Consider the following 207,956-nt stretch of genomic DNA (forward strand, 5'->3'; position numbering starts at 1 on the left):
TATTTGTGCAGGGGAATGGTAAAATTGCTGCATCTTTTCTCAGGCAGTTCCTTAGAACCTTGGACAGCAAAGGGAGAACCTTATGTTAGAAGAAATATAAACTCCCTTTCTTGGGTCAAGATATGACCATTGCAGTTTCTTAGTTTGTTAAGGTTTATAACCTGGAGCAGCCATGTCCTCTGGGTCCATTTCCAGAGAGATCCCACCAGAGCGAGGGAGAAGTGGAACCTGGGTTAATCAAGCTAAGTAAGTGTCAGGGTATACTCTGTCATAGATCACACTAGGGGGCAGATTTACTAATCCACAAATCCGAATCCCGAAAGGGAAAAAATCGTATCGGAAACGAAAATTTTGCGACCTTTTTCGCCGCCATCGCAATTTTCCATATTTCTCGTGACTTTTTCGTCGCCGTCGCATCGAAATTTTTTCGTATTGAGCGATTGTAAACGGCGGAAAAACCAATCCGATTTTTTCGCGGCGGTGACAAAAAAGTCGCGGAAAATATACGAAAAAGTCGCGACAGTGACGAAAAAGTTGCAAATTACCGATCATTACAAAAACACGCATTCGGCCGCCTTCGGACCGTTCGTGGATTAGTAAATCTCCCCCTAGGTGTTATAGATAGTTTAGGATTTATCAGTCTGAGGCTCCAACAATGATATTTAGTGGGATTAGGGTCCCGGGTACACTATTGGCCAGAGTAGGGACCAAGTGTACAGACCTAGGGACAAAAGGATATGCCTAGGTTCCACTTGCAGAGAAGACCCTAAAAGCTGTGGATGACACTTTTTATTTAACAAATTCTTTGTGCAATGATTGACCCTGAGGGACAGAGTATTTCTGTGAATATATAACTGTGAGTATAACCCTGACACCTGGGAAATATATATATATATGTATTATGGTACATTGATGTTCAAGTATTCCTATATGGATCAAATTAATAAAGCCTTTGTTGTTTGAGTTCAAGGTCACTGGCACCTGTTCTCACTGTTCCAACCCCAGACATATAGTTATACTAAACCCTGCCTCCAACATATGCAAGGGCCCACACCTGAGAAGGGGAGTCTCATCCGTGAGAATTAAAGTGAATGGTTTTGGGAGCCCATTTTACCAAATCCTTCCATCTGTATTGTACCATGAGGCAAGCAACAAGCCTCTGAGGATCCATGCATCAAGTCTGAATGTGACAATGCTGACCGGCCAAACACCTATTCATTTGAAACTGTTGTCATGTAAGACAATCGTAAAGTAAGAACAGATAAGTACAGGTATGGTCTACGTTAGGCCTAGGGCACACGTAGTATTGGCTCACCTGCTCACAACCTGCCTTTTTTTGCTGATCCACTCCCTCCCACAGCTCTATTTATTTGCACTGAAAAGTAGGTTGGGCCAAAAATGCCTGGTTTTGCAGTTCCAGCACTCTGCAACGGAAAGGTATTTTTGTGATTTTGTGTTGGCAAAAAAACACCCCATGTGCAAATACCTCCTTCATTTTCTCCCCCTTAAGAGTGAGGGAACAAGTGACCACTAAAGAGCAATTGCCCCATGTGGCCGCAGCCAACAACAGATCTCTTATATAGGTATTATTTGGGTATTTAGAGTCCTTTGTCTTGTTTCAGAAGTGGAATTACACAAAATGCAGGCATAGTTATAATGCGTAGCTTTTTTTGGTAAACAAAATGTTCCACCCAGAAAATGCCCTTGAAATAAAACAGCACACAATGTTCCATAAACAGCTATCACTCAGTACTCACCGTGACTGAATCCATCAATAGTTAGTATCAAGTAAAGTTAATCAAAAAAAGCAAATCAAAAATGAGGAATTGTTTTTTAGATCTTATTGGATAACTGGTTTCTGCATAACAGATCCCATACCTTTAGTTAAAGGATTGGACTTACTCATCTGTCAGAATATAGAAAGAGATAGGGTTGCTAACTGCCAGGTTTTGAGCCCATCCCAGTTTTTGGGATGTCTGGTTTAAAACACTGAGAAAACTGAACAGAAATCCAGCCAGTTGTGTGAAAGTGATACACTAACACTGCCTTGGCATCATAACTCTGCCTGATATCATTATTCCCACCCAACATCATTATGCCCATCCTCAGCATCACTGCTCCACCCACTATGTCACCAGCTCCGCCCCCTTTGTTCAGGTTTAGACAACAGCAAAGGTGGCAACCCAAGGTTGCGGGTCTTGTCTATGTTACTTATCTAATATTATTCATATTATCTAAGTTTTACTCCTTTAAACATTTTAAAAACATTTTTTCTACCCCGCCCACTTCTGATGATGTCACTTCTGGTTTGCAGCAACAGCACTTTCTGTTTAATGGTGGTCAGCAGGTTATGGATTGGGTTGAGGATAAGGCAGTTGCTGGTTGGGTCCAAGCAGGTGAAAATATGGGTTGCGGGTTTGGGTCACAGGTCCGGGTCAGGTCTGAGCCTCCAAATTTGTTTCACGCAGTACTCTAACCAAGGGTGACTGGGTCAGCATCTAACACTTCTGGCTTTTGGCCCATGCTTTTCTTTATCATTTAGTGTTTATTGCACTGTATTGTGCATGTTGTGACCCCTAGTTTTAGTTTAAATCACACAGATTTCCTTCATTTGAGGCAGAATAGAGTAGGCTAGACCTACATACAAGGAACCATTGTATGTAAAAAAAAAATTCCTTCTGCCTATAAAAAAAAAACAAGATAAAAAATCTTTACATAGTAGGTGGTACACAGATCCTGTCAAAAGCAGAAGTACTTGAAGTACTAAATACATTCATTTTGGAAATTGTACCTAAAATGTAGGGATTTATTATATATGTCAGTGTTAAAGGAAAACTATATCCCCAAACAATGTAGGTCTCTATAAAAATATATTGCATGAAACAGCTTATATGTAAAGCTCTGCTTCATCTTAATAAACCATTTTTATAAAAATATACTTTTTTATTTGTATGAGCCATTGGGTAATCCTAAATAGAAAACTGCCATTTTAAGTACCAAGGCCACCCCCTGGGTACCTAATTTTACCTAAGAAAACTGGAAAAACTTATTGACTCAAGTATAAGCCTAGGGTGGGAAATGCAGCAGCTACTGCTAAGTTTCTATAATCAAAATAAATACCAATACAATTAAGGCATCAGTGGGGTATATGTTTCTAAATATTTATTTCAAAGAAAAACAGTTAACTAGCTCTGTAAGTGGAGAAGAGGGTCAACAAAAACAATGAGTACTACCCCACGCTCAATGCGCATTGGCAAACTGCCAGCAGGCCCGGTCCTGGAGGACATGTAAGGGGGAATAACTATTGCTACAGGGAGCGGGCCAGGGCACTGGAGGGTCTGGTTGCAAGTGGCCTAATTTGCACACAAAGTACAGAGAGTGCTAGTCTGGAGGGACCCATGGCACCCGACTCGAGTATAAGCCGAGGGTGACTTCTTCAGCACATTTTGGGTGCTGAAAAACTAGGCTTATACTCGAGTATATACAGTAAATAAACAAATCTATTTTTGATAGATTAGATAGGTAGTATGCTTTCGCTTCATGGACCAATGTATGTTGTTCATGTTAGATAAAAACTAATAGGAGGAAGTGGAGAGACATTAAAAAGTTGGAAAGGAACCTGAATCTTTTAAGACCTATAAATGCTATAACAAGTTTTCTAAAGCAGCAAACAAGGCCAAATTAGAATACATGGAATGTATTACTTCTCTTGAAAAGAGACAAGACACACTCTAAAAACATACGTATTGTGTGAGATTGTAGTAGGAGCATAGATTGTAAGCTCCACTGGGGCGGGAGCTGATGTTATGATGCTGCGTAAATGTGCAAACCCTTTATAAATAAGGGACATTAACAATAATATTTCTTTCACTATATACAGTTTCCCACGACACCTAACTTCAAAGAGTTGTTTTCTTGCTATTTGCTACATATGGAAAGGTGTGTCCCACAGTAGTTGCACTATTGTATTTCTTTCTCCTGTCACACTGTACACAGTAATGTGTACTCTTTGGTGACAGACGGAATGTGCATCAGGATGTCACTTCCTGCCATGGCTGCTGTTACAGGTGTACAACTGAGTGAAGCTGGAGAGGCCAGTAATGAGGTATAATATGATTTTTTGCTTTAATTAGTGATTGTTGGAGCTATACCCACAGAGTGTGTATAGATATCAATGTGAGTGTGCATAGTGTAGGCCTGAACTAGAAATCCTGAACCTCAGGCAAATTCTGTAAGCTGCCTCAGACTGGTGCTTTATATTGGTCCTGGGAGAGGCTGTTTGGGCTTTTTTATTCTTGGAATGTGTGCGTGTAGCTGTGTGTCATGTGTGTGTGCAGAATAAAAATATGTTCCATATGCTGTTACAGGTATAACATTAAACATTTTCAACACATGATAACTCTATATTTCCAGTTAAAGTGATTGTTTATGAGGTGATTGATGTGAGGTTCATGAAAGAAATACATTTCAGAGTGGAGATGTTTCATTGATGTTGTCTCTCTGCAATGAATACTGTACAGTTTGGTACCAAGTTGGGTTATCTTTTATAGACAATAGTATTTTACCTGGAAAATAAATATAAAGACCAAATAAAGGGCTCTGGCTTTAGAGGTTACTTTGTACTGAATTGTACTGGGATCTAAAATTCTACACCAACCTCTACAGTTGATTTCTGTATAGTTATTGCTGCAATAATCTGCCATTATTTAGTCCTTTGCCTTCCAAGGTTGTACCTCTTACATGCTGGCAGGCAAATCACGTAGGTGATACGTAGCCTCACAGTCCAATGAAATTCTTTGCTGTCAGTGAAGCACATTGTACTTATTTACAGCCCCTTATGGAACAAACGCACTTGTTTTTAACCATTTTGTGTCTTGTTTTTGCCCTGTAACCTGTTTATTCCATAACGAATCAAGTATTTTGATCACTAATCACACTGTCTTACAATTTATATAATATATATTTTTTTTTTAATTAATCTGCATCTTTTTATTAAATGTTTTGTGATTTTATTACACATGTAATAATAGTAGAATTTTAGATTTCTCATCATGTGTTCTTTCCAAAAATATATGGCTTCCTTGGTTCAGTTTATGTTTTGGGGGCTACACATAAAATGCAAATATATTAATTCGGAAGTGCCAGCCATGATGTGCCACATATTTCATTTATCCTATGCATATTATCCTAACTCATGAGTGAGATAAGATAAGTGTAAAATGTGGGACTTTTGTCGCTTTTCAGAAACTGCATAAAAATTGCTAAATTTACCAAACCTAGATTGGTAGTTTGGAATAAAAATATATATACCAATTAGTAATTTATCAAAATGTATACTTTCCAAAAATGAATGATGTTCTAGGGTGAACTTACTGTTGTGGGATTTTTCACCTTGCAGTATGTTCATTATTGGTGCTATGCTTTGAAAAACCTTTCCCCAGAAAATGTCTTTAATGAAAATGACTTGGTAGTTGATAACTACAGTAAATTTATGTAAACGTGGCTGGCAGTGAAAGAGTTGATTTCTTACACACTTAATAAAATAATTTTTGCTCCTAGCGTGAAATAAAAGGTAGTTATTTACAATGCACCTATATATGGGCCAAGTAGCACAGTAACTGGTCTAAAGCTGGCCATACACGCACCGATAATATCGTACGAAACCTCGTTTCGTACGATATTCGGTGCGTGTATGGCAAGTCGGCGAGTCGACCGATATCGCAGGAACCTGCTGATAGCGGTTGACTCGCCGATCGGGCCAGTTAAAAGATTTTGATCGGGCGCCATAGAAGGCTCCTGACCAAAATCTGCCTTCAGCGCTGAATCGGCAGAAGGAGGTAGAAATCCTATTGTTACCCGATAGCACCCACCCGTAGATGGGGATATAGGGTGAAGATCCGCTCGCTTGGCGACATCGCCAAGCGAGCGGATCTGCCCGTGTATGTCCAGCTTTAGTTGGGATCAAGTACAAAGTACTGTTTTATTTTTACAGAGAAAAAGGAAATCGGTTTTAAAAAATGTAATTATTTGTTCAAGATGCAGTCAGTGATGGATGGCCATCCTGTATGCATTCCATACTTGTAATATAAAATTGAAACATGACAGACCAACAATAATCAGTATGCAGTTTATTGTTTAGAAAGGGCATTTTGCAGTGTGCTGGCCAAGAAAGCTTTCGTACTCACTGGGTAGCACACTGGGTAGTTCATGAAGCTCGGAAATTATTTAGGAAGTTACCTACTGTAGGTATTATACTAAAGGTAGTGATGGGAAGCTCAGTCTGTGTTTGTTTTATTTCCTTTCATCAAATCATGGCAAGTAAACATTTTAGGAGACACCACAAGAGGTGACACTGGAAGAATAAGGAGCAAGAAATTGCTAGTAGTATGGATCACTGGGCTCTGGCAGTTCCATTGTTTGAATAAGAAGAGGTTTTCCAGCAGGAACTGGACAATGCCTTCCCTTATAATAAACCAGAATTCCTCCAACTATAGTTGCTTCAGTTTCTCCACACAGTTGAAATCCCAGGTATGGTGTAAGCTGTAAATGTACAAGCAAATGTTGTTATCATTATAAACCTTTACTAAAACAGAAAGCATGATAAAGAACTAGTTTGAACATTATGACAGTGCAGCCTGAAATATTAAAATAGTGATTTGACAAGGTTTGTGCCAAACAGGGATGCACTGATTTTCAGTTTAAGAATGCTCCAATAAAAGGGGATTTTAATGGGGAACTCCGGCTTCCAAACCAAAATTTGTTAAAAGAGCCCCACACAACACAGAAATCCCTAATATACATATCACTGCAATCTTTTACTTCAAAAATGTATTATTAAATAACATTTTAGATGCTGAAGTCCAGCTGAAAAATAGATCTTCTCTTTCTGCATCATCTGAAATCCTGGCAGAGGAGGAGGGGCTACAACATTGATGTTACCAATTGTAACTTCTCCACAGCTTACAGACAGCATGCAGGAACTACATAACCCACAATGCATTGCCCTGTGATGTTCCTTTCCTTATTGGCATCACATGTGCTGGGAATTGTGGGGTTGGAAGATACAGGCTGAAGGCAGGATGAGGGCAGTCGACTATTGTTACATTTTATTTGAGTCTCAAAGCAGTCAGCCAGAATTGATGTGTATAGCAAAGTTGCTTGAAATTATGTATACTTTTCAAAAAGCTTAAGTTGTGTTTGGGTGGCATTTCCCCTTAAGAATTTTTCTGCCTGGAAATTTGTAGCTCCATACGATGGGGATAAAAAGCTTAAAACTGACCCCTATTGAAAGCGAATGGAATTGCCATCCATCGACTGGTCCTGTAAAGTGACAGCTACAAATCACTTGAACATGCAGCACTGTGCAATGAGATTATTGGCTAAATAAATAGCATCCATTTGATTTCAAACAGATGCTGACTGGAATGTTTGCCCACACTGGCATTCATGCAGCCTCACCCTATGTTTCTGTGTCACCTTGCATTGTACAAAATGCATTTTTCTATAGCAACTAATGTTAGTATTGATTTAGTCACAAGCCATGTGTATTATATGTTACCTTATTCTTGTGATGAAGGCTTGCTTCATGCACCTGTAAAAAGAAATACAAATGTATCCTCATCTAGAATGACAATAACCACTTTGAACTTAATGCAACCAACAGACACTCTGTCAATATTTATCTAGATATAACAAGGCAAAAAAAAAAAGGTATCATGTATCCTGCATTAGTGTATACACATTTTCTGCACTTATTAAGGAACTTTTTACTCTTGACATATCAGGATGCCCTTTACAGTATTTAAACTGCCTTTTATTGAGTCCTACAATCTTCATAGTTCAAAACCTACATCTAAATAAAGAACTCTGAGCACTTATGCAGGGCAAATCTTTGGGGTGGTTGACCTGAGCAACTGCAAAGTGTCAGGCCATCGGCCTACCTATTATCCTTCTGTATTAACATCTGAAACACAAAATGTCTTCCGTCAACCCAGCAATAGCTAAAATGTTCAGCACCACATCCCAGACTGAGGTTACAGCTGTAATTTTACCTTTCTAGTTGGCAATGCAATGTTGGCAGGTTGAGGAGGGGGTCCAGCTCATCACCATCACACATTGCATCTTCTGTGTATTTCTGAATATCATTATTTCAAAACCACTATCACCAAATGAATTGAATTAATAATTAATAATTCAATTATACGCATATTTGTATTTAAGTTGTTCACTATATAATATACACCACAAATAGTAAAAGAAGACAACTTTAAAAGTCAATATACTGACACTTGGGTGGTCTCTTTTTCAGTCTCTTTACCTGATATTCCTTGTCAGGATCCCAAATAACCAAATCAGCATCATAGCCTGGCTTAATGGCCCCTTTTCTACCATCCAGACTAGACAACTTGGCTGGGTTACTGCTCAGTAAGCGGGGTATATCCAGCAGGCTGAAACCACGACTTCTTGCAGAGCTCCAGAAAAGAGATAATCCTATGAATAAAAGATTGGAAGCTTTAGATTTCTTTTGAAATGAGACAACAACTCCAGATAAAGAATTACAAACTCTATGTCCAGAATCTCCCAGGTTTGAACACTGGACAATTCATTGATACTATAGTGCATTCACATATGGAGCGCACAAGGCTTTGCGAATCAGTGTTAGTGAATTGTTTTGACTTACTAACAAGTCTTTCTATGCTAACTTGGGTATTCCAACCTACTTGTTGCTTAATTAACCCTATAAGCTTGTTCAAGGAAATGTTTACTGGTGTCATTCAGCACAAGGGCTCCAGTCTGCTTGTGCTCAGCTTGTTGTTCCTGCCAGTCAAACAAGAGGTTACAGGGCAATATTTCTTATACATTATACAGAGAAAGTTCTACAGTAAGTGCTTCAAAGTTTCATTCATTTAGTTTCCTTGGGAAACTACACATTTTCCAAAATATGCTACTGTCATTTTTTAAGAAAACCTAATCCTAGACATTGTTATGTTTAAGCAGAGTGATACTGATATCACATTGATGAAACATTGAAGGGTGTGCTGGCCACAGATGATTATTTTCTATATATATATCTATATATCTATATATATTAAAATATTTACTTACCAAGCTGTAATGAGCAAATACCCCCCCAAGCTTTAAGAAAATCTCCATCCTGCAAGAGTTTGAGATCAGGTGTACAAGGAGAATGGTCAGATACAACCATGTCAATATGGCCCTGCAAGAGGGCATTCCAGAGTGCCTCCTACATGATGGGAAAAACATGGTATATTAAACATGTCGATTTAAAGACCAAGTGCACATTATCTTAGAATATCACTGTTTGCTTCATAATATAAGTTTATTAAAAGATGAACAACCCTATTAACAGGCCTAGGTCTAGTTCTGCATATTCACGGTGTTGTTTCTAATTACAATGTGACCATATTATGCAGGCTTAGAAGAATGTTTGTTAAAATACCATAAAAGCCTGAAGTAGGTTTATAGGGTCTGAACAGAAAAATCAGCTACTATGGGGTGTTATAAACTAATATGAGAGGTTGGGGATCTTTCAGGTCAGGTTGAGACACACAGAGGAATACAGTAAATGTCATAACACCACTTAAGCTGGACAGTTTTCTAGTTTACTAGCCCTCCAAAACATCTCCTAACCAGCTATATCCATATCACATCTGCATTCTACATATATCCTTCACCACCACTGTTCCAAAATAGTTATTTGCAAAATAAAATCATATTCCATGCCTTATATTGCAGCTACATGCCTATTAACAAAAAGATATTCGATGCACGATTCCATGGAGACATACTATGATCATCAGTACAGGGGGGCAGTTGTTATCACTACCATTAGTCTTCAAATAGAGTGTTAACGTCACACATTCATTAGAACCTAGAATGAGATAATGAAAAACTCTTGCTGCCACATAACAGGAAATTCATTCTTTGGGCCATTAGTCTTGCCATGGGTCCAGATCAACGCTAGCTATTGTGCTATTCATTTTTTACATAATTCTAGTAAAATGAGAAAATATGCATGTGTTCATGTTTAACATATATTTATCACTTTTTATTAGGATGTATTTGTTTGCCTGAAAACACTCAACCATACCTTGTTGCTGTGTTCTCTAACAGGGGGACAGCACTTGAAGTATGTGGCCCCAGGTGGGATTTTCTCAGCGCTCAGTGTTAAGTAGTGATGTGTAGTCTCTACAGTTAGAGGTGCCCCAGCTTTTTTGGCCTTTCTGATGATTGGGAGAGCCATTGCTGATGAGAGGTGCACAATGTGACAGCGAACTCTGAGATTGGATCAAGAAGGCAATCATTGTTACAGTTTTCATGACGCCATAACAAGACCTGACACTGACACAATGCAAGACATTTCACAAGAATGACTTACTTATACTGTAAGCATAGATTGGCCACTGCTTCCACTGCTGCAACTTCCATGTGAGGGGGGCGAGAGGCAAGGAATGTTTCATATTGCATTGGGTCTGTAAGGTGCACAAAATGATTAGTAAGGTATAGGTGTTCATAAAACTGGGAACTTTACAGATTTAATTTAAGGGATGGTTAACAGATCTTACAAAAAAAAAAAAACATGAGAACAGTGTTCTGCAAAAATTGACCAGATGTCAATCGGACAGGCTTGATTTTTGTTGGTTCGGGGACTGCACCGGCTCATTGATACGGTCCTCGCTCCAACTTTTCCTATCCTCTCCATTGCAATGCAATAGTTTAGCGCTGAATTGGCAAGTGGAGGTAGAATCCCTATTGTTTCTACCTCCATATCTGGCGATTGCAGGAAAGATCGCAGTTGCTATGTGTATGGCCATTCCATTCAAGCACAAAAGCTGCTATTGTTTTTTTCAAAATTTAAACCTGTCAGTTTGTGTTCCCCAATTGTCACTATTACTTATTATTAAATATTGCTTTTAGGCGCAAATCAAAAACATATTTTAGAATCATAATTAAAAAGGGCAAATTTTTCCCAGATCTTGTAACCTATACCAACTTATTTGATCTTTATTTTCCAACAACTGACCAGAGATTCAAAACACTGTCCTTTAACAATCTTTACACCTTTAATTACATTACCCCAACTGTATACCTTTAACATAGAATTAATAAATGATTTTCCTCACCTCCGTTCGTTGGGGCTCTTGAGGGATCATCAAATTCAGCATGAAACTATTACATAAAAAGAGTTAACTTTATTTTTTATTACTGATTTTTTTTAATATCTCTCAGTGTAGAATATAAAAAGGATAGAGAGGCAATGCTAGGGGAAACAATTATCAGCAGAACCAGATGACACATATCAGTTTTTACACGTACCAGCGCTATCAATACCAAACATATACAGTTACTGATTTTTTTTTAAAATTGAAATGTGCATATTGGGGATCAGATTTGGTATGGTATATGGTGAGTCTTTTGTGAGTGATTCGACAATAAAAAAAATTATGGATTCAGTGAACCCTTATCATTTTTTAAGGATACATCACCACCTATTATAGTTTAGCTAGATGCCATTGTGCCTTGCAGGGCCGGAACTAGGGGTAGTCAGATCAGGCACATGCCAGGGGCATAATGGTATGGGGGGCGCTGTGTACATAGCTCTTATGCCTGCATTCCCCTATCTTGGCCTATCTATGAGCCCAGCGCACTGAATCTCCCCACTCACCGATGCACCTGGTGTGAGAGAACATACAGGCAGTCTCCCTGCCCACCCGTACTGCCAAGGGGGGAGCAGTAATTTTGTATGGTAGGCCTGGCTCTGGTGCCTTGTACAATAGGCTTTCAGTCAGTCGAGGGACCATTTGGCACCATTAAGGAGTTGTGACTATATATCTAAGGTTAATGGCACACATGAAGCTGGAAACCATACCCCATATGCCATAACCCTGAGGGGGAATACTTGGGGAAAAAATCTACTCTAGATTTAACCAGCTGCACTATCATATGTGTATTCTGTTTATTTTGATGTTAATTATTATTGGAAATATAAATGAGAACAAATATATTAAAGAAGTTTGAGTGCCATCACTATAATTATTTTTTTAGCTCCTCACCCTTTTGTGATATCTACGCTAGATACAAAAGACTGCATCAAATTAAATATGTTCAGGGAAAGTGTTAGAAAGCTGAAATCCCTAAAAAATATAAAAAGCTGCCACCATAGCAAAAACTATCATTGGTCTCCACATTTTCATGCATCTTTGGCTACTGAGGGCACTGCAAAAAAAAAAGTTTAAAAATCAGTGGTCATTGTTCATTCAAAGCATCAGAAAATCACGCGAATCAGAATTATTGTTGAGCAATCTCCACAACTGATGAAGAAAATAAATGATAATATAATAGTTGTTGATCAGCATTGAAGAAGACAAAGACGCTGTAATACAAACAGATGAAACAAGAGATTTAATGATGATGATATGATAAAGCAGGGCTATGAGGCAGAAATGAAAGCTGGAAGATGAAAGGTGGATGATATAATGATTTGACTGCTCAGAGTCAACAAAGTGAGTTCCATTCATATCACTATGGAATCCACACTGAACAGATTGTGCAAACTAACACTGATAGGGTTATTTTGTACTAATAAGGACAGGGAAGTGCACTCCTCAGTTTATAAGAATACAGAGGATAGAAGCTTTATTACTGAGCATATTTTTCCATACAGATACCCAAGAGAATTCTTCCAAAGAGATCCCTGAGAGTATTCTGCCTTACAGATCCCTGAGAGTATTCTGCCTTACAGATCCCAACGAGCTGATGCGGTCCCCGATCCGACTAGATTTTCTAACCTGCCCGATCGAGATCTGGCCGATTTCAGGCGAGATATCAGTTGGTCGGGCAGGCCCGTCGGTAGTCCCCATACACGGGTCGATTAGCTGCCGAAACGGTCTAAGGCAGTGTTTTTCAACCTTTTTTGGGCAAAGGCACACTTGTTTCATGAAAAAAATCACGAGGCACACCACCATTAGAAAATGTTAAAAAATTTAACTCTGTGCCCAGCAGCAGTGCCCCCCTAGTACATTGGTGCCAAGAGCAGTGCCCCCTAGTACATTGGTGCCCAGCAGCAGTGCCCCCCTAGTACATTGGTGCCAAGAGCAGTGCCCCCCTAGTACATTGGTGCCAAGAACAGTGCCCCCCTAGTACATTGGTGCCAAGAGCAGTGCCCCCCTAGTACACTGGTGCCCAGCAGCAGTGCCCCCCTAGTACATTGGTGCCAAGAGCAGTGCCCCCCTAGTACATTGGTGCCAAGAGCAGTGCCCCCCTAGTACACTGGTGCCCAGCAGCAGTGCCCCCCTAGTACATTGGTGCCAAGAGCAGTGCCCCCCTAGTACATTGGTGCCCAGCAGCAGTGCCCCCCTAGTACATTGGTGCCAAGAGCAGTGCCCCCCTAGTACATTGGTGCCCAGCAGCAGTGCCCCCCAGTACATTGGTGCCAAGAGCCAGCCCCCCTAGTACATTGGTGCCCAGCAGCAGTGCCCCCATAAGTCAGTGTGCCCCGTGGCCCCCCCTAATACATTGGTGCCCAGCAGCATTTTACTCTTCGGCGGCTTCAGCAGCATCTTCCCCAATGACAGGGCCCGGATTTTTTTTTGAAAGTAAACATTGCGGCCCTGCCTACGGCACACCAGGCAACAGCGGTTGAAAAATGCTGGTCTAAGGGACCGATATCGGCAGCTAGAATTGGCCCGTGTATGGGGACCTTTACAGATCCCTGAGAGTATTCTGCCTTACAGATCCCCGAGAGTATTCTGCCTTACAGATCCCTGAAACTATTCTACTAGCTGCCATCTGCTGTTCATTAGAATGTAATCACTGAAATATGGCTGGCATGAATGTGAGGCAATACATTTTGGGTGACTGAGTTTTGGAAGACTTTATATTTAGTTTGCCTTTTTGATTCCTGCAGGAATTCCTAATTTTTGGCTATTTGTATAATGTGTCAATAAAAAAAGTACAGATGTTGCCTAATCTGCTGGTACAAGTACATGGCATTCCCTGGTCAGTGGTTCATGCCAAAAATAGAAAAACAAATATTCCAGAAGGTTGCAAGTCAGTCAGGGTAAATATTTTAGAGGTGAAATGGTGATTTGTACATTCTGTTATTTGAGTTACCTGGTTTGATTAAACGCAAATTGAAACAATTGTGAAATTTTTACTGTGTAATTCTCAGGACCCAATATCCTTGGCATGGCCCTTTCTGTGTATAAAGAAGCCAATTTTGGCACTACAGTCCAAATTTTTGCCCAGCTGCTACAGAGAGGCTACCCCTGAGTGAGTTGGGCCTGTAATATGGGCTACTACAACGGCAGAGAGGATGATTTGAAACAAACACTTTATCCAGGATGTCAGCTTCTTGGTCACACTTTGCTAAAAACAGTGTTGATCCCTGTAATAAATAAGGCCTACAATTTTGTTGTGCATAGAGGAATAAAGGGTAACTGACCACCAATTTTCAGAGGCATGGCTAAATGCCACTCACCAAAAGAACACTGTTGGTCCCCTGAAGCTCTGACATAGCGGAATGCAGGTCCATAAGGCTAACATGAGGGAACTCGGGCACTCCACTGGATATTAGAAAGCACTTAAATCCAGCTACACCAGCATGCAACATTGGTACCAGTTCCAACTGTTGGTCAAGAAGATGCAAATAGGTTATACAGAAACATGTTAATCCAGTAAGATTTAATTATTAACACATAACACATAGATTACATATTACTAATAAATCCCTACTGAACCCACTGTCTTTCAAGTAAAGCTAAAGATATACTAAAAGCCTCAATGGATATAAAGAGCCCCACACAATCCTCTAAAATACTGTAAAATCACTGTAGAGATGAAATTTGATTTGGACATGCTGTTATCTGAGTTACCTGGCTTGATTAAATAGAAATTGGATATACTAGATATAGAAACAATTCTCAGGATCCAATGTCCTTGGGATGTCCCTTTTTGTGTCTAAAGAAGACAGATGAAAACAGTTTCTGCATCATTTAAAATGGTGGCAGGGGAGGAGGGCCTAAAACATCAATGTTACAAATTGTAACAACTTCTCAACAGCTTACAGACAGCATGCAGGAACTACATAACCCGCATTGCACTGTGATGTTCCTTTCCTTATTGACATCATGTGTGCAGCGTATTGTGCAGTTTAAAGTATGGAGGCTGAAGGCAGGATGAGGACAGTCGACTACATTTTTAAAAAAAATCTTAGTAGTCATCAGCAAACCATATTATAAAATTAAAAAAGGCTGCAAATGTTTCCATTGATGTATATTGCAAAGTTGCTTGAAATTTTGTTTACTATTCAAAGATATGTTTGGGTCAAGTTCCCCTTTAAGACCCCCAATAGATTATATAGTGGCACCAAGATACCCAGTCGTGTACTATTTGAAATAAACACTCAAATATGGCATTTTGGAGCTTGTGATGGGGATGTGGTAGCTAGGCAAAATAGATTGGCTAGATGGCAGCTAGGCCCGAATAGTCTATGAAAACACAATGTTTACGACACAATGACAACTTTATAGGCTTCTTCCTCTTAAAAATATGGACTGCTGACAATACAGGATGCTTGCGTAACTTTTCCATGGTTTTGTGCTGCTATGACACTACTAAGTGTCTCTTAAGTGTCAACATATAATGCAGCACTTTACAATAACAGAAGGCTGTATTTACCAAATTATACAGGTTACAATCAAACAAAAACTTGCGCAGTAGGTAAATAGGACCCTTTATATTAAAACTTACAACTTGCAAGTGAAATAGCACTAAGAGACACTAGAGGGCACCCCATAGTGCTCATTCTAGGAGCACTCACACCACCCTGCCCACTGCACTCTGCACGGATGAAAAATGAATAGGCATCCAAATGACACACAAGGTGCAGGGTGGGTAGGGGGCTATGGGGAGGCACCTATGTTCCCCTCCACCCACCATTCACAAATACAGTGACTAATGATTGTTCCTTTTTTTTGCAGTTTGCACCCTATGCTTGGGTTCACAAGTGACCCCTATAGTGTATAAGGAATAAAACTTGCTTAAAGTTTTGGGGTAAATGAGGGAAAAATCATCTGAAGAAAAATTGAGAAAAAAATCTGCTGGGAGGGATTTCTCAAGTTGTCTGGAGTTGTTGACTAGTTGGCTGCTAGTGGAACATTCTGAGTGGTTTAGTGAATATGTAAAATCACAGATTTTATGTGGCACAGACCTGTAAAAATTTGTGAGTATCAGATTAAATGAATGTTTTATGGGGCAGAAGAATGGTATTTGAAGCAGTAAACAAGTAACATCATGAATATACAGTTAGGTATATGTAAAAATGTGCTTTAACATATATCTGGAAGCTAAAGCAGATTATTTCAGATTATATATTTTTTGTGCATCTGCCTACAAATTTTCCCCTGTTTTTATCAATGCTCAGTTTGTCTGTTTTCATGAATCAATGTCTTACCTGGTTACCAGGAATAACACCTCCCCAAAATGCAACATCTACAAAGCACTGCCCCTCAGCAGCCTTTAGTTTGGTGAGAAAATTACTTACAGAGGTGGTTGGTGGCAGGCTATTTCTGAAAGGAGAATAATTAGTACAGAGAAATATGCCTTAATACCTGAACAGATTCAGTGATAAATAAAACATTGGAGGGGAGCACAAATTATTTTGGGTAGGGGAGTAGGCATATTTTCTTGGAACATGGCTAAAGTTTCCAGTCTATTGGGGCTCAAGCTGCCCCATTGTGGTCCAATATTTGCTTGGGAAAGAGATGCAGATACATGAAAAAAGGTATCACCCGACTATAAAACATGGTAAATTAAGCATGCACCGCAAAAGTCAATAACTGTTATTTATGCTGGTCTGCCACCCACTGCCTAATGCCCTACTTGGGACCAGCGATATATTTTTTTGGAACATATATATAAAGTTTAGTCTTCAGCACTTAGTGGCTCACTATGTGTCTCTGTACCCACTGGGTCCAATAAAAGGCATTTCCCTTGGAAATAACCTGCAGATAAATGTGCTACTGAAATAAGAAAGTGAAACAACTATAGACAACTTGCTGTTTGAAAATAGAAACTACCCTTCACACTTCAGTTTTAACAGCCGCTTATATAGGCACAAACTGGTCACTTTTCTTGCAAAGGGTGGATCACAATGGAATTTGTAGCAGAAATCACTTGGGCAATAGCATATTTTGTCTGGGTCTGCATCTTGGGTTGCAATGTTCACAAAGTGATAGTTTGTTAATAAGAATTTATCACTAACTCCAATTTTTAAGGTTTTCCAGGCCAAGTATTTATTGTCTATACTGCAATACTATACTGTACTTACAATGGCATGTCCACTATTGTTGTAATGCCTCCCGCAGCTGCCGCCCTTGTGGCAGTACTGTAGCCCTCCCAGTCAGTACGCCCTGGCTCATTAACATGAACATGAGGATCAATAATTCCAGGCATGACCACAAGGTCACCAGCATCCAGAAGCTGTAAGAAGTAAAAATATAAGTTTAGTTGCCTTCAATGTTGTTTATACACTAGCCTCTGGCATAGATTTGAGCAGAAGTCTAGCATTTATAACTCAGGTGCATTGCAAACTACCATGAGTTACCATTATTAGGAAAGCTGTCAATCAGAATGAACCAACATGTTAATACACTATATATGCTTTTGGGATCAAAGATGTATGTATGTATTTATTTATTATAAAGTGCCACAAGGGTACGCAGTGCTGTACAATCTTACAAAATTACACACATACCATGTGGTATGAGACACAGTAGGAAGGAGGTCCCTGCCCCGTAGAGCTTACAGACTAAGGGGCTGATTTACTAAGACACGAATTTGAATCCGAATTGGAAAAATTCCGATTGGAAACGAACATTTTGCGACTTTTTTGTATTTTTTGCGATTTTTTCGGAAAAAACGCGAGTTTTTCGTAGCCATTACGAAAGTTGCGCAAAGTCGCGATTTTTTCGTAGCGTTAAAACTTGCGCGAAAAGTCGCGCCTTTTTCGTAGCGTTAAAACTTAAAAGGCGCAACTTTTCGCGCAAGTTTTAACGCTACGATAAAATCGCGACTTTGCGCAACTTTCGGATGGCTACGAAAAACTCGCATTTTTTTGCAAAAATCGTAAAGATGCCGAAAAAATCTCAAAAAATACGAAAAAATCGCAAAATACCGATCATTACGAAGAAAACGCAATCAGACGCATTTGGCCCGTTCGTGGGTTAGTAAATGTGCCCCTAAGTGGTTGGGTAACATACAGGCACAAATTGGAAGGTAAGAGTGCACCAGGTATGGGCATTTGCCCTTAAGCGCAGGACTGGGCAAAATAATGTTTTAGTGCTCCAGAAGGTAACAGCTGAGCTTTTTCTTAAAGAGAGTTAGTGAGTGTTCCCTACGGAGGGATTCAGGGATAGAGTTCCAGAGGTAAGGAGCAGCGAGATAGAAAGGTTTAAGACGAGAGAGCGCAGTGGGTGTGGATTGTGTAAAAAGACGGAGGCTCTGAGAGGAGACGACCAGGAACATGCAGGGAGACCAGTGAAGAAATGAAGTGACAGATCATTAGAAATGATTGAAAACGCACATTGCCACATGCAGTGTCTTGTGTTACCTGTGATCCCACAGTTATCGACTGCTTCCCCCATGGCTGGATGCCCACGATCTTGCCATCTTTGATGATTATATCAGCTGGAGAAATCGTGTTGCCAGTTACTACTCTCCTGCTCCTAACAATGCTGATCTTTGATCCCAGTGGTACATCCATAATATCTTCACACAAAAAAATAACAAGGTTTTGTACGATAATATCGGTGCGTGTATGGCCGGCTTAAGTCTGAATATAACACAGTCAATATGTGTTCGGTGCTTTACGTGCTCATAAAGTAAATGTAGAGAAGTGATTGCAGCTTCCTTAACCTAATCCTTCTGTGCAGGTCTTTTAGATAAACTACAAGAAAGTGCACAACAATAAAGATATAGTGCAGAACATTTAGGAGTAGTGAGTACCCCACCCTCAAACTTAGTTTGTATGTACCGACTTTGAGCAGTAAAAATATTTAAAGTGACAGGATTGTGTCCCAAGTGAGTGAATGGTAATTCTCCTACAGCAGCCACACGGTAAGATGATCTACTCACCAAACTCAAAATGAACCAAGGTGGCTTATTGCAACTCAGTAGCAAATAGGGAGCTCCAATGCTTCTTTAAAGGTGCATCACTCATGCATACTTCTTGCAAGTATTGGAAAATGAATTTCATTTTGGAAAGGGTGATTTAAAAGCATCTCCCTTCATATTAAGCATTTAAAGAAGCATTGGAGCTTCCTATTTGTTGTTGAGTTGCATTAAGTTGCCTGGGTTCATTTTGGGTCTGGTTAGTAGGTCATCTCACTGTGTCCCTGTCGGAGAAGAATTACCATACAAATCTTGAGGGTGGGGTACTCACTACTCCCAAACATACTGCACTGTATTCTTTATTGTTGTGCACTTTCTTGTAGTTTACATATTTTATCTAATGTCTAAGTCTTATTGTGGTTCAGTTTTCTCTTTTGCTTTATTAGCAATTTTGTTATGTTAATCCCTTACCTTTCTCTTGTTTTCTTTGCTTCTCGGTCTCCCTGTAATCTTTGCTCTCTGGCCACTAAAGCTGATGTGTTTGCTGTTCTGTAGGATTGACCCTAGGAACTGCTCCTGAGTCTGGGCATAGAGAGCCAATGGATTGTCTCTGTAAAGGTTAATAATTCAACTTGCTCTAGAGGGCTCAGACCATGATAATATGTAACTTTCAGGAGTTATACAAAGCACCATATAGGCACAGTGGTAACAGAGTATATTAACTGAGCTTTCATTTGAGAGATCCATAACATGGACACAGGTTTTTGGGATAAAAAAAGCAGCAGAACATTAATTAAAGAGCAAGTCAACTTATTGCATTAAATATATCTGATGTATAGATCAACATAAACATTTTTCAAACTTGTGGCACAATCTCCTAAATTGTCTTGGTCCCAGCCTCTTCCCCTAGCCAAATTACTTTCTTTGGTGTATACCTGACCATGAGGTGCTAGGCCTGTCAGCTACCCATTAACCCCCTAAACCACCCCAGCCTATCCATTACGTCCCAGAATTCAGTATCTGAAAGACTGAAACCACCCACAGCAGGGACAATTACAGGTGCACCTTTCAGAAAGTTAGAGGTCTGCATGTTGCATTACATTGTAGCTTCTAGGATCCCTTATCCATTATACAGGCACATTCCAGGCTGTAGCAGGGTTCTTTAAGGCACTGTGCTGCCCCATTCCATTTGAGACAATAAACAGGTACCTTCCCTGTGGCACTACACAGGCAAATTCTTGGCAGTTTGCCATTATGCAGGCACAATACAGGCAGATATTTGGGGATGGCAGAAGAACAAAGTGGCAAGGGATTGATGTGCAAGCTAAGTGCTGATAAACTGGCACATGGACCTGGGCAAAAGGATGATAGGGGTTGTTGTATGAGCAAGCTTGGAGGGACCGGCTGGTTTGCATATATATATATAAATCTTCCATTCTCCTCCTTAATCACTTTTCTTTGGTACCTTAGTCCTTGTATGTCTAAGCTAGACTTCACCATGGCAATGGGGACTGGCTAGTGCTTTGTGCACCAATGCTACTTGGCCCTGTATCACCGTAAGGTTGGTGGGCACTGCCTTGTTCTGCTTTAGTGCTTTAGGTCCTCTTCTCTGTGATCACTAATGATTAGTGAATCTGGCCAACTTTTTTGATGCTGCATGACTTATTTGATGCAACCATGACCTTTGTGCTGAGCCTGTGACTTTTTGCTCATATTTTTGCATATTTTTGATTCACAAAAAAATTGGAATGTGGTATTTTGCAGCGAATCTATGCATGGCAAAAAATTTGCTTATCACAAGTGATCACCAACACAGAGAATGTGCAATTGAATCCAGGTCCAAATCAGCTTCATCTGTTTTGCTCCTGTTGGGAGGCAACCACATCTCTGTAACAGTGATGATCTTTCCCACTGATGATGCTTCAGGAGATGCTTCACTGGTCTTACCCTGGGTTGTTTAACTTAGGGACCAACTCTCAATATACAGCATAAATACAAAACAGTCACAATACAAGGCTTAGTAGCTATTAATTTAAATTCACATTACACGGTAGCTTGGAAGCCAGTACATTCTGCATCAGAATTGAATAATCAACCATGTAGTATCAGCATTTAGAACAGACAAACTTCATTTTCTTTTTGATGATTTGTGTCAACCCCTAAGCCTGGCTTTTTGACAGCAGCACAGAGCACACTGAGCATGTGCAGTGTCACTGACTCAAAAGATCTCACAAAATGCAAAATGGATTGTTTTTTGAACAACTGTGAAGGTTTGTGCCATTACCGCTATAGGGCTGCTATACCTAGCTGTTGATACAGCAAATGCAATATGTAATATACAGTATTTTTAGCCATGTTCATTTTTAGGCTTTAGCTCTCCTTTAAGCTACTCTATGGCTGTATAGAATGCATTGTTGCTTTTTAGTTCAATAATATTTTTTTCTTTGCCATCTTAAGCAGACTTGAGAAAGAGGCATATATTTGTTCAACATGCAACTCTTCTGAGCACTCCTCCATTTTTGCATGATTTTAGATAACATTTAATTTGTGATTTTTTTTTCTTACTTGCCCAGTAGTGTGTTGCAGGCATGGTGTAAATAGAAGTTAATGGGTCCAAAAGCAAATTTTTTTAGAGCCACCCTCAACTTTTTTTTCATACACTAAAACACAAATTATCAGTTTATCAGTCAGTGTCCCTCTGCACCCCTATATCTCCTGTGGGAGCCACTGAGTCATCTTCCAATATCCTTACACCCCTGCAGGGTTGGAGCAATTTCAATCCAGAATAAGCTGGCCATACACATTGTAGTTATAGATGTCCCTCCTAATTGAGTTAATTGCTTATTGGATGTTGTGGCCAAACCAACAATCTGCCCAACTGATATTTGCCCAGTATGGCTCAATAGCTGATGTATAGAAAGGTAGATAAATATAAAGATGTTGAAGGATGGAAGAATAGACAATATAGATAATAGACCTTAGATAGATTAATATACATATAATGTATAGATTATAAAACGATAGCTAGAAAGAAAGATAGATAATAGCTAGATCGATTGATAGAGAGCTGATTGTCAGATTCATAGATATAGTAACTAACATATAGACGAAACTCCAATATTAAAAGATTTGGCTAAATACAGAGCTGAACACTGTTTATCTGTGTCTCTATATCTGATTTTATGTATTTGTGGTTCCCAGCTTGCGTTCTGCCCGTACAATTACATACTGTGCATACCGATACAAGCACTATTCCCTGCTATGTATCTGTCAGTCTATGGATGTGCCTCTCACTCCTGCCTGTGCATAGGGATCAGTCTGTGTGTGAGGTGCCTGCCTAGTGTTCATTCTGCTCATTCTTAGCAGTCTCTCCCATTCCTGCCTGTCTCCCGGTGCTGGTGCAGTGATGAAGCAGCAGTCTCTCCGCACTAACGTCACTGCTCCCTCCTCAGCACCAGCAGCCGAACCCTCCTCTCTCCCCACCTGCTCTCCCCCCGCCCCTCCCTGCCCCTCTCTCCATCATTGTATGTATGAGCCTCCCCAGCCCCACAGTCCCTCCTCCCCCAGTCAGGCAGCTCCAGCCAACCAGCAGCGACAGGCAGGGCAGGGAGCCGGAGGGACAAACAGGAGACAGAGGACAGAAGCCCATAGCACCGGGGAGCTGTGACACAGCAGCAGCAGCAGCCCCAGCAGTAGCAGCCCCGGCAGTAGCAGTAGCAGTAGCAGCCTGGGATTGGCACTGAGAGGCCAGCATTAATGCCCCAGCGCACAGGGAGCCAGTGAGAGCATCGCCAAACCAGGTACCGCCCTATGGCTTCTACCGTGTCCTTTATCCTGCGCTGCGGACTTCCCATCCTTTTGCTACTGGCTGCGACTTCTAGGCGTCTGCCTTTCTGGCTATTGATTTTACCGTTGTTTTTCCATCCTTATGCCATTCCTTTTAACCTTCACTTCTCCATCTGTCTGTGTGTTTTGAGTGCCCCCTTTCTCTCTGTCTCCATCTGTATTGCTTCCTTCCTCTCTCATCATTCCTTTTTCTCCCATCTCCTCCTGTTATGCTATCCTTCCACACTCCATTTATGAATTTCTGGATCCATATGCTGTATTATAAGTACTACAGTGCAGCTGGTGTATGTTGGGCTCATCTATTGGACAGGACCTGTCCCATAATAATGTCTTCTTATTTTCTTTCCATCCATCTCACCTTACTTCAATCCTTTCCTCCACCACCCCTCCCTATTCCTTATTTTTCTCTTCCTCTTCTGCCCTCCCTTGCTCTTGCTCCATCTTCCCTCTCCCTCCCCTTTCTTTCTCCCATGGGACATTCCTGTACCAGTCTTTAACCCATTATTTGCTGCACTGCTCAGCTGGCTAACATTAAGGGATATGGGGGGGATGCAAACATGATGGATGTCTCTGGGACGCATATAATTCACTATATGCAGTATGATATTGTGCCTACCTTTATGTATTGCATGTTTCTATTATGCAGTATATGTGTTTCTTGGGATATTTCCATGTCCTTGGCTCTTTGTATATATTTTAGTTTCATTTCAACATCTTATTTACCTCCTTTGTGTCAGGGATGTATAAGCTGGGGCCTTCCAGCTGTTGTTGAACAGCAATATCCAGCGTTCCCAGACAGCCATTGATGCTGGTAGTTGTTGTTCAGCTAGAGCCTCAAGGTTAGACGTTCCTTTTCTATATCTTCATTAGACTGGGCAGTTTGAGGTATGGTTAGTATTGACTTGGCCCTGGATGGTATAGATTGATTCATACAGTGTTTGATTCCATGAAGATGTGACGAACATACACAAATTATATTACTATGTGTCATCTGGCTTGCTCATTGTGTTATTCATGGGTCATGTAATAACAGTACATATACACGTCACAGCTGGGCAGACAGTGTAATGGAGACCGACATAACATGTGTTTGGATGGGGGGGTTATGGGGCCTCTTTCGCTATGACACTGCAAACGCTAATGCTTTTGGCTACACCCATTGCGCTGACTCCTCTTATTCTGGCAAGTAATTGGTTTACATAGCAGAACAGGGAGGGGTCATCCTCCCCAGGTACTTAGTAATTATGGATGGCCATTTTATACAGACTGGCAGCTTAGTGATGGCTCCCATTCTGGTAAGGAGGAGCTTGGGTAAGCAGTTCTCTGCCAGCCATTCCAGAATGCTCTCCTGAAGAGATAGATAACAGCTATATAGAATTGTATATTGCAGTCTAGTGGTTTTCAGTAATGATTTAATTGTGTAAATGAGGGCAGATAGCTTAACTGAAATATCCATTATAGCTACATCATTCAGTACCGAGTGGCTTTACCTGCACCCACTGAACCTGAGGTAACTAGGTTACTAACTAGGTAACTAGGTTACTGAACCTGAGGGTAACTAGCTGCTAGACACCTAATTTGGCACAACAGAGCTGTGGAATGATAAGACTAAGCATACCCTACACCAGCCATTCCAATTGGGGAACACTATCATCAATGCAGTCATCCTTGAGTAGACAACAACAAGCTGGAAATCATGGGAGATGTAGTTCAGTAGCAGAGGACTGAGGCTGACAGTAATACGCCACATCTTCATGACACCTGTGTACTCTAACATTTCATATAAGCATTTGAGGTTTTGGAAAAATTGATTTTGCAGTTTCTTTTCGGAGGTCCAGTTAGCCAGTTCTACTCTTACTCTATAGCTTTGTCTGTCTTAAAGGAGATGTAAACCCAAAAATTAAATGTAACCTTATGACAAAATTGTAATTACAAGCACCTTTCCAAAATACATTTATTCCACATTTTCTTCTGTTGAGAGCAGTATTTGTTTGTCCCTTTATTTTTCATGCCCTTGTGGTTGAAACAGTGTAGCAGAGCCAAAAATATGCAAGTCTGTCTTCTGCTACATCCTTTCAAAAGACAAAACCAGCAGCGCATAAAGGGACAGAACAATGCTGTTTTCAGCTGCAGTTGAATTTTAAAAGCATTGAAAATGTTTAATTGGAAAGTGATTCTGTACCCCTTTTAAAGGACCAGAAAATCCCTATTTATTGTGGGGTGCCAATATCTTAGGCACCCCCCAGAGATTGCAATAGCTAAAATTTGTATTGGGCTGGTGCTCCTTTTTTCTATTTAAAGAAAAAATGCTATGTTAAACACAGGCCTAGTGTCTGGGCCTTTCCTCTTCATTTAAGTACCTGTAAATTCCTAAAACAATTATGGGCTCAATTATGGGGAATGCTTGGTACCTAGAATTTTCTGCATACTGCTGTCTGCCCCTACTATAAGAAGCAATGCTTCCCTATATTGCCTCTTTCAAACTGCCTTCTCTGAGTAACCCCTAGTGCAACAGTTCATGTCTTCAGGTATCCATAGTGAACACCAAGTCTAAATGGCATGTACAGTGGCTTGCAAAAGTATTCGGCCCCCTTGAACTTTTCCACATTTTGTCACATTACAGCCACAAACATGAATCAATTTTATTGGAATTCCACGTGAAAGACCAATACAAAGTGGTGTACACGTGAGAAGTGGAAGGAAAATCATACATGATTCCAAACATTTTTTACAAATAAATAACTGCAAAGTGGGGTGTGCGTAATTATTCAGCCCCCTGAGTCAATACTTTGTAGAACCACCTTTTGCTGCAATTCCAGCTGCCAGGCTTTAGGGTATGTCTCTACCAGCTTTGCACATCTAGAGACTGAAATCCTTGCCCATTTTTCTTTGCAAAACAGCTCCAGCTCAGTCAGATTAGATGGACAGCGTTTGTGAACAGCAGTTTTCAGATCTTGCCACAGATTCTCCATTGGATTTAGATCTGGACTTTGACTGGGCCATTCTAACACATGGATATGTTTTGTTTTAAACCATTCCATTGTTGCCCTGGCTTTATGTTTAGGGTCGTTGTCCTGCTGGAAGGTGAACCTCCGCCCCAGTCTCAAGTCTTTTGCAGACTCCAAGAGGTTTTCTTCCAAGATTGCCCTGTATTTGGCTCCATCCATCTTCCCATCAACTCTGACCAGCTTCCCTGTCCCTGCTGAAGAGAAGCACCCCCAGAGCATGATGCTGCCCCCCCATATGTGACAGTGGGGATGGTGTGTTCAGAGTGATGTGCAGTGTTAGTTTTCCGCCACACATAGCGTTTTGCATTTTGGCCAAAAAGTTCCATTTTGGTCTCATCTGACCAGAGCACCTTCTTCCACATGTTTGCTGTGTCCCCCGCATGGCTTGTGGCAAACTGCAAACGGGACTTCTTATGGTTTTCTGTTAACAATGGCTTTCTTCTTGCCACTCTTCCATAAAGGCCAACTTTGTGCAGTGCACGACTAATAGTTGTCCTATGGACAGATTCCCCCACCTGAGCTGTAGATCTCTGCAGCTCCCCCAGAGTCACCATGGGCCTCTTGGCTGCATTTCTGATCAGCGCTCTCCTTGTTCGGCCTGTGAGTTTAGGGGGACGGCCTTGTCTTGGTAGGGTTACAGTTGTGCCATACTCCTTCCATTTCTGAATGATCGGTGGAACAGGGCTCCGTGGGATGTTCAAGGCTTTGGAAATCTTTTTGTAGCCTAAGCCTGCTTTTTAGGCTATTTCTCAATAACTTTATCCCTGACCTGTCTAGTGTGTTCTTTGGACTTCATGGTGTTGTTGCTCCCAATATTCTCTTAGACAACCTCTGAGGCCGTCACAGAGCAGCTGTATTTGTACTGACATTAGATTACACACAGGTGCACTCTATTTAGTCATTAGCACTCATCAGGCAATGTCTATGGGCAACTGACTGCACTCAGACCAAAGGGGGCTGAATAATTACGCACACCCCACTTTGCAGTTATTTATTTGTAAAAAATTTTTGGAATCATGTATGATTTTCGTTCCACTTCTCACGTGTACACCACTTTGTATTGGTCTTTCACGTGGAATTCCAATAAAATTGATTCATGTTTGTGGCTGTAATGTGACAAAATGTGGAAAAGTTCAAGGGGGCCGAATACTTTTGCAAGCCACTGTATAAACAGTTCACAACAGTGTATTACTTTCTGATTTTCATTACCCACCCTTCATATAAATGATTTTGTGAGAATTGTTATGCTTGTGTTAGGGTATGTGTGCACTTTAGGTGCTGGAATACACATTATTAGCATAGTGCACTGTAGAAAATCTTTACTGCCTTAATAATAATAAGTATATTGTAGAGGATTAGGAAACGTCTTTTTGTCTGTCATATACATCTGTGTTCAAAAATAGATGTAGTTAGAGAGAAAACGCCTTTTTTACATGCCTTGGCAGAAGCAATCTCTATAGACTTCATTAGGACAGCCCCATCTAAAGGTAACAAAAATCCAGCGTGAGGTGAAGATGGCAGTATTTGGGGGCCCATGGGGTTGCCATAGAGCAGGTAGTAAGGACAGGGCCCTGTTGTGGCCTGTGTCATCTGTCACTCTGTAACTTGTAGGTATAAATGATATACAGGTTAGGAGGCGGGAGGGTGGGCACCAAGGTGCCTTCCCCAACCAGCATCGTATGAATACAATACTGATGACTGCAGGCAGCACTGTATTCATGGGGACAGGTAAAGGCAACAGGCTGTGTGCACAATGCAAATACCGGGTGCATTGCAGCCTTTTTTATGCACTTTGCACTCTACCTTAAAGGTCATAAATTTCCCCTAAATGGTTAATGATGAGAAACTAGTAAGTTGTAAGCCATCAGTATTAATGTTACGTTATGCCCAAAGGTAGATCTCCATAAGGTAAATCCTTACCTTCAGTAAAGGATAAAAAAGCCTTCATACCAAATGGAACAGAATTTTGTGTGTGAAGAAGACATAATAAACTTTCATGTGGGTATAGGTACAGAATCCATTATCTTTAAACTGGTTATTCAGAAATGGCCAAATTACAAGGCCATCACCTATAGACTCCATTTTAATCAAATAATTCAGAATGTTTAAAATAATTTCCTTTTTCTCTGTAATAATAAAACAGTGCCTTGTACTTTATCCCAATTAAGATATAATCAATTCTTATTGGAGGCAAAACAGTCCTATTGGGTTTAATTAATGTTTGTATGTCACCAAGGAGTTCCATGGCCTGTATATGGTAACTTCTAATATCCTTATATTTTACAATAGGGGGTACTTTATTTATTATAATATACAAGTATTAGTGAGTCATGGGACAGAAAATACTTTCTAAGCTCTGATTATAACTGATGACATCACTAAGCACCATTTATAAGGATATAATTTACAGTTTGCTCCCATAGGGAAATTACCAAAATGTATATTATATTATACACACACTCTCAAACAATTATGTGTGACTGTGTTAGTTTTAGCTTAGTTATTTCCAAAAAAACAATGGGGGCATGTATGAGCATATCACTTGAGCTGTGATGCACTTGCACTGGATCACCCTATTGTCTCCCCACAACATGCAATTTTAATTATGTGCATCTGTTCCAGTAAAATGCCTGTCTGTATATAACATAATAGTGTTGTGTCTTGTATATATATATCCTTTACTCAGTACAGGATATTATGTTGCAATTTCAATAATAACAATAAAAATAACAACAAATTAACTCTTATTAAATTGGATCAATGTGTCATGCCTGTGGGGCGTTAGAGCTCAACACCAGTTTCCACTAACTCCTGGTGTATCAGCATAATGTATTAAGTGGAAAATTTGACCTATAGTAAGCAATCAGATGTTTGCTTAGAAACATCAGACCAGTTATATATATAACTCAATAAATACTTTTTTGTTTTTTGCACTAGTCCCTATGTGTGTGGTACTCTGCTTTATTATCAGTTATTTTTGACCAGCACCTAGGGCAAGTAATCGTTTACAGGGTGTGCTCCTGCTGTTCTTGTATATATATATATATATATATATATATATATATATATATATATATATATATATGTATGTATGTATGTGTGTGTGTGTGCTCTTGCACACTTCTTCAAAAATGATCATTTCTATAATATTTTTAAAAAATTGCAAATGTCTGAATAACTGTCTAATTGTGTGTCTAAACGTGTGTGCAAATGAAATTGTATGTGTGCTAGTGCACTAGTTTGTGTGAATGTAGAGCATGGAGAGAACACTGACATGGCTAGTGTACAGTTCCTGCAACCCTCGACAATATGGATGGCATACTATAATAGTAATATTCCACAGAGGAGGTGGTTGGTATTTTATACAACAGGTACATTTCTTTTGTTGAATATTAATTGGATGATATGAACAAGTACAAATTGTGAGGCTGTCTCTCCTCACAGGAGCCTACAGCTGTACTACAGTTCCCCATGTGACTGGTTTGTTCATTAGTGATGCAAAGCCCTGCATGACTAATGAAGTAGCAACGTGTGACTAATGACTATGCTTGTAATTTAATGGCTTATATGGAGGATGATTGGTGAGTTTTTCTAGCTACAATATAAATACAGATGGAAATCCATCATTATTCTCTGTTTATATAGTTTTGACATTATGTAGCACTTTACAGAGATTGTATGTATGTATGTATATGTATTTATGTATAACTTTATTTATAAAGCGCTACTTATGTACGCAGCACTGTACAGTAGAATACATTAATATAAACAGGGGTATTAAAATAGATAAATACAAAGTATTACAATAAGCACAAATAAATACAAGATACAATAAGTTAAGAGTCAAAGACACAAGAGGATGGACGTCCCTGTCCCATAGAGCTTACAATCTATATGGGAGGGTAACTTACAGACACAAATAGGTGTTCACATCAGTTCAGTAGAGGATGAAACACAAGCAGACATAGGGACTAGCACCTTTGACCCCACACAGTTTTTTTAAAGGGCCCCAAAACCTCCAATGTCAATGAGCTGTTTTCCAGACAAATACTGAAGAAACGGTATCATTTTTAGGGCCCCACTTTGCCCCTTACATGGAGGGGTCTTCTTCGCGTCTTGCTAAGCACCTGTGGCATCCCAAGCAGCATCATTTTTTTAAATACTGTATAATTCAGTAACTGATCACTAAAACTTTATGTGCAGACTGTGTGATGTTTCATTGATTGTAAACGGCATGTAAATTATCCACTTGTGCATTTCGTGAAAAGGGTTTTTTTTTTAAAGAAGAACTAAATGAATATGCCTAAAAATACCATCATTGATATATGAACTTACTGCACCAGCCTAAAGGTTTAGCATCTCTGTAACAGCAATGATCCAAGCCTTCAACTTGTAAAGCTTGCACATCTTGGATTTTGTTAGAAGTGTCAGTGACACTGCACATGCTCAGTGTGCTCTGGGCAAGCTAAGCTTTGGTGTTGTTGCAAATTATCAAGCAGAAAATGAGGTTGGCCTGTCATATAAGCTGATGCTACAGGGTTGAATATTCAATTCTGATGCTAGTTTCACTAGATTCAGAGCTGCCATGTACTAATTATCTGTATTATTTACTAATCAGCCTTATATTGTGACATTTATATTCTATATATACAGTATATTGTGAGTGGGTCCCTAAGCTCAGGTAAGTGACAGCAGCACAGAGCATGTGCAGGGAATCAGCAGAAGAGAAGATGGGGGGCTACTGGGGCATCTTTGGGGGCACAGATCTTCCCTGCTAAAGGGCTGTGGCTGCCTTGGGCTGATAACAGTGTCGGACTGGGTGTCTGAGGCCCACCATGCTGCTGCCTGAGGGGTCCCCACACCCAATCAGCGGCCACTGGCCCCCTACTTGCTGCATAATGAGGGTGCAATAATAGGTCTCTTAGCACTTGAACACTTTCTGCATTCTAAATAAAGGGTATTTACCTTACAGCTTTAGGCCTATCTATGATCTCTCTAGGGCCTTTATAAGGAAATAAATAACCTTCCTATATATAGGTTTACTTTTTAGATGAAAAGTCAATACATTTTCTGCTTCAGAGAGTAACAATCATTTATATGTTTCACCATTATATTAACATTATATCAAGCTGACTAAAAAATACTGTAAGTGTACAATATAAATTAAATGCGATCAGTTCTCCCCTAGTAACCACTTTTTTTTTAAGTGTTATGGACGTTGAAATGATTTTGTCTGCAGAGGTTATATATATAATGGGCATTCAGTATTTTCAATTTGCATTTCCAATATAAAACAAAAACTGTAGTACCGTGTTAGCCAGTGTCAAAAATAATAAAAAAACACAAGAGTATTGTAGAAATTATACCTATATTGGCTATCAATAAAAATACATTGCAAGCATTTCCAATATATCCTTTAGAATGAGCAGGCTAATGCACAGTACCTGCGACCCATGCACAGGAAACTTAGCCCATTATTTAAGTTTAGAGAAACTGCTCCCCCATATCTCAGTTGCTTCATTTCCTATAGACTGCGAATTGCCATTTATATTGACTTGTATGCTCCATTTATCACTCCCTGTCTGCGCCTTGCTCCATGAAATGTGGATTCTTTGTAAATGAAAAATATTATTAATGGGTGTAATTCATTTTAATGTGTATCATGGCACTAATTGGTGGGCTCAGGGGCATACGCATCAGTTTTTTTTAAATAAAATGATATAGATCTTGGGCACCCAGGAAGAATTACAACAGAAATTAGTTCATATTTTGGGCCTTTACTCTATTCTTTTTTGGTATAGTAATACTGAGCACAGTGGGACTCCAACATTGCAGCTATTGCAGTCTTATCGTATTTCAGTCATATCTTGTGTAAAATGAGCCTAGGTATACTTGCCAAAGGGGCTGCAGGTGAACTCCAGGTATGCAAGGGGTGCAGGGTACTCTTGGCACAATGCCTGGAACTTTTTCAGCCTATCAATGTCTTTGTTGATGCAGAGTGTATGGGCACAGTTAGGATTGGTTGTTTGTTTGTTTTTTAAAAAGTTGCATCATGATCGGGGCTCAGGTCTGGACTGGGATTCAAAATATGCCCTGGTATTTCAAGTGCACGAAGGCCAGCACCTAAATAGCAACTGTTTACCAGAATTCACAGATTGCCAGTGCGGGCTTGTTGGGCCTTATTTCTTTCCAATCCCAATTCTCAACCCTCTGCAAAAAAAGTTTGTCCATAGTATTTATTAAATCAGTGTCAGGCATCTTTTTCTACATTTTTTCATGACACTATACCTTTTCAAAGTACTATACACAGAACAAAAATACAGCTTGTAATGGATAGATGCATGACATGAGTAACGTTGGATCTTGACCCGCCCTTCTCCCAACCAACACCCTCCTTTTTACCTGTTTACTTACCATCCCCAATAAACACACGGACACCAATTCTTGGGATAAAATGGCCGCAGATAATTTATTAACAACAATCAAAGTTTTAATTTAAAACATAACATATATAACAAATGTGAAACAAAACATCTCAAACATAACACAAATGTTTGTATAACAAACAAACCAACTTTTAAATAACCAAACACTGTAACAATCCAATAACTGCGCAGCGCAACTGGCGCTGCCAGCTGCCCTTCTAGCCCGGAACCAACTACCCAACAAAACTCACCTCCTAATCCACTTTCTTACCCCTGAGGTTCCAAGCATGCCAGCCCCAATTAACTATAAAACTCCCCTCCTAACCCAACCATTGTTTTCCCCCAACTTAATCACCCCGCCGAGGACACTCCGCTATCTCCACCTCTATAGGGAGGGAGGGTGGGCTTTTTACTCTGCTGACTAAAATGGATTGAGAAGCGGGAACAGTTACCAGCATTTTATACCCCTTACAAATCAACCAATCACCTGCAACTGGGAGTGGCTAAGTCTGACCAACGTATCTGTCATGCCCCTGCTTCCCTACGTTTTACTACGGGTCATTGGGCTACTATAGATGTTGTATGTTCCACATGCGGAAAGGAGGCCATGGAGAGTGATCCATTTTGGCTATGATCAGGGGCAGTAATACATACCTCACTTGAAATTGAAGATTTGTTTAAATCATACCTTACACTCTTATAGGTACTTAAAAAGCTTAAATAATGAGATTATTTTTTTTTAAACCTACATAATATTATAATTGTATTCTATGTCATGAGCGCATACTTGACACCAGTACCCACATTTTCTAATTATCTCCATTATCATTGATTTTCATGCATCCAGAGTACTGTGTACTTGCAACCATAGTGTCTGTCTAGCTTTATCCTCACCCCTCTGACCTCAAAGCACCAGAGACTTACTTTAGCATTTTGACTTTCTCATTAAATGTAGATCATTGGCTAGACATGGGGAATGTTACAGAAACAGCTGATCTCTTACAATTAGATTGGGCCTTCTAGTGCTTCTGCTTGGGGAGGGTCCCCTTCATTATGGGATGATATACTTAAAGGAACATTACTGGTGCAAGGGATTATTTATTAACTAGGGAATTGACAATTGCATTGTTAAACTGTAGGCACCAGATACTGATTGGCTAATGCTGATGAGGAACACAGCATCATCTGGCTGACCCCCCCCCCCCGACTTGGATTAAGTTTATCTGCCCTGTAGAAGTCTATTTAAAAATGTCTCAGGTCCATAATATTAACACTAATGCTTGTGAATGATTGAGGTATCCTTGCATATATATATACAGTATGTCTTGCTGGCTTATCTATACATGTAATAAAGGGGTCTCCAGATTCTGAAACACGATTTGTTAAAGAGCCCCACACAACACAGACATCGCTAATATACCTATCACTGAAATCCTTCAAAAAGTATGGATAAATACCATTTTTATATGCTGAAATCCAGCTGCAAAACATGAATCATCATTTGAAATCCTGTCAGGGGTGGATGAACTAAAACATTGATGTTACACATTGTAATAAGTTCTCCACAGCTTACAGACATCATGCAGGAACTATATAGCCACAATGCATTGCCCTGTGATGTTCCTTTCCTTATTGATATAACAGGCGATTGTGGGATTTGGAGGATACAGGCTGGGGACAGTCGACTACGGTCAGGGCCGGATTTGTCTTCCCCGCCCCTAAACTTCTGCCGCCCTAGGCCCGGGCCTTTGTGGCCTCTCCACAAATCCGGGCCTGACTACGGTTACAGTCAACCAGATCAGCAGGGGAACAGGGGCTGGGCTCAGGTAACTGTTCCAAACCATATTATTACATTAAATATCATGAAAAGGCTGCATATTCTTTAATTGATTTATATATATATATTGATTTAAATTTTGTTGTGTTTGGGTGGAGTTTCCCCTGGTAGGATATATACATATATAAGTATTGACTGCTGTGGATGGGAGATTCTCTTTAAATTTAGTAAAACAGATACAACACATGATATTCTATTCATATCAATCCCAAACGAATGGGTGAGCAAATAAATGGCTGAACATTGCCTTCATGGCGCCTTCATGGCAGCTTTCTCCCATTTTTTGTATTGTGTTCTGGCCACATGAATAAGATAGTTTCATTATAGGTAACAGTGTTTATTTCATACACTGGCACTGATACTTTCCATAGCTTTCTATGGTTTATTCTGTCTCTATTAATATATGTCAAGGAACGACTAAACAACTCCACACTATACAGTCCTGTCCACTATTGTCTAACTTATAAGATCCAGCCTTACAGGCCCAGGGTGCATGCAGCAAATCTATGCTACAACCTCTCCCTTATTATAGTAAAATGTTCTACTCAAAAAGGGTTACACAAATGCAAGGAGATATAAAAATATAGCATTTACTGTACATATGGCATAGCCTTTATTTGTGTGGTGTAGTGTTCTGTGTGCCTGTCATGCTGCCTTTACTTTTCCCTTTTGATGCCAATTTTTATTCTGCGCCCACACAGATACTCTGACAGCTGCCGAGTGCACAATACGTGGGTTTGCCTGCACACATCCCATTGCCTCCGGGAGTTAGGTAAAGCCACGTGTGTGTGTGCTATTTCCTGGTTGTGTTTACATTGTGCACAGTCATTGGAATCACTGACAAGTAGGGGTGCACCAAATCCAGGATTCGGTTCGGTATTCGGCCAGGATTTGTCCTTAGCATGTGCTAATTAGGATTTGGTTTGGTTTTCTGCCGAATCCCTTACAATGGATTCGGGGGTTTGGCCGAACCCGATAAACTAGGTTCGGTGCACTCTACTGACAAGCTTGTCCCCCTTGCCCCCCTCACCCCACAGGCAAGGCAAGGGATTAATTAACAAAAACAATCTCCTTAATGTTTTTTCATTTACTCCTCCTGTCTGTCCTACACCATTCTCAGCAATGAAACACATTTTTACTGTGTCCAACATGGTAACAATAGGGTTAAAAGCCATGTGGAAACCTGGCTTGCAAATCGAAATGCTGAAGCATTTAAACATTAATTGTGCTCTCAGGAATAAATCCTTTAACTAGGATGTAGAACACACTTTTGAATATAAAAATGCAAACTTTAAAATAGTTTTTACCTGAGTTTTCCAAATTGTTCAGGTTTCTCTGGGTTTGGTGAAACACAAAGGTGTGTCCTAATGATTGGTAGCTGTGCACAGGCATTAGCCTAGCTGGGAAACTATTATATTGTAATCTGCGCATGATGTTACTGAATTGCAAAGCATGCTGGGAGGCTTGGGTATAATAGACCACTCCCAGTCAGTAAGTCAGTCTGGTTTTGGCTCTCTGCAAGGAAAGACCTGTGTAAAGACAGCTCTGCTGGTTTGATGCTGTGTCATGTTGAGCTGTGTAACACTTCTGCCTTCGGCTTCAAAGAAATAAAGCCACATTTTTCTTTGCCAAGCAAACCTCATCAGACTCTGTAAATGGGCCCACACCACACCCCACAGTGTAACAAATAGCCCCTCTATTGTCTTGCACTTGTCATTCACAGCCTGACCTCATCCCTGAGTCACCCTCCTTCCCTACAATATTCTATTTATCTCTGTTTGCTTTAAGGTCTTTCCATCATACCAGCTGATTGCCTTTAGATCCATCCCACTTCATTTGTGCACTTCAAGGTGTAACATTATTGCTTTTATTAACACTGGTAATGTACTACAGTGAAACAATGTAAAGGAAAGTACAGTAAATGCATAGGAGGTGAGGAGGCCATTACCTTATGTTTCAGGCTAAATTAGCTTATAAATGTAATTCCATATGTTTTCATCTTCTGTACCTGCCTTAGGTCACCACAGTGAAGTTGCTTTAGCGTAGGGACTGACAGCATATGTATAATATAAAATTCAACGATAAACTGGTAAATCATAAGTCCTGTAGTATGTAACCTCACTTTCTGCTGACGTGTATATGATTTCCGGTCTCCCCTAAGATAAGCATCTCGACAGCAACCCAGAGCACACTGAGCATGTGCAGCGCCACTGGCATTCAAAAAATCCAAGATGGGGAGCAGCTGTAGACAATTTGAAGGTGTGGATCATTACTTTTATAGGACAGTTGAGCCTAACAATATAATTTAAGGCTTTAGTTTACCTCTGAGCTGTGATAACAATGCTTAAGTACATTTGCAGTCAGAACTACTTTTACATATGCAGACCAAGTTACTAGTAGAAAATAATTGAAACATACATACAACTGGCAGAAGCACAGTAAAGGAGCATGTCTAATATTTTTAATTATAATTTGAAGTAATGGTGGTAGATTAGTCAGTGCCACCCCTCTTGCCTCTCCTTTTCATCGGAGCAGATAGGGGGAGGTGCTAGCAGAGCTAGCAGAGCCCAAATTCCGGTTTTAAAATTGGAATTTTGGCTCTTGAAGTTACCAGGAGCTCCTTTAGCATCCTTTAGGGGGCTACCACCTGATGTACATTTCTCAACTTGCCCCATGGCAGCAGCGCCCCAAGATGTAACTGCCACATAAATCGCTACACTACTCCTTAGTAATTGTAGAATTTGGGGACCCAGCACACACCAACATTGCAATGGATGGGTTTGGATAGGTTTATTGGGACGTACTAGAAAGACAGAACATTTTGGTGGGTTCAGCCAGACTGTACCTCTTGCATTTGCTTCCATTTTCTGTAGATCCACATACATTGTGTGGAACCTTTGTGGGTGAATGATCTTTTGTCAGTATTCTAAATCAGCAAATCAGCAGGAACTAGGTACAATCTTCTCTCATATCGTCACAGATACAGAAAAGGGTATAATATTTTCCAACATTACATATATATATATAATGAGTCATTGGTGAAGAGAGGCTATTTAAGCCTACCTGAACACATAACTGACCCTTTTTATCTGCACACACTGCTATTCTATTTTTGTTAATTAGCTTGCTTTAGCTCAGACCCCAACTGACGTCAAATCATTATGAGGATCTTCGATGAGAATCCATCGTTAATAAATCATCTTAGCTGGAGAATATTCAGTAACGGCTTAAAAGCTGTTTTGATTCCTAAATGATACATTAAACAGCCTCCATAGAGCCTTCATCAAAAATACTCTAAAATACCTCACGCTGAGATATTTAACCTCTGCCTGCAGTGCTTTTATCTAATGAAAGTCTCACTCAAAGGACAGGGTACAGTGAATACATTTATAAAATTAAATCTGCAGCAGCAAAATTTTCCCAAAATATTAAGGATGATATTGTTTTACAGAAACACTCATTGTTATATGATAAAAATTGATTGGTGCGTTTACAGAAATTAATAATAGTAATTTAAATTTAGTCTAATTTACATTTATAAATGTCTGAATATATAGAATATTTTTTAAAGAAAAATGTTAAAACAGGAGTGATAGTGACATTATTGGGGGTTATAGAGTGTCAAGAAATAGTGTTTGCCATTGCATAATACAAGCCTATATATAGATGGAATGCATCTTTAATTGTTCATTTAATGCTGCTTTAATGAAAATTCCCACAAATAATCTAGCAGCCACTGTTCCACTGCTCTCTAGCTGGGGGAGCTCTAATAAAAGTGTAATTTTACAGGGGTTTGAAACCCAAATATGAGTTATACACAGAGTACTCATCTGAGAACTTTTTTTAATTTTTAGTGGTTTCTTAGCCAGTTAAATATACTTTTCAACTATTTTCTATCTGTTTTAGATCATTAATGCTAGGCTTTCAGCTCAGCAGCTCTCTTTAAAAAAGGAAAAGTTTTAGTGACTCTAACTGACTATACACACTATACACTACCTAGGTAGTTAACTATGACACTCTGAACTTCAAAGCCAAAAGCCTAGTATTAGCTGTTTAATCTCCATATCTAATAAAAGGCATAGAGTTTGCCTAGGTGCAACAACTCATATAAACCAATAAGGTGTAAACAGCTGAATAGTAATTGTTATCTGCTGATTGCTTGCTGTAGGTGACTTGACCTGTATCAAAGTCTGTACCTTTTATTATATAACCCGATAAAAATTGCAAAAGTGCTCAGATGAACACACTGAGTAAGTTTACAGCAATTAATGTTTTAGGTGTAGAGCTACTTTAGGCTCATGGCACTCCAGGAGATCAGTTGCCCTCTATGATTAATAAACCTCTGCGATTAATCTCCTGCAAATGCTTTCTCACTGGCTAACATTGAAATTAACGGTGGGGACACATACGCGGCACTTCGCCTTTTGAAATAGCCTGAGGGCCTCCTTTGTGCCACGTGTGCTTTACCACCAGCAATTTTAATGTTAGCTGGCAGAAAGTAAACAAGGGACGTTTTATTGCCCGTGGTTGTAAAGAATTGTCGTGGGCGACAAAAGTAATGGCTGCAGGCCAAATATAAATATATTATTTATCACTGGTTACAATATGAGGGTGCTTCTAAAAACACTATTTTCTGCCTGAAGAGCAGGGCACAAAGAGCAAATGCAATGAGCAATGGGCATTATCCAATTTAAGCTTTGCCCTGCGGGTAGAAGAATTGCTGTAGGTCTCCAAAACAGAGCACCTGTGTTTATCTTATGAATACAGTGCTGCCTCCACATAGGTGTCTCCCCTTGTATCTGCTACCTGTCCCTTGACTAGCCCATCATTCAGACATGCAAGTTAGGGGGTATTTACATTACAGGCTACAGCAGAGCCTTGTACTCTACACCTATGGCAACCAGACCCCAGACATCAATGCTGTTTAAATAAGCACTAAGGGGTATGCTTTTGCAGCTGAGGTCTTAATAAAAGCCTCCCTAATCTTAAATTGTGTGGGTAAAGGAAAAGAATAGCAGACTGCATTGTATGTGACTCAGAACTGCTGCATTCTGCCTTCTGTTGTGTAATTTCTCTGCCTGCAGTGCCTGCCTGCGCAATACAGGTTCATTATAAGGGCCCAGACACTCATTCTCTCTCTCTGTCCTTCTGCCACTAGGTGCAATACCCACCCTTTATCTTCTGTGGAATAATCCAATGAACCAACACAGACAACTATCCCTCATATATTTCCTTGCTAAATAAAAAAAGAATATGAAGACAGGCTGAAGGGTGTGTTGATATGATAATTATATGTAAATGCTTAGTGGCCCCTAAAAACTCACTGTACTGTCAGAGGGAACAAGGGCTTGTCTGTAGATTATGCAAGAGATAATTTCACCTGCAGATCTTTTTTTTCCACTAAAAAAGCAAACAATTATCTAATTATAACTGACAGATAAATGAACACATTTTTTCCAGCTCCATAGTATTATCGATGAATGATATAGTGCCCAGAGCAACTCCCACATTCTCATATTCCTTACATATATTCAGGCTGCTGTACATGCACATTTAGCTGACAGTTTAAGAAAGGACTGTACATTTTATGAGTAACCATAGTTACATTTCTGTAAAACAGCCTTTTTCCATGCTGGAACAATCGTCTGATTCTTTTTCCCTGCATGCGGCTTGCATTGGAGAGTAAAGATGTGGATATATGTATGTATAATTATAATTGTGTATCTATATATATATATATATATATATATATACACTATTTGGGCATGTATCACTGTGCTCTAAAACAATACATTAACAGACTGGTCAAAACAATACAATAATAAAATGAAAATAAATACAAAATGTATTTGCATTCAATATTAAGGCAGTACAAGAGTACGTAGAGCTTACAGTCTAAATGGGAGGGTAACTGTCAGACACAAATAGAGGGATATTAAGTGCTGTAGGTTACATTGGGTCACACTACAATGCTTTATGCCACCCGCCCACTGCTGTATCCCACCTGCCCCCCACCTGCCCGTTTCCTGCCCGCCCACTGCCTGTGTCCCGCCTGTGTAGTAGGGCAGGGGGTATTTTTGAAACTACTTTTTAAATTTAGTTCCAAACTATAGAGGACTGCTTACTCTTTAGTTACACCAGTGCAACCAAGTTATGGCTCTAAGGGGAATGGGGGAGTCAGACAGGAATGGATGGGGACATAAGAGAAGAAATGTAGTGAGGTGCGTAGAAATGAAGTCATGAAAAGAAGCTTCTACCTGTTTCTTTGATATATGGGAAGCCATGATAAGGACTTTAGTAGTCATGATGCAGTATATTTCCCAGCATTGTTGGGGGGCACATAGAGGCATCAGCTGCAACTTATGTGGCACAGGTTGTGGCTGTTTTATTAGGGGGCATTGCTTTATTTCCGGCTTGTTGCGTTATTAATGTCATTAGCGTCTAGTTCACTAGGTGCAAGTCATTGATGCAGCCTCTAGGGAAACTCTGTCTGTCGCAGTGCTATACATAAGGGTACAGAGTATGGATGAGCGAATCTGTCGTGTTTCGCTTCGCAGAAAAATTCATGAAACTATGGGAAGATGAGCAAAACAGCTAAAAATTGGCGTCTATCTTTTGTGACACACATATTTTTTGATGTAACCGCAGCTATTTGACGCAACCGTGCCCTTTTATGTTGTAACTGCGCCTATTTTGATGCAGCCACACCCTTTTTTGTGTAACCGTGCCTATTTTGACGTGAGTGCACCCTTTTCTGATGCAACAGCAAAGTTTTGCAAAATAATTTGCCGTTGACAAAATGAAATTTGCTGCGAATCCATGTCTGCCGAATATATTTGCTCATCACTGACAAACCAACTGATACATTAGGTAATGAAGGACCAGCCTGAAAGGGCTTACATTATGGGGTGGGGAAAAAAACATACACAAGGTATATATCAATTCAAGCTATTTTATATGCAGTTCATCACCACACGTTCAATGGACACAGTGACACTGGCTGCAATTTGCCACCCCATTGTTCAGTGTGAGTGCAATGAGTAGGGCTTGTGCTGTACTTTTTTTTTCTATTGTTTTAATCATGGAGGGTCTATGGTTTTTGTTATTTCTTGAGCTAAACAGGGCAAACTGAAACCACTCCATGTTTGGTTCTTATGAGGTATATAAGTAGATTCCGAGTCCACAGATAATCCTCCTGCATAATGGACTTTTTTTTTTTTAAATGCTTTTATTTTCCTTTTTCCAAACAAGCAAAACAAGTGTAAGAAGCATAATGGACTTTTAACGAAACAGTCACAACAAAGGGTGAAGGAAGGGGTTTGTATATTGGTAATCCTATTATCTACCTTGTAAGGACCAAGCATGAATGTTTCCTGCATTCAACCAGTTCACAGACAGTTTTCTCAAATGCACTTACCTCTTGCCAAGCAATTTTGTGCTTTTTCACATAAGGGGATTGGCATGGGGACCTTAGGGCTTGGGGGACATTAGTGTTGCCACCTGGCTGGAATTTTATCTGCCTGGTCAGTAAAAATAATGCTTTGTGCCAATATTATTAATAGTGAAGAAATCTTTCTTCAAAATGAGGGTCGAAAGAAAATGATGCAATAATAACAGAAGCATGGAGTAGAAGATGGGTTCAGAAATACAGGGAATAACAGAGAGGGAGTGGGAAGAAATATTTTGGGCAGGGAGCCTGGGGATTTTGGGTTACATCAGCACAAAACTTTGTTTGACACGAGCCGTTTAGCAGTTTGAATTAAGGTGGCCATACACGTAACAATTGCAATCTTTTGTTTCCCCCACTGGTGTTTAGGGCTGAATAGTCAGATATGGAGGTAGCACCAATAGGGATTCTACCTCCACCTGCCGATTTAGCCTTAAACTCAAATTTTGCTTGTGTGCCTTCCACACACCCAATCAAAATCCAAAATCCGATAGACAAGATAACGATTTCTGCAGCCTTTGCAATATCGATCCGACATACCCGCACCGAATATCGTACGAAACAAGGTTACATACGATACTGTCAGTGCATGTATGGCCGGCTTTAGCTGATCAAAATGTAATGACATCACCACTGATAAGTAGTATCCTTTATTTATATAGCACTGACATATTCTGGAGGATATATAGAGATTATTACCATCAGTCACTAGCATTCTGCATGACCTCACCAGCAGCTGGTTATTATATTGACACAGGCCTCTGTTTCCTTGCCAGAAACCTGGGCTTCATGGGGTTCAGGCTTTAAAAAATGAATGTTTCTTTTTCCTCGCTCTCATTTTGAGGCATATCTATCAAAGAGTGAAATCCCACTGATATCTATTTATTTCTATGGGGTTTTTACAGGCCTGTTTATAAAATAGTGAACTTTCACTTTCCCCCATTGATAAATATGTTTGTAAAAATAAAATGAATTGCAAGTGCACAATTTCACTCTGCTCTAGTTTCCCTTTTTGATAAATTTCTAAAATCTTAATAATTGATATATATTAGTTGATACATTTATCAGTAGCACCAGAAGAGCCCCAGAAACAAATGCATCACTTGTAGCAGTTGCTCTGTGACAGACATTTGCTCCAGTAGGGGGCCTGACAAATGTTTCAACTGCTACAAACAATGATTTCAACTAATATTTCAAATTGTATGAATCTAGAAATCCAGGGATATGGCTTACTGAGCTACTACAGGTACAGGATCTATTATCCAGAATGCTTGGGACCTTCGGTTTTCCAGCTAAGGGATCTTTCGGTAATTTGGATTCCCATACCTTAAGTCGACTAAAGATGATTTTGCGTTAAATTGTTTTTGATTTTAATGTTTTGCCACCAATATGGATCCATGCAGTGTAGTTGCCATCAAGTACAAGGTACTGTTTTATTATTACATAGAAAAAGGAATTCCCTTTCAAAAATCTGAATTATTGGCTGAAAAGTGAGTCTATGGCAGATGGCTTTCCCATAATTTGGAGCTTTCTGGATAATGGATTTCCAGATGATGGATTCCATATCTGTACTGGGATATTTACAAGAGGGGAAACAAAACAAATTCATTTTTAAATATTTACAGCTGGTTAGAAAATAGAAAGCATCTTATTTGCAGTGTACTATTTTAAAATATGTTTTGTACAGGTGAAAACCCTGTCGATATCATACAGAAGGATCATGAATCTTACGCTGCTGGTATTACAAATATACATCACATCACAATAATAATTCAATAATAAGGACTATTTTATGGCCAATAGAGTGAGCACAGGCAGCAAGATGTATAACTAACATCAGGCCCAGACTGACTGCTGTAAGATGCCATAGACATTGTGCCATAGACAGTCATTATTTATTGTGCCTGTACGGGGGCTGTTTGGGCCTGACTAACATCTAGGGCACATACTGTAAGAGCCAAGTAAAGAGCATTATTACTGGGGAAGTTTATTACTGTGAATCCCTGCTGAATTTATATCTTTACTCATTTGATTATGAGGCCTCACGCAAAGTAAATCTTTGTTCAGTGCTCCTGACTTCATGTGTGTGTGTGTGTGTATACTGAACAAGGCAAACATTTGCAGGTGCTTATCAATGCTCAGCTCTCCACACTAGGACACTCAGTGGCACAGTTGTGACTTTATCTGCTCCCTCCTTGATTTGTGAGTTTGGCTTCTGCCATGCCAAGCATTTGTGCTTTATGGTTATAGGCTTTGTGATGGGATTATTTTGCATCTATCATGGGTGTGCTACACTGCTGGAATAGCCCTTCAAAACTTGCACTGGTATATAAACCCATAAGCTGACATTAGAAGGCCCCTTTTGCAAAGTACAGGTATAAGACCTATTATCCAGATTGCTCTGGGCTTTTTTCTGGATAAGGAATCTTTCTGTTATTTGGATCTCCATAGTTTCTACTAAAAAAATCATCAAACATTAAATAAACCCAATAGGATTGTTTTTCCTCCGATAAGGATTAATTAAATCTTAGTTGTGATCAAGTACAAGGTTCTGTTTTATTATTACAGAGAAAAAAATGTAATTGGAGTCTGCGGGTGATGGCCTTTCCATAATTTGGCGCTTTCTGGATAACGTGTTTCTGGATAATGGATCCTTTACCTGTAGCATTTTTATACAAAATATGCATAGAGACAAACAGTTCTTCATGGTTTATTTGGGTGACAATAGATTTCAAATTGGCTAAATGAGCACAGCAGCTGTTTACTAATTAAAAAGAGAAATCTGCACCTATGCCCTATGCTTGTCAATGGGGAATTGTGCTTTGGTAGTTCTACACTTCCACCCACCTTCCTGACTCATTAGAGTGGCTGTGGGAGGATGGGGTAACGTCATAAAAATTCTCAAAGTTTGCATCTGCTCTGGTTGTTTATAGCAGCCAACCAGATGTCTACAGGTCACTAGTAATTGCTGCCTTGGATTGGTTGCTGTGACTTACTGTACTTACTAGTACAAATTTTGTGACTTTTATGACATACCTCTGAAATGTTCCCATTTTCACGGGACAGTCCCGATTTTAACAGCTTATCCCTCAGTCCCGGATTCTTATGGAAAAGTCCCTCATTTCCCCCTGCACTAAAAGCCAACAAAGATACAAAGTTTCTCAAACTTAATTATATAAGTGGGCTTTTGGCCCAGAATGCTCAACAGCCAACACCTGCACTTAGGCCCAGCACTGCTTTATCCCCAATTTACTCATATCACATTGTGGTTGTACAGATATAGGACCTGCTATCCAGATCCTTCCTGCTGGCTGAATTCTCTGGATGTGCAGGGGAGCCGGCAGCTCTCAGTACACTGCACTTTAGGATAGGAACCAATCAGCAGATAGGCTGACCTGGTAGGGAACTGAAGCCTGTCTTTGCTTGTGTGAGTGCAGGGCTGTGATTGGCTGTGCCCCTCCTACTGTGCTTCTGGCAGGGACTGTTAGGATACGTCCACGCCTCATTTGAAACAGGGACAGAGAACTGATAGGATCTATGAGAAGCTTCTATAAAGGGGCCCTTTTACAGATAGGATTACTTTTTAGCCCAAAGTGAAACCAGCACCATATATTATTCATAATTGCCTACATAATTAGGGGTTTATTCCATTTATCCAATATGTATCCCTAAAAGGGATGCAAACCAAAAATGAATCTTTTTTTCTTTGCATAATAAACTCCCCCTTGCAAACCACAAATACCCTTGAATGATGGGTGGAAGCACTGAACTGTGGGAAAAAAATATGGCAACTTGCACTCAAAATTACACTTAACATGCTGCACTTGCATCATTAATGACTCCTAAAGTGTATCAACTTTTCTTCAGCCAAGGCTCTAGTTCCCACAATGCCTTGCACACCTCTTTTTCAAAGAACATTAAAGGCATTGTAGGCATAGTGGCTGGAAGAGAGCTCACTACTGATAGAGACTGTTTTAAATTATATTTACAAATATCAATGGGACATTTTATGAAATGTATATTGGAATTAAGCGTTAATCATTCATTATGCAAAAAAATTTTTTATTTGTGTTGATGTCCCCTTAAATCATTTATTCAACCATTCAAGTAGGGAGAACTCCACGTATGCTGGCCAGTAAATTGGACATTAGACATTTGGTTTAGGTGCCTAGTTCCAGAACTGCAGGGAACTACCTTAAGGCACTGTGGGGCCGATTCACTAAAGTGCGATAAAACGTGCGCTATTTATAGCGTGCAGTAAAAATTTTATCGCGTCTTAATTTTCGCAACTTTTCGCATGATTCACTATAAGCATACTTGCGCTATTTTACACGCGATATTGCATGCGTTATTTAACTCGCGAAGACTATTTCCATGCGGTATTTGATGGTACATGCGCTAAATAACGCACGCGAATAGTCGCCGCATATAAATAGTAGCTTAGAAATAGTGTATAAAAATTGTCGCCGCATATAAATAGTAGCCACATATAAATGGTAGCATATAAATGGTAGCATATAAATAGTAGATGCTTATAAATAGTAGCCACTAGTGATGAGCAAATGTGTTCTGGTTATCTTTAGTGAAAAATTAGCAAATCTTTTGAAAGATCCACGGCAAAAATGTTGTGCGGGCAAAAAAATTGTTGTCCGCGACTAATATTTTTTGACGCCTGTGTCAATTTTTGGATGTGTGGTGAATTTTTGCGTGGCGAATTTTTTCATGCGTTTTGCCATTGGCAGATTGTTTTGTGAAACGCATGAAAAAAATTTGAAAATTTGTCGCACGTCCAAAAATTCGCTGCGAATCCATGCCTGGCGAAACATTTCATCACTTGTAGCCAAATAGTCGTGCGAATAAATGCACGCCATGTTAGCCATACATGCCAATACTTGCGGAAAATTACTGTATTAAAAATGACCATTTCGCTGCAAACTGGCGGCTGCGTCACTCTAGGGGAAACACAGACTTGAATAAATAACACTGTAAAGTCCATATTTTATTGCCAAAAGCTCATTAACTGTACTTTTCTATAATTATCGCCTGCCTGAAGTAGGTGTTCATTTTCACATAGCCTAATGCGATATTTAGCGCGCCTTACTGTTTGTGAATCATGCGATCGTATTCTTTTCTGTGCGCTATTTAACGCATGCGGTCGCGCAAAGAATAACGCATGTGATATGGCGACTTAACGCACGCGTTAATACTATGGTGAATCGCGCGCTAATTATCGCGTCTAATTTAACGCAAAAAAGCGTGCGATAAATTTTATCGCACTTTAGTGAATCAGGCCCTGTGTCTCAGAGACATGTAAATTAAATAATAATTTATTTGTACTTTTCTTATGGTAGAATTTGGTAGGGATTGGATTTATTTAAGCACACCATTTGCTTGATTTAAGCAATACATTTTATATAGAATCTGAGAGTTCACTGTGTGATGTTGCAAATGGATGTGGGAAGCCTGGCATCTGGCCTAGCAGAGGGGAGCTCACATACAGTACCTAGAGAGCATGTTAGAAAGTCACACAGCAGCACTATCAGTGCTATCAGTCTTATCATATAAATAACAAAATGTAATTTGCATGAAAAATCCATAATAAATGGTTGCTAGGAGCTTTAATCCATTGTAATGCTTTCAGAAAAAAATACTAGTTTTCATGCTTTCTATGATTGCTAATTGCCTGCTAATTGACCGTTAGTGTAATTTGCTAAATAGCCGTTAAGTTGAACAAGTGTCATAACAGTTTAAACAGAGAAAGATTCTAGTCGTCTAGGCAAATTCCCTGTGTTTTACAAAATAATACAAGAAGTTGCTGGCAAAGGAAAGAAGGAGCCAGTTTGGAAAGGGGCACAAATGCTCCACCATTCTCAAAAGGACAAGGGAAAGCTCTATCTAATATCAGAGAGAAGACAAGGTGTCCAAACTGGAATGCCTTAAAGATAGAATGTAGCCTTTATTAGGCATGGCTCGGACAGGAAGTTAACAACACAAAAGGGCCATATTTATTATAGCCAACATCACCAGAGATATTGCCCATAGCAACCAATCTGATTTTTGCCTTTGTTTTCTAACCGGTGATGTTGGCTTAGGCTGATGCCACATGTGGCGTTTTTCCGCTGCGTATTTTCTAATTCTCTTGGCGGCTGAAAAACGCCTGATATCATCATCCATAGAAATAGCTTGAAAAGACTCGAAGCAAACCACACAATGCAGAAATACGCTAGAAAACGCCTTAGCACGGATTTTTCAAGCGTAGGCCGAAATACGCCAGTATTTGCAAAGCAAGCTATTCCTATGTATACACAAAGGCAGCTGCCAGACCTAGCGGAAATATGCAGTGTTTTTTGCTATTTTGCACTATTAGCACCATGGAAACGGGATTTGCTTACGTCACCAGTACTAGGCTGAAAAACGCCATAGTCTCAGGCTGTGTGGCTTGTACGGCGTTTTTAGGCTGAGAAAAAACGCAGCGGAAAAACGCCACGTGTGGCATCAGCCTTACACATATGCCATTAAGAACATGCACTAAGTTTGATCTAAATATGCACTAACATGCGCTAATTGTCATCTGTGGTTTTATGTATTTATATGTAGGTGTTACAGTCAGGGCTGTCTCAATAAATGGGCAAATGAGGCATTTGCTCAGGGCCCACCAGGATAGGGGGCCCACCAGCACATATTTGATCTGGTATACTTTTTGGCAGAGCATCCTGCAGAGATGACAGACCCTTCATTTTAATCAACTGGAAGCTCTATAGCATGGTTATTCTTATTTCTTTGCCTTTTTTCTTGTGGCATCGCTATTTTGTCATTTATCTGCTCCCAGGGCTGTTTGTTCAGAGTGGCATGTTTAAAGGACAAGGAAAGGCTAAGTCACTTGGGGGTGCCAAAATGTTAGGCCCCCCCAAGTGACTTAAATCGCTTACCTTGTACCCGGGGCTGGTGCCCCTGTTAGGAGAAAACTGCACCAGCCCGGGGTACCTGGAGCGCTGCGCTTCCTCCTTCCTCCTTCGCTTTTGGAAGGACTAACGACAGGCGCATGCGCAGTAGAGTGAAAAGCCGACTTCTCTGTTAAAGTTCCACTACTCACTCTACTGCGCATGCGCGCGACCGAAGCAGGAAGATGAAAGCGCTGCAGCTACCCCGGGCTGGTGCTGTTCTCTCCTAACAGGGGCACCAGCCCCGTGTACAAGGTAAGCGATTTAAGTCACTTGGGGGTGCCTAACATTTTGGCACCCCCAAGTGACTTTGCCTTTCCTTCTCCTTTAAGAATTATGTCTGTCATGCTGACATGCTGTGTAAGGACATGTTTTTCAAGTTCTGCTTATAAGTTGGGGAGCAACACAAGCATGGAAAAATGTTCCTGGGGGTGGCCAAAAAAGGCTGTAAATGGGTATTTTGTAGCCCCTATGTGGATTGGCAGACTACAGGGGGCTCTGTTTGGTAATACCCATGGTCTATGTGTCTCCAAAACTTGCCTTCAGGTTAGAAATTCAAGAATGAAAACCTGCTTTGAGGCCACTGGGAGCAACATCAAGGGGGTTGGTGAGCAACACTGCCCTAAAGTATAAAAATATGCCTTGTGGTATATATAGGTAGGTCCCACAAGTAGACAGTACAAATCTACACCATTTCTTAAGCAGGAGGAAATCATGCCTAACAGCACAGATCTTCCCTAAGATCTTCCGCTGGATTAGTACAGAGATAAGTGTGCTGGCACTCACCACTGCCGTAAACACAACTCATACATACATTTGAAATAGATTTGGCCCAAAAGCCTTCATGCCAACTTGACAGTGAAAGGAAGCAATCTCCTTCAGGCAAGTAATTACCAAGGGAGAATGTATTTGCTAGTGAAAGAAGTAATCTGCATCAGTAATTGTCAAGAGAATGCAGTTCTTTTATTCTTGTGCGAGCATAATTGGCCACTCAAAGGAAAGAAAGCATGCAAAAAAAAGGAAAAACAATTGCAGAGCCACTTCTTACTGACCCACTTAGCTTCATCATTTTTATGCACAGTGCAGTGAACTCACCCTAACCAAGCAATCTGAACCCTCTGCAAGGGCATGTGAATAATGTGCCAATGAGTGAGCTGCAGCGCCAGGCCTCTTTGGAAACATGGGCCTTTCTCATAGGTGGGGCCTGAAAGTCCCTAGCCCATCCATCTTAAGGCATGGGACCTGTTATTCAGAATGTTAGGGAAATTATACGAGTAAAGAGACATAAAGGCAACTGCCCAACCAATTTATAGAGAACAGAACATGATTGGTGGAGTTACAAAGATACAGTGCTATGTTGTTATGGTATAAAAACATGAAAACATCAAAGGGAATAATTAAAATAAGAAAATGACGAGACAGTACCTAGCAGCATTAAGTATAAAGCAACTAAACTTGCTAAGTAATCATGAAAGTGTCTTATTCAGTTAAACTAAGTGGTGGGCCTGGGGTGACTGTATATAATTAAAGGCTTGTCCATGATTTACTTGCTCCTAAAGGTGGTGGGGTTACATGACCTTTCCTCCAACCTTCTCTTGTTCCCTGTGCATACCTGAGAGATTAATGCTTCCCAGCGTTTATATATTGACCTGACATGTATCTGTTTGCTTATATATCTCTCGCCTCTAAGTGACTGTGATTCTAGTTACTCAATAGGATTGAACGCATCAGCCAGCCTCTGCCATGGAAAGGCTCATGTTTCTCTTTTACTTCATTAAACATTCATGACTTTATACACTTGGTGCACTTCTCCTACCCCTAAATATCCTTATTACGATCTTCTTTTGACCTCTCCATCTTTGCACATTGTCTATTTTGATTGCACATTTCTCTTTCTGACCACACTTTACCATTTTCAGCTCACTCTGATACAGCATCATAATATAATGTGTTTTGTACTTGTATCCTCCAGGACATGGCGGGAGCGTCGGTGAAGGTTGCGGTCAGAGTGCGGCCGTTCAACTCAAGAGAAATTGGGAAGGATTCAAAATGTATCATCCAGATGTCTGGAAATACAACCAGTGAGTATTAGAGTATGAATTAAAATTAAATGCTTTTTGTCATCTTTAATATTATTATCGAAATATAATTGGGAAGCCAGAATAAACACATATGTGTATGCCGATGGCTGTGTGTACTGCAAATGTTTCCTTGTTTTTTAGGGCTCACTTTTTGATTACAATGACCCATGCCGATGTATAATCTCTTTTTGCTCATGAGGGATAATGTAGATGAACCAGTAGTTCTAGTGTTCCTTGTTACAGTGTAGGTGTTCATTCCCTTTTTTTTACGAGTGTATAAGGGCCCATGGAGGTGTTCCACTGTAGCTGCCGATACTCTTTATCTTATGAAGGTATGTAGCGGTGTCTTTGTACATAAATGTTTAGTTGTCGTTTGAGAACCAGCAGGAGCGACGTGTGGCACTCGCTTATTATGTGCATTCGAGTGCCATAACATGGCTGCCCGAATTGGGAACTCCCTCCCAGTGCAAAGAAGTTACAGCCTAACACTGTAAGGGACTATTGTTTTTTTAAAAAAAAAAAATACTATTCTTTCCCCCAACCAACTACTAGCCTGCACCTGCATTTTATGGTGATAGGTACCCAGTTCACGGAGCCATTGTGTTGGGCTGGGTGCAAGCACACAAAGTGGATTTCCAACTCTTTCAAAAGGGGGTCACTGACCCCAGCATTCAAAAACCACAAATAATAAAAATGAAGAACAGTTGCAAATTGTTTCAGAATAGCATATACTAAAATTTAATTTAAACCCCTTTCAGATAGTGTGTATTGGATTTTTTGCCCTTTTCTTTCATGACTTTTTAGACCCTTGTAAGATGCATTAGAAAATAGAATATTTGCACAAAGACATTACATGGGTAATAGATCCTTTTAGCTGATTTCCCCTGTGCTACTAAAAAGTTAATCAATATCACTAATTGTAATTCCATACATTGAAGAATCATGACTAGCACAGGGTGCATCCGAACATGTTTCAGCCATAACTGCCTAGCAACCTTACTGTGCACTCCTCTGACATAAAACCAATATTCTTTAATTCATCACGACGAGCAACATTTTGCCTGAGGTACCATTGCAATTTAGGATTCAGAGGCTCATTTAGTTTTTTATTCTTTGGTGGTGTCACAGAAAATCTCCCTGTCTGTGTCCCACCACCTTTCCTGCGACACTTATCTAACTGACCCCTTTGTTTTGTTCTTTCTGTGACTGGTAATACAGGGATTTGGCTTGTGTTAGGATTTGCTGACTGAGAACTTTCTGTGAATGAACAAAGGGATATTGTTTGCCCACGTTATCCCCAATGCATTGAAGGGTGCTGACCAGTCTATGCAGAAGAACAGTGCATGGAAAGCCCACTACAAAGCCTGATTTGCTGTGTGCCCTACCACTACTAAACACAGTCCTGCCAGATCCTGTTAATAGGCCATGGCATTTTAAGTACACAGGGGCCCAATCAGCCCCCCACAGGCCCAATAAATAGTCACTGTCTATGGCATCTTACAGCAGCCCCTCTGGCATTGCTGGCCTGGGTCTGTATCAACACCATGCAGAACTTTAATTTAATTTAATCCCCTGCTCCTCTCAGCACAGCCTCTCAGTTGCACCCCCCACAACTACTGCTGTTTCCCACCTAACACTTTGGCCATGCTGCTCCTTACATTTCAAATGCCGCCCCTGAATTCCTTTAGAGAAAATCCTCCCTTTGTCTCTTCAGAAATAAACCCAAAGCCTTGGAGCACTGGCATAGCACCCGACCCAGTTCTGGTACTTATAGTGCAGTGTCAACCCCTGTTACCTACAGCACTTAAAACTTTACTGAAATAAACTTTATTTTACATATCAAAAACCCAACGCGCTTCAACCCCCATTCAAAAAGGGGGGGTCTTCGTTAGGGGCACATATAAAAAAGCAGGCCTATAAGATAATATAAATAAAAATATGCATACATATATATATATACTGTATTAGCACAGTTGTAATGGAGCAAAATAAAATATACATTGCTACCAGATATCTCCCTGTGTCTGTGTGAGTCAGTATTGCATCATGAAACAGTACATATACCCAGCAAGATTTAGTTCTCACATCAGTTATTGCTGTTTATCATAGTAACCATACCTCCTGGGAAATTCTAATGATATCTCACGGGTGATAACGTGACTATATCTAAGGTCACAGAATTCTGGGTTTGGGTCTGTGGGGGTTAAGTGTGAGTCAGCAGGTCAAGGTCAGGTGGCAGCTCATGCGGATCATGCCCGGTGTGGGTGTGCATGAGTTGATTCTTGCATGTCTCTATCTTAGATGATGCAGTTTTCTCATTGTACCCACATTTGCATATGAAAGATTTCTGTACGGTTTGATATTTCGCCAGATCCAAAAATTGGACATTAGTGTTGACCAGAAAGTCTTTTATAGTTCAGATAAATAGATGAACAACTATTATAATTTAATACTCTCTGGTTGGTATTGGTAATTTTTTTTTACCTGATACCTAAGCTATGGGAAGTGAGAGCAGCCCAGAGTATGAGCTGTGAATCAGCAGCAAAGAAGATGGGGAGTTACACAGGAAGCACCTCCAGAAGCATAGGTCTCACTGCTAAAGGGCTGTGGTGGCATTGGGTCTTTTCTTTTAAATTATGTTATATTTAACCATCAGAAGGGTGGGTATAGGGTGGACTAGGTTGTCAGTGATGGCAATCTCTAGATCCTGGCAACTGCCAGAGGGGCTGCTGGAAGATGCCATAGACAGTCACTATTTATTGGTCTTGTGGGGGCTGTTTGGGCCTTTGTGTAGTAGAAATGCAAGGGCCTGTTATGAATCTTAGTCTGGACCTGGTTGAGTGCCTCCAGTGAGAAAACAAAGAACGGGGAGTTGAACACAGCTGTACACAGAAGGAGGCAGGATTTCATCTCAAGATTATTAATACTGCAATGGTTAGCTGTCTGGCAGCATTGGGGTCTTAGGTACCATTCAAGCCAGGGCACTATCTGCAAGGAGTCGGCATGCTTTCTATGTGCTTGCTAGAATTAAGTTTCCTCATACACTCCTAAATCATACAGGCAGGTTAACTGGCTCCTGATAAAACTGAATGTGTGAATGTGATATGGACTTGGATTGGGAATGATATTTAATCTCTGTAAAAGTGCTACTTAATACACAAGATCCATGAATATCCTGTAAAATATATCCATAAATACAGAGCTTAGTGATGTCATCAGTTATAACTGGTGCTTAGTGATGTCATTTCTGTCACATGACTTACTGGAACTTGTGTATTATATACATGTTTTTCTTTTAGTTGACCCACTGGCCCTTGAGACCTGGGAAGATGTTTTTTATGTTGTTTTATTCATTCATGCTTTGTATTGCTGCGCCAAAAGTTCTTTCATGTTTTATCTCATGCTTATATGTTTGCTGGAAGGTTGTAGTTCACCAACATTTGGGTAGCTCATAGCAGAGCAACAGCATATACATCATCTTTAAAAAATGAAAATGTGTATGGTTGTAGGGCAATATCAAGCAAAAAGGTTTTTAATATAATTTCTTCTCTCTTATTTCTAGCAATCGTCAACCCCAAACAGCCGAAGGAGACTCCCAAAAGCTTCAGCTTTGACTATTCCTACTGGTCACACACTTCAGTGAGTATCAAACAGCAGAGGGTTGTTCAGAGCAAAATAGATGTAATTAGTAAATTGGATCTTCAAGGTTTTTGCAAGAGTATGTTCAGTTTGTTATTTAAATAAAAATAAAGCTAATAGAGAGATATATGACTTACTGCATCCCTCTAACTACCTTGCTTCAAGGCTATTTTTTTTTAGCAAAGAAAATCAATACAGGCATTTTACTTACTGATCAGTACAATTCTTTTTTTCTATTTCACAACTATGTTGCTGTTGTTTCTGTTTAATCCCCACCTCCAATAAATTTCTGCATTTCCTAATAATTCCCTATAGTTGTCTGAAGCATTAGACAGTATTCAACCTTCTTTTTCCCTCCAAACTTGCATTTGATAGATTATTTTTTACACAGTTACATAGACCAAAGCCCATCAAGTTCAACCCTTCCAAGCAAACCCAGTACACACATAAACCTATACTAACCTATCTATACACTCATGTACATTAACTATATATACCAACATCAATACTAATTGTAGAATCTGCCATCACAACATCACTAGGAAGGGCATTCCCCAACCTCACTGCCCTCACTGTGAAGAACCCACCTACGCTGCTTCAAATGGAAGCTCCATTCCTCTAATCTAAAGGGGCGGCCTCTGGTGCACTGATCCTTTTTATGGGAAAAAAAGATCCCCTGTCTGTCTATAATTCCCTCTAATCTCCTCTAATGTACATATAATGTACTTTTTCATATACTTTCTTCCTTTCCCCTTTCCTCTCCCACTCCAACATGGATATGTCCTCATTTTATTACTCTACAGCAGTGGTTTTTGGTTTTTCCCATACATTGCTTCAGACCCACTAGGACAGCAGCCCCACACCTTAATTTCTAGTTGGTCAATGTATATAAATTTAGAATTAGAGGCTAGGTGGACCTAATAGGGAACTGAAGCCCATGTTTGCTTGTGTAAGTGCAGGCCTGTGATTGGCTATCCCCCTCTTACTGTGCTTCTGACAGAGACTGTTAATACACACTCACCTCTTATTTGAAACATGGACCATGGCAGATCTGTAGGGAACTTCAATAAAGGGGCCATTTTTAAAGATAATAGTCTTTTTCAGTTGATCCCAGAGTGATCTATATCACTATTTATTATTTATTGTAGCCTACAAGATTGGGGGAGTGGGTCTCCGTTAAGTAACAAAGTATATTATAAATAGAAGACTTATTTTAATTACCTGTAGTGATTTTAGTGCATTTTTATATAAAACCAGGTGCGCTATTATCTAAAATTGAACACCTATGTAGGTTTGCGAATGTGATTATCCAATGCACACAACACACTGTATGAAACGTACATATTGCAATGTGTATTACAGGAAGAGGACAGTCAGTATGCGGGCCAGCGTCAGGTGTATCGTGACATTGGAGAAGAGATGCTGCTTCACGCATTTGAAGGATACAATGTCTGTATCTTTGCCTATGGACAGACTGGGGCTGGGAAATCCTACACTATGATGGGCAGACAGGAGCCAACCCAACAAGGCATCATACCCCAGGTGGCTACCAGGATTTATTATATATAACTCATTATACTGCCCTATTGTAGCTGATTTGTGTGTATATTTAGAACAATTTGACAAACAATGCTGTGGTGCTTTTTATAAACACCAATTTTCTTTAGCTGGAAGAATAATTTGATTTTCAGTAAAGGTGAGAAAAAGTTGTGTTTAACATGGATTTTTTTAAGGTCTCAGACTGCAACTTTGTGTGCCCAGTATTACTGCTATTAGAACATCCAGTTGCACCAGCTTTGCCTTTCATGTGTGTGGTTCATCGGACCTTGTCCTTCTGTATTACTGTATTTAGTGCATTATGGTTTATACCTTGTCTATAGGGGTAATTTAAGAAGACCTTGGGCACAAATGTTAGTGCAACCTGGCCATTGCAGAACTTCTAGTCCAACATTTGTTGAAAGTTACTTTTTTACACAAAGCTGCTCTGAGCACTCAGCACGGTTGTAAATAATTGTTTCTTTAATGCAAATAATTAACGTTTTGCTGTGTGCAGCCAGGGTGCAGTATATTTTCTTCAAGGAGTACGATTAATATGCAGACATCTTTTTATACTGTGAAGCTCAGATAGTAAGCAAAGGGCAATACGTGTCCCAGGATCTTCAGTTAATCAGGAGCAGGAGAAGGAGCTGGGATATAAAACGTGAAATCCCCACATCCAGTCCTTCCAAACCTGTTAACTCTTCCTCCACTTCATTCCCTTTAAAGTATTAGTTCCTCTTCATCTCTTTCCCCCTCATGCCCTGAATTATTGATTGGTTTCTCAGTACCTATAAATGTTTAAGATTGTTCTCTGTCTGTAAATTATTCATTAACCCTACACTGTCTGCGTCGTTAACCCCTGAATGCTTGTGACTTTATGATGAACCCGTAACATAAAACTCTCTTTGTTCACCCACATTTGCCAGTCTTAGGATATGAAACCCTTGCTCCCCAGGAACAAATAATGATATATCCCTACTTATCTCTCCTTGTCTGTCCTGTAGCTGTGTGAAGATCTTTTCTCTCGAATCAGTGACACAACCAATGACAACATGTCTTACTCTGTAGAGGTAAGTGTGGCTTAGTCTTCCCTGCAGTGGACCCTTTGTATACAATTACTGTACATGAGTTAACAAACATGCCATTGGTTACACCTATTACTAATTGTAACAGTTGTTCATCAACAGTTGTTCATCTCACAGTTGAGATTTCCATGAAATTACATTTTTAAGTACTACTTCTTCCAGCAACTATTAAAGGGATTCTGTCATGATTTTTATGGTTTAGTTTTTATTACTATATTACACTGTTCACATTGGAAATAATTGATTCTACCATTTAATATTGTATTCTTGAACCAATAAATGTATTTTTAGCTGTAATATTGGTGTGTAGGCACCATCTCAGTGCATTGGGCTTGAGTCTGAGCTTTCAGAAGAAGTGAGCACCACACAATAAAACTGTTTCAGATAAGCTATTGTTTCTCCTACTCTGTGTAACCGAAGGAGTCATGACTTGGCTGAGCTGGACTTAGATTTTTAATTTAGTGCTATTCTCATATCTACCACTAGGTGGGGCATAGGGGCATTTTTAGCAATACAGGTGTCAAGCAGCTTGGCAGGGAGGTGTTATCTGACTGCCTTACTATTGTTCTGCTGATTGGCTGCTGGGGGGGTCAGGGTAAGTACGAGAGGGGGGGTGAAAGGTTATAGTTTTTCAGTCTATGTCTCTGCTTCCTTTTCTGGAAAAAGCCAGCAGAGTTGTGTTGACTTTGGATTAAATTCTTCATATAGGATTAGAAAAATAATCAGTCTCATGAAATGGCAAAGATTCATATCAAGATTAGTCCCAGTGCTAAATACCTAAGGAATTACACTGTTTAGATTAACAGCAATGGACTATAGTGAATCCATGGTAATCATGTCAGATGAGGACTGCATTGATACGCTGATGTATTCCTTTCTCGACAGGTTCCCATTGCAGTTTTATCTGACCATTAGCCTGCATATGGGTGGCCAAATTGGACAAAGATCTGCTTGTTCAGAGACCTAGGGCTCATGTACATGGTCCCCACTCTTTCCCCTTGCCCTTCCCTATAGTTGTGTTTGGCACCGCTCAGTTCTTTCTGCCTTCCATTCTGAATTGAGTGGCAAAAGGGAACCTTGGAGCTAACCGCCACCTCTGGCAATACCTTAAGGATTCCCATAGTGCCCTGCATCAAATGCTGTGAAAGAATAGGGTGCACACATCACTCACATGGCAAACATTATAAAAATATTCAGATCAACTGCACTCAATTTGCAGCAAAGCAAGCGCTCAGTTGTGTTAATTTTGGTGAATCACTGCAGGTGTGGTGGGTGCAGCTCAGTTTGCGATGAGCATTGTCCCTTTTTGACCTCAACAATGCTGGAATTTTAGGAAAAAAATCTGCGCTGTGGGAAAAAAAACATGCCGATTGCACTCTAAATTGCATTACGATCACTCCACTTGCGGATGTTTCTGTGCCCTCTTGCCAAATGAGCAGATCTTCAAATGTATGTCCAGCTTAAGCCCACTGCACACAATTCCACCCAGGACTGACTCCCACCACTCCCATTAACTTGAGTTGAATGAGTGTGTAGACAACCATGAATAAACAGCCCTTATGGAAACTAATTTGAAGCCCCCTTGACTTCACAGCAGCTACTTTATATAAATGATAGTATAGTTTCCTATACAAACAGACAATTTATTTTAGTGCAGGGTAAAGCTATGTTGTATTTACATAGATACAACTCTATATTTTGGTGTTACTAGTGATTTCTCCTATAGATATTTATTTCTATGTGCTAAATTAAGCAGGATTAAGGAAATTGGGTAAATATGTAATGAGTGACACCATCAGGTTATTACTTCTCTCTGGTCCTTAGGTCAGTTATATGGAAATATACTGTGAACGAGTTAGAGACCTGCTGAACCCCAAAAACAAGGGGAACCTGCGAGTGCGTGAACACCCCCTTCTGGGACCCTATGTAGAAGATCTGTCGAAGCTAGCCGTCACTTCTTACCAGGATATTCAGGATCTCATGGACTCTGGTAACAAGGCCAGGTATTACAAACTTCTATTCTTATATTATTTTATATATTTAAATATCTCTCTATATATAGTATTTACAAAATATTTAGCTGTATGATTATTGGTTCAGCACCCTGGTATGAAACTTTTGGCAGAAGCACAGATTTATTTTGTAGACTATGTACATATGGTGTATATATACAGTAAATACTCCTGCTCACAGAATGTGCTGACTAATGACCAATGACTTTTAATGACTAATCCTGTCCCCCAGTTCACAGCTATTGCATAGCATTCTGGAATTTGCTGCTGTTTTATCATAGCATGTGCAATAAAGCCAGCTGTAGTTAGCTAAAAAGCTTGTGCAAAAGCTAAAACTTCCTTATTACCTGAAATTTTAAATAATTCAAGATTTTGCAGGATATTTCTGCTCTGTGGGAATATTTAAAACGCTGCCAGTCCTTGCTGTTACATAGTTACATAGTTACATAGTTACATAGGGTTGAAAAAAGACCTGTGTCCATCAAGTTCAACCCATCCAAGTAAACCCAGCACACCTAACCCACACCTACCAATCTATACTCACATACATAAACTATAAATACAACCACTAGTACTAACTGTAGATATTAGTATCACAATAGCCTTGGATATTCTGATTGATCAAGAACTCATCCAGGCCCCTCTTAAAGGCATTAACAGAATCTGCCATTACCACATCACTAGGAAGGGCATTCCATAACCTCACTGCCCTCACCGTGAAAAACCACCTACGCTGCTTCAAATGGAAGCTCCGTTCCTCTAATCTAAAGGGGTGACCTCTGGTGCGTTGATTGTTTTTATGGGAAAAAAGAACATCCCCCAACTGCCTATAATCCCCTCTAATGTACTTGTACAGAGTAATCATGTCCCCTCGCAAGCGCCTCTTTTCCAGAGAAAACAACCCCAACCTCGACAGTCTAACCTCATAGCTTAAAACTTCCATCCCCTGTTTAACAATACTTGCCCAACTCGGTGGCTCGGATTTCTTTCCCTGAACAATGGGTGGCAGTGAGTGCATTGCCTCTTTTACTCAAGCTGAAGCAACTGTCACCTAGACACTGACATTCCTTAGCTAAATATCTCTCTATAAAGTGAATAAATGATCACTGGCTCATAGGATTTTGAGAAAGGATCACCCCATAATGTGCCTTGAAAGTAGCAGTAAGATTATTTTTTTAATGGATAAAATGTATGTTAAAAGTCCCAAAGCAACCAATGCATGTTAGCAGTAATCTGTGTCTCCAGATATGCCCCCAGTAGCCCCCCATTTTCTTTTCTACGGATTCATTGCACATGCTCTGTGCTGCTGTAAGTTACTGAAGCTTAGGTACTGAAGCTGCACTGTATCTTTAAAATATAAATATTACAATATATGGTTGATTAGTAAATAATTCATATTATTAGTACATGACTGCTCTGAGGCCATTGCAATTAATAATCATCCCAGTAGTATCAGTTTATATGACAGTTAAACCTCATTTCCAGCTTGGTAATTTGCAATGACCCATAAGCTTAGCTTCTTAAAGGGAAACTATACCCCAAACAATGTAGGTCTCTATAAAAATATATTGCATAAACAAGTAAAACCCTGCTTCATATAAATAAACGATTTTCATAAAAATATACTTTTTTAGTAGTACAGGTATAGGACCCGTTATCCAGAATGCTTGGGACCTGGGGTTTTCCGGATAAGAGATATTTCCGTAATTTGGATCTCCATAACTTAAGTCTAATAAAAATCTTTTAAATATTGAATAAACCCAATAGGATTGTTTTGCCTCCAATAAGGATTAATTATATCTTACATACATGCTAGGCCACATCAGCCAATTAATGGACAGAGTTTTGCCTTTTACTCCCACACTACTTCCTGTTACAGTCAGAGCTGCATTATTTCTGGTCATGTGATCTCTGAGGGAACACACAGCCCATCACTAAATGGTGGATCAAGGGAAAGGATGTAAAAGGGCAATATTTACTGATATATATATATATTCCAGTTTGCTGAGATTCTTTAACAGGTCACTTAACATAATATAAACTATCTGTTGGTTAAGAATTCATCTGGGGGTATAGTTTTCCTTTAACAGCTGCTCAGAGTACAGGGCTACTCCTGCCATGAGGCAAAGTGAGAACCTTGCCTCAGGCGGTAGTGAGCGGCCAGTTACCAGAGGTGGCGAAAAGCCTTTAATAGACAAATTTTTTGTTTTTTAAAAACAGTAGCGCTCTCTGCATTAGCAGACTCCTCTGGACCCGCTCTAATGCTAAAGGTATAAGTGCGGAGCAGGAGAGAGGGGGCAGCATCAGGGCACAGGCAGACGGCAGCTCAGGATCCCCATTGTCAGCGCACATTGAGCATTTACAGTATAGTGTCAGCGACACTTCTAACAAGGGGAGACAGAAGGATGGATCATTACTACTATAGAGATGCAGAACCTTTAAACTGGTGCAATAAGTTTAGTATAAAAAATGTGGCATTTCTAATTATATTCATTTTTAATTCTCTTTTAAGTGGTGACCGGTTGCTATAGGTTACAGAATTGATACAGACTAGTACATTTCTGCTCCTATACCTCTAACATGTTTCCTTGGAATAAAACCTGTATTTTTTTGGGCAGTCATAAATATACAGTATTTAGACCCTCTTTCTTTGCACTTGTCTTCATCTCTACATGGACTGTGTTACACATTTCTGTATGGGCTTCAGGCAGATTTCCTGCCTTACTTTGTGTGCAAGAAGGATAATACCTGTTATACTGTTTTATAATGAGGATGTACCTGGCGAGAAACACAATCGAGAAATCACAATGAAACTGATTCTTAAAGTAACAGTTCAGTGTAAAAATGAAACTGGGTAAAATGGACAGGCTGTGCAAAATAAAAAATATTTGTAATATAGCTAGTAAAATGTAATCAATAAAGGCTGGAGTGGACAGATGTCTAACATAATTTCCAGAACACTACTTCTTGCTTTCAGCTCTCTAACCTCTTAGTTAGTCAGTGACTTGGGGGGGGGGGAGGGGTCACATGGGACATAACTGTTTAGTTAGTTTGTGAGCACACAAGTCAGATACAAACTGACTGAACAGTTATGTCCCATATGGCCCCTCTTTAAATTAAACTGATTGGTTACTGAATGCTCATAGCTTAGAGAGCTGTAAAACAGGAAGTGGTGTTCTGGCTATTATGTTAGACATCTGCCCGCTCCAGACTTTATAACTATACCGAAAACATTTTTTATTTTGCACAGTCTGTCTTTTTTACCCAGTTTCATTTTTACACTGAACTGTTCCTAAAGCCAGACAGGATTTAAAGGGAATAGGGTATATGACCACCAATTCATTTGAGAACATCTGAGCATATTAGAGCTCCCACAAGCCCACGCATATGTATAAACAGCAATGGATTTTCCATTATTAAGCCTAAAACCTTTGTCTGATTGAAAAACATAAGAAGAATAATCTCTGTTTTTCTGTACACTAACTCAATAGAAAAAAATTCCTTTAAAACGATTATGAGTAAAACTGGTGCATGGCCTGTATTGTGAGACCGTGATTAGTATAGGCCCAGAAGAACCCAGCACTTTTCTAAGAAAAGAGAGCAAGAATAGTCATTCAAGTATACTTTAAATTGTTCTCTTGTTAAAGAGTTTTCTCTAAGAACATTTGGATTTCTGCTTGTTCTCTCTCAGGACTGTTGCTGCTACCAACATGAATGAAACTAGCAGTCGTTCCCATGCTGTGTTCAACATCATCTTTACCCAGCGCAGACATGATGCTGATGCTCAGACCACAACAGAGAAGGTAACCTACAGTGATATCTGGGGATTAAGGAAGGGAAAGATATACACAGTGAAATGAAAAATCAGAATAAAAATTTGCACCATAAAGGTTTGGTGTTGAATTCGGTTGTCACCAGTACAATACAGTTAATCCTGAAGTACCTCATAGTTTTACACACAGCCTCTGTTATATCTTACTGGGAGACAACATGGCTGTCGCCAGTGTTGGCTAATAAACGTCTAAATGTTCTGCCTCTGCAGGTCAGTAAAATAAGTCTGGTAGATCTTGCTGGAAGTGAAAGAGCTGACTCTACAGGTGCAAAGGGAACAAGATTAAAGGTAAGAAACCCTAACATTATCTAATTTTTGGACTAATATTCCAGAAATGATGGAACACAGCAAATATCAATAGAGAATTGTCATTAAACATCAAAAAATAAAGAAAAAAGGTATCAGAATATAATTGTATACGTCATACTAAGGGGCTGATTTACTAACCCACGAATCCGACCCGAATTGGAAAAGTTCCGACTTGAAAACGAACATTTTGCGATTACTTTGCGATTTTTTCGTATGTTTTGCGATTTTTTCGGATTCTGTACGAATTTTTCGTTACCAATACGATTTTTGCGTAAAAACGCGAGTTTTTCGTATCCATTACGAAAGTTGCGTAAAAAGTTGCGCATTTTTCGTAGCGTTAAAACTTACGCGAAAAATGCGCAACTTTTCGCGTAAGTTTTAACGCTACGCAAAATGCGCAACTTTTTACGCAACTTTCGTAATGGATAGGAAAACTCGCGTTTTTACGCAAAAATCGTATTGGATCCGAAAAATTCGTAAAGAATCCGAAAAAATCGCAAAACATACGAAAAAATCGCAAAGTACCGATCATTACGAAAAAAACGCAATCGGACTCCATTCGACCCGTTCGTGGGTAAGTAAATCAGCCCCTAAGAGTAAAATTAAAGGCAAACAACTTATTTAAACTCTTTGATTATTACTTATTGATTATTTATTTGATTACTTGTTTGATTAAACACGCTTTGATTATAGCTGTATAAATGCCTTTTCCTTTGCCAAAACAGGAAGGTGCAAATATCAATAAGTCTCTCACTACCCTTGGAAAAGTGATATCTGCTCTTGCTGAAATGGTAGGTTTTTGCTGCTGGTTTTTGTCTGCGGCCTTCATTATCAAAACTTGGGCAACACACAATTTGTGCATGATTTCCTCCCATCAGCCTCTTTTGCTTCTTCATTTTGAAAGTAGATTTTTGATATGTTATTCCTTACATTATAGTGCCTGCATTTCTCATAGTAGAGATCCCCTTCAGACACTGCTTTTTGAAAAATGCAAATCCATTTTCATCTGTACGTTTTTTGATTACAAATCATAACTGAGGCAGACTCTGAGTCTGTTTAAATATCACCATGATTTATGGTGAATACGTGGGATTACTAAATCCTAGCACCATTTGGTAAATCTAAATCCTTGGCATATTATCACCCCCAGAATTCAGGTAGCATATACTGTATCTGGCAGTATGCTTTGTGTCTTTGTCTTTTCAGTCTTTTTCACATACTTCTTTCTATCTCTCTACAGGACTCTGGGACTAATAAGGTGAGATTAATCCATTAATGTGGTAACATAACCTTTTATATAAAAACAGAAAGTTGTGAATAAGGTGGGTAAGCAGGAAGTGATGGTTAGGTGTGAACAAGCTGGGTAACCAGGAAGTGACGGTCAGACATAAACAATGCTGATGTAAGCAGGAAGTGTTGGTTTGGAATACAGTGCTAGTGTAGGCAGAAAGTTATGTTTTGGTGAGTACAAAGCTGGAAGAGATGTTCAGGTGGTAACAATATTGAGAAAACAGGGAGTGATAGTAAGGTGTGTCCAATGCTGGGTGAAGTGATTATCAGGTATGTAGTTTAGGTAAACAGGAAGTGATAAGCACAAGGCCGGAACCTGTGGTACACGCTAATGTGAGACACAGAAAGACTTTGGCAATGTATTGTACACTTCTAATATTTTATTCCATCCACTACAGAACAAAAAGAAGAAGAAAAATGATTTCATTCCCTACCGAGATTCAGTGCTTACTTGGCTCCTGAGAGAGAATTTAGGTAATAATTAACGTACTATCAAAATTCAAAATGTAAAGAACAGTAGCCTTAATAGAAATACTGTAGCACAGTGCTGGATCGGCTGTAGCATACACGTAAGTGAATGTAATAAAAGTTGTAAATGGAACAAAATGCTCACAATGTAATATTCTTCATTAGACTGTTTATTTTAATTGCACATTGCAGACTTTTTAAGCCATGCTTGAAGATGGCAAGCCTAACAACTTTTGCACTAAAATATTAAAATTCACAAACTATTGGACAAACAATAAAATTCACAAACTTTCTTCCACTGTCGGAAGTGGTCGCTAAACAGTATCCACATTTGCAAAGCCCAAATTCCCAAAAAGGAAAATTTATTCGCACAAAGGAATACATTTTCAAATTGAGAATAATTTTTCCATTACCAACTTTTATTACATTCTCCCATAGTGGATTAAGGTATTTAACTGGTGGGCTGTTGCTAAGTTCTCTTCTTCTCGAACAGGTGGGAACTCTCGCACAGCCATGGTTGCTGCACTGAGCCCAGCAGATATTAATTATGATGAAACCCTCAGCACCTTGAGGTAAGACCTCTGAGCTCATGTCTTTCAGATTAGGTTTCTTTAGAAAACATATAAAATACGCTGTTTCCTTATGCAATGTACCTACAGCAGAAGTCAGAAGTCAAAATCAGAGCTTTTTTTCTCTTGAACAGTGAAATATATTAAATAAACATAACATTCAGCATGTGCACATTATTTTACTAAATACCTAAATGTAATCTGGTGCTCTTTTCCTACAGATATGCTGACCGTGCCAAACAGATTAGATGCAATGCTGTTATAAATGAGGATCCAAATAACCGTCTGATCCGTGAGCTGAAAGATGAGGTGGCACGACTAAGGGACCTCTTGGGAGCACAAGGATTGTCTGACATTATTGACAGTGAGTAAACTGTTTACATCCATTTCCACAGTTAATATGCAAACTTATTGGCACTTATGCTGATATAATATCCAGAATTATCCTATATCTAAATCCACACTGAATTGACATTTTGAATTCTTTAGAGTGCTAATGTGATGTGAAAGTCCGTTTATACTGATATACTTTATAGCAGGGGTCCCCAACCTTTCTTACTCGTGAACCACAGTCAAATGTAAAAAGAGAGCAACACATGCATCATAAAAGTTCATGGAGGTGCAAAATAAGGCTAAGATTGGCTATTAGGCAGCCTCTATGCACAATATCTGCTTACAGGGGGCTTTATTTGGTAGTAAATCTTGTTTTTATTCATCCAAAACTTGCCACCAAGTCAGGAATTCAAAAATAACTACCTGCTTTGGGGGCACTGAGAGCAACATCCAAGTGGTTGGTGAGCAACATGTTACTCACAAGCCACTGGTTGGGGATCCCTGCTTTATAGATATATAAACGAATGAATTGTGAGATGTGTGACCAAAACATTGCTTTTTAACAATACTACCCATCTCCCTTTCAGCTCCACAGCCTGTGATGCATTCAGTAGGCTGATTGTTTTATTTAACTGCCCTATAGGGATGACTTCTTGGACATCTCAGTGGGTAGTTTTGTTATCAGCTAATTATAATGTTGGCATTTAATTCTGTACATTTCATTCAATTACTAAGTTAAAAGAACAAGGAATTATAAATAACCACATTTCTTGAAATGTGAACAGACTGATGTATGCTCTAAAAGAGAGAGAGAATGAGAGGACCCTTTGTTGAGAGAAAAACGTCTCAGAGGCTGTCAGCACTCGAGAGCCCAGTTCTGTTTAGTATGCTGTGAGGATGGTTGAAATCTCTACAAAGGCATCTCTTGAGCATAATTAAATGCCTGCATTTTTCTACAGAGTTGTGTGTTGGGTGTATGAGGCATAATTCATGCTGCTAGGATGGTTCTGCTTTATCATCTACTTTTATCGACAAAAGCACTGTTGATTTGGATACGTCTTTTTCATACATTTTGGAAATAAAAAACATTGACAAAAGGCTTTCCTGAAATGGGGCATTTGATTGTGTGCCACGTTTCTCATTCCCTGACAGAGGGGTTTACAAATAATCTTCCATGCAACCAAACCAATATGTTACTATCTCAGAGAGACTGAGAAAGAGACTGTTACATATAAGAGATCATCCACCACCTGACCCAGCTTAATATCATTAGTTAAAATTAAAAATTTAAATTTAAAATTTCTGTGGCCTAAGTGCAGCATTCCTATTATTTTTTTGCATATCATGACTCTAAGGTGAGGCATGAAGGCAGCATGAAATCTCCCACAGTGTGACTGTTGTTTGAATGAGATGGGAATCCCAGCATTACATCCAGTCACATGAGTTTGGCATATGATACAGACACAGATTTCCTATGAATTTTAAGCTGTAATGATCACTCTGCATGACTGGTGCATACACCCTTTTGCCAAACGGGATATGTTTGCACTTTATAAAGACATATTAATAACATTTGTGTCTGACACTAAAGAAATGCCCAGTGGTGCAGTGCTGTCATCATGAAGGTATGCTTTGCTTTTAAGTGCTGAGGTATTTTTGCTTCTTTAAATGTATTTAATTTTAATTACCTGTATTTTACATTTATTTTTGTTTTGCAAACAGCTCTATTAGAGATTGTAGCTGAATACTTGAAGCTGTCATTCTTAAAAACCTGGAGATTTACTTTTGTCTTGCTAAATGAAACCAATCTACCTAGAATATGTTTATTTTAAGTCCCATAATTAGGGTGACCAGATCTCTTGAAAATCAGGGACACATCTGATAAATACATGTTGCAGGGCAGCATTGATTGCATTTTAATTAAACAGGAATCAGCTTAGCCCTGCCTGGATTTTCTAGACACATCCCTGAATTTTCATGATCTGGTCACTCTACCCATGATTAGATGCTGCTTAGACCCTCTGGCCCTTAAACTCTTAGTGATAAACATGGTTGTAAGGTTTGCAGTACGATTTGCAGTTAACGATCTGGGAACCATTTAATTGTATTTCTCAGAAATCCTTTGCTAGCCTGTGCAGAGCTGAAACCTATGATATAGAAAGCTCTAATTGTAGGTGCAGTTCAGTGACTGAATTATAACCTGTTTGTCCCAGTAGCCTCAGGGGTTGGAACCAACCATACTGTACCTGGTGTATGTGGCATCTTGTGTCCTTTCCCCGTGATCTCTGTGCATCGTCCAAACATCAAATTTCTCTTCTTGCTTTCCTGCTTGTCCTAAATCCTCCATTCCCTATAATTCTTTTCTCCATCTCCATTTTATTTATCCTTTGCCTTGTTCTGCCGTTACTGACATACCAAATGTTCATGGATTCTTTTTTTCTCTTCTATCTGCATTTTACACATTTTTAAAAAAATATATCATTATTATGTGTTTGTGAATATTTTTTCATGGCTTCTTAACTCAATATAAATAAATATTTACATTGTTTTGATAACATTTTCTTTTAATCCATCCTTACATTTTCTTATTTATTTGTTGCATTTTTTTTGCATGTTTTTGCATGTTGCATCCTCCCTCATGTTGTTTATGCATCTCCTTTGGCCCTCTCTTTTTGGCTTTGCTCTCTATAGATGTTTGTCCTGTGGATAACGGGAATGTGCTACACAAACGTCATGCTGCTGACAATCTCTTCACAGCCGTTAATGCCCTGACTGGTATGAGTCCTTCGTCTTCCATGTCTGGTTTGTCCAGCCGAGCTGCATCTGTCACCAGCTTACACGAGCGCCTGGCATTCACACCTGGCAGTGAAGAAGCCATTGAGAGACTCAAGGTACACAAAAAATGTCACATGACATTGTTCAAGGAAAGCTATCCTCTTCATAAGTATTGTCTTTTATATGGGGTTAATGAAGTCTGTTAAGCACATCTTCTTAGATTAATGTCTCACTTAAAGGGGAACTATCATGAACAGGAATTTTTAATTTTAATATATTTAGAAAGTTTCTTATTTCAGTCAGATAAAGCTTATATTAAATTCTCATTTTCATGATAGGTCCCATTTAAGAGTTCTCTAGCCATGATGAAGTACCAAGAGTAGTCATATAGACCAGTGCTGTCCAACTGGTGGACCACCCTCCCCCCCAATGTGGCCCCCCTCGCCCCCCATGTGGACCCCCTCCCCCCTGCGTGCCCTATGCTGCCTGTGTGTGCCATACTCTGCGTGCCCTATGCTGCCTGTGTGTGCCATACTCTGCCTGCCCTATGCTGCCTGTGTGTGCCATACTCTGCCTGCCCTACGCTGCCTGTGTGTGCCATACTCTGCCTGCCCTATGCTGCCTGTATCTGCCATACTCTGCCTGCCCTATGCTGCCTGTGTGTGCCATACTCTGCCAGCCCTATGCTGCCTGTGTGTGCCATACTCTGCCTGCCCTATGCTGCCTTTGTGTGCCATACTCTGCCTTCCCTATGCTGCCTGTGTGTCCCATACTCTGCCTACCCTATGCTGCGTGTGTGCGCCATACTCTGCGTGCCCTATGCTGCCTTTGTGTGCCATACTCTGCCTTCCCTATGCTGCCTGTGTTTCCCATACTCTGCCTACCCTATGCTGCGTGTGTGCGCCATACTCTGCCTGCCCTATGCTGCCTGTGTGTGCCATACTCTGACAGCCCTATGCTGCCTGTGTGTGCCATACTCTGACAGCCCTATGCTGCCTGTGTGTGCCATACTCTGCCAGCCCTATGCTGCCTGTGTGTGCCATACTCTGCCTGCCCTATGCTACCTGTGTGTGCCATACTCTGCTTGTCTTATGCTGCCTGTGTGTGCCATACTCTGCCAGCCCTATGCTGCCTGTGTGTTTCATACTCTGCCAGCCCAATGCTGCCTGTGTGTGCCATACTCTGCCTTCCCTGCTCTACCCTGCCTGTGTGTGCCATACTCTGCCTATGCTGCCTGTGTGTGCCATACTCTGCCTGCCCTATGCTGCCTGTGTGTGCTATACTCTGCCTGCCCTATGCTGCCTGTGTGTTTCATACTCTGCCAGCCTGATGCTGCCTGTGTGTGCCATACTCTGCCTTCCCTGCTCTACCCTGCCTGTGTGTGCCATACTCTGCCTATGCTGCCTGTGTGTGCCATACTCTGCCTGCCCTATGCTGCCTGTGTGTGCTATACTCTGCCTATGCTGCCTGTTTGTGCCATACTCTGCCTGCCCTATGCTGCCTGTGTGTGCTATACTCTGCCTTCCCTGCTCTACCCTGCCTGTGTGTGCCATACTCTGCCTATGCTGCCTGTGTGTGCCATACTCTGCCTGCCCTACCCTGCCTGTGAGTGGTGAATCTGTCAGGGGGTTGTTCTGGAAGTTTGGTATGATTTTGAAATAGGTGTTAGGGGATTCCTAAGGTGTATAATTATGTGCTACCCAAAAGGGAGGAGAAGGCATGTGGATTTAAGGCTATGGCTTGATATGACTTAATTAACCCTTTTCACATGAGTGATGGATGATATCCCTGCAGTGATTAGCAACTATTTGGTGTGTTACCACCATTAAAGTGAAAGATTCTGGCCCTCAGTACCACAGAAGTTGGACAGCACTGATCTAGATCAATGAATCCCTATAAATCTAGGCCTTTAAGTAACTGTCAGATGCAGTGTTTGCATACTTGGATTGTCTATAGTGATGCCCTGAAGACATGCGTGACAGCTGATAATAACATGACACACCAAAGCTTCTATAATGGGGAATGTTACATAGGTGCTTCTATTAACAGTTTTGCTATATGGTGTAACATGTCATTTACACTGCATTTGCTGTTTCATGCAATGTTGTTAGGGAAGCAAGTTTCCCTTGTGTTCTCTAGTTTCTGTTTTGCAACATTTAAACTGGTCTTTTAATTTCGCTGTACTGTACAAAGCAGAAACCTCTTCTGAGAGCTCACAACAATAGGTTGTCAGTTAGCTTATGTAAACTTGTGGGATCCACAACGGACACTTTCGTTTATTTAACACAGGGGTAACCAGTTCAGCATAGAAACATAAATCATGAAAATAAATCCTGCCCACTGGGCGCTACCGTCACACATTAGATGAGTTACCTAACTAAACTGGGCCCCTGTGGACTACCAGTAAGAAAACACAAATGCTTGGGGACACCCCTGTACTCACAATACTTCTTTGGGGGAATTGCTCAGCCTCCTTTCCTCTCAGTTCCTCAGACACTTAGGGGGGAATTCACAAAAGTGGTGATATTGAGACAAAATAAAAGTGGAGATAGATTTGTCAGATTTTCCTCCTAATTCACAAACCTCTATCTCCACTTTTGTGAATTTGTCTTTTAAACAGACAGTTTTCAGATTTTGTCATTTTCCCGACATTTTTTTTATGAATTTGCCTTTACCTCTTAGTAAATCTGTCGGTGCCATCAAACCCAGTCCCACAGCTACAGGAGCCTTGGGATAAGGATTTTACCAGCAGGGTTTTGCATTTCATTTGCCATTTGTCATTTCACTTTGGGGCATTTCCTGAGGGGTAATTTTAGTTTGCCCAGGGAAACTGTACATCATTTTTTTAAGGACAATCTGGGCTTTCTAATGTTTTCTATATTTATGTGTAATTCCACTCCTGTAACAAGATTTAAGGGTCTATATACCGTCTTCTCTAGCCCCTACTCATTACTGGCCAGCAGTAATCCGGCCCACACACCAACTTGCCCTGTTGAGGCCAGTCCAACCCTGTACCCCAATATCCAAGTTTGGGTGCCAGTGTGTATGTGCTGTTTGCTGATCACCAAGATGGTGGATGGGAACAGGTGGGGGGCAATGCTGTCAGGCAGCTCTGTAGTTCTGGACATGCTATGGGGGTACAGATAAATTGGGGCAAATGTCAGTGAAGTGATTAAAGAGGAGGCACTGCTGCTAAAACTAAAAATTTGCCTGGGAGGCTTTACTTTTCCTTTTAATAAAAATGTTTACAATATATTCACGCAAAATGTTATTATTGTCTCATTGATTAAGCTAAAACTAGCATAGCAATGTAAATTTGAGGTAAAAACTTTTTAAATATAATATATAAATTGAACTTTTTTTAATCAGTGGTTTACTTTGGCCTATTTCTTGGGTCACTCTATCACACAATATAATTTATAAATGAAAAGAATAATATGTTCAGCAAAGGCTAAAACACCTTTAAATTATTATATTTTATTTCACAATGGCAAGCATGTGTTTGGCCTTAGTTTTCCTTTAACATAATACATTGAAGAAATACAGTGTCACAGTTGGTATAAATATTTTATTGTGGTGCATTCTTTAGTCAGTGGATATGATTAGCTGGCAGCTTCAGGCTATGAGGTATGTTAAAATCTGCCAACTGTATTAATGACACGTACAGATGTGTGCCTCCAAATCCTGATTGAAGTTATGCCAGTTAGGGTCATACACAGAACATGGCTAAGATGCTTTGACAATCTGCACCTCCCCTACAAGGGCAGGTATCGGTGAATGTTGGGACACCAGAGGAGCTGGTTTAAAGGCTATGAATGCAGTAGTACTGATTTAATTAAGATCATGGCATTTCATTGGATTGCTGTATGCCCCAATAAACATTTACTGGAATTGACCCGAAAGTGCCCTTCGATACAGGGTCAGCAAGGTGTATTTGTGAAGGTGCAAAAAGATGCAACTATTCTAAATTCATTGAGCTTGTGTTCAGTAGGGTCAATGCGCATCTATGTAAGTTAAAGAAAAACTAGGTTTTTGAGTAGTGTTAAATGACTTTCAGTGTGCAGATGTTACACTGCCCCTAATAATAAATGGAATAGGATAGGGGGCTACACCACTGAACTTGATTTCTTTGTCCCTGTGTTCTGGAATACTATTTTCCTGCAAGCCCTAATTATTGGCATGAAATGTTCACAGGAGTGTCTACTTCAATAACGGTGTTGCAGAGCCCAACCCAGCACCGATTTTATAACTTTGGCACTGGCCATCTTATGTTACACATACCAAGCCCACTTGCAGCTTTGGACCCCTTTTTGTTCTATGATGTTATTTAAAACTGATTATGTTACTCATATCACAATCAAGCAGCAATGAGGGTAGAGCCTGGTGGCACCCTGTACATAAAGTCTGTACATTAAAGGTGCATACGTTGAGTATATTAGTATACCTAGATGAGGTACTGCAATCTAGGGTATAGTATTTTACAATTACATTTTCTATTTCCCTTACTGTAGGAGACCGAAAAAATTATAGCAGAATTGAATGAGACATGGGAGGAAAAACTGCGCAGGACTGAAGCTATTCGCATGGACAGGTAGGAGGAAGCCATTGAGATAGTAATGTAAGGCAAACTATATTATTGTCAAGATTAATCACAGGTTTAGGACTGACTTAAAGGGGGTCAATACTGACAAGCATAAATATTATGAAAATAGGAACACCTATATGGGGTGCAGAGAAAGTACTGAGGAAATGTACATAAATGGTTAAGAGAAGGTATTAGGTAAATTCAAGCCTATAGTTTCTATTCACTTTGGCACCTGTTTGATCTTCTTTATAGAGAAGCTTTGCTGGCAGAGATGGGAGTAGCTATGAGAGAAGATGGAGGAACACTTGGAGTCTTTTCACCTAAAAAGGTAAGTCTTGATGGTTTTTCAAAAGAAAAGAAGATATACTTACTCTTGGCCACTAAAAATTAGGGGAAGATCATCAGGGAGTGCTAGTGTAAAGAAAGCATAATGTTATATATAGCAATTCCAACTATATATACAGTATATATATAAATATAATTGATTAGTTTGTTCCATGTCTTATCTCATAGCACATGAGTAAATAGTATGAGTTGATTAGCTGCAGTGAGTTATTAAAACCCAAGTACTGTACATTTTACACATTATATTACATTCTCCCCTCCATTGTTACAATGTAGCTTATAATTGAAAGAAATATTAGAGTGGAGAATGCAAAGTGCAACAAATGTTAATACTGCATTTTGCTAACTGGGAAGTATTAATTGAAAACATTTTTTTTAAAAATGGGGGAAATCGCTTTTTGTTGTTTATGTGTTTGTCTTGCTGAGTTTATGTTACAACCTTCCCTTCCCTTGGCTTGTCAGATAACACCCCCAACTAGAGAACTGTGCTCAGAACTCGTCGGGGTTTTTTCTCCCAAAGAGGTTGGTGTAGGTTTGGTGTGCACCGTCACTCTGTCTGCCTGTTCTGTCTTCAAACTTTTTCATGTTACCTTTGGGGCCTTATATCTTAAAAAGGATTCAGGAGTAAAGAAGTGCTGTCCCTTTGTTTACTGTATCAATACTTTTTCTTCTCTGCCATTTCCCAAGATGTATTCTATTAATGCTTGTTTTTTTTGGAATGTTTGCAAACTTGAATTGAGATTTTGTTTACTTTTGCTTGTATAAATGAGAGTAAAAATAGGCTGAGTTTGAAGAACAAAATACAAAAAAAACAAAAGAAACTTTGTATTAAGAATGAGGTTAGGTGGGAAAGAGAACCGGCTGGGGAAATAAACAGCTAAGGTGAACATTTTACAAAGGAGAGTAGTGGGCAGGTAGTTGGAAAAAGAAAGTGAGTACTAGTATGTTTAAAGAAAGGCTCACAGAAAGTTCCGAAACAGCTGGGACAGAAGTTGCAGGACATGACAGATAAAAAGTATACAAATGAGAAAAGGAGAAGTATAAAAATACTTGTCTACTACTCCTTTTAAATCCTTTTTTGTAGTAAAACAAAAGTATAATTCAGTCTTTTTAAGCACTTTAATAGTCCTATTTACTTATACTTCAAGTATTTTGAAAACTGGATCATTTTGTACCCAGTCTTTTTTTTACATAGGCACATAAGCACATATTCACATAGATATTTAGTATAGTTAGTAAAAAGTCAGGTGGCTTAAAACAATCAATAGAGTAGAAGTACAGCTACTTATAAAATGGTAGTATTTTCAGCTGATCACAGTATTGCATTATAATGATGTCTGTTGTATTTTGTATTGTTTTAACTACATTTTGTTTTGCATATGGGTCTATATATTATAAACATGGAGGTTTGAGTCTGTCTTGACAATCTGAAATTTCATCTCATTATGTGTTTGTATTTAGTCAATAAAAACCAAATCTGGATCTGAATATTATTGAAATAGTATAGGATTTTCATCTAGCGCATTTTTTCACCAGGCATTCTGCATTTTTTTAATTGAACCATGAAAAATATTCTCAAGAAAAACAAAAATAAAAAAATGCCATTGATGCAATTAGGGTAGGAAAAAATGCCCATAATGCATTTGGAGTAAGAAAAAAAAGCCCTTTGACCTTTAGAAGTTTTGCAAATTCTTCAGCGAAGTGAAATGGGACAGATTCGCTCATTGCTAATAGCTAATAGCACTATGTGTGTGAGAATTAAATAAGCCTATGCAACCATTTTTTTGGATTCTTTATTGTGGATGGATTTAATTATTTTTATTAGGAATAGTTAATCATTTATTTTAAAACTCTTGTGAGTTTTAGCTTATTGTAGGCTTATGCCACACTGATAAATTAGTAGCTGCTACTTGTTGTAATTTTCCAGTGGTACCTGCCTCCTGGCTGCTGTTTACTAGGTTCAAAAGCAAGCACCTATAGGTGCAAGTCTTTGGGTCCTCCTGAGAACATTAGCTCTTCTATAGTGCCTGAATTACCATTTCTCTAATCTTCATGCTGTTTTCTTTGTAAACAGACTCCTCACCTTGTAAATCTTAATGAAGATCCTCTAATGTCTGAGTGTCTATTATATTACATCAAAGATGGCATTACCAGGTAAGGATGTAAGCATGGCTACCTTACAGTTCATATCTAGACGGTAAAAAAAGGGCTAATTGTAAATGTTAGTCTATTCTCTTCTTCTGGAAGGTTTCTGCATGGAAATATATGTAATACATTTATCCAGGATTAATTTTTTATACAGTTTTACATTTTCTAATTTTGTAATAATTTTGTATTCACAGGGTTGGGCGTGAGGATGCAACAATGAGACAAGACATTGTGCTGAGTGGCCACTTTATTCGTGATGAGCATTGTATTTTCCGGAGTGATGTATTGGCTTGCGGATCAGGTATTATTGCACTGACTTGGGATCTGTTTGTTAATGTTGTACAATACAGGGAAACCCAAGAGACGCTCACACATGGTCCTATACATTTAGCGTGGTTTAAAAGATGCCTAGATCTAAGTGACAGTATGTCCAGCTTATCTGAGCTGCATGCAGTTACTATGATCTTACAAAAACATTCATGTATCAAATACTGTACTATAACATTTAAAGGTAGTACGCATGTGCACATGTACTTTTATTCAGTTTTCCCAGAAACTGTAGCGGGTTTATATTATGAAACACTCAGTACAAACCTATGTTATTTTTTCTTACAGTGGTGGTAACTCTTGAGCCCTGTGATGGAGCTGACACATATGTAAATGGCAAGAAGCTGACAGATCCTTGTATTCTGAGATCCGGTAAGATATTTCCATATGCAATCAGTAAACAATATTACCATCATTCAATTTTTATAGAATGACAAGTCAGTAAGAATGGGTGGGGTTTCTCTAAGAGATTAAAATAAACACTTCAAAAAGATATGTTTGAAATAACTTTAAAAATATGCAGGTGAAGTGGCAAGAAATGCAGTATGTGCCCTACTGACTTGATACACCATATACAATATTTCAAAATGATTAACAGTGAGGGTTGTATAGTTGTTGCTCAGATGGATGCTGTGACAGGTAGGCTTGGATGAGATGCACCATGGTTATTAGAGTAAGAACTGGAGCCAAGGATAAGAATGTTAGGCTGAGATATACAACCATTGGTGGGTTGTGAAAATAAAAAATGGGGATGGACAGTGAGATTACAGGTTGGTTTAAACTCTTAATGGAAGTTCATTTGGTGTGATGGCATTAGAAAAGGTCAGATTTTCATATTCCGAAAATTCCAAAGGGGAGAACTAGCACTGTGCATTAACTGGTTAGTGAAAGTGCCATAAACATTGAAAGCCCATGGACTCCATTCATGGAATGCATAGCATATAACAGCATGTAGTGTAAATGCATAAGTGTGTTATAGGCAAATGCTTACAGGTTTGTAGGATAACATCCCAGCTTGATAGCTCATGTAAAATGCTTTAATTTCTGCCAGTTCGTGTGCTCCTTGCTTAACTTTTGTTCCTACTGCATGGCAGATCTGCTATTAAGGGATCCCTGGATCATAGCCCTTGCCCATGTTTGAGCTAATCCCAAGAGATAGTTTGCAATGTCATTTTATAAGTGTTTAAATGGAAGCTACAGGAACAGACGTTTTACCTGTTTATTAACAGAGAACATTGCATTAATGTTATTTTGCTGTTTCCTTGCAAAGTTACTCAGAAATCACCTTGTTTCACTTTTGTGGTTCTCTATAGCTCCCAACATGGAAAGCGCAAACATTTTTAAATACCATTTTAGTGTTTAGAGAAACTACAGATTGAATCATCCTGTTATACACATGGATGCATTTACCTCTATATTGGACCTTGTACTCTCATTGAATTGTGGTGGTTTTGAAAATTTCTGGGCCAGTTTCAATATTGATAGAGGTCATTGTCTGAAATGGTTTACTGTAAGAAATGACTAGCGTACACTTTACACCATGCACAAATCTTTTGGCTTCCAGGAAACAGAATTATTATGGGCAAGAGTCACGTATTCCGCTTCAACCACCCTGAGCAAGCGCGCCAGGAAAGGGAACGCACGCCCTGTGCCGAAACCCCATCTGAACCTGTGGACTGGGCATTTGCTCAGAGAGAGCTCCTGGAGAAGCAAGGAATTGATATGAAACAAGAGATGGATCAGAGGTGAATATCATAAAAGTGAAGGCAACATAGCACATGTCTAACACTAGAGCTTCATGCCCGGGTTTGGTCAGTTTCAACCTTACTCTCAAATGTCTGTCAGTTTTTTGTGTCTCAGAAGGAGGAATGTGTTTACAGTTATCTTAATTGGCAGCAGATACATTCTATAAACTGTTTTTTTGTTGGGTTTTTTTAAACAAACTGGGAGCCCATAATCACTGCAAACTTGCCACATAAGCAAGTCTTACCAATTAATGACTTACTACTGTAGTTTGAGCATAATGGGGAAGACGAAGCTCATAATTTCTGTTTCTAATATCAGGTTTTATCTTCATTATCCCAGGCTCCAAGAACTGGAAGATCAATACAGAAAAGAACGTGAAGAAGCAAATTACCTTCTGGAACAGCAGCGACTGGTGAGTGAGTGATATCACAGTAACTAGACAAACGTATTACTAGAAGGTTACACAATGTGGGAGAAGATGGATTTCACATTGTAATTCACATGTAGATGGTTCCCTAAATAGCTTTTGCCCAATGTTTCTGTGATCCCAAGTGCAACTCATTACCTGAGCCCCCCTTTACTGTGCTTCATGTTTACCCATCATTGCTAAATCTGTGATATTTAACCCACGACTAATAGTGAAGAAAGTTTGTTGAATTAATAAAATCTGGCAAGCTGATACTAATTTTGGTACCCCCAAACATTACTGAGTAATTCACACATAACCTACTGCAGCCTGGCCCACTTACCTTAACTCACTGGGCCCTGTCTTAACTCACTGGGCCCTGTGTTTATTTCTATGGGCACATCTTTAGGGCTGGCCTATATAGAAAGGAAAATGCTGAGGAAAAATGATGGAAAGCAGATGGTAGCCAAATACAATCCCCAAAAGTACTGCACCGAGACACTTTAAGTCTTATTTTACAGGACTATGAAAGCAGACTGGAAGCATTACAGAGGCAGATGGATTCTAGATATTTTACCGAAGTGAACGAGGAAGAAGAAGAACCTGAAGATGAAGGTATAGTGGTATTTTTAAAGACTTTAGAACGGAGATTTGAAAGGAAAACTGCACCTTCAGAATGAATACTTAACCAATAGATCATTTATATCACAATAAGTAATACTAATAGGAAAGTGTATTTTTATTAAAATTATTTATGAATGAAGCAGTGTTTTACATATGGGATGTGTATGCAATATATTTTTATAGTTAACTTCAATGGGCAGGGGTATAGTTTTCCTTTAAGACTTTTTAGTTGTACGCCCCCATTGCTGTTCAGCATTTGAAAAGACCCTCCAAACAAAGTCACAAATATACAGATTTATCTAGATAACTCTATGGCTTTCTTTGCTTTGGACCCACAATTCAGCCTTGCTTAATTAGCATGCTTGGGGTAATGCATTACATGTCGACATCAGTATTCTGGCCTACTAGACGTCTCTATGCTTTTTCAGGTAACTGTTGCCTGTTAGTCTCAAAGCACCCCAGACATCCACATGTGCCATTGTGCCATTGCCCTTAATGGGTGAAATATACATTAAATGGAGGGAAGAGTTTCCTTGTAATCATTTAAAGTTATGATTTTATTCCTTTCCAGTTCAGTGGACTGAACAGGAATATGATCTGGCACTCTGGGCTTTTCGGAAGTGGAAGTGGTACCAGTTTACATCACTCCGAGATCAACTTTGGGGAAATGCCATCTTCCTTAAAGAAGCCAATGCTATCAGTGTGGAATTGAAGAAAAAGGTAACGTGCATAGCAGAACATGTACAGCAAGTTAGGGTGTTGTCATTCTATTAGTCATATCAATACAAGAGAAAAAAAAAAGGTATAAAAGATACATCCCACATGGCATAAAATTTAGATCGGCTGGAATCTAAAGGTTAAAATGTAAAACCCATTAAATTATATATTTGTCTTCTTAATCTATTTATAATCATTTTCTTCACAGGTACAGTTCCAGTTTGTTCTGCTGACAGACACTTTGTATTCTCCTCTCCCTCCGGACCTGCTGCCGCCTGATGCCCATACTGAACGAGAGAAACGTCCTTTCCCAAGAACCATTGTAGCTGTGGAGGTTCAGGATCAGAAAAATGGTGCAACTCACTACTGGACCTTAGAAAAACTCAGGTGACAAAATAAAAAATACAAAGAAAAAAAAGGACCTTATAAAAATCAGCATTTTGTTTTGACTTACAGAACAAATCATTCAATACTAAACTGGCACTTACAACACTGCTTTCTAATTTTTTTAATAGTTTTTTTTATGTCTACCTCCTCCCAACCCCTATTCTTAGTTGATGTGCATCAAGGCTTCATCTGAGGGCCCCTGCTCTTTTCATTCCACACCATCTACCTGTAAAAAAAAAATTTCATGAAAACATCTTCTCTCAACAATGTCTCTCCATCTTTGCTATGCCCTGAAATTTTGAAAAGAGCAAACATATTTTTTTATTTTTGAAATTTGATGTGGGGCTAGACATAATCTTAGTTTCCCAGGTGCCCTCAGTCATGTAAACTTCAGTCACTCTTTACTGCTGCAATGCAGTTTGGAGTGATATAACCCCTCCCCCCAGCAGCTGATCAGCAGAACAATGGGAAGGTAGCAAGATAACAGCTCCTCCACACCTGCATTACTAAAAATGCTCCCTTCCCCCACCTAGTGGTAGATATCAGAATATCACTCAATAATAAAAGTCTCCTAGGCCAGCTCAGTCAAGCCATGGCTCTTTCAGTCAGATTAAAGGAACAGTAACACCAAAAAATGAAAGAGCTTTAAAGTAATAAAAATATAATGCACTGTGGCCCTGCACTGGTAAAAGTGGTGTATTTGCTACAGTAACACTACTATAATTTATATAATAAGCTGCTGTGTAGCCACGGGGGCGGCCATTCAAGCTGGAAAAAAGGAGAAAAGGCACAGGTTACATAGCAGATAACAGATAAGTTCTGTAGAATACAATGGTGTTTTATCTGTTATCTGCTATGTGCCTGTGCCTTTTCTCCTTTGAATGGCTGCCTCCATGGCTACATAGCAGCTTATTTATATAAATTATAGTAGACTTTCTGAAGTAAACACACAACTTTTACCAGTGCAGGGCAGCAGCACATTATATTTTAGTTACTTTTATACACTTTCATTTTTTGGTGTTACTGTTCCTTTAAGTAGAAGAAGCAATAGCTTATCTGAAAGCAGTTCTATTGTGCTGGCTCTTTTAGAAAGTTTAGAATCAGGCACAATGCTCTGAGATGGCTGCCTACAAATGCATATGCTTTCTTGCCTTCTAATATTCTTAGAATAGTATTCAGACCATTAATTTTGATATTCAGTGTCTTGAACAATGGGACTCCTAATTACAGCTTAGCTCTGGACTCAAAATGCACTCCATATTACTCCAGAAATCTGCTTCTGTCACTCGTTCCCTCTGATAAACTTTCACAGCTCCCTGATTTTTCACAAGCTTCTGCCAGGCTCTTCAATACCTTGCTATAACCTATAGGATTTTCCCCATTCTCTCCACACTGCCAAATGCACCCTAAAATCCAACTATGTCATACACTCCAGATTATCTGATCAATATACCATCACGAATAAACACCAGTTCTTTTCAAAAACCTTGTGTATCAATTATGTATCAATCTATTCCTTTTATTTAATAAAACAGTAATTGTTCAGTTTACTAATAAATATGGGCACTTATTTTAAAGTCATTGTAACTTTCCTTTTCTACCCAAATGACAGGCAACGTCTGGACATGATGAGGGAGATGTATGACCGGGCTGCAGAGCTTCCTTCTGGTCTGACTGAGGACTGTGATAATGTGGTGACTGGAGGAGATCCATTTTATGACCGATTCCCTTGGTTCCGACTGGTGGGCAGGTAGGTTCCTGTCTCACTGCACCAGGTTTTAACTATGTTTATTCTCTAATATGGATGGTGTTTGGGTACTTTAAGAAGAATTGATACACATATATATGATGTACATATGAGGGCAAGAAATATATATGTCCTCTTTTAAGCAAACTCTTTTACTCACACACACCAAATCTACAGTTAAATATAGTTGGAGACATTACCACTGCATTCAGAGGAGTGAGCAAGTCATATACAGCTAAACTTATTACTGCCCTCAGATATAATAATAATCATACTTATCTCTTATCTCGCTTGGTTGACAGTCCACCCTCAAGATGATAACTTAAACTAACATCATCCTATACAGTCAGAGTTCCTGAGTTCAACAGCATAGAAAGGGCTGCAATATCCCCATTCCTGCCCTACATATATCACAATAAACATTAGTGAAGGCTTATTTTGTATTTAGACATCTAAACCTAAAATTTTATTTATTGTCATTTCCTAGGGGGTAACATGCTTGAGTCCACATTTGTTCCTATGGCAAATTTACCAGGTGTTCTTAATCCCAAGAATTTATACATATTTTATGGTTGATACTCAGTCAAATCCCTCATTCCCATTGCAACATATTAATCTATAAACACAACATCTGACTGTTAATACACTGGCACAAGCCCCCAGCAATCCCTGGAGGAGGATGAGGAGCCTATGCTGGTGATAATGTTTGTATTTGTAATTAGCCTTTGTTATTTTTCTGTATCTACATCATCTCCCTAACTCCTTCACCTCTGTTTTTGTTTTTCCCTTTCTCTCGTAGTTTTACATTCATATTTTTTTTCTGGGAACTATGTACTGGGCTGGCAGACTTTTCCTTCACTAATTCTGTAGTTGGGTCCACATGCAATAAGGAGTTGTTGTACTTTGGCAATAAATAAACCCAAATTGGGCATCAGTGTAGTGTTTATTGTATGGGGTATGTACATTTTAGCTGTATGTAAATAATGTTACAAAGTGATGGTGCAGCACTAAACAACCATATTGTGGGTTACAAATGTAGGACTTGATCTGAGCAGTTTAACCTGGTAGAAATGTATGTGTTTGTATTTGCAAAATTAATCTATAGTAACAAGGTGTTTAACAAATATTGGGTCAGATTCAGTTCAGTGAAAAAAAGGTTTATCGTATGAAAACGCATTGATGAGATTCAGTTTGAGATGCAATTCAATTCAGAAAAACTTATCTCAAAGTTTATCACGTGAAAACTCTATTTCTATGGGAAAAAAACTGGAACTGAATTTGAACAAAAATTTGCATGGTTTTCACATGATAAACCACGAGATACATTTTTTCTCATTAAATTGAACCTGGCCCATTATTCATAGAGAATGGTGTTTTTAACCTGTGACTTAACATCTTGTGCCCAAGTGAAACTCACAGCATTCAAGTGACATTCATTGTATGTTTTTGGGATGCTGGTGTTTGTAGTTCAAAAACAGCTAAAGGGTCATATATTTAAGATCATCGATACTGGGTGTTACATATCTAAAGCAAAAGTCTCAAAACCAAAAAATGAGAGGGTAAGCCTCACTTAAGGGATTGTGGATAAAGCCCAGACCTGCATGGCACAACTGAAGCACTACTAATGGTTCCTGTTTCTTGGGCAGTAGTTTTTCTAGACTGTCTGAAAGCTTAAAAATGGCTTGTTAAATGGAGAATGTTTTGGTAAAAATCCTACACTTGCCCTTCTACAGACAGTTGTTTTTGAACTTGTATTGATCGGCAAGATAGTGGAACATGGCCTCTGATGTGTAGTAACCAAAATGAGGAACCAGTGATTCTGGATGCAGAGCTGTCCAAAAGGGCCTCAGTTCCTTTAGTGATGGCTGTCTACTCATTTTTGTTTTTGTGGTAATCCTATGTATAAAGCAGAAGGTACAGGAATACCTTCTATTTAAAGATGGCTTTTATTCTATTTAATTTTGACAGGAGGGCTTTTTTGACTCCCCTTACCACCTCACACTTAACTTACCAGGTTATCCATCTGATATAGATATACAGTTATTTGCTGCATCTATTAAGTACAACCAGGTAAACTGAATGCAGCAAATCTAATAAATACCATTTTAATTTTTCTTCAGTTATTGATTCGTTTCTTCCTCACTCCAAAACTGGGCATTAATATTTAATCTGTTGAATTTTGGAGACCAAAATACCCCTTACATTGCTTTAGTGGCCATTGTTAGTGTCCCTTGCACAATCTTGTGTCTCTATAGCCTTAGTCCTTTTACCCATTTAAGGCCAAATCTGCATATTTTTGGTTTCACATTTCGTAAACCTTTTACGTATAACACATTTAAACCTCTAATAACATATTTATACTACTAATAACATATTTATACTACTATTTATACAATCGCTGATGTCCCTCACTGATTCTTGCTTTACATTAGAACATAAAACCCTCTCTATGCTCACATTTTATTCTTGCCCTTGGATTATCTCCGGCCCATTTTTGAATTCCACTGGGTCAAGTCCTAGTGTGGGATTAACCATTTCTGTTTTATACTAATCTCCTGCCTCCCCCCTTTCTGATCTCAGCTCTCCCCTATTCACCACATGCATGAGCGAGAGCATGGCCGAAATTACTCCCTCCCCCACTCTATCGAGCCCCGGCTCCGAAGGCCCGGAGCCGGCCTCCCAGCTTGAAGAGGAGGATATTTTTCAGGATGATGAGGAAGAGGATGATGGACCTCAGGAGCATCCCTGCTGTGCTGTCAGATCAGACCCGTTTCACGACCGATCCCCCCTGTTCAGTGTAGTGGGAAGGTTCGTCAGGTCTGCCCAGAGCATGCTGGGAAGCAACCAGCTCTTTCAGGGCACTGTCCCTCCCAGTTATTAGCATTTCTGCAAATACAATATGATCACACATCATCGTTACAAGTTGACCTTCAATGCACAGTATCTTGTAGGTGTCCTAAAATAAAAATGACAAATTTTAAGTACTGCTAGGCCAGAAGGCACGTTCTGGTCCTTTTTCATGGTTAACAACAGTCATCTAAATAGTGTTATGTATTGCAGTTTATTTGATATTTATTTGCTGCATTTTTTTGTTGCCTGGACTTCATTCCCTGGGTATAAACTAGTCTAAACTTGGTATATAGTTTGTTAGAGCTCTTTAGGACCATGATCCTTGGATAATTACTTCTAAAGCCAAAGCATGATCCTTGGATAGTTACTTCTAAAGCCAAAACAAACTTGATGCCAGGCCTAGGATGATTGTTGGAATAAAAAGACAGAGGCACACAGATTCATGGTTGCTTCTGACAGAACCCTTTATATTTATTTACCAAACGCAAAGAAAATTGCACAAGCTTTTGAGGAGGACCACTTTCTCCAGTGTATCATTTCTAAAAGCATGTGTAATCTTCCTGGCACTAAGCTAATAAAACACATGGGGCTCTGTTTGGGCCACCAAGATAGTGTGCCTCTGTCTTTTTTGTGCTGCAGTGAACTTCAGCTTGGAGAGGCTTTTGGACCAATGATTTGGGGTGAATGTTACACTGTGCACAAGAAAGCTTTAGATTATTGAAGGGGGCTGTGAAAGAGAGGTGTTCACTGGTAATATGCTAAGGCCTGCTATCTTTATACCTAATAATAGATATTATTTATATATATGTACAGTATATCCAAAACATGATCTCCACTCTTTCTTATACATACTGTAATCGTGATCCCAGCTGTTAAAGACAATTAAAAGGGAGGCTATTCTTAAAAAGTGCATTCCCTACTACTTTTTTTTTTCCTGTCCACTATGTGACCCAAATTCTTTATTATATTTGTCCCACAAACTCTGAATATGAACTCTGCTTAATATATGGATACATAAGTATTAGTAGGTTGGTGTATACTTTTAATTGCATTACAATCAGGGTTTTTTTTTTTTTTTTATAAATGAGCAATACATTGATTTAGCTACTTGTTATTAAAAGATTAATATAGCATTTACAGTGTATCAGAAAATATACAGTAACTGGATAGGAATATTACATTTATAAAATTCCTGTTATGTTTCACTAGTACTGGTAAGATATTGCTTGCCAGTATGTTTTGTCATGGCATAAAGCTGTGCTCACCAACCCCTTGGATGTTGCTCCCAGTGGCCTCAAAGCAGGTGCCCATTTTTGAAATCCTGGCTTGGAGGCAAGTTTTGGAGGCATAAAGACTATGTATACTGCCAAACAGAGCCTCTAGTAGGCTGCCAGTCCACATTGGGCTACCAAATAGCCAATCACAACCTTTATTAGTCACCCCCTAAGAACTTTTTTCATGTTTGTGTTGCTCCCCAAATGCTTTTTTATTTAAATGTTCACAAGTCAAAAAGGTTGGGGACCCCTGGCATAAAGTATTTGTAGCTTTGCCGTCAACCTGATTCAGTGACATGTTTGTGCTAATGCTTAAAAACTGTGATTGTAATCACAGACTATTTATTACATCTCTACAAACCTAGGGAAAGCCCACAAGCTAAATCCAGTTTAGTAGACAATAGCATGTCCAACTTTCAATTATCAGTGTTTTGTGCCCTTATGCAGTTATGCAGTTGGCACTTGCTTTGGAGCATGAGGTGGAAATACCAGTATGGAATCCTATACTTAATATTTGCCCCAACCAGGTATGAAGCAGCTCCCTTTGTGTGCTGACCTTATCGACACTCACTGTTGTGCTAGCTAAATCATGTGTAATTGGGGGGCATGTAAGTATTCACCAATGGCTACATTGCCAAATATATTTTGCATCTGACTGTAGTGTGTACAGTTATGATGCATCTCTGGGAAAGAATGTCCATTCTGAGAAAAAAATATGATGTATAGCACTTTGCACTATTTAATAATTCATACGCAAGTCTGATAGAGTCTGATGGCTACATTATGTGTTTAAGAAGTTCCACTGCAGTCAATAACAAGATCTGTCTTTCTTGAATATCAGTTTTGTAAATGTTCTGTAGAACAAAGCTATTCAGAAGAAGCTTTCAATCATCTTATACAATCAGAAGGAAATCAGTCATAAGAAGAATGAAGGCACAGGTGCTTTTACACTTTTTTCCTAGAACACAGAGTATATTGTTGAGGAAGAAACTGTTGGCACATACACATAACAAATACTGCTGAAAGTAATAAGTAATCCCAGAGCATAAGCCTTTAAAGACTAGACATGGTAGGTTTTGGCTTATGATGCATTCTTTATATGTAATATAATAATATAATAAATATATATAATACACAAAAAAATGAATAACCTGCAAAATATAGCCTTTTAATATACAAGAGCCATAAACAGTCTGTAAATGATATCCTAATAAATAGTGCTTGGTGTCATCATTTATAATAGGTGCTTAGTGATGTCATATCCTCGTTAATATCAGAGCTTTACAATGCATTTTCACCCCACTAACTCATTGAAACTTGTCCATCATAAGAATAATGGAACCCCCATTATCTACATGCAACTATTATTAATGTCAACTAAAGCTATATAGGAGCTGTATTTTTGAGCATTATTCATGGGGAATCCCAGCATTGCATGTTATCCTAGGGACATCATGTTTGGAGAAATGTGACATTGTGTAGTTTAAGCACTGTAACATTATCTTGCATGGTTTTAGGCCTAATATATTTTAAAGTATAGTGAAATTAATATTTCACACAGTTTTAGGTTAAAGTAGTGATCTTATGGCGATAAAGAGGCTTTGGAAAAGCTTATAAGAGCTCTAAATAGAAAACTGATGGACCATTGGGCAAGTAGAAAACTCTTTTTAGAACTTGCTGCAGCCTAAAAAACACAGTGTGAGAGGGCAATATTACAACCGACCATTTCATAAACAGTCATTTTATTTTTATAGATTGATCATTTTATGACACAGGTTGATGAATTAGTGCAAATCTGAAGTATGGGTATAAGGGTCCATATAAATTAACAGATCATTCTGTGGTGTTAAAATATTCTCTTGTTGCCCTTGCTCATTAGAATTTCTGTATGTGCAGATGACCAATACAGTGTTATTTTGGTCTGTATGAAAGGCATTTCATAATCCCCAAATTTTACCTTTAATTACCGTATTTTTCGCCGTATAAGACACACTTTTTCTTCCCCAAAACTGGGGGGGAAAAGTTGGTGCGTCTTATACGGCGAACTGAGTCTTCCTCTATGTGCCGCGGCTCTCTGCTACATCCTCGCTTTTATAAGGTTGCGCCCGTGCGTACTGACGTCACACGCACAGTGCGCAAGCTTATAAAAGCACAGAAGCAGCTGGGAGCCGCGGCACAGAGAGGAAGACATCACGGGAGCCGGAGGCCGCTGGGGGGGAGGTTAGGGGGGAAATGGAAGGTGCTTGGGGGCCCTGGGGGAAGCTGAAGAATGCTGGGGGTGCCGTGGGGGAGCTGGAGGATGCTTGGAGGACCTGGGGGACGCTGAAGGATACTTGGGGGGGGGGGCCCTGGGGGAAGCTGAAGGATACTTGGGGGGGGCCTGGGGGAAGCTGAAGGATACTTGGGGGGGCCCTGGGGGAAGCTGAAAGATACTTGGGGGGGGGCCTGGGGGAAGCTGAAGGATACTTGGGGGGGCCCTGGGGGAAGTTGAAGGATGCTTGGGGGGGGCCCTGGGGAAGCCTTATTATGTGCGAGCCCAGAGACAATATACAGTTGATATAAAATATTTTACTACAGTATTTGGTTCAGAATCTTTTTTTTCTAGATTTTCCTCCTTTAAAATTGGGTGTGTCTTATATTCCGGAGTGTCTTATAGGGCGAAAAATACGGTAACTGGCACACCAAGGCACAAGGCTTTCCTGCATGTAACAAGGCTTTTCGGGTCTTTTTTCCTGTTTGAACTGGTTTGAGTCTATGTCCTTTTTGTCCTTTTGTTATAATGTCTTTTTCAGAGTAAAATGTTTTACTATATTACTAAGCCATTAAAATATAATATTGGGTAAAGGTGACATATTGTGTTAGGCAATGGAAAAGCAATCAGCTTGAAAAGGAAATGGAAATGTTCTGGAAGCTTGCTGTAATTTTTACCTCAGATAAAAATAATCAGTGTCACTTTTGTTATGATATATATGCAAAGTGTAACCCTGCAATTACCATTCCTTTTTATCCCGTCCACTTGATTACATTTCTGTAATTTCTCTAAATATGTAGGCACAGAAACATTATTGTACTGATAAAAATGTGATGTTATATTATCTAATTCCAGTGATTATTTATGGGCCAAAATAGGGCATATAATCATTGGAAGTTATTTATGAATATCCCATTGCTAATTCCACAGTTGTTGGGATTCTGTAGGCATCTCTGCCACTGTTTTTGCAGCAAATGTGGGATCCTAGTCAAGCCTCAAGGTGTGTTCTGGTTCAGTAGTGCTTAGAATGTTTTTTTTGGTTTACTAAGAACATCGCAAAGAATTAGCAGAGGTCAACACAAACTATATAGTAGCTGCATTTTTGGTCTTATTCATGGGGATTCCCCATTACTCAGTAGAACGAAAGAGCTGGCTACTTCTCGTATCTCTCTGTTTCTCTATGCCGTGTTCTATTTTAATTTGGTTTGTTTCAGGTTTTGGCCGGCACACCCATAAACCTTTTTGCTCTGCTGCTGGCCCTTGATCCCAACAGAACACTGGGGTCTAGTTGGCCCCTCCTCACTGCCTCCAACCCTGCCTCACCTTCACAACCTCTCCATTTGTCTCTCACTTGTCCCAATTTGTCTAACCATCCCATTTTCCCTAATTCCTTGCTGCGACTACCCGGATCACTTCTCAGTTGCCATTGGCTGTCCACCCCGTCGATGTTTAATTTGGCTTATCAGTTCTTGTTGTGGTGTGAGCTGTGCTCCTCTACTCTGATAACTGTCATATTTGTGAAGCTTGACCTGTTCTTTTTTTTGTTCTTTTCCTCCCTCTGTTTGTCTTTGTTTCCTTCTTTTCACCAATCATTGTCCATTTGTCACCCCACATTTCACTTAATCAATACAACATAATCATTTTTATCTTTATTATTCTATTATTTTATTATTATTATTCTTACATCCAATACATTTCAATTTCTCTCATTATTCCTTAATAAAACATATTACCCTGTAACCCTGTAACTGATCTTTTTGTTCATAATCTCATCTACATGTTACATTACATTATACCTTTCTTTGTTCATAACACTCTCTTTTCTGTTCTACAACACTTAATTTTACAACTAATTTTACTTAAACATGTCCATTTTTAAAATGTATTCTGCACTCTTATCCCATCTTTCTGCTTTTGTCAACTATTTATATTCTCTACCATATACTTCATTACTTTTTACCTTTCCTCTTCTCTGTTGATTTCTCGTCCCCTGTAACACCTCTCCCACTCTGCAGGGCTTTTGTGTACCTGAGTAATTTGCTGTACTCTGTCCCTTTGGTTCATCGAGTCGCCATTGTCAGTGAGAAAGGAGAAGTGAAAGGATTTCTTCGTGTTGCTGTTCAGGCCATATCAGGTAAGGATGGATTTAGCTCCAGTGCTAAATAGTTAAGTGTGTTGGGGGGGTGAAGGCAGACAGGCGTCTGGAACAGCCCTGGTTCTGCTAACCCATAGCAACCAGTTAGACTGCTATATGCTATTTAACAATTGGTTGCTCGAGGTTTCTTGCGTACTTTGCAACTTTTAATACACCTTACCTTCATCAAACTAGATGAGTTTTTAAAGTTATTTTGTATAAATCCATCTTTTATCTGATCTTTTTATCTCTGTTGAATTTATCCATCTTTTATCTGATACCTCTCCCTTTTTTATGTTGAGTAGAACCCCAAACTGACCATACTATGACTAGACCTCTGTGAATTTGCTCTATAGGGTTAGTTTGATGAGAACATGTGTCCAAACTGACTTCCACATTACAAACTGATTTTAGTTGATTTTTCAGGATTATTTTTCTAATATTACACTTATTTTATATTACCATGGGCAAAGGACAGGGTGATAGTTGACAAATTCAGCCAGTCAGCAGAAATTATACTGCATGCCTCATTTCTGTAGAATTATCTCTAAATTAATTTGTTAATGACTTGGGGTTGTATATATTTTAGCTGACGAGGAAGCTCCTGATTATGGTTCTGGAGTCCGGCAGTCTGGCACAGCTAAAATATCCTTTGATGATCAACATTTTCAAAAGGTGAGAAAAAACAGTGCAGCCATTTTTCATGACTGTCCTCCTTTAACGCTGTATATTAAAAATTGCTTCTTCAAATTTTCTACCTCCTGTGCAAAATGCATAACTCCCGTATCTCTATTTGATACCCAATTATGCTGAAGTTCCAGGCTGAAACCTGCCCAGGAATGACACGCTCAGGCACTTCACAAGAAGAGCTTCGAATTGTTGAGGGAGGACAAGGACAAAACCCGGACTCGTGTCCTTCTGCTGACGAAGTGAACAACAATACCTGTGCAGGTAAATGGCCCAGTTATTCAAAATACGTGGCAGAATAAAAGAGATGGCTAAATAGGGATCTTATTATCCAAGGAAATATACAAAAATGTAAATACACAAAATGCTGACGTTTACCATCAAATGTATTAAGTTTACATTGTAAAATCTATTTTGATCTGAGCTAGACTAATTCTGGAGAAGGAGCTTCAAAGTGCAATGTGCCATCAAGGGTGTTGTAGAGGAAAAAAGTAAAAGGCTTTAAGAAAAGTTTGATACAGTAAAACTATTAAGTAATCAAAAAAATGAAAGCAACTGACATTAGTAGTTTTTATAGTAGTTTATTGTAGTGTAAAAAAATGGTTTTCATCTTTTCCTAGTTTTCCAGTAGTGGATGAATACCTTGCGACAGCTGAACTTTATTTCTGCTGTTTATTTCAGCTACTGATAAGCAGTTAAAGAGCCTTAGTCAAAAAAGAATGCCTCATGGGTAGTTTGACAAGTAAAACGTCTGATTTCTCCTTCAGCTTCTCTGCAGTCTTCCTTGTTGGATAGTCCTACCAAGCCACCCTTTGACCTCTCAGACACTATGGGCCACCCTCTGAAACTGGGCAGCATCTTCACATTCAGAGTGACTGTCTTGCAGGCATCGAGTATACCTCCAGAATATGCTGACATATTCTGCCAATTCAAGTCAGTTCTGTGACATACTTTGTTGATTTCAGTACTGTTTGCATATTGTCATTAGCCCACCATCACAATTTCACACAACCAGATTGTTTAACATGTTCTAGGATAATTTAAATGAATGTAGTAGATTTAGAACCAGTCTAAATGGCAGAAGATGATTTGGGAATTAATTTCCCACTTGCCATTTATCTACATTTTTGTTACTATGTTAGACATGTACCCGAATGATAAAACTCTATGGATTTGGAAGCATTCGGAATCCCAGAAATCTATACATGAGATTGTTTACATTTTCTAGGATAATTTAAATGAATGTAGTAGATTTAGAACCAGTCTAAATGGCAGAAGATGATTTGGGAATTAATTGTTATTCAAATGCAATACCAAACTGCAATACCAAACAAAATGTTTTGTTGCATTCATACTATAGATTTATATTTTCTGTTTTTTTCAAAAAGATAAGAAAGAATCTTCAACATGTCTTTTTAATTATATATGTGTGTGTGTGTTTAAGGGAAGCCCCACACGCCCTAAATTATAGTGCAGAACTGTAAATTATTGTATCCAACACAGAAACGTCGAGTAATAAACCTTTCTATTTTTGCATTTGTGCTGTCCTTGTTCCAGTGCATTTTTTTGTACCAGCACCCAGGTTTTGTTGCTACAAATAGTGTGCACGCTATGGACTATTTTATATAAATGTATGTATATAAAATAAAAGTTATAAAAAAATAAGTTATTAATTTATAATAATAAAGTAAAAGTTTCGCTTTATTTACCATGATGGGAGTGTTGCTACAGTAGTTTAAATATAATTGACAGTCAGTCGATGCACCTCAGATTAATAGTGCAGATAGATAGATAATAGATAGGTAGATGAATACATAAAAGATAAATAGATTGCTGCAGTGCCAACCAAGAAAGTTCTTATTTGTGTCTACATTTTGTTACAGTTTTATTCATCGCCATGATGAGGCCTTTTCAACTGAACCATTAAAAAACACAGGCCGAGGGCCACCACTGGGCTTCTACCATGTGCAAAATGTAAGTACTTATAACTAACTGAAAGCTCATCACACTGTATTATGACATGGCTTTTCCAAACTTCCTTCCATTAAGTTGTGAAAAAGTGTAAGTACTGTCAGATTTCCCCATGATTAAGGTGGTCAGCCTTTTTCAACAGCAGGCTGTTCCCTTGATCTGGCATAGATCTGCTGGGTATCCATGTCTGGTGGGAGAACATGTGATGATCATGTATCTATGTAGCTCACAAAACAAGATACAAAAGAGTATTTAGGGTATAAGTAATACCATAAACCATTTGGGGTCAACTTTTACTTCTTTGTACTCCACAACTGCAGACCTAGAGAATCGTAAGAATTCAAGGCACACTGGGGGTAATGGTTAAAAAGGTTCATAATTTCCTACTGGTTTAGAAAGTCACTGCAACCCATTAGCAGTTAGCATTTACTGTCCTGTATATAGGAATAGATAGCTGGGAGGACCAATGCTCCTCCTGTTCAGAGCATTTTCATTTATTTGAGAGGTATAATTTGGTCACTACATTCATTTCTGTTCCAGCAAATAAACCTCTAGGTATTTCTTTATTCAATTCTTTCTAGATAATAAACATTTTTTCCCCCAGATTGCTGTGGAGGTCACTCAGTCATTTGTGGAATATGTGAAGAGTCAGCCAATTGTCTTTGAGGTGTTTGGACATTATCAGCAGCATCCTTTCCCTCCTCTGTGCAAAGATGTTCTAAGGTAACACAAAGACAGACATATTACAGGTTACTGGGTGTGCAGGGAGGCTGCTGAATTAGTATATATATATATATACACATCACCCTAAAGACATCTCTAACCTTGACACTGATTAATTTCTCTTCACAGCCCTCTGCGCTCTTCCAGACGCCTGCTTCCAAGGGTCATGCCTCTGTCTAAACCAGGTAAAGTCTGGCAGTTGTACAACATTAACACTTGTACATATATTACATTGAATAAAAAATGTCTGTACGTGAAAGTGTTGCTTATACTGCAATATTTACCATGAACACTATGTCACTAATCTTTTGTTTAAATAACAAAATATGTTGCTTTTAACATTTTTACCTGATACCTAATCACCTAATAGGAAGATGAATTCCTGGAGGAGTCAGGGCTGACATCAGAAATCTTAAGATCCCACCTAAATAAGGGTTATGACTCATGAGGAGATTTGTCACCTGTGGGAAATCAGCACCACCGTGGCTGCAAATGCTGGTACCTTCACTAAAATTTAGATAGACCTGGCTTAATTGGGGAAAAATGTCAAATAAGCCGTACTTTCTATGAATAAAATCATTTTAGAAGCAATGGGAAAGAGTTTCCCACTTGCCATTTATCTACATTTTTGTTACTATGTTAGAAATGTACCCGAATGATAAAACTCTATGGATTTGGGCAAGCATTCGGAATCCCAGAAATCTATACATGACATAAAACACTTTGAGGGCAACCAGAAATACATGCAGGCTATTTTGTGTCTTAACTAAAATATTTTTGCTTTTTTTTTTTGTTCTTGTCCACTTTTTTCATACTACCTCTCAATGTGGAACTTCTATATCTCCTTGCTCTTTTTTATGAACCTACTACTAGACTTCCATACCCCATTCTTACCCCCAGCTTTTCACCCCACTTTCCGTATGCTGAGTTCCTTGGTTCCCTTACTAGCTACAGAAGGTGGCTTCATAGGAAACAGTATGTTAAGCAGGATTGAGGGATCACACCTGGAGTCTCCCATGCTCAGGATGACTGGGATCGTGACCAAAGCTCAGAGGCATGGTGCGTGAGGGAGCAAGCTCAGTAAACGGCTGCTTTACACTCTGCTCTCGTCCTTTTTGTGACTTTTTTTGAACTCCTTATATATTTTATATATGAGAAATACAGCTCAGAGGTTTCTTTTTCTGTGTTTTAAATCTATAACCTTTGGGTGAATTTAATATGAGAACTATTTATTGAAAAGATGTGGCAGCAAAACTAGATATGTGCCGTAATAAAACCCTTGCCCTGTGGTCTCCTTACTGTATAGCAGTAGTTCAAATTTTAGTCCCAGAGAAAAATTACATTTTGTTCTTTTTCTCAGGGATCATTATGTCACATTCACAATTATACATGTTTAATTATTGCGCTACTGGCACCCTTTGTTTCCATTGCATGTACTGTTTTCTGGACTCTGTTGGAAACAAGTGCTTACCGTCTTCCTTTTTTAAGGAGAGGAACTTGTGCAGAAATATTTAAAAAAATGCTACAGAGCTTCTGATATCAATCTGTGGGCCCAAGCTAGTGGGATATTATGGTTCATTTGTGGTGTTTACTAACTGATAGATCCTTTCAAGTATAAACAGCACCATTAGTAAGTTCCATGGGTTTATTTCAGTGCCATTGTCAGATGCTTTAAAGGCACTGTGTTGCATTGTTAATGGAGAAGGCAAGGCATTTTGGCATTTTATCGCCAATAGATTAGCCACAATAGTACAAACTAGAATGCTATATTTATTCTTTAGAAAGCTTTACCATACCCGAGGTAACAGTTCTAAAAGCTTCCTCTGTTTGTTTAAGATAGCAGCTGCCTTTTTAGCTCAGTCTCAGTAACTTCAGTGCTGCAGCTCTGACTGCTGAGTGCAGTTCAGATTACAGCAGAAAGAGGAGGGGGAAAGAGGGGAGAAGGGAGGTGGAGAGAGCAGAAGGGAGGGGGAGAGAGGTGAAAGCTGCGCAGACTTGTGCTTATGGCTGCATTTACATAGACCTTTCTGATAAAACTTACTTTGTTTTAACCTTTCCATCTCCGTAAAAGTGTTCTGCAATGGTTGAACTTGATCATCTTTGTCTTTTTCTGGTGCTGGAACATTGCTTTATGGGCTGAAACATATTCCCAATGAGCTTCTGTTGACTAGGACCTGGCTATTGAATCAAACCCAGTATTTCCTAGAATCCAGTTTTATAACTTGGCATCCTACTCATCCATCTGCTTCCCACAATGCAGTAGTCTATAGCTTAGTTCTGTTGAGGTGTTGACAGTGTAATACATATTTGTGAATGTTTTCTAGATATTACAAATCTTATTTTATTCAATTCCTATACATACATTTTTAGACGCTGTATTAGCTATATGCAATTTACCATACCTCGTTTTGCTGCTTACATTTCTACAACTCTACAAAATTGTGCATGGTGATTTTTGATTTTTAATCAAAATGTTGGAATTGTGATTCTTCGACTAAATCTTGTGTAAATCTCAGTCTGAATCCTGTGCTGTACACATCATGGAATATAATGATTCGGGGCCCTCTTTAGTTATTGACGATGACTAGTGCTCTTCAGGAGTGTGTAACAGTTCAGCCTATAGATACTAAGAATTCTGCTCCTAAACCACAAAAATTTTTTTTTGCCAATTTGCAACTTGGTTAATAACTACTTTTCATCTCTGCCTGTTACTTATTAGTTAAAGCTTGTTTGTAAAACATTCTTGTCTGACAATACAACTGTCCAATTATTAACAAAATTCACTGAATCTGCTTGTAACAAATTGCTCTTGCTTAGTTGCTGGTGTGTAGCGACTCAAGGTTTATAATGCAGTGTGTATATTCATTATACAATCTTTTCATTAAAATAGACAACCTTTTCTCAAGATTAAAAGCCTGATTCATATAATACACATGTTGCAGGTGCACATATTGCTATGTAAATGAATGGCAATGAGCGCCCTTTGTATTTGTAGGTAGGAAGTGAAAGGATAAGGATAACGAGTGCTAGAGAAATAGCTATAAAAAACATAATAAATATTTCAACCCTCTTCCAGTTAGTCATTAAGTACTCAGCTGCTGATTATAGGAGGCAGTATTCATTCATAATGTAATGCAAGTAAGAGCCATTACCTGCACATTAATGCTTGGATCCAGAGATTATTTTGAAATAAACAATTAAGAAGGTCAGATGTAGGTGGCATGTCATTTATTTTGGTATGACTAAGAGGTCTATTAAAGGAACAGTAACACCAAAAAATGAAAGCTTTAAAGTAATAAAAATATAATGCACTGTTGCCCTGCACTGGTAAAACTGGTGTGTTTGCTACAGTAACCCTACTATAATTTATATAATAAGCTGCTGTGTAGCCACGGGGGCAGCCATTCAAGCTAGAAAAAAGGAGAAAAGGCACAGGTTACATAGCAGATAACAGATAAGCTCTGTAGAATACAATAGTGTTTTATCTGTTATCTGCTATGTGCCTGTGCCTTTTCTCCTTTGAATGGCTGCCCCCATGGCTACATAGCAGCTTATTTATATAAATTATAGTAGACTTTCTGAAGTAAACACACAACTTTTACCAGTGCAGGGCAGCAGCACATTATATTTTAGTTACTTTTATACACTTTCATTTTTTGGTGTTACTGTTCCTTTAAGGGGGAAGATACACATTAAAGGAGAAAATTAAACAAAACAGTTACATTTAGTATTATTGTGCTTTCTCTTGTCCAAAAGTGAATTTTAAACCGCCATGTGATTGCTGGGGTTATATGGCTTGATTCGCAGGGATTGCTGTCCTAGTCCAGTAGTGCAGACGCAGTTTGATAGTAAAGATTCCTAACAGCTTTATAAAAGCCAAGTAGTCTACAGCCTGAAGCTTAACTGATATCTAATTAGCTTGTGGTATGTGCTCTTCTGGTTACTCAGGAGTTAAATGCTTGGGTCTGGACAACAAATTAGTACTGTTATGCCAAAGGGCTGGTTAAGCATAGAACAAATAAAATATATACAGTATATAGTGTTATTCTTTGGGGTTTTATTTGCCCATAATATAATGAAAGTTTCCATCTGAGCATTTGGTTTATGAACACTGGTGCAAGTAGTTCACACTTTTTGACCCCCTTGACAGCTTTGCTGGCTTGTTACATTTAGTTTATATTGTAGTTATTTTCCCTCTCACAGAAAGTACAAGCAAACACCAAGCAGAAGAGGTGGCATTTATATTTTGGTTTTAATGCTGCTTAAAATCTTGTGACTTTTGGTACAAATCAGTTAACCAAGCACTGCCACTTCTATTCAGTACTTTACAGTTTCCTAACACTGTTGAGCAGCTTAGTCATTAAAAGTAGTTCACACTCACAAGTTTCCCGGTTCCTCAGAGATTGTGCGGTTCCACTTAAAAAGGTTTGTGTCATTTATTATATACAATTAATGCTCAGCATACAAGACAAACCCTCTATGTTCTACTGCCCCTGAACCCATTGGCAGGATTTAGTATTCTTATAGACAACAAGAGATCCTCTGCACTCTCCCATTATCAATATATATATATATATATATATATATATAGGACATAAAGATTCTGTGCATTAAATTACCAAGAAGAAATGCCCCTTTTCAGGACCCTTCTTAAGATGTAGTCTTCTCAAATATAGTCCTACATTTGTCACCCATATCCTATTCTTCCTATCCCCTCTATGACCCTAACCCACCATCACACCCACATTCACATTTTCCTACTTCCATTGCTCATTTCCTCTGTTTTCGCTACATCCTGTAATGCATTTGCTATTATGAACGCCATCCCTTTCTTGTTTTGTGGAATTTTTTTTGGGACAAAAGTTTGCTGTACCTAAAAAAAGTGAATGCACAGCACATTGTATAGTACGTAGCACTTTATCAGAATAAAGATAATAATGACAAGGATGATAATTGGTTTGGGGTCATACAGTAGATGTGCAAACAACATACTTTGCTCTGCCTATTGCTGTCCTACATTTATAGACATCTCTGATCCACACTAGAGTGTGATTTTTTCTTTAGCAAACCTCAGGAATTCCCTAAATGTTAGGTGCCACTAGACACAAGCATTACTAGATTACAGGTAATGAGTTTTGTACATGCCAACAAATTTAAATAACACATAGGGTTGGACTGACTTTCTTATTTCCACCATGAGCCTATATAACCTATATACAGTATGTGGCACTGTCTCCATCTGTTTTGGGCCCTGGATGTCAGGTTCTTTGGTAAGCCCTAGGAGGCCCAGTCTAACACTTATCACACATAAACCATTGAAACTTTTAATATCTGCATGGCTTTTGTTTTGGTATTTGCTGGTTTTGACCTGTTTTCTTTTTTCTTCAAATATGTGTACAGAATTCTTTTCCAACTCCTCACTTCCATTCAGTCAATATCAATTGTGACTTTTCTCTCCCCAGTTCCTGCCACTAAGTTGAGCAGACAGCGAGTTCCCAGTGTTGGTCCCTGTCACTGCAAGTATGACCTGATGGCTTACTTCCAGATCTGTGAACTTGAAGCCAATGGAGAGTAAGTCAACTTATGTCTCTTTAAATTTGTGAAGAAAACAAAATCATAAAAGACCATTAGACCAACAATAGAAACTTGTTTTACATTCCTGGTTCCCTGCTTGTTAATTAGGAATGCACCAAATCCAGAATTCGGTTCAGGATTCGGCCTTTTTTCAGCAGAATTTGGATTCGGCCAAATCCAAGCTCCTGGCTGAACCGAATCTGAATCCTTAAAATCACATAATACTAATGCCTTTCAGTTGAATGAAGGAGCTTTAATGCAATGTAGATATATGACTGTCCACAAATGTTTCTTACTACAGATTTTTGACTTTCTAACTTATCACTCTTACAGTTACATACCTGTGTCAGTAGATCATGGAGTGGGTTTGCCTTGTCATGGGACATTTCTTCTCCACCAGGTACTGTGCCTTCCTACAGATCTGCCATTTGCCATAAAGTAAAATTGTGTTAAAGAGACATAAATCTATTGATGTCAGAGGCGAGTTCTAAGGACATATGAAGGCATGAGATTACATGCAGGGTCATAGTCATGGAACTCCAGGGTGACGTCTAATACCTTATCTGTTTTTCTGTTCTGTCTCTTACAATGAACAAGTGGAAGTTTTATTAGAACAGCAATTAGAGTGTTTTATATGTAACAAGTTAGTGTTTGCAGGTCTGTTATATGTTGCATAATGCCATATAGAAGTAACACAACTTTTTTTATATCCTTATATATTAGTTGGAGATGCCCCATTGTACTACTGCTATCACCTCACATTATTTTTGAAATATTATGGGGGTCATTTACTGAGACCCTGTCTATCCTCTGCACCTCACACCTGATAAAAAAAATCCACATTTTTGCACTTTGTACCCTGTCCTGCTGGTAGTAAATAACATAATTAACTCTACAAATGTATAATAACTTCTTTTACAGGGTATCCAGAGACGCATTTCAGTGACACTGGTGCATGAAGCTGGCGCTGAGCTGAAGTGGCTGGAAGTGCGAGAGCTGGTTGTAGGTGAGAACCACTGTCTCAACTGACTAAACTCACCCTCGGGTTAATATTAATAAATGCTGCTATCGATTGAAAAGGAAAGCAACAATTGTAAATTTGCATTACTCATACCCTACAATGATTGTCCAATAAGTCATTCTTTGAGATGTCAAATCCCTAGATGGCATGAACAATATATATAACATTAATTTTTACTTTACAAGTAAATTTGGCTGGTTCAGTCAGAATTCCATCTTATATTAATTCAGGAATGTCCATTTTGCATCCCACTGGCATCTAAATGTTGTCGGATGGTGTATATATTTGCAGTTCTCTAGTGCTTGGATGTTTATTGGTTGGACATCATTGATTTTAATAGCCTTTCTCCCATGTTAGAGCTCTGTGCTTCATGCATAGCCCCTTATTCTCTTACAGCAGCCATGTATAACATATTCCCTACCTTCATAAAACCAATCATTTCTGTAAACTTAGGTCGCATCCGGAATACCCCAGAGGCAGATGAGTCTCTAATTGACCCAAACATCTTGTCACTGAATATTCTATCTGCGGGATATCGGCCCCCTGAAGGAGGTGATCGGTAAGTTACAATGTGGGTTTTGTAAAAAAAGCAGAGTGGGGATGAATCCGACACCATACCATACTTATACAGAGTAGCTGGAAGGCTAAACAGGCCCTAGGAGGCACATACTAGAGATTGGCACTGAACTGAATTTTGCTTCTATTGCTGTGTTCCCTATACCTTTGGCTTTTGGCTTCATCATTAAGCATGAATCAGAGAAATCTGAGCAGCAGCTTCCCGTGCTTTCCTCATCCAGCCTTCCCAAACAAATCCTTGTAACTTATTCCCCAATCACACCCATACCCTTCCATTACTTTACATGTTCCTTTGCACATATCCTGACATCCTCACAAATTATTTAAATGTCACCTTTGTATATCATTTCCAGCATCAGCCATTGCAGCCCCTGCATCTCCAGAGGCATCAACACCTCTTTGTCTACTAAACCTTTTACATAATTTTTTCTTTGTTAGTATAGCCATAGAACCTCTTGCACTATGACTTCTTCATTTTGTCTTTTTATACCTACCATGAAGACCACTTTAGACTTTAAGTACATTCCAACATCTGAACAATAATGTCCTTATTCCACCCATTTACCCTTACTACATTTCAAGACTTTACCCCCCACCCCCCAGATAACCCTACACTAAATAAGACCTATATGCCTCTTATTACTCTGGCTCAAATGCTTAACTTAATATACCATTGAGGCCTGGACAGATGGCTATTAAACTTAGACAGCAGGAAAGGACTGGTTTCTGAAATAGATACAGGTGTCCAGTAGTAGACTGACTCACCATTACAAAGGTTATGCAAAAATGATACAGAATTCCATAGTATAAGCAATTTTTACCCCTCTTATTTTGTTCCCTTCTTATAGATGACCATGTTATAAAAATAGTCACAGTATTTGTGTTTAATGGTTTCTTTAAAAAAAAAGTGCAGTGATAGCTTTTATTTGGAAATGCATCACAAGGTCTAAGTGACCGCTTAACAACATGGTTTCAATGATGTTTTTATTGGTCATGTGCCTTGCTGGAGTTTGGGCGAGCTAGAGATGCTCTCACATGTGTCTGTAATAGAAGTTATTTGAGTGCAGACCCCCAGGCCACCCCCTCCTAATGTTAAGAACTGCAAGAAAAAAAAGTATGGGCATGTTGTTAGGCTACAGCACTAATGTAGCCAAAGTAAGCCTCTGAAGTAATGTTATTCAAAGTGTTTTTTAAGAAACTGTTGACTAAAAAAACACTCTTAACTTGGATAACTATAAGGTAAGGTTAAACAGTATGGTAATGAATGTTGATTGGTAAGGGTATATAGTTCCTATAAAGCAGAACCTTGTAGGTTTTATCATACAGTTTACTTTAACAATTGGACAAGTTAAAATCTGTTTAATAGTTTTGCCCCTAACACTAACAGTTTCCTTATCCCCGAATGAATATGCTGGGAGACTTTTGGGGCCTTGAGAATATTGGTACCAACCTGTTGCCTGCACTAACGTCTCCTTATTTGTGTTTCAGGCAGTTTCTTGATTCTGATACTCCTAGGTATTTTTTTTTAATCATTCCTAAGTCAACCCTTAAATTTCCTCTCCCCCCATCTTCTTCTTTTTCACTTATCTTCCTCTTCCATGCTTTATCGTGTTTCATTTGTTATTATTTCATGCGTTTCTCCAATCACTCGCTATCCCAAAACACCTCTTTACCTGGCTAACTTTCTATTAGCAACCTCCTTAGCGTGTGGTTCTTTCCTCATAGTTTAGTATATATAGCAGGGAAAGTAAGTATTGAACACATCATGGTTTTTCTCAGTAAATATATTTCTAATGGGGCTATTGACATGAAATTTACAGCAAATGTTGGTAACAACCAACATACAAAGTAATCAAAACAAACTAGAAAAGTAAGTTTGAGAACAAACTTCATGTTGGGTTGAAAAACATGAAGTCACTGAATGGGTTCTGCCCACTTTCTCTAACCTTGGGCCACAGTTACATAGTAAAAACCACTGTGCAAAGTTTGGGGACCCCGGTTTTAATAGTGTCTGAATGGCAGCAATTTAAATATACCCACTGAAAGCCAACGAGTGACATCTGATTGGCGGTTGGTGGCTCCACCCCCTTTTTCTAACCTGGAACTGCAGTTACCCAGTGACTAACCCTGCAAAGTTTCGTGACCCTATGATTAATAGTTAAGGAATGGCAGCAGTTAAAATTTAAACCAATTAAAGTCAATAAGTGAATTGTGATTGGTGGTTGTGACCCTGCCCCCTTTTTTTAACCTTGACTCGAAGTCACCCAGTGACAAACAGTGGGCACTCTGGCATATGGATGAAATCTGATTGGCTGTTAGTGGCCCAACCCACTTTTCCTATTTTTGAATTGCAGCCCCCCAGTGACCAACTTTGCAAATTTTGGAGACTCAGGCATAAAAATTGTGAGACTGACAGCATTTTACACTTCACCATTGAAATTAAATAGGTGAAATGTTATTGCCTGTTGGTGGCTCTGCCCATTTTTTTCTAACTTGTCACAGGGCAAATACCCTGTGACAAACTCTGGAAAGTTTAACAACCCTGGAATTAATATTTAAATAATGGCATCAGTTTAAATATAAACTAATGAAATCTAATGGGTGGAAATGGATTGGCTGTTGGTGGCTCCACGCACTTGTTCTTACCCTGAATATGTAGTCACCCAGTGACTGACTGTGCAAAGTTTGGGAACCCTGGCATCAAACCAATAAAAATCAATAGGTGAAATTTGATTGGCTGTTGGTGGCCCCACCCACTTTTCAAAACAAAAACTGCAGTCCCCTAGTGACCAAGTGTAAAAAGTTTAGGGACCCTGGTGTTATTACTGTGAGGCTGGCAGCAGGTTGGATTTCCTTCAAATCAATAGATAAAATCTGATTGGCGGTTCACAGCTCTGCCCACTTTTGGGCATCCAGCAATCATCATATTTTCATTCAGGCTGAGTCCTTGACTATGTGATTCAAGTTTAGGAAGTGTCGCCTCAAAACTGTAAGTGCGGCAGCAGTTTCAATTTCCCCATTAAAGTCAATGGGTGAAACTTGATTGGCTGTTGTTGGCCCTTCCCATTTTGGGGTCATCCAACAAATATCGCTGTTTCATTCGAGGTGACCCCATGATTATGTTATTTAAGTTTGGGGGGTGTAGCTTCAAAGCTGTAAGAATGGCAGCAGTTTGAAAATCTTCCCTGTCAAAGTCAATGGGAAAATTGGGGGGTTCGGAGCGGCGCTACAAAAAGACGGGGGGCGGGATCACTTAGAAAAGCACAAGCAACCTGCTCCACTATAGGGTGAAGAAGTGTGGGGAGTTTGGGTGCTGTACCCCTAAAACTGTAGGAGGAGTAGCGTTTAGAAAATGGGGGGCGCTAAGAAGAAGAAGAAGCGGAAGAATAAGCCAAAGTGGAAGAACAGTCTGTGGGGTTTTCAACCCAACATAATAACTATTAAAGCACTAATAATGTTTAACAAATTGATATTGGAAAGTTGCTTTGAATTATGTTTTCTTTTATGAGGCAAAAAAAATATTTTTGGGGTTGACATGTCCTTTATGAAAATATATGAATGTAAATTTTTCAAAAAAAGTATTATATGAACTCCAAAAATATGGATAAATTAGCTACATTTTGTTGCATGTTGAAATTTCATATTGCAAAACAACCCATATGATAAAAAGGGCCCATTGACTTCAATGTATCTTTTTGGGGGAAAACAAATGTTTTGCAAAACATTCACTCGAGCCAGTATAGTCCTCCACGACCATGGAGATTATTCATACTGGCTCCCATTCACACAAGCCAGTATAGTCCTCCACGACCATGGAGATTATTCATACTGGCTTATCACTCACTCACACATTCACACACTAAGGGAAGGGGGATCCTATCTGTATGTTTTTGGAGTGTGGGAGGAAACCCACGCAAGCACGGGGAGAACATACACTTAAACTCCTTACAGACGGTGCCCTGGCCAGGATTGAACTCGTGACCAGTGCTTCTGTAAGGCAGCAGTGCTACTCACTGCGCCACCGTGCTGCCCAGTTAACTGACTGCCCATATAGTAATCTTGTCTTTTACAGCTCATGATGTCATCAGTGCAGCTTTCAGATAGGGCTACTTGTTCTGTGGAGCAACACTGGGGCTGACAGTATCCCAAAATGCAGCCTTTTCTCCTAGTATCATATTCCCCCTTCCTTTAACTGTATAATGTCAAATATACAATTGGTTTACAATGTGTTTTACTGTTTTAATGAGGGCTGGGCAAGTCCTTTCCCTCCCCCACAAGAAACAGCCATAACTGTAAGTGACAAACAGAACTGTGCAGTAGCAGCAGCCCAAGTGTGTGTTTAGTGACGCTGCCCCAAACTGGAAGGTTATACTGTGCCCCAATATCAGCAGTTGTCTCATTCCCAGCACTTTTATTTCCACGCAGCTTCTACTGTGTAACAGTCTCCATTAAAGCACTAGCTGTTGGATACTATGGTACGGCCCTCCTCCTGCCAGCAACAACTCCCTTCAACCTTATAGTATACATTGGGGGGGGAAAAACATGATGATTCCTGTCCCAATGCATCTTGCCCTTTACAAGATGCCCCCTAAGACCTGATAGTGCCAGACATGATGGGTCTCATCAATGGCTATTATAATGTGAAAGTTATTTGATCAAATATCCCTGGGTGGTCAGACTGATGTTAGAGGGGTTTCAGCCTTTTCCAGATCTCTATAATAACTAAAAACACTGAGACTGTTTGCCAGTGATATGAAGGTGGAGGGAACAATGAAATCTCTTTAATTGTCACCTTGTGCCGAGTTAAGATGGGCAACATATGTTCTGTTCACATGAGCAGGTGGAAAGGGGCTGCATCTGGGCAAACTGATGGGCTGTAGTTATGATTAAACTAAATAAGAGGAGTTTGTTCTGTTTGCCTCATTTTTGTTTGGATTTGTCCACAACCAGCAGATGTGTTTCCTGCGACAAGCAAACATTTCATTCTGCGCTTATCTGCACTCTTGCACTTTTTTTGACAACTTTTCTACCCCCTACAGATCTGGCAAATGACTTTTCTTCTTGAAGTCATTGGCCCATCTAGTCATTGGCTGGTCAATGTATGTTAAATACTTATCATACCCTGGACATCTGTGTACAATATAAAATAAATGGAAGGATGCCACATATGTAAAAAAAATCACTGTTTGCCCAGTAGCAGTAACCCATAGCAACCACTAAGATTTGCTTTTAAATAGGTGACCAGCAAATTCTAAATGCTGATTGGTTGCTATGGGTGATTGCTCCTGGGCAAACTTAGTCACTTTTTTTTACATAGCCCCCAGTGTTCTGTCTATTAATGCTCTAAATTAAAATCATCCTCAGCTTCTAATCCATGCTGCGTGGTGCATTTGCCCTGAAGCATTACCTTGCAAACAATACTAATCATTGTATAGTAAGTTTTTAGTTGATTTATTGTAGAGGATTAAATAAGAAAATCAGGGACTCTAGTGCAATACTGTAGTAGGTAGAACGGTAGTTTTTAAGGGAATCTGGCATGGGAAAACACACAGATATCAATGCAGGATTCTGCAGGAGAAGCTCTATTAACTGATGCTTTTTTGAAACGCATATTAAGCATCTTTAACTGGCCAGTGGGTTAGTGTGTAACCAGATAAACACTTCTGTGGACTTTGCCAGTTGTTATTCATAAAGCATGGCCATCAAACTGGGGAGAGAAAGAGACATATTAGGATCCATATTTTCTTTTCTGAAGCCAGAACTTAGAAGCAGATTCAAAAAGCAATGCAGCCTAGTTCTTCTCTTTGTAATGGCTGCTACATTGCTATTTGATAGAAGTCTCTCTAGTTGGAAAGTATTTGCTGCCCCTTACCCTGACCCTTTGTCTCCACTGTACTTTGAGGACAATGTTTCTGGCTGTTGGGTTTGACATCTAGAAACAGACATTACTTTTCATGGATTGTTACTAATGCACTTTAAAACACATTGTAGTGGGCACCTAGCAAGCTACAGTACAGGAGTATACATCTCTATTCAATAGATGCAATTAGAGACTAAGCTCCTGGGGCATCATTCATGGGCGTGCAGTTAAAATTTAAACCAATAAAAATCAATAGGTGAATTGTGATTGGTGGTTGGTGGCTCCGCCCACTTTTTCTAACCTTGAGTCGAAGTCACTCAGTGACACACAGTGAGTACCCTGGCATAAATAGTGTGAGAATGACAGCATTTTAAATTTAAACCAATAAAATTCAATGGATAAAATCTGATTGGCTGTTAGTGGCCCAACCCACGTTTCCTGTTTTTGAACTGCAGCCCCCCAGTGACCAACTTTGCAAATTTTGGGGACTAAAAAAATAACAATTGTGAGACTGACAGCATTTTACACTTCACCATTGAAAGTAAATAGGTGAAATGTTATTGGCTGTTTCGACTTTTTTCTAACTTGGAACGGCAAATACCCTGTGACTAACTCTGGAAACTTTAACAACCCTGAAATTAATATTTAAATAATGGCATCAGTTTAAATATAAACCAATTAAATCTAATGGGAGGAAATGGATTTGCTGTTGGTGGCTCCTCCCACGTGTTCTTACCCTGAATATGTAGTCATCCAGTCACTGACTGTGCAAAGTTTGGGAACCCTGACATAAACAGTGTGAAAAAAGCAGAATTTTAAATTTAAACAAAAAAAAAATCTGATTGGCTGTTGGTGGCTCCACCCACTTTTTAAAACCTAAAAATGCTGTCCCCTAGTGACCCTGGTGTTAATACTGTGAGAATGGCAGCAGATTGAATTTCCCCATTGAAAATCAATAGTTAAAATCTGATTGGCTGTTGGTGGCCCCACCCACTTTTTCTAACTCTAAAACGCAGTTACCTGGTGACCAACTCTGCAAAGTTTGGGGACCTTAGTTTTAATATTTAAAGAATGGCAGCAGTTTAAATTTAAATATATAAAGTCTATAGGTGAAACCTGATTGGTTGTTGTTGGTCCCAACCAAGTTTTCTAAACTTGGAACATAGTCACCCAGTGACAAACTGTGCAAAGTTTGGGGACCCTGACATTAAACATGTGAGAAACTAAAACTGCAGTCCCCTAGTGATCAACTGTGAAAAGTTTGGGGACCCTGGTGTTAATTCTGTGAGAATGGCATCAGGTTGAATTTCCCCATTGAAAGTCAATAGGTAAACTCTGATTGGCTGTTGGTGGCTCCGCCCACTTTTTCTTACCTTGAACCACAGTTACCTGGTGCCTAACTCTGCAAAGTTTGGGGACCCTTGTGTTATTACTGTGAGAATGGCTGCAGGTTGGATTTCCACCAAGTCAATAGGTAAAATCTGATTGGCTGTTCACAGTTCCACTCGCTTTTGGGCATCCAATAATCATCATATTTTCATTCAGGCTTGAATGCGTAGTCACCCAGGGTCTGACTATGCAAAGTTTGGGAATTCTGGGCATCAAACCAATAAAAATCAATAGTTGAAATTTGATTGGCTGTTGGTGGCTCCACCCACTTTTCAAAACTAAAACTGCACTCCCCTAGTGACCAAGTGTAAAAAGTTTGGGGACCCTGGTGTTATTACTGTGAGAATGGCAGCAGCTTGAATATCCTTCAAATCAATAGGTAAAATCTGATTGGCTGTTCACAGCTCCGCCCACTTTTAGGCATCTAGCAATCATCATATTTTCATTCAGGCTGAGCCCATGACTATGTGATTCAAGTTTGGGGAGTGTCGCCTCAAAGCTGTAAGATTGGCAGCAGTTTCAATTTCCCCATTAAAGTCAACAGGTGAAATTTGATTGGCTGTTGTTGCCCCTCTCATTTTGGGGTCATCCAACATATGTCGCTGTTTTGGGGTGACCCCATGATTATGTTATTCAAGTTTGGGGGCTGTAGCTTCAAAGCTGTAAGTGTGGCAGCAGTTTGAAAATCTTCCCTGTCAAAGTCAATGGGAAAATTGGGGGGTTCAGAAGGGCGCCACAAAAAGACGGGGGGCGGGATCACTTAGAAAAGCACAAGCAACCTGCTCCACTATAGGGTGAAGAAGAGTGGGGAGTTTGGGTGTTGTACCCCTAAAACTGTAGGAGGAGTAGCGTTTAGAAAATGGGGGGCGCTAAGAATAAGAAGAAGCGGAAGAAGAAGAAGAAGAAGCGGAAGAATAAGCTAAAGTCGAAGAACAGTATGTTGGGGGTTTCAACCCAACATAATAAGTCCATAAATTAAGTTATAAATAGTAAAGTGGAAAAATAAGATAATTAATAAGGTAATAAGTATTGAACACACTTACTGAAATGTATATAATACTTAGTAGAAAAGCCCTTGTTGGTAATGACAGCTTCAAGGTGCCTACTGTATAGAGAAACTAGTTGCATGCATTGCTCAGGTGTATGTATGTATGTATATCTTTATTTATAAAGTGCTATTTATGTACTCAGCGCTGTACAGTAGAATACATTAATACAAACGGGGTTATTAAGATAATAATAGATAAATACAAAGTACAACAATAAATACAGATAGATACAAGATAAATAGGTCCCTGCCCCGTAGAGCTTACAATCTATATGGGAGGGTAACTTACAGACACAAATAGGCAAATACAGTATAAGTGCTGTAGGTCACAGTGGGTGACACTACAATATAAGTGCTGATTCCCAGATCAGGTGCTGGGTGAGTGCTCCAAAAGGTAGTCTTTAAGATTTTGGCCCATTCTTCTACACAAACTGCCTTCAAATCTTGAAGGTTCCAAGGGGGCCTCTTCTATGAACTCTGATCTTTAGTTGTTTCCATACATTTTCAATTGGATTCAAGTTGGGTGATTGACTGGGCCATTCTAGCAGCTTTATTTTCTCACTCTGAAACCAATTAAGAGATTCCTTGTCTTTGTGTTTGGGATCATTGTCTTGCTGAAATGTCCACCCTCATTTCATCTTCAGCATTCTGGTAGATGGCAGCAGATTCTTATCAAGAATGTCCTGGTACCTTTCTCCATTCACCCTTTCTTCAATCATATGAAGTCTGCCAGTACTGTATGCTGAAAAACAGCCCACTTCATAATGTTCCCACCTCCAAACTTCACTGTTGGTAGGGTGTTTTTGGGGTGATGTGCAGTGCCATTTCTGCTCCAAACATGGTGCGTGCAATGATATCCAAAGATTCAATTTTGGTCTCATCTGACCAGGCCATAGTCTTCCAGAATTTCATTGGCTCGGCCAAATGTTATGCAGAAAACTTTAAAACAAGCTTCAACATGCTTTTTCTTCAGCAGTGGAGTTAGCGTGCATAGAGACCATGTCGGTTGAGTGCATTACATATTGTTTGCTTTGAAGCAATTGTACCTGCTAATTCAAAGGCTTTCTGAAGCGAGTGATCCTTGGCTCTTGGACAACTCTTCTGATTATTGTATTGATTCCTCTGTCAGAAGTCTTTCTTTGTATGTGTGGATTACTTGGGTTTTTACCAACATCTGGTGTAAATTTCATGTCAATAGCCCCATTAGATATATCTTTACTGAGAAAAATATTGATGTGTTCAATACTTACTTTCCTTGCTGTATATTACTTTATCTAACTCATGCATGTGGCACTGAGAAAGATTATCCCCACTGTCAGCAACTTGTTTATCAGGAACAGGAATTCATACATTCTTAGTTTACAAGTTCCTTGAAATATATTTGTAATGTTTACCTTCTTAGTATAAATACATTGTCTGTAATATATTAGTAGGTGTAGTAGGTATAGTGTACATGAGGTTAGGAAATTACAAAATAATCTATTACTTTGTGTTTAATTTCTCCATGCCCTGCATAAACTGATAAATTCTTGATTACCCTCGTCTTTCCCTTCTCCAACTATGGGTATTTGCACTCACTGCTTTTTTTGTTGGCCCTTGGCATTCACACTCTCTCTCACTATGTATTTGGGGCTCCTACCTGCAGCTGCCAATCCGGGAGGGGCACCAGGTACTCTCTACTAATATTCTGTCTTTTCCTACCCTTGTCTGAAGTCCCTTTGCACTGCTTCCTCCTCCTTTACTTGCCTCTCCTCTTCTACCTTTTATCTCCCGCACCTCACAACTCCCGAATTTCCTTATCAAACCTCTCCCTGTAAGATAAGCTGTTTTGACAGAAAACAGGAACATCACAGTTTTCTCTATTTCCTTTTTAATATTATTCTTCCTCTCCAGTTCTGGGAGAGTAATATGTTCTCAGCAGCACATTACCACTTCTAATCCACAAGCCATTCCCCTGTGTCCTTTCTCTCTCTTTATTTAAAGGCTTGCCATTGGTCTCTCTCATAAACGTGTGCTGTCACCACTTTTGTCAGCTTATCCTACATCACTTTTGCTTTTCCTGCTGGTTTGTTAAATAGCTATCCTCTCATCAGTTCTTCCTTTTACTCATATGGATCCATTTGGTTCATACTTCCCTGTAACTCATAGGTTTATCTTCCAGACTAGCTTCTTAAGATCCATTCACAACCTGACTACCTTCTCAGTCCATGTTCACCAAAATGTCTTCCTGTCTGCTATCCCTTCCTAGTCCCTGCTTCTAGTTTCCTTGTATCATCATATATCTCAATATCATTTGCTTAACCAGTTTAAATGCTTCTGTTTTTTTATTGTGGGCAGCTTTCTAAAATGTTATGTGTTTAAAGCAGTGGCCAGTGTTTTAATGAGAGCTTCTCATTAAAGTCATATGTCCTCCAACATTTTGTTCTCTAGGTCTCTAGAACTGGCCTAATTGCAGTTTTTTGTTGAAGTTACCAGACAATTATTATTTCCCAAGGAAATACCTACTGTAACATTTTAGTAACACTATGAACTCTGGAGGCTAGAGCAAATATACATTTCTCAACTAGATCAACATTGGCCACTGCATATATGTAATGTTTACAGAACTCTAAACATCTATCTAAATATCTGCATGTTCAGTCAATATGTCTCTCTGGTTTTTACTCTCATTCTCCCACCAGTGTGTCAGTCTATCTCTGCGTACACACATACTGTAACGGTGTTTTGAACTTTGTGTTTATATAGTCGTAGGTTCTACAGACTATAGTCTCACTATAGTTGACCTTTTATTTTAGGATATAACAATATCTCCTTGTCTCTATGGTAGGACATTCTATCACTTTGAGGTGGCCTGGGACAGCTCTATGCACAACTCTTTGTTGCTGAATCGTGTCACTCCATACAGAGAGAAGATCTACATGACATTGTCTGCCTATGTTGAGGTGAGGCAACCTCTTTGGGACATAAATTTAATGTTTTTTAATTTTGCTTTTATGAAAAGGCTTGTAATGCTGTAACTGCTAACTTCTGCGGGTTTGTGGTCAAATCCTATTTACTAGTTATAGCTACCTACTTGCCAAGACAAAAACACATGGGGAAAAAAACTTTATAATGCAAAGATATATAAATGCTGATGGGTGCTTCTTCCACCTCTAGTCCTTAACTCATCCTCCCTGCTGGCTTTTCCCATCTTAAAAAATTCACCCGCCCACCACAGCACGATCTTGGCAGATCTAGTAGTGTCCTATTTGTGCTAAACATTACATTATATGTAATGCAACAACAATCAGTTGGGTCTGCCAGTATGGCAGTGCCACAGCAGAAGAGATGGTTACCCCAATGTTTCACTTCTTTCTTTTACTCCTTTCTCAAAATAAGAGACAACTTTGAATTTCCTTGAACTATAAAGGTTGGGGAAAAACTGGTCCAAATAGTGGAATTTATTATTGACTGTAACGCTAAACTCCCAGTCTGATAATCAAAAGCTGCTGCTTTGCTCTTTAACAGATGGAAAATTGTACACAGCCTGCTGTGATCACCAAAGACTTCTGCATGGTTTTCTATTCTCGAGATGCCAAACTCCCAGCTTGTCGCTCCATTCGGAACCTGTTTGGAACTGGCAGCTTACGAGCCTCTGAAAGGTGAGTTCACATCGAACCATGTTAATGAAACTGAATAAAATGGGGCTATGGCAGACATTTTTAACATTCAATAACAAATCAGTTATTTAATTACACTGTCAGTATGCTGAGCATTAGTTCATATTTTTGAATAAAATATTCTATAGAACTGTTTAGATATCTTTTATCTCATGTAGAACTTACTTGCCAACTTAATGTAAATTTCAGTAAAGGTGATCTTAGGGCAAGGCTACACTAAGTGAATTGACTGCTTTCCTCCGCAGGCGTTTTTTTATAGAAGCGGATCCACTATTATGCACACACCCCTATAGCTGCATTGACAGGCCTAGCGTTGCCCTCTGCGGAGCTACAGGAAGCGGATATCAGCATGAAAAATGCATACATTCCTATTTTTGCCCCAATAAAACAATATGCACTCTGTGTAGCTCCACACAATCCAACACAGGACCTGTCAGTGCAGCTACGGCGGTGTGTGCCTAAGAGCAGATCCACTTTTCTATGCGTCAACAAAAAACACCAGCAGAGAAAAGTATTTAATCCACTTAGGGGCAGATTTATCAAAATTTTGTTAGAGACAATGCTCATTTGCCTTTATTGAACCTCTTCTGTATGCTGTGAATAGTGCAATTACATTTGCAGCAACATCTGTTAGCCCTGGTATTATGCACCTGTATGCTTTAAAAGGTTACTGTATCTGCCTGCCGCTGCATGCACCGGTCTCACAAACCAGTCTAATGGGTCTGTTATTCAATCATGCCATTAGCTGAACTTTGTGATCTCTTCAGCCTTTGTTTTGCATGTGAATTCTCTGTGTTCTTAAAGGAGAAGGAAAGGTAAAAATCACTGGGGGTGCCAAATGTGACTTCAATCGCTTAACTTTTACCCTGGGCTGGTGCCCCTGTTAGGAGAAAACCACTCCAGCCTGGGGTAGCTGCGAGCCAGCGACCCTCTTCCTTCTCTCATCTGTCTTCTGAATCCCAGGGCCGGCACATGCGCAGTAGGGGGGAATGGCAGCTTTTTTTTTTTGTTAAAGTTCTCACGGCACATACACAAGTGGCATAAAGAAGGAAGATGATCACTGGCTTGCAGCTACCACTGGCTAGTGTGGTTTTCTCCTAACAGAGTAAAAGGTAAGAGATTACAATCACTGTGAGGTGCTGGACATTTGGCTCCTCCCAATGATTTTTACCTTTCCTTCTCCTTTTAGGATGCCTTTTGTGCATAAAGCATCCCTGTATTTAATATGGGCACATACAGCTAAGTCAGGAAAGTTTATGTTCACTTGACATTGCTATAAGCATTTTTACTGTTGTCCCTAGGTTGACTGTAACATTTTCTGACTATCCCCCAGAATCCCTCAGTATATACTGAAGGGAATCAGAACACAACTGTTGCATCTGCATTTATTATATTGAAAAAAGCAGGCCCCTTGCTCTGCTATAGCTTTGCAATGAATTTACCAACACATGATTTTCTTACAAACCCAGGTCCATTTTGTAAATGTTTCTATATATTATTTAGGTTGACACTGTATAACTCTGCTACCTATAGCCTGCTGATTGGGCTATCAGGTAGAGAAGATGGATGTTGATGCTTTCTGGGAATATTAGTTGCCCAGAGGCTAGACATTTGCATGCTGGAAATCCACAATAACATTTTCCTGGTCACTAATTCAAACTATAAAATTCTGTGGTGTTTTTTTCATCTCATTACACATATACAATCAACATTTTTTGTGACATTCTTTCTGTTTCCCATGGCGGCTGCGCATCTTTACAAGCCCTACTTGTGCGCTGCCTAATCAAAATAATACAGTAAATGTCCGCTTCATTTTCTCTTATCTTTTTCATTAACCTCTAGATTCTCCTATAAGTTATTGCATTACTGTACTCGGCTTACATGCATGCTTATGAATATGAGAGGCAAGGTGGGATATGCACCAAGGTAAGAAAAGTCTCTCCAGTCCTTAAGTTATTCTGTGGAGCCTATTTTCCAAGTCAAATGAAATGTGCACTGTAGTAAATATGCTCCATGTGATAACTTGAATTGGAGAGTTTTCTTTCACTGGAGAGACTTGGGGCACTCTGTAAAGAAATGGCACAGGGCTCATTTTTGCTATTTTATTACATTTTGGTTTCCTGTGTATTTTTGGGCACAATTTAACTTTTCTCATCTGTTTGCAGTATATGCACCATGCCACAATTTAAGAAGAAAATTCATTCATCTTTTCTATTAAGGGACACACATAGTCAAAAATGGAACTATAATGAGTTTTAAAACGTTTGTCTTTGAAACTAGGCCCAAAAACAATGTCCCTCAGTCTTGTTCCACTGTGCTGTAAGCTGTTACAGTTACTAGTTTACACTATTGTTTAGGGGGCACAGTGTGCTACCTGTAGCAATAACTTTCACACCGCATTAAGTTTAGTAACTGCAAAAAATGGGTATTACTATTTCTTTACATCCTGCCCTTGATTCTCCTTAGGTACCTCACCATTTATATTATAAACTACCATTAAATCTTACATAAATCATTGGGATGGAAATGATTGGGGTGTATGTATGTTGTAAGCAAAATCAGTGATTTTGTTGGGAAAATTTTCTTGGCAGATTTTCTTTACACTCCTATTTTCTCTGAATGAGATGCACATTTTCATAAAAAAGGACAAAATCTCTTAATAGAGCTGAAATGTTATTGCTTTCTCATGTGCTAATTCTGCTGTGTGTAGGGATGTGGAATAAAAACATTCCCTGTACCTTTGATATTCCCTTTGATTTGAAAATGTCTTTATATCCAAAGCAATTTTCCTTGTATTTTTTTGTACTACACATACAGCCACTATTCCTTTTGCCAGTGCTTACATGGTTCCTTTATATTCTTAACTAAAGCTATATATGATAAACTTACTTCTATTTAGTCAAAAATCTCAGGTCATGAGGCAAATTAAAGGAAAACTAGACCCCCAGAAAGATGACTTAACCAAAAGATAGTTTATATCATATTAAGTGACCTATTAAAGAATCTTACCAAACTGTAATATATCCATACATGTTTACCTTTTACATCTTTTCCCTTGAGCCACCATTTAGTGATGGGCCGTGTGCTCCCTCAGAGATCACCTGACAGGAAATAATACAGCTCTAACTATAACAGGAAGTAGTGGAAGACAGAACTTTGTCCATTAATTGGCTGATATGTAACATGTATGTGTGCCCTTGGTTTGTTTGTGTGCACTGTGAATCGTATGATCCTAGGGGGTGGCCCTTAGTACCTAAAATGGCAATTTTCTATTTAAAATTATCCAATGGCACATACTAAAAAAATCATATTTTTATGGATAGGGTTTATTTGCATGAAGCAGGGTTTCACATATGAGCTATTTTATATAATATATTTTTCTATAGACCTACATTATTTGGGGGTGTAGTTTTAATGCAGCCCCCTGTCCTCAAAATCAGTGCTGTGCCCAAAGTGGCTCAGCTTTGACCCTCAAAGTGGGGTTTTTTTTGTGACCTCCACTATGTCCAACATCTCTATGGTCCTCTTTGCATGACACTGTTGATTTCTAATAATCCCCTAAACATGTAGAATGATAATTGGCCCACAGCATGGAACATCATGGACAGCATTGCTCTAAATCAGTAATCCCCAACTAGTGGCCCAGGGGCAACATGTTACTCTTCAACCCCTTGGATGTTGCTCCCTGTGGCCTCAAAGCAGGTGGAATTTCTAGTAAGGAGGCAAGTTTCGGTTGCATAAAAACCAAGTATAATGCCAAACAGAGCCTTCTGTATGCTGTCAGTCCACATAGGGGCTATTTAGTAGCCAATTTAAAGCTTTTATTTATACCCCCAGGAACATTGTTCATGCTTGTGTTGTTCCCCAATACTTTTTCCATTAAAATGTGGCTCACGGGTATAAACGGTTGGGGATCCCCGCTCTAAATAAACAAACCCCGTTGGTTTCTTTATTTTTTAGAATGTGGATTAAACAGTTTTCATGTTACTTGTAACATGAAAAAGTACCAAGAGGATGAGAAGCCTTGTGGATCTTAGTGTTAATGTACAATGCCGGACACAATTTGCAAATTGCAAAAAAAGGCTCAAATCAGCCATTTTTTTCTTGCATTTTGCCCACTACTATGCGCAAATAGCATAGACCCGCTCTTTCAATCTAGTGCAGACAGCGCTAGGCTGCACTAGATTTAAAAAGTGTAGGGCATTTGGGTATCCTCTCGTCCTGCCCCCTACCCACCCCCACTTTGTGCCTTAAGGCAGGCAGTAAGGACAGGGCTGGGCTGTGCCTCCTGGCTTTGTTATTCCACAGAGCATCAGAACAAGAAGTTGGGCAAACTTAAGAGGATCTATAGTTAGATGCAAATGTGCTTGATTTGCTATCATAAGTGGAAGAAAGTGACTAACAATACAATTCTTCCTTTTCCATCCTTATTATATATACATTTTTTACTGTTTATTATCTTACCCACAGTTTAAGACAAGGACCATACATGATTAATTCCAAAACCCACTAATTCAACCAGCTTTTTCAATAGCTGACTGATCAGCCCACTGGGAAAATGTGACCCATCCTGTCTTTTGCTGGCAGTTAATCTCCTACATGCCAGTCAAGATCACCATGCAGTCTTGTTCTTTTTTTACTTCATCATCATCACCACAGTGTGGTATAGGCTTATGGTGGTGATCTAATTCTGCATTTAAATTTTGCATAAACTAACACATGTGTGTGTAGGCAGCTTTAGTGTGTTGCCTGTGCATTGCCAGCTGCATGTGTTGCTGCAGCATTAATAGCCACGGGCACAGGCTTCTTCATGTCAACCATGTAATTAAGTACTCAGTTCTCCCTTCTTCTGCATCTGCCTTTGTGCCAATGTTTTTCTCCCTCCCTCCCTGCCTGCTGCTGCTGCTGCAAATTTATTTCCAGGTATACATGACTATATCATGCTGTACTGCACTAAAAAGCAATTGCATAGCTAGAGTACCTTATGGTTACATTAAACTATTGCCTCTCTCTGCAGTAATCGTGTGACTGGAGTTTATGAGATGAGTCTGTGTCGTGTTGCAGAAACCAGTAGTCCAGGTAAGTGCCTCCTGTATAGTCTAAAGCTGCCTGATGTATTAAAAGCTGCTGGGTTTGCAACTGGTTTAGTAACCCGTATCTACTAATTTGATTTTTAAATCTGTTTGGTGATATGGTTAAAGGTGACCAGTACATGCTAAGTCCTTATGCTTTGGGTTACTAGACATGGTGCAAATTTGCAACTGCTATATGATGTACGGAGTAGTATTTTAAGACAATTTGCAATTGTTTTTCATAGTTTATTATTTGTGGGTTTTGAATTATTGTGCTATTTGTTCAGCAGCTCTCCAGTTTGGAATTTCAGCACCTATCTGTGTTGCTTGGGTGTAAATAACTCTAGCAACCAGAAAGTGTTTTGAATGAGAGACTGGAAGAGGAATAGGAGAGGCTTGAATAGAAAGATAAGTCATAAGTAATAAAAGGTAACAATGAAAATAAAATTGTTGCCTCACAGAGCAATACCTTATTGGCTGCTGGGGTCAGTAACCCCCATTTGAAATCTGGAAAAAGAAGAAGAATGCAAAAAATTCAACAACCTATAAAAAAATAAAGACCAATTATAAAATTAGTAAGAATTGGCCGTTTTATAACATACTAAACGTTAAGGTGAACTTTCCCTTTAAGTTGTCAAATTTCCGCTATTACTAATAATAAACAACCAGCAACAAATATTAAGGTGATGGCTTTACAGTGTCATTTAAAATGGATGGGTAATAGAAAGCATCATACACTGTGTAGCTTTTATTTCAAAAAAATAAACAATACGTTTTACTTACCCTTGCTCTGAACTACAGGTCCCTGTGTTATAGTGTTTCAGTGAAAGTGCTTTCACAATTGTTCCCTTTTAATTTTCCATTGGTATTTTTGCAAGAATGTTCATTTCTAACCTCACACATCATTTAGGGATGCAGCGGAGACGGAGACGTGTGCTAGACACCTCAGTAGCATATGTACGTGGGGAGGAAAACCTGGCAGGGTGGAGGCCACGGAGTGACAGCCTTATCCTTGACCACCAGTGGGAACTGGAGAAACTTAGCTTGCTTCAGGAGGTATTACAAGTCTTTGTCCTTAATTGTCTTTCATAGAGAAATAGAGCAGCAATAACTCCAGTAGGAACTACCCATAAACATTGGGAATATTTGCTGTAATCCTAAATTTTATCAGCAAAAATTTTGTGTGTATTTTTTGCAGAGAGGAAATTGTTAATTCGTACTATGACCTCCTTTTTAGGGGCGACTTCATTTATTCTGCTTTGTGTTTATCTCCACCAGACACAGTTGTGGGGAAACTTCCATGATAGAGTCCCAGAATCCCAGAAAGGAAACATCTCACTTTAAATGCTTTTTTATTTAGAATATGATCAGCAAATCTGTCCCATTTTGCTTCTCTGAAAAATTGGAGTATTTTTTAAAAGATTCACAAAACAGCGAAAAATGAATGGTGAAAATGTTGTGTGTAAAAAAAATTGTTGCGTGGGTCATTTTTCCTGGTGCGCACATTTTGTTGCTCAAATTAATCCACCGATGGCAATTCAGTAAGATTAAAATAGGTTTAATGGAGTCATTTTTAGCAAGGGGGGGGGGGTCACTACTGATAGTTTAAGATGTTGAAAAAGATTTAGTAATAACAGTGCTGTAAGGCATACGTATTTATGAAAAAAACGGTCTTTTACTTGCCCAGGTGGAGAAAACTCGCCATTACCTGCTGCTGAGAGAGAAACTGGAAGCCACACTCAGGGGAGCCACAGAATCTCTCACCCCTTCCCCAATTGAGGAGATGCTGCCCCTTAGCCCAACATGTCAGCCGCTTCAGCTCACAGAGGTTGGATCACCCCGTGCAGAAGAGAACCCCCTAGAAACTGCCAGCGAAAGGCAGAAAGAGCTGGCTGCCAAGGTGTGCTTCTTTATTTGTACATTTGCTGTTTGTAGCTTGCTATATTCTATTGTACTATATTGTATTTTACATATAAAAACCTCTGCTGCTTATTATTTTCTCTTTATGCTCAGTATCATAGGCTGTAAATAACAGTGAAAGTGCAAAATACTGATGTTAATTTGTACTGTACTTAGATATTTGGATATACTGGACTCATACCAACAGCAGGAAGGAGGGCAGTTACAGTGGCACACATAAATTTTATGATGGGAATTAGTTGGGGATAAAGGGCTCTCCCGAAGGCGTACAGCTGTTAGAAGTGGCGACAAGTAAAGCAACCAATAATTCATTTGCTAAACTGGACTATAATGTAGAGCTGTTGGCAAGGCAGTATCTGATTACTGTAGGAGGTGCAGATGAATAACTATTTAAAGTCTTTTTAAAATGCAATTGCTTATGTTACAGTGTCTTCGCCTGCTCACCCACACCTTTAACAGAGAGTACAGTTACAGTCATGTATGTGTGAGTGCCAGCGAGAGTAAGGTAAGCAATCCCCAGGCACTTCCATTCCTGTGCGTATTAATCCCCTCTCATTCACAACTATGCACTACCTAGGTGTAATCACATTAGATTACAAATTATGGTTTACTGAGACATTTTAGTCCTCACTGAAACATCAATGAAGAAAACACAACAGTAAGGTGTTCTTAATACATTTAAACCTGTGCTATAATATTTGGATACAAATAAATATACACATATCAAATTGTATGAATAACAAAGAGCCCTAAAGAATTCCCAGTCAGGGATTTTCTAGCCCAATCTGTCAGTCGGCACATCAATAAATCTCTAAATAAATCTCTGTACTGTTAAATAAGCTAGCCACCATTGCCATAACTTGGATTCAATGAGCACTGATACCCAGTGATAAGGAAATATTGTTACTTTCTGTATTGAAACCACCACATTTTGCATGAAAAGGTCCCTTTAGCACAGTGGAGGACTTTTTCCTCAGCTTCATACAAATAACAATACACAAATTTCTTTTTTCCTTATATTTGCAGCTTTCTGAAATGTCAGTTACACTTTTACGGGACCCCTCACTGTCTGGCTTAGGGGTCAACTCCCTTACACCATCCAGCACCTGCCCTTCCCTAGTAGAAGGACGTTACTGCAGTCCAGAGGCTAGGTATGTTTTGTGTTTTATATTGTGTGTGGCTAGCTTTGGAAATCCATATCAACTCAAACCTCCAGGGCTCAGTATTGAGCATGCTCCTTTCTCCCTCTCCTCTTCCCTTCTTCCTCCTCCCACTCGCACCTCTGCTGTAATCTGAGCCCAGAGTGCAAAGATGCAGGCAGAAAGTGAAATTACACCAAGCTAAAATGGCAACTGCTTTATTAAACAAACACAGATAGCTTTTAGGGCTGTTTTCCTCAGGTATGGTAAAGCATTCTACAGAATAATTATTGCATTCTAGCTATCACTATTGTGGCTAATCTATTGGGAAGAAACCAAATCAGTAGCTTTCCTTCTCCTTTAAGGTGCAGTAAGCTGTACTTTTATATAGCACTACAGGCATTTAACAGCACCACAGTGGTTAATGGTGCAGCCAATGACTAGATGAGGAAAACTATTGTAAGCTATGGACATCATTGTTGCAAGTTTGAACAGAATTCGGTCACTGGACCCTGGCAAAAAACAACAGAATTTCACCTGAAATCTTTATTTTTAATTTTTTTAATTTCTTCACTTTTCTTTATCTTCCCTTCAGCCCACAACCTATCTCCCGCGTATTCAGCCCTGAGAGAGAGCTGCTGAGCCCAGCCGGAGACCTACTGAAATCTCCCAGTGGTGAACTGAAGACTCCCACTCTAAACCTGTTTGTACCAGAAATACAAGAAGTCAGAGTTAGGTAGGGAGAAATTATCTTTTTTTAATTCACACGCATTTAGGGTTGCCACCTTCTCTGGAAAAAAATACTGTGATTAAAAAAAAACCATCATTTAAAGAAAAAACTCACGGTTACACAGTTATTGTAAAGATCTATATGGCACCTATGACCTTATTTAGAATTTTGGCCTGTATATGTTGATAACTAATGCAGATTATAATATATTTTTGCACGCAGCACTACTTTAGTAAAAGAGATCTCTGTTTTTTATACAGCATAGCTCAGAAATGACATAACCCATGTTAAAGTTTCCAGTTTCTTTTCCCTGTCACCATTTTCCGGTGTGCTTTCCTTGCAGTCCAATTGTCTCTAAGAAGGGATACCTACACTTCCTGGAGCCACATACAGGAGGCTGGGTGAAGAGATATGTAGTAGTCAGGCGACCCTATGTCTACATTTACAATAGCGATCGGGACCCAGTGGAGAGAGCCATCCTTAACCTCTCCCAGGCCCATGTTGAATATAGTGAGGACCAACAAGCTATGCTGAAGGTAAGAACAATCACCCATGTCTATGTGACATAAATTCGCTAAATTAGGAACATTGGCTTCTAAAAGCAATTCTATATTTCTAAGGCCCTTATATCAGATGCTGCGACTTTTGTTCTCTGTTTGTGGTCAGAGGATATATATCTTCATTTTTTGTAAATTGCCTTATTAATATTGATATAAAAGTTAAATAAAGGAAATGATATATACTGAAAGCAAATGCAGATGTAGCAGGCTTAATTGAAGGACTCAGGACAGAAATGCTGTTTCTTCCAGTCCAATGAGGGGTGTGCCATGTGAACTGTGCTCAAATCCATGTATAAAATCTGTAATAATCCCAAAAGACTGAGTTTCCCGAAAAATGCAAATGCTTCCACAACAAAATGGACCTTGCAATAGATCAGACCTAGGCCAGACGCAGTTACACAGACAAGTGTTTGACAGATAGTCTGGGTGGCAGTAAATTAGAGGCAATGTATTTACAGGTACAGGTATCGGACCCCTTATCCGGAAACCCGTTATCCAGAAAGCTCCGAATTACTGAAAGCCTGCCTCCCATAGACTCCATTATAAGCAAATAATTCAGAATTTTAAAACTGATTTCCTTTTTCTATGTAGAAATAAAACAGTACCTTGTAATGGATCCCAATTAAGATATAAATAATCCTTATTGGATGCAAAACAATCCTATTGGGTTTAATTAATGTTTTATTGATTTTTTAGTAGACTTAAGGTTTTGAGATCCAAATTACGGAAAGACCCCTTATCCAGAATAACCTTGGTCCCGAGCATTCTGGATAATGGATCCTATACCTGTACAATTTTAGCTCCAGGTTTAGTAACCCATAGCAACCCATCAGATCTTTGCTTCAAATTAATCAGGGCATTACGCCTTTGTATAAAGAATATGGTGGATTTATGCATTTATGAGACTTGCAGTATATCCCTTGGTATATGATCTTCAATCAAGGACACCTTTTATCCTCTGTTTCCCTCTGCAGACCCCCAACACTTTTGCAGTATGCACACAGCACCGCGGCATCCTGCTGCAGGCCAGCAATGACAAAGACATGCACGACTGGCTCTACGCCTTTAACCCTCTCCTGGCGGGCTCCATCCGGTGAGACTCTGCAAGAAACAAACGGCAGGGAAATTGCGCTGCTCGGAAGCGAAGGAGTGGAGGCAGCAGCTTGTTAACTACAGGGACACATTATAACAAACTGAGTTTACAGTAATCCTATTTTATAAATGTAGGAGGGGGGTCATATCTAAAGACGTATGTGACTTAAGTACCCAGTGAGCTGTGTATCCCGTTGTACCTAAAAACAATCATTTTCAGAACACCTCTTTTTTTAGCTTCTTAGTCATTGTATTATAGAATCCCATTAAGAAATCCGTACAGACACATAAGCTTCCGGCATGAATATTATCATAATTTCATAATGGGCACAAGGTGGATCAGTGTAGCATTTAACTTCTTGTGACTACTCTGTGTGAAAAAGCACATTCAGCTCTGTATGACTGTCTTTCCTTCTTTTTCTCTTTCTTTGCTTCCTTCTCAGGTCCAAACTGTCCAGGCGCAGATCAGCCCAAATGAGAATTTAATGGGATCCTTGCTCTTCTTCCCTTCTCATTACCAGGTCACACCTTCAGTTCAAATTCCAAACCTGCAAACAAGAGCCTGGCTCCTCTTGGCTTGGCGCTGTCACGCGGCAGGGGTTTTACTTTAAAGTTGTCCCTGAAGATCCCCTTTAATCTCACTGTGCTGCACTTTCCCTCTGCTCCAACACAATTGTATTTTCTCTTCCTGACTGTATATATTCAATCCACCACAAATAGTAGAGCAGCAGGGAGCCTTTTCTGATGTGTAGGCAAGCAAGCTTGGGTTGAGCTAAATAGTGTTTTAAAATAAAAGATTGACAGAGGTACACAGAGAGGTGTGCAAGGGACAAAGGAAGGAGAGTGCTGCTTTGCTTGTATGAACAGAAAGTGGAGTTTTAGTAATGGAAGATAATATCTCTGACAGTGATGAATTTGGATGCAATGCTCTTGGTGTCTCTAGAGGTATATGAAACAGCCATGCTCAAGCAATGAAGTATTACTCATTAACGTACAACCATTTCCTTGCACAAATTGCACACTGAATGTCACACTATTCCTCAACCAAGGCACCAGAATATATATATATTTCTTCTGTAGGTTTAATCACCTTCATATTAGCCTCATTATACAATCTTAGAAAAGAAGAGTTAATTTATAAATGGGCACTGCTTGGATTTTATTGGAGCACTAAATATTTATTCAACTTCACTAAACCCTGATTAAAAACATTCTCATTGTTGGGCCCCCCTGTTACTTACCAGACTGCTCTATTTCCTTCCAGTCTGACTGGGCCACATACACCCATTTGTCCCAAAGGCAGAAAGTTCCCTTATTTACAAACACTGACAGCAAACATCAAGGGCATAGGTCATTAAAATGCTGAATGGTCACAGGTGACTGCAAGTCTATTTTTATGGTTACAAAGGGTACTGAGAAGTGAGGTGACAGTACTGAGTGCTCACTCAGCATCGAGTCTGTAAATATACCTGCACACAGATCCACAGTACAGATCTACAGAGCAGGCAAATGAGGCTTACATGAGTGTAACAGATGGCAGGCATTATATTTTTGTTAATAAATAGGTACTGCTTGCCAACCCATTTTAGATTTAGATTGTTGCCAGCAAAATGCTTGATTTATCACCTATTCATTCCATTAGCCTGAATTAACACGATAAGAGAGATTACACCTTTTTTTATCATGTGTGCATTTGGATTTTCAGTGTAGTCAAATTCAGAGTCAGGCCAGTAATAATGGGTTGCAAATGGTCTTTTCCCTACAGTTCTGGAGCAAATCTGTGCAGTGCAGGGCCTGTCAGTGCTAGTCTACAGCTGATCTTGGCATGTGTACTTAGACATGGTAGGTTCTGCATGGCACAGGGGTTTTACTGTACTAGTTTGTGCTGGAGCTTACTGTGAGTCCTACCCTTTCATTGGTAAATGACCTCCGGTGCCTTTATACATCATATTTTCAAATCTGAATGTATTTATACCTGCACATAATCATTCAGGATTACACCAATGTAACAGCTACCCTCAAGCAATTCAGTAAGAGGATATTTTTTAAACCAAAGAATGAAACCAAGCGCAATGTGTACAGACGAGGTATGGAGTCATTCTTGTGCAAATAATATTGCTCCAGCCATTAATGGGCCAGTGAGGGTTTTAAACATAAAGAGCAGTCTCTCTGCAAATGATTTACTTCACCTTAATTTCTGTACATATTGATCTATGGCTCCCAGATAACAAGAACTTGCTTCCCAATGCACTTTAATAAAGTAATATTATCTTACTCATGATCTAAAAGTCATCCATGCCTTGCAACTCGTACATAACCATAAGGTAGGGTCCCATCATTGTTCATTAAATATCTCAGTAATGTGCACTGTCATGCGTCATATGTCTCTCTAAATTACCATTCTTGGCTCATTTATTGTAGCTCCTGATGATATGGTAAATCTGGTTTCTTTCTTTGTTATAGTGCTGCAAATAAATGTGAAGCTATTAAGGCACTTAAATTAAAGAGGAATTTGTAGAAAAGAAAGATCAATTGCAATGTCAAAGCAACCCCTGTTATGTAAGGGTCTAAAATGCACCAAATCCAATAATCTCAATCTGTCTGTCTCTTTCTTTGTCTTTCAAGGATAAGGCAATGATCTGTCTCTTGAACTAGACCAGTCAGTGTGTGTGGGGGGCTGATAGCTCTTCAGAACCTGTCTCATGGTCAGCCAGCCTTGAGGCCTCTGAAGTTCCATCACTTCCTACGCAGGTCAGATGTGTATCTGAGGCCAGCCAACCTACAGAGCACAGTTTCTTGGGACAGACCATGCCTCTAAATCCTGAGGAGAGTAAGAGAAGTGCTACAAAGCAGAATAATTACAGCATTCATTATACGCAAGAGTAGGCATGTTCCATCACCAACCTAGTGCAGCTAAACATGTCCTGTTGGATAACCAGACCAAGAGATTGAAAAAAGGGAAAATACCACAACTATATGGGGTCCAGTTTGAGCAAAAGATTGCATATCTAATAATATATCAGAAAAGAAGGACTTGATGGCATGGCTTTAACAAGGAGCCCTCCATTACCTCACCAGTGCACTACCAATTTCCTAAAAATAACATATTTTTAAAGTACAGTTATGCTGTAAAGTCAGAAGAATTCAGTTCCTAAGACAAACCAGGCATTGAGGATTGTGCAGCAGAGACTTTTATTGCTTTATTTAATCACTTGCCGAGGTGCAGGCTGTAAAAATGGCATTACTTATGTAGTTTCTAAAGGTTGTCCTCAAGTATAATTATTACTGTCATGTCCTGTACATTAGTGTCACATAACTGAGTGGTAAATAACACAATGCAGATTAGTTACTAACAAGGGGCAAGCTTGCACTAATGCATCTTACCATGGCAACCAATCAAATTGTTGCTTCCAACATTCTTCCTGCAGTCGATTGAACAAAGCTAATGACTGGTTGCTATGGCTTGCTGCCCGAGTGCAAAGTTGCCCATGGTCTAGTAAATGAAACTGGGTATTTGGGATATTTTTTGTTCACTAGTATGGCAGAGTGTAAATAACATATTATATATAATTATAAAGAAATAGGAAATGCTAGATTAGCAAGGCTCAACAAATGAGGCCTTTAGGAGCAACCCATCAGTTTTCTAAACCAATACACCGCAGACATTTTTCTGTGCACCATTTAAAATAGTGCTACATAGTGAAAAAATGATGTTAAAGTCACAGAATATATTCCATGTAGCTAGCTTTTTGCCCACTACGTGTGGGTGTTGTATCTCTTGAAACCTGGCAATATGTGTATGTTAGGTGTAAATGGTTCTGTTCCTGCACAAACTGACACTGCTTGTTTGTAACGACTAAAAATGTAATATTTATAAATGGAACTTGTTAATATTTTGTGTTTCTTTCAACACCATTATATTGTTTGAATTCATTTTCTACTAAGCACTGTAAAGAACCCCCCCTCCCTCCCTCAATGCCAGACCCACGGCTGTGTTTGTGTATATTTACCTACTACATGTTTCACTAGGAAGCTTTGGGGAGAGGTGTTAGTAAATAGTCCGTTGTGAGTCACATGATACCAGGGTCTTGTTCAGAGCATCTTGGAACATCTTGAAAGGCTTCTCAATGCCTTAACGTAGAATAGTATTTTTAAGGAGGGAGGTGCTGCTTTCAAAGTCATGTGCTTTCTACATGGGTAGTGGGACATTACATTCTATAGACAGTGAACTGCACTTTTAGATGTCAAGCACTTTTAGTATCATACACGTTAGAGTCAAATTTAGAGGCATATTGTGCAGACTTAAAGTGGTCTTGTTACATTATTTCCAGAACAATCTATATTGTGGCGCTCACCATTACAGACTTTCTAGGGAGTAGATTAATGTAACTTCATGAACATAGGAGGTTCTGCAGCAGCTAAAACCTTTGCACTTTAAACAAGCACCCTAGATACACCAATTGCCTACCATGAGTTGGCTGCTCACAAACATACTCTTACAGAAGACTATGCTTTGGTGAGCTGATCCTCTTCCTTTCCTGTATCAGTGTGTGTTAATGTATTGCCATCTTTATTGCGCTTACTTGGTACAGCACCATAGAATATGTCGACACAGTAATCGTTATGAAAATGTAGCAAGACGGCACTTGGATGCCAGGCAGTAGGGTCAGAAAATATCAATGGGAGATTCCACCCATTAGTGGCATAGGATATCCTTCTAAATCAGTCCATACCCAACCTGTGAGCTTCAGGCTGCTGTGAAACCTGGAGGGATAAAGGTTGGATACTTTTATTTCAATAAATTCCATATGGAGGAATACAGAGATAGTAGAATACCTGATACTCGGCGCAATCTCTGTGTTCCTGTTCTTATATGTAAGCACTGAATATTCAAGACGTGCACATTTGATGAATAGACAACAGAGACGTAGGGCAGCTGCAGGTTTCAAGTGCCATCTCTGCTTGAGCAGAACTAGATTCCTTAACAGTTAGTCCCCCCTCAGCTCAGCCACAGAACCTTGGAGAATCCAATAGGGGTCGCTGCAGCTAAAATACCCCCTCCAGCCAACTCAGCTGACACCTTTCTTTTTCTGTAACAAAGTTTATTTAAAAAGGAGATCATGTTTATTTTCTCCTATTTGCAATGCTTTGCACAACCCTCTGTCCATCATTAATGTCACATGACCGTCACGTGTATTTATTTATGTATTTTAACAGTTAATGTTGGCAGTAGACCTGCCGCCTGTTTTATTTATGCAGTGTATGATGATTTACTTGGCAGTGTAATTTAATGAAATCGTATGTTCCAGTACAATACCTATTCTGTACTTATTGTAAATGTTTTTATTATATTCATGTAGGAAAATGTGTCTTAATTCTTGCTTAAGAAAGGAATCCTGAGATCCACATTTGTATGGACTCTGTATGCATATGGGAGAAAAGAATAGGGTTCTGCCCGGTGTGGCACCAGAACACTTAATTGGCCCTCACTGCATCCCTTAACTTCCATTTTCGTAAATCTCCCTCCGTGCTATTCCTATGGTGCTTTGCAGGGGCGAAAAAGATAAAGAAGGCTCTTGGTAAACAACCTGAGTATTAGCAGTCGGCTGTAGGGTACGGTGGCCTTGTTGGCTGGACCTGTAACATTATCACATACATAGTGCATGAACAACCCAGAGCATCATTTCTAGTAATCCATTATTTATCTTTTTTATCTGTATATTCCAACTAACAAGGTATATGTCAGTGCAAGAAATAAAGGTTTCTGTGTCATAACTGTAGAATAAAACAATGTAAGATAACCTGTCTTCTGAGTGCCTCTTTGCTTTACCCCTTTCTAGAGCCTATTAGGCTTTAAATTGTAATCTTTAATAAAATGTGATTCTTGAAATGATTAAACAAATAACTGAAGCAAAGAAACCTGAAGGGTGCAACAATCCAGCCCAACATCACCACCCTGCGGATGTCCCTCTGTCCCAGATCCCTTCTGTATGTACCTGATGCTCAGCCCTTCCCACTGTATGGCCCTGGCCACAAGCTCTGTGCTATGTGTCTCGTAACTGTAATGTGTACTTCTTCTGAGTATTTGGGCTATAAGATGTGCAGCGGGGGCTCTCAACTGATTTGTTAAGTTTTCCACTGCCCACGGGCTGCTCAGTGCATTGTACTGGAAAGCATTGCAAGTCCAACTGGCACCGATGTTCTAACCAAGGGTCTGCGATCTGGAATAATCAATCCATTAATTAATAAATGTGGCATTAATGCAAACAAATGATTTGAGTTTTCTGTATTTATTAATGTGCTTATCCAGAGTACCATTATGTTGTGTTTCTCGGTGGACCACACATGGGACAAACACCCATCGATGATGTACATGGCAGTGTGTTTTCTGGGGGCATCAAGGCTATCACGTTCATCACCAGCTGCATAAGGCAAAAAGTGTACAAATCACACTCTCATTAAAGGGATTCTGTCACAGGAAAACATGTTTTTTACAAAACCCATCAGTTAATAGAGCTTCTTCTGCAGAATCCTGCATTGAAATATGTTTTTCAAGAGTGCAAACAATTTTTTTTATATTTAATTTTGAAATTTGACATTGGGTAGCCATATTCCTAGAATCCCAAGTGCCCAATCTCTCTTTACTGCTGAGCTGCAAGTTGAAGTAACATCAACCCCTCCCTTTCCCTCCAGCAGCCAATTAGCAGAACGGGAAGGTAGCAAGATAGCAGCTCCCTGACACCTGTATTGCTAAACATGCTTCCATGATAGATATGAGAATAGCACTCAATAGTAAAAATCCAAGTCCAGCTCAGGCTCATGATTACTCCATTTACATGGGAGTAGGAGAAACAATAGGTTAGCAAAGTTACCGGTCCCACACTTAAGAAGAAAAGAAGCTGTCATTAACCACACCACTAATTTAGCACCAGGGTTTACAACATAGTGTATTGTAACCAACATTCAGTTACATTATCTAACCAAGGGGTCAAAATAAGTTAAAAACAAATGTGACACTCACTACTGTGTCAGGGTATGGATTCTATAGTGCAAGGTCTGGACCTCGTGCCTCTACCACTAAAAAAAAAAAAAACCTGGCTCTGCGTAAGTTCCCAGGTCTAGGTAGGCAAAGTGTTAAATTTAAAATATTGGTCAATAACAGCAATTGGCATATCACACTGCCACGGGACCATAGCCTAAAGCAGTGCTGTCCAACTTCTGTGGTACCGAGGGCCGGAATTTTTCTGACCTACGTGGTGGAGGGCCGATAATGGAAGCCAGTTTTGAACACTCCCCTTTTTGAAACCATACCCACTTGAAACCACACCCGTGTTATCACATGACCATACCCATATTAATGGTTGTAGTACAGCAAAAACCTGCCATACTCTGCCTTCCCTACCCTGCCTGTGTGTGCCATACTCTGCCTTCCCTACCCTGCCTGTGTGTGCCATACTTTGGCTGGTTTGTGCCATACTTGGCCTGTGTGTGCCATACTCTGCCTGCCCTACCCTGCCTGTGTGTACCATACTCTGCCTGCCCTACCCTGCCTGTGTGTGCCATACTCTGCCTTCCCTACCCTGCCTGTGTGTGCCATACTTTGGCTGGTTTGTGCCATACTTGGCCTGTGTGTACCATACTCTGCCTGCCCTACCCTGCCTGTGTGTACCATACTCTGCCTGCCCTACCCTGCCTGTGTGTGCCATACTCTGCTTGCCCTATGCTGCCTGTGTGTATGGCACACACAGGCAGCATACAGTGACACAATGCTGGCACTGCTCCTACAGTCTGCACAATAACTATATATTAAAAAACTTTTTAATTGCAGTACCACCTCAGTATATGTTCTTTTTGTAGTGTGCAGGGATTATTTGTGGGTTTCTACTGCTCCTACAGTCTGAGGTGTGAACAGGGGAACAATGTGGGTGATTACAGCCTGAGCCTGAGGTGTGAACCAGCGCTGGATTTCAAATCCGGGTGCCCCTAGGCCGCCCCCTATTCCCCCCTGCGCATGCACGAACAAACCACCTCCCCCCGCACTGACGCAAGCGTGCATGTGCGGACATTTAAACTCCCATACGGAGCACTGGGGAGAAGTCCCCAGTGCTCCGTATGGGAGCAAAATGTCAGGATTTTTGTGCGGCGCCCTAGGCCCGCGCCTTTATGGCCTTGCCACAAATCCGGGCCTGATCAGCTCCCCAAAGTTCCTTCCTCTTGCATTGGAACTACATTGAACTACAATTCCCAGTATTCCATCAAACAACCAAAATCCTTCCACATTATTCCCTTAGTCCCCAGCTACAGAAAGCATCACTAACTCTCAGATGCCTGTGTGGCCCATTTAGATGCCCATGCGGGTTGTCCAGCCAGTGATAAACATGAACAGAGAAAAGTCATCAGACTCCTACATCAATTAAGTAAAATTCTGGTGTTCTCTCTAGCCAACCGGACAGAACAGCAGCGGGTGCTTTTTATAAAAATGTATAATATTAGCAATGAAAAACTGCTAATACCACGAAAACTAAAAGAAAAAACAATGTAAATAATGTATTACCAATCAAAATATTTATGGTTGTTAGGGTTAATAAGCCTAGCTAGCAGACTGCAGTTTCAATACCAAACTGAACAAAAACCTAATAATTAGGAAAAACAAACATAAAAAAATACACAAGGAACCAAAAAGGTAACCAAATGTGTTCTTAAACTGGGATACGGTAGGAAACAATGGAGAAAAGCACAAGTTAATGCTAGTTCCACACTGGGTGGACTCTCTGCCTGTGGATAAACACAGGCCGAGAAGCTGCCAATATGCTTGAAAAATCTGGTCGTTGTGGCGTTGCCCTGGGTGCAGCCTCACTAAGTGGAATTTGGTGTGAAACTGTATACAGACTGGCTCATTTTTTTAAGCATAGGGGCAGGTTCTCTGCCTGCAGATAAACGCACCCCGTGTGGCACTAGGCTAGCAGTGGCTGAAACCAGGGGCGTTTCTGGCACCTGAGCCTCCTCCTGAGATGGCTCCTGCAATGCCGCCCCACCTCGGCCCCCTGCACTTACCTGGATACAGCACCAGAGGGGGCTGCATTGCCAGTAAAGATGGGGTGTAAATTGCAGTCTCTGCACTAGCAGAACCGAATTTCCATTGTAAAAACCGGAAATCCGGCTCTTACAGTTACGAGCAGCAGCTCATGGTAAAAGCACCCCTGGACGAAACCCACATTATCCAACAACTTGACCATACACGAGCGCATACCGCACGAGGGCCTCATTTCCATTGATCTGTTCATTGGAACTGACTGTTCAGAAGATGGGAAAAGCAGAAGCCTGACTGGTCCCAAGACTGAAGAAGAACAACATACAGCACCTTTATGTCATAAAATGCCTTTATTGGATACACATGGCTTGGTCTCAGATAAAGCAACGTTTCAGGCCTCACTTGCCCTTTTTTCAAGCTTGAAGTGAGGCCTGAGACGTTGCTTATGGTCAGACTACAACTGCCATCATAAAAAATATGCTTTTATGGTATCTCTCTCTTAGTAGAGGGCTGTCCCTGCTGAATTGTACTTAGTACAGTGGATTATCTAAGATGACTTAGAGATGTCCCTGCTGAATACATACATTGTAAAAGTTTTTTCTGGTATAGAATTGAGGTATCTCCATGTACTGGCTTGTGCTTAGTACAGGGGGATACCTATGCTGGGAAAGTTTTATAGTATTTCTCTATGTAGCAGAACACCCCATGTTGTTCAAGTCACAGTTCTCAGGGCAGCTTTAGATTTGAGCCTGATACACATTCTCAGCTGCCTCATACTGCCTGAGTAGAAAGGAAGTAAAGAAGCTGAGAAACCAACAAAGTGACATGATATAGACAGAGAAAAAGAGAGAGTGAGAGCTCCAGGGGTAAAGGTTTAGGGCAGAAAGGACATATTTATTGGGGTAGGGGGGAGTAACCAATTAAGGGTTCCCTGTGTTATGGGGGTTTGTGTAACATGTATGGCATATTGTGTTACTGGCACCTGTCTAAATGCAGGTCACTTCCTGTTACCCAAGATGCAATAGTTTCTGCTTACAGAATACCTGAGGGCCCAACAGTCAAGCAGCCTGGTCACTGCCAGAGTAATGAATGATTTGTGCTGCTGATCTGCCCCCTGACTAGAAGAAACCTGTCCCATACATACCTTGTATATACAATTTCCCATACTAAGGTCAAAGCCATTCCTATTGTTGAGGCTGCGTGTAACCCCCATCCCTACCCACTACTCAGTCTAAGGAAGGGACACCCTATAAGCTAAGGGCCCCTGGTTTCACAGACGTAACAGCAGCAGTGATTGCAACCATGGCTGATGTATGAATGACTGAATGAATCTTTGCAACAGATATGGCAGCACAGTAACTGCACTGACTCAATAGGCCACACATACAAAGCAATGCTCTGGGTACATAATAAGCTATGTATGTACTGCACATTTAAGGGCAAATAAATGCCATATAAACCTTACTCATAAATGGGGTACACTTCCCCTTTAACAATGTCACGTGTCATAATTTGAAAGGAGACTTGACCAGAGGAATGTGACAGTTGGTTTAGTCCGTTGGTTGGTATTGTGGTGAGAGGTAAGTGTACATCCCCTCTGGAGAGATTTTTTGCTAAATAACCCTTATTTTAGGTAAAAAAAATAGTTGTGTGACACCCCCCAAACTAGTGGATGTTGCTCCTCTCACTGATTTTAGTGAATCTGGAGAATTTTCCCCTAAAAGAGGCTTTAGAGATGCCATTAATCTTAGTGCTGGTTGGGAGACACAGACGCAGCATTTGGCAGTTATGCAGGGATGCCAGCAACTATGCACTTTCTTTCACTGGAACCCACATACAATTATAACATTTGGGGGCCATACAAAATAATGTAATGTTTGTTCCCTGTTATGACAGGATCCTTAGAGTTTTGCCTCTCTGCCCAGGTATATGCCCTACTCTCATGTACCAACCTTAACTTGTAACTGAATTAAAGACCTGCCCCCATACGTATAATGCCATATAAACCTTACTCATAACATGGTACAGTACCTGTCATGTGATGAGCACCCAGGAATGTGACAGTTGGTTCAGTCTGTTGGTTGCCATTGTGAGAGATTTTTTGCCAAATAACCCTTATTTTAGGGAAACAAAAATGGAAAATAGTTGGGTAACACCCCCCAGACTAGAAGATTTTGCTTCTTTCAATTTTGTGAATTTGGAAATTTTTCCCCTTAATGATTTGGCAGTTATGAAGGGCAGCCAGCAAATATACAATATTTTTTTTTCTAAGGACACCCATAAAAATATAAGACATGCAGGCAATACAAAAAATGTAACTTTTATTCCCAGTACTGACAGGCTCCTTAGAGTTTTGCCCCTCGGCCCCCGGGTATCTGCCCTGCTCTCATGTACCAACCTTAACCTTTAACTGAATTTAACTTTTCCCTTTTACAGAATGGTGGGGGCTTTTAAGTTTCAAGTTTATTGTCATATACAAATAACAATGAAGCATCATTACTGTAATGACCCATGTTCCTCCCAACTTTACATAGACAAAATTTTTTTTATTAATACTGGGCAAATCTGCACCTGGGCAGTAATCCTTGGCACCAATCAGATTTGTGCTTTTATAGTTCTACATGTAGCTGGTAGGGTAAAGCTCATCAACTTCGGTGATTTGGCGAAATCGCCTGCGCAGCGTGTGCCATCCCTCCGGCGACTTACATTTTCGCCGGTGGGATGGCAATTCGGGGAACAGGGAGATTTGTCACGGGCGACTAATCTCCCCGTGTGCCAGAGCCCTTAAGGGTAAAATAGGCAAATCTCTCCCTTACTCTCACACCTTGTTTCTTATACGCCTTCTAAGTTTAGGTCCTAAGTATTTTGGAAAGGGCCCTCTTTACCTCTTGTATTGATTATCAGTTTTCATTTGCATGTAATCTGTATATTTAATTTATACACAATGTTATAAATAATAGAAATAATCCCCTGTATAGGAAATATTGCTAAATGCATTATGTATGTATGTATAACTTTAACTTTATTATGCCTAAAGCTGACTTTTCTTTTTTATTCCCTTCTTTATACAGATTGCTATTGTGCCTTCTAGCGTTCATTTGCGATTCAGTGCGATTCAGTGCGATTCAGTGCGATTCAGTGCGATAACAGCGATATTTTGATTTTTCTGGCATCTCCCTGGTTTGATATATTCCATTCTTATCGGAGCTAGTGGGGATAGCCACAGACTACAGAGAGAGACCCCTTGGGGTTCCCCGGCCTTGTGCCGGCCCCTCTCCTCAAACCATCACAATGGCAACTGGACAACATCTTTTGAGAGGTAATCTTGCAAATCCAACAGATATATTCATTATATATTTTACAGCAAATCTGCCCTAAATACACAAGGGAGGGGGGTTCAGTTTGTTAAGTCTCTTGGGGGGGGGCGGCTCGGGGTCAAAAATGCCCCTGTCTCTACCCCAGTTATGCCTCATTATGTTGTAACCACATCCACACAAGGTTTGTAAGGTAATCAGTCCCTTAATAGCTTATTTGTATTTTTAGTCTGTATTTAAAAAGGTTCAAAATGTAGTTCTTATTATCCCCGCATAGAGCAGAGATACTGTGCCAAAGGGTTTGCCCGAGCCTGGCCCTAATAAAGCCCCACAGGACTTTGTGCATATAAACCCCATACATATACCATATCTTGTCTTCATAAGAAGCAAATCCATCACTATCAGCAGCGTTATATTGGGCATTTATCATTAGGTAGTACAGTGTTTCATACAAACGGGACAATATAGATTAGGAGATACTTGACTATAAGCCCTTTTATGTCTTGAATCTTCTCCTATTGCTTTTCCTAAAATAATTCCCATGTGTCTCTTGTGTCTGCTTTTAGGTTGCGAGAGTATCAGGAGCAAGCCAGGGCTGCAGGTAATGCGTCTGTTTCTTCTGTAATTCCCTTTCCTACAACTTCAATAGAAACTACAACCTCTTCTTAAGTAGCTCTCTGTCTGCACAGCATCCTGTCTCTCTCAGTGTTTTGCTTTTACAAATATAGGTGGGAGCTGCCATACTATTTGAATCTGTGCAGTTATTGGAAAGGCTAATTTCCTGGGGTGGGGGGGGCAATATTTTAGACCCCTTCAGTGAATCAAACAGCTTTTTAACCCTGGGCCAGTGCGCCTTTTCAGAGAGATAATGCACCAGCCCAGGGAAAAAACTAACAGAGCGCCACACTCACATCCTACTGTGTTTTCCGGCTTGAGCTTGCGCATGAGCAATACAGTAGGTAGAGTTCCACCTGTGCCATATCCCTTATTCCTGCCATTATGTGCCATAGAAACCCCCAACCCTTTTCTCCTTAGTATGTTGATGAATTTACAGTTGTGTCCCTAATGCTCTTTTCTCTAACTTACAGGAGCTGTTCCTCGCCCTGGACACTTTCAGGCCTGAAAACACCAATTTTGAGGCCATGATTTCTTTTTATGGTAAAATCTTATATTAATCACCAGTTCCTTAAGTTGTTCTGCTTTAAAGCCTTTCAATGAAAATAGAAAGTGTAACCCCCAGTATCCCCATTTAAATTCAGCACTTTTATCTTGCTGCACCTTGATTCACCCAAGCCACTTTCCTGGTACCTGACTGCCCATGTGCTTAGCCTGAATCAGTAAAAGTGATACCTGGGAGCAGTACCCCCCACCCTTGATCACCCATCCCTCCTGCCACAGTGAAGCGAGTGGGGGGAATCAGGGTTAATGGGTAGGGAGGGGTGATAAGGAGCTAAAGCAGCCATGCCATGCAGTGTTCAAGACTTTTTATCTTCCATAAGCTCCAGTACAACCCCATTAAATGGGAAGTACTCTACAGAACATAACACTAGCACAAAAGTGCAAACATGGCGTCTGCAATTGGCAAAGGCTGTAGCGTTAGTCTACTGTTGTTGAATTCCTTTCCCTCTTTCAGCTCAGTGTTTAATGGAAATGTATTTTTCCCTGCAGAACATCATAGATATTTTTTTGGGAAGATCGAAGACCTGTAAGTAAACATAAATGATCTTATTATATGTTGGGAATTGTTTACTATTGCCCCTGGGGAAAGTGCAAGAGCAATAAGGGTAAAAATTCACACCCCTTAGGGCCCATGCACTAAGCGACTGATCAGGCCGTGCTCTGTGCCAGATACAGCATATGGTGTAGGATCCAGAACAAGGGGTATTAAATAGTGAGTAAATGACTCTCCTGCATCTTGTGGCCCCTGGCGCTCTGTATCTTGTGTATATGAATGAAGTGCAAGCTGGGGGTGTTCCAGGGGAAAGTCACATACCCCCAACCCCCTATCTTCTCTGAATGCAGGGCTGCCAAATGCAGTCAGCATCATATTCAGAGAAGCAGAGCCTTGTGCAAAACACAGGAGCAAATCTCCTTGCCCCATACATGGTAAATGAGCCCTCTTTTGTTTCACTGGATGGACTTTGTGCAATGGCGCCACTCAAGGGTCCTATTTATAACTAATTACTTCATTTTATATGACTTCTCCTTCATTGGCTATTTCTAAAATGTGTTATTCTTGCAAAAATATTCTTATTTAAGTGGCTTTATTTAAGCAGCACCCAGGCATCCACTTACTGCAATGCATTATGGGACTTTCTGTGTTTGGCTTCACACTGTATCTGCTATAATGAATAAGTGCATCTACAATAGAAATACAATGCAATAGTATATATAACCTTTTATTAATGCTCGGTGGGAACTCTTTTTCAGGAAAGATTTTCTGATTTTTTACACCATCGAGATCAACACCGATGAGGAGAACATCCCCAAGTATTTAGTTATGCTTGATAATCTGGTAAGAAATACAAAACAGATGTTTAGATAAATAAGGAATAAATGAAATTCCATTGTCAGCTTTTGGCCCAGTACAATTTATGTCTGGATCTATACTCCATATTATGAAATGACACAAGGCTCAGGCAATAACATTGGATGAGCAGATCCAGAGCTGCACTAAATCCAACTAAACCTATTGCTAGTTAACTATTCCCTTTATGTAGTTTCAATGATAGTGGGGCTAAACAGAGCCACAGAGTGTGCATAAAGCTAATATGTGAGGCAGCCACTCTTCCCAAAGTCCCTTTTAAACATAAAGCCCATGCAACTACAGAGGTAACTGGAAATGGTACAATGCCTGTGTCTTAAGTACATTTGGAATAATGAGGTGACCTGTAGTGATAGGATGGTAATTGCACAGCAGCGCTGCCTCGTATTTCTGCTGCTGAGATGATATTGCTGCTGCGCTTTCATTGTAAATGAGCGGGAGTCACAGTTAGTTATAATGAAGAGGCATAAAAACTATTTGGCTCTTAAAGAACTTACTCTGGGTTTATAGGACTGATTATAAGAGTAATAGCACTGACCTGTAGATTCCTTTCTCACACTGCTACTCTCTTTTATGTTACAGAGGAAACTGGAAGTACTCGAGGGGATGTACTTTATTGCGTGCCCTCTTGCGTCACCAGTAAGTGTCATTATTATTATTAAGGTTTTTATTCACTGTGTGTCTCTAATATAATCAGAAACATTATTATTCACTGTATGGTGCCACATGGGCACAATAGTGACATTGGTACAAAGCAGTGCTTAACATTGAGCATCTTCTCCCACAGACGACACAAGAAGGACAAAACCTGCGCAGCCAGTATGAGGCACTGGTAATTCTTCATACAGTAAGTTCCCTGGATCACTGTCCCTTGTGCTTTGTTGTAGATTCCAAAGAGGACACTTGCGCAGGAGGTGCTGCTGGGCATGTTGCCAACTGGGTATTTTCCCTGGCATGACAAAAGGCAGACTGATGCTCAGGGCTACTTGCAATACCACATGCCCCTTTAATATTCTCTATTTATCTGACTTAATAATACACTGATCATAAAGTGCTGAATTAAATATTACGGTATTAGGTCTATGGACGGACATATGGCATAGATTATGGAGATATTATGCGCAAGTACTACTTTCTCTAATACAAAGCATAGTTACATAGTTAATATGATATGAAAATGACAATAGTCTACCCCTCCAAATGACACCAAGTGCATATGCGTGTGTGTATATATATATATATATATATATATATATATATATAATAAGTTCAAGAATGGACAGCACACACTTTAAAGTGCAAAAAGTATATTACAGTGTGTGCTGTCCATTCTTGAACTTATTTTGTATGCAAGGACATCAGAACCTGTTGGGGACGTGCACCATGTTTTTTGTTCTATTGCAGGGTGCTGTACTATTACATAAACCAAGTATATATATATATATATATATATATATATATAGAGAGAGAGAGAGAGAGAGAGTAGCTGTAGAGAGAGACCGCACTCACAGGTCTTATAGAAAATGTAGAGGTGTTTATTCAAATCAACATCTAACGTTTCGGCTGCATCCACAGCCTTTCTCAAAAGAAATGTGTGTATATATATATATATACACACACACATACCGATATTAACTGAATATTCTAAGATCACTGTAGCTTTGGATATGATGCATGTCAACACTCTTACAGGTATTAGTAGAATCTACTATCACAAAATCAGTCGGCAGGTTATTCCACAACCTCATTGCAACTATTCCACAACTATTGGCACCATCTATACAGGTGTGATCATAACTATCTTTTTTCTTTCCCCTTTGTTCTGTTCCCTGTGCTCGCAGGCAGTAAGATCCAAGCTGGAAGAATTAATGCGCAGGATTACAGAGAAAGAAGAGGAGTTGCAGCGACTTCCTGGGTATGTATTTTACATATTAAACTTTCCATTACAGTTACTGACACATAAGAACAATATATAGAAGAGATGGAGCAAGAGAAATAACAGCATCTTAACATCAACATTACATTCCCTGCTAAAATATGTGTTTATCAGTTTAGTCTGATGCATTCATACAATATACCAAAATCCCCCCTCTAAGAAGGCAGTAGAAATTTTTCAAATATTGCAGCTCCCTCCTCGAGATGAAGCCTGTCCCTACAGCAAACTTGGAACATGCTCAGTAACTGCCCTATCAGGGTATATTATTCCTCCAGTGATCATAACTGCAGCCTTAAAACTTTGAAAACAGATGACAGTACTGACTCATGTTTTATTTTTTCACTTTAGAACCAGCGCACAGGAGACTCCTGCTGCAGAGATGAGAACAGCAGAGGAGAGTGCACAGGAGACACCGGGTGCAGAGCAGGAAGCAGCGGAGGAGACTCCTGCTGCAGAGGGAGAATGCCTGACCCTTAGAAGAAGGGTCAGGAAAGCCCTCAAAAGGCGGTTCCAGAGAGTTTGGGTAATATATTTATTTACTTACAATCTATTGTTAATTTGCAGATGCCATGTCAGTCAGTGCAGCTCTGTTTACCTGCCGTTCCAGTCATTTAGGCTGTCTGCCAAACACTTAGAACAGGGGTGTCAAACTCAATCACATAAGGGGGCCGAAATCTAAAACATAGGCTAAGTTGCGGGCTGAATTTTTTTAGTTACTATGTGAGGAGAATGGAAATTGATTATGCTGGATGGTCAGACACACTCACCAAGGGCCACATAAAACAGCCAGGCAGGCTGGATTTGGCTCCCGGGCCTTGTGTTTGACATATATGCCTTAGAACAACAGAATGGCAGCTATAGCTAGTATGCCCCTAGTAAGCTTTCTGCCCCTTCAGCCTGTGGGCTGATCAGTCAGAGAGCATACCTGATAGGCCAGTGTATGGCTACCTTTAGGTTATCTAGTATAACCAGCAATTCTCTAGTAGGCCAATAAGGGGGAGGTATGATAACCCTCATAGGGCAGCTGTAGCTCTGGCTCAGATATCCACCTTTGGAAAAGGGTTTTCCCAATGGTAAAATTCCAGAGAGCTGATATCCTGTAGGGCCAGACTAAGATTTATATGATGAAAAAAAACATTATTGCTGTAATTTATTCATATTTCAACATTTTTTTTCTTTTTTTTTTTTCAGCGTGCCACTAGAAGTCTTTTCAGGGGGGGATGCTGTCACCAACCTCCCCCTGCTCCATAGTATAGTTGGGGTAAGTATGTGTTTAGAGGGGTGGGTGGTTGGCTGTGTGTTTAGAAGGGTGGCTGTGCTTGTTAAGGGGTGAGTGGGTGTGAGTATAAGGACGTGGGTGGATGCATGTGAGGAGGAGTGGGTGGGGGGGTGCATGTGAAGAGGGCTGGGGGGTATGTAGAGGGAGTGTGTGTTAGGGGGTCATATATAACTTATACAGCCATGATCCAGGGTGTAAAACTGACTGCTGTTTCTAGGAGTCAGGAAGGAATTTTTACTTTCAGGTCAGTGCAAGGTTTATGCCTTCCTCTGGATCATCCTATGCATGCACGTGCAGAGAAGGTGGGAGCATGTGTGTGTGGGGGTGCATGTATAGAGGGGTGGATAGGGAAGTGTGTATGTTGAGGGGTAGGTGGATGCGTGTGTAGAGATGTGGGTGGATAGGTGTGTTTGTAGAGGGGTGGGTGGATGGGTTCATGTGTAGAGGGGTGGTAAGGTGGGTGTGTAGAGGAGCAGGTGGGGATGTTTTTGTAGAGGGACAGGTGGAGTTGTGTGTAGAGGGGTTAGTGGATGCATGTAGAGGGGTAGATGACTGTGTCTGTGTAGAGCGAGGTTAGCAGATTGGGGTTGAGTGTGTAAAGGGGTCAATGGGCGGAGGGGGGTGTGGGGGTACGTTTAGGGGTGTGAATATATGTGTAATAGAAGGTATGAAGCCATGATTCAGGGTGTAAAACTGATTGCCGTTTCTAGGAGTCAGGAAGGAATTTTTTACCCTCAGATGAGGGTTTTTTGCCTTCCTCTGAATCATTAGCTTTTAGGAATGCCCAAACCTAATTGGCTATGAATTGGAATAAACCCTGTGATCATCAACAGGTTTTCCCATAAACATGTCTCTGCGTTTTTCTTGAATTCCTAATGTAAAAGAATTCTGCTAAAGGTGCCTGACCAATGGTGTGACAGGGAAATGAATACCGCTGGGAGCTGCTCAAAATGGGCAAGTTCAGGGCATGTGGGGGTAAAACAGGGTGGTGGTGCTGATTAAGAGGTTAAGTTGAAGAAGTGGATGGATTAATATATAATGGAGGGGGTTGTTAGAGTGGGTTCTGCTGTAGGGGGGTGAAAGATACAGTGAGCCAAACGCAGCGGCGTATCGAAAATACAGATACCTAGCTACTGCCCCCTCCTATGTGCGTGCTGAAGTTATGCGTGCCCTCTGCAAATATTAGGCAGCAGGCAGGCATGACTTCAGCAAAGATAGAAGCTATAAAAGAAGCAGACCCCTGGTCCAGGCCCCCCTGTGCCCCCCGTGACTGCAGGGTCCGTTTCCTCTATATTTATGCCACTGATACGGAACTCTAAAGATTGGAAGCAACTACAATATTGCATTACTTAATAGGCCACAATGCAACTGCATCTCTAAGGGCACTTCTCAGCAGCCCACTGATACTATACCTTTTAGTGTATGTATGTGTTTGCTACAGGGGAAGACCTATGCCGAATTCATTTTTGAGTACTGCCCTGTACAGGTTGAGACAACTTTTGGGGAGGAATTCCTGCTAATGTGATGGTGCAGTATACCATTTTCTTTATCACACATCCGATAGATTGCTAGGCCATATGACCCGCTGGCCTCTTGCATGGAGACTACAGGAGCAATGTGGGGGATAAAAATGAGGGCTACAGGTTTTTATTTAAAATAGAACTCCTTGTAGCTCAACAACAGCACAGGAATCTTAGGTGATATGTACAAAGTGATTTTCCTCAATTTTCATGTTTAAGAGAAATCTTAAATGGCTCTATTCTGGAAATAAAACACCACGGTGGTTAGGACCCCTGAGGTGGCGCTGACATTACCTTAAAACTTATGGTACAGTGCAATGCAGACATTGAAATTCTTTAAAATTATTTTGCTATTAGTCCAACAGGTCTCCAGTTTTATTTTTCAACAACTATGTGGTTACTAGGGTCTAATTTACATTGCCCACCTGAAATAATACCCCCAGAGCTTACGGCATAATAAATACACTGATCAACTAATACATAATATCCCAGGGCACATGGGAGAATACATACACTGACCAACACATACAGAATACTCCTGGGGCACACATGGCAGAATATAGACAGTGCAGAATGAATTCCTCCTCCAGATTCCACAACTTCCCCAGCCCCAAAGTCATTGGGAAAATGTGCTAGTGATGTGGCACTTCTGAGATTTCCTGTATTTTACCTAAGCCTCCCTGCCTGCTGGGGTATATACAGACTTACCAGCTTTGGAAAGTACATGGCATTGCGTGGGGCCTATTGGGAACTGGGTGTGATTTGCATAAGGCAAACTTCAAGAGAGACTTTAACAGCTATGGGATAATACTTCCCGTAGTTGGGCACTAAATTACCCCAAAATTAAAGTGATGAATTAACACCTGACTGTCAAATGGAAAATACCTGCCAGTTACTCCTGGAGGAATTCCTTTGTCCTTACTTGTTGGCCTGCTTTCCGGATCCCTCTGTGTTATCTTGCCGGGATCAGCCAAGAATTCAAAAGATTCTGAGCCAACCCCAAAGAACCTCTGGGCTTCTTTGTCAGCGTAATAAAGGAGGAAAGCAGGCTGCACGGCTATCCTGAAGGAGAAAATAAACCCCTATTAACCCAGGTTACCATACAACCTTCTAACAGCCCAGCTTGCCAGTAGCCTACAAGCACTAATTGGCCCCTAGCAATAAATGAAACCCCCATGGCAGCACAAATGCATTCATATAACTATACTAATACCCAACTGATCTCACTAATATATAACTAATACCCGAATGGTCCCATGAATCCCATGTTTGCATGTGGCACTGGGTGAGAGGCTTAGTTTGGTAGCCAGAAGCTGTTCTCAGTGGAGATAGACGAATATACTAGTTACCTGATCCGCTGCCATGTTTCCTTCCTCCTCAACCTTCTTCTGCAGGGAGTCACTGCCAGTCCGACACTTGGAAACCCCTGCTGCTTGTTTTGGAAGACTAACGTTCAGGGCTCTGGGAGCAGAATGGGAGAGGGTTCATGTGGCACAGCCATATGGCAAATAATCTATGTTACTTGTCACTAAAATGCTAACACACTATAAGCAGCAGTTTTTTTGGGTTTGGGGGGGCTGCACATGGTGGAACCATAGAGAGTAGCACTTGTAGGTAGGAAGAGGGTGCAACATGGAGACAGTAGGGCAAGAAGAGAGAAAATTGAGAGAAAGATGGTGGCACTTGGGCCATCGACTACTGGTACTTTTTTATTCCATATGTCTCTATTCAAGTCCCTCCAATTCATTATTCAGTCTCCCACACTAACCGCTGCCTGGTTGCTAGGGTAAATGAGACCTGAGCTGCTGTTAAAAATAATACTGCAAAAACCACAAGAAATAATGAAGACCAATTGCAAATTGACAATTTCTACATAATCCTAAAAGTAGATTTAAAGGTGAACAGGCATCCATTTCTTCCTCTTCTCGTAACAGCGGTCAAACATTACCTGCAGCTCTCTTACCCGATGTACTAACCCTGTGGGTTCATTAGCTATAAGAGGGTTATTATTTGCAGGCAGATTCTGCTTAAAAGAGAATTTAAGAATATATCCTGGGAAAATAGTACAAAAAAAGAAATGATTTTTTCCACTGATGTTACCATGGCAACTCAGTGATGCTGAATTGTGCTTAGTACAAGGTGGCATAGTTTTGTGATATCTCTCTGTACAGGCTATAAACAAAAGTAGGGGGCTGTTCCTGCTTAAATCTGCTTAGTACAAGGGAATACCTATGCTGGCATAGTTTTATGTTATCTATATATCCTGGCTATAAGCAAACATAGGGGGCAGTTCCTGCTGAATAGTGCTTAGTACAGGGGAATACCTCTGATGGCTTAAGTTTATGGTATCTCTCTGTACAAGCTAAGAACAAATGTTAAGGGCTGTTCCTGCTGAAAAGCGAAGGACAGGGAAATATCTATGCTGGAATCATTTTATGGTATATTTCTGTAATGCTATGAGCAAATGTAGGGGGCAGTTCCTGCTAAATTGTGCCTAGTACAGAGGAATAGCTATACTGAAATATTTTATGGCAGCGGGGCGATTTCGTGCAAATCGCCGAAGTTGCCTCGTGAGGCTTTTTCGGCGATATGCGCGAAATCGCGCCGCCGCGTGTGCCATCCCACCAGCGACTTACATTTTCGCCGGTGGGATGGCAGGGGAAGGCAACTTGGGGAGATTAGTCGCCCGCGAACAGGGAGTTTTGTCGCGGGCGACTAATCTCCCCGTGTCCCAGAGCCCTAAGAGTAAGCCATCAAAGCAGCCAGACAGGTGGGGGACCACACAGAGGGGGGCCGCGGGCCGCCAATTGGACAGCACTGGCCTAAAGGGTGGGGGTCAGTGCAGCACAGCCTTAACATGTACGCCTTTCAACTGACCCAAGTAATAGCTGACTGTGTGAAATACCTGTGAGAATCCATTAGATTAAAATGAAAATAAGTGCCCGTTATGGAAATGCAATAAAAGCTTAAGGAACGTTGATGGCTTGGACAATGCAAAATATCAAATCAATCAAACTGGCCTATCAAATCAGTCAGTTGGATCTATTCCTAGAAATGTCCCCAAGTTCTAATGCCTGGGAACAGTGGTGTAACTATAGAGTAAGACAAACATGAGGCTGAGATAAGGCCGGTTCTGATTCCTCTATACAGAGAGCCCACTGAGGCGCGGGGGGGGGGGTTTGTGCATGATCTGTTAGTTCATGGGTGACCCTCGGCATACATAAAGACAATGTAAGCACATGCGTTGGTTTTCACAAGTTTTAATTAGATAAAAGTAAATGGGTTCCATAAAGAATCCATATGTTCAACAACAGCAACACAACTCAGGAATGAAAAGCCAACCATGGCAAACAGATTGTAAGCTTGTGATGGGATTTCTCCTTTCCAAGGAGAGACGGAGAGCCCATTTCAATAGAACTGTGTTTTTTTAGACATCTGGTATTTAGTAGCCAGTCCCAACACAACTTCAAATTGAAAAAAAATCCAAGTTATCTGTATGTCAGCTGTTCTGTTCTTCACATCTGACACTGGGCTGTATCGTGGCACTTTCATCTATGCTTGAGTCACTGTCGGAATCCTCTCCATCTTCTTGCTCGGAGGCTCTGCATTCAGGCTGCTCGCCAGTTTCAGTAAGAGGTATCGCACCCTTGCGCTGGGGCAGAACACTAAAAAAAGCTTCCTTCCATTCTTTCTTTTCCAGAAAGGCAAGTATGATCTCAAAAACTGGAAAGTAGAATGGGCAATGTCATTGCTGAGTAGTGACAAGCTTCATAAGCAACAGTAACTGGTCAGTGTGTAAACCCTAAACAGCAACTCAAATGGCACTTCTGTCTGGTTACAAACAGCTCTTACCAGTTTATTAATAAGGTATCAAAAAAACATTAAATAAATCCAATAGGATTGTTTTGCCTCCAATAAGAATTAATTAAATCTTAGTTGGGATCAAGTACAGGTACTGTTTTATTATTACAGAGAAAAGGGAATCATTTAACCATTAAATAAACCCAATAGGGCTGTTCTGCCCCCAATAAGGGGTAATTATATCTTAGTTGGGATCAAGTACAGGTACTGTTTTATTATTACAGAGAAAAGGGAATCATTTAACCATGAAATAAACCCAATAGGGCTGTTCTGCCCCCAATAAGGCAAATTATATCTTAGTTGGGATCAAGTACAGGTACTGTTTTATTATTACAGAGAAAAAGGGAATCATTTAAAAAAATTGGAATTATTTGATTAATATGAAGGCTATGGGAGATGGGCTTTCCGTAATTCAGAGCTTTCTGGATAACAGGTTTCTACATTAACGGATCCTATACATGTATAATTTTCTGTACCTGAGATGTGGCAACAGTTTAAGATTCCAATGAGTAACTACAGAAACTGGCGTTATTACTATATAGATTACTGCATAGTACAGGACTGCACACACTTACCAGTTTGGGGCTCCCAAAGCCTATAAACCCATACATACTGTATGTATTAAGTCAAACTGCCCATTATGAATGTACACGGATGTGTGCTCTGACTAAACAGACATGTTTCTTGGGCAACAAATACAAAAACAAAGGAGAAACAAGGGCATGTGGTGTGTTGCTTGCGACTTGTGGTCTGTGCAGTATAATCCTACATGATCAAATGAACTGAAGGCAATACAGACCCATATAAGAAGAACGCCTCATAGAGAGTACTTATCTCTTCTAGTAAAATAAGCCGCCATATATCTTGCTACAGTAGCAATTCTCTTTGCTGTAGAAGGAGCTCTGGGTCCCTCACTGTTCATACATACTGATGGCTTTAAAGATCGCACCATTGTCCACCGTTGTATAAAGTGTTGCTTACCATGATTGACTGCCAGTACTTTGCGAGTGTTCATTTTCACAAAATTCCCTAGTGGCAGCTGCGCATGACTGATCCCAAGTTCCAAAGCTTTCTTGTACGTGATACCCTAAAAGATTAGAAGTTTCCAACATTTACATAATAAAGTTTTAGATTTTACATTATAAAATGTATGGATTTAAAATGGAAGTAAAGCTGTTTGGTCTGTTTAAATCCCTCAGTAACGCTTCTTAAATGAATGAGCCAACTGAAGGACTGCCTGCCAGGTCGCCACTGCTTAGCAAGAACAACTGACCTTTCCTAAAACTGCATTCCTTCTATGTAGCAAAGGAATAACTTACACTTACAAATAATTTCAGTTATTGATTTAAACAATGTATTCATTAGTAAGAAAAGTGTTAAATAAAAGCATTCAATAAATAAAATTATTGGAAATGAGGGAAACAAAGAATCAGTTGTATGCATATTGTATGCAATTACACCCATGTAGCAGGCAATATTCTGGGAGCAAATAGGTACCTTGTGATGATTGTGGTCTACCAGGCCCCCAATGATGTAAGCTTTAGTCTCATCAAGCTCGCTCAGTACTTCTGGGGAGTCCGAGGTAAGATAAACAAGGTCTTCCTTCTTTATGAGGTCTTTGTAATGTTCTGGCTTAATATGGATATCCTTGAATGAGAATATTGGAGACCGTGCTTTAGTGAGATTAGAGACTGTACATGATAGTAAACATAGGCACTTTCCAAACATTTGTTCCCAAAGTCTGACTATTGCCCAACCATCCAGTTTGTTGCAGTCATACTAGCAACTATTCTATTATGGTTCTCTCTGAAAAAGACATATAATTCACATAACTATATGCACTTGCAGTAATAAAGGCAAGAATATCCTAAAAGGTGGCTCTCACCAAACCCAAAGCCTTTCCTTTATAGAAGCAGACCTACTACGTTTCTGCTAGCTACAGATCACCAAACCTCTGGAACCTATTGATGCTGTCAGGCACACTCTCAGAAGCTGCCTTTACATTAGCAATGCTTGTATTACAGTGGGAGACAGGGCTGGCATAGGCATTTGTGTGCTTAGCTAGTGATACTTCTATAAAACATAGCACCTTTCCCCATGTCTTTGTTCTAAAATACCTTCCAGTTGATCCATCCTTTGTCATATTCATCCATGTTACTTTTCAGCTGACCGCCATGGCTGGTCAAATAGAGCTTAAAAACAAAACCAGAGATAGGTCAAGCCACAAAAATATGATATTGCTCCATGTAGCTACGTGTAAAAAGGTTATAAAGCCTGAAACCAGAGAACAGCTTTTTGCAAGGGCAGCATATTCAGTAACTTTTTCCAGGTATGCAGTGCTGGCCTTAAAAGGGTATATACACCTATATCATGTAGTTCTATATCATGTAGTTCTAAGCAACTTTTAAATTCATAGTAAATCATTCTAACATAATTTTAAATTGAAAAAGGTCCCTGGACAATTGAAAGGGGTTCCTTTGTGTCGTTAACTATTATTCCCTTCTTAGTTTGCCTTGGTTAGAGGAGAGCTGACTACCAATTCAATGGAATGAGTAGTCAGGGAAAGGAGAGGAGAGAAAAACACAGGTTACAATCAGTCCCGTTTCAAGGAGACTGACCCCATTTTAGGTTTCCCGCCCCAGTGAAAAAGTGACCCCAGGAATAGTCCCCGGTTGTCTCCATGGCAACAGAGCTGCCCCCAATCAATCATTGCTATTCGAGGACAGGAGGACAAAAAATGAGTGATCTTCTGTCACCTGATCCCCTTATTCCTCCCATATCCTCCAAACTTCCCCTGCCAGCATTCTTCTTGCTGAAATAAGCATTCCCTCTCCATTGCACCTTGCTGCTCTGCCCCTCTACATCTGACAGGTAAGCAATCTGCACAATAAACATAATGGTTCTTTCTGCTGGCTCCTTCAGTTCTAAATATTGCTTGCATTGTGGTTTTAGGTCTGGTATATTGAGATTAAAATGTGAGTCTGTGATGTTAAATGGGTGTAGGTCAGAATACAAAATACCTTAGCATTTTTGATGGTACAATTTGCATAGACTGTCCCTATATATAAGCAGCTTTAGTTCACTTGTATATTTATTATACTTATTATACACTATTTGATATTGGGGGTTTTTGGGATATATCGATTGCATACTGTGTGTGTCCTCATGTTTTATAAAGCTGGGAGCAAGCCATTTGCACATTTTCGGTTCTGTCTTCATTTCATCATTGTATATTATATGCTGGTAAGCTAGAGGCAAGGGAGAGTACCTTTGTATCTATTGTACATGCAGAAAATTCAGAAGCAAGACTGCAAACCAAGCATAGTGCAGTTATACTATTTATTCTAACTCGGGTGGTTCAGGTCATTTCACAGGTACCCACAAAGAATAGCGGCTGCTACTGTGCAAGGCAGAGTGCTTGTATCACCTGAACAGGATGGACCGCCCGGCGATTTTCTGCATAGCATCTTCTAATTTGCTTGTTTAGCTTTTTAACATCCTAAAGAAAAGGAAAAAAATAATATAATAAAAACAATAATTTGGTTTCATTTGGCAGTATAAAAGAGAATGTAAGGCTAGGCTTACTCGTAATGCCATTAGGTCATCAAAACTGCAGTCTATAATCAAGCGGAGTGCACTGGGCTGAACTTCATGGCGGAATCGTTTTCTACTGTTAGCATCAATATTGTGCTCTGCCTGAGCCTGGCGCTCCAGTTTGCGCTTTTGGCGCTTTTCCTTCCGCTTCTGCCTAAATGTGAAAGAAGTGATTATTTGTCTCTTTCCTGGTCTAGGACTGAAATTAACAAAAGAAAAAAAATTTAAAGATGAGTGTGAATATAGCACCATGGGGCAGAGTTTGAACCCAGTGCTGTGCCCACAAAGAAGCCCCAAACATTTCACCTGATTTCATCTTCTTGCAGATAAATAACTCAGCCTAAGTCTTACCCCTAATGCCGAGGCATAAACAAAGAGCCACCCAAGTACCCATATGTGTCAAATGCAATCCAAACAAACCAGACTTTTATAGGCATTTGGATGGATTTTGTATTTGTCTATAAAGATGCTCTCACTGGTTTAAGTACCTCTCTAAAGTGAATGTGGATGGAAGTGATTTTGTTCTTGCACTGCACCTTGCAATAGAACATAAGCCCTGTAACATTTTACATGATATGGGTGGATTCCATATATGAATTTTTTTTTTCATTTGTCATTTTTGTGGTACACCTGTCCTCAATCATGAATGTCAATCAAATACAAAAAAAGGCGACCGATATTGCAAAAGGCTGTGAATGTCGGTCGACTCAAAGATTTGATTGGGCGCCACTGAAGGCTCCTAAGCAAAATCTACCTTCAGGGCTGAATCAACAGAAGGAGGTAGAAATCTTATTGTTTCTACCTCCATATCTGACGATTCAACCCTGAAAGTCTGTGGAGGGTGGGAAAATTGCTACCTGTGTGGCCACCTTTACTATGATACATACTTCCTGAGCTCTCTTTGGTCCTCCCATTGCTTCTGTTTCAGAAATTTCTTCATTTGCCGCTTGGACATTGCATCCTGTGCCTTGCACTCGCTCCTGGGGGCAGAGCTGTTTTCCTGTAAAGGCGTATTGTTGCCAGCATGCTGGGATGCCAGCAAGTCTTTAGTATTAGGATCTATAGAGCACTTGCCGGGTTCTGTTACTGCTTCCAGGGACATTTTCTCCAACCATTAAGTGATCCGCGCAGAAATGTATTGTGTTCTTTCACACCTACAAATCATAAGGCAACAGTTACTACAAATCAAAAAGAGATAGACACAATCCATGATTCTGCTGACTTACAGAACTTTTTGCAAGATTCCATCAAGTTCTGTTTCAGCCTAATCTGCAGCCTTATTCCCATATGTAATAAAAGGCACAGATGCAGTAGTCCATGGCAAGGGATATTTGCTTTTGACCAGAAAATGTCACCTGCTAATCTGTTGCTACAGGCCACTGTGCCTGGGCAAATCTATTGTATTTTAGAAATATCCAAGCTCTGTACTACCTAAATGAATAAACATTTGGGGAGAGTGTGCAATAATCTCACATGTGTAAAATGGGTTAAAGCTTGCCTTTTATGTGCCCTGCAGTGCTTGTTGGTGTATTTACAAAATGTCCAGTAACCACACCCCCACCATGTATTAGCTGTGCTGCAAGTCCTCAATGAACTAGAAGTTAGGGTCTGATTAACAGGATCACATGAAAGAGGCTGTCTTTTCCATACAGCCCAGCAGGTTGTACCCTGAGGTGCGGCATTTTGCACTAGGCATGCACCAAACCCAGATTTCGGTTTGGAATCCGGCCAGGCCTTTTTCAGCAGGATTCGGGTTTGGCCGAATCCAAGCACCTGGCTGAACTGAAACTGCATCCTTTAAATCACGAATTTTCATCATGTGAACACGAAGGTTGATAACTTTTTGCTGTGCGCTGGGTGTGCAGTTCTCTTTGGCCCTTTGACCAAATCCTAAAATAGAGGTGTATCTCAAATGGCAGCCTCTTTCCAGCAGCATCTCAGCTTGCTGCCCCTGGAGCAGTGGTTCTCAACCTTCCTAATACAGTTCCTCATGTTGTGGTGACCCCCAACCATAAAATTATTAAAGTTCATCAGACATATGTGTTTTCCGATGGTCTTAGTTGACCCCTGTGAAAGGGCCGTTTGACCCCCAAAGGGGTCCCGACCACAGGTTGAGCATTCCCTGGAGGAACGCGGCCATGACTGAGCAGTGGGTCCCTTTCCTGCCCCCTGTTCCGCACCCGCACCCCCTGTTCCAATTTGACTCCCCCTGTAACAGCAGAAATAGCCCATTAATATGTAACTGACTATTTCTACTGGTGTGTATCTCCTATGCCATAAAATCGCTCCTATTTATTTAACACAATTATTTGTCACATTTAAAAGCAGCAATGGTGACCAGTTTTTTCCCACAGCATTAGAGTAGTGGTCACTGCCACTATGTTAGAGATATGCAATTGCTTCAAACCAAAATGCAGGCTGATAATACACTAATGCCGGCCAGACTGTACACTGTGTGGTGAACTTGCTAAATAGGCCCCTTGGCCATGTCCCTAAAGCAGGGGGGTTGTATAAAAGTGTTCTAAGACCCTCTCAGTGCAGAGCCAGGCAAGCTGCGCCCACAGCTACAAATTACAATCTGATCGCTTCTCAAGGCCAATAAAGCCCCCGACACATGAAATCCCAGCACTGTCCCTTAGCATCAGCACTTACATCAGAGAGAGTGAGCTGTGTGTGCTCCGAGGCGCAGCTCTGTACAAAGTTAAATAAAGTTTTACACAAAAAGAAAAAAAAAAAAAAAAAAAAAAAAAGAAATATTAGACAGCGAGCCCTGATTGGTCAGCTCTCAGCAAGCCTCCAAAGAAACCTTGTTGGTGACAGGTTGATTGGGTCACATGCTTGCGTGCATGGCTTATTGATTTCCGCCCATAGCCAAACAACGCTGCGGTGCATGTTGTCGCGATAAGAGAGTGGGCTTTTAATTTTGGGTCAGGGAATCAGGGATGGATCTGTATGATGAACTTCCCGAACCTCCACGGGCCCCTGGTGAGGAAGTGAGGCGGTACGGTGTGTGTATTGAGAGGCAGCTTGTGTCAGGGCAACGTGGAACGCAGTGTATGTGGCGGATGTGCCCTGCCCAGGCTCGCTTGGTGTTTGCAGAGAATGCGGGGAACAGCAGGCATTAACGCTGGGACACAATTGGGTATTTTCCTTATGTGCCAGCCTTACCTCCGCTGTGAGCCATACAACTGCAACCAGTGTGCAGTGTTACTGCTGCCTGTAAGTGGATACAGAGGAGTTGCTCAGGGCCCATTTTATGTGTAGGGTGACCAGATCACTTGATATTTTAGAGACACGTCTAAGGAATCCAGTTAACAGGGCTAAGTACAATCAATGCTGTTCGGCAACATGTATTTATTAGACGTGTCAAGTGATCTGGTCACCCTAGGCTGATGCCTTCTGGCTCTCCGTATATTTACTGTACTCATCAGGTATACACCATAACTAATGTTAATAAGCTGCATTTCACACATCCCACTGACACCAGTTCAGTAAGTAGTTGTAGGTTCTAATATCCATTACTGATTTCCACCCAGGATCAGACCCTGAGCCTTCCTGATATGCCTGGGCCAGTTGGCTGTCCCTGTGGCCCATGTGTATTGAGTTTCATATACATTTGTACATGTGTTTTATTCCCGTAGCTACACTAGGGTCTTCCAGATGATGTCTGACCGACAAGTCTGGCTTTGGAATATGTCAGGAGACCAATACCTGCCTTATTGTGTTACGTTGGTCAAGGGTTATCATTGTTTGAGCTAGAGTTCTTAGTAAAGAGAAAGTAAGCCTTAAGACTACAGTGTATAATGACATTCTTGACAATTCTGTGGCTCCTACCTTGTGATACCAGTTTGGGGAGGGCAATTTCCTTCCTTCCATTCCATCCATACTGGTATACTGAGATGGGAGTGGAAGGACTTTTTGGTCTGACCTCAGCCCAGCTGTTAACCTGTGGGATGAAATGGAACCCTGACTGTGAACCTGGATTAATCCCCAATATCAATACCCAACCTTACTTAAGCACTTATGGCTGATTATAAGCAAATCCCACCTTCAATGTCATGGGTAAAAAGCTGTTATATCCGCATGGCAGGATCAGCTTAAGCAGAGAGTAAAAAAACTTCATTATTGTAGGTGTACATTGATATGGGGTTCCTGTATTTCCTGGCAATTACTGTAAGTAAAAGTAGTGCCAGGCAAAATAGATTAGGCTTTTTTGATTGGACTGAGAATTTTGTGGTACCCAAGAAACTCTGCTTCCTTCCTGGACAAAAAAAAAGAATTGTAATCTCTGTAATAAAAACTTCCCTTTCTCTGGCTCTATTCTGTCCCCAGTCCCAGTAATGTGAGATGAGCATATGACAATTATCTTTCAGGGCCTGCAGTGTCGCCATCAGATTCTGGACCCCCAGACAATAACCCCAGTACTAAACGCAAGGCGGAAACGACAGACTCTGACAGCAGTGAAGAGCAGCACCAGGAAAAGAAAGTTTGTAAAGGTTTTCACACAACTCGAAACTGCACATGGTGTTTGTGCTTGAAAAGCTGCGTCTTCAGTGTTTGTCCATTTGGCTGACTGTTCTTGACTCTTAGAATAGCCAAGTTTACAGAACATGGTTACTTGGATAAATATCTTTTTTTCCCTGTTTTATGTAGACATCAGCATCTAATTCTTTACATACAGAGAGAAAGGTGGAAGTATGAAGCAAGGTGCCAATTAAATAAGAAACATACCATGAACATATAAAAAGATATAGCAATACTGTTCATATGCTTAGTTCCACAGCTTTGGGGTATGTAAACATTTAATTTTTGTAGACACAGCTTTATCAACTTAGCATCCCTACAGTTTTGCCCTATGTATTGACATGCCCAGAAATATTACCCATCTTAACCAGTGCAGCCAGCTAGGCAGGGCTAAGACTTGATGGAGGTTGAGCTAAACTTAGCAGGCTCATAGCCATTTATGTGCAGCCAAATGCTTCACCCACATTTCTTCTTTGTTATTGGTCCCTATTTGTATCACTTAGCTAAATGTCTGTTCCCTGTTGTTTTAAAGGTGTCTGTACATGTTCTTCTGTATAGTTGCGCCATTGCGTCCTTCCTGCCTTTTCTACCAAATCATGCATATGTGCACCTATTGATGTAGGGGACCCTGGAGCTGCCAGAACATTGAACAAATTAGTAATTGCAGGGTTCCCAAGCAAGTTGTGGCAATAGGTGCAGCAAACTTGCAGGAAAAGAATCACACGCTACTGCCATTTACCGCCATAGGCTGAAAGTGATGCAGTCCCCTCTCAACCTAATAGTACAAAAATTATTTGCTTTTTCTCTCTAATAATAAAACCGTAGCTTGTACTTGGTCCCAGCTAATATATTATTAACCCTTATTGTTGGCAAAACATTCCTATTGGGTTTATTTAATGTTTAAATGATTTTATTATAACTAATATATGGAGATCCAAATTATGGAAAGATCTCTTATCCGGTAAACCCCAGGTCTTAAGCATTCTAGATAACAGGACCCATACCTTATAGTCCCTGATTTAAATTTTACTATTAATTAACTTGAACAATACATGTTTAGGTGGCTTACCATATATCTTCTAAAAGATTCTCTGTAGAATGCAGTAACCCAGCTCCATTTTTGTCCTGCCATGATGTCACATTTGTACCCTGTGGTTCTTGAGGTTATGGAACACAGGATATAACCGAGAGAGTACCAGAAACTGCCCATGCAACCTCCTGCTGATTTCAGTAGGTACCACCTGTCACTACAGGCAGTTTTCATTACAGTCCATGGGAGGCAGCAAGTGCACTGAACACTTCTTTGGCAATTAAAATATACAGATGGAGAAACACCCTGTGTGTTGTCTGGCTGTATGACCTGTACCAGGATACAGCTAATGTGCATACAGCCCAAAGGTCATAATGTATTGTACATTATAAATATGTTGTTGCAAGAAGTATTGCATGGTTATGGCAGAGAATTATTTGTGAGTTGGTTTACAAGTTTGTTTTGCAGTTTGTTAATATATTTTGTTTGTTTGCATTGTGTATCGGTGGAAGGAGAGAAGCTGCATTGTCTTTCATTTATCTTTCATTTTCCTTTGTTTAGGAATCCTGTCTTTGAAAGCCCACGTTGCCGAGCGTCGAGGGGAACGTGAGGAATTGCAGGATGCACATACCATATGTGACCTTAGCCAAGATTGCCAGCCAATGCCACCTGACTTGTAGGTTTTATGACAAGTACTTTTAACACTTTCAGTGCCAGTAAACGTGCTACATCATAGATTTCAAGGCAAGCCAGAACACAGAATTGGCACCTTAGATTCTACTTTTGCTAGAGGGTTAAAGTTCTTTTTTACTTCTCAATGCATCTTTCAGATTACGCCTCTCATATTTTGCTGTGTTTGATGGTCATGGTGGAACACGGGCATCACGATTTGCTGCACAAAATTTGCATCAAAATTTTGTGAAAAAAATACCCAGAGGTGAATTTTGAAATATAAATGTTTTCAGTTCAATGGGATTAAAATCCACAGAGTCTCACTGTGTGCTGTGTTGCAGGCGAGGGCAGCAGTGTGGATAAAGCTATGAAGCGGTGTATCCTGGATGCCTTTAAGCAAACAGATGAAGATTTCCTCAAACAAGCAGCCAGCCAGTGAGCATCCCACTATGCATTCCTTTTTACCTTGTAGCAGTAAGGTTCAGCCTCTGGCTCTCCAGCTGTTGCTGAACTAGAACTCATGTTTCTGGGGCTTGTAGATCAGCAAAAGACGGAGACCCCCCAGGTTACAGTTTTTCTTTTTTTGATGAATTGGCACATATATAGGATATTATCATCATTTGTTAATACGGTGTAATACAAGTTACAAGGTCTTTACAATAATGTCCTACCAAGCAGGAGAGTGAGTATTTCATAGGCAGTTATTCTAAACAAAAAGGAGAACGATTTCCAGCACTCAGTTTGCCTTTAAAAATAATTTGTAAGCCACGTCAAAGCCCCTCATTGTATGTGGGTCCTACACTGCCTAGTAGCATTCTAAGTCTGCAGTGCAATTAAAATCAAGTTCCCCAGCAAACAGTGTGACTGAGTAGTAAAACCATGTTGCACTTATCCTTAATTCAGAGGTTCTAGTGAGCAAGCAGGAAGCTTCTAAGCCCCAGCTCATTAACTAATACCTGTAAGTTGTTCCTTGTTCTAAAGGTTATTCAAAGCAGTGCACTTCAGGAGTGTAATATAAAGCCTAGGTTAATTTAATGAACCTGCATAACATATGTAGTTATCCTATATCTCCCAAGCCTTCTGTCTCTCCATCTTTTCTATTATTAACTGCTTTTAGGAAACCTGCATGGAAAGATGGGACGACAGCCATCTGTGTGCTTGTTGCTGATAACATCTTGTATATTGCCAACCTAGGGGATAGTAGGGTAAGTCCAGAGCAAGAGATTCCACTGACCGCACACCACAAAATAAAAGTAAAATAATAGTGGCCATATACGTTAATTTTCCAACAGGCTGATCAACAAGATGACCAATATCCAAGGCCTTTGCTGATATCTGTTGCCTCATCTCCAGCCATACACTTACTGAAGTTTTGAAAGATAATATCAGTGTATGTGTATGACCACCTTAAGTGCAATTACTCATTTGCCCTATGTGTGAATATTGTCTTGGATGTTCTCTCTATGCTTATATGTGTGTGATTTCTTCTGCCCAGATATACTAGCATTGTTTCTTTTGCAGAATATGCTAAAAGGTAACTATTGTGTAATATCAAGTTTACTTTAAATCAGGTGATTTTGCTCTCCTAAAGAAGAACTAAACCCAGCTGCCTTAACTTGCAGCATTACCATTTTAAACAGGGTGCAGTTGCTAAACTCAACCTGAGCCTCAGAAAAGTAATGGAGGCTTTTTAAATCCACCAATAAAAGATTTGCTCTGCAGTGATCCCCCCAACCTTCATTTTAAATTAATGAGGGAAACTTTTAGCAATGTGTTTAGCTTACAGGCTTTTACTTTTCTCCAAAATGGCCTATGTGCTAGGATTGGACATCCATGGCCTTTACATGGAGGATGAACTGGCTTGTTATGGCCGTCCCATCGCTGACACTAGGAAGGCTGTGTGTATGCACAGGTTAAACATATACAAAAAAATGTACAATTGATTATTAATGACCACACTAATGAAAAGTTTTGTTTGCAAAATTTAATTTTTTTTTTACCCCAGTAGTATTCGTTGCCTACTTATGTTTATCTTCTATATGTCATAAGACTGTGTCTTCCTGCTGTATTTATTGCAGCCACTAGGAGTCAGTATGATATTTATCTAACCTTGGAGCTTTATTTGCAGCCTAGATATCAGGACAGAATACCAAAATGTTTGTTCAGCAGCTTTAAGACACTAAATACAGACTTGGAAAAGTTTGATTTGCAATTAAGCTGGCCATCCACGCACCACATTTAAGCGTACAAACAATATCTGAACATTCATGGGAAGAAAACTAAAATCAGCTTCAGTGTTTGTGTATATTAGGCCAGCTTTGTATGTTTGTCATGTTTGTTTGTGAAAGTTATACAGTTAAAGAAAATAGCAGCGTACCCTTCAGCCTCTTTAATGTGTTATATTTAATTATTACATGCACATACATTATTATGTATGTATGTCTGGCTGATCAGCAGCAGTGGGGGATGTGCCCAGTTGCATAGAAAGTACTGGTTTGAAGAGTGAGCACTGGTGCCAGCCTGCGTGTTTCTAAGGTCCTTGGTATAAGGAATCCAAAAGAATGTGTTACAAGGCATATTATTTTTGCTAAATCATTAAGCTTGGTTCACCTTCAGATTAACTTTTAGTATGTATGGCCTATCCTTAGCAACATTTTTATTGGTCGTTTTTTATATAGTTTTTTGCCTTCCTTTTCTGACTCCTGGCAGCCAAAAAAAACTATTTCTCTGTGAGGCTACAATTTTATTGTTATTGTTACTTTTTATTACTTATCTTTGTATTTAGACCCTCCTCTATTCATATTCTTGTCTCTCTTTTAAACCACTGCCTGTTTGTTAGGATAAATTGGACCCTAGCAACCAGATAGCTGCTGAACAAAAGGCTAATTAATTTAGAAACTTTGAATAATAAGAAATGAAGACTGACTGCAGATTATCTCAGAATAGCATTCTTTATATTATATTAAATGTTAATTTAAAGGTAAAAAACCCCTTTGAAAAAAGAAAACTGAAACTTATTGAACTGTGCAGCGGCAATGCCTTTGAGTTCATCTCGGGCCTTTTATTCTTTTGTATAATGCCAATTTATTTGTGTGTGTCAGGCTTTGCTCTGCAGGATTAATAAGGAGAACCAGAAGCATGTAGTGCTAAGTTTGAGTAGAGAGCACAATCCTACTCAGTATGAGGAGCGGATGAGGATTCAGAAAGCAGGGGGAAATGTAAGGTGAGTCTCAGGTATCGTATATATATTAGTATATGAACCCTATATGAAGTACTGCACCAGCAGCAACCTTTAGCTTTGTGCAAAACATAGGGGAAAAATGATAAACAACTGTGCAACATAGAAATTTGTGCATGAATAATTACAGTTTTGCCCCTTAATCTTAGCACAGTGTGTAAGGCAAGAAAACTTTCTTTGGCACACGTAGTGTAGAGCTACACCTCCCACAGTCAGCTAGTGCCTTTTCTGGAGATAATAGTCCTTTTTCTGAAATTGTTGTTTTTTAAGCTATTTACTGTTTCCCTCCCCCTCTTCTGGGTGGAGGAGCCCCTAGCCTGGGGTGTGGGCTGTTTTCTGCAAAATCGGCAAATTCCTTGAAATGCCAGGCAGTTATCAGCAGCATACATATTACCCATGCCTCTGACAGTTCTCTAGGGAACAAATCACACATGCAGTGCTTCTGTATAAAATATATGTGTATGTATCTAAAAATAGATGGCTTGAGCTACTGTAGCCAGGTATTTAGCGTAAATATATGGAGTGCATTCCTAATACCATTATATAGATATATCTACGTGTGTGTATAGGTGCTCCATCAAAAATAAAACTAACAGATACCTTAATCGGCTCTACAGTTGCAGCCTTGCTGTATACTGAATAGTATGATAGCCCATTCCTAAGTTATTGGCAGCAACCTGTCACATTGTTGTTTTTTTTTTTTTTATATGGTGCTGTGTTCAGCCACTGATAAAAAGGGAAATCTGAAATGATCTTTGGGCGTGTCTTTTTGTTTTGAGCAGAGATGGGCGAGTGCTGGGGGTGCTGGAGGTATCCCGCTCTATAGGCGATGGCCAGTACAAGCGCTATGGTGTAATCAGCACACCGGAAGTGAAGAGATGTCCACTCACTGACAGTGACAGGTATATTATTGGTTCGCTGAAACGGAGGCAGTGTGCCTTTATCCATTGTACCAGTGTTAAATCATGGCTTTTATAATAATTATCATTTAATTTTGCTACTGTACATGTCTTTCTTTGTTTTGTCTCAGATTTTATAGATAACAGTTAAATCTGCTGCCCTGCTTTATATTAAATGCACATGAGAATTGTGTTTAGGGAGTAAGGAATGATGCAGCACAAAGGTGACATGTAACGTTAATATCATACAGAATCATAACATTATTTCATTAAGGTGATACTGTATAAACCAACCCAGAAAATATTGAGGTATAGTGGCAGTTTAAGACTTTTCCCTAATAATGTTGTAACTATTCAATAAGCTACAGTATGCTCAGTAATCTATTTTACCCGTACCTGTTCCTTTCATAGACATATTTGCAGTGAATAAAGATGGTTGCACTCACCTAAAAACAGCACCACAATAGAAATATCCCAGATGCTGAGGAGACTTTTAGCTGCAGTTCTACTTTAGCACTCTGATTGCTGTGCAATATATATTACTGGTAGAATTCAAATGACTTAGTACCGTATGGCATAATTTATTGTTTTTCTAGGTTTATTTTGCTGGCTTGTGATGGTCTCTTTAAGGCCTTTTCAGCAGAAGAGGCTGTAACCTTCATCTTGACTCATACACAGGTACATGCAGAAAAGGGCACAGTCAGGGGCCTGCTGGGATAAATGAGCCATTATCTGGACTAGAAAAGAGCCCACCCCTTTATTTGTTAGGAGTGGCTAGGCGGGGGGCATGTTTGCTAATGAATAGGGTAAATTGGGGGCTTGGTCAAGCCCATTGGCACAAAGGATGTTAAGAGGGTAAGACCAGATCACTGAGGCAGGTTTGCAATTTGGTATCATTTCATTGTTTGATTTACTTAATGTGCACCAAATAAATGTGTGGGACTGCTGCTGCTTGGTTGTGATTTTATAGAATAACTGCTGTACTCAACTATATATACTAAGCCACTCGATCAATTAAACCACATTCAAAACAGCCAGTCTTAATAAGCTTTTGCTCACTACTTCATAACATTGGTCCAGGTGCCTTGCCCCGAACCCTTCGATCAGGGGAAATTTCCCTCTTGACTAGCTATTGTAAAATCACATAATTCAAAGTTTTTCCATGGCTACTCACAATGCTGATCCAATGGTCCGGGTGCAGCACCCCAGACCCGTAGCAAGGGGAGACCCAACATTCACAAGGACTGTTCCTCAGATGAGTGCATACTCTGAACACCAATGGAAGTGGTTAACAAACAAAGCATCATGTTGAAAGACATGAAACTGGTCAGAATTGATGTGAAATAAGGCTTTGTTAATTAACTACTTCAACTTCAGTTGGTGTTCAAAGTGCCACCCATCTGAGAAATTGTGCTTTTAACCTATATGCTGGTCTTTTTGTGCCCCTTTATGGAAAACTAAAGGTACATATAGTTGTTCAACACATGTCCAGGAACCATTGGTTTATGAGCTGATTAGGGGCAACTGGCTAAACAAGCTCTCTCTCTCTGTCTGACAGGAAAAGAGTTCTCCAGCTGAAGATGGCCCCCCTGACTTTGATTCTCTCTATGAATCTGCATGTCATCGACTCGCCAATGAAGCCGTGCGTCGGGGGGCTGCTGATAATGTCACAGTACTGATAGTACAAATTCAGCACTGATGCAAAGCTTGGGGCGGGCAGGGCCAGAGCAACCTTTCACTTACTCTTCATCTTTTATTTCTTTCGTTTCTGGATTGTAAATACATATGCCATCCCACTGGCGATTTCCATTTTCGCCGGTGGGATGGCAATCCGGGGAGATTAGTCACCCGCGAACAGGAAGATTTGTCACGGTTGACTAATCTCCCCGTGTGCCAGAGCCCTTATTCATTCAGGATTCTGTAGAACTGAATTTCCCCCCTGTTGCCACTAAGGAAAGATAAATTTTCTAATGTGAATCTCTTATCAGAACTGTGGTAAATGTCAGGTTGGAATCGATGCAACGCAGCTGAGTAACATTCTGGTGGCTTCAAGCTTTCATACTAAGTGCGCTTTTGTAAATGAGATTGTGTATTTATGTTCCACTATATTTTAGTAAACAGCCATCTTGTAAACTATGGTGTTTCCTCCTTGCCTGTCCTGCATTTATGTAATCATAAAGGATAAAGGTTTGTGTCAGAATGATATCAGTATGCGGTGCAGCACTGATGGGCAAATGCCAGTCCTCCAGATATAGCTGAAAGCCTTTATTATTAGGATTATTCTTCATTTATACAGTGCTGACACATTAATGCAGAGCTTAACTGAAATTGTTCATCATTTGTGTCAGTCCCTGCACCGCTGGAATTTACAGTTTAGGTAATATAACATGACATACAATACACACATGTCTGTTTAATCAGAAGCCAGTAAATCTGCCTGTAGCAATAGGAAACCCACACAAACACAGGAAGAATATAGGAACTCTTTGCAGATGCTGCCCATTCAGTGGTCTAGAGAGGCTGTTAGCAAGTGTATCTGCCATCATTTATCTAAATAACCGTTTGAGAAAGTTATTCTCTATGTAAAACAAAAGAGAGATTCTGATATCATGCAGCTTTATTCGAATGCATCATAATCCAAATATACAGACAAATATATATTGTGTCAGTTCATGCACTATTGTGTTGGGCCAAGGCCATTGTTTGGCTAATCATATGTCTAATATATTTACATATATTTTTCTGCCAAAGTCCAGGCTCATGGTCGGTTTGGCCCTTTGTCTTCTGCAAACTCAACAGCTTCCATGAGTAAAGGCGCAGATGGCTGGTCACAGGGCAGTGTTGGTTGGCAGGAGTTCATTGTCCAAGAAGCACCCCACTAAATTCTGAGCCTTTCTCCACCACAATAGAAGAGCTCATCCTGTTCTCAAGGAAAACTGACACATATTGTCCTTCCTGAGACCAAAAAAAAAAAATTAAATATAACATTTGATTATTTAGTCCATTCACTCACTTAGTTATACATAGAGATTTATTACAAAGATCAGTTATATATAAAATGTAATTAAAGAGTTAAAAATCTAATAGAGTACACCTATATAGCATTGAGTTCTAATCCTGATTCCCCTTTTGAGGTACAATAATAGGCTGATTCTCTTGTGTAACAGATCCATATACAGTGCTCCATATAAACCTGTGTGACCACCCTGTCTAGGTGCCTGCAAACCTATTTCAATGACTTGTTTATGTGTTTTGCTCAGTTTTTGAATGTGGCTTCTGTACAGGAAAATGGTATTTTGTACACTAACACTGGTGTGAACTGTTAACTCTTTTACCCTCATACAAACTGCTGAAAGGCTTATCCATTTTATAGGGAATGTACAGTATACTCTGCTTACCTGTAGGTACAGGACTCCATGTACAGTAAGTGTGTGAGGTGCTGCACTGATCTGACTGATTTGCTGTAGAGACCTAAAATGGGAAAATATGCAGGTTATACACATTTGGTAACAGCACCCTTCAACCTGTGTCTGGTACTCATCTGTTTAAAGGGCAAATCTTTGTTAGATAATCATAAAACAGCAGCACTACTTGGTATAAAATACAGGGTTCAACCCCATAACTTATAGCAATAAAGTACTTAACAAGGGGCACAGACAGAAACATTGGCAGATACTTACAAGTGTTTCTGGCATAGGGACTGGATGCACACTTGTACTTGCAGAAACCCTGTTTTGTCCAATAAGGAGTGCTCTGGAAAACCTGCCAACAAATACAGGGTAATTGAGAAATTATTGTTATCACGTATGGGACCTGTTATCCAAAATAGTTGGGACTTGGGGTTTTCCAGATAAGGGTTGTTTCTGTCATTTGGATCATCATACTCTAAATCTGCTAAAACGTCATTTGAACATTAAAGCAATTGTATTGTTTTGTCTCCAATAAGGATTCATTAAATTGTACAGGTATAGGGCCCATTATCCAGAATGCTCTGGACCTGGGGTTTTCCAGATAAGGGAATCTTTCCGTAATATGGATCTCTATACCTTAAGTCTACTAAAAGATTATTTAAACATTAAATAAACCCAATAGGATTGTTTTGCCTCCAGTAAGGATTAATTATATCTTAGTTGGGATCAAGTACAAGGTTCTGTTTCATCATTACAGAGAAAAAGGAAATCATTTTTTAAAAATTAGAATTATTTGCTTATAATGGAGTCTATGGGAGATGGCCTTTCTGTAATTTGGAACTTACTGAATAATGGGTTTTCGAATAACAGATAATACCATACCTGTAGCTTGGATCAAGTACAGGGTTCTGTTTTCTAATTACAAAAAAAGGAAGTAATTTTTGAAAATTTGAATTCTTTGATTAAAATGAAGTCTGTGGGAGATGGCTGATCTGATCTTTCCAAATAATGGGTTTCTGGGTATGGGATATAAAAGCTGGTACATAAAAGCTTATTCCTCATTACTATCCGACATTGGTCACTAATATCTGAAAGTGGCCTGATTCAGCCTCTTCGACAGAAGTTCATCATAAACTGGTCTTTGAATGACCGGCTTCAAGGTAAACAGAAAGGGTGAAAGAGAACGCTGAGCCATGAAACTGCACTGACAGTAATCAGTATGCATCTTTGTTTTGCTGGGTGTTGCTGACACCAGCAGGGAGATAGCATTTTGCATACATATGGGTTTATTGGTTTGTTTTTCATTGAAATACCAAGTAGAGAAATGGTGTTTGACTCACCAATATTCAGTCTTGAATTGAAAGCATAAAGTCCACTAAATGGGGCCGTATATCGGCCACTGGTGAGATTAAGACCTGCTCCTCTGTTGAATGAGCCGTCTTCCTGCTCCTGTGAGAAGAGAAATCAGGAGTGAGTACATTGTACTGAAGGGGTGAGCAGAATGTGCCACTAATGTCCTCCTAATAAAATCTGGCCCTTCTGTAGTAATATGGTGACTTTACAGTAAAGAATGTGCAATAGAAAACTAGGATTTCAAGTATGTGATTCAATTTCATTTGTTATTATTTTAATTTTTGGCATAAACATTTAGATATATAGCAGAGATTTAATAAAGATTACAACAGAAAGGTATGTTTTGAAGCACCAGCGACCAGTCAGATGAATCAACACAACATGTTGCTCACCAACCCCTTGGGTGTTACTCCCAGTAGCCTCAAAGCAGGGACTCTGTTTTGAATTCCTGACTTTAAGGTAAGTGTTGGAGGCATACAGACTATGGGGCAGATTTATCAAAACATGAGTTTGAATCCCGAATGGGAAAAATTCCGATTGGAAATGAAAATTTCTGAAGATCACAAATATCACAAAAATGCTTACGAAAAAATCGTATTAGTCACGATAATATCGTATTGGCGATCCGAAAGTCACAAAATTTTCGTACCAAATGATCGTAAACTGCGGAAAAACCAATCCGATTTTTTCGCGCTAAAAATACGAAAAAGTTGCGCAAACCTAGAAAAAGTCGCGAAAGCACCAAAAAAGTTGTGAAAGCGTCGAAAAAGTCGGAGAAAATACGATTGGACCAATCGAACGAATGCTCGGAGTGTTCGTGGATAAGTAAATGTGCCCCTAAGTGTGCTGGCAAAGAGAGCCTTCTGCAGACTTGCAGTCCACATGGAGCCAATCATATTCCTTATTTGGTACCCCTAGGAATTTCTTTTCTTTTTCAGTTGTTTTTATTGAAATTTTAAACATAGACATTAAGATATTTCACAAAATAGTGATAAACAGGACGAGGTATTAAATCCACAGGACTCCTGAATAAAAGGCTGAGGGCATCTGCTATAGGCCAATATGGAGTGAGGAATCTAGATGTATGAGATCTATACAAAGCCAAAGAGGCACTATGAGACCAGCTTTTCTGCAACTGGTAGAAGTTATTTTTAACAATTTGACAACTCTTCAGGTTGTGGTGTGTGGCAATGTAAAATATTCCATAGAAGTCTTCTGCTTTGAGTCCTTGCCCTTGATAGCCCACAGATTGGCAAGTATGATTAAAAAAATGACGGTGATAAAACTACGGTGGAGAAACTAGCGAGATGAGGTATGGTTTCTGAGAGTTCCATTGACCTGCAAAATCCAAGAACTACTTACATATGCTCTTTCATCCAGGTGGAGATTGTGAGAACAGAAGACTAATAAATGCCCTAGGCCTGTCTTTCCCTAAGCTCACACATATAGTACCAGCAGTTTCATTGCCAAGTTATATACAGTTAGTTAATTACTTATTTACAGAACAACAAACATTTTTAAAACAGCAAGTTGTATATTTTCCCAAATGCCACTGCATCACCTGCATCAGTCTGTAGGAGATGATTTTATTGTGTGTGTCCTTTCTTCTGGTTTGTACAGCAGGAGGGACATCTATTGAGGCCTCTGCCAGTTTAATCAAAGTTTTGTTGGATACTTTTTCCTTTCCTGACAACTTTCCATAGCTGTCAAATGTTGCTACCCTTTTAATCTATCCTTTAGCCTCTTTTAATTAGGCCTGCTTCTGACTTTAAAGGTGTAATTTGTCTTTAAATTTTATTTTAATATGATAAGACAATCTGTAATTGGTCTTCATTTTTTATACTTTTTTTGTAGTATCTTTTAGCATTTTTCTGGTTGCTAGGGTTCAGACATACAAGTTAATATGGATCATGGGTCTGTGGTATAGACTATAGAGCAATCTCACTGGGGTAAGGAGGAACTGACCCCACCTGTCTAATAATTAAGTAGTGTTACGCTGACCCCGCAAAAGAATTGCTACCAACCAAACATATTGATTTCTTGTGTTGAATGAACACATGTACATAACAGTTCCAAGTCCCACAAAACTGCCTAATGTCACTCTATACAAGAGCTTTCTCAATATTTCCTGTCTTTTGCTACTCTGACTACACCCTGTTCCAATTTAACTTAGCAACCAAGCAGAAGTTTAAATGCGAGACAGGGATATGAATAGGTGAGGGCCTAAATAGGACAGTAAGTAATAAGAAATAACACAAACGATACAACTGCAGCCTCATAAAGCAGCAGTTGATTGGCTGGAGGGAGTCAGCAACCCCCATTTGAAATCTGGAAATAGGCAGAAGAGAAAAGCAAATAACTCAAAAAGTAATAAAAAATGAAGACCAACTGAAAACTTGCTAGGAAGAGGACATGCTAATGTTACATGTACTGTTTCTAGCCTAGTGTATTAAACATACACATAAACATATGAAAATTATGAAAAAACTGTGCTATCATAGAATTAGACTCCCAGAGATCTAAGTGAGCACATATATGCATTTATGATGATGGTTTGGTACTTGGTGCTTTTACCCGCATTTTATATTTGCCTATTTCTATCCCCACAACATTCTGTTATCTAACCTGTTGGTACTGATGTAACTCCTTCCGGACTCCTGGTTCCAAAACGGAATGTTGGCCTAGCTTGCAGATAAAGGCAGCGTGCACAGTGGAAGGGGTGAGGGCTAGTGGATACTTGGATATCTCAGTACGTTCCCCATTCAGCCTTCTCAAAAGCTCTATAAAAAAGTGGTTATTGTGAGTTATAAAGCAGTGGAACAAACTGGAAAAGAAATCCAAAAACCTTATTGAATTATTTCTCCCATTAGGACACTTCTGGCCTGAATGATTGGTACAAAGTATCTTTCAAATAGTATTTATATATCTGTTATATTCACAACTTCCAACCATAAACCTAACCTGGAAGTGTGCATACTAACGCACTCAGCTATGTATTGTCACAGCGCTGCAGCAATATTACGTGGCAAGGCTTCTCTTCTAAAGGATTTCCCCAATTTTATTATTTTGCCTTAAAAACCATCCTAATTCTAAAGGGAAAATAATGAAATACAACATGAATTAAGAATGGATGAATCAATGTGCGAAATATGTTTTCTTTTAACTTGGGGTATTAGGACAGAAATAAAATACTACTGATTCTAAATGGATGTTTTGTATTATTATTCTTTATAGAATAAACCTATACTAGAGCGCATTACTCAGATTATGGATCATAATTTAGGTAGGAATTACCTGGGTAAAATGTTGAATATGAAGACATATGGACATCAGCTACTGTATTAGGCTAATACCGGTGTTTATCCTCAGGCGGAGAATCAGCCCCTACACTGGCCTTTCCCTCTGCCTGCATCCAGAGCAGTTGCTTAAGCCTGGGTGTAAGCCAGGGGCGGGCCAAGCTGACCGGGCGCCCTAGGCAACTCGGTCGGCCTCTCCCGGGTTGCGAGGGGGGGGGGGGCGTGATCCGAACGGTCATTGCCTCCACCGCTAATGACAAGCGGCGGGGGCAATGACAGAGGAAGAGGACTAGGGGTAGGCAGGAGAGGCTGCCTGGCGCCCCCCCCCCCCCCCAATCGTTGCGCCCTAGGCAGCTGCCTCTTCTGCCTACCCCTAGTTCCGGCCCTGGTGTAAACACACAAAATGCGTGGGCATTAAGGCGCCAAAATCCACTCTGTGCTCCAGCATGTGTCCTGTTGCAACGGCTCTGGGTCCAGGTACAGGGCAAAGCTGATGCCAGAGTAGGGGCTGATTCTCTTACTGTGCTTATCCACAGGCCAAGAATCAGCCCCTTTCGGAATAAGCCTTAGTGTAACTGTGGTTATTTCTTATCACACCTGGATTTCCTAGTAGAGATCTCTAATACATGCCAATGTTAGTGTGTATTTAAAGGAATACTGTCATGGGAAAATAATTTTTTTTCACCATGTTTCAGTTAATAGAGCTTCTCCAGCAGAATCCTGCATTGAAATCCATTTTTCAAAAACGCAAGCAGATATTTTTATATTCAATTTTGATTTTACAAGGGGTTAGCCATATTCTTCATTTCCCAGGGTGCCACAGCCATGTGACCTGTGCTCTGATAAACTTTAGTCACACCAATTTGGAGTGATATCACTACCTCCCCAGCAGCCAATCAGTAACAGTACCAATAGTAAGAAATTCAAGCCCGGCCTGGAACTCCTCCAGTTACATGGGAGTAGGAGAAACAATAGGTAGATCTAATGTGTAGCACTGGCTCAGACTCAGGCACAATGCACTGAGATGGCGCCTACAAACCAATATTATAACTAAAAAAACTTACATTTTTTTGGTTCAAGAATAAAAATTTCAATGATAGAGTGATTTATTTGCTATGTAAACAGTGTAATTTAGAAATAAAAAGTATACCATAAATATCATGACAGAATACAGATAGTACATAAATATCTTGTTCCCAGGACCCAGCATCCTGGGCATGAAAGTTCATTTTTGAGAGAACAGTGGATTCTTGGCAGTACAGCTGCCAAAACTTCTTGACCCAATTCACATAGGGTGCCTGGAGGATTTAGTGGCTGAGCCTGTAAAAAAAACTCAGTTTGTATATTGTCTCAGTGTCCCATTAAGTAGTGAGGTTCGTACTGCCACATTTTGTCCTTCCCTGTGCATGGCCATTAGTACCTGAGTGAGTGATCAGTGTATGTACGGATGGTGTGGCTAAGCTATGCATGTATCAGTCGCTACACGGGCAGGGACCCCACCTCAGCTCTGCTGCTAGATTTGGCAGAAAGTATTCAGTAGTGGACCGTGGGGATATTTTTATACCTTGTTTTATTTACCTATAAGCAGAGAGGTGCCTATGAATATGACCCTGCCAGAAAGGGTACAGTACAATACAATACTACAACTTACCGGCTATTAATATCTTCTTTTATGGGGAAGGTAGCATTATCTAATGTTTAAGTAACTTCTGCATATCCCACTGTAATATATCATATAATGTTTGCTATTTACAGACTTACCACTCAGCAACTGCAGGAAATGATGCAGCTTCTTCCTCTCCAAAACTGGATTGTAACTGTGTTGTTTAGCGGGTGCTGGGGAGCCAATAGGGCCACGGCGACATGGCTAGACATCAAACAATAAGGGAGAAGAGAAAGACAGAAAAGGAAGCTATTGAGACAGGAGCTGAAGAAGGGCAGATGTATCAAATGGTGAATTCTAACTTTCTCCCATTGATAAATATGCTTCAAAAAATCTTATAGGAATGAATAGGAAGTGGGTGAATTTTTCTGTGATGAGCCCTAAAACTCTTTTATATTTACTTTAAAATTCAAATTAAATTCATATTTAAAAAGCCCAGGGTTGGACTGTGCTGCCGGGGCACCAACCCAGACCCGATCCCCTGGTCTTCTGCTGCATCATCGATCCACTGGTCTCCCTCCCCTGATACGTTGCAGGTACGCGCGCAGGTATGCCCCCGCATTCACACGTCCATTTAAACACACATACGGAGTAGTGGGGAGAGGTCCCTGTTGCTCCATATGTGAGCAAAATTTCTGTGCGGCCCCCAAATTTTGCCACCCTAGACCCAGGCCTTTGTGGCCTTTGCGGCCTTGCCACAGATTCCTGCGGGGGGGGTATGAAGGCAACGGGGGCCATTGGGGGGTGCAGGGGCCCCTGAGGCAGAGGCTCCAGTGGGCTCTGCACCCCCCCAGTCCGACCCTCAAAAAGCCTGCAGAAAGTTACGATAAATCTGGATTTTTTTATTTTTTCAAATTGTCACAAAAAAACAAAAGTCGGAAACCTCTAAGGTTTTGAAGCAAATGAAGAATCTTCCAGGGAGAGAAAGGGAGATCTTTCCATACAAGATCTCAGCAAGTTTAGCTGGCAAATTTTCAGATTTTTAGCTGTTTTGATGCATAGTAGATCTTGCAAAAGTCGCAACTATTTTTTCCGACTTTTAGCGCTAAAAATCTGAATCAGAAAAAAAAATCTGCCGGTTAGCAAATGGCCCCTTAAGTGTTGGCTTTCTAATTTGTGCATGTGCGTACACGCAGACATACATACATATCTGAGTTTCCCAATGTGATGGGCACAGGCATAGATGTGACAGAAACAATAGTGTGTAAGGAAAATAAAAGCAGAAAGAAATAACTGAGGAGTCTCACACGCAAGCTTTCTTCTTGGCCTCTTTTTTTGCTGTTGGGCGCACGGTCAGAATTTTTCAGCAGCATCAACCAGGAGTCTCTAGGAGGCCAAGGGGGGCGCTCTAGCTGTGGGACCCTTTGTAAAGGCTCCGGCGGGGGGGTCAGCCTAGGGATCACTTGTGGGGGAAGAACTGTGACAGCCTTGTCCTGCATAAACAGAAAAGTCACTCACACTGTGCCCAGTCCAGAAACACATTGAATCCCTTGTGTTGTGATCTATTACAAATATTATAGTATGAGATCTAGTGATGAGCGAATTTTTGGGCCCTGCACCCCCCAGTCTGACCCTGAGGACAGCTAAGTATTCTATCCAATAGGATTATTTTACCTCCAATAAGGATTAATTATATACTAGTTGGGATCAAGTACAAGGTACTTATTTATTCTTACTGAGTACAAGGAAATCATTTTTAAGAATGCAGTCTATTGGAGATGGAGGTTTGTAGATAACAGGTTTCTGGATAACGGAAACCTGTTATAAACTCACCTCATGGCAGCAGCTCCCCTACATGCACTACATCTTACAGTAGATAGCATTATTTCAGTCTATCATTAAAGGGACAGTATAGCTCCATATTTAACATGAGTGCAATGAATAGTGAATCGCAATCTTTAATCGGAAATTAGCTATGGTTTTTGTTATTTCTTGAGCTAAACAGGACAAACAGGAAAAGTGAAGCTTCTCCATGTTCGGTCCTTGTGAGTTAGCTAATTAGAGACCAGATTTCTTTGTTTAGCTTATATTTTGGCTTGTTTTGCCTCCAGTAAGAGATAGCTAGGTGGAATCAAGTACAAGGTAATGTTTTATTATTATAAAAAAAAAAAATAATAATTTCCAAAAATTAGAATTATTTTCTTATAATGGAGTCTATAGGAGAAGGCCTTCCCATAATTTGGATAACAGGTTTTTGGAGAATGGATCCCATACCTGTATAATGATATTGTAATGGGGTAGAACTAAAACCCTTTAAGACCCACAGTAATCCACAAGTATCAAGAAGCAGAGTAATTCACCACAAATCAGGTCAAAATTAGCTCTCAAGAAAGAACCCCACCTACTGCTTCAGAGCCTAAAGTACTAAAGTAGCCCAGACTTTGGGAACCTTTACCTGAATGGTGGACACTGGCACAAATGTACATTAGAAAATGCTAATAGAGAAGCACATGCCTTCTTGGCAGAGCTGGCCGACTGTATGCTCACGTGTCCATGTAACTGTATATTCAGAAAAGTTATTTAGCGCCAAATATGCAAGAAGCAGAGCAAATGCAGCTCAGTGCCCCATCACATCTTGCCCTTGAGTAGCATTCAGCATGGGATTATATCACTATATCAGGAGTAAGCTTAGTGATGTAGATAGTAAACTTACTTGGAACATGAATGATCTGTTCTTGTGGGTACAGGCAGGTCCAGCACAGAGGAGAATCAGCAGCACCGCCATGCTGATAGCCATGAGCACACAGCGCAGGGGGATTGGCTTGTACTCTGCATCCATTATGCCTGGGCTCTTACTGGCACAACAATATAAAGTACTGGGTCCCTGTAAGTAACTATTGTACCCAGGTACACAGCTTCTCCAAGAGGCCTGAGCTCCCTATACAGAATGACTGTGCTTAATTAACTTCAGCTTAGGTTGCACCCCAGTTACCTCAGTGTCCCTTGAACATTATTCTGCAGGATCCCAGTCTCATACATCCAGCGATATACACAGGCAGAATAAACAGAGAGGCTATACAGTTAGAAATACAAGCAATCCTGTTGGAAATCACCCAAATAATACCATAGACAAGTTCCTACTGTCTATGCCTCTCTCTGCTGTCACCCCTTCCTCTGCCTTCCTTTGCTGTTGCCTAATAGATGCCAGTATCAGCTCTTTAGAACTGTTTTGCCTTCATGGCTTAGATAACACAGGAGTACACCCAACGCCCCACACGTACACAATTAGCAGTACACAGCTGGAGCGTGCGTGTGTGGCCATTCCAAGAAATGCTATTTGGAGAAACGTGCGGCTGAATTTGGTAGATCTCATCCTTGTATGACCCTATACTGCCTGCTCTGTAGCCCTGCAGTCAGGTGGCCCAAGGCTGAGAATCCTACAGAACTGAAAGCTGCCACATGTGTAATATCAAACACTTAGAATCTATTGTTAATACATACATGTGAATAGCACTCTCCAAAAGTGTATTGGTGTGCTTCTGGGAAGACAGAATTGTAATTTTTGTTAAACAGTACTACTGTATTATTGTTTATGCCCTTACTGTACACAAGTTCCCCCTTCCCCCAGCTGTTGCCTGTTTCCCAGGCTTGCAGATAAGGAATTAATTATAAAAGGGCTTTAATGAATGACCCTTTTCTCCTTCCACAACTGCCCTGAAGAACTAAAGACATTGGACAATCAAAGTACTTTTAATTTTCCTTTTCTGCACTGACCACAGCAAAAAATAACACAAACCACAGACATTTCTTAATTAAAACAATAGGCAGAAAGCATGTCCAATAAAAGCCAAATCCATTGAACTCATGTTGGACACAGGTGTATATTGTCCCTTATTGTCTTGTGATGGCATTAGGACATTTTCATTTTTAATACCAAGATGAATTTTTCAGTGTCCCAACATGATTATTTTGCATTTAAAGGGACAAAGTGTTGGACCCAACCTCATTTCGTTATCTCTAATTAGGGCAGCTCCTAATGAACAACCTCACACCAGGGGTGTTTCAGATGTGCTGTACTGTTGAGTCCATCCTGCTAAAACTCCTGTACATGCGACAAGCCAGCAAAAACTGCAAGACGCAGGGCGAATGGCATCAGGGGTGAGTTGATGATGTTGGGGGTGGAGCAATGAATTTTAGGGGTGGTCAGTGGACAGGGCTATGGCATGGCAGACAGACACTGGCTTAATTTCAAGTCAGTCTGGCAGAGTTTTGTCCATTGTTCCACCCTCTGAAGCCCAGAGAGGCAGAGTTGAACTGGACAGCCCATGTAAAAACCAGACTGTTTGGTTCAAAATAGGTCAGGGGACAAGCCTAGCCTCAGTGTCCCATTTTGCTTTTCATCTGTATCACACCCTATAATGCCTCAGCCTAATGTCACACTATGTATTTCTGCTGATGGAGAAACAGCTGACACCACCCATTGCCTTTGACTTGTATGGGAACCACCTGTTACTGCTCATACAGATTTCAGTACAGACAGCTGCCATTCACTTCAACATGACTGTCGTGGCTTTAGCCTTACACTTGGTTTAGCTGTTGTGCCCCTTTAAATTGCTGTGGACTGAAGTGAAAGAATAAATGCTCTCTTACGAGTAACAGTGTCTTTTAAATAATAATCCCTAAGGATTTCTAGTTTATTTATTTTTCAAATTTATTTATACAATGATCCCTAACCCCCATTGTGATCCAATAATTAGACCGGAGGCCAGACCTTTGGATCATTCCAATTTGACTGAGTGCGTTTGTGGACAAATTGGATAACAACCCCCTTGTTTTGTGAATTGGCCAAACATGTGGCTCTTATTATGTATGCCCAGCTTTACACTATATGAACCTCCTTTGGAAGCTATTGTACAAAGTTGGACATAAGCACCACAGCTGTCATTCATGTGAAATACAAAAAGTGTTTATAAATTTGGAGATACAATATTTCAATCCTGTTAGAATTTAGATCAATATCATTATATAGCGCAAACACATCATTCACATCAGCCTCTGCCCCATGTGTCATCTTAAGGGAAACTGCCAATAGATAGAACTGCATCTACTTTAATGTTCTACTCCTGGAACAGATTGTTTAGCTTAATAAAGATCAATAATTCAGGTGGAAAAGCTGTTTCACAGTCCATCATTCATGTTCTGTATAAGTTATATAGCGTTATCTCATCTTGCATCCAGGACACATTTCTCACAAACAAGCACATTGCTCTGTATGTCTTCCATTTCTCGTGACGCAGCTCCTATTCATTTTTTGTCAGTGTTCTGCCTCTGATTGTCCCTGGAATTTTTCTGTCCACCGAGATGTGTCCATAAATATAGTGGAGGTGCAGTGGTAGAGCCAGCGACTAGGGAGAGGCCCCTCTCGTTTCCAGACATCAGCGCTACAGTCATAGGACTCCATGACTACACTGTACTCTCGTGCCATGCCATGCCAGTGGCCGCCAGTCACATACAAGCGAGAACCAACAGCTGTCATGCCTCCATTCTCATGAAGGGTGTGGAGAAGCTGCACCTGGAGATGCAGAATGTGGGACACAGGAATGTATTAGTGGATTTGACCATTAACAATTTCAGTCTCAGTTTACTTACTAGTAGTGTATTGATTGTAATCCAATAAATCTGCCAGTAAGTTATTTCTTTGCAATAGCGTTCTCTTTTTCAAAATAACAAAATTATATATCTTGCCCAATCCCTAAATCCCAAATAACATGCATTTTTCATACAGCTGAGCACCTCATTCCATAGGTTTCCATTACTTTCTCCTCACCTTTTTCCATAGGTTAACTTCAGGAAGATACATATAAACTTTTTTTGTGTTGTCAGCAACGAGGTACACAGCACCCCCCACTGTACAACAGCGAGGAGATGAGAGGTACTTTGGGATGAATGGGGAGGCAATGACACTCCAGCCATCTGCAAGACACAAATAAAACAAACGCTTTCTTTTAATATGCTTAGATTACTGTCATATGAAATATAAGGCTTGGATTTAGACCCCTTTGCTGCGATCCTTAGTGTCTACCACATCATTGTCTATGAAGATTCTCATTCATCCAGGTCATGATATACAGTATCTAGTAGAATTAAGTCTAAAACGGCTGGACTTTTCTGAGTTTTTCTTTTCAAGAAAAACTCAGAAAAGTCCAGTCGTTTTAGACTTAATTCTACTAGATACCACATCATTGATTCTTAACCTATGGCCTGGGACAGTGAAACATCCTCTTTTAATATAAGAGATTTCTTGAATTTATTTTTTAATCTGGGTCCCCTGAGAAAATCGTTAAGATGTCAAGCATTACATGTAAAGAGGAACACAGCATAAGTATGATTAACACAATTACTATAGATGGAAATAAGATATATGCCCAACTTTTTCTCACATTGTTATTGTATAGTATAAAACTAAACCAGAGGAAGACATAAAGTGACATTTTGTTTAAAGAGGGAAAACTGATCACTAGGAAATTTCACAGCTTTCTATTCACTGGTATGGAACTTTTAGCAAAGGGTGAAAGCAGAGCAATCTCTAATAATATTCTTTCCAATATCTTCAAATCCAAGTAAAGCTCTTACATTTCCAGACTGGCCCTTTAATCTTGAGTACCAGCACTGTATCTGCCTCCCCCATGAGCTTGAGTTCTGCATAACAGTAATAACATGGCCCCAGAGAGCTGCGGATACTGATACCTGTAGCTGGGTTGTAGCACTGAAGAGTGAGGGCATTATACTTCATAGCACAGGAACCAATCAGGTACAGCTTTCCACTACACCCTACAGCAGCGAAATTGCTCACATACTTCTGAGCAGGGCTTATTAGTGACCACGTCCCACTGTAGGGGTCATAGCATTCCACCTCCACAGCTTCTTGCAAGGTTCCTGGAAAGGAAGAGCACAAACAACATATCAACCCATGATTGTTGAGAAATAACAAGTTATAGTCACTATGTGACACAGAGGTTCTAGCCTAGGGCATGATGTGCTATAGCTGTGCAACAGCTCTAGTCATAACCTATTCCTGTTCTCTAAAACACATTACGAATTTTCCAGAATAAATCAATATAGGAGTACTGAAGTCATCCTGACTACCACAATTCAGGAACTTGCACTGACCTCCAATGACATATATTTCTCCATTCAGAGATGCACTGGCATGATTAGTGCGTGGATTGATCATAGGTGTAATTGGCTTCCATATTCCTTCATTTAGAACAAAGCGCCAGCCCTGCCGTGTGGACCAAGAGTCATCCCGTGATCCTCTTGAGCCACCTAGGAAAGTAGGAGAAATTGAGCCTTTACCCTTTAACATGTATCATTAGATTGGTGGGTACTATATTCCCAACACATTTAACTCACCTGTGACATAAACATCATTGTTCAGAGACGTGACGGAGAACCCCCATTTATTATAATCTGGAAAATCAGGAACGGACATCCATTTTTCTGCCACAGAAATTAAGAGTCTATCACCAACGATTTATCGGTATCTAAAAAAACACACCCTTTTCAATGACGCCAAGCAACGTCCCTCTGCATCAGCAGAATACTCAGCAGTTTCTGTTCTATCCTTTGGGTAAAAAAAGTCCACATACAAAGACGAAAAAATTATGTGGAAAGAACTGAGTGTGAGAGAAGACTGGAGGAAATTAAATGGGAGGTATAGAGGGGATTGAGCAAAGCCTGTGGTTACTCAGATGCAAGAGAGGAAAGGGGGGAGTTAATGGAAAGGAAGCAGTTCATAGGGACACAAATGATAGCAGAGATGCCTTTTTATATCAATGACTAAGATAAAGCAACACTAGAACAAGGTGAGTAAATTAGTGAAAGAAACTGAGCTTAAGATGCGGTGAGCTTGTATCTAGACCTTATCGGATGGAGGTGGGATGGTAATGTGGCAGCAGTTTGGGAAAGCACTAAAACAAAATGACTGTTTATAACATCATGTAATAGTGTTCTCTTTGTTATAAAGAAACTTTATTTTGTTTCTCAAACACTAGAAAATGCTATATCGTTTATTCATTTACTGTAATGGTGAGATGAGTTATCTGGAAATGTTCAGCCTTTGCTTGTATCAAGGGCCAATGTTATCAAAGGAGCAGAGGATATTCTGTACAAAAAATTCTACAAGTGATCCTAAAACATTAGCAAAGAGACTACAATCAATTCTTTTAGCTTCCTATGTTGCTTCTGGGCTGGGCTTTTTGCACTTACTGGTTTTTGTATTGTAGTATGCAAAGTTTGCTGATGTTCTTGGTGTCTCCTCATCTTCTTCATCCTCATCCTCATCTTCTTCTTCCTCCAAGACCTTTCCTCCCACCACTACCAATACTTCCTCTAGATATACAAGTGATTGTTCTCTGGGACCCCTGGTTTCCTAAATGTATAGAAGATAATCAAAATTACTGAAGAGTCCCATACAAGCTTCAAAATGGAATGCTTTTATTTACTGGCAGTTTCAAGACACTTATTAATTCTTAAGGAGCTTTGACCCAATGCATTCCCTAAAGTTCACCATAGACAAGAGACCCAAAAACACTATATTGCTTGTAGGTACCACAGACTTGGAGATCACATACACTAGATTATAAGATATGGTTTTATTTGATTGGAATGCAATCTGTTTGAGAAACAGAGATATGAATAGAATGAGTTTGCAGGGGACTGATAAAATAGTTGCCCTTCTGTTCAGGCAGAAGTAGACAGCTAAGAGGGTCCTTAGTTGTAGAAGGGAAATACGTTTCTTGTTCCTGTGTCAAAGTAAGCTCCTGGAAGTCCTATAACTGACCGGGCAGGGTCACTGTTCTAAAGAATATAAGGGATGAACTTATAAGGTTGATGTTATTCTTTTCAAGGATTTCACCTTTAGTAGTACATAGGTGGGATAACTTGCAGCATAGGCAAAAGGAGGCATAGTCAGAAAGTCAATAGATCACTCTTGGAGTGATAGGTAGGAGTAGGTTAGCTAGTGACCAGCCTCAGCTCCACCAAGGATGTTATTAAGGATTAGAGTTCTTGGTGTATTGCTCAAGATTAATCAAGTGCACAGAGCTAGGGGTAGATGCTATCCTGTCTAGGTTTCATTTGAGAGGTCTGAAAGCTTGGGGATTATTGTGAGATAATGTCAATCTATTGTAGAAATTGCCTGGGGATATAGCCTGTCCTTACTAAAACACATGGATTTTATTGCTTGGCTATCTTATAGTACAGAAATAACTGTGGAATCCAGTAATGGTGTCTCTTCTCAACCATGCAAGGTACAAAATAGAATGTTTAAATTATCTTTAGGTTCCAAAACATGTATTAAATCTTGTGGAGCTCTGGCTGGTTGGCGTCTTCCTTATGATGCCAAAGCACAGAAAAAATGAAGATACGAGTAGAATGAATTGGAGTGGGGTTAGCTTCTGCTACACAGCTAAATCAGTATAGATCTAAAAACTGATGGGCAATATAGCCACTTCCTATTGAGATATATGTATTTCCCTGCCTGGCTGTCTCAATAGTGGAGCAATAACTGTGGAACCCATCAAAAGACATCTCATGTCAACGTTACAGACAATGAGCACTTTAGAAAAAACACACCTTTGTCCCTCAGTGGTTCTCTCCTTTTAATCCCCAGTCTTCTATCAACTTTGCATTGAGCTTTTTTAGACAATTTATTTATGCATTGAATACCACTCCTTTGAACACAAGGCAATAAAGGAGTGAAAGATTTAAGAGGTGTCATATATTTGATAGGTAAATGGCCTGGGAAATGTGACACGCAGGACAACTGATAACTCTAAGTGTGAGCGCAGTGATACAGAGAGAGATTACAGAGGTGTCCGGTGATAGACTGGATAAGTGATAGGGGGTTTAAAGACCAAAACAGGTGAGAGAGGTTATACAGTTGCAAGGGACAACTGGCGTGATAATTGACACTGCAAAGTGGAGGTGATACATTGTGAGAGGGAGCTGTTAAAGTTCAACAGGTTAACATTAAAGTGAAATGTAACACAAGTGGAGGAGCCAATAACAAATGTGAGAGTAAAATCAATATGTTCCAATGAGGCCAAAAGGTCATAGAACAAGTGTCAGGAGGTGATCAGCTATAGAGATGGTCTCACAGACATATCCAGGATTTTAAAGTCAATCATTTTAATAGGGTTTTTTAAATATACAAGTATTTTTAAATTGAAAGTTTACCTGGCCCTATCTAACAAGCTTTACATAGACTGCATTTATAATTCTTGTGGCTTCTGATTGGCTGGAACTCAGGACTCTACGGGAAGTACTCTGACTCAATCTCAAATTACTATCTTAAAAATGCTGTGGAATAAGTAATCTTAAGAATAATCGAGAGCACATTCTCCAGTATGGGAGAAGCCACAAGGATTGTGACAAAATAATGTATAAAGCAGACCACACTGGCTTAAGCCTAACTGAATCTGCACTGATTTGTGGGTAGGCTTACAACTCTTGTAATATTTGTGTTTATGTTTGACGTTCAATATGGCATTAAATAAATAAGAACAATGAATCCATTTTTATTGTAATGCAAGATTAAAAGAGCTCTATAGTTAAATAAAATCTCAACATTTCAAATCTTTTTCCTGTGAGGGCTGTAGAACTTCTACAGAGCAGAATGACAGCCAATGGGAAGTGTGTAGTGATTTCTGGTATCACAAAGCCTGCCCTGCCGAGAGCATTCTCCAGTGACTAGGGTTGCCACCTTTTTCTGTTAATATTACCGGCCCTTGGTGTTTATTTTGCCAAATATCTTGCCAAATAAGTTGATGAACCCATCTAAATGTCAGATAAAGGTAATGGAAATCACACAAATTACAGAGTATAAATATTATTGATTGTCAAGATACATAACAGATACCATTTGTAGACCAAAGCCACAAATATTGTATGTAGGCATGAGTTGTAGTGTATGGTAGTAAATAAGCAGATGAGAAAGTGAAATGAAGGTTGGAGAAGCAGATGTATATATAGACTTAGGGATTCTTACCTGCCCAAGACTCTTGCTGATCAGTGTTTTGCACACCTCAGACTCGCTGATCAATGGCTCTGCCTCCATCAACTCCTGCAGATATTGGTCAGTCAAGCTGGATAGCCGGGCCACATTCAGCAACTGTGGAAGACAGTGGGCCCTACCCTCCTCATCCTGCTTTACCCAATGTAGAGCTGCTTTTGTTCGGCTCTCCTCGTCCCTGACCTGCAGCAGGGGGTCTCCCAAATAGCACAGTAGCCTCTCAGGGCTCAAAAGCAAGAACTCCTCTTCCTGGGAAACTGCTTCAAAGTTCTCCTGTAGGAAGGACAGTGCTTTTGCTGCTACTTCAGGACAGCCATGTGTTTCACCAAATTCCCAAATACCCAGGCAATTTGTAGCATCCATCTGCTGCTGCAGATAGCGGCTGCACACTTTGCGCACTGCAGGAAAACTAAGAAGGTTGGATGTGCGAATGAGGCTTTCCACATTACTCTGGTTAATAGTAAGACGGCCGGTGTAGGAGAAATCAATAAGAGTCTCCATCACCTCTGGGTCCACCTCTTTAATTTCCACCTGAGCTGCAATGCTTTCTTGGAAATCTCCTGTGAACATGGCATGGAAGTACTGGCTACAGAGTGCAAGGACAGCACGATGACAGGGAAACTCCCGGCCTTGCACCACCAGAACAACATCTGAGAGCCGAGAATTGAAGCGAAGAGCTTGTAGGCCTGAAAGGATAGCATCTGAGTGGGAGGGGAGGCAAAATTCCAAGTCATCAATGTTCCTCACCATGCTGTTATTCTCCAAACAGAGCCCAGAGGACAAAGCATGGACAGAGCTCTGTATAATGAGAAGATACATCAGTATAAAAATGACCTGCATCTTTATATGGCTCAAAATGTTCCATTTGTATTAGCAATAATTTTCTAGAAATAACTCAGCTTTAATTATGGTATATTAATGGTATATCTGATCTTAAATATAAGTAAAGCCCAAATTTTGTATCACGTGTCACAAATGTTATGTACTGTTCAATTCCATGCCTGGCCCATGAACTGTTCAGCCACACAGGAGCCATAAAGACAAGGGGTGCCAGACTTGCCAGTATACTTATATACAGAAACATGCAATTTACAGTACTATATTTATGTTTTTTTATATCATCTTGTAAGAATACACATTCAAGCTTTCATTAGAGGGGCCAATTTATTTAGTACACTGGAATTTAGATTAACAAAGGGCAGTCCCATCTAAAAGCATGGGACACTTGACATACTACTTCTCCCAAACAAATCAGATGTAGGATAACAAGGTCAGTATCCCTTTAACTGGGATTTCAGGTCTTATTTTACTTTCATGAAACTCTGACAGCTATGGCACAGTTTTTGTTGGGCTGCAAGTGACCCAGAGTGATGCCAAGCCCTGCATAGTGAGCCTACTCAATCTGGGCATTGCTTTTTTTCTTTAATATTTTCCCTCCACCAGCACTGTGCATAAAATTAACCAATACCTGGCAACTATTGTTAAAGAGCAGAAGCAACAGCGATGGGGCTGCCAAACAACTATTATATAAAAACCTCTCCCAAAAACATGTTCTGGGTCACTAGTTTAGGGGCACAGATCACATATCCTGTATACTCTACCCAGGAAAATGTATGCACAATGATTCAGCTGATTACAGTTACAAGGGAAAGCCACCAAAACATACTATATATACACATGTAAAGGTAAGACAAGACATTCACTTATAAACATTAATGAGCCCAAAGAAAAGTCCATGAAAACTATCTGTTAAAGGGACAGCATATCCCCTTGTTCAACATGAATGATAGGAATAGGGCTTGTGCAGAAAGCACATTTTCCCTGTTGTTTTTATCACAAAAAAATCTATGGTTTTCTTGAGCTAAACAGGGCAAATAGGGAAACGGAAGCTACTCCATGTTTGGTCCTTGGAAGATAGATAATTGCACTAGTTACTAGTGCACAGATATTCTCCCTGCACAATTTTCACCCTGCAGCACCCTTCCTCCAACATTAAACGAGGGCCCTAACTGATATTAAGTCACATGTCTCTTTGTTCTGGAGGGAGTTGCTCCAACATGACACTTCTATTTCCCGATAGGGTTACGACAGGTATTGGAATGAAATACCTTTTACAGTCTTCCAAACAAAGTTTTGAGACACCCACAAACACACACTGTAGAAAGGTGTATAGGGGATGGAGAATACAGCTTCCCAGAGTAAATTACCAGTAAATAAAGGATTTTAAATATATCCATTGGGACCTTGGTATAACATAACTGCTTGCAAGATTCAATTTAGGCTCTAATCCATACCTATTCAGCCCTTTTCTCCTAAATTCTTCCTCCTGCTTAATCTAAATAAAGGCAAAGCCCTATTTCAAAGCAGTCTCTACTGTAGTTCTTTTCCAAGTCCTGACTGCTTGAAATCTGTATGACAACATTAACTGTAATGCAGAAGGATCATAGCCGTCTTTGGCTTATTCAGTTAGAGATGGCCAGTGGCCAGCCAATATGATATTACTGGTGTCTACACAGAAGGGGTAGTATCAGGGCAGGTGAAATGGATCTGTGTGTCATTTGCAGAAAGCTGTAAGAGAAACCAAATATCTGTTGAGGTCACAGAAAGAGGTGCAGGTCTGAGACAGAGCTGAGGAACAGAAAGAGGTGCAGGTCTGAGACAGAGCTGGGGAACAGAAAGAGGTGCAGGTCTGAGACAGAGCTGGGGAACAGAAAGAGGTGCAGGTCTGAGACAGAGCTGGGGAACAGAATGAGGTGCAGGTCTGAGACAGAGCTGGGGAACAGAATGAGGTGCAGGTCGGAGACAGAGCTGGGGAACAGAAAGAGGTGCAGGTCTGAGACAGAGCTGGGGAACAGAAAGAGGTGCAGGTCTGAGACAGAGCTGGGGAACAGAAAGAGGTGCAGGTCTGAGACAGAGCTGGGGAACAGAATGAGGTGCAGGTCTGAGACAGAGCTGAGGAACAGAAAGAGGTGCAGGTCTGAGACAGAGCTGGGGAACAGAATGAGGTGCAGGTCTGAGACAGAGCTGGGGAACAGAAAGAGGTGCAGGTCTGAGACAGAGCTGAGGAACAGAAAGAGGTGCAGGTCTGAGACAGAGCTGGGGAACAGAAAGAGGTGCAGGTCTGAGACAGAGCTGGGGAACAGAAAGAGGTGCAGGTCTGAGACAGAGCTGGGGAACAGAATGAGGTGCAGGTCTGAGACAGAGCTGAGGAACAGAAAGAGGTGCAGGTCTGAGACAGAGCTGGGGAACAGAAAGAGGTGCAGGTCTGAGACAGAGCTGGGGAACAGAATGAGGTGCAGGTCTGAGACAGAGCTGGGGAACAGAAAGAGGTGCAGGTCTGAGACAGAGCTGGGGAACAGAAAGAGGTGCAGGTCTGAGACAGAGCTGGGGAACAGAATGAGGTGCAGGTCTGAGACAGAGCTGAGGAACAGAAAGAGGTGCAGGTCTGAGACAGAGCTGGGGAACAGAATGAGGTGCAGGTCTGAGACAGAGCTGGGGAACAGAAAGAGGTGCAGGTCTGAGACAGAGCTGAGGAACAGAAAGAGGTGCAGGTCTGAGACAGAGCTGGGGAACAGAAAGAGGTGCAGGTCTGAGACAGAGCTGGGGAACAGAAAGAGGTGCAGGTCTGAGACAGAGCTGGGGAACAGAATGAGGTGCAGGTCTGAGACAGAGCTGAGGAACAGAAAGAGGTGCAGGTCTGAGACAGAGCTGGGGAACAGAAAGAGGTGCAGGTCTGAGACAGAGCTGGGGAACAGAATGAGGTGCAGGTCTGAGACAGAGCTGGGGAACAGAAAGAGGTGCAGGTCTGAGACAGAGCTGGGGAACAGAAAGAGGTGCAGGTCTGAGACAGAGCTGGGGAACAGAATGAGGTGCAAGTCTGAGACAGAGCTGGGGAACAGAAAGAGGTGCAGGTCTGAGACAGAACTGGGGAACAGAAAGAGGTGCAGGTCTGAGACAGAGCTGGGGAACAGAATGAGGTGCAAGTCTGAGACAGAGCTGGGGAACAGAAAGAGGTGCAGGTCTGAGACAGAGCTGGGGAACATAAAGAGGTGCAGGTCTGAGACAGAGCTGGGGAACAGAAAGAGGTGCAGGTCTGAGACAGAGCTGGGGAACATAATGAGGTGCAAGTCTGAGACAGAGCTGGGGAACAGAATGAGGTACAGGTCTGAGACAGAGCTGGGGAACAGAAAGAGGTGCAAGTCTGAGACAGAGCTGGGGAACAGAAAGAGGTGCAGGTCTGAGACAGAGCTGGGGAACAGAATGAGGTGCAGGTCTGAGACAGAGCTGGGGAACAGAATGAGGTTCAGGTCTGAGACAGAGCTGGGGAACAGAAAGAGGTGCAGGTCTGAGACAGAGCTGGGGAACAGAATGAGGTGCAAGTCTGAGACAGAGCTGGGGAACAGAAAGAGGTGCAGGTCTGAGACAGAGCTGGGGAACAGAATGAGGTGCAGGTCTGAGACAGAGCTGGGGAACAGAAAGAGGTGCAGGTCTGAGACAGAGCTGGGGAACAGAAAGAGGTGCAGGTCTGAGACAGAGCTGGGGAACAGAAAGAGGTGCAGGTCTGAGACAGAGCTGGGGAACAGAATGAGGTGCAGGTCTGAGACAGAGCTGGGGAACAGAAAGAGGTGCAGGTCTGAGACAGAGCTGGGGAACAGAAAGAGGTGCAGGTCTGAGACAGAGCTGGGGAACAGAAAGAGGTTCAAGTGTGAGAAAGAGCTGGGGAACAGAATGAGGTGCAGGTCTGACAGAGCTGGGAAAAGGTCTGAATCAGAGCTGGGGAACCCCTATCAGCAATTCACTAGCAGAGATATTTTATTAACACAAAAGTGACAGCTAGATAGATAAGAAACAGATAATTTAGGAGACATTTGAATCCCAGCCCAGACCTTTATTTCAAGGTGTTGCAGGCTGTGGTGGATTCTGGAGCTCATTAACATGCCCACAGCCTGGTAGCTGAATGCCAGTTCTGTATGTAGCTTAGCATCCAAAACTCTGATGTCTCCTAAATTATCTGTTTCTTATCCATCTAGCTGTCACTTTTGTGTTAATAAAATATCTCTGCTAGTGAATTGCTGATAGGTGTTCCCCAGCTCTGATTCAGACCTTTAATGGTACATTTAATCTGTAATGAGAGTTTTCCTGTTTTTAATGTAGTGCTTTTAAACCTCCTTTCTGTGCCCCTGGCAGTGACAGTATTGCCCAGTTATTACATATACATAATACCACACACTTATACAACAGAGTCAGAGAAGTCATCTGTAAGTGAGAGGGTCTTGAGCTCCCTTTAATTTCTATTCACATCTACTTGTTTTAGGGCAATGAGCTGAATAAACAGATCAGCACCATTTGTCTTTTCCTGTACACAGCTTAACCTTATACTTGGGCTACTTTAATAGGGGTGAAGTGCAAAATGCAGTTATAAAGCCCTGTATCTATTGCACTGTGCACCTTTGCATCCCATGAAATTTACACGTATTGCCCATAGGTGAAAGTTTTTGTTCTCCCAGAATGGGCAAAAAAATTCACCCCTTTCTTTGTGCCTCACTGCCTGTGTTAGGGGGCACAGCAAAGAGGAGGGCAGAAGATGGGCAGAACCAAGGTACCAGGGAGCCCTTTACTTACCACCTGCTTATGGGAAGCATTGGGCACAGGGCTCCCTTGCGCCTGTTATGGCTGTCTTAACCAGCAGCAAACAATGACCATGGAAGCAAGTGGTAAGCGTATCAGACCATTATGTGAAATCACAGCCGACAGCAGCAGACTGTTATATAGTTAGCCTGTATATAGTTAGTATGGGATTACATATGGCATATGGCTTCCTCCTTTCTGTAAATACAATGCCATTAATACTCTGTTGCTAAATGATAAGAACTTTTAGTCATTCGCAGATTAGGTGGAAACGCAGCAAGTGGAACACGGTTATCCAGAAAGCTCCAAAATACAGGAAGGCCATCTCTCATAGACTCCATTTTAATCAAATAATTCACATTTGAAATAAATCTCCTTTTTCTCTAATAATAAAACAGTACCTTTTACTTGATCCCAACTAAGATAAAATTATTTCTTTTTGGAGGCAGAACAATGTTTAACAACAATGTTTAAATTACTTTATAGTAGACCAAAAGTATGGTGATCCAAATTGTGAAAAGATTCCTTATCCGAAAACCCCCAGATTCCGAGAATTCTGGATAACAGGTCCCATATCTGTATATAAATATATATTTCTTCCAGCACAATCAAGGAAATTTCATATTCCCTGACAAAACTATAAACAAGCATGGCTTTCCATAGTCTGGCTGTCATGCCTGAAAAATGCAGGACGGTGCCTCACATTGAGCGCCACTAATGTAAACAGCGCTATTGTATATAAGTTGTATATCACTGTATATACATACAGCAAATGCTATAAAATATAGATGTTATGGAATAGAAATAAAGATAACTAGTTTGTAATCTGTGCATATTATATAGTGAGTAATTACTTACCAACAGAGATCAGGACTTTCTGGTTATATGTTTCTTTTCTGCAGCCTGTTACTCAGCTGTTCCAGGGCAGGAATATTTCTAGTATATGACTTAGCCAAGAGCACGCTGGGTTATAAATAGACTGGCCACTCAGTGGCTGCCTGCCCATCACATTCCAGCCACCCCTCCTTAGACCCTAAACACACAAGCTTGAGGCAAAAGAGAAAGACCCTCTTGCATGGTCAGGTGACAGTGACACGAAGGGTTTGGATTGGCACTTAGAATACAGGAACTGACAGCATGTTTTCCTGCTGCATTTTATTATTTAGAATTAATTAGAATGAATCACACATTAAACCACTTGTTCCACAAATATTTTACATGATAGGTATAATTCATCAGGCTTGGTCTGACAGTCTGTGGGTTCTGGCAAATGCCAGAGGGGCTGCTGTAAGATGCAATAGACAGTCACTAGTAGTGGGCTGGTGGGGGCTGTTGGGGGCTGTTGTGTGTACCTGGAATGCCAGGGCCCATTTGAATCCCAGTCCAGACCTTTATTTCAAGGTGTTGCAGGCTGTGGTGGATTCTGGAGCTCATTAACATGCCCACAGCCTGGTAGCTGAATGCCAGTTCTGAATGTAGCTTAGCTGAGCCACAACACCCCGGTTACGTACAGAACAATAGAGCATGATGAGTCCCCTGTATGAAGCAGACAGCTGAAAGCTATCAGGGAGATACTGAAGTTGTAGTTCCACAACAGCTGAAAGAACATAGCTCTGACATCTGTAAATTACATACATTTGTTTTCAGAGTTGCCAGGTTTCTACAACAGCCAAGTGAGCCCACATCTTAGTCTAACTCAATAACTATATATCCACTATATGCAGTATATCAATATTATTAAACACATAATTATAAGGCATCAATATATTCTATAATGCTGTAGAATGGTAAACTGATATAAAAATACATGTGTATGGGTAATGTTGGGTACAAATATACATTGCTGTACTATACAGACATACTGTCAGTAAGACATGCACAGACTGGGTAATCAATTGGTTGACCTCTTTATTTCCCTGTGCAGAATTTTTCAGTATTTGATTTTTGTAATGACTTCTGCAGAAGGATAAGGTACACAAAGAGGGATAATTTTTCTCTGTGAAACCATAAGTATGAGCAATGTGGATTGGCTCACAAGGGTACCTTGAAAAACCTATATGCCTTTATCTTCTAGGTAAGTCTGAGAAGGTGTATTTTTGGTCACTCATTGATGGACAGTCTGTGATTGGAAGAGAGATATTGTGCTGTACCTTTATATTAGCCAGTGGTCTCACACTGCAAAGGGAGATATGTCAATGGGAATATTTTTATTTAGATTAAGTGAAATTAAATGGGATCATGGGACAGTTGCTCTGAATTGGTGGTCAACCATCCCTAGACCATCAGAGTGCGATAGTTGGACTTCTTGTTCTGTGCGAATGGCAGGCCAAATTCCTTTGTATTAGGTATTTATGTACCTGTGAGTCTGGTGGGATCAGGATCACTTGCAGGTCATGAGCGAGTTTGGGTTGGGTGCTTCCACTCGCTCTTCCCACCCGCGACCTAACACTTGCGGCCTGCATCTTCCGGCTTCTGAATTTATAGACACACGTCCGCCATGCACTGCCCCTTTTTTGAAGTCCTTGTGGGGTGGGCCTATAAAACAGGGCAGAAGATGGATCGAGTAGGGTTCAGGTTCAGGTTGGGAGAGGGCGGGTAAGGGTCGGGTGCGGATTAAATTTTTCTTGACCTGCACATCACTAGTATGTAGCCTGCTGTATATCACTGCAGAGTGCCACAGATGAGGGTTGAGAGGAAGTCAGAGTGAAGAAAGGAGGCTATAAAAAACCAGGATGCATCAAGTGTAATAGTTTTTATTCATGCACATGAACTTTAAACCAAGTCTGCCCCAAGGCATTTTAACTGAAAATATTACAGAAAGTGGAAAAAATTTACATTTTTGAAAAGAAGGATATATTCAGCATTGCAGTTTTATTCCCTCCTAAAGCCTGTAATGTATTAATTTAGAGGGTTTCCCCTTAATTTAAAAGTTCAGACACTTATGTTTTTGAGAGGTCCAAGTCCAATCAACTGCTAGGTGGGTCCTAGGTTCCCCTTAGATAAATAGCTAAGACTTTTATTATGGTGGTACTGCAATAGCAGTTGCCTTTCCATAAACTATATGCTGTGCTCCCATGAAACTGAGAACTTATATTTCTGTAACACAGCGGTTTCAAACTAACACACTAGATATATAGTTATTCATTCTTTCAGAATGTAACATTGAGATAAGTTAATAAAGGATACTGGAGGCCAGAAAAATATTCGTGTTATTAGAAACACCGAAAGAGTTTGACAGTCTGTTGCTGAAATTCAGTGATTAAGTTCCAAACATTTCGGCCTCTTTCTCCTTCCAAAATGTAAAGCTTCTCTCAATGCACTGACACAAATCCTCATCTTCTGAAACATTACGGGTCTGGTTATTTCGGTCTTTCCTTTGTGTCCCTGATCCAAAGAAACGGACTTTGATGTCCTCAAATCCATCAGACCATGTTCTGCGCCCTGTAGCTATCTCTTCTAGAACAGTAGAATGGAAAGCTTTGGCTGTTTCCCACCCATGGTGCCCCAGCTGATCAAAAACCTCAAAACAGAGAAGATGTCTCATCCGTCTTTCCTCCTCTGGCATCTCCTGCTCCAGTAGTCGGAAGTAGCCCAACATGAACAGGTCTAAAGTTAGTCTCTCATGATTCTTAGAAGGCTGGCTGAAGGAGGTGGACAACAAGTGCTCAGGGGGTGGAAGAGCAGATGGATTATTATTGGAAGATTCAGAACTATTCTGATGAGCTGTCTTCCAACTTCCTATGAGACGCTGAACAGTGGTCCTTTGCTTCCGTAAATGCTCCAGCACACTGCCCAAACGTGAAGGCACCCCTTCTTCTACAGGCGCTATTCCATTCTGGTTTATCTTATTAGCATCTTCCATGTTCTTTGATGCTGATAGCATTCCATTTTTATCTATTTCAAACATCTCTGATAGGGATCCTAACTTTACATCCCTCTTCAGAACCTGAATATTTGTTGTAATACTTTCAACATGTACTTTTGCTTTTGAGTCTGGCTCTTTAGTGCATTGAGTCGGGTTGTGGTCAAGTTGCAACATCTTTTTATGTAATTTGTTGTTCACAATTCCTTTGAGATCTGAATTTGCTGTAGCTTTAATTGCAGCACGCAATGAATATGCCGATTTCTTCCAGTGACTTAGAAACAAGAGCACAATTCTCTCTTTCCTTAGTGTTCGGAGTGGTATAGGAGAATCACTGATTGAAGAACATTCTTCTGAACTTAGCCCTGAATCACTGGCATCCTCTGATTCCCTATTCAAAATAATGTTTTTTATACCAGTCGGAAGATGAGTTTGATGTTGTCTCTCAAACTGGACCTTTAATCTTCGGACTGACACCCCACATTGCAGTAGCTCTGTCACAGGAGAAGATGGATGAGATTGATTTGATTTAGATTTGACAATTCTGTATGAATCATCTGGTGTTACACCGGTGGAAGAGAGAAGTTGGGACATACTGTCAATCACATTAGACATAGAGACACACCAGTCTGGGTCCTCTTTGTTCTGAAGAAGTTTAGCATTAAGGGTGACATTTATCAAGGGCGTAGGCAACATGGCTTGCAATTGCTGCACCTGGCGTGAGAGTTCCTGCTCATACTGCTGGCATTCTCTTCTACGACGCAGTCCTTCCATTTGTCCATCAAGAATATGAAGCTCTTCTTCAGTCAATAACTCACCGTATGGCCCAAGAACAGCGCTCTGAGTGTGAGAGTACCGCCATTCTCCCTGCAGAAAAACAGGGAATTTAAAAAATGTTTAAATTAATTTATATGCAACATATATAGCACGAAGGCAATTAGTTCCACGCTACAAACAACATATGTATAAAACTCTTTTTTTTGCTAAAAAATGTTTCTAATTATGCAGACTTCTATTTATAGTGACACTGACACATTCAGTGTTACAAGGAAAACCTCAGTATTACTAAAGTTATAGGCCTGCATTAATAGTTTCTTTAAAAGTGCACTAAAGTCACCCCCAGCTCAGCCAAATTTACCCCATCCTGGCACTCTGACTAGGCTAATGTTACCCAGTGTCGGACTGGCCTACCAGGATACCAGGAAAACTCCCTGTGGATCCAGGTATCAGTGGGCCCTCCTGCTCACCCAACCATTTGCATTGTATGCTTATACCATGACCATTACTCAATTCTATATGGGAGGAAATTGAAGAAATGGAGGAAAGGATAGATATTAGTATGTAAAAAAAAAATTAAGAGATTAAAGAAAGTGAGTAAACAGAGAAGGGGAGAGTGGGCCTAAGGTCTAAGGGTTTTCTGGTGGGCCCTTGGCATCCCAGTCCGACACTGATGTTGCCTGAGCACTGAGAGCTGGATGTCAGTCATGTTGGACTGGTTGTGGCATGATCCTTCCATTAGTTGTAGTAGTACTCAAGCCTATGGAAAGATTCTACCAGCCCTGGCTAAACACGACTGCTGGAAGTCCTTCTTTCTCCATAGAATAAGCACACTTTGGGGCACTTTCAAAATAAAAAATAACAGTGCCTTGTATGGTGGCCTGTAGGGCACTGTGTCTGCAAATTACAATTTTTTGTAAAAATCAATGCCAGAAGCTGCTATGTGTAAACCAGCCATGTATAGAACAGTGAGATTGTCTTTATTTGCATTAGATTTTGTGTTTTTTTTATATTTATTGATTTTACTAACCCTTTGTGATAATTTGACAGTGCATATTAGTTTAACTATACCTGCATGGCTTCTTCCTCCAAGTGAGCTTGTAGTCTGCGCAGCATCACTTGCCTCTTCCATTCTGGAAATAACTGCCCCTGATCATCATGAGTAGGTACTAAAGCATCCAAATCAACCAGGGAACCTGAATCTGGCTGGGGGTTTTGGTCCCTGTCAAAAGATGCCTCAGAATGTTCTCCCTATGAAAGAAAGCAATTTGTAAAAGTCCCGGTCATATCGGTTACAGCAGGGGTGCCCAGACTTTGTCCCCCTGTGATCTACTCTTGCCTCCTGGCCACCATCATAAGATCTACCATAATAAAAATAACATCTATCACACGGTGCAAGCCGCATTCCCTCTAAGACGTGCCGTACGTCCACATTCCCCTAAGACGCAGCATACGTACGCATTCCCATTAGACGCGCCGCACTTCCACATTCCCCGGCTACCAGAAATTCACGGGGATCAACTGGTAGACCGCGATCAAGTAATAGCCACCCCTGGAGTACAGACTACTGACGCTAAATAACTACTCTTCAAAACATGGATGTACATTAAAAGTTACCCATAGGCCATGCTGATTGTTTTTTACTGATGAATGAGGCCTGCTTTTGTAAGTAATTGTTACTTGACTGTTCTGCCAACCTAACTGTCACTTCTTCACCTGTCAGTTATAGCTTATAATGCTAATGGAATGCTGCTGCACAAATATGGCAGCCCCCTTATAGAAGAAAATGGGAGATCAGATAAGTAAAAGCACTGGGCAGATACTATACTTTTAAGACAAAATTATAAAAACATGCAAGACAATGTTATGATAGATGTTAAAAAAACGATTTAATCCTTGTGTAAGTAGTGTATGTATAGTGTACTGTATGTATATAATAATTTCTTATATATCTTGAAAACTAAAAAAAATGTAAATTGTGAATTTTTCCATCAATTTGTTTATATTTTCTTATGCAAAAGAAAATTATAGGCGAGACTGTTAGTTGTAGTTCAAGAACTGAAGATCTGTATGTTGAACACCCCTGACATTAGCAGTGAATATAATCTATTAATAATCATACAAATTTGAGCATTTGTGATTTGAATTTTTACCAAGGATATTTTTTTACTCAAGAGGCCGTTCTGAAGCTAGATGAGCAGGGCGCAGGATTCTCTAGTCTACCCCCCCCCCCCCCGAAAAAAAACTGTAAATGTTGCTTCAATACAAAAATACGAAGAGAACACTGCAGAATCTCAGCAGTGGCTATAAATGAAACAATAGCTCCTATGCAATGCTAATATACGCTATAGCAAATAAGAACTCACAGCCTGAAGGAAAATGCTTGTGATTCTGGCTTTCTGAAGGCCTTGAATAATTCTTGACTTGTCGGAGTGCTGTAAAAGATCCTGTAGCGTTTGAGACTGGTTTTCCTGTCCATTTCGCTAGAAGAAAAAGAGCAGTGAGTGACAACTAAACAAGACATTGTAATGAGGGCCAGAAAGAAAGAGACTACCTAGAGCTTTAGAACAAATGAATGGTGCGTTTGCAGATATATGAACTTGGGGGAAAAAAAAGACAATGCAAATGGAAAAAGATACCAGATTGGAAAGATACAGATATAGGCAATGGCAGACAAGAGGTAGGAATGAAAGATGTGTTCTTGCATAATGCTCTGCTGAGTTGAATTCAATACAGAACAGTCTAATGGATTCCAATACACCTTCCAATTTTAAGATGATGTCTTGAAACTTTAACATCTTTCTAACAGCAGCAGCTGGGTGAAACCAAACCAAGCGAACCTCATTGTTGTAGCCGTATATTAAATAGTTCTATACAACCATAGAGTGATACATACAAAGAACAAAGAATATATATAATTGTAGTATTTAAACATTACAGCATGCTGGGAAGTACCCAACAACATGTTTATTAAACTAGCATGGTATTGTTGACCTGCATTATTCAGACCAAGCAAGAGCAGTCCAACCTTGTAGGCAAGATCCTAAGGTAAAGCTTCAACAAAAATATTCATCTGTGCATTAGTAGTAGTATTAGTAGTATTAGTAGTAGTATTGCATTCTAAAAAAAATGGCTACTTAAACAAAAACCCCAGCCCTATATGTCATGTGACACTTCTATAAACAAATCTGAATGCTATTCAATTCTCATATCAGAAGGTTCAGGGGCACTAACTTGGCACAGGGTTGGAATAGCATGGGGCTAATATGTTTGCTTTGCAATTTAGCCTTCATGATTCTTCCCCACCTACCATCAATTTGGGGATGCCTAATGTAGTGCATGGTACTAGGAGCTGGGTTGAATCCTATACAGCCCTACACATGTTTGTATTAGCAATGGCAAAAAAGACAGAATGGCAATACAATGCAGGTTTATGCAGCATTACAACAATGTTACAAAGATTTTTTTCAGTGTATGGATTCTATGCTCCATACTATAGGTTTATAAAAAAAAATGGACAGAAAAAAGCGTGATGGGTCTCGTTCATCTAGGTCATGGTATATCTGTAGTAATAAATCAAATCAGCTTCTTGAAATGAGAAGGTTAGCGAAATATCTTCAAGAAAAACACAGCAAGTCCAGTTGATTTGGCGTATTACTACAGATATAACCTTTCATTAAGTGGAGAATATAAAGCTAAATATATTATAGAAATGGCACATAAGGTAAAATACAGTAACAAAAATGACTTTCAGTGATAGATATTTGGAATGATAGCACCCTTGAATAGTTATTGGATAAAAGAAGTGAAGTTATTGGATAAAAAATAGACCAGCAAGTGCAAAATGTAAGCCCAATGAGTTCCTAGAATTTAGCTTTTATAGCTGAGAAAGATGAGGAAAAGGGACCCTAGGTGTGTGCTAGAGTGCTACCGACAACACAAAAGAGCCCCCCAAGACAATGCTTAGAGATAAAAGGAAGAGATAAAGGATTGGGAGTAGCAGCTTAAAGGCAATAGATAAAACTGAATGCTCTGCATACGCTGTTGAAGAGGGATGTGATCTTGGCTTTCTGAAGACACCTTCCAATCTTCTGCTCCGAAATCACTGCTTGCTCCACAGGCTCCATTGTCATATTAGAAATATATATCGGAATTCCTAACTCTAGCTGCTCAGGCCTTGGTGTAAAAAATGCCCCTTTCCAACTCTATCCCAATAAAGGCCTTAATCCAACAGCTCCCAGCTCCTTCTCTCATTTCAACACCCTTTTACCTCAAACGGAGATGTGTGTGTTTATTTTCCTCTCTCAGTTTCACACATCATTAAACTGCTTGTTACTCTTACATGCTTTGCTCCCCTTAAAACACCTGTTTCCCCACAAGGACCTGACCCTGTCTATGATACCTTTCCCCCTTACAAACCTGTTTTACTTCTCTCACACATCTCTCAACTGCTCTGTTTCTGGCATACAGGGGAGGGGGATCAAGTGGCAATAATAATTGATTTTTACTGCAGGGGGAACCAGGGAAGTAGGTGTAGGATATCTGGAAGAAGGGAGGGCTACTAGTGGCATGTGGGATATTTTACCTGCAAAGTATTGTGCTACTGACTCACTTAACCACCTCTCCACCCCCCTTCATTTACAAAACGTCTCCTGGACCGATAGAGAGAGGGAGATCATGTAACTACACTGCAAGATCTGTGTCACACCTAACTCATTAATGAAATGAGACACACATACAGCACTTTGGGCAAAGGTCACTGCAAATAATGGCTTTCTGTAGAACCCAGAGAGACATACAAGTTGAAACAAATGAAAGAAGTGCAGCACATTCTGAAGGAAAGCAATGCCCATCTACCATATTGATTGGTTTTACACTGATTTGGCCAGATAGTTATATGCCTTATGATCCTATGGATGTACAAGGGAAACTTTTATGTCAGTAATATCATTACTTGCTGAAAGTTGTCTTTATAGAAGCCAACTGCTGACATAGACATACACATAGCTGGGGAGAATTACTGTAGTAAAGCTTTATTTATATGGAACAACAGGAATTGCCTCTCCCAAGACATTGCCTTACTCACAATAAGCTGTGAGCGGGAATGTACATTTCCTAAAGCAATAGAAATAACTCAATTGGTGTTCGACCTTCTATGGTAAAAAAGGCTATAGAAATTATATTTACTTGTCAATAACATTGGACCAAATTCATGCTACAGAATACATACAAATGTGTGTTTACATTAAGGGAGAATTAAAGATTAATGACACATTAATAAATAAATGACGTAACACCAACTACAACTTTTTAAATCAGCCCTGAAATGATTTTTGCTTGTATGACTGTACAATAGCATAGCATTGTGTCCCTCTAAGTCTTTGGCTACAGGTAACATCACTATGGTGATGTGAATGCCCAAATATAATTCTACTGGTTATATTCTTGGCTAAATCTTGACTGGACTAACCTCCCAGCTGTCACTTTTGTTATGCTTTAGATAAAAGGCTCCACTGAAAAAACTATAAAACTATATTATTACATGTTTTGCAGCACAGTGTAATTAAAACTGATATATAGTTATAACTAATTTAGAGATGGTAAGGACCCTTTTCTCAACTGCAGTGTTTTCCAAAGTGAAACAAAAGGCAACAAGAGTTACCAGTAGGCAGCACAAGGAGAGATTAGTGATGGAGGACAGTTAAACTAAATACTAAAATCTTGTTGATCATTGAGGTCAGTACAGGAAGTAAGGTAACTGGATAAACTTCTCCAGGACAGAAGTGAGAATTATAAGTCACAGTTCACTGTAAAAATAAAACAGTACCTTGTACTTGATCCCAAATAAGATATAACTAATTTAATGCTTAAATTCTTTTTTAGGGGGCTTAAGGTCTAAGGCTAAGGATCCAAATTATGGAAAGATCCTTTATCCAGAAAACTCCAGAGCAGAGCATTCTGGATAACTGGTCCTATACCTGTTTACTTCATTGTAATGACAAAAAACATTAAAGTTATCTTTTTTAAATAAAATGATATATATATATATATAGATATAATGGCTATTATAAAGATGTTTGTTGTTTGAGAAAAATGTCAAAGTATTTATATTCAGACTATATGAAGTGTTTTAAGTATTTAAAACTTGAGTTTCATTTACCTACCATTTAAAAATGGCCACCCAGTGCTGTCCTGCATTCTGCGTAAGTAATTCTTCACACCCATAGAATAATTAGCTTAGGTGCCTTTTAACTAATTACATTTATTACTGGTATTCTGGCACGACCTCCTGTTTGATTTCATTTGCACTTGAATTCTGCTGCTTTGTTACCCTAATTGCCCCATGGCATATAACATAAGCAGTGCTTTGCTTTTTAGGAATGGATCTGGAAAGAGTCAACTTCTTTAAAGAAACATTTCAGCATCTAATGTACAGATCCATTACCTTACCTGGCATGTCCTGTCACTGTAATCCCTCTATTCAGACCCTACACTCCCAAAATTATTCAGGATTTTTTTTTTTAAATTGTTGACCTTCAAAGCTATCCAACACTCAGCCCAACCTATATCTGTAACTGTATCTGTAAGTACTCACCTAACAACGTATGTTCTGCCCATGACCTACTGCTCTACATTTCTCTCATTACCACTTGACATGCACAGCATCAGAACTTCTCTAGACTGCATGCTTCTCTGGAATTCCCTTACACATTCAATCAGGCAATTGTTTAACCTCTTGATGGCCTGTCCCAAAAAGCAACATAACGTCAGTTATGGGTCAGTGACTTTTTGCCACCCCCGGTAACTCGCGGGCTGCTGCTGTCTGAGGTGAGTTTCTCAACATAGAATGTTGCATTATGTTTTTTATTTTATCTTATTTTCCCAAAATGCTCATTTTTGGGCTTTACTTTGAATGGCACAAACTTTGAAATTTGAACTCTGTTAATTTACTTATTTAAAATGTTTTTTTTTTTAATTCAGCTTTTCAAATCCAAAGAAGCTGTCTCAATGGAAAACAACCTGCAAGCAATAAGAGTGCGCAGCCAGCCTTCACCGCGCAGTGATTTTGTTCCAATGAATATTTAACATGGAAATTTGGCAGCACCCCAGAAATCTGACCGTATTTTACATTGTGCCTATTTATGTACCTGTGACTATGCTGGAGAGCTGAGTGTTGTTACAATTAGAGTGGATTAGTCACTCTTCAAATTTACACATGTATGTACAGGCAGGACCGGCCTTATAAAATGTGGGGCCCAATTGAGATCATTTTGGCAGGGCCCCCTACACAAGGTACTGCATCAGAGCAAGGATCCATGAGTTCCGAAACATGTTGTGCTATCCATCTCTAAATAAACACACAGAACTTGCTTGTCTCTCCAGTGGATGTTGTTATTTTTCATGTTATATGCTGAAGTGGACCTGGCGAACCCAAAACCACTGTTGGATAGAGCCCTTCACCGAACTTCACGTATTGGTGGCTTCAAATTGCATTTATTCCTTTTGACCCCCTACACAAGGTGTTGCCAGCTGGCACAGGATTCCAGGGCTGGGTGGGCAAATAGTCCTTGCCTCTTGCTCTCTCCGTGTGACTGATGTTGTAACCCTGCTATTTTACCTTTATTTCTCTTGTACTATTGGCCCCCAACATTTCATTGCACTATGTGGGCCTCAAGCACTGGGCACTTACACACAAAGCATTCTAGATACAGTGTGCAACAGTGATTATTGGCCCCTCAAGCACACTCTATACAGTGAGAGACCCTGAGTAGCCGTATAAATGCTGTGTCCACTTTGTGTTTAATGTCCCAAAACACATAGCAGCATTATCAGGCAATCATTGTTGGGGGTCGGCTGGACAGCTTTATGTGCTTATTCCCGCTGGTGTTGGGCCCCCAGGGGTGAGGGATCCTATTGGGCCCAATAGATCCAATTGGCCTAAGGCTGGCCCAGTGTACAGGCTTGTGTGCTTTTGCACTAATTCTGTGGGCTCATACACACGGATATTTTTATTAAGCAGCAATAGTTAATTTCTTATTAATAAGAAATGTAAACTTTATACAGTCACTGATGCATGCATTTTTGCATTTTGCCTTGTGTACAACCTAACATAGTTTTTAAAGGAATAGCGACACCAAAAAAAGGAAAGTGTTTTACAAGTAAATGAAATATAATGTACTGTTAACTTGCACTGGTAAAATGTGTGTGTTTGCTTTAGAAATGCTACATTAATGTATATAGAAAAGTTGCTGTGCCATGGGGGTAGCCATCAGGGGTTCAGAAACTTGCCTCAAGCAGCAGTGCCAGGCAAGTTACCAAGGGCAGCAAAAAGCCACTCCGGGTAACTTAAAGAGCCAAAATTACAATTTTACAGAACTAAAGTTGTCTTTCTGATTCAAACACACACTTTTACCAGTGCAGGGCAACAGCACATTGTATTACTTTGATAAATTTATTTTTTTGCTTTATTTTTCCTTTAGGAAATCCATATAAGAGGCAAAACTACCTATGTTTTCTTATAGCCTGTAGAGAGAGATACACTTCATTATGTATTCCCCGATGTATTGCACGATGCACAAGGACAATGTGGAGGCATAGTGGTGCTTAATAATTGTAGAAGAGCTAGTAAATTCCTCTGGGCAGCCATCAGGGTGACATCGATGTACAGCTCTAGGGTCCCTAGGAATCGATGTTTTGCATGGTTTGGTATGTCAGAAGGGTCCCCAAATCTGATCCCTGGGCCCCAGAGGCAAAAGAGGGATTCTGTTGCTGGTTGGAATTCACTTATATGTAGTAATAGTACAATGTACATCTGCCAGTTACTCCATTGTTTTTTTGTCCTTTCTATTCCATGTTTCACACACATCTTCTATTCAAAGTTGGTATTTTTGTTTGTGCCCAATAAATGAAAGATGATTACTGTTTTCTCTGTAGTAATTATGGGTTTTATCAGATGTCCGACATATGAGACCTTTGTTGACACCGGCCTTTCTGAGCTCCTTTAATCCCTTATCAACCTTCTCAGGTTGCTCTTACAATTAAAGGTGACAAATCAGGATCTTGCTGGTGCCTGCCACAGAGCACATTAGATGCACCCTTAGGGCTCTGGCACACGGGGGAGATTAGTCGCCCGCGATTTAACTCCCTGTTCGCGGGCGACTAATCTCCCCGAGTTGCCTAGCCCTGCCAGCCCTGTAGTCGGGGAGATTAGTCGCCCGCGAACAGGGAGTTAATCGCGGGCGACTAATCTTCCCCGTGTGCCAGAGCCCTTATGTCAGGGAAACAGTGACTACTTGCCAAACCTCTTACTTTAACCTGAATAAGCAAGGCAGAGCACTTTCAAAGTTATTTAAGTAATAAAAGTAGTGGAACAGCAGTAGTACGGTGTGTGTTTTGTTCTATACTTTGTATAGTGTACCTTGCTTTACCTGCAGAACTATTGAGTGCATTTTATTTTCTCAATGTACTGAACTGCCTGAATAAACTGAAGAGGAGCCAGTATATCTTAAGCTGGCCATACACGTGGCGATCTGACGATGTTTCGTGCGACCATCGAATGGCAGTTGATGTCATCTACTTGGACTTTGCTAAAGCGTTTGATACAGTACCTCACAGAAGGTTAATGATCAAATTAAGGAATATTGGCCTAGAACATAATATCTGTAATTGGATAGAGAACTGGCTGAAGGATAGAGTACAAAGAGCGGTGGTAAATGGAACATTTTCTAATTGGACTAGTGTGGTTAGTGGAGTACCGCAGGGGTCAGTCCTTGGTCCTTTGCTTTTTAACTTGTTTATTAATGACCTGGAGGTGGGCATAGAAAGTACTGTTTCTATTTTTGCTGATGACACTAAATTGTGCAAAACTATAAGTTCCATGCAGGATGCTGCCAGTTTGTAGAGCGATTTGACAAAATTGGAAAACTGAGCAGCAAACTGGAAAATGAGGTTCAATGTTAATAAGTGCAAAGTTATGGTAGAAATAATATAAACGCGAACTATCTACTGAATGGTAGTGTGTTGGGGGTTTCCTTAATGGAGAAGGATCTAGGGGTTTTTGTTGATAACAAGTTGTCTAATTCCAGGCAGTGTCATTCTGTGGCTACTAAAGCAAATAAAGTGCAGTCTTGTATAAAAAAGGGCATTGACTCAAGGGATGAGAACATAATTTTGCCCCTTTATAGGTCCCTGGTAAGGCCTCACCTTGAGTATGCAGTGCAGTTTTGGGCTCCAGTCCTTAAGAAGGATATTAATGAGCTGGAGAGAGTGCAGAGACTGCAACTAAACTGGTTAAGGGGATGGAAGATTTAAACTATGAGGTGAGACTGTCGAGGTTGGGGTTGTTTTCTCTGGAAAAGAGGTGCTTGAGAGGGGACATGATTACTCTGTACAAGTACATTAGAGGGGATTATAGGCAGATGGGGGATGTTCTTTTTTCCCATAAAAACAATCAACGCACTAGAGGCCCCCCCCCCCCTTTAGATTAGAGGAACGGAGCTTCCATTTGAAGCAGCGTAGGTGGTTTTTCACGGTGAGGGCAGTGAGGCTGGGGAATGCCCTTCCTAGTGATGGGGTAATGGCAGATTCTGTTAATGCCTTTAAGAGGGGCCTGGATGAGTTCTTGATCAATCAGAATATCCAAGGCTATTGTGATACTAATATCTACAGTTAGTATTACTGGTTGTATATATAGGGGCTGATTTACTAACCCACGAATCCGACCCGAATTGGAAAAGTTCCGACTTGAAAACGAACATTTTGCGACTTTTTCGTATGTTTTGCGATTTTTTCGGATTCTGTACGAATTTTTCGTTACCAATACGATTTTTGCGTAAAAACGCGAGTTTTCCTATCCATTATCCACAACTTTTTACGCAACTTTCGTAATGGATAGGAAAACTCGCGTTTTTACGCAAAAATCGTATTGGTAACGAAAAATTCGTAAAGAATCCGAAAAAATCGCAAAACATACGAAAAAATCGCAAAATACCGATCATTACGAAAAAAACGCAATCGGACTCCATTCGACCCGTTCGTGGGTAAGTAAATCAGCCCCATAGTGTATGTATGTGAGTGTATAGATTGGTAGGTGTGGGTTGTGTGTGCTGGGTTTACTTGGATGGGTTGAACTTGATGGACTCTGGTCTTTTTTCAACCCTATGTAACTATGTAACTATGTAAAGTCCAGAACAAAATTGAATATATACACGCTAACAAAACTTCTTAGAAACCAACTGGACAACAAGATCGAACAATATCTCAAGACATGGGACACCTGGGTACTGAACAGAGAAAGTCTCTCTCACTTGCAAAACTATGGGTAGGGCCCCCTTATTTTTAGGTCATAATAATGTGTAATGTTGGATCTCCCATTGTTAAAATATTCTTTCTCTAGTCTCTTTCTCTGTGGCAATATCTAACTGCTTTTTTCTTCCTTTTTTTCTTTCCTCCTCCTTCCTCCAGCATACTATGTGACAAGTATGATTGGAACCACTGTTTCCTGTATTGTACAAAATATTAAAATAAAAATAAAAAAAACATTATACATTTGTTTAGTGGCCCAATGCCCCATTCAAGTTATGAACCACAGGACTATGTTGGTTTATTTACTTAGAGACTAGGGGCTTTTAACACATACTGAATGTTAATAAACCAATAGGGAGTTAATGCAGAAAAATAGAATCAGAAAACTTCACATGGATATTTCATGTATTATCCTGGATTATTTAATCACGTTAGCCCTCTAACAAGTCCACATTGATAAGTGGAATGTAAACATAATGGTTTTTAGACCATACAGTATGCTGTTTTTTATCTCTAGTGTATGTTTTTAGTAGTGCTGTCACCTATGTGTTAGTGGAGTGCTAATGTGTTGGTATCTGAGATGTACAAGGATTTATTTTTTGCTTGATGTTGCCTTGCCAACCACACAACAACAATAGACAACTAAACTGATAAAGCAATCATTTCTCCCACTTAGACATCTTTCTATATTTGCTGCCTGAACAACATGTTATATTATACCAATCAAAGCCATGCACACCAATCCCTCCTGAATAATTTTGCACATTTCTCTCAGGTGCTGACCCACATGCCAGTACTTTCCCCAAGGCTGCAGATCATTTCATATCAAGTATGATTTATTATACATATGAGAATGAAAAGGAGGAAATAACACCAGCTGCAATGCTCAAGGTGCATTAATAAAAGATGCATTTAATAAGCTCTTTTCTCCTTTTCAAGGTCTTAAAGTATTACATTGAAATCTCTAACCTAAAAAAAGGAATGTACATTCATGTTGTAGTGTGAATGTACAAAAAGGGTCCATTGGTAGAGGTAATATGATACATTTATGTGTGTGACTTTGGTTGAGCTAGAGCAGATTATTCAATGTTGCAGGAGAAGACAAGAAAGCAAGGCTATACGTCCACATTGAGTTTGAGAGATGCAACTGATATGTAGAAAGGAGATACTAGTATTTTAATACATCAGGCGATTTATTGGTTGTGTTATATTCTAGTTAACTGAAACTTGTGTGTTGGTTAGTGATGAGCGAATTTTTTCGGCAGGCATGGATTGGCAGCGAATTTCTGCATTTCGCTATTGGTGAACTGTTTTGGGAAAATTCAGCATGGAAAAATTTGTTGTGCGTCAAATTGGGCACGGCCACGTCAAAAAATGGCGAGGTTGCGTCAACAAAGCGCGGGCGACAAAAAAAAAAGACACAGGTGACAAAAATGACGAGGGCGTTTCGCGAATTTTTCACCATACAAGACAGATTCGCTCATCACTAGTGTTGGTTTTCATAAGAGCAACATGCAGGTTAGCAATACTTATTTAAGGAAACCATTATATTATCTATTGATTGCAATAAGTGTCCTCTTTAGATAAAGTTGCATTATGAGCAGGAAACACATGTAACCTTCAGAATATGTAGCAGAGCTGCCAGATGATAGTGTCTGACCTGCCATAGTATAAAGACCAGACATCAGCCAGTATGGCTCAGTATCATCCTCTGTCCTGCCCTTCCGCCACTCTGGGAGACTCTTATCTCAATGCTAAGTGAACTGATTCCAAAAATACATCTGCAATTAAAGTTCATGGCATTCAGCATGTCAAGATCTACAATATGTTTAACAAATATGGAACAAACGGCAAGGTAAGTTTTCAGCATGGCAGAATCCTATACGTGGGTGTACAGAGAGATCTATTGTAGGCAAGTTTGGGCATCCAGCCTGCCCATTATACGTTCATTAATTCAGACTCTAAATAGCTTTACAAATAATTGATGTACTTATCACTCTTTTATCTACCACTCATTTTTGTGCATAAGTTACTTTTTTTGTTCCTTTTAGCTTTCCTGCTTTGCTGCCCCTGTGGGAATGCCATCTGAGGATAGGCTCTCTCCTCACCACAAGTGCCCAGGTGTTTTGGTGAACGCCCCACTTGAAGTCTTTTATATATTTAAATGTTTTATCAGATTGCATTTTTCTCCTGTGCTGGCAAGGCATTCCTGATATGTGTTCTTCACACAATACTTTATTTTGTTTGCCATTCCCATCGCAAATTGGGGCTCATTTATAAACACTGGGCAAATTGGCACCTGGGCAGTAACCCATAGCAACCAATCAGTGATCTTGCTGCACAATACACCATATTCAAGGTGAGGTCTAGCTAGTGACCTATATAGTGGCAGTAGAACCTTCAACTTTTCTGCTATTGATACACCTTCAGTTAAAAAAGGACAGTTTAGACCAAGGCCCCAATCTGGCAGACCACACCCACTATGTCCTGATTATCCCCCCTGAAACATGTCCACTTTCTAATAACACACCCCGCAGGGGTTCATGATTTAAAACTGTCCCATAAAAATCAGGACCATTGGGTCATCTCATTGTATATTTCCTGTATATTTTCTTTCTATTGACATTGACGCTAAAATATCTTGTCTGTATTCGCCATTAGAATATCAGTGCCCCTAGGTGTAATACACTTTACATTTGGTCTTGTTACAATTAAGATCTTACACCCTTGTCCAGTCCTCCAATTTCCAAAAAAATCATTTTGCATCTGACTTACCCCCCTTTGAATATCACCTCTATTGCACGTGCTTATGCCATTTCCAAAATATATTTTAAATTTAACCGTATTAATCCATTACAGAAGTTAATTGTGTGAATCCTTTTGCCCTACATATGATGCATCTGGGAGGAAGGATTCAGACGTGTCTTAGTGCTCCGGGCAGCAGCGCTCCTTCCAACAGAACGGTGTTCAACTGCCCAAAGCAGAACTAATGTGGCATCAAGTTTTATAAATCTGTAAATTTGTTAATAAATGGGCCAAATATCACATTGCTGATAATCCTTCATGATTGTCCAGTTTTATATTAAATAAGCCAGCCCCTTAGTGTAATACAATTAATAATGCCTAGAGAGCTGGGCCAAGAGGACCTGGCAAAGACTGCCTGTAAAAATCTGAAAAGTGTCAGTAAAAACAAAGATTAAATATCTGTTTGTTTTATCTCTGGCACTAGTTTCTCGCCTATCTAAATGTTACTTCAATCTGTATGGTGCATATAGGCAACACGATTCCCTTCCTTACATCTCTGTCGCCTAAATAATAAATGAAGGAAAGGCTCTCAGCAAACAGAAAGAACATGTAATAGCACCTTTGTTGGAAAGTTATAGTGTAAATCACCTTATGGAGCTGCCATTCTAGGAGCTCGGCTCTTGCCAGCAAAATAATCACAGATCTCCAGTTTCACATGAATGTGGCATTTCCCAGAATCCTTTGTTGTTTCAACACCGGAGCTTCCTTTACCAATCATGAGCTCTCTTTATTATTGCTTCTAGGCCAGATTTAATTAGCTCTTAAAGGCTTACAATATTACACTTTAATAAACAGCGCTGACTATAGGGCTCATTATAACAATATTTACATCTATTGCATGCAGTATTAACTAATGGCAGTGGGATTGTGTGTCTGGGTTCTAACTATGTACACTAAAGATAAACTAAAGATATTCAGGAAAAAATAAACTTGTGCCTTCTGTAGCTCTTCCCAGACACTTTTTGTCCTTATGGTGAAATGGGTATGGGATCTGTTATCCAGAAACCTGTTATTCTGAATTACAGAAGGACCATCTCCCATAGACTCCATTTTGATGAAATAATTCAAATTTTTTTTTTCCCTGTAATAATAAACCTTGTACTTGATCCTAATATATAATTAATCCTTATTGGAGTATATTCAATAATTAAATTATGTTTTTAGCATACATTAAGTACAGTGTTCCAAATTACAGAAATACCCCTTATCCGGAAAACTACAGGTCCCATTCCTATAGTCTGTCTTTCAATCTCTTCACCTAAAGATTTCTGCTCCGCTGATGTGCAATATAGATTTGGCTCAGGGGACACCTGGGAAGCCTGAAAAATGTCAACGTGGCATTCAGCAAACTGGACCTTTTGGCAGGCCCAATGAGATTTTCGGTTTTTGCCACTTTTAATAGCCCTTGTTTTGGAATGAGATGTGAGCTGATTGGTTGGCACTGTTATCTTCCAGCATTGGAAACCATAGTTCAGTCCAACCTGGGCACTACTTGCAAGGTGTTTGTATGTTCTACCTGTGTCTGTTTGGGTTTCCTAGCAAATCTCAGAAACAGGAACTGTTTTATAATTACAAAGAAAATGGAAATATGTTTGTAAATTATGAATTATTTGATTAACCTTCCCGTAATTCAGAACTATCTGTATACGATTTACAGATAATACCTGCACAATGGAAGCAAGACTGATCTGGCCAAATTAGCTACAAGCATACAAAAGATTGATCAATGCACATTCCCTGGTCCCCTGTATTATTAGTATTTAGTATCTATGCAAGTGCATGTACTTTCAAAAACATGGGTTTTTAGTTACAAAGTTATGATTAAGAAATTGACAAGCCATATGGTGGTCCTAACTAAGTATTTCTGGTCATATTTTTCAAAGGCTGGCACCTCCCTGCATGGTGGCATTTCTTGCAATAAGTGTCTCCTAAGCTGGGCGTTGGTCTTAGTTACAGGCTTGATCCTCCTCCGCCATCAACTTTTATAGGGAGAGAGACTGCAAAGAGCAAAGAATTTGTTCAACAGGCTTAATCCAACCCCACTTGGAATCTCCCAGAACAACATCCATTTTAAAAGGCATAAGACCACTATTAAATGGACAGGGTTGGGGTGCTACAACCACATAGAAGATTGCCCATTCTTTCAGCAAGATAATTGTGCTAAAGTACAGAAATACACAAAAAGGGGGTTGTGGGAGCCCTCAGAAGGCTAGGTAAGATATGCAAGTACATTGGAAGTGATCTCCAAAATTAGCAACAAGCATACAAAAGA

General features: G+C 40.0%; 8 protein-coding genes across 23 annotated transcripts; 3 read left to right on the plus strand and 5 right to left on the minus strand.

Moving 5' to 3' along the window:
• Window positions 1–6,111: 6,111 nt before the first annotated feature.
• On the minus strand, window positions 6,112–35,654 carry LOC100498039 (allantoinase, mitochondrial-like). Of its 2 annotated transcripts, none has more exons than XM_031902561.1 (12): window positions 35,555–35,654; window positions 18,632–18,789; window positions 17,351–17,502; window positions 16,475–16,589; window positions 14,501–14,647; window positions 11,145–11,190; window positions 10,400–10,493; window positions 10,112–10,298; window positions 9,106–9,244; window positions 8,318–8,490; window positions 7,559–7,591; window positions 6,112–6,540 (listed from the first exon to the last, which is right to left on the minus strand). In XM_031902561.1, the coding sequence occupies exons 1-12, from the start codon at window positions 35,637–35,639 to the stop codon at window positions 6,379–6,381; spliced, it is 1,491 nt and encodes a 496-aa protein (XP_031758421.1). In that variant the 5' UTR covers window positions 35,640–35,654; the 3' UTR covers window positions 6,112–6,378. The 2 variants fall into 2 exon arrangements, with proteins under 2 accessions (XP_031758421.1, XP_017949939.1); XM_018094450.2 differs by lacking the exon at window positions 35,555–35,654 and adding an exon at window positions 19,603–19,715.
• Window positions 22,719–129,400, plus strand: kif1a (kinesin family member 1A). 13 transcript variants are annotated; one of them, XM_031902551.1, is made up of 51 exons: window positions 22,719–22,931; window positions 50,608–50,716; window positions 54,279–54,355; window positions 55,718–55,897; window positions 56,899–56,964; window positions 58,804–58,982; window positions 62,683–62,794; window positions 63,034–63,111; window positions 63,858–63,923; window positions 64,373–64,390; window positions 64,821–64,896; window positions 65,384–65,462; window positions 65,681–65,823; window positions 68,484–68,683; window positions 73,079–73,158; window positions 73,405–73,480; window positions 75,572–75,651; window positions 75,840–75,946; window positions 76,261–76,344; window positions 77,537–77,717; window positions 78,058–78,130; window positions 78,646–78,739; window positions 79,320–79,468; window positions 79,674–79,852; window positions 81,465–81,602; window positions 84,180–84,407; window positions 89,990–90,108; window positions 90,698–90,783; window positions 90,924–91,059; window positions 91,563–91,728; window positions 92,679–92,769; window positions 93,371–93,489; window positions 93,619–93,674; window positions 98,952–99,060; window positions 99,397–99,463; window positions 99,985–100,069; window positions 100,538–100,643; window positions 102,149–102,175; window positions 110,603–110,626; window positions 111,785–111,899; window positions 112,465–112,598; window positions 114,459–114,542; window positions 117,634–117,695; window positions 118,599–118,744; window positions 119,376–119,588; window positions 120,036–120,113; window positions 120,635–120,759; window positions 121,343–121,483; window positions 121,821–122,013; window positions 123,012–123,130; window positions 123,573–129,400. In XM_031902551.1, the coding sequence occupies exons 2-51, from the start codon at window positions 50,611–50,613 to the stop codon at window positions 123,613–123,615; spliced, it is 5,493 nt and encodes a 1,830-aa protein (XP_031758411.1). In that variant the 5' UTR covers window positions 22,719–22,931; window positions 50,608–50,610; the 3' UTR covers window positions 123,616–129,400. The 13 variants fall into 13 exon arrangements, with proteins under 13 accessions (XP_031758411.1, XP_031758415.1, XP_031758416.1 ...); XM_031902555.1 differs by having other exon boundaries at window positions 68,550–68,683; XM_031902556.1 differs by lacking the exon at window positions 114,459–114,542.
• A 6,047-nt stretch (window positions 129,401–135,447) lies between these two features.
• LOC116411124 lies at window positions 135,448–141,325 on the plus strand. Its single transcript, XM_031903125.1, has 10 exons — window positions 135,448–135,479; window positions 136,041–136,075; window positions 136,563–136,632; window positions 137,143–137,179; window positions 137,905–137,989; window positions 138,602–138,658; window positions 138,807–138,866; window positions 139,861–139,934; window positions 140,304–140,478; window positions 141,147–141,325. The coding sequence occupies exons 1-10, from the start codon at window positions 135,452–135,454 to the stop codon at window positions 141,204–141,206; spliced, it is 681 nt and encodes a 226-aa protein (XP_031758985.1). The 5' UTR covers window positions 135,448–135,451; the 3' UTR covers window positions 141,207–141,325.
• Window positions 141,326–145,998: 4,673 nt separating this feature from the next.
• On the minus strand, window positions 145,999–152,892 carry trmt10a (tRNA methyltransferase 10A). Its single transcript, NM_001008011.1, has 8 exons — window positions 152,862–152,892; window positions 151,097–151,363; window positions 150,201–150,363; window positions 150,043–150,114; window positions 148,733–148,807; window positions 148,113–148,262; window positions 147,597–147,702; window positions 145,999–146,477 (listed from the first exon to the last, which is right to left on the minus strand). Exons 2-8 carry the CDS (start codon window positions 151,309–151,311, stop codon window positions 146,254–146,256), a joined length of 1,005 nt encoding a protein of 334 aa, NP_001008012.1. The 5' UTR covers window positions 151,312–151,363; window positions 152,862–152,892; the 3' UTR covers window positions 145,999–146,253.
• Window positions 152,893–153,007: 115 nt separating this feature from the next.
• On the plus strand, window positions 153,008–162,705 carry ilkap (ILK associated serine/threonine phosphatase). 3 transcript variants are annotated; one of them, XM_012970492.3, is made up of 10 exons: window positions 153,008–153,194; window positions 154,583–154,691; window positions 156,325–156,439; window positions 156,594–156,700; window positions 156,777–156,870; window positions 157,553–157,640; window positions 159,537–159,658; window positions 160,456–160,575; window positions 161,169–161,250; window positions 162,131–162,705. In XM_012970492.3, exons 1-10 carry the CDS (start codon window positions 153,162–153,164, stop codon window positions 162,269–162,271), a joined length of 1,011 nt encoding a protein of 336 aa, XP_012825946.1. In that variant the 5' UTR covers window positions 153,008–153,161; the 3' UTR covers window positions 162,272–162,705. The 3 variants fall into 3 exon arrangements, with proteins under 3 accessions (XP_012825946.1, NP_001025667.1, XP_012825945.1); NM_001030496.1 differs by having other exon boundaries at window positions 153,118–153,194; window positions 154,583–154,705; XM_012970491.3 differs by lacking the exon at window positions 153,008–153,194 and adding an exon at window positions 153,229–153,428.
• A 469-nt stretch (window positions 162,706–163,174) lies between these two features.
• On the minus strand, window positions 163,175–173,263 carry erfe (erythroferrone). The gene is made up of 8 exons (NM_001078919.1): window positions 172,948–173,263; window positions 171,542–171,727; window positions 170,393–170,498; window positions 167,961–168,115; window positions 165,323–165,431; window positions 164,253–164,334; window positions 163,971–164,043; window positions 163,175–163,527 (listed from the first exon to the last, which is right to left on the minus strand). Exons 1-8 carry the CDS (start codon window positions 173,071–173,073, stop codon window positions 163,429–163,431), a joined length of 936 nt encoding a protein of 311 aa, NP_001072387.1. The 5' UTR covers window positions 173,074–173,263; the 3' UTR covers window positions 163,175–163,428.
• Window positions 173,264–173,968: 705 nt separating this feature from the next.
• klhl30 (kelch like family member 30) lies at window positions 173,969–187,828 on the minus strand. Its single transcript, NM_001102785.1, has 8 exons — window positions 187,795–187,828; window positions 181,285–182,106; window positions 178,503–178,665; window positions 177,648–177,734; window positions 177,405–177,560; window positions 176,982–177,170; window positions 176,062–176,207; window positions 173,969–175,806 (listed from the first exon to the last, which is right to left on the minus strand). Exons 2-8 carry the CDS (start codon window positions 182,056–182,058, stop codon window positions 175,549–175,551), a joined length of 1,773 nt encoding a protein of 590 aa, NP_001096255.1. The 5' UTR covers window positions 182,059–182,106; window positions 187,795–187,828; the 3' UTR covers window positions 173,969–175,548.
• A 1,851-nt stretch (window positions 187,829–189,679) lies between these two features.
• On the minus strand, window positions 189,680–195,702 carry espnl (espin like). The gene is made up of 4 exons (XM_012970642.3): window positions 195,616–195,702; window positions 193,942–194,058; window positions 192,647–192,826; window positions 189,680–191,665 (listed from the first exon to the last, which is right to left on the minus strand). Exons 1-4 carry the CDS (start codon window positions 195,700–195,702, stop codon window positions 190,196–190,198), a joined length of 1,854 nt encoding a protein of 617 aa, XP_012826096.2. The 3' UTR covers window positions 189,680–190,195.
• Window positions 195,703–207,956: the final 12,254 nt, after the last annotated feature.

This window comes from Xenopus tropicalis, chromosome 5, assembly GCF_000004195.4.
Source record: "Xenopus tropicalis strain Nigerian chromosome 5, UCB_Xtro_10.0, whole genome shotgun sequence".
Classification (NCBI taxonomy): Eukaryota; Metazoa; Chordata; class Amphibia; order Anura; family Pipidae; genus Xenopus; species Xenopus tropicalis.

Bases quoted from the DNA above. Each gene is read 5' to 3' on its own strand.
- LOC100498039 (XM_031902561.1), bottom strand. From the start codon at position 35,639: ATGCCTGTGCACAGCTACCAATCATTAGGACACACCTTTGTGTTTCAC. The intron at 10,494-11,144 runs GTGAGGAAAATC...TGCACCTTACAG, and splicing joins AAGAGCCCCAACGAACGGAG to ACCCAATGCAATATGAAACA. The intron at 8,491-9,105 runs GTAAGTAAATAT...TTTTATTCATAG, and splicing joins TATTTGCTCATTACAGCTTG to GATTATCTCTTTTCTGGAGC.
- kif1a (XM_031902551.1), top strand. From the start codon at position 50,611: ATGGCGGGAGCGTCGGTGAAGGTTGCGGTCAGAGTGCGGCCGTTCAAC. The intron at 58,983-62,682 runs GTATTACAAACT...GTTCTCTCTCAG, and splicing joins GACTCTGGTAACAAGGCCAG to GACTGTTGCTGCTACCAACA. The intron at 65,824-68,483 runs GTGAGTAAACTG...TGCTCTCTATAG, and splicing joins ATTGTCTGACATTATTGACA to ATGTTTGTCCTGTGGATAAC.
- LOC116411124 (XM_031903125.1), top strand. From the start codon at position 135,452: ATGGCAACTGGACAACATCTTTTGAGAG. The intron at 136,076-136,562 runs GTAATGCGTCTG...TCTAACTTACAG, and splicing joins GGAGCAAGCCAGGGCTGCAG to GAGCTGTTCCTCGCCCTGGA. The intron at 139,935-140,303 runs GTATGTATTTTA...TTTTCACTTTAG, and splicing joins GAGTTGCAGCGACTTCCTGG to AACCAGCGCACAGGAGACTC.
- trmt10a (NM_001008011.1), bottom strand. From the start codon at position 151,311: ATGTCCCTGGAAGCAGTAACAGAACCCGGCAAGTGCTCTATAGATCCT. The intron at 150,115-150,200 runs GTAAGCCTAGCC...CCTTTTCTTTAG, and splicing joins ATGACCTAATGGCATTACGA to GATGTTAAAAAGCTAAACAA. The intron at 147,703-148,112 runs GTACCTATTTGC...CTAATCTTTTAG, and splicing joins TAGACCACAATCATCACAAG to GGTATCACGTACAAGAAAGC.
- ilkap (XM_012970491.3), top strand. From the start codon at position 153,312: ATGCGGGGAACAGCAGGCATTAACGCTGGGACACAATTGGGTATTTTC. The intron at 153,429-154,582 runs GTAAGTGGATAC...ATTATCTTTCAG, and splicing joins GTGCAGTGTTACTGCTGCCT to GGCCTGCAGTGTCGCCATCA. The intron at 156,701-156,776 runs GTGAATTTTGAA...GCTGTGTTGCAG, and splicing joins TGTGAAAAAAATACCCAGAG to GCGAGGGCAGCAGTGTGGAT.
- erfe (NM_001078919.1), bottom strand. From the start codon at position 173,073: ATGGATGCAGAGTACAAGCCAATCCCCCTGCGCTGTGTGCTCATGGCT. The intron at 171,728-172,947 runs GTAAGTTTACTA...CTGTTTATGCAG, and splicing joins ACAGATCATTCATGTTCCAA to GACAAGGCTGTCACAGTTCT. The intron at 164,335-165,322 runs GTGAGTCAAACA...ATTTGTTGGCAG, and splicing joins CAATTCAAGACTGAATATTG to GTTTTCCAGAGCACTCCTTA.
- klhl30 (NM_001102785.1), bottom strand. From the start codon at position 182,058: ATGGTGAGGAACATTGATGACTTGGAATTTTGCCTCCCCTCCCACTCA. The intron at 177,561-177,647 runs GTGAGTTAAATG...CTACTTTCCTAG, and splicing joins CAATGATGTTTATGTCACAG to GTGGCTCAAGAGGATCACGG. The intron at 177,171-177,404 runs GTCAGTGCAAGT...CTTCCTTTCCAG, and splicing joins AGAAATATATGTCATTGGAG to GAACCTTGCAAGAAGCTGTG.
- espnl (XM_012970642.3), bottom strand. From the start codon at position 195,702: ATGGAGCCTGTGGAGCAAGCAGTGATTTCGGAGCAGAAGATTGGAAGG. The intron at 194,059-195,615 runs GTATGCAGAGCA...TTTTTCTTCTAG, and splicing joins TCACATCCCTCTTCAACAGC to CGAAATGGACAGGAAAACCA. The intron at 191,666-192,646 runs GTATAGTTAAAC...GTTTTTCTGCAG, and splicing joins TGGAGGAAGAAGCCATGCAG to GGAGAATGGCGGTACTCTCA.